Source organism: Cydia pomonella, chromosome 26 (genome assembly GCF_033807575.1).
Source record: "Cydia pomonella isolate Wapato2018A chromosome 26, ilCydPomo1, whole genome shotgun sequence".
NCBI classification, from domain to species: domain Eukaryota; kingdom Metazoa; phylum Arthropoda; class Insecta; order Lepidoptera; family Tortricidae; genus Cydia; species Cydia pomonella.
The window spans coordinates 1,248,437-1,501,104 of NC_084728.1; the positions used below are offsets into that span (position 1 = coordinate 1,248,437).

The following is a 252,668-nucleotide window of genomic DNA, read 5'->3' on the forward strand; positions in this document are numbered from 1 at the left end:
CGCGCATAATTCACTCCCTAAATAAATCGTCTTCGATGTACAAAGCGCTCGCGCAGCGGCCACGCCCCCTCGCTCTGATTGGTCAATCTCTAATTATATCTTCATACGCGCTCCAAGAGCTATTTGCATCGTTTAAGACGCTTCAACTGAAACTCAACTCTATCCCATCTTAATAAAGTTGAGAATATATTTGGGACTGTTTAAGTGTAGCATACAGAATTGTCAACCCGAAAGACGCCCATTAGCTGAAGCTCTTCATCTTCATTCCAATCAGACTATTCCGACAAGTCAAATCGTGTTAAAACCACATTCGAATCTGAATTTTAAAGGTTCAAGACAAGATTGGTTTTTGTTTGTCAAGGATGTTGAAACGCAAATATGTTTTTCAGAAGAGGCAGTTAAGATTCTTGGCTTGGACCAATTTGACAAAAACGCGTCGTTAGTTTGGGAGTAGTTTAAATTATGATCGCGTGTGAGACACTCGAGTAGGACTTCAAAGTTTCAAAACGGTGTGGGGTTCTTTTATGTGAAGACGTGCGAGTGAGAGTTTTCGGAACTTTGGTCATGAAAAAATACTTTAAGTGTCAATAGTGATACTGTGTATTTTTTAGTAATAAGAAAAAATAACGATTTACGATACGATTTATTTTATTATCCAATAACAAAGTGCAAATAAATAGGAATACATAATTCTTCGGTATGTCTAAGTATATTTAGGAACGGTTAAGACAAGTGATTTTAAAAGAAGTTATATTAAAACAGAAAAAAATCGAGTCTAACATTTAGAAGTTACAAGAAGATGGACAACATAAATGAAGAATCAATGGAAGTAGAAAATGCAACAGAAAAGAACGAGAGAAAACTCCCCTTCTCAATAGAAAACCTCCTTTCAGACAAATTTAAAGAAACTAAAGATGATAGAAATAATGAACCTAGTGCAAGTGGTGATAATGATAAGTCAGCTGTGTTTGATTATCCGAAGTATAATGATGATATTGATGATAATGATAATGAGTCAGATGATGATAAAAGTGACGTTGATGTGGAGAGCTCAACGGATGCGCAGGAGTTAGATAAAGTTGCTGATTATCAACAATCAAGTGAGTAGCATGATTCCATATAACTGGGATAAAAAGAATAAATAGAATAACATGGGGGAGGTTGATACAAAACATCGTGTCTTTACGGATTTTGTTCTATGTTCTTCTATTGGGGTCATAACAGCAAACGTATATTTATTAATTTGTATTTAAATATATTCTCTATCTATAGTGGTTAAGGCTTATATAGGTATTACAAACCTACAACTTGGTGTTATGATAATATTTAAAGAAAAATATACTGTGCAAAAACAAATATAAAACGGCTAAGCAAGTTTAAACGACAACATGCGTTATGGCACGGAATCATTAGGGCGCGGGTCATACATAAAGTTGGCCATTTTTTTACTAAATGGCCAACAAAACACCTGGACACTTTTTATAGGCATTATATTGACAAGCATTCCGGAAGTCAAATTTAATTATGTAGATTACATTAAATCTAATCTACATAGGTAAATGGATTTAACGGGATAAGCGTGAAAAGGTAAATAACAGACAGATCGTTGAGTATCATTCGCATTTATAGTATAAGTAATAAATTAACAATTCCGTCGAATTTTTTATAAGGCAGTTCCTATAGTCTGTATTTTTTTAATATTATAAAGTAGATATACTGCCCATAAGAAATATTACAGAACGCTTATAATATTTGTTTCTTGCATAGAAAAATTTATGGCGTATTAATAAAAAAAACAGACTAAGTACTTATAGTATAGAAGATTCGAGTAGAAACTATGATTGACGTTGTATCGGTTTGTCAGAACCTGGGATGTAAGATGTTATTTGCTCGACTTGGCGGAGGCACTGCCGTGCCTCCAGATTTGCTAGCTGTAGTGTACCTTATGTACCTATAAACTAGTAGCCCTGTGAGCTGTATACCGCGCGAGCTCGCATCCCAAGTAACACAAAACTGCATTATAAGGTGTCACAAACTGTTCACGTCGGTATGGCTCCGCCCATTTTCAAAAATTTCCAAAAATAGAACCGACAACTTTTTTCATCAGAGCCGTTGTAGAGGCAAAGGAGTGGTCATTTCTCCATAAAAACATACTCGACGGTTTCCTCTGTGGTTTTTGAAGCTAGAGCGATGATTTTTTCAACACAGATTATTATTATTAGGTAATATCTGTGTCGGGCTGTTTTTCCGTTTTTGATATTTTTGTTTCTTAAGGCGCTAGTGCAATTGATATATTCACAAAAATGGCCTAATTTACTAGGCCGCAAAAAGAAGCATAGGTATATGGTATTCTACCTAGTTTCAAAACCGACATCAATTAGCCTAAAAAGCAAAACAGTTCGACACAGAAAATTCCAGGGAGTTCCGTTATTGGCTATACTTATAAGTACTATGTTTTTTTGTATATTATTCATTGTAAACGTTGTAGAACTTCTCAATAAATAAATTTAAAAAAATTAAATTAAGAATTTCGTTACATTTGATTAAGTTTTGGAGGAGGAAACAATCGACTACGAAACATAGTTTTTTGAGATTTTTACGCGGGTTTTTTGCCTAACCTGTTGTTGTCCTTATCGCACTACTTTTAGGAGCCACTTCCATTAGCGAGACGGATTCGTTCACCTAAAATATTTAAATTTCAGCTCCCGTCTCCCCTTAAAGGACACATTATTTTATTTTTAAAACTTCAAAACTGCATTAAAAATATTCTTGCTTACTAAATATTCGATTTTAGTGATATTTTTGTACGTCAGACGAGTGTATGGCTGGCCTAATGTTTCTTGGAGAAATTTGAACATTGACTGTAAATATCAATTAACTAGCGGAATAAAGGAGCAAGTATTTATTTTTTCAAATTTTTAGTCGGTTCCATTCCAGGGCAAGACAAGCGAATTAAAAAAAAAAAAACAACCAAGTGCGAGTCGGACTCGCGCACCAAGGGGTTCCGTACAAACCTTTAGGTATATATTATTATATGATGTAACTAAAAATTTACAGTTTTCGCAATTTTTCCTTTATCTGTGCTATAAGACGTTACTTCGTACCAAATTTCAAGATTCTGAGTTCACGGGAAGTACCCTGTAGGTTTTGAATAGTTTTGATTCCCTTGCGAGTGTACCTATAAACGGCATAAACGGCTGTATCTTTTGATTGCGTTGACTTAGTATTTGATATAAATTCCAGGTTGATACCTTCACGCGTTCCTGAGAAAAAGGGTCTTGACAGACAGACAGACAGACGGACGGACAACAAAGTGATCCTATTAAGGGTTCCGTTTTTTCCTTTCGAGGTACGGAACCCTAAAAATGAATGCAGTTTTGTTTCTTTTTTAACATAAAATAATGTTTCCTTTCCTTTAAGTAAAATGAGGTAATATAAGGTTTAAGGCAGTTTTCCTCCAGGACCCATTATTTTTTTCCACATAATCATACCTACACTGTATTTAAGCGTCATCTTGACAGATCAGCACAAGTCTCTTGCCCGCTCTTATTAATATGGTTCTATTGACACTAAAAGCCTTAAAAAAGTCGAGCCGTCATTAAGAAATAGATAATTCTCAAATAACACATTTTTAACGCTGTAATTTTACGCGTAAAAATGGGAATAAAAAACTTATGGCACTTCGCGCCTTCGCGGACCATTTGCCGTCGCGCTGCGCGAGCGCGGTGCATGAGACGGTGACTAAACGACGTCTTCATTTTGTTTCAAAACTTAAGTAAGGCATTTTTTTTTTTACTTACATGAATAATTCTAATAAATGTAAACAAAAATAATGGAAAGTGTTCTAAAAAATTGGGCTGGTGCGACAACTGGCGACTGGCGACAAGAAGGTTTTGTACTCAATCAATTAATCAATATTTATATGCAGATAATAACATTATACAATGTAAGTAATGCAAATACAATTTTTATCGAACATTACACCACTGGTAATATAAAAATTAATAATTTTCTTGTATTTACATAATGGATATATACAGATGATTACTATAACTAGCTTATATCTAAAATAGGCCCTTGAGGCATTGTACCAAGGATGATGCTGGCGGCATTTCCTCGTTGTATCGCAATACAGGGCTCCTACCGGGAAAATCGAAGTTCGTCAATTGCGGGCATTTTTCTCTGTCACTCTAATTAAGTCTTAGTAAGAGTAAAAGAGAAAGATCCCCGCAATTTGCGAATTTCGGTTTTCGCGGTAAGCCCCCTGATACGTTGTGCGAGGAAGCCGCCAGCTCTTCGGTCACCAGTTACGTCAACCAGACGTTTCGCGATTTCTCCAAAAAACTTGTGCGCGCTGCGACCCCAATCCCATGGACCTAGAGTAAAAATAAAAATTAATAATTAAAGTTTAAATAAGCATATATGTTAATTTTATCCCTGATGATCTTTTAAAATTTTCATTTTTCTTTTTGGCGAAGTTCGGGAGAAAAAAACGAAGAATTTTCTCAAAAATAAAAATAAAACTACCTATTTCCTGCCATACAAATTTACCTTTTCTTTTTTAAGAATTTGCAATGTCATTTGTCCCTAGAATTAATTAGCACGATTCTCACCGGCTTGCCTAATTTTCTGTTAGTAGATTCACGCTCCGGCTCAGGAAGAAAACGAATACTAAATTAGCCCTTTCATTTCACTACAAATAATTTTGACACGCCGCCACGCTAATAAAATATTTAATAAAAAAAAGGTTTTAATTTTATTTATTTATTTGAATATTCATTTTCAATTTGAAATTGTATATAATCTTGTTACAAATCTTGTATCAATTCGGTAACAAGCTTTATCTAAAAGTAACAGTTTTAGTATATATATTTGGCCCGATGATACTGAGTGACCGTCTTGATTTGGTCTAGGAGCGAGTAGCCTGGGTCGCCTACGCGTTTGAGACTCACAGGCTTGGGTGCTAAGTTTATACCTGTTTATGTTCGTTCTTACATACATACATGCCGTGAGTATATATATACATGGTAAAGTAAGTATTTTGCGTTTCTTAAATAAACTCTGTGCTGGATAGTCTACGGGTTTTACATCGATTATACGCAGGGCACGTTTTTGCATCCTGAACACTCTGTCGCGCTCCGCAGCTGTGCCCCAAAGATCCACACCCTGCAATAGAATCGAGTGGAAATACCCGTAGTATGCCGTTTTTAGGTTTTCACCGGACAGACTGGGAGCTATTCTGGACAATGTTACAGAAGACGCAGAAGCTAATTTGTCACATGTTGCATGTATATGTGGGGCCCAAGTCAGTCCGGATTCAATTTGGAATCCAAGGAACTTCGCGGAATCAACTTGCGGAACTTATTCGGTGTAATCAAGCACAAATATTGAGTTTGGGCTTGTTGGATTTTTTTAATTGGAAATGTACTAGTTTTCTCTAAATTGAATAGCATGCCAATAGGGTTGTTTCCAATTTTTTGAAACGCTTGTATTACGTTCTAATATTAACTAAAACTTGCCCTAAAATTCAACTTTTATACTAAAAACGGCTTTAAATATGTTAAATTAACAAAATATATTATGACAGATGCTTTCGCGCCCAAAACGCTCTTTGAAAGTTGTGTGACGTCACAGTTTACGGTTTGACACATAACTACATACACACGTAGAAGATACGAACTGTCAACTGACATTTGTCATTTGTTGTTTATCGCCTAACTGCCGAACACCGATTACAGTGTCAATCCGAGAGTTGTGACGTCATCAGAATCTTCAATAAAGTTTCGAGTTTGGTCACGTGACGTGTGCCAAAAGATATTTTAAATTCAATATTTACAAAAATATGGTCATTACAGGTCCCCTAAAAGTAGTTTAACATGTTCTTATAATCCAAAAGAATTTATTGGGATACAATTCTGCACTAAGATTTGTAGATGTAAACAACCCTATTGCAGAGAACCATCTTACTATTTGATTAATGACATGGCAAAGTTTAAATTTTAAGCTCTCAAGATCGTTATCGGATCGTTACTCTCAAAGGAATCAAAATTAGGGTACTACCCGTTGACCTAGAACTATGAATTTTGCCAAGTAATCTCGTCTTACAATACAAGTACAGAAAATATCTCAAAACTATAAAATTGTAAAAAAAAATTTACAGAACCCTCGGTGGCCGAGTCAGACTCGCACTTGCCAGGTTTTGTTAGCATTAGAGACACGTCAAGTTTCTTTACCCTTTTTGTAATGCTAAAAAACTAAATATAATTCGTAGTAAATAATAATAATAATAAGACAGGATTCTCTGCCTCTGGCTTGCCTTACCCGGCTGGCCAGAGTGGAGTCGTTAGAGCTATAAGCTCCAGGGGTGGAAGTGAAAAATTGCATACCTAAGACGCGAGTTGGCACAGTGGCTGCACGCAGCCACTGGGTAGAAAGCGGCGTATAACTTGTACACCTCTCGACACCCCTGAGCCGCTCACACCGGTGTTGCCCTTGAGCCATCCTAGATGTCGCTTTTTGTGGGGGCCCATCTTGTGGGGGCGAGTCACCGTCTGCCGGAAATAAAATTGAATACCTTTTTATTAGGCAGGCGTCCGGTTTTTTATCCCATAGCCCAGTATTTAGTCCATTGCTTTCACCCAATAGCCCAGTTCATTTTAGATTCCATCAACCCTCTAATAGTCCTTACACCCTAGCGGGTGCTGCCTCTGCGTGCGTCCCATGACACGGGCAAGGGCAACATCCGCTAGGTGTACCCCTTACATTTCATTAAAGTGTCAAAAAGCCTCTACGTGTTGGCTTCGGCTCTGCGCACGCCTTCCAAAGGTCCGGAGCACCATTGTTCCGTGATGGGAAAGACATAATAATTCAGCCTATATACGTCCCACTGCTGGGCAAGGGCATAGAGGCCTCCTCTCATGTGCGAGAGGTTCGAAGAATTCGTAGTAATTAAATAATATTATAGGACATCCTTACACATGATCTATTTTGTATACTATGATAATGTTATTATTAATAAGCCCTAAGCCCCACAGTAGGATCAATAATAAGGCTTATATTGCGGGTACTCAGACAACGATATTGGTATAAGTAAATAACATATTTGGGTGAATCAACTTTTTTTGTGTTGTTATCCTGTACCGTTGTCCAAGGGACAACAGTGGCACAGTTTGTTTGAAGAGACGTTGTATGCCGTTCTATTAACATGCTTAGTAGGGGGCCCATTATGGACATTGGTTATAACGACCACAAAAACGCAAGTTTGATACATTTAAGTACCATAAAATCAGTATTTCAATGAACTTTTGTCCCCTGGACAACTAATCGTAACCATGGCAACGAGTGACGCTAAAAAGTTGATTCTCCCATTTACAAATACTTAAATACGCAGAAAACACTCATGACTCAGGAACAGCTCGCTATACTATAATGATGAAAGTGAAAAAGTGTACCACTATTGGTATTTATTTTTCATTAGATTCCAATTATGAGAAACATTTAAATAAACATAAGATGAATAACGATATCCTAAAACATTATTTTAAACGTTGAACTGTGACAGTTCTACAACATTTTAAAGATACTGGCCACTACCGCTTTCATGTTTCTAACCATAGACAATTTTTCTTTTTCCACTGTAATTACGGGGGGAGTTAACGAGACGCGAGATTTATCTGCGTGGAACGGATTTAGAAAATGAGACATCAACCGAATGTGCGTGTGTGCGTGGAACGATACAAACGGCTAATTTGAGTTTGGAACGATATCTGTGGTTTTGGATTGCTATTAAGGAAAATTAAGCAAAACTGCGTAGGGGGCGCCACTAGCTCAAATAGTAAACAAACCGCAATGATGCACCAATAATTATCATATTTTCGTAACAAATAATCTGCGCAAACTTGTCAAAAAATTGTTTACGGCATTTATATATAAGTTACTCTATGGTTTTCGGTTTGTGCTAGTGCTGCCCTCTGACGACAGAACATTGCAGTAATACTCCCTTTTAATAAAGAAGATCACATGCGATTTAAAAAATGTCACAACCAAATACAGCTCCTCCACCTTCTTGAGATTGAAGTCGGTTAGGGAAACCATTTGGAAGGAAACCACCACCACATACAAAATCAGCGTTTTTACCATTGGTGATAGCGGTTTACAACTACATAGACAGAGTGCATTTCAAGGGCATTTTCAATAAAATATATAAATGTACAGTCGCCATCAAATATATTGGAGTGGCCAAGGTGCCCAAAAATATCTGAACAAGCACTTTATCACTTTAGCAATAGAGGCGTGTTCAGTTATTTGGGAACGTCTCGGCCGCTTCGATATATCTGATGGCGACTGTACAACATTTTTGAGCTAGATTACAGTTTAAATGCAGTAGCTGCAATACCAGCATAATCAGATATTCCAGCTCAAAGTGGTCACGTATTTGAATAAATACGTAGACGCACGTCAACAAGCATCTATGGATTCTTTCACTCCATGCGTGTAAAAGAAAAATTGCATTTTTTAGTAAACATACTGAAAAAGATACAATCCAGTCAAACTACTGACCGAAAAAACCGCGAGACTTTATTGCCACCAGCTCGTAAATAAAATAAATGTCCGCGTTTTTTTCTTAAAATGCTAGTTAGCGCGAGTTATTGTCGTTGGAAACTGTTTATATTTTCAGAAACTTTATTAAGTTTCATGAACATGTTCTCACAGACGTTTGGATTGCTAACAAACGTGCTAATAATTCGCGCTTCAGCTTTGATCGTCTTGATTGACGGAATTTTAAACAATCTATTTTTTAAATATTTTTTAAATTAAGATAAGTTTATTGGCCGCAAAATATACACAAATATTTCATTCACCGCTATAAATAACGACTTAATTTATCTTTGAATTGTTAAAACAATCGTACAAAATCCGTCAGTTGACACTTGACGATAAATTGATGTTAATTGGCCTACCCCTGCCCAAGATATCTCAGGAACGCTCCTCCACCACTTCAAACTCGCAAATGTCTATTTCTAAACGCTAATTAATCTACACACAACATTATTGCTCTTGGCATAATAGATCGATTCCAAAGTCTTAAACGAAACGGAACGCAATTAAAAAACATATAAGTCACCGGATATTCAGTTTTTACAACTTTTTAAAACGTTTTAAAGTCAAACGACGCTCATTAAATCATATTGAAACTGAAATACAACCCGTTTTAACATATGTTCTTTGAAATTTCTTTAACGATCGCGAGATCTAATAAATCGCCTCCACATTCATTCTGACCGTCTACAAAAAGTCAAAATCACTTTTAAAATTTGAAAACGTACAATCTTCAACCTTGTTGTATTGGCATAGAGTGCAGCGACATTTTTTTCGTGTTCATCGTGACGTTGGCACGATGTGTATTTTGGCGGGATAATTAGGATGCGTTCACGTTAAACGGCGGCGCTCGATCCAAGATGGCGCTGTCGGTAGTCGAATGACATAGTGATTTATTGCCTCTAATTACTCAAGGAGAGGTGTTTATTGAAAATAACTGCGCGGCGACGACACGCCGTGTCCGTCCTGTCTGCCCGGAGTTAGTAATTGGTCGGGACAATAATAACGTTGTAATGATCTCTCAAACGGTTCCTAATTTCACGGGAAAAGAAAAGATAATGCTGAAGAGAATAGCTTTTAGCTGTAAATAAACGGAGAAAGGAGTTCACTTGAGAAGTTAAGATCTTTTCACTAAACCAGCTGATAAGGACTCTCTCGATTGTTCAAAAACTGATGGGAAAGTTGCATTTTGTCCACATGTGGGGCAAAGTTTGAGTTGTTTCCTTATGTTAGCTGGTAAAATTGACTTTTGAATGATTTTTTTTATTAACGTTAGGTACGTTCATTTGGATTTTATTTGGTTGGATTGTTTTGGTATTTCATAGATATTATTTTCCTCGCGTTGGTATGGTGAAAAATGTAGCTTCACTCGGTGGCAAAATCTCGCTACGCTCGTGGTTCAATTTCGGAATCTTTTGCTTCGGGTATCAATATACGAGCGGTTAAACAACAACTTTGCCCCCTTGTAAAACAAATAACTAGTAAACATTTCTTGAGAAAGTATAATAGGTAATAATCTACACATCACTGCTTTGTGTCAGATGTGTTCGTACTTTATCGCTATATACCTATCTATAAAACTACCCTTTTGTCGTCACCCGCCCACCCATGGTCAGCAACTTTAATTTAAGACAGCAATGGTGGCTTTTCTACAAAAATAAGCACCAAATCACCAATGAATGATAACAAAATAGAATTTGAAATAGAGGTGGGTTATCAAAGAAAACTTTGTATAGCTACAGTAAATTTACTGCCATCTTTAATTTCTTTCAGGTTATGGCACCATCCCTCGAAACGATGCCGCCATACCTTGGCCTATGATCTATTAGATGGCGCCACTTTTTGATATTTAACACATATCAGTGAAGGAATAAGGATCAAAACCAAATGGCATTCTAAAAGATTTAATCATGTGTCGAAAGATGGCAGTTAATTTACGGTGGCTACAAAGTTTTCTTTAACAATCCACCTCTATTTCAAATTCTCTTTGCTAATAATTTAAAGAATCAATCATTGGTGACTTCCTAACGTACCAAGAAATGTCTAAATTTACCTGCTTTTGAAAAAACAGAATAATGATTGATGAGCCCAGGTATTTATTGGCAACAATTTTCTGTAAAGTGCTAACTCGTTGACATTTGCACGGAATAGACATTTGGTTGATTGGCTTGAAGTCAAAAGCCTAGTCCAAAATATACAAGTTATGCCAGCAAGTGCTGAGGCAGAACTCCACACGACAGTTCGATTGCCTCAAATCGTCTGACCGATTTGACATTTTAGAACAAAAGCAGGATGATTGGACACCTAATGAGTCATTCTCTAGATTTGTGCCTGCATCTAAACTCCGTCAAACCATACTAAATACTTATATGAAAAGTTTGACAGAGTTGAGTCTGACCGCAGTCATATAATTTGAGAATGACCTAAATTGGCCAATATACGTGTAAGGTCAACGTGGAGATGACCGTGTATAAGGGAACATTGTGTACAATCTCCTTCTTCGTTTTTAACTCTTGCGTTTCTATTCTACACATACACTTACAGAATGTCAGTAGAGCAGGAGTGAAGCTCTTCCTTTGTGACTGCAACAGCGGCGTACGTATACAAATACGACATTTGCTTTAAGACGGTTTTTCTGAGTAAAAAAATATAGGCCGGTCCATGTGGACGGTAACTGTGATATACAGAAAAGCAACGATTAATTTCAATTTCAACATATTTATTTTACTCTGGGTCCATAAAATAGTTAGTATTACAAGTACTTAAATTTAGCAGTCAGTGCCTACATGCTACAAATATATTCTTCCCAAGTAGCACGGAACTGCTGTATAGTAGCTGAATTATTATCCCCAATAGACCCCTAAGCTGTATAAACCCGCTGAATAAGGGTGTTAGAGGCGCTGTAAGTGCTTATATAACTCTATTTTGGGCACAAATTAATCAGCTGTCAGCTGAATAATTGGAAATACTGCACTATATAAGCATTATATCAGCATTACTAAAGGTAACAGTCACCCTAAGAGCTGAACATTGACTGATTAGTGGATCACGTGTTACCTATTTACAGCGCAATGATTGATTAATAGAGTCCCTGTTACCCTTTCTTCAGCACAAAGTACTTAAAAGGATTGATTTAATGCTTCTAAGCAGTAATAAAATAAAATCATCTACTATAAAATATATTTACTTACCTACAAAAAAAAGGAACCAATTATAAAGAGAATACCCCTTCTAACAGGTCTGTTTGCGGCATGGACCCCATGATACTGGCGGCATTACCTCTCTGTATGGCAAGGGAAATACGTTGAGAGAGGTACGCGCCAGCCCTGGGGTCCCCTGTGGTGTCGACCAGCCGCGCCGACAGTGCTGCCATGAATATTTTCATGTCAGCTGACCAGGGACCCAAAGTCTCAACCGCGAGCGCCGCAAACTCATAGTCGTCGAGCAACGTCGAGTATTTGCGGCGCTTGAGTACTTGGGCCTGGTCAGCGGCAGCGCCGGCTCGAATGCGGGTCCCCTGAATGTGGGACTGTGCAAAGGTGTCGACACACGAATAAATTAAGCAGTTGAGAATGCATAATTGGGACGATTGTGAATATGTATTGCTCCACTCCTTTATTATTTTCTGATATTGTTTAGCGTAAACTATTTCGTGACATATGGTGTTTATGGAGGAGGTACAATAAACGTTAGTTTCGGTGTACAACATTATTATTTTTTTCATTTAATTTGTGTGAATTTCGAATGGGAAAGAAAGTTTATTGTCAAATACTATATGAATATAGATCAAATTTTACACGCGCCCTCAAAATATCACTGTTTACTTAAAAAATTTAGTATTAAATAGGTAGATAATATAAACAAAAAATACTTTTTTATTTATAAACTCGTATAATTTAACGATAAGCTGTTACTCATAAAACCATTAGATTTCCTATACAAATCCGATGTCGTTTTCGTTGACTTAATTAGAATAAATTAATAATATCATATCATTGAAATCTAAAAAATGGCCGAAAACCTATGTGTACTGTATTAACCACGATAAAATTGTATAAGCTGCTTTAGTGTTCACTCGAGGGACATTGACCAGTAATGGGCTGTCTAAGTGTCCACACGTGGTACGTAAGTCAGCAAAGAGCTGACATGACGAGATCTTGTGTCAAACAAATCAGTCACAGATTCGTGTATAGCATAATTGTGGGCCACATTGTACGCAAATAGTGGCACAGTTAGCAATGAACTACTAAACTCTCCGTATGAGTTTTAGGGATCCGAATAACTAATATATAACTGTGAGGCGATAAAAATGTAGTCTGTAAGATCTTATTAAACTACATTAGCAGATTAATAGCCCACGCTAGTACAAGTATTCAGCTCCAATTGGGTTCACGTGCCACATGTGATCTAATAACCAGCAGTTTGCTGTAATTCAGAATTATATGAATTCACCCAAAGCGATCATGTAGGCTTTATAAGTGCTACTATAAGATTGCGTGGAATAAGCTGATTAACACTACTAAAGTTCCACTACATGCAGCAAGACGCATTATATCATTGTTAATTGATGTCACTGAATAACTGATTGCAATATAGTAGTTCACATGTTCTTTCTTAAAATGCAAGTGTTTAAGGGTACACTTGTGGCGTCCTATTCAGAATATAGCTTAGTTAAAGCCCACAAAAATGCGCCATTACAGCTTACAGTTCCTCGTTTCAGCTCTCAGTTCCATTAATTGCTAAAAGCTGTATAATATATAGAACTGTTTTCCTATATCCATTTATTTTCGCACTACATTGAAGAATAAGTCACTTAATACAAAATATATATCCACAACAAGTTTCGTCAACGGCCTACCTAGCATCTATATAACAAAAAGCAATAAACAAATAGAAACCTACCCCCCACTCTGATTTTCACCCGGACCAAAAGTGCCAAAAATACTGGCAGCATTGCCTCGCTGAATGGCCAGTGATATCTGCTGGACCAGGAAAGAACCAGAGCGAGGGTCGCAGCCCCTTTCTTTCAGCCGACACCCTATGCTCTTGATAAAGGCTTTGGCCTCGGCACACCAAGGCCCCGCCGTCTCAACGGCAACCGGGACAAAATCATACACTTGCTCGAGGTTGGCGTAGGGTAACGGCGGCTATTAACGCGGGTATCAAAATCGACGTCTAACACCGCGGTGTTTACAAATACGCATTTTGCAAGCAAACAGATCTATCCCCTAAGAAGCTTACCTACCCTAACAAGCCGCCGCACGGTTGTACCTATTGCAATGGGCCTTACACCTCCATCTTTTTTCTCCAACGCACATAAAGACGCACCATATAAAAAGGGGCAAACTTGAGGGTTAAGCATGCCCCGCAAAAGAAAATTACTTAACTTAGTAAGTGACTCTAGAAGTTTGGGACCATTATCACCCACACTAGGCGAGGTGAGCTCCTTTAAATGTTGTGGACGAAGGCCATCTATGCCAGCAGCAGAGCCATTGTAAAAAGAGCCTATTGCAATAGCCACGTCAGCAACTGATACTGTAAGGTAAGGGCTCGATAAGTCAGGTTCAGGCGGAAAAGCAAGTGGTCGAGATGGCGCAGGGTGCTTAGCCTTCAATGCCTCGAGAGTATTGGCACTAGATGGGGCAAGAGAGGAATCGGACAAAAGAAGGCGAACCGCTCCTTTCAAATCTCCATCATGAACCTTGCCTTCTATTGCACGATACAGGGATCGCGGTTTGCGGCCGGCTTCATCGGGAAAGTACAAACTTAAACTATCAATATTTTCCTTGACCTTTGAGGTCAAAGATCTGGCCGCCCCGCCCTCAGGCACCCTAAGCGCGGTAAAAGGAAATGACAGAAGAGCGAACCAATCGTTAACCTCATTAGTCCGGAGACACGCATCTACCAAATTTGCTAATTTGCCTGCAGCTAGGTTCCTCGCACCTTTGGGAATGTGCTTCAACACCCGGACATTTCTTTTTAATGCAGGCAAACTATCTAGACCTGCATCATTCATGGATACACCTACCCCGGGTACAGCACCGGAGTCGGAACTCAAGGCCGCGGCATTTCCCTTGTGAACCTTACTGATATGCACATTAAGACCCCTCGACCCTGCATACAACTTAGATGAACCGGGACAGTGTGGGCACGCTACTTTAGTGGGGCTGCTCATATTAAACAACTATTTACAATATACGCTTAAATTCTAGATTACATTAAAAACACAAACCCAATAAAACAATAATAATTAATAAAAGAAAATCAAATTTATACTAGTATATATATATATATGTACATTTCATTCAAAATTGAGTACAAAGTCAAACATAAAAATAAAATAAAGTAGGTTTTAAAATGAACATGCAAAACCACTTTACAATGTCAACCAAATCGAAAATTGTATAAATAAAACAATAGACAACAACAATAAAAAGTAAACCAAACTAAATGACCTTAAATTAAATGTAAAAAAAAAACTCGGGTCAATACAACAATACAGCAATGTCACCAAAATAAAGAATGGCCAAACAAACCGCCATGAAAACCCCCAATTAAAAATTAATTTAAAAAAAAATATATAAGTGTGAATAAAAAAAAAAACAAAAAGGTAAATTAATATATTACACAAAAAATATAGAAAAAAAACTACGCTCGATTACTGTCCAGGATTTGAACCCACGTTCATCCAAGCTACGTCTATATCCACTGCGCCACGGTGACGTTGATATAAGGGCCCCAAAATGAGAGCCATGAGCAAGATAGTTCGATAATAACAGCGACTGACACCCACTCGCACTCCGCAATACAACTCAATCACTCCGTAATAAAAATCTTATCACCAACGTACTCACAGAAAGCTGGCTCCAACACACAACACACAAAACAACCACTTTCTTTGCTGCCTCACTGTTAAATTGTGCAACGACTTCCACGACTACATCCGCACTATTTCCCGCAAAACAGAAGCACCTCTTGGACTGATAACATTTGTTGATAATAATTGCGACTTCCGAAACGCAACCCTATGCAAATTGGAGCAAACAATTCGACATTAATATTTTTCATAGCAGAATGTTACGGAGATACTATCTTGGTGATGTTTACACTTTGGGTGGGTAGACCGAAAAAAAAAAACAAAAAAACCTAATAATTTCCTATATTAATGCTTGCAGCATTACAGTGCTGCCGTGGTGATGCATAATATCGTTATTATACAGACGAGAGCTTAATTTTCAGCTATTGCAGTTGGGATGTCATATTATAACTCTATATAAATGCTAAAGTTACCGACGTGAACATGTTGTGACACCTTATAATGCAGTTTTGTGCTACTTGGGTTATAATATATAGGTTATGTGAGGCGATGGATGATCACGCGTCTTCGGTTAGTATTTAAGTTTATTTGTTATTGTATAACACAACTTTACGTTAACGTTTTTGGATGATAGTAATAATATTGTATGCATTCCACAGTGCCTTAGTGTCTCACTGTAATACTGTGTAATCTGTTTGAATAAAATAAATAAATAAATAAAATTCAAACAATAAAAAATAATCAAAACTAAGTAACATAAAAAATAACAATAAAAATTAAATTACATTAAATTCCATTGAATCATATTATTCATTCCTATTTAAGATTAAAAATGAGAGGTCTATCGCTTGTATGGACATATTTCCTGTGCCTCCTAACAGGGCAATCATATTTTTCTAGAACAGCACTCACGAGGCTGTTGGTACTCTCTTGCCTGCGCATCAGGGAGGCAACACGTTTCCGCAGTATTGTTGTAAAGCCATCCGTGTTGGCCTCTAGAAACATGCGTGACGCACTGCACCAGCGAGGCAGCCCCAACAGTATCCTGAAGGCTATTGATGGGACTGGACTCTTGGCTTAGGCATTTTTCGAACTAACAACTAATAATACAACTAATTTGTTCGCAGGCTCCTCCAGAGGCAAGCGCGCGCGCACCGCGTTCAGCGCTCAGCAAATCAAGAGTCTAGAGGCAGAGTTCGAGAAGAACCGATACCTGTCCGTCGCTGCCCGCGGGCGGCTGGCGAGGCAGTTGCGGCTGACAGAGACGCAGGTATTTGCACCATCCGATCTCTTCTCCTTCTCTCTCTCTCTCTCTCTTCAGCGAATATATAAACACCCCTATAATGGACATGGCATCAGTAACGGGATGGTATAGAAAAATCCTTTAAAATAAGTATTTATCATCAATTTTTAAACACTGGCAAAATTTTACCATAAACAAGAGCCATAGAGATGCTCATGTTTTAATTTTCATTGATTTTTGTTAGTTAGTTATCACTTCCGTCTTCCTCTTAACGCGACGCTTAATAGTACATTACGATACAAGTGCGAAAAATAGGAAATTCGAAACGAGTGGCGATAAATTAAAACACGACCGAAGGGAGTGTTTTAAATCGACACGAGTTGCGAATTACCTATTCGCACATGTATCGTACAACGTTTTACAGTACATATGGCCCTTTAAATGTTCGACACAGTAACGTAATATGCTACTTCTCGCACTAGTGCTATAAAGTAGCCCCATATGTACTGTAAACGATTTTTACCTTAAATCCACATTTAACGTCACCGTCAATACTCCCGATAGTACTCCCATTTTCCTTTCTTAACTTGTTTTCATTATTGTAAATAATGATTTTCCTTGCAGATCAAAATCTGGTTCCAAAACCGACGCACAAAATGGAAACGGAAGTACACCAACGACGTAGAACTATTAGCGCAGCAATATTACAGCAGCCTTGGCATCGTTGCTCCCCGACCGATGTTCGTTGGCGACCGATTATGGATCTTCAACTACCCTAACAGAATCCCACCGACGCAGCAACAGCAGTGGATGAAATCTATTAACAACATCACGCAACCACAGATACAAAGAAGCTTACCATTTAAACCGGAAGTGCCTTTCGCTATGCCACCGTATCCGAACGAACGCTTCTTTCCTGAACGCAACCTTTTGACAGCACCTGTCAAAATTCCCGCGCAAACTCGCCTGTTACCGCGCGAAGTTTATAGCAATATGGCGACTGCCCAAAGAAGTATGGACGTTTATAAGAATAATATTTTAAGTCATAGTCCTACCCAAGAGAACGTTGATCATTTGAGGAGGTTAGAAGAGAATTTTAGCATCTAAATATAGAAATATGACGTGTTGTATTTACCAAAGATTCTCCTTAGCCACGTAGTCACTATAAGCAAATTTGTTTATATGCAAAGTAACCTAAAAAAATACATTACGGAGCATTGTTTATACACAAAAAGTGTATAATGAATAGGTACTGTCGAGTGCATTGGCTGTGTTCCACCTTCATGTCGAAAATCGTTTGGTCAGACCAAAACTACATTGGTAGTGATTTTGATAGCCCAGAACAGAAGTTTGACGTTTGGCTTTTTATATCATAGAAATGATATGAGTTTTACTTAACATTTTCACAGACTGGTCTGACTCGTCATAACGCTTGGAGTGGTAGGCCGTCGACTCCCAACCGATTAGGTAATTTAAATTTGATTAATTGAAATAAAATCAAATTTCCAATAACTCAAAAACGGACATTTACCAGTTGAAGAGTTAACATCTTACAGGGGGTCTGGCGATAACATGAACCTTACATACAGTGAGTGTTGAATAAAAAGGTTTGCTCATGTAAAGTTTATTGTCGTCATTGTCCATCGGCCGGCATTTGTAAACTAAGAAAATGCATCCTAATTGGTTATCTGTATAAGGGAGCGAAGTTTAGCCTAAACAATAACAACTAATATACAGTCCCTACTACCTATTGTTTGTCTCATTACCTGTTTTTAGCGTAATCATAATTAAGTAGGCATCGCCCGCCCAGTGGAGCCCTCATTAAGGATACTTTATTTTCTAATAAATCAATCCAAGTCTGTATAATCCAGTATATTAATGTTGTAGTCCTACTGATTCCCCATCTTTTGGCCTTTGTCACATTTTATTTTGCTTATTTTTTGCGTCATCATCTAAACGACAAATGATTGCCACTTTTTTCCGTCTAGCTAGGTGATGAAGTGAAAAGTAATTAATATAGAACTATACCACATACATCAGATATCGAGAAGTAAGTAGGACGAGAACTTTAATATAGGTACTGAATTATGCAAAAAATGAATTGATCTATTAGAAAACACAATCCCCCTAATGAGGGCGCCACTGGACGGTCGGGGTTACGTCCTCTTAAGATAAAGAATCCTAAATTCATCGTAATTGGTGATCTATTCTGTATGAGAAGGGGATGTTTCGTTTTTGCACTTTTCCACACAAGTTCGCATACAGCATTTACAAAAGTATTAGTGTTGTCATTTTTGAGAAAATCTGTTACAATAGTTTAAGGGTCCACAGCAAGCCCGGCCAAATTTCACCTTCGCATACAAACGGCGGAGTTCTCATTTTAAAACTACGTGTTGGATTGTAAAGGGAGCGTGCGTGAACTGTAGAAGGCAGCACAGGAGCCGTCAGATTTTTGGCGCGAGGCGTAAATGTGATGTTTATTGTTCCGATGTAGCCCACAAGATGGCAGAACCTACTATGCACAAGAAAACACGTGACGTGTAAATGCGCATGTTTATGGTTCCGATTCAGAGGGCTTACCGCGAAGCACGTTCGACGTGTTGCCACCCTCACCCTGTCACACTTATGTACGAATTTACAAGTGCGACAGAGAGGTAACACGTCGAACGTGGTTCGCGGTAGGCCCTCAGGGCGGCTACCGGGAAAATCGTAATTCGTCAATTGCGGGTATTTTTCTCTGTCACTCTAATTACGTGTTAGTGAGAGTAAAAGAGAAAGATCTCCGCAATTTGCGAATTTCGGTTTTCGCGGTAAGCCCCCAGGCCACAAGATGGCAGACCCTCCAACGCGCACGGTCCCTCCCTATATCGTTGCAACGATCGAGGCAAAAATTTTCGTAAGGGGAATCATCGTGAATGCTCCCGATAGTACAAGGCTTTAATTTAATAAATATTGTTGATATTGTAATTATAGAATAACACCAAATAACACTCGCTATTGCGCGCGAAATCAAGTGTATTCGTTTTCTTAATTTTCAAGTTCGAAGTGTTCTTAATTATTTATCTCTGTAAATAAATAAATTCGTCAAGCACGAGTCGTCTATATTTTTACCACACCCCACCCTCAGGAGGCTCTTTGTTTTTTGACATCAGTGGGCAACTTTGTATTTTACCTCTGCCTCTAGCTAGAGAAACAAATAATTTAATTTGAATTTTGATGTCTCTCACGTTACCTGGGCTTTAACCGCGAAAATCGAAGTTTGTCAATTGCGGGCATTTTTCTCTGCCACTCTAATTACGTCTTAGTGAGAGTAAAAGAGAAAGATCCCCGCAATTTGCGAATTTCGCGGTAGGCCCCCTAGTATTCTATAATGGAATTACAAGCGATTGTTTTGAAAGATACTTAAATATTTATAAACATTAATTTTAAAAGTTGTTTGCCTCATGCTTTGAAAGTTTTGAAACCCTCGCATAACTCAATATTCGTTTTATTGCAAGATTCACTATGCTAATGGCCTTATTTTGGTATGATTCACTCACGTGAGTCTCAATATAAGAAAGAATTTGCTCCAAAATAAATATACCTATTGCGTACTTTATATACTTATATAGTCATCACTTATCTGACCTTTCATCACTCCCAGAGCCACCAATGAACAATTGAACATGTGCCGGAGCCGGATCTAGTAATAATAAAGTAAAATACCTACTAACTTCTGCTCGTAGCTGCGTGGAATCAGGGGGCCTACCGCGAAAACCGAAATTCGCAAATTGAGGGGATCTTTCTCTTTTACTCTCACTAAGGCGTGATTGAGTGACAGAGAAAAATGCCCGCAATTGACGAGTTTCGATTTTCGCGGTTATAGCCCAGGCTTGGCCGAAAAATAATCTTTACAAATTGAACCGTACACTGTCAACCGTCCGTTACGGTTTAATTTGTAATGGTTAATAGTCAATTGCAATTAACGTTCGGCCAACACTGCGTGGAATTATGATGATGATCGATAAAAACTACCCTATGTCCTTCATTCTAAATTTCTTTTAAATCTGTTCAGTGACTACAGCGTGAAGAGGTACTTAGGTAACAAACAGACAAGAGTGGCTTTCGCATATAAATAGAAATGAGTGGTGATGTGGTATAAAACATGAAGATATAAATAGTGGTGTTTTTTTTACCGCGTACCCGCTTCGATGGCAAGCAAGCATACGGCCATGATGATAAGCGATCACGATAGCCTATGGATGATAAAAGTAGAATAGCAACATATCCCTTATCGTAAGACGGATTGGGATTGAAAACGTATCGCAATCTCCATAGTATATCCTAATCCTACACATCAATATAGGTCTCGATACTAAAATGGCCAAAAAATGTGGAACGCTTCACGATTTTGCGTGTCATCCTTGCGCAGGGGCCATGCTAATCTTCTTTGTATCGTTCCAATTTTAGTATATGTACTGCCGAAGCAAGTACATTTGGTAATGACTTCAACTTGTATATATACCAACCAATGTTCAAAATTTCGTTGATGTGATCTAGGTTTTTTGATTATTCTGCCATATTTACTGTAACTAAATACAGTGCAATAACTCGAAATAGATTAAAAAATAATCAAGTTATTAAATATAGCATTACACAATGGAAATCAACGATCATTTAGACTCTAAACTGAACAAAAACGGAGAAATTTCAGTGATAAGTCCCACTAGCGCCATCTAGTAGTAATACAAGTAACTTCACCGACATTTGATGACGTCACTCACCCTATGTGACCCATTATATTCCCCCTCGACGTATACTCGTTACCAGTCCATGGTAATAGATGGCAATAGTTAACCATTTTATCAATTTTAACCATAGATTAGTATATATTTGATTTTAACATTATGAATTATGATACTTTCTCTAGCATCCCACGGTCCTTATTGGTAGTTACTCGAGCGCGTTGGTTGGTGGGGGTTAGTGGATAGTTAATGGCCTAGACGATGCAAATGTTATTTAAACCTCATAGAAATTTGACGTTTAAAAAAACCCTTCCCACATCTGGACTATCAAAATCGCTGCCAACTTAGCTTGGTCTAACTCTAGTTTGGCCCAAGTTACTATTATTGTGCTAATACTTAATCGTGAGAATTATTTGTACTCATCTTCCTAATCTGACGAAATTGTTTCGTACTTGTAACCATTTTTATATATTACACACAATTTTTATCACATGGGCAGTGCGATACGACTTGACCTGACCGAATTGTTAGTAATCTTATGGCATTATTTCGCGGTCGATTTTTTCTGTTCTATACCTATACAGATATAACCCTTTACCAGGCTAAGGGAGATATATTTCCCACATGCAGCACTTCAAACTTGTGTTCTATTTTCAATGAGTAAGACTAACATTCGATTCATTTTTGAACTGTGAGCCTGGTATAGGGTTAAATGTATATAGGTATACACTATAGAGCAGACAGGATTAAATGCAATGCAAATAATCAAATACATATTGCTTTTTAGATTATTCTCATAAACTTGAATTTATTCTTTTAAAAATCTAGGCAAAATATAAAACAACTCACTGCTTCGCAACACCATTTTGCATTTTAGCTAATTTTATTTATTGTAGGCTGCATATAATTGTATATTAAATACATTCCATATTAACAACAACGGAAATAAAAACGCATCCAAAGTTTAAATACATAATTTATTACTATGGTACATGTGTTCAGAATGATTGCCGATCAACTTTAGTTTAGAGCCATAATGTACAATTAAATAACAATACCAGTTCATTTTTAACCAAAACGCGTTATATTTTCACATTAATACAAAAAATAGAGCAAACCACGCTTGCACGGCTTGTTACATACTTTTTAAGCAATTTACTAGTCTTCCTCAACACAGCTTTAATATCTCAATAAAAACGTAAAAAAATGTCAATGTATACAACACTTTATAGCTTTTTACACTTTTTTTAATCTGTGACAGTTGCTTTCCATCCACTGACACTACGCCGAATAAAAAAAAACAACGCAAAAAAAGAAACCAACATGCGTCATCCCTTATTGTCTACTATAATAACTGGCAACATTTTTTAAAAATCGATATAAAATATTTTTTTTTACACAGATACAATAATTATTGCACTTGGGAAGTTCATCTTTTATTTTTTAAATTAGGAACGTAGCAACTGTCGGCAGAACGTTTCGTTTCACGCGTTGGTCGGGATACTCGGGATGCACTGTTGTCCGGATTGTAACGATTACTGAGTGCTAGGCGCTTCGCTTAGCTTTAAGTCCTTATTGACACTTCACTTTGACGCTTCTTGAAGCTGATTGGTGTTACCTGGAACAGAGCAAAGTAATACATTGGCTAATTTGTGAATAATAGTACATTATGATACAAGTGTGCTACGTTGATCATTACAAAAAATCATTTAAAAAAAAAATATATATATATATTGTTATACGGTTACTTTACTTTTTACACTTTTGTGCCATTTTAAATTGTAAATTCTGTGTATCACGTTATTTTATATGGGTGCTTGCCTGAAATAAAATCAATTTATTTATTTATTTTTATTTATTTATTACACTTGAGAAGATATTGTGCAATAAGAAAACCAATATGTGTAACCAAACCACACAAGTAAAGAACTTCAACTTTGTCAGTAGAAAAAGGCGCCATATTCAAATGTTCTATGGGACGATAACCCTTCGTGCCTACATTTTTAAATTTGCCGCTTTTTCTACTGGCGGAAATGGCTTACTTTACAGACTCTGTGGCGTTGCATTGCAAACTTGACAACCCTAAATAGCCGAAAGGAATAGTGTCATACATTAGAAAAGGACAATATGATTCGTCTCTGAATTTCTGTCAAACTTCAATTTTGTAGGAAGTATTCTTTCCGTACGGTAGTATTATTATTTATTCTGTGCCCCTGCAATCTGCATACAAATAAATAATAAATATTATAGGACATTATTACACAAATTGACTAAGTCCCACAGGAAGCTCAATAAGGCTTGTGTTGAGGGTACTTAGACAATGATATATGTAATATTTATAAATACTTAAATACATAGAAAACACCCATGACTCAGGAACAAAATATCCATGCTCATCAGACGAATAAATGCCCTTACCAGGATTTTAACCCGGGACCATCGGCTTCGTAGGCAGGGTCACTACCCACTAGGCCAAACTGGTCGTCAAAAATTAAACATATGTATGTAGGGGTGCTAAGCTAATAGTTTTGCTGACTGTACCTAACAAATAGAGAATATAATAAATGTGTGTAAAGGCGAAGTTATCCCTTACAGTAGGGTCGGGAGGGCTGTACCTGGCTAGCTGTCGTCCTGCAGCTCGTGGAAGCGGTTCCCGAGCGCCAGCGGCTGGCGCAGGCCGGCGCTGCGCGGCGCCGCGCCGCCCCCGCCGCCGCCCGGCGCCGTGCTCCAGCCGCCGTCCCGCCGCAGCCCCGCGGCCGCCGCCCCCAGCACCGGGAACGAGTCGTCACTGGAAACACGGGACATACAATTCATTATGTTTACTCAAAAATGTTTTACAATGATTTCGTTAAAAATTTTAATTCAGTCACTGAATATGGACGCAGCTCTACGTTGGACACGTTAGAGATATCTGCATCTTTTTTTTTTTTTTTATAACGATAGGCAAGCGTTTGACCACGATCACACCTGATGGTAAGTGATGATGCGGTCTACGGTGGAGCACGCTTACCTATGAGATACCTATTTACCCTAGCCTTGAAGAGACCCAGATTGTACTCAAATAGAGCATCTCACTTTAATGTATTGCTGCGTCCCTGTCGTCAGTTGCTAAATAGGATCGCCCGAGGCGAAGCGGCCGAGGCACGTCTACACAGACGGAGCTGCTTTGCGCGGCAATTCCTCGCGAGGCGGCTTGACCCGTGTGAATTCACCTAATTAAGTGAGATGTGTGAAGCGCTTTACATGAATTTGCCCCAAGCTTCAGTTAGCTCATGGTCCTGCCTATACTGCTTGGGAAGTTCAATAAATTCTAAATTATTTTCAATCGGAATAAGGTTACATAATTACATTTGTTTCGTTTCGTAAAATTTTCAAAGCAAAATCAACTTTTATTCCCACGTATATAGGTTTAAATTCCACTGACGAATTTTGGATTTCTTCTAGTATGGATGGGCCTTAGGAGGATAGCTACGCCACTGCCGTCAACTGTGTATGTCGGGCGCGTATTTATTGGCGTGCACCTAGGCCGCAGGCTTCACCTCCTCCGGCTTCTGTCTCTACGGTAGCTCGGCGTGGTAGGTACCAGGACCACAGTGTGACTGTGTGCCGGCGTCCTGGTGGGACGTGGTACCTGTGTATGTCGGGCGCGTGTTTATTGGCGTGCACCTAGGCCGCATCAGGCTTCACCTCCTCCGGCTTCTGTCTCTACGGTAGTTCGGCGTGGTAGCTACCAGGACCACGGTGTGACTGTGTGCCGGCGTCCTGGTGGGACGTGGTACCTGTGTATGTCGGGCGCGTGTTTATTGGCGTGCACCTAGGCCGCAGGCTTCACCTCCTCCGGCTTCTGTCTCTACGGTAGCTCGGCGTGGTAGCTACCAGGACCACGGTGTGACGGTGGGACGTGGTACCTGTGTATGTCGGGCGCGTGTTTGTTGGCGTGCCGCCGCAGCGGCTCGGCGCGCTGCACCTGGCGCGCCACGGGCGGCACGTAGGCCGTCGACGCGGGCTTCACCTCCTTCGGCTTCTCGGGCTCGGGGGGCGGCGCCACTGGTTCTTGTTGTTGCTGGAAATGTTCAGAAACAGACACTTTACATGTTACTTTGCATTTATGAAACTTAAGAACCATAAAAAAATTTAAAATAATATATCTTACTGGCTTATTCCACGGCCCCTTGGTCTTGCCACCTTCGGGAGCGGATTCCTCCGAGGCAGTCTGAGCCTCCGGAGCCGGCCCGCCCTGGAGTACCTGGATTTTCAGCCCGGTGTAGTCTTTCACCGGCTCCTCATACTCCTTCCATTCCTCCTCCTCCTGAGAAAAAAACATTTATCAATTTGGTGCCTTAGGCCTGTGCTGTGCACATCGCGTTTTTTCAATATGCCGTTGACGAGCGTTTGTATATACACATTATACGCACGCAGCTTGTAGACCTTTGCACACTTTTATTCTATTACACCTATACCCTAAGACAAAATAGGCCCTTAATTGACTTTGACAGCCTCCATAGCCTAAAGGTCCTAGATTTTAATACCCGTATCTTAGGCATTTATGTAAGATGAGCAATTTTTAATATTGTACATGCGTGACTACCGTTAGGTAATTAGTGTAATTACTTAAAGCTATCCTCCTAAACATATGTTTCAAATGCAAGGTCCCATCTTCGATGGTTTCGGCTGTGCATTGTAAGTTACTATTCAAGTATCAGAACTGTTTTCATATGTTAGACATTGGGTGACAAACAGACTACAAGATAAAGCATAGACAATTGATTAATTTGTATATTAATTATAATACTTACTTCAACAGGCTGAAAGTTCAATGCACTGTGATTATTATTAAAGATTATTAAAGTCTTATAGCTAAAGAGTGATCTCTTCCAGACAACATACATTATTAACTGAAATAAATGTCATATACCAAGAAAAAGTGATCAAGGTCTCCAGTGGTAGTAGTATTTCAGTTTATAATGTATATAGTAGTGTTTCTACTTGAAATAAAAACAGATTCAAATATTTTCTAAAAATAATTTAATTTGTTCTAATACTTCTAATAACATACATTATCTTTTTATTTTACTATAACATTAAACCTAACCTCGTAAGGCCCAAGGTCCTACCTATAGGACTTATTCAGTTCGATGAAATTTAAATCATATTCAATTAGGACAGAGTTGCATTTGTTTTGTTTCGTGCAATTTTCAAACAAAATAAAATGTACTGTATTCCGTGCACTATAGGTTCAAATTCCAGTGGCAAATTTTGGATTTTGCATTTCTATGGGTGGGCCTTAAGAGGCTAATACGAAGCATTTTGTCTGAAAGTCATTTTAGCATCAAACAAAACCGAAGAACCGAAGTTGAAAGGGTAAAAAATGTAGATGATGACCAATCTGTTGTTTTGTGGGGGTCATCATGACGTCACGTCAAATGTCTTTTAACACACTCACTGCCAAGAACACGCTAAATTGGGGGTAAAATGTTTCCCTAAAAGGTAACAGGGGTAGCAACATACAAAAGGTTAGAACTTAGAGCCCACAACCCAATGCACCTGGACCTGGACCTGGATGCCGCCTTGGGCCCTTGGACTCACTCCAAAGACGTGATGTACGAATCGTCGGCGATCCCAAACTCACATGCGGTAATAAACCTTTAAGTCTAACGAGAGTTTGCCTCCATATGTGTGTTCTACCGCTTGTACAGTCAGCGTCAAATAGTTTGTAGCAACCAAAGTAGCCAAATAGTTCGGTACACCATATATTTAGTATGGTGTGCCGAACTATTTGGCCACTTTGAATGCTACAAATTATTTGACGCTGACTGTACAATGGGCTGTGCTCTGAAGAATTGTTTTACATGATGCCCACGACTACCTTCTATCACCGCACCGCACAACCACGACAGAGGACGAGTGGGTACGGACATATGAGGTAATCAGCCCGCAGCGCACGCAGTGGGCCTTAAACAGCTTTGACTCCTTCAAATCTCCAGGAATGGATGGGATCTTCCCTGCGCTTCTTAAATGGGGCGGGAAGCATCTCAGTCTGAAGCTGACCATTGTTCTGCGCGCCTGTCTGGCTCACAGGTACGTGCCGAAGCAATGGAGGGAGGTCAAGGTTATCTTCATACCGAAACCAGGTAAAAGCGACTACTCGGACCCCAAATCCTTTAGGCCCATCAGCCTGACCTCTTTCATGTTGAAAACATTATAGAGGTTGTGTGACAGGTACCTTAGGGAGAGGGTTTTAATTCATGTGCCCTTGCATCCAAATCTACAGAATCGGCACTTCATGCAGTGGTAAATAAAATTGAGGTGGCCATCAAAAACAGATCCATGTGCTTAGGAACCTTCATAGATATAGAAGGGGCTTTCGACAGGACCAGGTTCAGCAGCATTACAGCAGCACTGGTAAGACATGGCGCGAATGCAGTTATGACAGAATGGATAAACGACATGTTGAGCCAACGAACCATCAAACTCGGGACGGGCGAAACAGCAGGCATTAGTGGCAAAAGGATGCCCCCAAGGAGGAGTCCTATCGCCACTACTATGGAACCTTGTGGTGAACGACCTGATCACCACACTAAACAATAATCACTATACACAATCAGCTATGCTGACGACATAGTGATACTGACGAGCGGCAATCATGGAGGTACAGTATGCGATGTAAATATTCTATAAAATCTATGCAAAAACATATTACACCATGTTCATTGTAGTACCTGTGACAGCAGTTGAGTAAGTCCAATGAGGGCTAACATGTTTTATTTTGCTGCTAGGGGTGCTAGTGTAGATGGGTCTTTCAAAATGTTAAATGCATAGTATTGAGGTTTACAACCTTTTTTATTGCAAATTATCACTCCTTATGTGAATAAGGAATAAGGAAGTGAAGATGAATAAGGAAGGAATAAGATTTCCACAATTGTGACAATTGTGGAAATCTTTTTTCTATTTTCGATTATTCATGGTAAACTAAAATATAGTTCAATAAATATTAGTGATTTTATTAAAAGTGCCAAATAAAATATATGCAAAATTAAACAGTTTATAAAACAGCAAATTTAGACATTATAAATACTTTTGTGTATATTAGAAAGTATAATTTTTTTTTAATAAGCATAGCCGAATTTTGAGATTTGTTTTTCTGGACCCTCATTTTCAGTGGCGCCAACTGGTGAGCACACTATTCATGTGACGTGACAGTAATAACAACATACATATTAACAACATCACATGTTTCAATAAAGTAAATGCAAGTGATTAATTTAGTAATGGAACCTATTATTTCCATAATACATTATGTTACCGAGCCATACCTATACATTAGTACAAAAAGCAACCTAATCATTTAACAATACATACTTTTATTCACATTATTCTTAATATGAAATAAATAAATAAATATTATAGGACATTATTACACAAATTGACTAAGTCCGACAGTAAGCTCAATAAGGCTTGTGTTGAGGGTACTTTTATTTTTTTAATTTATTTAGGATCACCAACAGACAATACATCAGAGAAAAAATAATCTGTAGCTTACATAACATTAAGAGTAGATGTTTGTCCAATTATAGGTAACCACAGCTTATTCCAGTATCTTAGGATAAACAATATAAGTACAGTAAGACATTTAGACTTAAGCTATTAATAAATAAAATTTAACAAACTTCAAAAGAATACTTAGCAAGAAATTATGTTAAGTAATTGAATTAATTAATCTGCGTTTTGCGACAGAAAGTGACTAAGTAACATATCATTAAAAACGAAGATACGAAGGAGACAGAGAGAGGAGATACTTAGACAATGATATATTTATTATTTATGAATGCACAGGCAGCTTATAGCTGATACATGCACATCAATGTCCTGCACTTGTGTTAAATATTTATATAATATATAAATATTTATAAATACTTAAATTCATAGAAAACACCCATGACTCAGGAACAAATATCCATGCTCATCACACGAATAAATGCCCTTACCAGGATTTGAACCCGGGACCATCGGCTTCGTAGGCAGGGTCACTATCCACTAGGCCAAATTGGTTGCCAAAAATTAAACATATGTATGTAGGGGTGCTAAGCTAATAGTATTGCTGACTGTACCTAACAAATAGAGAATATAATAAATGTGTGTAAAGGCGAAGTAATCCCTTACAGTACGGCAATCCCAAAGTCCCCTATGAAATCCAAATAACTATGGCAACCCTATTTATTTACAATGATTAGATCCATCAGACCTCATGACACAAGATTTATAAGTACTTTTACAGTAAGTGTAGTAAAACATTAAAAAGTAAATACCTTTTCTTCACCAATGTCCACTAAGCTAAGCTGTACAATTGAGTGAATAAAGGGAAAGTATACATTAATTGAACCCAATGAATGAATAATTGTCAAGTTCAACCTATTGCCCTAGAAATTTTGAGATAACCCCTCTTAAGTAGGTTACACTGGTTAACAGTTTCAATTCAATACAAAACCAAATAAGCAACGGGAACATCATACATTATTAAATATTGTAACTCGAAAGCATTAATGCGCTGGTTATACTAATGACGAAGCAATATTTTTGCCACATTAACAAAATAATGACAGTTTCACGCCTCAAATTAGCAGAAAATCGGAGATAGTAACAGGTTATTTCCAGTTTGACGTGACTGGAGGATATTAAGTGAGGAAATAAAGGCAGGGCTTAAATAATGAGCTCAGTGTGTAATCGTAAATTTTGACAACTGACGAGGTCCCAAACTCAGTACACTTGAATTTACGAGGTTATTTAGACATTACTCACCCCTGCTCGGCCTCCCTCCTCGCCCTCCTGCGCCGGCCGCTCTTTCTTAGGCCTCACTTCTGATTTCTGTTTGCCATCGTCCAATTTCTTCGCCATCTCTTCGGCGGTTGCAAATTTTTTGACAGACTTTTTTTTGCGGTCTTTTTTCGCAAAGAAATCGTCCAAATCAGCCATGGCTTACTATTTTAAACACTTGTATGGTAACAACAGTGAACGTTTAATTACAGTAATATTAGAGTGAAACAATAGGGGGAATTTCTGCCCCCAAACGTGAAAATGATTTTTGTGGCAAGCGTGGCCGACTGTTTCTTTTTTTTAAATGGCAGTCAAAAAAGTTGCCAGCGCTTGAAAATAATTTTCTACTATATAGTAGTTTTTCTACCTCGTAGATAGACACACTGAAACATGCTACAAAAAAATATGAAAAAGTTTGCATTGCATTAAAAAAATCGATGCTGTAATTTAAAAACTTTATAAAGTAGTATATAACCAAAAAGTTTTTATAAATACAAGCCTATTCGAAAAGAAAAATAATTATATTCAGACATGAGACGAAAACAATCCGTTTTCTTTAGGTCCCTCAATACAACAAGATCGATATTCATTTAACTTTTAACGAACCATTTGTTAGTTAGTGCCCTTACCGTGACCTTAGTCTTATTAAACCTTTATGATTTTATGATACTAAATTATCATACGGTGACCGAATATGTAATGCTAAAAAATTAAGGTCATGTTACCTCAGCGCGAGAATTTAAAAATATTTTCCTTCCTTATTATTTGTTACTATTATATTAGCTATATAAATGTATTAGTCTCACAATAAAGAATACCAAGCAGTTGTGAATAAAGTTTTCACTGGTTTAAATATGCAATTAGGTATCAATGATACCTAACTAATAATAGTAACAACGTGGTAGTCTATGTCTGAGAACGGAACGTTACAATCACAAATGTGAGTTTTTGTTTAATTAAGATGTTTATTAAGTTTTGAAATAAATTATACTTATTAAGGGCAATAAAATACTAGATGTTGGGAAATATGTGTAAAAGCACGTAAAATTGTTTCATGTAGTCTTTTGCCTACTACGGTAGAACCCGAAAGTTTTTTAATTAACTACCTATTTAATCATGAACTTTTAGGAAATATAATTTAGTTGAGACATATCGTCCTTTTAATAATCTTAAAATAAATATGCTTCTAATCATTTATTGCCATAAAAATATACAATAAAAAATTGGCACATAATATACTGCATAAATCTTTACACTGAATATTACAAAGCCTCGTCAAATTTAATCTAACCGAATGGCAACTTTATTACCCATTAAACCTTAAGCATCCAAAGAATTACCTATAAAACCGAGACTTAATAACAAGGCTATCTGACCATTTCTAAAAGCCATACAGACTTCAATTAAAGTACTATAGCACTAACTTTCAGACACCGACGTATTATTATATTCCACGCCGTTACAGCGGACGTGGGCAAAGAAGGCTTATCATTGCTACAAAGTAGTCGTATCGAATCGAACCAATAACCGATTATCTTTTTATCTTATCTCATTTACCTGGACGGTGTGCTAGGAGTTAGCAGTGTAAAGGGATTGAAATTCAAAATGTTGGGACCTCTGGCCAGAATTTCGAACCAGTTGGGGAGAAATGTGATGCTGAAATCTGTGAGGAACGGATCCCATGGTGGTGTTCCAGGAGAGGTATGTGGATATATTACGTAACCTATCCTATCTAATGGTCAGGTATATACTTGAAAGTTGTAATATCTTTATTACGTTTATCTCACACACCTAGAAGTTGCGCGACCTCTTGAGTGACCTTTAGGTTTAGGCTCTGCATCTTTTAAAGTGAGTAAATTATACAAAAAATAAATATCCCCAACCCAAATGTGTATATATAGAGTAAAATATAAAAATGAGATCAATGTGCTTTTTGAATTAGGTAATATACATTAATTTGTTTTACTGCATCGCAGCAATGAGGAAAAATTGCATAAATAATTAGTTCCACAACTACAACCTTGTTTAAATGCTGTTTTTGTGTTCATGTTAATATTCAGTATCTTTCCTGTTTGAATATCTACTTCATTTGCAGTACCTATAACTATGTAAAGTGAATATTATTGAAGTCGGTATTTATATCTGTATTATATCTGCTTAATGAAACTACAAATAAATGACTTGATTCAATAGACATCTTATATTAAGTTTATGTTGGAACTGTTGGGGTTGGGACCATAAGACAATACTTTACATAAGTCGCTCTCGCTCTGTTATGAGAAGTCATAACTTCTAGTTTGGGGAGCTATAGTGCAATTGGAGATTAGTTCTAATCCAAGAGATAACAAAAGACTAATCTTGAGTAGTGAAGGCCGCAAACTAAGATCTTAGGTCAGAATTTAATTGGATAAAATTCTGAGGGCAAAAGATGCGAGTATTTTCAAGTATATTCCATGTTTACGAGTTCGCCGAACCTGTTTTCGGTTCACATACATATTCATATGTAACATACAGAATGGCGACTGCAGCCTGTGTAAACAAGAACTCTGAAGTTAGTGAAGTTACACACTTGGAAATTACAAACATGCCATCTCTTTTCATGAGTAGTTTCACGAACAAAGAGTGAAAGGGATAGGGAAAACGTCAAAACGTGTCGATTATTGAGTTAATAAGTGGATCCTTGGTGCAATATGCCGTCGCCGCCGGTTCGGTGAACAATCACCCAGGATCTCATTTTTTTATTGCGAGTAACGTAATTATATGTAACGGTTTCAACTTCAGCACCGGGTAGTGTTTCTTACTGGTTTCTTATGGCTGATATTGTCCACGTTGTTTCATGTTTCATGTTCAACTAAACCATATATCATGCATGTTTACATTGTTTGCTGGAAGAGCGTCCAACTTTGCCACAGTAAAACATATACTTATGTAAGAATTAAGTACATAAGAACGCAGATCAAAATAAGTATGATAGTTTTCCTATGCTTCTAGGTCATTATTTACTGGTTGGTGATTCTGATTAGGTAACTTTAAGGCAAAAACGAGGCTAAGAAATAGACATTTAATGCTCAATTCAAATTACAAATTGACTTCTAGCGGCAGGAATGCTGTCTTTTGATTTTTTTGCACAAAAGTTTGATGGATGGAATGAATGTAGGCAGTAGGTAGTAAATGTGCTAAAATAAGCACTGAGCTGCGCTTCAAAACTTGTTTGTAATCTGTACAAACATTATACCTACCCGATTGTATAGTGAAATGTGCTCTTTGTCATATTTATTTAGCCAGAACGCTGCACTATCGTAAAGATAAAATGAATTATTCATATTTAGTGTGTAACAAGTTTACATTTCATATTGAAAATAATTAATTAACTTCGTGGCCTGGCTGGGGATGCTAACGTCAATGAAGTCTCGCATTAAAGACACGAGCTTTACACATCTTTGTCTTGCTTGCCTGAATGAAAATTAGAAAATTTTATAAGCTGCATATTTCGGGGGGCCCTTATAAATGCTGGACAAACCTCGGCTTAACCACGTAGAATCGGACCAAGCTTGCTGTGTCATCGTTAAAGTCAAATTTCCGTGAAAATATGACGTTTATAATGACACTCCTTCACTGTTGTTCGGTTCAAAACGGTGCAATGTTAGCACGGACTCTACGACTACATTGCTGCTTTTGCTGCATCCATGCTGCCGTACTAACAACAAATGCAGTACACCTGAAAAGTCATGAAATTCTTTATCTTGTTCTCTTTGAATAAGTTCTTTATTTAAACGATGTTTTCATGCAATAAGTACAACACTTACTATAAGCAGGGCAGCATGGTTGATCGAGGTTGGCCTAGCATGTAATGTACCTTGTATCCTCCTCATCCCTTTCTATGAAAGCAACCGACAACAACCTCCTGGAACAACAACCGCTTAGAACCTATTTCATAGTCCTTTGCATCATATAAAGCGCGTTGAAAACGATACGTTTTTTTATGGTATAGGAGACAAACAAGCATATGGTGTTAGACAATTATCGGCGCATAACTGTGGTCGCATATGAACACCTGTAACCCTAGAGAGATTGCAAGTGCGTTACCAGTCTTTAAGATGGTAGTACGCTCTTCTGTTGAAGCTTGTATTTACGTAAAACAAGATAGGCGGAGTAATCCTTCCATTTTTACCAAAAGATGATGTAATACATTTATACGAGTTGACTCAAAGATTATTTTAATGGAATGTTTCAGAACCTTCCATTCGACATCAACAACAGGGCCCGTTTCACGTTGAACTTCTTCTTATTCGTCGGCTCAGGCATCGGTGCGCCCTTCCTCATCGTGCTGCACCAGTTGAGGAAGAAGTAAATGGTATTGGTAAGTCATATTTATATTTTATTTTAATACCACAAGAGTGGCTGAAGTGTGTGGGATGAGTGAAGCTGAATAGCTATATAAGGTATTTTTTGTTAATTATTTTCAGCAGATTAGAGTCAGACCAAGATAAGTTGGCAGCGATTTTGATAGCCCAGACAGTTAAAATGTTATTTTGAACGTCAAACATCTATGAAATTTACATTTACTTAACAGGCTGGGTTATCAAAATCGTTGCCAACTTAGCTCGGTCTGAGTTTAATGGTGATTAGTGAACAGGGCTTAACCAATTTTCTTGAAGAAATGTTCTTATTTTACTAATGTATCTAAATGTTACTGAATAACTCGACACACAGTGGTAGGGAATAATTAACGCACGCGTGAAAACAAACACAAGGGTGTGAAGGGTGTACAGTACATATTCAGAGACAGCACTTAGCAAATTAAAAGGCCAACGCAGGTTATGTGCTAAGTCTACTAACAACAACACTCGTAACTAGTAACTGACCATTTTCAAACCTTATCACATTGCAAAAAGGTCCACTGTGAGTTAACAGTGATAAAAGTACTACGCCCTTGTTCGTCCTTCAGACAATGTAACCTTTTGTGCTTTGTAATTCAATTTAGGATGGGCTTATGTCACATCACGAAAAGTAATGTCCGGTACACAATGTACACATCTATTTCATGTGGATAAGGGTGAAATAAGCAAAATTAACCTTTATAGCCCTTAACTTTTGGTTATGTCTACACAGTTTGTGTTTGACTGATATCCAGCCCTGAATTAGCGGTCTACAATATTCCAGAGGCGTTGGATTGGACGAGCTGGAATAAAAATTAGACCATCATTTTAGTCACTTGACTGAAATGCTTACTGGAATGATCATATTCCAGTGCCGGTTCACATTATTCTAGTAGCATTCCAACGCTGGATTCTATCACTGGACTCGAATGGTATTGGAATAGATGTGAGCGGGGCATAATAGATCAATATTCTAGTCATTCCAGTGTTTTAGTGTCCAGCAATAAACACGCAATAGCTGACGGTTACAAAATAAAGGCAGTAATAATGCGCGAATGATATTACTTATTTATTAAGAATTATAACTAATTAAAACAACAAAAAAACGAAGTATATGTTTATTTAGCATTAGAAAGAATGTACGCTTACGTTTATTAAAAATCAAATTTGAAAAACACTTTTGAAAAATATGTAGGTACAGCAAACATGTAACGATTATGCCTAAAGCTTATAATGATCATTTACATTCTTTAGGTTTCTTAGTAATAGTTACTTTTTTTAAATCGTTTTTCAATAAAAATACACGTCAAGATTATTAGTCTTTTTGTAATGCTAAAATAAACGAATATTAACATACATTTACTATACATTATATTATATAGATATTATAGAATAATACACAAAACGAACAAAAACGTAAGAATCCGTTGATTTAAAAATAAAAATTGGTAAAAATAAAAAAGCGCATATCTTCCAGTAAAGAACTACAACTACAAAAATCGGCTATACTACTTAATTTTTTTACAAAAAATAGGACTTTTTTAGGGTTCCGTAGCCAAATGGCAAACAACGGAACCCTCTGTTTGCCTGTCTGTCTGTCCGCGTCCGTGTGAAACTATAAGAACTATAATGTTGAAACTTGGTAAGTAGCTGTATTCTGTGATTCGCATTAAGAATTTCACACAAAAAAAAATTTTTCATCAAACCCATGCGTGTGGAGTATTTATGGATAGGTCTTTAAAAATAATATTGAGGTTTCTAATATCATTCTTTTTTTAACTGAATAGTTTGCGCGAGAGACACTTCCAAAGTGGTAAAATGTGTATGTCCCCCTCCCCCTGTCACTTCTAAAATGAGAGAATGATAAAACTAAAAAAAAAATATATGCATTATCATGCAAACTTCCACCGAAAATATGTTTGAACGAAATCTAGTAAGTTGTTTTTTTTAATAAGTCATAAATGGTACCGGTTGATGGGCGAGTCCGACTCGCACTTGGCCGCTTTTTAAAATCAAAATCAAAAAAAATAAAATAAATTGTTTAATTTATTTAGTCCATACTTAGTTTAATTCTTAAAATGACAAATTTTCCAACGAATGTATACATTTTTCATTTTTATTATATAAATTTTACTTATTAAAAGGCTTAGGTAAGTTATTACTTCTTTACCATTACAATTTAAGAATAAAAATATAGCAACTAGAATTATGTAGAAATGAATAATCAAAACGATCTTCCGTAATATGCATAATTTTTCACACAAATTCTGTTACTTACTGCAAAATAGTAAATGATATCGAAAATATCGACACGACACCGGGTTTTAATAACTTTTAAATTAGAACCGGGACCGCGAAATCGGAAGTTCTTTGTAGGGATACCACACTCAAATTATTTGTATAGGTACATATTGTAATGTATTTATATTATTACTTAACTGCTAAATTTTATGGGTTTTATCAAGCTTTTATTCATGGAACAACTATTAAGTGTTACTAGTGAATTTTAAAAAATGGCCGTATTTTAATTATTACATATTTTAATACATTAATATAATATATTTTGTTCTTTTTTCAGGTAATTGAACAAAACACCATGTATTAATTAACACAATGTAGATTATTATTTAAGTAATTCTCAATAAATTAACAGATTCATTTAAAATTAAGTGGTTTTATTTATATCAAATCTACCAAATTTTGCGAACGCATTGGTAGTTTTCTAATTTAAAAAAAGTTACACCCCATTGTCGAACTCCTTGTTTTTCGTGAAGGGAAAATCAAAGAAAAATCATCAAAATGCTGGGACCTTTGGCTCGCGCATCCAACAAGTTGGGCAGGAATGTGATGACCAACATCGTGAGGAACCACTCCCACGGCGGAGTCCCTGGCGAGGTGAGTTCGAATTTCAAAAATTTGACATTACATAATCACGTATTTACCTTTAAACATCGATTAATTTGTTTTGTTTTAATTAAATTACTTATTAATTGTATATTCATTTTCAACACTTCATTTGTGCATATTTTAGTTTTGGTTAGGTTAGCTGAAATATTTGAATGGTATTCTTTTAGGTTAAGGATGTTACACTTGGGTTTACAGGAGTATACCAATATTACATGCAAATAAAAAGTTTTAAATTATTATTATTATTGTAGAATTGGTGGATGATTTAATTTGTGCAAGAATAAAATGTATATCACATTAAGACTTAAGAAAATTGATTGAGTTCTAAAAATTAAAGTATGCTAATAACAAATTCTTTCTTATTTAACTGCAATACTCAAGCAATATGATTTTTCACAATCTATGTTGTTAAATAACTAATAGTTAGTACAGTCAGTAGCCAAAGTAGTTTAGCAGTTCAATACTATATATACTCATTTCTTTTTTTCCTTTACTTACATTAAAAAATTGTCTGCATACCCTCTTATTCTCTTAATAATAATGTTGTGTTAAGTTCATGTTGTATAGTGCTGCCACAAAGCAATTTTTTTTTTGCTAACTGTACAGCCTAGTAATACACAAGGTATTCCAAAGACTTCCATTGTTGGGCAAAGCCTATACAGCAACCAAACTTAACTTCAACTTTTAAATGAGAAGGAATAACAAAAACACAATTAAATATACAATTCCAGAACCTGCCATTCGACATCAGTAATCGCTATAAGCTGACGGCATTCTTCATTATCTATGCTGGCTCTGGCCTCTCCGCACCCTACCTGATCACCCGTCACCAGCTGCTGAAGAAGTAAACAGGTAATACATCCGTCAAACACTTTTTCGGTTTTTGCTAGAAATAGATATACGGTGTAAACTGAAAGGGACCTGCGTTTTTTGATGCTATAGAGAGTTGTTGTACAATATGTTTATTTTGTCACCTTCAATAATTTACGGGCTGAACACATAGGTTGTACTGAGCAACTTTTACTAAGGACCAACCCCAAAATCGCAAAAAAAAAATTATAGTCATATAGAAAATGTCAAGGTCAGACAGCTAAAATGTATGAAACAGACAATTTTTGTTTTGTGATTTTGGGTTTGGTCCCGTAGTAAAAGTTGTATATATTCACCCTTTAGTCTTTATTTCTTTAAGCTCTAGCATCCTATAGCCCGAATACTACTACAAATGAGATTTATTGTTCGTATTCGTATTCGCGGGCTAGGTTTCCGCAACTCGACGTCGCAATTCGCGCCTATTTTGCGTACAATGAGATTTATTGTTAAATGGAAGAGAGTTGATTTTGTATTGTTCAATTTTAAAACAAAAATATGTACAATTCTAATGCCAACTTTTCTAGTAAAGTGAAGTTCAATAGAAAAGACGAATAATGGTTTGTTTGCATATTTGTCTTTACCGCCATTCATCTATTAGGTAAGACCGATTTAGGGGGTGAGGGGGGTCGAATATGTCTTTTTTTTTCTTAGAAGGGAGTCGGGAGGGGGTTTTCATAGTTCTTACAACCACAAAGATGCCAAAGTTTTCAAATTTCTATGAAATTATGATGTATAAAATCTTCCACACTATGCTATCAAACACGGTGCAACCGTGTTTGAGCTTAGACGGGCTCCAGTACCTTAGTAGGAACAAATAAACACTCAAAAATGTTTTTTTTTTTTAAATAGGCACTAAGACAAACGAAACTTCTATTATTTTTTTTCCTTTAGATTCTTATGTAAAATAGGGGGGATGGGATCGGCCTATCTTTATTTTTTCTTACATAGGGGTGGAAACGGGTGAAAAAGCGGCAAAAATCGTGTGTCATTCTGAATCCCTAACATCATTTGTCCTAATGGGCACATGCCCTAAAGATCAATTGTCATAACGATTATTTTCCATAATGTAGTTAGCCTAAGACTCATTTGTCCTATGCATTTGTACCATAACTATCAAGATCCCTAATGTTTTTTACCATATTCTTGGAAATCCCTAACAATGTTTGGCATAAAATAACATACTCTTACTGTTTTAACCTAATGGCTATTGCCCTAATGATCAATGTAATGTTTTTTACCATGTTCCTCGAAAGTACTAACAATATTTGGCCTACACATCACGCCCTAACTGGTTTGATCTAATGGGTATTGCTCTAATGATCAATTGTCATAAAAAATATTTTTCATAATGCTCTTTACTCTAAAACTTTTTTGTACGAAATATGTTCACCATAAATATCAGTATCACTAATGTTTTTTGCCATACTCGAAATTTGAAACTGGGAATTTGAAAGTGGGTTAGGTTAGGTTAGAACTGTGACCCTCGCAAAAATGACCTGATGCCACAAAAGTGGGTTAGGTTAAGTTAGAACTGCGACCATTGTAAAAACCAACTGCTGTCAAAAATAGGTTAGGTTAGAACTGCGACCATTGTAACAACGAACTGCTGCCATAAGTGTGTTCTGTTAGGTTAGAACTGTGACCCTCGCATAAACGATTTGCTGCCAGTGTTAGGTTCGGTTAGAAATGCGAATCTCGCAAAAAAAAATGCTTAATAATATTAGGATAATTAATCAATGTGGTAAGTGCAATTAGGGCAAAAAATAGGACGTTCGATGATAGGGCAACCAAAATTAGGGCATACGATTGTTAGGCCAAGCAACCATAGGCTATGTAAAATTAGGTAACATGATGGTTAGGACGTATGACCTTTAGCCCTAACAATAATTAGACCAAAAAAGAATGATGCTACATAATATTAGGATAAATACTCAATATAGAAAGTGCCATTAGGGAAAAACATATTAAGACAAAAAAAAATCGGCCATTAGATAATAGGGAAACCAAAATTAGGGTATACGAGTGTTAGGACAACTGATCATTATGACAAACAATATTAGGGAATGCAAAGATAGGAGAAAAAAGTTTAGGGATTCAGATATAGATCCGCAAAAATCATCTTACGTAATAAATGAATGACGCCTTTTCTATTGAACTCCACTTTATGGTGAGCCTCTAAAAGATATGCTTGTTATACTGTGTAATAGTTTTTAAATATCCCAAATTATATTATTTAAGTGTATCATATCATAAACTATACTTATAACCAAGGCTCGGAACCGGTTTAAAAAAGTACCGGTTCATTTCGGTTTTCCTCTGAATTTTTATAAGAACGCGAACGCTTTAAGAAATTTATTGTAACCTAAAAAACGGTTTATTCGACGAGCGATGAAATGTCCGGCCGGCCTGGTGGTGTGCCACGTAATTATAGACAGCGACATAGGAAGAAACCGGATTTTATTGCTCTAAACCGATTGAGTTGTTAATAACTGTTCTCACAAAAACCGGCTTAAAAATAATGGTTTTTCGAGCGAAACTGAAATTAAAAAAGGTTTTGCGCCAAGTACGAGTACATGATATAAGTACACAATATGTATAGTTAACACACTTTATATCATGTATATTGCCCACCTACAATTACATATCCCCGTGTTAGGGTCCAGCTAGTAAAATGCTGAATGAGGACTTATTTTATATTTTTCTGTTGCAGGTAGAGCAATAATAGCATTATGTGATTCCGGAGGGCGAACATCCTAGGTTAAGTTAGCAAGTTGTAATGAAATCAATAAATAACTTATGAGTTACTGAGACGTTTTATTATACCCACAAAACGAAGTAATATATAGGTACTATGCCCACAATATGATGCTCCCACATTGGCTGTTATAAAATTTTATATAACCTGATATAACCTATATATTACTTTATATAACATCATGTGACAGGAACAACATTATAAAATACTATAATGCTGTCTTTGTACCACGATGTTATATTATATATAACATTTTATAGCAGCCAATGTGGGAGCACCATAAAAATACAAGAGATTCAGACTTTCCTTGATGTTTATATTATATTAGTGAAGTTATATAAATCGTTGATATTAGGCTTTGGCTAGGTTACTTTTTGTATTAAACTCAAGGACATGGATTATTTGTAGTCGTGAAAATATAGATAATTTAATTATTTCAATCATTTTATTTACAATATAAAGATTTTAGCATTATTGTAAAATAAATAATTTAAAAACATGCTACTTCATACCAGCACATTGAGTATGTTTAAGTTACATTTAAAACTGTGAAGATTTCTGAACTGTAATATTTTTTACGTATGGTAACATAATTAACATCTGTCATTTGTCATAATTTTAATTAGTTTTCTCGGCTTGGCTGCTAGTGTTAATGCTGTTAATAGTGTTATTTTTGAGCGAAAGTCAATAAAAAATAGCATTAAAACAACGTGTAATCAAACCAAAATTACTATTACAGCACCTTCATTCTTGTGCAGTGGTATAGTCCGTATAAACACCGATTTTCCTTTATAATTTTTGTTAACCCGGCATTTGTGCAACATGTCCGATTCTTCGTGTTATATCTTGGATAATGGAGCTTATACAGCCAAAGTGGGCTTCTCCACGCTCGAGCCAAAGATTGTGCCCAACTGCATCATGAAAGCAAAGTCCGAAAGGCGTCGCCCGTTCATAGGATCACAGATAGACGATTGCCGGGACGCTTCTGGACTTTTTTACATTTTACCATTCCAAAAAGGGTTTTTGATTAACTGGGACACACAGAAAACTGTCTGGGACTACATTTTCAGTAAAGAATGCTGTCCAGTGAACTTCAATGAAGTGCCATTGATAATAACAGAGCCTTTATTTAATTTTTCCTCAATACAAGAGGCCATGACTGAGATTTTCTTTGAAGAATACGAATGTCAGACACTTTTAAGGATAAATGCGACAGATTTAGCTGAGTATAAGTATAGAAAGACACATAAAAATGACTGTACTGTTATTGTAGATTCTGGGTATAGTTTTACATACATAGTTCCTTATATCAAAGGGAAGAAATTTAAAGAAGGAATAATTAGGATAGATATTGGTGGTAAAGTGTTGACGAATCATTTGAAGGAGATTGTGTCGTATCGGCAGCTGAATGTGCTAGATGAGACGTATGTTATCAATCAGGTGAAGGAGGACTCTTGTTTTGTGTCGGAAGATTTTATGAGGGACATGGCTATTGCTAAAGACAAAGGTGATTAATTATATATGCTGTAAATATTGGATTTTAATTACCTATTATTCTATTTGTCATTATTGTTTACAGAATTATTTTATAAGAGAGTGCCTTAGAAATAAGTAGACAAAAATGTTGCTAAGCCCTTGTAGGGTCCATGATTGTACTCTACTTAAAGAACATCTGTAATACCATGGTTGCAACGAATAAATGAAATGAAATGAAAATGAAATATATAGTTTGGTTATTTAACATTAGAAAGAATCTTCTTTTATTAAAAATCATTCTTGAAAAATAGTCACAACAAGTATGTAACAATTATAAATCATATATGATCTTTTACATTCTTTTGCATTCATAAGTCATTTTTTTAAATAATTTTCTATACTTAGACAAATCAAGATTGTGTATCTTTTTTCTAATGCTAAAAAAACGGACTATAGTATCTAGTCTACTGACATAGTAATTTTTCATTTTAACTACAATTAATTTACCTTGTATTTTTTTTAGTTTCTAATATTTCAAAGAATATCTCATCCTACTAATATTATGCATTTGCATCTCTTTTGTAAACATTAAAATTATGATTAGCACTTTTTATTCTGTTTATATATTTCTGGACAGTATAAAAGGATAGCAATTTTTATATTATTTAGTTTCTTTAACACATTCACTGCAGTAGGGGGTCTAAAGACCCCATGCAAAGTTTGGTTAGTTATGAGTTAGACTAATTGCTGCAGCTAAGGTGTTAAGTAAGTGCAATTATTTAATCCATGTAGTAAGGTTAGTCAGATGAGAGAAGTACTTTATTTACCAGGCAAAAATATATATTTTTTAACTATCAATTTAACTCGCTTGCTCCCACTGTACTAGTTGGGTTATTTAACTGTAATTGAGTCTATTCATGTATACTTTACCATGTTAATATTTGATCGCAGCAGGCAAAACGTCCCACATTGTCAGGTTATTCAAATCTCGTCTGTTTTGCTGGCCGCGGTCACATATATTAAATATCATTTTACATAATACTGTAAAGCTACAGTAATAGTTTTTATTTATTTACATATTATTTACAAATGGTGGACTTCTCTACCAGTCAACCAGGGGCTAAACCGGTCATGATCTCATGATATAACAAATTTCAATCAATTGCAGGATCAAGGAACACAATAGTGAAGGATTATGTGCTCCCGGACTACACAAGCATCCGGCGCGGCTACCTGCGCGACGTGGTGCAGCCTGACGAGGACCTGGAGCAGCAGACCCTGAGGCTCAACAATGAGAGATTCACCATCCCCGAGCTACTGTTTCATCCATCAGGTAAGAATTGTTGTAAAATATTTCTGTAAAAGTGACATGTTACTTATTCGTATTCGTATTCGCGGGCTGGGTTTCCGCAACTCGACGTCGCAATTCGCGCCTATTTTGCGTGATGGTGGGTTGACGGCACTACTCCTGCCAACCCAACTCTACCAGGAAGCCTAGCAGACCCTTGATGTTGCCGACGACTTCTGGGAGAGACCCCGGGGAACTGAGGTATTGTGCCCGGTATTCTGCCACCCCTGGGCATTCAAGAATGACGTGGGCGGCTGTCTCCTCCTCCTCCATGCACGCTCTGCAGAGGGGGCTATCTGTAACACGTAGGGTTAATAGGTGTTTGTTTAGTGGGGCGTGGCCGGTTATGGCCCCAGTCAAAAGCCGGAGCTGTGGCCTCTTCAGCTGTCTCAGCCTCCTCGACAAACCGGGGTCGATTGTCGGGAGGGCCTCCTTCGCCTGCCTGCACGTGCCTAGGTTAGACAGACATGTTACTTAGTTACTTTTTCAAAGTTGATTTAAAATTGTTATTATACTTATTTAATAAGCGGGCAGGCAGTTTTGACAACTGATATTGCCTTTGTCCAGTTATCATTAATACAGTTATCATGAATGAGTAATAGCTCATCTAATTTATTTTTATTATATGCTCATCTAATTTATTTTTAAACTGGTTTACATTTTGCCCTGAAACCACATCTTCTGGGAGTTTGTTCCAAGCCCTCACTACTTCGTTGCTTAGAAAGTGTTTGTATATATGCCTGTATGCATGTATGTATGCCTTTCTAGCTTTAAGTGAAAATGTAGCCTATGTAAACTAGCGTAAGTAAGAAGTAGCATTATGAAAATGAATCTACTGAAAACTGCATAATATTTTTACGGCTACATAGACTGCTATATAATAACTGCCTGTAATTGCATTAGTCCAAAAATGTGTATATTTAGAACTACGTTCCGGCCATATGTAACGAAGTTTGGATTAAAACTACCTAACAGACCTAACTCATGATATTTTTTAACAAACATGAAATGTGCACCCCTAGTCAACTGACTTAGCTTGGTCTTTTTGTGTCATTAATGCAGTCAACTTAATTCAACCTAGTTGAAATACGCAAACTTTTTAAGTTAGTCTTGTATGTTAAAAGCTACTTTCTCCTTCCAGATGTTGGCATCCCGCAAATGGGCATACCTGAAGCCATCATGCACTCCATTGACTTGTGCCCCGAAGAACACAAGGAAAGCCTCCTCGCTAACATCCTCCTCTACGGAGGCAACACTCTTTTCCCCGGCTTCAGAGACAGAGTGTACAATGATGTCCGCTCGTTCGCTTTAGACCACTTTGATGTCAATGTAACACTAGCGGAGAACCCTTTGACTTATGCTTGGGAAGGAGGGAAGGAGATATTCAGAGATACGGAATTTTATTCTTTCTGTGTTACGAAGGAGGAATATGATGAGGAGGGCAAGGCGCTGGCGTTTGAGCGGTTCGATATATAGCGGTCGAAGCGAGCGCGGCGGGAAACCGTTGCCTCGTGAATAACAAGTTATAACTGGAACCCTGAGGCGAACGAAATCGAGTTCTCGTTATCGTTCTATTCTCGAATATACAAGAGTGATGCGATGAGCAGTAAACGAAATTTCGAAATTGCTTTTATTTATAAATGGATTTTACTCCTTGCTAATTTTAGCAAGGTGGATTCTGCCAATGTCGAGGTGTGAACTTTTGACTTGTGAGAAGAGAATGTTCGGTTTAATGTTGATTTTTGTGGACGGATAGGCTCTCGTTATCTGTCTATCTATCACTCGAATATACAAGAGCGATGCGATAGGCAGATAACGAAATTACGATCTTCCTTATTCACGGTTGGCACTCTTGTGTACAAGTTACAATTTTATAGACGTAAAAACTGGCAACATTGCTGCAATTGACATTTGCTTGACCAATCAGGGGCCGCCTTAAGACCAGTTTAGACGTGTTTCCAGTTTAGAATTGTAAAATCCTGTATAACAAAATTGGGCCTAGGTAGTAGCTAAAAATAATAGCATGTTGAAAATAATCCTTAAAGTTCTGAATGAATAATTGGGCTGAGTGTAAGTTAGACTTCTACATTGAGAGTACTGTAGCGTAATTTTTATACCTACCTCATAAAGCCAAATTTCAATAAAATATGAGATATGTAAAATGTATCATGCTAGAACAAGTGTTATTAAAATTGCACCCAAGTAGCATTCGGGGTTCTATATGAGATGTCTAGTCGTTCACATGTACTCCACAAGCTGTGTAAGTCAGCTGTATAAGAGCTGTATAGCTTGCTATAATGCTCTTATAGAACCAGTTTGGGCACAAATTAGACAGCCCTAAGTTCACTATGGCTCACATTAGCAGTATAATAGCATTATAATAGCAGTTTAAGTAGTAACATCGGACTTAAGGCTGACTAATGGCACTATATGGGACGCAGTGTGAACCATACAACGTACATGAGTGTAATAAAGAGTAACAAGTGGCTAAATACACAGCTATCACAGTTATAAAATCCGACAAAAGTACTCCAGTGCTACCTAAAATTCACGTGGGTCCATTTATATTTCTTTATTTTATTTATTCCTCATTAGTTTGGTTTTTTGTGTGCCATCCGGCGGATATCCTTTGGATAAATTTTATGATAACACGCGGTAAGTACCTGTTTTAAATTCTTAATAATGTTAAATGCTATGGGAATGCAAGTTTATCGTGAAATGTATACATATTTACAGCTAAAATATTCACGCGCCTCTGTAAAAACGCGATATTCATTTTAAAATATTTAAAACTGGCTGAGAGGAAATCAACAATTTTCAGTTTTTGACATTATATTGGCATTATAATTATCAATCAATCAATCAATCAATCAATTCTTTATTTCAAGATAACAGTGATCCCATTTTTTTGTTAGTATTACATAAGATATGACTTAAAAACTAATGTTAATACTTAAAAGTTATATTAGACTTAATTATTTTAATTAAACTTATCATTATGGGACAACAAACGTGATCAGCAATCATCTTCAGAATGCTGTTTGTGCTATCCCTGGTTCTACGTAGTAAGGAGGCCGCTTTCTTGCGTATAATTGCTGCGAAGCCGTCGGTTCGAGCCTCCGCAAACATGGCGGAGGCGCTGCAGAACCTAGGCAGCCCAACCAGCACCCTGAAGGCATTGTTGTACACCACTCGCAGAGCATTATACGATTTTTGGGTATAGCTGACCCAAAGGCTACCTGTGTAAAAAGATGAACAAAACGCCTTAAACAAAGTTACTTTTACCCCTTTTGAACATCTAGCAAACCTTCGGGCCAGCATGTTCGCCCTTACACACAACGCTCTCCGTTCTCTCTCTATATCCTCATCGTCCTTTAAGTCGTCGGTAACAATATGCCCTAAGTATTTAAACCTATTGACTCTTACGAGACCGGTCCCGTTGAGTCGAACTGGGGGCACATGCGAGGGGCATTTGTTCCCGGCTTTAAAGACCATTACCTCGCTCTTTTTACCATTGTAAATCAAACCGTGTGACGAGGCATAGGACTCGCATATGGCTACAAGCTTGCGGAGAGCGCCGACCGAGGGCGCCAGCAGCATCATGTCGTCTGCGTAACTGATGTTGTTTAGACATACGCCATCAACATGGCAGCCGACATGAGTGCTGCTAAGCTGCTCAATCAGCGCGTCCACATACAGGTTGAATAATATTGGTGAGCTTAACCCACCTTGTCGTACGCCACATTCGAGCCTATATGTTTCCGTAACCTCACCCGCCCATCTCACACGGTTTTCTTGATTAAGATACCAGTACCTAAGAAGGTGAATGAACTCTGATGGTAGCCTCGACTTCTGTAATTTCTTCCATAAGATGTCGTAAGAGACGAGATCGAATGCCTTAGACAGGTCCAAAAAACAGGCGTATATAGGCGTCTTTCTATCTGTGTAGTATTTGACAGTGTGCTTTAAGCTAAGGATTGCAGTTTCTGTAGACAGCCCAGGTCGAAATCCGAACTGATTGTCGTGAAGTTTGACATAGGTTCTCAAATATGAGTTAATCACACTGTCAAACACCTTGGCCACAACTGTAGCCAGGGAGATAGGCCTGTAATTTGACCCATCCGATGCATCACCTGTCCGGTTTTTAATAATGGGCACCACCAGAGTCTCCAACAACTCAGGCGGCAGATAAGAGTGGCTCAGGCACAGGTTGAACAGCAGAGACAGCACACGCGGTAGATGAGGGCCCGCGTGCCTCAGGTGTTCGATGCATAAACCGTCCCACATTTGTACCACTACAGAGCCAATGTCTATAAATTTATTCTAATGTGAACTAATGTACAGCTAGTAAAAAAAGGTTATTTTAATGATCACAAACAAGTCCTACTACAGCTACTAGCTGTATAACAGTCTCAAACAAGTAAACATAACAGCTTTTGGCTTTATAAATGACCATGTGTGTTCTATTAAAATGCTAGCTCTACAACATCGTACAAGTAGGCTGTTAAACAGCGGTTGCCGTATCTCTACCCTCCTATAATGCTCTTAGTCAGACGGCTGACTAAAGGATAGTTGTTAGAGTATTATAACACCAACAGTCGTATAAAAGTATAACTCTACCCTCCTATAAGTCGCTTAGACAGGTATAGGTGTTATTAATCGCAATAATGCAGCTTATACATCACGAGTGAACTGTAATAATGCTTCAAGTACACCTGGGAACTAAATGTGTACTCTTAAATGGAGTAAAATGCTACTTGGGCATGCCTTTCAAAAAGGTAGCTCTGTCTGTATTCTTGTGGCCAAAAAGTAGTATAATTAAAACTTGAGATATGCTATAGTCTGGTAACTGGTAAAACGATTCAGTAGAAAAAGGCGCGAAAATCAAATTTGTGTAAGGGACATCGAACCTTCGCGCTTCCATTTTTCAAATTTGCCGCCTTTTTCTACTGAGAATAGGTTTGCCAGACTGTATACAAGTATATATGATAAGTAGGTAGGTAAATATTAGAATAAACTTGTATTTCGGAAATTTATCATTGTGAATTCCTAGTATTATAAGACTGATTGTAATGATAAAAATGATGTTAGTTTTACAAGTTGTAAATCATGTTTCGGTATTAAATATGCATTGCAAATGTAATTATTAAAAGTACTTCTTTAGTAAGCGTTTTATTTATATATAAAAAATCTAGTGTGCTAGTACCGCTAGTACTAGCTTAAAACATAGACTATGATTCTCTCTGTTTGTTTGAAATGAGACCTGGCTAAACTATAACTCGTATGTGATATCTCTGGGCGTCCATAGGCTACGGTAACAAACGGGTTGTATGCTTTTTGCCACCGACGTGAATAAAAAAATACGAAAGACGCTTTTATCAACACCTTAAACATTCCTTTTTTAAACCTTGCAACACATCTGTTGAATGTCAAACTGTAGCTGTCAAACGTCATTTGTTTTCTTTCAGAATTATTTTGGATCAAAAACATTCGTTTCCGATCTAAATCTGTTTTCATCTTGAATTTGTGAAGTGATATTTACGTGAAAAATGGCTCTGTTCCCCGGAGCCGTCGCGTTCGACGAATATGGACGCCCATTTATCATATTACGGGACCAGGATAAACAAAAACGGCTTACCGGTCTTGATGCTTTAAGGGTAAGTTTTATTTAATAATTTCCGTATATATTACTAGGAAACCTTCGAGAAACCTATTATAGATTACCTTCTATTAGTCTTGGCCTGTATATCACTAAAAAACTCAATATATTTTGCATAACCTAGCTACCAAAAACCGAACTCGAATTTACGATAAAATTATGATAAAACCTAATATTATCGCTAAATCGTCACTTACATTACTTATTCAGTCTACGTTAGGGTCTAATTAAAGCAAAAACTAGGTCCAGTAACTCGAAATATTCGATTTATCAACTATAATATGACCAGGTGTTTTTGACAATGAGTCACATGATATAGGTAGATGCTCTTTTATATTCGTGAAAGTCTGTTGCTTCCTTAAGAAAATGCTACATTTATTTTAGTATAGATAAAAAATATGTACTAATCATTGAATGATTTATTTATTTATACTTTATTGCACATAAAATATTAAGTACAGATGGTGGACTTAACACCTTAAGGCATTCTCTACCAGTCAACTACTGGGTCAAAGGTGCAGCCTTTGTACTTGAGAATAAGATATCACTACCTACTTACTATTTATAAATTAAATACTAATTAATATAATATAATGATATCATAAACTTTCAATATATACTTTGTATGATATATTTACATAAATATATACATTATACATGTACCTACTGTGAAACATTACTTACATCTGTCAGATAAATTCTTGCACAAGATGCGCTTGAAAGTGATTTTACTTTGAGCTTTTCTGATATTGAGTGGAAGGTCGTTCCACAGGCGTATCGCCTGAACAGTATAGGAGTTGGTCAGGAATCCGTTGCGATGAGGCGGATTGGAAAGCTTAAGGCTTATGATTAGTTTGATTCACAATCAAAGTACTAACAAGGGATGTTTAAGCCATAAATATGTATACATTTATTGATATCATCCCACTCAAGTGTAGAAAACTAACAAAACTGATTACTTATAAATATAAGATTTAGTTTTAAATGTTATAATTTATAAATATTATTAGTTATTTTAATCTTATTATTTAATGTACTCCAGACTTGTGAAACAACAATTTTACCAATAAATAAATAAATCAATCAACTGTTAAGCTAGGGACTAGGGTCACAGAATAAATAATAGTGCTGTTGTTGTTGTCCTAAAGCACCCCAGAGGTGCAAAGAGCCTTCACAAGCTCGCACTATGCCTAGCTCCAGCTCAACCCGACCGCTCACAGCTCTCTTAGGATGGACCGTTGCCAAGATTGCCAAGAGTGTACAGGACGCCCAGAGCTACGGCTTCCACCGCTTAGTAATAATAGTACTACCTATAGAAATGACACTTCCTATAAGACTGAAGTTTGACAGCAATTCAGGGACAAATCATGCTGTCTCTCTGTTGTATGGCACTATTGCAATTACAATTGAAATGACGACTGGTTTGGCCTAGTGGGTAGTGACCCTGCCTACGAAGCTGATGGGGGTTCAAATCCTGGTAAGGGCATTTATTCGTGTGATGAGCATGGATATTTGTTCCTGTCATGGGTGTTTTCTATGTATTTAAGTATTTATATATTATATATATCATTGTCTAAGTACCCTCAACACAAGCCTTATTGAGCTTACTGTTGGACTATGTAATAATGTCCTATAATATGTATTTTTTTTATTTTTTATTTTAACTAATGAGTTTTGGTTGTCATTTGGCAGTTTATTCTATCACAGGGGTCATCAAATAGCGGACCGCCAACTTATTTTGTGCTTATTTAATATATTGGAGTAGATATGGACAGCAATGGTAATTTTATTTTAAAAACCAGACCCCTGAAGGAACTAATTGTTGTACCCTGTTCTATCACTTTTAAGGACCATCATGTCCAACAATTCTTCAGAGCACAGCCCATTGTACAGGCGGTAAAACACACTTAAGGAGGCAAAGTCTCTCCTTAAAGGTTCAATACCACTTATCCTTTACTTTACCACTTCCAGTCACACATCTCAGCGGCGCGCCAGATCGCTGGCATCCTCCGCACGTCTCTCGGCCCCCGCGGCCTGGACAAGATGATGGTGTCCCCCGATGGCGAGGTCACTGTCACCAACGACGGCGCCACCATCTTGAAGTTGATGGATGTGGAGCACCAGATCGGCAAGCTCATGGTGCAGCTGGCACAGAGTCAGGATGATGAGATTGGTGACGGGACTACTGGTGTTGTAGTTCTTGCAGGTATGAATTTTTTAAACATCTATTATTCATGTAGGGCGTATTTATTTATTAATCTTGTATTCATAGGTGACCAGATGTCTAGATTTTCAGGTTCTGAATTATGGCACGTCCCAAAATTTGGGGAATCCAATTTGGGTTAGAAAATTGTCCCATTTTGTTGATAATTAATACCAAAACAAAATAAATTTCTAAGGAATAGGTATAACTTTTTTTTTTTTTGTATGAGTTCTTTATTTAACATAATTTAGTACAATGTAATTACTTAATCTAGTGTACATTTCCATTCTAGACAGTAATAAAAATAAATTAATACAGTTTAGTGAGCTATAGGTGCTCATTATAAACTTTTTAACAACGTGTTTATAACATTGCCATGGGTAAAATCATACTTACACTAAAGCTTAGAAGTAAGCAACAGCCAACAGCATAACTATTATTACGTTCGCTCAGATATAGCTTACGTTTGTTGCATACATAATAACCACCTATAATCAAAACATTTAACGATTAAGCTAAACTAACAGTTTTGATATATTTTATAATTATAACATTTATAACGTATACATATTAATAGACATGATTGTTAGTTGTGGGTAATCATAACAAAAGATAAGCTTGCTAAGTGCATAACAAGCAACCAGGGCTGGCGGTACGCGGCCGGCAGGTATAAGGTAGGGAAGACCAGCATATCAAATTTATTGCAGGGAAGACCGTTATAATAAATAATTTAATACTGAAAATTGCATGTATCAACATAGGTATAAACCTGAATCTAATAATTAATATGAAAAATATATTTTAGTTTTTCGTTGACTTGCATGACATCTAAATGAACATCTGGTCTCCCGCGATACAGGCCTAGCCTAGAGCGGGGACTCCTGGAAACTCTGTTGTCAATCTAGTTATGCACCAACTCCTAAAAACAACTGCTGTATACTTTTTCTGTGTCCTTTTTTATATGGCATAAACTCATAATATTGTTATATATATGTCGCTCAGACACAGAAAGGAAGAGCTTCACTTCTGCTCTCCCAACCGTAACTGGAGTACAGTTTGCCCGAATCCGTAATCAGTGCACCCTCAGTGAAACTGAAAGAGTTAAAAGCGACGAAAGAGCTTGTAGACGGTCTTTTCCACATTGACCTAGAAACTGAAAATGTTTTTAATGAATTTTATAGCTAAGTAAGTGTTACATTTTACCGTGTCGCCTCGCTCAAGCGTCCACTAAGCTAGCACAGCAGCAGACACTAACAATTATTCCTTTTCTCTCAGGCGCCCTGCTCGAGCAGGCCTCCAACCTCCTCGACAAAGGCATCCACCCGATCCGCATCGCCGACGGCTTCGAGATGGCGGCCGCCGCAGCCCTGGCCCATCTTGATTCCATCAGCGAGGCGTTCCCAGTTAACAAGGATACTAGGGATAACCTCATTAAAGTGGCCATGACTACGCTCGGCAGCAAAGTAGTTGTCAAGTGCCATAGGTTGATGGCGGAGATTGCTGTAGATGTGAGTATTTGGACTATTATCCATCAATGTGTTTTAAATAATTTTTAATTCAAAATCAATCGTTTTTAGAGTACCATGTGATCCGTGCGTGCACCAAGGGACACCGAGCAAATTTAAATTAGCCTTTAAATACTTAAAATTGATGAGTAATTTGTGAGAATCATATCAAATTTTCATAAATATGTAATAGTAAATTACTTGTCGTGTCTTCACGATAGTTCACATTATTATCATTCGATTTCCCTCTCGGACTTACAAGAGGACTTTAGACGATTACGGGATTTGATCCGTGAAAAGTTTGAAACTATACCCAATTAAATTCTAAAATACCGGTGATAAACATTTTTTTTTGCTGAAAGACTTGTTTCGGTATAGTCGTCATTCATTGCAATACTGTTCAGCAGGTTTAAAATGACCATTTGAATCCATTTCTCCAGGCCGTGCTATCAGTGGCGGACCTCGAGAAGCGCGACGTGAACTTCGAGCTCATCAAAGTGGAAGGCAAGGTCGGCGGCCGCATGGAGGACTCCCTGCTGGTCAAGGGAGTGGTGGTGGACAAGACCATGAGCCATCCGCAGATGCCGAAAGTTCTCAAGGTCAGTGTTTCTTTGTGTCATAGTTTTACGTTAAAAAATCTTCTTTTGTATTAATTAAACTTGTAATAAATTATAAATTCAATTCAATTCAATTATTTATTTAATTCGAATCCACAATAGATCCATAATTGTTAGTATTTATAACAAATCTTAAAATTAATTAAGGTTAGTGACATACAAAATAATAATAATAAATCTAATAATATATCTACAAGTACAAAAAAATAAATATAAAAAAAAAAAATATAACTAGGCAATCTAGATGCACCACTTCTCAGCATCTGTGGCTGCCACATGCAGTCCATTCCAGTGCATGAGCAGTGGTGCATCTATCTTACATGAAATAATGTAACAGAAAATTTTAAACCAATTTCAACCTGATATAATTTAATTAATCTAAACTTTGAAAGTATGAATATTTCGTACAGTCGACGCGATGCCAAAGATATATTTACTCTTTTCGCCTTATTAAAAAGGAGTAAGGTGCAAAAGTGTAAACATATCTGTGAGTTGGTTAATGATGGAAGCTGGTGCATAGTGGATGTAGAGGTCTTTTACGCATTGACATCAATCAAATCCAATTTTTTCAAGCGAGTTAAGTGATTATTATACAACTGCCAGATAAAATGAGTGTATTGTTTTGACATTTTTTTTGTCAATAAATTTAACATGGCAGTTGTAACCTTTTGTAGCGTCTGCCTTAAGCTAATATCAATTGTAACATATACTGTTCGGTTTAGTAAGACGCCTAGCGACATCTACCGCAAACCTATCTTACTAACCTTACATGTTTCACAGGACGTGAAACTCGCCATCCTCACCTGCCCGTTCGAGCCCCCGAAGCCCAAGACCAAGCACAAGCTGCAAGTCGGTTCAGCGGAGCAGTACCGCGAACTCCGCGCCTATGAACACGACAAGTTCCTCGAGATGGTGCGACGTGTCAAGGTAACATATCACTTTGTACCAGTTGTAATTCTAAGGTTCATTTCCAGATTCCTACCTTTAAATTAGACGATCACGAGGTTAGTGATTGGTCCAATTCGGAGTGACTAAAATGAGTTCTGAAGGGGGGTATTTCACATTTTGGTGCCTTGACCAGGATCAAGACCTGTCTGTTTTAGACCAAGCACAAGCTAGAGCTTAGGACTGCTCCACTAAACCAACTTAGAAGTTGGTTTAAAGTTGGTTTAGTGGAGCAGTCCTGCGAGCTCCGCGCCTACGAGCACGATAAGTTCCTCGAGATATGCGACGGGTTAATATAACCTCATTTTAAACCAGTTGTGATATCCTGACCAGGTTGGTCTCTGAAGCCCAAGACCAAGCATAAGCTGCAAGTCGGTTCAGCGGACGAATACCGCGAACTCCGCGCCTACGAACACGACAAGTTCCTCGAGATGGTGCGACGCGTCAAGCTAACATGACTTCACTTTATAACATTCGATAGTTTATTTCCAAATTCCTACCTTTAGACCAGTGGTGGGCAAACTTTCTTCATGAAGGGCCAGAAAGTTTAAGAATTTAAGAGGGCCAGAATTGGAGCAAATCTGTATTTTGATTTGCGATTATCGTGGGCCCATGCCACATACTAATTATTTCATAGAACCAGCGGCGGGCCGAATAAAAGCCTTTCGCGGGCCGGAGCTGGCCACTGATTTAGACGACAAAATTCAGAGTGAATTAAGAGCCCTTAATCCTTGGAGCGTTCTCCGATTTCACGAAATAACGCTCGATAGATGGCGTTGGCGCTCGGTACGCGAGCGCCGGCAACGCGACGCGCGTTTCAATGCAGACTAGAATAATCTTGATAGTTTTCAATATAATTTCAAGCAACATTAATTTTAGTGTTATATGATATCATATGGGCACTCTTTATTTTATTTTATATGCACAGTAGTTTTTTTTATGTACACTACTACTAAGTGTACAGACTACAGAGTGTACTATAACCCTTGCTCTTTATTCTGTCTCTTTCACACCAATGGAAAATGAAGAAGTTAGTAAATGACTGCAGGTATAAATAAAGTATATTAGTGCGATAGAGAGACAGATAGTGTTTCGTTGTCGTATCGTAAACGATTGGCATGTTGGCCACACACTTGCTTGGTGCCTAGCCAAAATACCAATCGTTTGCGTATATTAGTGCGATAGAGAGACAGTAGTGTTTCGTTGTCGTATCGTAAACGATTGGCATGTTGGCTACGCACCCATGATACCTAGCCAAGAAGCCAATCGATTGCGCATATTAGTGCGATAGAGAGACAGATAGTGTTTCCTTGTCGTATCGTAAACGTTTGGCATGTTGGCTACGCACCCATGCTGCCCAGCCAAGATGCCAATCGTTTGTGCATATTAGTACGAGAGAGAGACAGATAGTGTTTCGTTGTCGTATCGATTGGCATGGTGGCTACGCACCCATGCTGCCTAGTCAAGATGCCAATCGTTTGCGCACATTAGTGCTATAGAGTTTCAGTGTTATTTGAAATCACTTTAGGGTTTGTATTATTATTTATGACCCGAATGAAGTCCATCCAGGTTCTTATGATGGTGTCAGGAGTTGGTCACCAGAACTCCTAATCTACTCATTATAATTCCATCGTGCTTGGGCTCAAAAGATTTGCCCTGACGAACACCATCGATCTAGATGAGGTCCAGGGTCTCATGACGGAGTCAGGAGTTGGTCACCAGAACTCCCCAGAACTCCTAATCTACTCATCATAACTCCATCGAGTTTGGGCTCAATAGATTTACCCTGATGAGCACCATCAATATAGATGAAGTCCAGGGTCTCATGATGGAGTCAGGAGTAGGTCACTAGAACTCCTAATCTACTCATTATAATTCCATCGTGTTTGGGCTCAAAAGATTTGCCCTGACGAGTACCATCGATCTAGATGAAGTCCAGGGTCTCATGATGGAGTCAGGAGTTGGTCACCATAATTCCTAATCTACTCATCATAACTCCATCGTGTTTGGGCTCAATAGATTTGCCCTCACGAGCACCATCAATCTAGATGATGTTCAGGGTCTCATGATGGAGTCAGGAGTTGGTCACCAGAGCTCCTAATCTACTCATCATAACTCCATCGTGTTTGGGCTCAATAGAGTTGCCCTGACGAGCACCATCAATCTAGATCAGGTCCAGGGTCTCATGATGGACTCAGGAGTTGGTCACCAGAACTCGTAATCGATTTATCATAACTCCATCGTGTTTGGGCTCAATAGATTTACCCCGACAAGCACCATCAAATTACCATTATGATGAATAGATTAGGAGTTCTGGTGACCAACTCCTGAGTCCATCATGAGACCCTCGACTTAATCTAGATCGATGGTACTCATCAGGGCAAATCTTTTGAGCCCAAACACGATGGAGTTATGATGAATAGACTAGGAGTTCTGGTGACCAACTCCTGAGTCCATCATGAGACCCTGGACCTGATCTAGATTGATGGTGCTCGTCAGGGCAACTCTATTGAGCCCAAACACGATGGAGTTATGATGAGTAGATTAGGAGCTCTGGTGACCAACTCCTGACTCCATCATGAGACCCTGGACCTCATCTAGGTCGATGGTGCTCGTTATGGCAAATCTCATGAGCCCAAACACGTTGGAATTATAATGAGTAGATTAGGAGTTCTAGTGACCAACTCCTGACTCCATCATGAGACCCTGGACTTTATCTAGATTGATGATGCTCGTCAGGGCAAATCTATTGAGCCCAAACACGATGAGGTTATGATGAGTTAGTTTAGGAGTTCTGGTGACCAACTCCTGACTCCATCATGAGACCCTGGACCTCATCTAGATCGATGGTGTTCATCAGGGCAAATCTATTGAGCCCAAAAACGATGGAGTTATGATCAGTAGATTAGGAGTTCTGGTGACCAACTCCTGACTCCATCATGAGACCCTGGACCTCATCTAGGTCGATGGTGTTCGTCAGGGCAAATCTATTGAGCCCAAACACGATGGAGTTATGATGAGTAGATTAGGAGTTCTGGTGACCAACTCCTGACTCCATCATGAGACCCTGGGCCTCATCTAGATCTATGGTGCTCGTCAGGGCAAATCTTTTGAGCCAAAACACGATGGAATTATAATGAATAGATTAGGAGTTCTAGGGACCAACTCCTGACTCCATCATGAGACCCTGGACTTTATCTAGATTGGTGGTGCTCGTCAGGGCAAATCTATTGAGCCCAAACACGATGGCGTTATGATAAGTAGATTAAGAGTCCTGGTGACCAACTCCTGACTCCATCATGAGACCCTGGACCTCATCTAGATCGATGGTGTTCGTCAGGGCAAATCTTTTGAGCCCAAACACGATGGGATTATAATGAGTAGATTAGGAGTTCTGGTGACCAACTCCTGACTCCATCATGAGAACTTGGACTTCATCCGGGTCAAAAATAATAATGCAAATGCAAACCCTAACGTAATTTCAAGTAAAAATGCGTTTTTCAGAAAATCGCAGCCAAATAACACTAGACCCTACTCATAGTGTTGTGTTCCTGCCGGTGAGTAAGGTTGCCAGAGCTCAACGAGGGGTGGGAGGGGGTTAGAGTCGGCAACGCGCATGTAACTCCTCTGGAGTTGCAGGCGTACATAGGCTACGGATACTGCTTACCATCAGGCGGGCCGTAAGCTTGTTTGCCACCGACGTAGTATAAAAAAAAGGACCACTGAAAATCCATCAATAAGCGAGAGTCTGTTAAGCATAGTGTAAAAAATGAACTTTTATTAAGATTTTCTAATCGCAGTATATAGCACTTCTCGGAACTCCGTAGCTGATTACGATCGCAACGAATGCCTGACAATCGAGCACAGGTCCGTCCTCTAAGCGCGCTCCGCGCGGACTGAGAGCGGGGCGTCGCTGCTGCGTGATTTATACGTGTTTTAAAAAAATATAAATTTACGGCAATGTAGGTCCCATAGTTATGATTTTTTTTTTTATAGGTTAACATAAAGTTACAGTTTGCTATAATATTATTTTTAAAGCAAAATATGCGTACAATTTGCGGAAAAAAAATATAATAAAACCCTGTTTTCGCCAAAAAAATGAAGAAAACTCGGAAGGTATTTTATCAGTTTTTTCAAATGAATCTTCGATTGTTAATCATTCCAGCCCCTCGTACGAGATATGTTGAATCAAATTGTAGTCATTCATGTAACAAATGATTCTTGTTTACAGCAAAATTGAGAACCGAAACGCCACATCTCACTGCAAAATTTGGAAAAGACTCCCAAAAAAACTCATTAAAAAAGAGGTTTAAAAGAGAAAATGAAAATTTGAACTGTTGGAGCCGCTAGTTTAGGAAACGATTATTTAAGTACGTTACCAGTTTTTGAATAAATACTAATAGTTACGTCGTAATCTTGAATGAAAAAGGAAGCATTTTACAAAATACGCTCGTCTGTAGGAATAAGGACTCTTAAATGAGTTCTGGGCTGCTATTACATTTTGGTGCCTTTCCGTTCTACAACCTCTCTCTCTCTACTACCAAGACTAAACTAGCTACAAGTTGGTTCAGCGGAGTATTACTGCGAGTTCCATGCCTACTTACACAGGTTCCTAGAGATGGTGCTTTTGTCCCTCATTTGTGTAATATTCTGTCGGTCTGTTAGCTAGTTTTACACTTAGGTTTTATGGTTCACTCCGAGGTTCCTAGACTATGACTTATGAGATTAAGCCCAATCATTGGAGAAATTCATACACTGATTGATAACGCAAAATATCTAAATATAATACACTGGTTGTTGAATTGTGGAAAATAGAAAAACGTAACTATAAATAAATAAATATTATAGGACATTATTACACAAATTGACTAAGTCCCACAGTAAGCTCAATAAGGTTGAGGGTACTTAGACAACGATGTATATAATATATAAATATTTATAAATACTTAAATACATAGAAAACACCCATGACTCAGGAACAAATATCCATGCTCATCACACGAATAAATGCCCTTACCAGGATTTGAACCCGGGACCATCAGCATCGTAGGCAGGGTCACTACCCACTAGGCCAAACCGGTCGTCAAATTCTAGATTGAAATTAGTTCTAAATTCATCCTGACTTTCTCGTTCCGAGCCTAGGGACAACATTTTGAACTGAATTCAACTCATTTCCCCAGGAAACCGGAGCGACCTTAGCCATCTGCCAATGGGGCTTCGACGACGAGGCCAACCACCTTCTCCTCGCCGAGGGTCTGCCCGCCGTCCGCTGGGTCGGAGGACCTGAGATGGAGCTGATAGCCATCGCTACTGGAGGCAGGATTGTGCCTCGCTTTGAAGAACTCACCCCGGAGAAGCTTGGAAAGTGTGGTCTTGTTCGGGAACTAGGTAAGTAAATATTGATATTTAAGTAGCTTAATGTTTGTTGGCTATATTAGAGTTAGACCAAGCTAAGTTGGCAGCTATTTTGATAGCCCAGACGGTACAAGTCTTATTTGTAATGTGTAGCTTCTATGAAATTATATTTTTTACTTAACACTTGCACCATCTGGATTATCAAAATGGCTGCCAACTTAGCTTGGTTCGTCTCTAGCTATCTGTTAATCCCTGAGGGTCTATCCGCCGTCCGTTGGATGGGAGGACCTGAGACACAGAATGACGCTTCCTACAAAACCGAAGTTTGGCAGCGGTTCAGAGACGAATCATGACGTCCCTTTCTAATGTATGATACTATCCCTTTTAGTTATTTAAGGATGTCAAAATACAAGTCATTATCTTATCTGTGGTTGTGCACGCAAAGGGACGGTAAGTTGTGCCAACGAATAATTGCTCGGAGCAATTCTGAGCCGAACGGAGCCAAGATGGGCATCTTGTAAGGATGAAGGAGGTTTTGACGACCGGTTTGGCCTAGTGGGTAGTGACCCTGCCTACGAAGCTGATGGTCCCGTGTTCTAATCCTGGTAAGGGCATGTATTTGTGTGATGAGCATGGATATTTGTTCCTGAGTCATGGGTGTTTTCTATGTATTTAAGTATTTATAAATATTTATATATTATATATATCGTTGTCTAAGTACCCTCAACACAAGCCTTATTGAGCTTACTGTGGGACTTAGTCAATTTGTGTAATAATGTCCTATAATATTTATTTATTTATTTATTATTTATTTATCAGTTTCGCCCCACTGCTTGAGATAGAACTGATAGCCAACAATGCTAGAGGTAGAAGTGTGCCTTGCTTTGAAGAACTTACTGTACCTATGGCTTAAATGTACCTAGTCAGTACAGTAAACAGCCCTTGAAACCCGAATTTATCTAAGGTTTTACATCTATTCTATCAATAAAAACTTTGAAAGAAAGTAACTGAATAAGTAACCCTAAATGCTTGTTCCAGCCTTCGGCACGTCCAAAGAGGAGATGCTAGTGATCGAGGAGTGCAGCAACTCCCGCGCAGTCACCGTGCTCATGCGCGGCGGCAACCGGATGATCGTCGAGGAGGCCAAACGTTCCGTACATGACGCTCTATGCATCGTGCGCAGTTTAGTGCAGGTTCGCATCCTTTTTTATACCACGTCGGTGGCAAACTAGCACACGGCCCGTCTGATGGTAAGCAGTCACCGTAGCCTATGGACGTCTGCAACTCTAGATGTGTTACATGCACGTTGCGTTTATAAACCTGTACACTCCTTTTTTGAAGAATCCCATACTTTAGGCAGGCAGCTCTTTCCACAGCCGGAGCGTCCGCGCGAGGATTCCTCTTAAACCGCACAGTGCGCGATCATTTAGGCTCTAGGGTGAGATGATGAACCCCTTTTTTTTTTACTTTGTTGCACAATACACATATAATAATGTGGAAATGGCGGGCTTAATGCTAAATGGCATTTTATATAAATCATCATGCTTTTAATGGGAGGAGGTGGAAATTTATAACGGATTGTTATTCTATATGACAGGATTCCCGCGTGGTGTACGGCGGCGGCGCCGCCGAGATCTCGTGCTCGCTGGCCGTCGCGCGCGCCGCCGAGAGCATCTCTTCCTTGGACCAGTACTCGTTCCGCGGCTTCGCTGACGCGCTGGAAGCCGTCCCGCTCGCACTCGCAGAGAACAGGTGAGATATTGTTGTGTTCATAAGCTACATATTATATGACGTCATTTTATACACCTACAAAAATGTGAAATAACGAAAAAAACCTATTGTTTTACTGTTCAAGCAAATGGTATAATTGTGGTAACTATTTCAGTTTTGCTAATGGTGACAGATGAGAAAATCCCCGTTTTCAATACAGGCCAGAATGGATTTAGTAAAACCACTAGTCTTACTGGGTTACTTATGATTTATATCTGTTTCGTCAGCGGCCTGTCTCCCATCGACGCGCTGTCGGAGGTGAAGGCGCGGCAGGTGGCCGACAAGAACGCCAACCTCGGCATCGACTGCATGGGAAAAGGTATGCATATCAATTATCAACATCCTAGCTTACTTTTCATTTCTGCCTGCTTCTGAAAATCCTACGTGCTACGACAAAACTAACATGTATAACATCTATTTCAGTTGTAATATTGTAACTCTCTCTCTCTCCGCCTAGCCTTATCCCATCATTTGGGGTCGGCTCTCCTAGTCCTTCTTCGCCAGGACGCTCTGTCCTGGGTTGTCCTAGATGTGACGTTTGCATCGTTCATGTCCCTTTCTATAGTAGCTATCCATGTTTGGAGGGGTCTTCCTCTCTTTGGCGCCGGAAACATTTCGAGTACTTGTCGGGTCATGTGTTCAGGTGGACGACGCATTACACGAGCTTCTCTTGGATTGATTTTACCCTGAAGCTACCACGGATGAGGGTATTTGTAATATTGTAACATTATAATATTATCCATTTCAGGTTCAAACGACATGAAGGCCATGAACGTGATCGAGTCTCTGCACTCGAAGAAACAGCAGATCGCGCTCGCCACCCAGCTCGTCAAGATGATCCTGAAAATCGACGACGTCAGGTCGCCGGCCGACTCCATCCAGTAATCCCACTTCTGAACAACTAGGGTACAAGCCAATCCCACTTCTGAACCACTAGGATGGCAAACAGATCCCACTCACAACCACTCGGATCACAACTTCGACAATTCAGATGACTCAGATCATCTCGAATATAAAATAATGTAGTATTGCAATAATACTGCTCGCGGCTCGCGGCGTAATGTTTTACGTGTAAAATTGCTCCTCTGTGTGATGACTTCTTCAACGCATTACAATGTGATGTCTATGGTAGTGTTTAGAAGTTAAAATATGAGTGGGATTTAAATATATGTAATGATTGTTACTAACTAGTTGCCGCGGTTCATGCGAGTCATGACTGTCATGAGTTTATATTCAATGTTTAAAAACTCGCATGGAATGGTTGCGTAAGGGCTCATTTAGACGGTGCGAGAACTCGCATGCGAGTTTAATTACATTGCGGTATTTGATCGGTCGGCTGAATTGGATATAACCTCAATAGTCCGCAATGAAACTAAAATCGCATGCGAGTTTGCGTGCCGTCTAAATGAGCCCTAATTATCGGTATATTTTGTACGATCTTCAGATACCTGTTGAAGCAGGTTTAATGCAATTCATAACCATTCAGAACGCTAGAATCGCCTCGTAATGTTGCCTTTCTGTATTAATATTTTTATATTGGTAATACATATATTTATGCTGGTCATTTTTTTTTTAATTTTCGTGTGTTTAGAGTGGTAAAATGTACATTACAGTACCTTCTACAGTTGTCTAATGATGTGAGGACTTCAAGGTTTTCTCGATGTTGACATAAACATGCTTATTTTAGCAGTGTTAAAATGGCTCATTTTACAACTTTAATGAAACGTTTGATGTGTATTCCATCACACTTTTACCAAACATGTCTCAATTCACTAATTCTTATTTTAGGTTATTCGAGTTCAGTATGCTAGTTTAAGTTATCGATGCATTTTATTGAACGGGATACGTGCGTATCTCAAGCCTTATTGCACTAATAAAAATAATAAAATTAATTCAACTGTTTTTATTATAGTCGGCGCAAACTAAGAACAGAATTTGACAGTTATGTGCCCACCATATCCACCCCAGTCAACCGGTCTTAGCTTCATATAAATAAAGGACAATTTATAACTGTCAAATTGTGATTTTAGTAAATTTCCACTGTAGTTTCCTTTTTGACCAGTAGGGCTAAGATGGTCGGTTTTCTATCATCTGTCATCATGCCTGTCTCGTTCTAACACGTATGTAAGTGCGAAAGTGACGCATGACATGACAAGTGATAAAAATGCAACCATGATACCGCCGCTGGTACCATTTGAACATGTGTTCAAAGGGTTAATATTCTTCCTAGTAGACATAACGGAGACGCATAATCTCTACGGTTCATAATACAGTCAATTTGGTGATGTAAAAAGGTCTGACTTTGGCAGAGAAAATACTACAAAAACTGCCACAACCAAAATTCAGACCCGTCGGTCGCTTGCTGACGTTTGAACCAGTTTCATTGAACCACATCCTTGGCTTTATTCTTTCCTAATATTCATCTCTCCATCTTGAATGTCCCCTAGTCGTGTTATCCCAACTCTTTACTGTATCTCTCCTGCCATTATCCTGACTATATGCAGGCCTATCATATCTTTGCAAGTCCTGACTGTTCCTTCTTTGAGGTGATGGTCTATTTAACCTTGGAGGTCTATCTCGATCAGTCCCTCTATCCTTTCTTCTACTCTTGACAGGCAATCTATTACTTTTAGGTAATTGGTTATAACACTCTTTTAAATCCTTCGACGGCGACAATCTGCTATCTGACCCTCGAGGACTGTCTCGATCGGTTCCTATTCTTAGTCTGCCTTCAGTATACAAAGACTTTTCATGACTACTGGAGTCTTGGATCAATTGGTCTCTATAACCAATAAATTGAGGCGGTCCTCCTGAGTTTAAAAAGCTTAGTCCAGGTACTATTCCTGCTGCAAAGCTTTCAGGTTCCTGGATAATCCAGGAACTATACCCGCCCTCTTCATTATCTTCAGAGCTTGGAGTTCTATCCCGGTTTTCATTCAAATGTGCTCCATTCTTGGCCTGGGAGAATTGGGAGCCCCTGACTGGCGTTTGATTTACTTCCTTACTTCTTCCTTGTCCAAGCCTCACATCTGATCCCAAAGAGTTCTGAATAGTCGGCCTAGCTCCAAACCTTGGTTGAGAAGTCAGTGCTTTAGCGCTTGATCTGTTCTTACCAGATATTTCATCTTGATCATTTTCTGTCAAGTCTATTACACCACCTTTTCTCTGAGTAATCTTTGCTCCAAATCCATTTTTAGCTTGAGATGTCACTCGTTCTGCAGCTGCCAAGGCAGCAAATCCATCTTGATCTGGGACAGTTAAGTCTACTATACCACTTCTCCTATTCCCTTTAGCTTCTATGGAACAGTGTTTATCCTGATTGGTTCCCATTCTATTCTTGGCATAAGTCAGGCCCAGATCTCCAGAGTTTTCAGGTATAGTGCTGCCATCAGAAGTAACTGGATTATGTTCTGGAGAAGCGGGTTGACGGATAAGTTGAGATCCACCTGCCTTGACTCTAAAAGTTACGATCTTAAAGCCAAGGGCAGCTTGAAGATTCTGGGCATTCAGGGTCTCAAGTGATTTTTCATCAATTATAAAGGTTACTATCCTGTCTTTATTCTTTTCCACTCTCTCGTGAAGCACCTGCCAGTACCCAGTGTTAAGACCTTTGTTCTGTGATTTAAGTAGATCTAAGGCCTGTTGAACCGAGGCTGCCTCTGATTCTGGGATCTTAGTAATAACCTTGGGCGGATTAGGCAATTGCTCTTCTGGAACGACAGAAAGTTGCACCCCGGGCCAAGGCTCAAGATACTGAGTTTCTTCCGTAAGCCAATCCTTACTACGCTGGTCGACACATGTAACTTGGATCCATCCTTTCTTATGTGTGAAGCTCAGGAATTCTGGCCCACCACCACTTGTAAACTGCTTAGTTATAGCTCGGAGTAAATGATGGTGCACCATTTTCATTTGGTCTGGGTTCATGGGTTCTTTGTTTTGAATTCCAACACGTAAAGGAGCTGTATTCTGGGAGCCAAGAGATGGCTGTTCACTGATTGCAGTGACCGGTACCAAATATTTCTCTGCAGATCCCCGACTATCTTTCTTGCTTAGGGAATCTTGTCTGTTATCAGATTCGCTAGTCAGATTAGGAATTTCCTTAGGAGGTATGTGAAGTGTTAACAGGTTTTTTCGTTTTTCGGGAGCTAATTCAATCATCAAGGGGTATTTTTTAACTATATCTGGCCAGGGCATTAAGCACAGCTTGATGGCTTCCTCTTCAGGAACCCCATGAACTATAAGCTTGCGGAATTTTTTTCTTGGGTTCTTTTGTGTTGGTTGTAGAGCTCCAGAAACACTTAACTGAATATTTTTTTTGGGCTTTGAAGGGAACTCTGCAAACTTTACTTTATTACTATGTGTAATAGTGTAGTTATGAGCCTCAGTACCGTTGGATCCATTTTTTTCCCCAAAACCTTTTGCTTGTGCGATTGAATTAGTTGGCTTTGCAGAACTCGGCACTGAAGTTCCAGAAGCATTTCCCTGTTTGGGACAAGAAATTGTGCGAGTTGAAAGTGTAGGTGTAGACCAATTTTGCTCAGAACTGTCTACTCGGCCATTGTTATTATGTGTCCCAGCTTTAGTACTGTGAGATCCATTTTTCACCCAAAAACCTTGTGTGGTTGAATTGGTTGCCCTCATAGAGCTTGAGACTGAAGTTTCAGAAACTTCTCTCTGTCTGGGACAAGTAATTGTAGAAGTTGAATTTACTGTAGACCAATATTGCCCTGATTTCTCAATTCTGTCAGTGGTATGTCTCCATGCCTCAGTACTGTTAGATCCATTTTTCACCCCAGAACCTTGATTTGATTGGTTGGTTGCCCATGCAGAACTCTGTGCTGAAGTTCCCGAAACATTTCCCTGTCTGGGACAAGAAATCATAGGAGTCGAATGTACAGAAGGTACTGTATGTGTAGACCAATTTCGCTGTGGAGTAGATAATACTTGGCCAGTATTTTCATGCAACTGGTTGTCATTGGAGTTGATTATATTATTTATTCCTTGTATTTGTTCCATTATTGTTTGTCACTGGTTGCTTGGTAGACATGAAGTGACCTGAGAAAAATACTTATTTTTATAAACAAATAAAAAAAAAAAAACATTGTTCATACACTGATACCCAATAAGAAAAAAAATTAACATTTGAGCTTGTATTTTCAATACAACTGTAATATTAAACAAGACATAGGTGCTAGAAAACGTTTTCGAGGTTTTCAATATATATAATATATTTCATACATAAAAATAATATTAATTAATATTATAAAAATTACACTTAAATACGTCTCCGGGAGTTTTAATACTTTGAATCAACCTTTTCGAAACACTTGTTATACACTTAATTACATATCAAAAGCTATGTATCGTACAAGACACAAGTTGAACATGAAATACGAACTTATTTAGGCATAGATATAATGATCAAAAAGTGTAGGCAGTTCTAAATATTTAGAATAACAAGACTTAACATACCTCAAAATTTATCAACGTTTTCGTGATTCATTAAGCCCGGCTTGCAGCGGTTGTACGGGAGAGGTACCCGAGCGTAGCTATTATTTTAGTTTCTAAATTCAAGCATTCAACTAATTCAACCAATTCAAGATTATAAATTATGATCGTTCTCGCAAAACAAACTTCGCTCATTGTATTCAATGTGTACTCATGACATTGACAGTTGGAAAATTGAAAAAACTGTTGGAGATGTGGAACAAAACGATGCGGATGAATAATAATAATCAGTAAACAATGTGTAGAATAAGTTGCGGTAAATAAATCAGAATTCCATTAATGTAGTTTGCAGGGCATAAGCTAAGGAGAATCATGGAGATATAGGAGAATAACTATAACCACTACTTTCAACTTGGAAAATGCCTCGGCCTGCCAAGCCTGCGTGAATACCATATAAAACCTTTTAATTATAACCTTGCGAATACTACACGCTCCACAAGATCATGTTTATCATAATTTTGAAGTGTATACCTGTATACTCACTTTAGGGCCGTATGCTTGTTTGCCACCAATTAGGCCAGACATGTAGAAACTCACCGATTAGCAAATAGTGAGGATGGGTACCAAATGGGTACTCTACTACGAACACGAATATTCGTCGCAGGGCGTAGGATATTTTTAAAATTTAATATAAATATACGGAAACGAATACACCATTTTTTCTCCATTTGCGCATGCCTAAATTAAAAACGTGTTTTTCACCACACCAGCTGGTAAAGGGTCTCTTGATTGTTTAAAAACTGATGAGAAAGTTGCATTTTATCCACATGTGGGGCAAAGTAATCCGATGCAAATTGTGGGTTGTTTCCTTATGTTGTAAAATAAAAGTCAATTGTAGGTACTAACTATCCATAGTTAGTACAATTGACTTTTAAATGATAAATATTTATTAACGTTCACTTGGATTTGATTTGGTTTGATATTTTTCGGTTGTACCTACTAACCTCGCATTGATGTGTTGAAAATTTTTGTGTTTCACTCGTGGCACAATTTATTTAACCTTCGTGCCTTGAAACCCTTCGCAACGCTTCAAGATTCCACTTTTCGAACCACTCGCTACGCTCGTAGTTTAATTTTGGAACCTGTCCCTTGCTCGGGTATCAATATTAGCACGACCAGTATACAAAAATTTTGCCCCCTTGTAAAACAAATAGTCTTATTTAGCAATGATTTTTATATCTTTATACTTAACAGTTTTTGGTTCATCGATTTCATCCCCCCATAAGTCCACCATCTCCTTTTTAATCAGATTGTAAAGATTTAACCACTACAAAACAGTGGACGCGGCTGCAGCAATGATAATGTCTTCCATGTATTCCATAATAAAAAAAAAAAAAAATGGACTCGCACGAAGATATACGGCTGTTCGGAAATCATCGTACTCGTTGTTCCCGAAAACAACTAGGTATTCGGCTAGGACCCACTTAATATATATTATACAGTAATAATATATACTACCTAATCTATGCCCACATGTGTGTAGTATTGTTAGGGTTCGTGTATCTGATTGCTTTTTTTCATTAAAAAAAATAATAATAATGGTATATATGGATAATAACAATATCGGTCTATATTGAAATGGCGGGTATTAAACACTTATCGACGGTTGGTCGATGAAATGCGCGGTACGTCATTTTACCATAGACAGCTGTCTTTTTTTTTATGGTAGAGGAGGCAAACGAGCAGACGGATCACCTGATGGTAAGCGATTACCGCCGCCCATGGACACCTGCAACACCAGAGGGGTTGTAAGTGCGTTGCCGGCCTTTAAGAAAACCCGGCTGTCTATAGTAAGATGGCGCGATAATACTGATTGGTTGAAATCTGTCAGGTGATTATCGATAGAGGGGATGACGAGGGGCGACGATTGGGAACCGGGCCAATTGCGACATTCTAGTGTCGGTCGTGAAGAAGGACAGTCGTGTAAAACACCTACCTAGTTTACAAAACAACAAGTGAGATAATAAAAGTATTCGTCTCAAGTTTGAGATTCAAGTAACCTCCAAATCTGCGAAACCCGAGTTATCAATAGTTCGAGTAAGTTGTGTTTATAGTACTTATATAGACACGCACTATTTATTTGGCGAACGTCACATCGAGCACATGTCACTCAGCGATGGTGCCCTTCACCACAAAATAAAAAATAAGCATAAGGTCCGTTCTCGCAGTTCTTGAAAATACATACCTAAACTTGCCCGACTCACTAGGGACCGTGCGTGTTGGAGGGTCTGCCATCTTTTGGCCTGAATCGGAACCATAAACATGTACATTTACACGTCACGTGTTTTCTTGTGCATAGTAGGTTCTGCCATCTTGTGGGCCACATCGGAACAATAAATATCACATTTACGCCTCGCGCCAAAAATCTGACGGCTCCTGTGCTGCCTCCTAGCCCATGCACGCTCCCTCTAGGGTTGCTTCTGTATTAATTTCGAATTTTAAAAAGGAGTAGGTAATATAAATACATCGATTCATTTATACATACATTTTATCATGTTTACATTCCTTAGAGACTGCATTTTGACGTACATGTCAGTAGGTACGTAGCGGCGGGGATGTCAAGTGAGCAACGGCAACGCGCGCACAGCCCGAGAACGCCTTTACAGGCGTAAACATTTACATGTAACGTCTGTGTGCGTGCGGCGAAAATGGCACTTTGTACTGAACGGACTGCTCCGGCGCGCGCCGCCGCTATTTACTTTACTTCGCCGAGTTACTACATGTCTGGCCGCATAAGTTACATATATATATATACATATAATCACGCCTATTTCCCGAAGGGGTAGGCAGAGACCACGGATTTCCACTTGCTACGATCCTGACATACCTCTTTCGCTTCCTTCACTTTCATGACATTCCTCATACACGCTCGTCGGTTTAGGGTGCTCTTGACCTGGCCTTTCTTCAGGATTTCCCCGATTTGATCAGAGAAAGTCCGCATACGTTTTTGGCAAAAATTTCATTTTTGGTACAAGGTTTAATTGCTGACTATACTTTTTTTCCACAGGCAACTAATACTCATCGAGACAATTCTACAAACCCCAAACACAATTAGGTTGTTTTGGTTTGTCACAGAGTTCCTATGGCTACCTCCTCTCTCCTTCATCAGATCAGCTTGATGGTACCATAATATTGCATTGTCTCCCGACTTACATCAAATTTTCAGCTTAATCGGATACCGGGAAGTGGGTCAAATTCAAAACTTGCAAGATTCCAGGACATACATACAAAGCAAGCAACAAAGATACCTACACGTGAAGTTAAAAATAAAAAGCTTGTAAAAAAAAGTCACAACTATTTCTGCGTTTCATTGCATAGCTGTGTCAGGTGTCTATTCAAGTTGGCGAGGTAAGTGAAAACATGTTTAACTGATCGAGAGAGCCAATAACAAACCAGCTTGAGTTGAGCTAATAACAAACCAGCGGCTCTCGGTCAGTGATACAAGTACAGAAAAAGGGTACCCGGGTACGTCCTTAAACTACGTCCACAAGAGAGGTATGGGCATTGTGAATGTCATCTCGCTCTGTGTGGTAGGGCACAGCACAGCGGATGTCATTCCAGATCTAGAGCAGAGCCCAACTGGGGAAGTACCTCCACCTTACAGAAAATCGCAGCCAAATAACACTAGTCTACTCATAGTGTTGTGTTCCTGCCGGTGAGTAAGGTTGCCAGAGCTCAACGAGGGGCGGGAGGGGGTTAGGGTCGGCAACGCGCATGTAACTCCTCTGGAGTTGCAGGCGTACATAGGCTACGGATACTGCGTACCATCAGGCGAGCCGTATGCTTGTTTGCCACCGACGTAGTATAAAAAGGCAGAAGAGAACATTCAGAATTAAAATAATAAAATGATTGTTTCATATTTATTTTAATCTTCACGTATTATAATAAAAGACTACTGTAATCGTTATTTGCCTCTCTTTCTAACGAAGTAACGAACATGGTTGAAAAAAAAAAGAGAAACATACAATGATTACACTAGGCATCTGAAGGAGCTGTCGTTACCGCTGGAAAGTCTGTCTCTCGTCTCTCAGCATCCTGTTTTCACCTTTCTAATTCCAAGGCAACATGAGCTAGTCCAATGTAACTCCGCCGTGCGTGACAGACTTCAGTAAATTTCAGTTGAACGGCTTTCAGCAGATCTCGGCTACCTCCGACTTAAAAAAAAAAACATCAAGTAGAATACTGGAAGGCCATCTCGGCGATCTGTCCCTGGAGGTAGAATGTGCACGACGTTGCTCCGTGCGCTCCAACTTTTCAGGTTAACACTGAAACAAAGGTACCTGCTAAAATTTTTAATAATGGTAGGTACCATTATCATTGTTTAATTTGCTAAAAATGTAAACGAAAGGAAACTATAAACTTATTACCTTACTGACTACCGCCGCGGCCGAATGTCGGGTCTCTGGATTTCTCGCGGTTTTGCTGTTGATCTTGACGGGACTGGAGACCTTTCTCGAACATGTCCATCCCTCTCTCTCGGCCTCTGAATTCCCCTGTTAAAAGTTCCTGGGCCTTCTCGCCTCCTATCCGGGGACCTAGCGCGAATATTCTCGCGTCTAAAACCGCTTCTTACTGGAGGTGGTCTGATTAAACTTGGTCTGTGCTGATCGGCCAGCTTTTCCCTTCTCATTCGAATCGTTTTATAGCTTTCGATAATCCGGAGTCTGTTATCTCTACTTGGTGGAGGTGGTCTTCTATATGGTCTTGGAGATCTCTCCCGAACATCGTCTTTCTCCCTTTTCCGGCTGTCCTCGATATTCCGAGGCCTATCTATTTTTGGTTGAGGTGATCTTCTATCGGGTTTTAACGATTTGTCGAGATTATCTCTTTCCTCTCTACTACTCCGACTCTTTTCATTCGTTTCAGAGCTCTCGATATTCTGAGGCCGGTTATCTAATATCCTTGGTTGCGGTGATTTTCTATCGTGTTTTAAAGATCTATCCAGATCTCTGTCTTCCCTAATATACCTACTCTTTTCAATAGTTTCAGAGCCCTCGACATACCGGGGTCTATAATCGTTCATTGGTTCTGGTGATATTCTTTCGGTTTTTATGGATCTGTTTAAATATACTGTTTCCTCTCTACTACACCGGCTCCTTTCATTGTTTTCTGAGCTCTCGATATTCCGGGGTGTATATTCTTTCATTGGTTGTGGTGATCTTCTTTCAGGTGTTAAGGATCCGTCCAAATCATCTCTTTTCTCTCTACTACTACAGCTCCTTTCATAGGTTTCAGAGCCCCCCATATTACGGAACCAATTATCTATCTTTGGTTGCGGTGATTTTCTATGAGGTCTTATGGATCTGCCCAAATCATCTCTTTCCTCTCTAGTACTCTGGGTCTTTTCATTGGTTTCAGATCCCTCGATAGTCCAAGACCTATAACGTATCCTTGGTTGTGGTGATATTCTATCTGGTCTTAAGGCTGTGCCCCGATCACTCCTTTCCACTATACTGCTCCTGCTCCTTTCATTACTTTCAGCATTCTCGGTAACCCAGTCTCCATAATCTCTCCTTGGTTGCGGCGATCCAATATTTGGTCTTGAAGGTACGTCCCGATCGCTTCTCTTTTCCGAACTACGCCAGTTACTTTCATAGTTTTCCGATTCCTCGGTATTTTTGGGTCTACAACTACTTTGTATCTCCGGCGACCTAAACTCATGTGAGGGTCTGAAGTGTTCCTCTTTTTCTTCTTTAATGCTCTGGCTCCTTTTATAACTTCCATAATCCTCGGTATCCCAGTGTCTATCGCTCTCAGATTGAGGCGACTGTCGGCTATCGAATCTTGAAGGACTATCTCGATCATACGAACGCCTTCTATGCCTCGGAGAGTCTCTTTCCCTCGCTTGAGGTGATAGCCGTTCCATGTATGACCTTGAATGCCTGTCTTGGTGTGTTCCACTACTATCCTGATTAAATAGGGACCCACGATCAGGATCTTGGTCACAATAATTGCCTATAATTGGTGGTGGGGGTGGTGATGGTGTTGGTGGTGGTGGTGGTGATGGCGTTGGTGACAGTGCTCCTTTACATGCCAAAGAGCTGTGATCTTCCAAATTTGATGCAAATCTTTTGGTTTCCTCTATGATCCAGGATCTATATCCCTCTTGAGAAAGTTCTTTATTTGGGCTGGAGTCCCTGCTCCTTTCGGATCCATTGTTGTTCCTCGATAATTGAACGACTGGGCCTTGCTGACCATGATTCTGGTTAAGCAAAGACATCGCAGCTTGGGAATCTTGGTAACAATTCATATAGTACGGTGGATTTGAGTAAGTTGAGTGTGGGTACATCGATGCAAGGGCTATGTTCTGTTGATAAGCTGCATTGCCTACTCCTACACTCATGTTTTGGCCTAATGTCACGCCACCATAGTTAACAGAGTTTTGACTCATCATTTGATTCTGAACAAATTGAGAGCCTCCACCAGGGCCAAGAAAGTAGTCCATTTCTTGCGTTTGGCTAGCTGGAGCGGAAAAGACATTTTGTTGTGTAACTGCGATACCTCCTATCCCGCTTCGTCCCATGGTAGCTGCATTGGGGTCATTGGGGCCACCAAAACCTGGCATTACCGTATTAGGAGGCATCATAGTTAGATTTCTTCCAGTTACCTGGGCAGAAAATGCGTTAAGATTAGTCCCTATTTCGCTTCCTGGAGTAAAGCCGTTTTGCTGTGGTATTGTAACACCTCCTGTCCGAATAGCACTCAGGGTAGTCGCATTGGGCACACCAAAGCCTGGAATTTCCAAACTATGAGGCACCATATTTGGATTTCTTCCAGTTGCCTGGGCAGAAAATGCGCCGACATTAGTTCCTATTTCGCTTCCTGCAGTAAAGCCATTTTGCTGTGGTAGTGTGACTGTGACACCTCCTGTCCGAATTCGACCCAGGGTAGTCGCATTGGGAACACCAAAGCCTGGAATTTCCATGCTATGAGGCACCATATTTGGATTTCTTGCAGTTGTATGAGCAGAAAATCCACCGAGATTAGCTGGAGCTGGTAAAGCAGGAAAGTTTTGTTGTATTACTGTGATGCCCCCTGATGAATTTCTGTCCAAGGAAACCGCAGTAGGGGCACTAAAGACTTGAGCTGTAGCTGACGTAGGAGTCTCCACCCTGCGGCGTAAGTCATCGGTGATCGGTCGAGCTGTGTTCATGTTCTTAGCTTCTAAAATCCTCTGTCGTGCGAGTACGCTTGGCGGCTCATCCCATCTGCCCCATCTAAATCTTCTGTCAGAAAGTCTCTTTTGTTTCATTTCTTCAATTCTGTCTTTGGCATCTTGAAGCATATGTTTTATATAACCTATTGTTGGGGGCTTGCCCATAATAGGTCCTTGGTTGCTATTCTGGCTAAGTCGGGAATCGCAATTAGCGCGAAGTATTGGGGTACTTGTTGGCTTATTGTCCTGGTGAAGGGGTACTGATGAAACTGATTTTGCTACATATGCCGTAGTTTTTGAGGAAGAGGGTGATTCCTGACTGGTTTGAGATTTCTCCGATTTAATATGGATGTCAGCTACTGGAATGATTTCAAAATTCATTGTCGTGAAGCCTATAGCAGCCCGACACTCTTGGGCTTCCAGTGCCTTAAGCGATGCGTCATCAATGATGAATTTTACAGTCCAACTCTTCCCACTTTCTAGCTTCTCATCAAGTAGCGTCCATTGCTCAGTGTTGAGACCCTTATTCTGCGCTTTGAGAAGTTCTAGAGCTTCTTGGACAGAAGTTGCCTCTGACTCGGGGATGAACGCAATAATTTTTGTAATATTTACTTTCGGCAATTTTCGCTCTGGCATAATCGAGAGTTGCGATTCCGGCCAGGGCTCTAGATACTTTAATTCGTCTAAGAGCCAAGTCTTACTACGCTGATCTACGCAAGTTACCATGACCCAGCCATCCATGTGCTTAAATTCCAAAAATTCTGGCCCACCGCCGTCTTTCCACTGCTCAGCGATAGCTAAAATCAGATGGCGGTGGACCTTTGTCATTTGTTCTTTATTCATGGGTTCAATGTTCTGAATTCCTACGCGCAAAAATGCAGTATCGATGGGGCTAGGTTTATCTGCGCTGATTTGCGTCTTCTGAGCACATACTGAGGGTGTCTGCAATCCCCGTTTGTGTATATTGGGGTACTCCGCTTTCAATGAAGGTATCCTCTCAAGAAGTTCAGGCAAGGTCAATACACATAGGTCACTGGCTATCTGTTCAGGAAGCCCATGAGCCATTAGCTTGGCTTTCTTTTTTTTTGAAGAGCCTTTTAACTTGGGTTTGCAGGTGGCTAAAAGAGTTTTTTTCCTAAAAGATTGTTTGGGAGTTAGAACATTTTTCTTTGCAGGTGCATGTGGTATCAATTGCTTAGAATTCCTCAATGAACTAGCAGCCATTGAAATCCCAGAGGCATTTTTCTGTTTGCAGAGGGGAGTTTTGAAGGCAGAAGGGACTGGACTCTGTGCTACTATCACTTTTTGTGATGTGACTTCATTGGTTTCCCTTATAGAGTTCACTGCCCTTGATGATTCAGAAACAGTTCCCGTTTCTACTCTGGAGCTGTTCTCAGTCTCAATACGTTTTGTTCCCTCATTTACTGCAATACTTTGTACTGATATTAAAGATGCTTTTGATATCAATTGGTCGCTTTCCTTTATCAAGAAGCCTGAAATATTTTTCTGTTTGCACAAAACAATTTTAGGAGTTGAAGGGACTGTGGACCAGTCTTGATCTGCAAACTCTACTTTAATAACGAGTGGTTCAATGACATTATTAGGGAGAGAATCCATGGTGGTTGAAGGGATTTTCAAGCACTCTTCAGATAACTCTTTTTTAATATCAAGTGAGCCAACTCCTTCAAGCTTATCAGACAGATATAAAAAAAAAAAAACTAATTTAATTTAAAGTCAAGTGTGCCAGTGTTTTCTGCTTGTTTCCATGTCTCACCCCTTTTTTTTTGTTGTTTATCGAAGCTGCTTTACTGACATTGCAAATGCATTGTGCTGGTTGGCTTCTAAATTCATCTCAGGAAAAATCCTCCCTAGGCAGAAATTATTTGTGATTTAAATCTGTAGAGTAATTTTATTGTGCAAATTATCTAGAATTCGACTTCAGTACAGTTTATGAATACAAATTCAATGCTTGTAAGAGATATTGATAGGTTAGTTGGCCTACCCTGACTTGTTTTGATCACCTGAAAAGAAAACTTTTATTTTAAGGACACCCAGCACAAGTAAATTAATGCTTAAAATATAAAACAAATAGATTTAGACCAAGATGCACTCTGCAACGATTTTGACAGATTATGCAAATGTTCATATCATATCATATCATTTATTTATTGCAGTCATGAAGTTACATAATAAGATGTTACATTAATTTAGTCAGTTCATGACACCCTGTTAGGGCACACAATATTAAATTTAACTAAATATCTAATACCTATTAAAACATTTCTACATAATATGTCTCGTGTATATAAAATTCGAATAATAATAATAACATTATAATAGTAAATAAAACATAAAAAAATTAAATAACATTCCATATACAAAGTTTGAGCTATTGTAAACGTAGATAAAAATAATAATAATTAAAAAAAAAAAAAAAAAATAATAATAATAATAATTCAGTGTCACAATAAATATTTTATTTCGCCAGCTTTTCGTCATTTAAAAACTCCTCAATTGAGTAGTAGCATTTGTGGATTAACATGTCTTTTAATTTATTTTTAAATAATTTGTCACTTGTTTCAAGTTTAATACTGTCCGGAATTTTATTAAAAATTGAAATACAGTTATATTGTGGCCCATGTTTGAAGATGGCTAAGTTAGCTTTTGGTAGTAGTAATTTGTTTTTATATTGGCTTCTAGTTTTTGATGTTTCCGGTTTTATCGGGAATAGGTCTGGGTGTTTTCGAACAAAGAGGGCCGTTTCCAATATAAATATTGAGGGTAGCGTTAACAGATTAAGTTTAGTAAAATGAGGGTGGCAGCTGTTAGGAATATGGATATTGGCTAATATTCGGATACACTTCTTTTGCATGATGAAAAGTTGATGAGAGTCTACGCTGGCTCCCCACAGGACCACACCATAACGGAGACTCGAATATATATACGCGAAGTACACAGACAACGCAGATTCAAAAGTCGTGTTCGATTTTAGTAAACTTAGCGCGTATGTATATCTAGCTATTTTCGTTTTGGTATTTTGAATGTGGGTTTTCCAGTTTAAACTCGAGTCTATTATGATTCCGAGCAATTTAAATTCGTTAACCTCTTCAATTTCATTATTATTTGCTTTTAATTGTAATTCTAAAGGCTTCTTTTGGATGGGTTTAAACTGCATGATTTTGGTTTTTTTAAGGTTTATTTCTAGATTGTGATCCCCGAGCCACTTTTGAACGGTAAGGAGCGTGTTGCAGAGCTGTTTGTTACATTCAGTACTATCTGTACCATTAAGTAGCAGGGAAATGTCGTCCGCGTACATAACGCACTTGACATTTGTGTCCAATATTTTAGGCAAGTCGTTTATGTACGACAAGAATAGGGTACATCCGAGCACACTGCCCTGTGGAATTGAGCAGGTGGTCGACCGCAACTGTGAGGTGATCGCCGTAACCTCCCGAGCCTCGTCATCGTAGTTATCTATCTGCACAACCTGCTTCCGGTTTTGCAGGTACGATTTAAACCAGTTATATGCGGTACCCCGTATTCCCATGTCGTGTAATTTAGATAACAGGATTACATGGGACACTTTATCGTAGGCCTTCGTCATGTCCAGTAGTAATCCGATACCATATTCTTTTGTGTTTATCTTCTCTAAAATTTCTTTTATGTAGTTATAAACGGCTAAGGTTGTCGAGTGATTTTTTCGAAACCCATATTGGTTTTTATCAAATATATTATATTTTTCAAAGAAGTTGCAAATACGATTTGACATGGCCATTTCGAAAATTTTTGACACAGTCGGCAATAGCGCAATTGGACGATATTGGTTAGGGTTGTCTGCGGCGCCTCCTGGTTTGAGAATCGGCTTAATTTTTGATATTTTTAATATATCTGGAAATATACCTTCTTCAAAGGATTGATTAATCAGCCACGTTAAAGGTGTTACCAATTCAGTTGCGCATATTTTTATCAAACTTGATGGGATTTCGTCGCAGCCGAAACTGTTTTTATTTTTTAATTGTTGCATTAGCTTGATTACCTCATCTTCGTTGACTGGGCTAATGTAAAAAGAATTACTGGCGGAAGAGATAACGGGCCGTCCAAGCGCTTGTGACCGCGCTGCAGCTGTGCCCGGCGCGGGCGCCGACGACTCGCCTACCGATGCGAAGTATTCATTAAATGTGTTTACGATTTGTTGGGGTGATTCTACAACTAAATTGCCTATTTTTAATGACATATTCTTGTTTTGTCTAACTTTATGTTTGCGTGTAATATTGTTTATAACCGTCCATATAGATTTTGTTTTGTTATTTGATCTTTTTATTTGGTTTGCGTAGTTTAGTTTTTTTGAGGTTTTTACACATTTTTTTAACAATCTTTCGTACTTTTTATAGTAATTTCCTATGATTTCATTGTTTGATATATTTAGAAAGGTTTTCAGTTGACGTTTATGCTTGCATGACAATCTTAAGCCTTTTGTTAACCACGTTTTGTTTTGTGTCGATGTGAATAATTTAATTCTTCGCCTTGGTATATATTTATTTAAATTTTGTTGTAGTATGTTGTGAAATCTTTGAAAATTTGCGTTTATGTCCTTTGTTACCGATAATACATCATTCCAATTGATTGACTTTAACCCTTGTTTAAATAAGTGCTTGTTTTTTTCACTAAATATTCTGCTATGTGTGAACCATGGTTTGGGTTTTATCTGTGTTGCTTGTGTTTCTATTGTTAAGAGAATGCTTTTGTGATCTGATATACCATTATCTTGAACTTCTACGCTACATTCCATATCGTTTGTGAAAACAAGATCTATACAAGAAGATGAGCTATTCGAGTCTCTTGTGGGTGTTTTGATAATTTGTCTTAAATTGTAACATAACATGGTGTCTAAAAGTCTTCTGCTAGTAGAGTTATTAGTCAATATATTAATATTAAAGTCCCCTACTATTACAATTTTTTTGGTTTTATATCTGGTATGTATTATATATAGTAATTTGTGTAATTGTTCAAAAAAAGTTTCAATTTCTTGACCAGGCCGATAAATATTCACTAATAACATGTTTTCTTTAGGGATTTCTATGGCGCAACATTCGAAGACTGACTCTTTCGACAGTTCAGCGATATCTATTTTTTCCACGAACTCGATGCCTTGTTTTAGTAGAATCGCCACACCGCCTCCCTGGCGTAAACAACGATTAAATTCTGCTGCAAACTCGTATGTGTCAAATGTGAGTAATTTATTTTGATATTGGGCAATCCATGTTTCTGATATACAAGCTATTGATATATTTTTGCTCAGTAGGAATGATTCTATAATATGACTTTTGTTTTTTAAGCTTTGTACATTTTGCACCAGAACTGTCATTTTATGCACGAAAGGAATTGGTGTTGTTACTATTTTCCTCATTGCGGCGTGTTTTGTTGTCACTCGGCGGTGTTTGTTTTGGTAGGGTGTACGACGGTGAAGTGCTAGTGCTTGGTGTTGTCTCTTGTGATTTGTTTAATTCTTGTGTTTTTTCTTCGCGGATGATGTGCTCCTTTCCTTCAATGAATAGCTTGTTATTTCGTATGGTTGCGTATCTGCCTTCTTGACGTGCTTGTATCATAATTTCTCGTAGTTGTTTTCGTTTTTCAAGAGATTTTGTATCTAACCAAGCAGACACAGCGTATCCTGTATTTTTAAAGCAGTAGGCATTTTGTAGTATGTAGTTTGACATTCGTTTACTTAATAAATCTATTTTTAGCGGGCGGCGGTAACCTTTTTTACCTACTCGGCTGGCTCCTTCGATATATCCATTTATATGTATATTTAGAAGGTCGTAAAACATGTTATCTACTCGGTGACATAATTCTGGTTCCGTTTCGGAGTGAAGTTCGTCCAGTCCGTAAAGAATTATTGTTTTTGTTGTACTCGTATCACTGTGATGATTGTAATCGTGTTGTGTGTTTAATTTAGTTTGGAGCTCAATGAGTTCCGTTTGTAACTTTCGGTTTTCCTTTTCCAATTGGTCTATTTTTGTGTTTGTTTTTTGTAATTCTCGTTTTAAGGTTATTTGGTTTGTTGACAGTGTGCTGTAGTTTTGTGTTATTTCTTGTTTTAGTTGATGGACAGCATCACTTATTTCCTTTTTTATTGTACCTTTCATCTCGGATACTATGGCTTTGTTGTTTGCTTCCAGAAGAGTTCTAAATTGATCTAGTGTGATGGATTGTTGATTGTCTTGATTGTGTTGTGTTGGTGCGGTGATGGCAGGTGATATTTTTGCTGGAGGGTTGTCGGAGGATCTGTGTATGCTTTCATCGCCGTTTAGGTCTAACAGATCGTCTATAGACATGGTAGTGTCATCTAAGGTTGGTAAACATTTACGATTGCGTACTGGTGTGTCGTCATTTTTTCGTCTTCGTGTAACATTTTCACAGTTTGGGCAACGCCAGGATATTATTAATTCGTGTGAGTGTTCTCTATAATACGCTTGTGTCATATTTGTACACAAGTAATGTTATTTATATATCATAATACATATTCTGAAAGGTTAGCTGAAAGAGATCCCTTTTAGGGATAAGTTCGCCTTTGTACCTAACATTTTTTTTGTTTTGTTTTGTCTGTGTCATGTTAACCTGTTTATGTGCAATAAAGTGCCTTACATATCATTTTATAGAAGTTTGATGTTTCAAACAAGTACCACAGTCTGGGCTATCAAAATCACTGCATACTGATCTTGGTCTAACTCTAATTTGTATATCAAATACAATTCCAACCATTTTATGCAACTCCAAATTTATTTTGAATTTTTGCATTATCTTGCTGATATTGCAAAATCCAATATGAAGTTACACTCTCATTTTTTTAAACATTCCAAAACAATGTGATATTTAACATGAATATTCAACTAAAATATAACTAAACTTACTTGCTTAGCCGACATAGTCAGACAAGAAAATATTAGTTTTATAACAAATGTAAAATTCTATTTGATTTTTATTATGATTTATAGTACTGAAAACTATAACCATACATATATTCTGTATCTTTTTTTTTTTTTTAATAATATTTATTTATTTATAATTATAAGGACTGAAGTAATTAAATGTGAAACTATTAACTATTGGGTTTTATTGTTTTTAGTGCACATCTCTATCTCGAATTTTCAGCTATTTAAAAGTTATCCAGATGAGATCTCTCTTTAGCAATAAGCTCTAATTTTAATCTTTTTTACAATTTTCAGAGTTTAATAATGCTTACCACGTAATGTTCTCTTCTACATTGTATCAATATAGGTCATATTGAAAGTAGATAAATGAGAAGTCCCTAATAACAATTCAAACTCAGAGGCGGCGTTAGGCGTAGGTGACGTGGGCCTCATGCCTCAAATATTACGCAAAACGTAAGACTTAGATAAAGAATGAAAATAAGTAAAATATTTAAGCAATAACAAAAACCTATACCATACCCCAAAACTTGCAGCAAGTTAATCCTGATGCGCCGTCTTATGCGCAACTTTAGTGCAATGTGTACGTCTGTTTATTGCAACTATCTCTTTAAAGAAAGCAAGTAGTAAATCGATAGCAAAGACATTGTTTATTACTAATCTGAAAATTGGCTATGAGCACAAAATTAAACGACATAGCTTTGACACATCTTTGACAAGACAATTATAATTAATTTTGACATTGACAACCTTTACTTCAGTGTTGCTAGAAAAGTAGAACACTGTTTGAGATATAGTAGAAAACGTGAAGTTGTCTTGTTGAAACACGGGAGTATTGTATTTATTGATTTTTTATTATAGTAAGTATAGTCTGTCAAGCAAAGTCTGTCAGTAGCAATGTAAAGCAAACTGAAGTATGGCAACACTCACAGAGCAGTATTGCGCTAAGAAAAGCAGCAATGTACATCGAACCGAAACATTTTTTTTCCGCTGAGCGCGCTCTTCGTACGTCAACTAAAACTGCCGCTCGCGGTTTATTGAAGCATTTGGAAATTGTTATTATTATGAGAGGGACAATTTAAACTGGAGTAAAAACGATGTCAATCAATATGATAAACGAGATCAAAAAATACCTATTTGCAAACGGACTATGCTGGAGAAAATAATGTTTGAATCAAGTCATTGCTTCCGCAGGTAGCTGGATTTTAATATATTATCAGATTTCTCGGTTGGAATTCAATATTAACGATATATCACGATAAAATGCAATACAAATGCTCCTTTATGCAACCTTCAAAAGCTAATTAGACATATTTAGGTAGATACAATCGAAAAATATATCAATAGATTGAATTAAAATAAAGGTTTGTATGCTTAGTAAAAGGTGGACGCAAAAGGCGAGCGCTCGCATTCTTAACCTTTGGTATGCTTAGGAGCAGATCTGCTACATATATATTCAACTTAAACATGAAGATGTCATAGCTAAATAAATGTAAAGGTTAAGGCATTTGCACTTGAGTACTTTTTACCAAACGATCTGTTAGTAGGTACCTATACTACTGAATTTAACTAGAATAAAACAATCCATTGTTTTATATAGGTAAATATTAAAACCTAGGTAAGTAACCCCTGAGCCATCACTGGCAGCGGTAGCCCTGGTAGGGTATCACTGTAACTATTCTTGTCACAATTGCAGGGCTTATTAAATATCAAATATCTGGACTATTTACATCATTTTGATATGGTTTTATTCTGTTTTAGCTAACTTAGAAGACAAATAGGGAGCAAAGAGAACATGAGCACCACGGTAGAAAGCTGTTTTTAACATCAGTTCAGAAACTGAAGAAGCCCAAAGAAAATAATTATGCCACTTGTTAATTGTAAATTAGTGTATTTCTCTTGAACAATGTCACATTCACATACCAGTGTAATTTTGAAATGGTTTTACAATATATTTATATAAATATACAGATTAAAAATAAATAAAACACAACTGCAGATATTTTGGTGTTCATTTAATTTCAAGGCAATTAAGATACGGGTCACTTTAGCTTACTTACACTTAATTCAGGCCATTCATTGAAAAAATATCATTAAGTTACCAATGTTACTGGTCCACTCCAAGCATCAGAATACTTTGTACCTAGTCACTTATTGCATCTTAAGCATAAAACAGATCTGTTTGAAAATTTGTAATTTCAAGTTTAAAGTTTCCATTCCAAGTTTCAAAATGTATTCTTATAGTAGTAGTTACACATAAAACTTAGTCTAAAGCAATTTGCCTAATTTATAGTACAGAGATATTCCAATATCTCTGAGACCACTCTTACATGCTAGCTTGGTAAGGTTTTGCTCACACTACTGTTTTTATACAGGTATATGTATTGGCTAGATCATATTTTATATGTAGATATTTAAAAAAGTCATTTAGATATCAGGAGAATGCTGTTAAGAAATTTTATTAACTTTCACATTAGTCTATTCAAGACTTGTCAGGAACTGACACAATTTCAGGTACTCAAAATATTAATCAAAGATACCTTGACAATGGAAACTTAACAACTTCCACTCATGTGAGTAATATGGAGTTATATTGTTTCTGGATAAAAGAAGGTATGATTTAAATGTTAAAATATTTTTCTAAAATTATGCACACTGAATAAATTATTTTAATTTATTGAACAAACAGGTAAAGCGACTTAAAACTTCTTTTAAATAGGTACATACCAACTTCAGAAAGTATAAACTAGGATTTTCCATAGGTATACATGTGCAATAGCTGAGTGCATGAAACAAATCAGCCTAAATAATATATTTTCGTGATGATTAACAAACGGACAACTTTTACAATAATAATCTAAACTATTGTCCCAATTTTTTTAGTTTTTTTAATTAACAAGTTTATTTTTCGTCTTGTTTGCGTTGTACATGTACACGTATGTACGTAAACCGCCGTAGGTAAGTTTTGTATGAAGAGAAACTTTTACGAACGCCTTATATTGGGCGAGTTTTAATCCTGCAACAAACATATGGAAGTATTAGGTTGATGTTGCGAAAGAAAGTAGGTATAATCAAGGTTCTTAAACGTCTTAAGATTGTTTAAAAAAGTTACCTTTGAAAATATTTGAGGACTTCGTCTGTTGATATTGGGAACAATCGAATCAGTTGCGGTTTCGAGGGCACAATTCGTGGTCTTATTGGATATATTTAGGCATACGTTTTATCTTTATTTAAGCCTTTTAACCCTGAAACAGAAAAAACTGCACATTATCTTAAAAATTCTCCGGGATCTTGAAGTAATTATCATAACCTCAAAATTTTCTAATGGTTAAGATCAACGAGCATGATTTTACTTACATTGTAGGCATCTTGACTTTGCTTATGGTCATGCACAATATTATTTAATATATTGATATTTATTTTAATGCTGGGAGCAGAAATTTCTCTTGAATTAGCACCGATTCGGAATGTAAACAAACAAGATGGACGATCCACATTCTACAGATAAAACACAGATTACACGCGATTTTGGAATTATTCGAACACAGTGTTGCTAGCCCGCGATTTTTCAAATTTGCCGCGTTTTTCTACTGACAAGATTTGCTTGACCAACTATATAGTGTAGTAGTAAGTTTTTTTTTTACTGCCGGTGATCAACGTTGCCAGCTCAACGAGGTCGCGGAGTGTTAAGACTGTTAAGTAAGGTCGGCAACGCGCATGTATCTCGGGTTGCAGGTGTACATAGGCTACGGAGATTGCTTACTGTCAGGCGGGGCGTATGCTTGTTTGCCACCGACGTAGAGTAAAAAAAAAAGGTGTCGTGACATTTCCGCCAGTAGAAGAAAGCGGCATATTTAAAAAATGTTTTTCTTCCGATAGAAAATTTGACATTCGCGCTTTTTTCTACTGTCAAACTTGTTTGACCGGCTATATTTAAACAAATTCCACCCTCATTGTAGTGGCTCTCTAATAAAAACGATAACAGTCTAACTGTATAATAAAGAAGCCCAGCCACTTCAGAGGCTGGGGATGCCAGGATGCTATTGACTCTGCCAAGGTCAAGGTCATAACACGATTCTAGAGTCAACAAACAAAGAAGTTAGAGTTCGTATTCAATCATTTCCAAATTCGTATTGTTAGACACCGACCACGCTAAGTTTGCACTTGTACTCATTTGGTAGTGACCACAGACCACTTATTTCTGTGGTAGTGACCGAGCAGAAATATCATAGGAGCGGCTTACTTCACATGAAAATTGAATGTGGTCAGACTAAATTTAATGTATTTTTGCAATGTGCAAACCCCGGCAGTATAGTAATAGAGGTACCTGGGGGCCTACCGGGAAAATCGAAATTAGCAAAAAAACTAAGACGTAATTAGAGTGACAAAGAAAAATGCCCGCAATTGACGAACTTCGATTTTTGCGGTAGGCCACCTGTACCCTCCATACCCAGCAGGCCTCTTCGTAAAACGTAGTACATATGTAGTTAGATTCTCTTTGGGCCTCTTAACAGCTTTATCTATATTTTCGTTTGGATAATTCCTAGTATGCGAAAGTATCTGCCATTTTTATATTAATGGGTAAATTCACCCGGCAAGACATCTGTAAGATGCGCGCGAATCTTCCAGTCCTTTATTTATTATAATCAAGTACCTGGGCGACCGAGCTTTGCTCGGTTATACCTATTTATTGTAATATGGTGGTGTATAGGTGATAATCTTAATTACATTTTATTACTAAATTAATCTTGTCTAAAACTTGAACATATAAAAAAAACAAAAGTTAGCCACCGGGCGAGATTCGAACCCGTAACACTCGTTTCTACTGTTTCTAGCCATCCGCGTCTTTACCCGCTGGACCAGACGGACAGTGGCCGGCAACACGAAATTAGCGACCATATTCTGCGTCGAAAGAAAAACGCATGAAAACTCGAAAACACGCGTTTTCCCAAACATAAGACTAATCTAAATCGATTGTATACCCCCAAAAACCCCCATATACCAAATTTCAACGAAATCGTTAGAGCCGTTTCCGAGATCACAGAAATATATATATATACAAGAATTGCTCGTTTAAAGGTATAAGATTAGGGGCGGCCGCCTAGCGACACCTACCGAAAGACTGTTCCATCTTGACGGCACCGGAATCTCAAGTATATTGAGAATTGACCAGTAACATTGTGCTATTCGATACTAAACTAAACCAATCTTTTATCATTAAAAAATTATATTAACATTTGCAGCATCGCTCGGAGATGTATGCTTGTTAAAAATGTATAAAAAATTGGTAAGTTGATAAAGAATCTGCCTGTTACCAAAGAGAATTTGAATTAGAGGTAGATTAACAAAGAAAATTTTGTAGCCTGAGTAAAATTACTGCCATCTTTCGACACATGATTAAAAAATTTCTAATGCCATTAAATTTCAAAATGTGGCGCCATCTAATAGATCAAAGGCCATTATAGTTTCGAGCGATGGCGCCACAACCTTTAGCCGATGCCCGGTAAGATGGCGCCACTTTTTGTTATTTAACACAAGCCTTATTGAGCTTACTGTGGGACTTAGTCAATTTGTGTAATAATGTCCTATAATATTTATTTATTTATTTAATGCGTTCTAAAAGTTTTAATCATGTGTCGAAAGATGGCAGTAAATTTACTATGGCTACAAAGTTTGACAATCCACCTCTATTTCAAATTCTCTTTGGTGATAGTATCATAGTATTTCCTTATCTCCACCTTCCGTATATCATCGTATGAGGCTTGAAGAAAGACACACAACACACAAGCAAATGATGTTGTGTGTGTGTAAGCTAGTAATGTAATAAATAAATAGCAAATTAGATGTAATGTTAGTTTATTTCTGTAAATAGCCTATATACAATCCCGTGTATCAATACCGTTGCTTTGGATTTCATAACACTGCGGCCACAGCAGCCGCCGACCGGACTTACAACTAGAAGTTAATTATATTGTGACTACATCGTCAGCTCCTGTAACAGAAGAAAGAACATGTTAATATTATGCTATTCATCAAAATTTAAAAATAAATAAAGAGAACTACATTCACATAATCTGTCACGCCAAGAACAAGCGTTCAAAAGGTTAATTAACCTTTTCAACGCCAAAGACCACTAAAACGGTCATCGTCTGTCGTGCCCGCGACGCCAATGACCATTAAAAAGGCTATGGCGGACGTTGTCAAAGCGACTTTCCTACTGTCAGTTAAGCTTCATATTCGCTCTTCACCAGTTAACTTTTTGGCGTCCATGGCATTTCTTGACACGTGTGGAAAAGCGTTGAGAAGGTTAACATATATTTAACAAAAAAAATATTCAAGTATATAAATAACCGGCGCCCGCGCCGAGTCATCGGGCGCGGAGGGCTGCGGCCCGCTGTCTGCGCCGGTCCGTCAACGCAAAATCCTGACTATACTCCTCGGATCGGAGTGTAACATGTTGAGCGTTTTCGACTTAAGGTGGTTCGATTAGGTTACCCAAAGCTTAAACCTCACTAGATGGCGCCACAATTGCAAATTTTGAGTTTTAATTTTTTTGTGGAGTAGTCTTTGGTATTTCTATACTGTAAATTATGTTTAGCGCACTCTTTAAATAAATATTGAACTATTAAAACAAACATTGAACACTTCATTGTACAAAAACTACCCCTTAATGTCGACAGAATGTTTCTTGACTCTATTTCTAAGTATCACTCACACATTCAAACAGTCGTACTGGGATCCTTGTAGTAGACAATTTGGCACAGCGTGAGTAGGCTTCAATAGCGTTGCGGTATGTACGTGGAAATACATGCAAGAGGATGTGGGTTCGAGACTCATTATTTTTTTTTTGTTATCAGTATTATCAAGTGCTATTAATAAATTATTTTATGAGAAATATGAGCGTTTTTCCATAAAAATATTAAAAATCTGATTCTCACACATCATGATATTTTTGGGTTCTTCCAACTCAGAATCACTAGCATAATCAATCCTCGTGCTATAAAAACCCAAAAATTTGTATTGAAATTTTAGTTTTACACTGAAATTTCTTTCACTCTAAAATGTGACGTAATGGTATGGATATTTTAGGATATCTTTTTTTAATGCTATGGTGGAGAAGATTCTAAGTAGAATGAACCTAAGAAAGTCCACATTTGTTAGTCAGATTTTCCGGTATTTAAAAAAAAAAAACCCTGTTTTCCCTTACTGCCCAGCCTTTAAAAAAGTAGGTACTATTTTACAGTAGAATTAAAACCTTTTTTTACGATACATTAAATTAAATTACAGTGAGTTACAAAATTGCATGGCCTTCTATTTATAACCATTATAAAAAGAAATGAGATATTTACCATGTTTGTTTATATTATTGATTTCCCGATATTTTGACACAACTAGAAGTTTCACACAATGCCTAGGGATAGAAAATTATTTATTTATTTTATTTATTGTCAATTTCATTCAACGGATCACATCATATCCAATTTATGTGTTTATGTATTGCATTGTTTTCTACCTAGTTAGTTATTAAATTCTGTTACTGCAATAATCTTTATCTACATAAAATATACCAACGAAAGTTTAATAAAGTATATATTATAAAATAATAAGTAAAATGAAGTACACAAAATCAGGAATCACATATGACAATATCATTCAAAATCGCCTCCTCTGGCTTTGACACAGGCCCTGAAACGACGAGGCCAGTCATCAATAGCGGCACGCACGATTGTCATGTCTAATTCCGTCACTGTCTTAACTATGGCCCGCTTGAGGGAGTTAAGATTTGTGTGGGGTTTAGCACAGGCTTTCTCCTCAATAACCTGCTATATGGCATAATCCAGGGGGTTAAGGTCCGGGCTGGAGGACGGCCAGTCTTCGTGGGCAATAAAGTCAATTTTGTTCCTTCGAAACCAGGCTTGAGTTGTTTTTGCCTTATGTGCAGGAGCTGAGTCCTGTTCAAAGATCCATGGCTGGTTTTGAAATAGGGTGTGGCTTAAGGGCTTCACTATTGGTTCGAGAACGGTTTACAGTTTCTGGTTTTCACACCTTTTTCACAGAAATGAATCTGTGTTAGCCCTGAGTATGACACACCCAAAATCATGTTTGGCGGGTGCCCACATTTATGCAACGCAATAGGGTTGTTTCCATCTACAAATCTTAGGGCATAATTGCATCCCAATAAATTCTTTTGGATTATAAGAACACGTTAAACTACTTTTAGGGGACCTGTAATGACCATAATTTTGTAAATATTGAATTTAAAATATCTTTTGGCACACGTCACGTGACCAAACTCGAAACGTCATTGAAGATTCTGATGACGTCTCGGATTGACACTGTTGACAGTTAGGCGATTAACAACAAATGACAAATATCAGTTGACAGTTCGTATCTTCTACGTGTGTATGTAGTTATGTGTCAAACCATAAACTGTGACGTCACACAATTTTCAAAGAGCGTTTTGGGCGCGAAAGCATCTGTCAAAATATATTTTGTTAATTTAACATATTTAAAGCCGTTTTTAGTATAAAAGCTGAATTTTAAGGCAACTTTTAGTTAATAATACGATTCTCTTTTAGGCCCCAATTCATTATAGATACGACGAGATAAGCGTTATGTGTGGTATATAATTATAGCTCACAAATCCACCACATTATGCCATTTTTTATTTTTTCGGTAGCATTTGTTTTAACGGGAATAAAGAGGTTGCAAATCGAGTAGCAGAACTTCAGAACAGATATCATTTGATATTTACCAGTCGCTTTTCGGTGAAGGAAAACATCGTGAGGAAACTGGACTAATCCCAACAAGGCTTAGTTTTACCCTCTGGGTTGGAAGGTCAGATGGCAGTGGCTTTCGTAAAAACTAGTGCCTACGCCAAATCTTGGGATTAGTTGTCAAAGCGGACCCCAGGCTCCATTCAGCCGTGGCAATATGCTGGGACAACGCTAGGAAGAAAGAAAGAAATCGAGTAACAGAACTTAGTAACCAACTAGGTATAATAGTTATGATGTAAATGTCATGTTGGAGTCATATATTAGCCAACTAATTATTCAAGATCAATACACTTAGCTCCCTTAGGTATTCGCCTAAGTACAATCTCGGGCATAATTGAGTTTTATAAAAATGTACTAGTTTCTAGGTCATATTTTCTATGAATTGGTCATTTTTGTAAACTCCAATTACAGTTACACTTTTCCTGGTTTTTCGCGGACCAGAATATCGATGATTTTTGTAACTTGATTTAGACGTCGCTATCATTTCCAATCCAAAAACACATAAAATCACAATTCAGAACATGCGGCAGCGTTGTTTTCTATCAAGTACGTCAAGCACCAGGGCGGCTACCGGGAAAATCGAAATTCGTCAATTTCGGGCATTTTTCACTGTCACTCTAATTACGTCTTCGTGAGAGTAAAAGAGAAAGATCCCCGCAATTTGCGAATTTAGGTTTTCGCGGTAGGCCCCCAGGTCCTGTCAAGTTTCAGCAGTGTTGCCAGGCGAGCGGAAGAGAATTATCGTACTTGAGTGTCAATATTATTGTACCGTTGAAAAAATAGCGTACGCCAATCAAAAAGGCAGCCCCTAAAAATGTCTAGCAAAATAAGCTTAAATTTCCAATTAATAATAAAAAAAGACAATTTTCGTCTAAATTGCGCAAAAAATCTGTTTATGTTTGTGTATTTTTGGGATAGACTCAAACGGTATATAGGAAATTGAGACATTTTAAACTTTAAACTTACACCAAGGAGCCGAACACCCAAAAGATACTAATAATTTTAGCCTATTTCTGAGAGAAAGTGTCATATTTTGCTTCAAATTACTAGACTTTTAAGGTGGCATCATCCAAGGGCTGAAATTATAGTACTTTAGTGTACGATAATGCTCTTTGGAACATTACGTCATACCGGGGCCCAAATTATCGTATATGTACGACAATTATCGTACGCCTGGTCACACTGAGTGTCAGTGTCGACAGAGTCAGCTAAAAACGCGTCAAACATCGCAACGTCGCGCCGATGGCCGTCCGAAGCATGGAGTGGCAACGCCGCAATGTATTTGTACACGACATTTGTCACACACACATGAGTAAAATTTATAAAAAAATAACGTTGATTATTGCATGATTTCTGTATGAAACAAAGTTTTTCTATTAATTTAGCGCAAATGAATATTCGAAAGTACATAGATGCGCAACTATTTATGTAATAATATTGTGTAATTAATTAATAAATAGCGATTGTTTTTTGTATGAAAATCGAACCACCTTAAAATACGTGAGTGACCCGTTGTAACATATTTAATAAGTATATAAATAGTTTATAAGCTCATGATTGTCATCAGTACGTGATTACGAAGAAATGAAGGTAAATTGGTTTGTTTACATTATTTGCAATTTTTATTGGACTCCATTTTAGCTATCGTCATGCACTGATAATATTCTGCTGACCGGTACGGGGAAATAAAACACCAAAAAACGTGTGGAAGCCAATAGACCGCGGGCCAAGAGCATATTTCGTTAGTCATCGCTTCCCGGACTTTGTCAGATGATAGTTGCTGTTTTAGATTTAAAAAACCGTCAGCCGGTTTGTATCGCGATGGAAAGACCGTCAGCTGAAAAATTAACATGTAAAAAATACGCGCCTTACCACTTTATGCCCGTAAAGTATGCGTAATTTGTAAATTGCGTAATCCGTTTATGGCGTCTCATCCGATGATATGCTACATGCTAAGTTTCATGGTTTGTCGGTTTATTGCTATCATAAAAAGCTAAAGCGCTTATTTTTTACATGTTCATCCGACCAGCTGACGTTCTTACCACCGCAATATAACCTGCTGACGATTTTTTAATTAACAATAGCATATGAACTATAATCTGAGTCTATAGTATCAAACGGGAGACAATGTCAATTTTTTTACGTGTTTCGGTGGCTGTCATTCCTCAACCAACGGAGCGGCAGCTGACGACCACTAGGGTTCCTCATACATACGTTAACCACTATACGAGTTTTCGCCCGGGAGGCGATTGGTAATGGAAATCTGTTCCCGGCTCGCGGTCTACAAAGAACGTTTGAAACGTGAAAGCGAACTGACCATGATGGCGTTGACGATGTCGGACTGGTTGTTGCGCAGCGCGCGCACGGCCCGGGCGCGCGACACGTTGGCCTGCGACATCACGATCTCCACGTCCTTCTCGTCCACGCCCGACTCGTCCACGCCCTCCTCGTCCTCCTCCTCGGCGATCGGCGCTACTGTCTGCAATGGGACGATACGATCATTTTAGTTTTGGGGTATAACAAAGCAGCAACGGTATCATGGTCGTGTTTTTGTCACTTGTCATATCATGCATCACTTTCACACTTACAAATTTGTTAGAGCGTGACAGGTATGGTGACAAATGATAGACAGCCGTCCATCTTAGCCCTGCAGGTACCTATACTCCGGTTTTTTAAAGATAAAGTTAGAATGAACTTTTGAGGTTAGAATTTTTCTAACCTCAAAAGTGGTGGTAATTATCTTTTTCTTCCGAAATGCTAGGGTTCCTATGATATTGGAGCAACCGAAGATGGTTTACTTTGCCCTTGTCGAATCAAAGCTAAGATACGGCATGAAGCTCTGGGGCAATAGTTATTATATAACATTCAATGTGCTTTTGTCTCACAAAAAAGAGCAATATGAACTATGGTTCGAATCCCATCATGGGATAGCTGTAGAGAGCATTTCAAAAAGTTGGAGATACTAACAGTATCCGCCCTTTATATTTTAGTCCTGTTGACGGATGCAATCAAGCATAGATATCGCTTCGAATCGGATGAGCAAATGGCTTTAAGAGAAAAATCCAGGACTCAAAATATTACTCATATTATTACACCCCATCTGGTGGTGGTCGAGCATACTACCAGAGTTCAAGCCGTGCGACTATTCAACAAAATGCCAATCAAGCTAAAGACTTGACAATCATAAGATATTTAGTTATAGGTTAAAAAAAATACTTGCTCAACAAATGTTTATATGATATTAACGATTTTTGAAACTACAAATTCTTCCCTTTTATTTTTATTAATGTTTTATTTGTGTTTAGTTTAATAAGTATTCCTGACTTTATAATCTCATACTTTTAAATTTATATTTAAATTAATGTCCTATTTCATTTTAGTTAAATTGTATTTCAATTGGACATTGTATTTCTTGTTTTAATTTAATGTTTGCTTTTATTGTATGTATTCAAACACAATTGACATTGTTTATGAATAAATATCTTGAATTTTATCTAATATTGCATAGTTAGTCAGATTTAATTTTGGAGGAATCTAGCACTATTTTTGAGGTTATAAAATTTCTAATATGAAAAAAAACCGGGGCATAATCTAAAAATGGTTAAATAGTACAAAAAGAAGTCAAGGATTTTTTTTACGGCCCATGAAAAATATGCAGACATTCAACACCAAATGAATTGTAAGTGCACGCCTATAAGATGGAGTACACTCTTTTCTTATGGTTTTGTCCTATTAAAAGGACATGGGGCCTCGGGAGGTACATAAAGCTCGTCAAGTGGCGCTCACCGTGCCCGCGCTGGCGCTGTCGGCGCCGGCCGCGGCGGTCTCCGGCGCCTTGAACCTCTCCGCGGCCGCCATGGTGGCCTGCTGGCTCAGGTCCTCGATCTTGGCCTCCCCGAACACGATGTACGTGTCCGAGTGGGGGTTCTTGTACACATCGGGGGAGTTGATCACGAAGAGGATGTTCTTGGATTTGCGGATGGTGACCCTGTTTACTCCGGATACCTGTGGAAATGTAATTATTAATTACACACGCAGAAAAACAGATGTCCTAAGCTAAGATTAAGATATTTTCGGATCTAGTCTAATCACATTAATGTAAACTGGCTTAAGACGAGTGCCTTCTCTCCTCGAACTGTATGGCCTTAAAGATGATGTGAACATTAATGCTACACTTACAGGCCTAACCTATATTACTCATTGAAATGCCCGCTTTCTTCTCTCCTCTGCTTGGCCTTATTACCTTAAGACCTAAGGCTTAAGACCAAGTTTGCTTCAAGAACCCGTCCAACCCTTCCCAGAAAAAAAGCCTCTAAACGGCTTACTGGCTTTCCCTTTGAATTGCGACCACTTGATTTAGCTCTAGGAAGGGGTTTCCCTTTCAGAGATACGCTAAAACGAAAGGGTATCCCTTTCCTAATTAAAAAAATTATGACACCTGTGCTGTCAATGTGTTAGACAACCAGTCATTCATTCACTTTAAACATAAATAAGCAATATTTGATTCTATTTTTACGAAGAGAATGTTGCGAAAAAATGGCCTAAGCGTTATAATTTATAATCGATTCCTCAAGCTGTTAGCGCTTGGGTATCAGTTTACCCATTATGAAGCATGCTTAAAAAGCCAAATGAAAGGGTCTTAGTTAGCAAAGGCTCTGGTAAGCAAAGCCTTACGAAAGAAATACCACTTCCAAAACCCTCGAAGGGGATACCAGACCGATCCATACCAGCGGTTTAAGATTAATTAATAGAAAATTAATATAAACTTACAGGCTTAAGGCCAAGTTTGCTCATGATCTTGCGCGCCTTCTTCTCTCCTCGGGACTGCTTGGCCTTGGAGATTATGTCAATGCCAGCTATCGGGTTTGAGATTCCACCAGTGCCAGGCGCTCCTGGAAAAAATCAACATGATGATCTTTTAGTACAATTTTACGAGGTTTTTAATTAAAAGCTTTTAATGTGATACTAGACATGACACTTCTCTGGATTAATAGTAATTCCTTAAGGGTTGAATTATCATTAATGTTACATTCTTCTTCTCAGCATATATGCCTCCACTGCTGAACATATGCCACAACTCAACACTTGGATAGACTGGGCTGTCAAAATCCCTGCCAACTTATTTGAGTTTGACTATCCATTTTTGCCTCACAATCCAGATTGTAAATTATAAATATTTAAGTTTCTTACCAGCATCTTCCAGCTCTGGGATGGTGTCATCAGAGTCTGAGTCTGACGAAGCGGTTTCCTCCTTCCTCTTCTCAGTCATGGAGGCGGTGGCCTTGTCCAGCTCTGTGAGTTCCGGCATTGTGTTCTGTGTGGCCGTTATCTTTGCCTAGGCAATTCCTGAAAAAAAGTTTTGCAATTTGGTTATGGTGATTGTAAACTCCATATTACGTCACTGGATATAATGATTCACTCTATAACATTGACATTTGTTGGCTATTTGTTGGTGTACTTTAGTAATAATTCTCTAGTGTAAAAAAACAGCCAGTCCCTTGAGTATGCACGTCAATAAATAAATAAAATGTTACTGTAAGATTAATGTGCTCTATTTGGGGCTCAGATTTTCTAATAATTTTAGTCTGGTTGGGAACAAAGTCACAAGTTAGGGTCCAGTATTTTGGATTATCTAAGGTCTAGCAGAGATGGAATGGCAAAATACCAAAAGATATCTTATAGCAAGAAATCTTACGACATATTTTGCGTACCATTTGACAGAGTCCACAAACAAAGCTATAATATATAGCAAGGTATCTTAAGATACCTTGCGATATATAGATCGGTATATTTCATCTCACAATGTAGGTGCTAGACAGACAGCCATATATGTTTTAGTATTATTGGCGTGTATGGTGCTTAGGTATACTATACCTGTCGGTATCTTACGGTACCTATTTTAATATATATTATAGCTCCCGTCTGTGACGCGCTTTAGGATCTAAAGTAAAAACCTTTTAATTAATTTGAGGTTTAGTGAATGTTGAATTAAGAGTGAAGTGTATGGCAACCAAACATTTTTAATTAAATTAGGGTAAAAAAGAACACATTTGTGGTTATTTTTAACCACAGATACTTGATATGAGATATACGATATTCATCCAACTGAATACTCAAGGCTGGAATGTTTTAAATGATTAACAACATGAAGGAGTTTCAATGGAAACTAAACAACGATGTAAAATGACGTAAATACATGAAACAAATCACAATGTTAATGCAAATTTAGCCGAAATTCCATGCCATTTTCAACCTGCGCTAATTTATTAATTTTTTTGGTGAAGAGCAAGATGTAAAAACCACAGTTATTTCGATTAACGGATATTATTTAAAATACAGTAATTGCGCAGCAGCTGAAAGTATATTTATCACAAACAATGAAAAGTATCGATTTTGTTGAGGTCCTAATATGCCGCCTTTGTAATAGCCCTGGGTGGTGCACAGAAAACACTATCACTAAAATAACACAGTTTCTCGAGCCTTTATAGCACTTTCATACACTCTAAATTATCAATTCACGTCTTCGATGAAGGATTTCTTCAGAAATTTAGGATTATTTACCTTTCTACAAGGAAATTTTCGTTTCACAGGCGATTTCTACCCGTCGTGACAAATGACAAGAGGCCCAAGAGGGTGTGACAGAACGAGATAGCGTATAAAATAGAAATAAAGAGAACACTCGTTGTCTCCTTTTACATTGAATGAAATGTAGCAACACTAAACGAAAAAAATACTACTAAAGAAAGATAATGCAACGAAAAATCTGTTCTCGAAAATCGTTCACCGTGATCTGCACTGGTATAAATATATTTTGATAGCATATTATTCAACACACAGTCTTAAAGATATCTCAATATTAAATAATAACAGTATTAAGTTATTTCTACTGGCATCATTAAAATCCCGTTACAAGCATCTAGCGTTCTCATACTACGATTACCAATGACCAACGATCAAACAAATCCAAATGCGAAATCTTAAAAATGGCATAAATTACTTTTTGCATTTATCTTTATTCAGAAACAACGCCTTTTTATTATGCATGATCCTAAAGGAATGAGTATTTGTGTCTACCGCTCGACAAGAGTGAGATAAAAAAGATAGATTTTGTAACAGTTTGAACATTTTGTAACAGTTGCTGTCACTGTCAATCGCGTCACGTCATTCACGGCAATTGTCAATCGAACCTTCCTCTCTTCGAAGTAGAGACGTGCAACCACTTTTACTCGCGTTTATTTTCGCCTATTGTTTTCATTGTCCATCTTTATTACACAATCACCAGCACGATAGCGCGGCGTGTTGTTGTGAATAATAATTGTCTGCGATCTTATTGAAAACATGATCGGTGCTTTGTGATTCGTTCGATAATTTAGTACCTAGTGATTTGAGGTCCAAAGTGCGTGTAATTTTATAGTTTGTGGCTTGTTTTGTGCTAATAATGTCGCTGGAAGAGAAGTTTAATGCTGCTGTCAATGTAATAAGGAGTTTGCCGAAAAGTGGTGAGTGGAAAATTTTCTCTAAAACCTGTTTTGCGAAAACAAACAGTAATGCAGCAAAAAGGACGTGGATACGTTTTGTCGTGTTTATACATCTTATTGGTTGTTAAATCGCTTTAATATGTCATATGTAGGAGTTTTTACCATTACTATAAAACTAGATAAGGACATGGAATAATAATATTTTTATGGTTTATGTATGTATGTATATGTTTGTAATCATAAAATATTTTGCAAAAAAACACATGTTATTTAAATAAATGGTAGTAAAATGTTAACTTTTTTCATTTGTTATTTTGCAAAGTGTATGAGTAAGTTTATCTATTTCTATAAACAGGGTTTTATTTTGTACTAATGTCCTAAAGGTTCTAGGGTTGTCAAAATCCAAGTCATTATCTTATCTGTGGTTGTGCAAGCGAAGGGACATAAAGTTGTGCCAACCCTAATAATTGCTTGGAGCAATGCTAAGCTAAATGGAGCCGAGAATCATCGAAAGGAACACTGTTGTCCCACTGGCATAACTAAAAGATCCAAAAAGATGATGTTCCAGATTGGTCATTTTTGCAATATCTATGTGTGCCCTATAAAGGGTTAAACAAGCAAATTATTGAAAATTGTACTTTGTGTTCCATTTTTTTTATTATACTATGTAGAATAGAATAGAATAGAATATTTTTTATTCGTAGACACAAACAAGACACATTAAATTATTATGTCAGTGGCAAACAAGCATTTATAGCATTACAGGTAAGGGGCCGCTAATGCGCTGTAAAATTAAGTAATAATAAAGCTATAGGTAATAAAATTATATGATTAATATGACAGTCATTAATAAGCTACCTATGTTATAAATGTAACCACTACTCATAGTGTTGTGTTCCTGCCGGTGAGTAAGGTTGCCAGAGCTCAACGAGGGGAGGGAGGGGGTTAGGGTCGGCAACGCGCATGTAACTCCTCTGGAGTTGCAGGCGTACATAGGCTACGGATACTGCTTACCATCAGGCGGGCCGTATGCTTGTTTGCCACCGACGTAGTATAAAAAAAAAACATAAAATGAATTAAGGTCCTTTTTTCCTGAGAACTATTTGATAGTGTTAGAGAAGGTTGCAATTCTCGTGAAATTTTGTGAGCAGGTGTGATGATTACCTAGTTTTTTTGTCAATTCAGTTTATGGAATTTTTTCAAAATGGCAGAGCCATACATTACTTGGGTTTTAAGCTATGCTTGTAAGATCTACAGTTTACAGAGCTACTAATTATTATACTTCCAGTATACATATGAGTATGTAGTAGTAATGTATAGTAAGTTACTTAATACCATCTAGACTTTTAACTGATAATCAATCTTACTGTGAAGATATAAGATCCACCATCAGTTAAAAGTGGTGTTAGTGAATTACGCCAATGAATAGCTGTGAGGTGAAGGTTAATGCTTTAATGGTGACATTACATACAAATACATTCATTAATATACATGACACTGTCTGCAAGCTTAAACATTTTTACTTTTTTTGTTCAGTTACGAGTACATGTTATTTAAGAAACTGCTTGTGCACAAATCACGTGAGATTTCTGCTTCTTATTTAACCCCCCTTCATGATTTGTTATTGCTATCATAAAAAGGTAAAGCGCTTATTTTTTACATGTTCATGCGACCTGCTTTCTTACCACCGCGATATAACCAGCTGACGATTTGTTTATTAACAATAGCATCTGAACTATTATCTGAGTCTATAGGATCAAACGGGAGGCGATGACAATTTTTTTTACGTGTTTCGGTAGCTGCCATTCCTCAACTTACCAACGGAGCGGCAGCTGCCGTCCACGAGGGTTCATCATACCTAGCCGTTAACCACTATACGAGTTTTCACCCGGGAGGCGATTGGTCATGGAAATTTATTCCTGGCTCGCGGTCTATGACGCTTCGGTCGGTGTAAACGATACAGTTTTTTAGAAATACTGTTACAAATCACGTTTTTAAAACAGATGACAGTTGTTTTTAGTCGTTAACCACCGGTTCACCTTGGCAGGCCATGCAATATTGCAGTCCGTGTAATTTGGATATAAATACTACAAGGTTAACCGCTAAAGCTGCCTTTTACTACGTGCAGCTTATCTAGGTTTATGACCGACTTTGAAAAGGAGTATCGCGATTCGTTTTTTTTTTCAATTGGAGTGAGAATTACTTAGGGCGTCCGCTAGTTGGCGCGATTGCACGGAGCGGGTGAGCAAGGGCCCATTTCTCGTACGGTATATTGGTGTGTTCCCATGGTAACCCATACGATTAGATAGGGGCCATTTCTCGAACGGTATTAGACTTTTTTTTATTTAATTTACTTATATATTAAAATTAAAACTTATATATAATACATATTTATTCCCGCCAAACTGTAACGTTTACGGCGAGAGGCGCTCAGTTCTTTTTACTTTATACTAATATTATTAGTCCACGAACTGTCAATTCGTATGGGTTACCATGGCAACAGACTAATAATATTAGACTAATACCTTTCGAGAATTGGGCCTCTGGTTAGCGAAAAATAGTATGAGCGTTGCTAAGTGGTGCGGAGGCTAGCAACGGATTTTATTTATTTAAACTTTATTGCACCAAATATATACAACAATCTACAAATGGCGGACTTAATGCCAAATGGCATTCTCTGCCAGTCAACCATAGATAGGGCCAAACAGAGAGACTTACAATTGGTGCAGAGAGAGAAATAAAAAAGTCACTTAATTAAAAAGAAAAGCAAACTAATTTACTTATAAACTACATATATATCACATAAATACAAACATATTGGGACCGTGCAAAGTGCATGGTGGGGGTAAGTAAAGCGATCCCAGCGCATAAGGTGGTAAAAATTTGAACTAACTGCGGATAGCGTCTTTAACATTTCGTACGATTATATGGCTCGAAATGAAACTTTGATTTACGATTACTCCTGAAATATTCATTTAAATTGTATGGTGTAAGGGACTATTGTAATCTGTATGAAATGCTTAATATAACTAACGTATTTATTTTGATAATTGTTAATAATGTATCCATGCAAATAGCTTTGCAAATGCCACATATTACGTGATCTTTTTCTAGAAGTTAAGAATGGATATAGTAAGTTATCCTTAAAAGATAGACATTTCACATCGCGGACTTTTTTGTAGACCTATGAATAAGAAACAACCCCACCATACATTGTGTTGTTATAGCTCAAACGGATTAGGCAGCGTTTTCGATTAAAGCTCCTAGCCAGCGTGATTTTTTCCGACAACATCGTTATATTTCAAACAATTTACACAAAACCTTAACAAGTTATATACTTAAGCCTTCCTCAAGAATCACTCTATTGATAGATGAAAGTCGTATGAAAATCCGTTCAGTAGTTTTTAGTTTTGGAGTAGTTTTATAAGATGTAGTGAATTGACGTTTTCCCCTAGAATTGCGGACACTAGGTTGCGTGACAGTCGTGCACGCTCCCAATAAATATAAGACACACATACATACATATACATACACATACATACTATAAATATAATATTGATGAATATTATTTGAACGCTTGTTTTAGCAAATGCTTACGTAACATCCGCTTGAAAGAAAACTTACTTGGAGCTTGTCTGATGTTTAGAGGGAGTGAATTCTAAATTCCAATGAATTCCAATTTTATGTACAATAGCATCCATTTTACCTACAATAGCACCCGCGTGCGTGCACCGGCTCCGTACACAAGCTTGCTTAAGGTGGTGCTGTATGAAATATAGTTTTTCTATCAATTTAGCGCAAACTAATATTCGAAAGTAGATAGATGCGCACGTATTTATGTAGTAATAGTGTGTAATGACTTTATAAAACGCAATTGTTTTTTGTATGGATTAGTCGTGTGCGCCGCGCCGGCGCGCCGCCGCCGCCGGACTTTTTTGCCACGCCGCCGCCGCCGATAAATGATCGGCGTGACCTTAAGTATTAACAATTAACTATTCCAAGTTGGTATTTGGATTACAATATGGATCAATATGGCGTAATGAAAAAAATCTTACACATCTGGTAAGCCTCCGTAGTAGGGTTGGTAGGGTTGAAAAAAACCGGAAAAATTCCCGTTTTTTTCTAAAAGCCATGTTTTTTTAAGTTTTATTCGGATCGTTTAACAACAATGTCACTTAGTTTATGTATTTTTCCGAAAAAAACAAAAAAATCGGAAATAAACGGACAAAAACGCATTTTGAAAAGAACTTGTGAATTTTTCCATTTATATTTAATCCATAATTTACACCTGCTTAGTCGTGTGTTTTGTAATGCACATTAATACCTGTGACTTAATGGGTCAGTTTGCTGAATACCAAGCAAAATGCGGTTTCTGGGCCAACGAATTCATATGGCAGCCTGTAATGACCATAAGTCCTCTGAATTGGTGGAAAGGATTGTGTGGAACAAAATTTCTGTCAACTATTGCCGTAAGGTTACTTAGTGTCCCTCCGTCATCTGCTGCATCAGAGAGGAACTGGTCGTTGTTTGGTCGCAACCACACCAAGGATAGGAACCGGCTTTTGCCAGAACGGCTGAATAAACTTATTTATATTCGATCTAATTTGCACTTGCAAATTAACAGTTCCACTGTCGACGACGTCATTGATTCGGGTATGATAGATTTAGATGATGGCAGTGACAGTGATTAATAAATGTAATAATTAGTATTAAAGTTTCATTTCTTTCCCAAAAAAACTGAAAAATACGGAAAAAAACGAAAATTTCAAAGCGTTCTGAAAAAAAAAAAGATTTGATTTTTTCGAGAATTTTCAACCCTACTCCGTAGTACAGTTGACAGAAGCGATTGGACCGGTGGTCGCAAGTTCGGGACTTGCCGGAGGTGTACATTTTTCCATTTTTACTAATACAAAAGTTTGTTCCACTATTCAAATTGATGTTTATCCACAGATAAAAAAAATAGATGCTACGTATATGTATATGTATGACTCATTTGTATGTTAAGCCATTTTATACTGCAACAGTTTCCCATAGAAACACGAGAAATCTATGCTGGCGCCATCTACAAATTGACCTTTGACAGTTGCCTCCGACAAACAGGCAGATGGCAGACACGAAATTCCGATCTTGCATATTCCGGATAGGCCTCCTGTGTCTCGTGGTGTAACTATTACAGGCAAGGCTCGGAATCCGGTTGATTCCAAACCGGTATTATGGACTTGGCGCATAAGTCGATTAAGTCGCACGTATACACCGCGGGCCAGGAGCATATTTCGTCAGTCATCGCCTCCCGGCTGATACTTTGTCAGATGATAGTTTAGATGCTGTTTTAAACTAAAAAAACCGTCAGCCGGTTGTATCGCGGTGGAATGACCGTCAGCTGTAAAATGAACATGTAAAAAATATGCGCCTACCACTTTATGTGCGGCAAAGTATGCGTAATGTGTAAATTGCTTAATCCGTTGACGGATTTTCAGGCGTTTACGCCTGATGAAATGCTACATGGAAAGTTTCATGATTTGTTATTGCTATCATAAAAGGTATAGCGCTTATTTTTTAAATGTTAATGCGACCAGCTGATGTTCTTACCACCGCGATATAACCGGCTGACGATTTTTTTAACTAACAACATCATCTGAACTATCATTTGACAAAGTATCAAACGGGAGGCGATGACAATTTTTTTTTGTTTTACGTGTTTCGGTGGCTGCTATTCCTCAACCCACCAACGGAGCGGCAGCTGACGTCCACGAGGGTTCATCATACCTAGCCGTTAACCACTACACGGGTTTTCAGCATCAGCCGGGAGCCGATTGGTCATGGAAATTGTTCCTGGCTCGCGGTCTAATCGCATAACCTTTTAATTTCGGTTTCGCTCGAAAATCCGTTATTTTTAAACCGTTTTATGACAACAGTTCTTGTCAAAGTAACCGGTTAAGAACAATAAAAACCGGTTCTCCCATGTTGGTATCTATTTATATGGCACTCCACCAGGCCAGCCGGCCGTTGCGTTATCGGTCGTCGAGTAAATCGGTTTTTTAAAGTTACAATAAAGTTCTAAAACCTCGTTCTTATAAGTTCGGAGGAAAACCGAAATAAACCGGTATTTACCGGTATTTTAAAAACCGGTTCCGAGCCTTGATTGCAGGGATGTCATGAATGTTGCATTCTTCACATTCGCAAATGCGAATCCGAATATTCCGAATGCCCAGGATGCGAATGTCCGAATGCGAATGCGAATACAAATGTTAGGGAATATGTACCTAGTTGTTATTATCATTTATAATTAGAAAAAAATACATATATGTAACCTTAGGACGGGATGTTATAAAGTATTGAGAGTAGTAGATTGTTAACCGAGGGTGGAAAGTGAACCATATCACCCGAGATTTCGTGAGAGAGCCAATAGTTCGAGGGTTGGTTACTTTTACCCGAGTTAAACACTCTACTTTTCATTTCGACTATGAGGAAAGTCAAATACAAGAAATGTAGGTTTTATGACTGGAATTGGCGCCATTTAGATTTTGACCCTAAAAAATCTAAAACTATAGATAATCCGATCTTTAATTAGGACCTCTCTGAAACCGCCTTAATATATAGGCACCTTAAAAAACTGAGTGAATGAATGAATGTAATGTAATGATAATATTTTAAACATTCATCGTCATTTATATTGATTTATTAACAAATAGAGTCTGGCTACCGAAATATTACACAAATTTTTGGCGGGAAATAAAAAAAATCTTGGGCTGGTCACACTTTGTGTAGTAGGAGTTATAGTGTTGATACTAGAACATATTTTTGATTTTCTGTGCACACGTAAGGTACCTAAGGAAATCAGTTAAATATACGTTGTCGTGCACTCAAAGTCAGCTCACATAATTTCTACCACTATGTAAAATATAAAGACATTTATAGACATGTTTTGTCAAGATATTTTTATATATTTTATGTTGCTGAATCAAATTACTACTGACCAGTCACTTCACTCCACAGATTTCTTCTTTATATTGGTTGTCAGTAACTCATTACGTTCCAATGTTTGGATTTTATTGATATTTTCCAGTAGGTACTTAAAGTATCAAAATAGTAATAGAGCACTTACCTACTAAATTGTTTACGACTTGTTAACATAGCATATTAATTAATTAATAGCTATATTGAATGAAACATTTTAAAATTAATTTTATTTGTATTTATTTTTATTTGATCGAATTTTGTTTTTATTGTATTCTGTTTGATTTAGTTTCACTTCTTTTCAATTTCAATTAATTTATTTATTCTTAATCATCATTAATTTATTGTGTATAGTACTAATCATATATTTTAAGATATACATTTTTTACTAACAATAATTGATCTCAGTTGGTCTCTCAATAAATGAAATTGAAATTGAATTGAATTGAATAGCAGTTTTTCGCTATGTATAGCGTTGTAACGCTTCACGCCAACTTCGCACATTGTCGTAATTATTTACGAGCTTAAGTAAAAGTTTGCGGACCCCACTCGGTATAGTCATTATTAATATTATTTAAAATAAACCCCTTATAAACCGCGAACAATTTCAATCAGCCTATGAAAGGTGAACTTTCCGAATAGGAGAGATGAAAATGCTGTCTACTGGTCAAAATGTATTACTTGAAAACAGTTTGTGCGCACTGGCGATACACGAGTCGACGAGACAGGACACGACCTGTGCACATTCACATTTCGTAAAACATTCGCTCCATTTGATACGAATGCGAATGTTTTAAATGATGCGAATATTCGTATATACGAATGCGAATTCGAATATTCGTGACATCCCTAAACTATTGCATAACACCATAACGTGGTATAATGCTCCCGTCACGCTCTTGATTCATAACCGCGTACGTAACAACGTAATCTGGGATTGTAACACTTTGTGGTCAGCTCGTCTGTGTGTTCTCAATGGACTCCGTACTTTGTCATTTGTAATTATTACGATTGAAAATCAGTTTTTCGTTACTTGATGGAGTTCATATAATGTAACATTTATGTTACTGAAACAGGGAATATTACGTAAAACTCTGCGTACAGAGCGCTACTAGCACATACTGAGAAATTAAAATTTCATTATAATGTGTCTCTCTCTATCACTCTTGCATAGGTATTCGAGCGATAGAGAAGCAGATGCACTGTGAATGTCATCTCGCTTTGTGTGGTAGGGCACAGCACTATCAGCACAGCAGATCTAGAGCAAAGCCCAACTGGGGAAGTACCTTACAGAAAACCGCAGCCAAATAACACTAGACCCTACTCATAGTGTTGTGTTCCTGCCGACGAGTAAGGTTGCCAGAGCTCAACCAGGGTGCGGGGTGTTAGGGTCGGCAACGCGTATGTAACACCTCTGGAATTGCAGGCGTCCATATGCTACGGCCCGCCTGGTAACCGCTTACCAACATGCGGGCCGTATGCATATTTTTTGGACTTATGGTTCAAAAGTTAGGAATTGTTTTTTCTTTCGGAGCGATTATCTCCAAATATATTCACTATATCAAAAAATGATTGTTGAAGACCCGTGTTAGTTTTGAAAGACCTTTCCAACGATACCCCACACTGTAGAGTTAAAGAAAAAAATTTTTACCTCCACTTTACGTGTAGGGGAGGTACCCTAAAAAGGTTTAGATTTTATTGTACGACTTTGTCGGCCTTACTGATTTTTATATCCATGCCAAATTGCAGCTTTCTACTACTAAGGACCACGGAGCAAAGCCTCGGACAGACAGACAAAAGACAGACAGACGGACATGGCAAAACTATAAGACTTCCTAGTTCAAATTCAAATTAAAAAAAAAATTCTGCAAGTAGGCCTCAAGGGCTCTTTTACAAGTCAATACAACATTTATAGTAACATCATATAGCGACATGAAAAATACATAACAACATTTATAAATAAAACAGACAATACTTGGGTAAACATTACAAAAATTACATTATAATGATCTTAAAATAAATAATTACTACAATACAATAGAGATGTATAGTCTCTATGGTTAAAAATACATTAAATCTGGAGATGTAAAAGGTCCCCAATGTCAGACAGTTAACTATTTGACTGCGGAACCCAAAAACCTGCCAAGAGCGAGTCGGACTCGCGCACGAAGGATTCCGTACCATTCATTACGCAAAAAAAACGGCAAAAATATCACGTTTGTTGTATGGGAGCCCCACTTAAATATTTATTTCATTCTGTTTTTAGTATTTGTTGTTATAGCGGCAACAGAAATACATCATCTGTGAAAATATCAACTGTAACCATCACGGTTCACGAGATACAGCCTGGTGACAGACCGACAGACAGACAGACGGAAAGTGGAGTCTTAGTAATAGGCTCCCGTTTTTACCCTTTGGGTACGGAACACTAAAAAGAAAAAAACATACTAACAAAATTCAAAATTCAAAAATTTATTCTGCAAGTAGGCCTCAAGGGCTCTTTTACAAGTCAATACAACATTTATAGTAACATCATATAGTGACATGAAAAATACATAACAACATTTTATAAATACAACAGCCAATACCTGGGTAAACATTACATTATAATAATCTTAAAATAAATAATTACTACAATACAATAGAGATGTATAGTCTCTATGGTTAAAAACACATTAAATCTGGAGATGTAAAAGGTCCCCTATGTCAGAGTACTAATACTAATAAAATTTGGAGGTGTAAAGTCTCTCCAAGTGTCAAAATAAAATTTATACTAAATAACAACACATAACATAACATTACATAACACATTATTAGCCACGAAATTTGTGTCAAAAGCGCCCGTTATGCTGCAAAAGTGAAACTCCGCCGGAATTACTTTCGTCGTACTTGCAGCCGAGTTCATAAATATGTATACATTTCTTCACCTTAATCCATTGCAATAAGGCGAGAGAATGTATACATATTTATGAATCGTACTTGCGCGGGGCATTAGAAAGGCTCGATTTTATTTCGTTTTGCGTCGATCTACACGCCTTCAAAACACTCAAATTTCGTCGTAACAATTATATTTTTTTAATACAGTTGCTCAAAAAGGGCTATTTTACGTAGCTGTTTAGCGTGCGGAAAGTTGGATTTCGCGAACTAGTGCTTTTTATTTTTCCACGTGTTCCAATTCATGACTGATATTGATGAGTGTTAATGTTAGTTTCCTTTAAAAGTCGTAATTAACATAAAAACGTACTGTTAATGTAAATATAATAAATTTAAGCATATTTTATATACATTATTTTATTATTTACCTCTTCATCATTATAGCACGTTTATTTTTTAATATTGAATATTGAAAAACCGTTCTTAATAAGTTGTCTGAATGGAACGGAATAGCTGCCGAAACTCCTGTCAAAGCAGAGGCGTTTTTTCTCACCGCAAGAATGTTTTAAGTTTCCAAAGGCAACATTCGATATTTTTTTCATACAATTTAAATATACGATACACAAATAATCGTCAATAACGATACTTAGGCATTGATGTAATACTTAGGTAATAATAGTAAAATATTTTTTACAGTACATATGGGGCTACTTTATAGCACTAGTGCGAGAAGTAGCATATTACGTTACTGTGTCGAACATTTAAAGGGCCATATGTACTGTAAAACGTTGTACGATACATGTGCGAATAGGTAATTCGCAACTCGTGTCGTGTTTTAATTTATCGCCACTCGTTTCGAATTTTCTATTTTTCGCACTTGTATCGTAATGTACTAATATTTACAATTGTTCCTGTCTAGTAAAAGTGCATATACTATGCATAAAAAAAGTACTTGTTGTTTTTCTTATTTTTTCGCAACTGTATTAAAAAAACGTCGTTCGCTACATGTGCGGAAATGTCATTCTTCCGCACTGGCATCGAAATGTACTATTACAGTACATATGGGGCTACTTTATTACCGCCCTAGTGCGGTAACTAGCACTATACGTGCGTATATCGAAAACTTAAAGGGCCATGTCCATGTAATGTAAAACGTCGTACAATACACGTGCGAAATGTCTAATTTTAGTATTTAATGAACTAGAGATGTATCCATGGCAACAAGCAAAGTTCATTGCCCCAACTAGAAACTAGATTTCCTCATCGAATATCGAAGGGAAGCCGGCATTTTGCTTGATTGATGTAAACCATGCTTCCGAAGTTTCGGTACGCACCCGTCCTGTCAGCAACGGCTGCGTTCAGTCGCCATCAGATATATCGGAGCGGTAGAGGTGCTCAAAAATATGTAAACACGCACTCCAACGCTGTGACAATAGAGGCGTGTTCAGATATTTGTAGGCACCTCGGCCGCTCCGATATATCTGATGGCGACTGTACCAGTCAAAGAATTTCATTTCACTGGTACAGTCACGTCTGAAAATATAGATACGGGAAAAGCGCCAAAAAGTATACACTACCTTAATATATGAACAATAAGGTCGTGTATACATATTATTGGCACTTTGTTCGTATCAATATTTTCAGTCGTAACTGTACAGTCGCCATCAGATATAACCTAGTAATGTTAACTGGAATAGATCCCTCAAAGGGATAAGTTCGCCTTTGTACTTCTTACTAATTGTATGTTACTTTTAATATGTATTTTTTGTAAAATAAAGAGTTTACTAAGTTAAAAAGCGGTGGTGGCCGAGTGGATATGACGTCCGACTTTCAATCCGTAGGTCGTGGGTTCAAATCCTGGCTCGTACCAATGAGTTTTTCGGAACTTATGTACGAAATATCATCTGATATTTACCACTAGCTTTTCGGTGAAGGAAAACATCGTGAGGAAACCTGCATACATCTGCGAAGAAGTTCAAAGGTGTATGTGAAGTTCCCAATCCGCATTGGGCTAGCGTGGGGACTATAGCCCGAGCCCTCTCGCGCATGAGAGGAGGCCTGTGCCCAGCAATGGGACGCATATAGGCTAAATTATTATTATTATTATAAAGAGTTTACTACTACTACTATATCGGACTCTTAAGGGAAGGGAGGGAGGGAGGGAGGGAGGGAAGCGATATCGGCCTGTCAGTGTCAAAAGCTGACAATCGCGAATAACTGACAGGCCGATATCGTCCGGCGAACTGGTAATCAGTGGGCCCCTTTAGATATATGTCAATGGTTGCGGTTCGTTCGCTATGGAGCTTTAAGGGGATCCCTAACGCCAATGACCTTCAATCTGAATTCCTTAGTTTTCTAATGTTTTTTGTAGCTTATCATATTAACAGCAACGGCAAAGTTCACTGACTTCGAAATATTTGGCATCAAAGTTGAACAAATTTAGGCCATAAATTAAAACTGTGGCCCTAGTGAAAAAGGGTACAAGTCTCTGGCAGTTTAGGTGTATAAGGGCATAAGTGTTACGTGGAACTTACACCCCTTTACACCTGCGCTGCCAGAGACTTGTACCCTTTTTCACTAGGGCCACAGTCAGGTATTAATATTTTAAATATTTGACCAGTTTTTAGAGACGTCAAAGACGAACCCAAATGTGTAAAATCCTTCACAGCAATCTAGTAACGAAAAAAGTGTTTTTAGACAATGTTTAAAAATATATATAAAAAAATAAGTGTTAATTTCTTTCAAAACCCGGCAGACCAGAATGGAGATAAAAGATTGAAGAACCGATAGGGACCGTGCGCGTTGGAGGGTCTGCCATCTTGTGGCCTGAATCGGAACCATAAACATGTATATTTACACGTCACTTGTTTACTTGTACATAATAGGTTCTGCCATCTTGTGGGCCACATCGGAACAATAAACATCACATTTACGCCTCGCGCCAAAAATCTGACGGCTCCTGTGCTGCCTCCTACAGTTCATGCACGCTCCCTATAGCTGTTTGTCTTATAATTATATCTATAGTGCAAATGTAGGAGTAACGACTCAAAACTAGTCAAAAATCGATGAAAACCGAGGGAAGCCCTTTAACGATTGGCATCTTGTCTACGCACCAAGTGCATCCTAGAATAGAGTAAACATTCTCTCGGACTTTTTACCCACGCTTGCATAATGGTAATGAGTTAGTGTTGCGTCGACGTTTTGCAACCTAGTCGCGACTGGCAAGGTTAAGAATTATGGCGTTATCGTTACAAGAGCACTTCTTACGTTGTGTATTGTGGTCAGGTTTCAGGTATATCGGAGCAGCCAAGATGCCCAATAATATCTGAACACGCACTTTAAGACTAAAGAGGACGACCCGCGCGATTCATATGGTCGAAAGTTTGTACGATGTCATTTTCTACTAAGTTTTATTCAAAGGAAACTCAGGGGAAAATACTTTTAGACTCTTTTTTACTAATTATTCGACCAAAAATACACTATCTACCCAAAAAAAAAAAAATGCCGCACTTGGCCGGTTTTTTTTAATGCTACGACTATTCATTTTTATTTTTGGGTCCAAACTTATCCAATCCATTTAAGATGTTCATAAACAGGACAAAAAATAGTGGGCCAAGTACTGAGCCTTGTGGGACTCCGCGTCTTATAATAGCAGTCTTCGACTTGACCAGTTTCTCTGTGTCTCCATCGATTGTTTTTAGTTCGACATACTGCTTCCTATTATTTAGATACGGATCTAATATCTTAAGGACCTTTCCTCTAATGCCATACTACTAGTCCGACCAAGATAAGTTGGCAGCGATTTTGATAGCCCAGACGGTGCAAGTAAGTAAACGTCATAATTTCATATAAATTTGACGTTTAAAATAACATTTCTAACTCGTTCGTCATATGAAACTGGGACAATCGATGTTATAAAAGCAGCCATTTTTCCTTAAGGTTGTCATGTCAAAGTGACCTTCCCGGTAATGGAACCTGGCCTCGCCGCCAGCCGGCGATTCCCATGGCCCGGACAATTAGCCTACGCTTACTATCAATTCTTCATACCTATACTATTTTGACTAGAAAATTCTTTTTAGGGTTCCGTAGTCAACTAAAAAACCTTATGATTGACTATTTTTTTTGGTCTGATTTGGATAAAATCATTTTGTAAGTTATGAACCACTCCTGCATCAACATACATGTCTCTGTTTGACTCGATGGTTGACTGGTAGAGAATGTCTTTTGGTTTTAAGTCTGCCATTTATACATTTTTATTTGTGTTGTGCAAATAATTTCAATAAATAAATAAAATTTGCTGCCTTGACAAAAATTCGCTATACTTTACAATATAGACGCAAATTCACCTTATGACTTAAAAAATCTTTCTCAGAGTTTCGAAAATGTATGGTATTTTCGTAACTTAACGTACCATTACATACATTTTTGGGACAAATTGGAAGTCCGTCTTTATTTCACCCAGAATGCCTTGCCTCTTCAAATTTGCCAAATGTTATATAAATCTGACGAAAAACAAATCGACAACAAAAAAAAATGGCGCTAATGGTTTTGGGCTACTGAATCGTAAACGCCAGGCGGCCCGTTGGACGCCCTTAGCTTAGATATAAGATACAAAAGGAGCATTCCATGAAATTGTCTACCGTTTTCCCGTACCGTATAAACGCGATTTTTCTGAAGATTTGCAGGTACAAGAGTTTCCTTTTCTGTGACTAATGGTTCAAATTGTTCAAAAATATGCTCAGAAAAATAATCGCCTGCTTTAAATGCCGAAAATAAGTCGCAACACAAGAAATAAAATACGTCCGTACGGGACAGCCCGTGGAATGCTCCAAGAACTGCTGCTGCTGCTCAAGAGGGACCTGATCTGCTTCAGCACTCCACCCCTGGGAGACTCAGGCTGAGTTAAGACAAGAGTGGCGTCGAGATCTCAAAGCGGGTGTAGTGAAACAGGACAAAGAGTGCTTGGGAAATCTTAGATAAAAAAGACTTCCCACCGCCAGACCTCTTCCGGACCCTCATCATGTTTGCGATTGCTGTGGCAGAAGATGCGGCTTTGGTATAAGACTGATGGAAGAAAGTTATCTCAGAAGCTTAGATACAAGGATTGCTATAAGAGGGACCTGATCTGCTTCAGCACTCCACCCCTGGGAGACTCAGGCTGAGTTAAGACCAGAGTGGCGTCGAGATCTCAAAGCGGGTGTAGTGAAACATGAGAGAAGTGGTTGGAGAATCTTAGGCAAAATAGACTTCGCACTGCATGCCACACCTCCTCCACCTGACTCTCATTTGTGATTGTTGTGGCAGAAGATGCGGCTCTGGTATAGGACTTTAAAGTTATCGCAGAAGCTTAGATACAAAGACTGGTACAAGAGGCGCCTGATCTGCTTCAGCACTCCACCGCTGGGAGACTCAGGCTGAGTTAAGACCAGAGTGGCGTTGAGATCTCAAAGCGGGTGAAACATGAGAAAAGTGGTTAGAGAATCTTAGGCAAAAAAGACTTCGCGCCGCCAGACCTCTTCCAGATTGCTGTGTCAGAAGATGCGGCTTTGGTATAGGACCTTTCAGTCATCCCTGACGTTGCGATCAACCGCCCCGAAACATTCAACCTGATCCCAAACCGACGCTGCAACAGCAGATGATGTGGCTAATGAATTTAATGATGATGGATCCTACTTGTAGTATTTGGACGTGAAGTTCAGCAAATGGCTATAATAGATCCATTTAGGGTTCAAGCTCATTTGTTTGTCAATACTAAGGGTATGAACGGTCCAATGTAAATGAACCTAAATGGCTCAACAATTTAAGTCCGTGACGTACCCAATAGAATCATAGGAAATTTTACTGCTAATCGCATATTAGCTAAATACAGTAAATACTCTCATCTATAGTCGACTGCTTTGAGCACACACACAGCTTGCGAAAGTTTAGTCATTACGCCGGTTAAACGGGGTCACTTTGTATGGACATTTTCATTTTCATTGCTTTTAACTGCAATTAACTTCCACAAGTTTAAACAAAGTGGCTGTACAGAGTGTACAGTAAACATATGGTTAGCAGTTGTTTAACTGCCATAAAAATACGCCGGCTTTGAGCGACATTCGATTCGGTGGCTTAGTCTGATAAACTCTATGCCGATCGAAAAACTCAAAAATAATCTCGTTGATGTCTTTTGTACTATACTTTTATCTACTGAGATACTTACCTTTTTTTTTAAATTATTTACGTTGTATAGTAGAAAAAGTATCTAAGTTTTTGTATATATTTGAAGTTTGAATACTTTGAATGCCTCTCTTTGTTATAATGATGTTTCATAAATTTTCATAGCTGCTGTGTCTAATCAACTTTATATCCCATTTCCCGTGTTAACCACTTGAAAATAAAACAATATAACATTTTATAATTAACCATGTTTATATTGAACACAATTTTATGGTTATTTTAAGTGTAGTCATTACACAACATATGCTGTTAAAGCCCTATACACTTACTCACAGTTATGCAGGCCGATTCTATTATAACAATTCGCATCGCTACACGGAAAAAAAAATCTGGTTGTTGTAACGAGAATTCGGTAGACCCTACAATTTTTATCGTACTATATGTGACAACTCTACAAATAGTAAACTCAACTATTCTCTTCTCGTAAAAGTTATATGGTATGGGTAAGTATGTTACATAGTAAGCAGTAGAGCTTAAATTGTTAACAGTGCTGGATGTGTATTGTTGAAATAACTACAGCCTTTTGTATCCGTTACCAAAAATATGTTGTGGTATATACTATATTGCTTGGTAGTAACCACTATGTTACTTTGTAGTATCTACCATGTTACTTGGTAGTAAGTACTATGTTACTTGGTAGTAAGTACTATGTTACTTGGTAGTAGCCACTATGTTACTTTGTAGTATCTACCATGTTACTTGGTAGTAAGCACTATGTTACTTGGTAGTAGCCACTATGTTACTTGGTATTAACCACTATGTTACTTTGTAGTATCTACTACGTAACTTTGTAGTATCTACTACGTAACTTTGTAGTATCTACTACGTATCTTAGTAGTATCTACTACGTAACTTTGTAGTATCTACTACGTATCTTTGTAGTATCTACTACGTAACTTTGTAGTATCTACTGTATTACTTATCCCTTGGCATCTGCACAATAAATGAAATGCCTGATTATACTACTTCCCAAAACTGCTGTAAACTGTACTTATTGTTTGAATTAAAAAACAAAAACAACTTTTTCGACTTCTTTCGAAAACGTTGATTTTTTTAATAAAAACATAAAACCACTTAATAGCACTTTTTCATGGGAAGTAGTAATATCTGGCATTTCATTTATTATATATTGTGCAGAGGCTGGGGACAAGTCGTGTCAGTCGTAAGTTGCAATCAAGTTGTGAAATATTATAAGTAGACATAATTATGTACATGCGCATATTAATTATTATGCGTTATAATAAATGCGATGTAGTTAAATATTAACTGTAGACTATTTTCTATACAATATTAATTTTATGTTATGAAAAGCTTAAATAATTATAATGTAGTCACCTTAACCTATTTCACAATTTGAACAAAACAGGTTCCTAAAGTTGGGAAACTTCTAGTTTAAAAAAAACTTCAAATGAAATCAATCATTATTTTATATTAATAGGCAACAAAGCTGATTGTGAGTCACATTTATAGAAAAAAGGTTTTACATTGTACAGTTGCCACCAAATATATCGGAGCGGCCAAGGTACCCATAAATATGCACTATATCGCTTTGACAATAAAGACGTTGTTTTGTGATCAACTTGGCCGCTCCGATATATCTGTTGGCGACTGTAATATATCGGAGCGGCCAAGGTACTCAAAAATGTCTGAACATGCACTTTATCGCCTTGATTACCTTGGCTGCACCGATATATCTGATGGCGACTGTAACTAACAAGGAAGGGTACCCAACTGTCCGACTCCGATTTGATTCATTTTGATATATGTTATATGTAGAGTAGTCTAAAATAACGGACACGTATTTTTTTTAGCTGCCCAAACTCAACCTATTGGGAGAAATTGTCCTCCAAAGTACTAAAAAGTTACTAAATCTTCTAACTCCTATAGAAAGTGATGCTCAAGCAACTTGCTAGTTAATGGCTGGTTTGAGTATATGTTTGAAAGCAGCAAAAAATAATGAGCACGTGTTTTGTTATATCGGCTAAAACTCATTTTTTCCTAAAAAAATCGACATTCGAAGTTTTATAATATCTTCAGTATAGTTACACATAAAGACGGGTGTTTTTTTTAGGAAAAAATGAGTTTTAGCCGATATAACAAAACACGTGCTCATTATTTTTTTGCTGCTTTCAAACATATACTCAAACCAGCCATTAACTAGCAAGTTGCTTGAGCATCACTTTCTATAGGAGTTAGAAGATTTAGTAACTTTTTAGTACTTTGGAGGACAATTTCTCCCAATAGGTTGAGTTTGGGCAGCTAAAAAAAAATACGTGTCCGTTATTTTAGACTACTCTATAACATATATCAAAATGAATCAAATCAGAGTCGGACAGTTGGGTACCCTTCCTTGTAAGTAATAATATCACTCCTCCCTAAACAGTGTACTTATATCCCTAATAGTTACCGCGATTGTTAATCAACGAAATAATTCAATTTAAACGGATTATATCGCGTATATATTTAACTATTATCCATTCCGACGTTTCGAGTACTCTTTTCTTGCACTCGTGGTCACGTCACGGGCGTCTGACGTCTACGGCACTTCCGTAGCAACGAGTGCAGGATAGTACTCAAAACGTCGGAATGGATATTAGTTAAATAATATACGCGATAGAATCCGCTTAAAAAGTTAAGTATTGGGTATATGGTAACAACTGATAACAAAATTCTAATCAAATAAATCAGTTCTACATTGAAGTGATACATTATATCCTTGTTATAATTTTTAATATACTTAATACCACATTTAAAAATAACAGGGGATCGATATTTGAATATCACCAACTGATTATATCACCCTACCGATAACATCAGCGGATTACTCCATTCCACTGGTCTAATTGGAATCATTGATAGTCAGGCGGAATAGAGCATTCCGCTGATGTTAAAATAGATTGGGTTAATAATAATTATTCACTTCGGTAATATTCAAATATCAATAATTTCAAATACAGTATACGACTACCACTGTATTTAAATATACACTATAATATTTGCCACATCATGTACAGTTCTCATTTCAATGCTTTATTTTGATCAAATTGGGTGTCGGGTTGATAAGTCTGAGATAATTACTTAGTACTAGTAGGTACATTACAGCACATGACAGAATAAAAATGCCTAGTTATACTTATATCGTAAAAATAGAGTTTCTCATTAGTGTATAATATACAGGCGGCCAAAAAAGAACTAGATTCCCGTTGGCTGTAAGGTTTTGGGGCCCAACCAATCCTCCCTAGATGGTTTTGGAACTTCTCAGATTGATTTGTTTTGGATTTTTGCATGGCGATTAAGCGGCGGCGGTGGGTAATGGCCCCTTACAGCCAACGGGGATCTAGTTCTTTTTTGGCCGCCCTGTATAGTCTACTCCTAACGCCTACGATGCTTAATCTGCATGGCTTGAAAATGCCTTACTCCTGATATGGGAGAAAGGCGGCCATTATTAAGAATTAAATGTATATTCGGTAGACAGAGAATCACCGTTTTTCAAGCCAGGCAGAGGAAGGCATCGTAGGCAATGTTGCACGAGTTGACGGTAAGAATAAAATGTACATACAATAATAAACGTACTTTGGCGTATTATTCATACAGGAGATCTTAGAATAATTTTTGTCCTATTATTAGATGTTACTGACTTAGTATTTGGAATATATGAATAAATTGTGTCATAATTACAAAATAATATATTATCAGTCAGTTCTACATCGTAGCAATAAAGCCTCTCATCAAAAAACAAAGTCTTGAATAAACTAAATTCAAAAATAATGGTTTTATTTTCAAACATTACATAAATACACTCAATTAAACCAAACATTGGTAAGAGGCCATCACATATATCTAAAGTAATAACCATATTTTTAGAGTACTTAGTTCCTTTTATAGAAACCCAACTAACTTGGTAAAGAGGGTGAGATGATAAGGTTAAAGATTGTCTTATTTTTCGTTCAGTATTATCAGTTACTGTTTTTTTTAATTCCAAATTCGAAGATCTCATCTAGACCAGTTAAAAAGGTTTCATTTAATTGTAACTGATGCTTGATTGCCAAAGTTTTGCATGGATTTTTTCTGTTACTAGACACATTTGCAGCCAATTTCGATAAACGATGTTTGGCTTCATAACGCATTGACCATATCGACACTAAAGGACCGAACTTCTGTAAAATATCATTATAATGCGTTAAAAAATGAAATTTAGGAGTTAAAGTCTTTTTACTGTACGTTAGATATAATTGATGGAGTTCTGTAACTAAAGACTGTAGTAAATCACAATTATCTTTGTGAACGGCATTAGATGTAACTATATCAATTATTTTCCTTAACACTATGTATAACTCCCAGATGTAATCACTGGATGGAATAAAATCACCTACGAGTAGCCCAAAGTATCTCAAGAAGCACAATATTTCAGACGCAGACATTTTAATTGTGTTGTTTTTAAATTGTCCAATGTTATTATCATAGGTTTATTACATGCATCTGGACCATAGTCAAAAGATGTGATTCTGTCATTCAATGTTTCCAATGAGAGCAATTTTAATTCTGTTACATATGTTAGAATAATAAATGCTAAGTCACACCCTCCAGTAAATCATGCATAACATCAACTCCTATATGATCAATTATTGAAAAACCATCGACATCATGCCAAATGCATGGCTCTTTAATTCCTGTCATAGACACGTTTCCGATATTAACATCTAATAAATATTGTTCCATGGTTCTCATAAGCCGTGGATCACATGACACTTGATATTTCATTTTTTCTTTCGTTACTTTACACATTCTACAAGGAAAGTTGCAGGAAAACGATTCAGCGAGCCCTGTTATTGAGTGTAGACCTAAATTGTCACCCAGTATAATAGCTAACTCAAAAAATATCTTGGTACTTGATCCTGAAACATTTATAATAATGCCTTGGTGTCGAAGAAAGTTCAATTCTGAAATAACTGGTGAAAAGGCAGATTTATTGCCAAAATATTGCCTGTCTGCAGAATGGAAAAGCGACATTAAAAAATATTTTGTAATCTTGCTCTATAATGAGGTGGAAGGCATAGAACTGTTATGTAAGTGGCACCTAATGTATGGATCCCTGCATGGCTACCCAGAGGGTTTCCAATTTCGTAATCATCGTAATATAAAGCCAGTGGTAAAACATTTTGCTCCCCATGTGAACTAATTTTCTTTTGCCATGCACTTCCTTGCACAATGTTTTGTAAAATACCATCACTTGAAGATTTTTTCACTTCATTATAATATTCAAGAGTATTTTTGAGCACATCTTTTAATTCAAAGAATTTTTGTAAAACTGATCTCAGAGGAATATACTGTCCTGTTATAGGCGTCGATTCTGTAGATTCTACTCTATGGCCTAAAATATATTCAATAGGTAAAATAAAGGTGCCATTATTTTTGAAAAACTCAAATCGTGAATGCTCGGTCTGCAACTGTTTAAAAGTGCTTTTTATTGAATCCAAATGATTATATATCGGTACATAACATTCAGAGGTATGACCTTGAGCACATTTTGATACTATAGAAGTGACAGGATCCACTATAGAATTGTTTACAAACATTTGACATTACGAACTGTACTACGTTTCTTGGGATTAATGGATTAGCATACATGCTGGCCGTAAAATTAGCAATATGATCCATTGTTGTCCGTACAGATGAACATGATAAATTTGCGTTAGCCTTGTCTTGTTCTGGCACAGATGTAATACCGGGAACACTCTTATCACTCGAATTTAATGGATGGCAAGGATAATTTATAATTTCGCTTGACGAACTATTTGTTGTTGTAACGCCACCATTAAATCTATCATTAGGTAAATTTGGCAACTCGAAATGAGTAGCCAAATGTTTTTTAAATGAATTGAGTAGATAATATTTCCTATTACAATTTTTTTCTTGACACTGATAATAATCGACTTTAATATTTCTATGAATTATTTTAATATGGTTTAACAAATCTTTTATATTTGGTAAATTCAACTGACATACAAAACATTTAGGCATCTTATTGAATCTCAATTTCAAGCTGTGTTAATAGAGAATTTACAGAAATAAATTGTTTGTCATATGGCGTCTGCAAATTATAAAAACCTTTCTGGATAAAGTGCCAGGTTGAGCAGCATTCAATTGGGTATTTGCAATGTAATGCCTGAAATATTTTAAAGCATACATCTACTGCGTCGGTGATAGAATGAAGCGTATAACGCGTATCATTGACCACTACGTAATACTTATTGATGGCAGTACAGTCACCTCCAACGATTATAATGAAAGGTTGTAAAGTCACATTCATTCGAAGGAATTTCTCTCGTCTGCTTGAAATTGTGGTCTGTAGCTCACCTGCACTGACAATATGAGTTATAAAACCTTCACTGGCTTCCTGTTTAGATGGACGCCAACTGTTTTTTTTTCACTTTTGCTAGGGGATTGCCTAACAATAACGGCAGTACCATGTATGCTATAATTGTTTGTGCTTCTGTGTATCTGATATCACCAACTTCTGGAAACAAAATATGATGATTACAGGTCTGGTAGTTGCGCGGCGTAGTTGGGGTAGGCGGTAGATGCGCGATGCGGGAGGGGTGTGGTGACACTTACCCGCTTCTATGGCACGACGACCCCTCCCGCACCGCTCTACTACCACAGGAACCTACTCAGAGAAGCACTAAACTAGTTACAGAACTCTCAATTATAAAAAAAAGGGTCTTTGATTTTAAGGCAACACTAGATAAAAATAATATACAATGTAATTGTACACGTATGTTGCAGCCGTTAACCAGCGCTATGATTTTGATGGCAATTTTTAGCGGATTTACTGTACTACAGGTCAATGACCTCGTTTTTGAAAAAAATCATGAAGGTAAAAAAATATTTTCTTTTCTTTTTACAATTAAATTTCGAGTAATTGTGGAATCTTTTCTGCAATATTTTTGAGCGAAATTTATACCCTGGTTCATAACCTACCGAAAGATACTTCTTTTTCACATGTGCGATGGATATTTGAACAAATAATGGTTAATTTACCAAGTGCGGTAGTGTGGCGCCATAGAACTTTAAAGGGGTACAGTTTAAAAATGGTTGAGAAAAAAAATGGTACTATAGGGGTTGATTTGTCGATAAAATTTACCTACTACTATACTTGGTTAACGGTTCCAACATACGTGTACAATGACATTGTATACAGTCGACAAAACATCCTCCTTTTTATGAAGTCTGTTAAAATGCTTCGACTGAGATGTATGCAGAGCTAATACTTCCTTATAACAATAGCGACGATAACATGTTCACGCTCACCTTCAGAGATATTTTCGAGTTTTTCAATTATCTTTTTCAGTGATTCATCGCGTGTAGCTTTTTGCTTCGCGTGCCTTAAAATTTTGTCCTTGTATAAACAAAATTTTTCATGCAGCAAACTTTCTTTGTCTGGATAAAGCGTTTTAAAGTCTTCTGTCAGCAGAGTGTAGCCAGATGGATTTTTTAAGGCCGGGAATTCAGTCATGTATTGTACAATTGTTTTGTCACTAGTGTTTAAACACTTTAGTCTGTATGAGGCTGTCTCTCGCCATTTTTCTTCTACCATTCGCCATGGTTCAATAGAGTTTTGAAGCCAAATTATGTGTTGTTTTACAGCTGAAATATGATTAATAAGTATGTTAAATTTTGCCCAGCAGTGGGATACCATAGGCTCATAACTCATAATAATAATAATAATTTCTACATGACATTAAAGCTCTCCAAGAGGCCTCTACGTGTTGGATCTATATCCCTATGCAAGCCTATCAAAAGACCGGGATTTATAGGCCCGTGAAATCCAAGGAGATATAATAATAAGTAATTGTGTAAGCAATGTAATTGCAGGTGTCCGGACCTATTTTCAATAGCCCAATCTTTTTATCCGCCCAGAATTCAACCATAGACCAGTACTTTTTCCATTTTACCTACAATTAGCCTCCAAGGCCAGACGACCGGTCTGGCCTAGTGGGTAGACCCTGTCTACGAAGCCGATGGTTCCGGGTTACCCCGGGTTCCAGCAGGCTTTTCCATAAGACATCAAAGCTCTCCAAACGGCCTCTGCGTGTTGGATCTTTATCCCCATGCATGCTTAAATGACCGGGCTCGAAAGACCCGAGTTTTTAAACGGAGATACAAATAACCAGTAATAATAAGTATGTTAAATAAAATTGTTATTATATTCATGTTAGTGGGATGGTAGCAGGTGAATCCCCTCCCATGCTAGATAGATTAAAACCAGAACGAATTTGTATACAACTGTATTCCAGTTTGCCAATTATTCAGACAGACAGAAAGACAGAGACAGACGGATAGATGAACCCAATCAGATAATCAGAGAGTCGTAACCGATACCTTTTGGACTCAAGGCAGATGCACTGACCATGGCGCCAAACAAGTCGTCAAAATACAGATTTTCTTACCATCATCCTCTTTATCGTTTTGATTCTGCAGGTTTTGTTTTCCATCGATTACTTGTTCAGCTTTCAGAGTATTATTTTTCTTTACTGCCTCTCTGTATTCCCTCTTCCGGTTGTGTAGACAATCATATAGTTTGCCTTTGGCACAGGTCTTAACCTTAATTTTATAATTATTTACGTAGGGAACAAAATAGGTGCTTATATTCTCCTTTGGAAAAATGTTTTTAATTTCATGAGCGATACTAAGAAGCGTCTCATGTGTTACCCTCACATCAGGGTCTTCTGACAATAGATCTTCCACGATAATATTGCAAAGCTTCCTTCTGCTATTGCTTGACAACATTCCTTCTTCTTTGTGTAAATTCAGCAAGCTTCTACCCTTTGCAGATTTATTTAATATGTCCAGCAGTGCCTGTAACCAAATTTATTGCAGTGTTGAAGTTGGCTCGAAGTTAATTTGTGTTATTTTCAAGTTACAGGTACATAATAAGGCGTTGCTGCCATAAAAAATAGACTTTATTGACTACCGACAATGATGTACAGTCATTTTCAAGTCAAAGGTGCATAATAAGGCGTTGTTGCCATAAAAAGTCATTTAGAAATAGACTTTATTGACAACCGACAATGATATACAGTCATTTTCAAGTCAAAGGTGCATAATAAGGCATTGTTGCCATAAAAAGTCATTTATAAATAGACTTTATTGACAACCGACAATGATGTACAGTCATTTTCAAGTCAAAAGTACATAATAAGCCGTTGTTGCCATAAAAAGTCCTACATAAATAGACTTTATTGACAACCGACAATGATGTACAGTCAGCATCAAATATATTGTAACAGCTAGAGTAGCCAAATAGTTCGTCACACCATACAAAATATATGGTGTGACGAACTATTTGATCAGTTTATATAAAGGGTGTGCTTTAGGCGATTATCACACTGGCGCCGCAACCGGATGTGGCGACGGTGTTAAGCGTGACAGCGCTATCTCGTTCGCACACCGTCGCCGCATGCGGAAACTGCAGCAGTGTGTAAACCGCGTTAATCGATCACCAAATAAATAGATCTGCAACAAAATTGTACCACCAATTAATATCAAAATGATTACCAATAATAGTTCCGGAAAATGATAGTAAAACCAAAATAATATATCTGATAACAAAATCGGATCACCAAACAATATGAAAACATGTTGACCACTAAAAAAAGTTGCTCCACTTCTATTAGAAGTCGGTTCTGGCGTTTATCGACCGCTGCCGATTTTTACAGGTTTTTTATTATTATTATTTGGTGATAGATCTACTATTCTGGTTATACAAATCTAGTGATTGAAGTTTTAATTTGGGTGCAAATATCCATTAGTTAGGCTTTCAGATTTGGTGACCGTTTCAATTAAAATGGTCACAGATATATTTGATGTAGGCAGATATTATAATTAGGGGATACAAATTAGGTGGCAAATCTAAACTTTGGTGACAGAAAATATAGTTGCCTATGGTAAATACCGGGTGAAATCTTAAATGTTATACAAGATAATAAAACCTAATCCCATTAATGATTTTGAACAACTTTTACTATGGGATCAACTTTGTAAGTAAAAAAAATTGAACACTTTCATAGAAAAGGTCAAGGATAAGAAAGGTATGAGAAAGTTTTATTTATTGTAAATTTACAAAGTTGACCCCATAGTAAAGTTGTTAAAAATTATGAATATATTCAGGTTTGATTATCTTGAAACACGTTTTAGATTTCACCCAGCACAACTATATGTTTAAGAAACTTAAAAAATCTTACTTGTTGTTTAAGCTTTGGAGTATATGTTATTAATACATTTGTTGAGCTGCTGCCAGAAAGGGATTGGAAGTTGGTAATATCTGTTATTGGTGGTACGTTTCTGTGTGGTGGTACATTAATGTCCGATTTACTCCCCTAAAAAAACACAAGTTAATTAGCCCCTTGTATAAAAAACATATTTATATGAACCCTTTCATACCTAACCGTAATGTACCTAGGGAACTCACGGATCTTAGGTCGTTTTGTATAAAGATAGCATTGTTACGTTCATAAAATAATTCCAAGAATCTTTGATCTATACTGTTTAAAAAAAATTCACCATTCCACCTCGGAACGTTCTTTATCCCTTAGAAAGCAGAGGAGAAAAACGCATTTTATCCGCATGATGTGGGGAAAGTAAGTTTTGACTTGTTTCTTTACATTATCTGGTAGGATGGACTTTAAAGAGATGATTTTGAATTATATAATTTTGAAAGCATGAATTTGGCTTAAATTTTTAATATTTTATAACTTGTATTTTTCGCGGTGGCGTGGTGAATAATGTTGTATTATATACTCGGCAGTAAAATTTGTTCCTGAGTTATGGTTGTTTTCTATGTATTTAAGTATTTATTTAGGCATATCTATCTATTATAGATAGATTAATAAGTGCTGGTGGCCTGGCGGTAAAACGTCAAACTTTCAATCTGGAGGTCTTGGGTTCAAACCCCGACTCGTACCAATGAGTTTTCATTTGATATTTACCAGTCGCTTTTCAGTAACGGAAAACATCGTGAGGAAACCTGACTTAATCCCAACAAGTCCTAGTTTCCTGTCTGGGTTTGACGAACAGATGGCAGTCACTTTCGTAAAAATAGTGCCTACACCAATTACTGGGATTAGGTTGCCGAGCGGACCCCAGGCTCAATAGAACTATGGCAAAAGTCCGAGACAAACGCTAATTGGCCTCCGTGGGGTGAGGTAATTGAGATTGGGGCGGGCATAGCATGGCCATTCTGTATGAAATACTATTATTTATTCTGTGCTGTGTGGGACTAGGTCTGTTTGTGTAAGACTGTCCCATAATAATTATTTATTTCAATAATGCAACGTCATATTATTAAATTATCTAAATATTGAAACAGATAGGTACCTGACTGAGACTAAAAGAGAAATCATCATCATCATCATTTAATATTTGTTTCCAAAGATTTAAGTTGCTTATGAATGTGGCTCTGTCTCCAATTGGTTTAATCAGTTCTTGTATCATTCCCTGATCCAATATGTTGAATGTTTTGAGGGTGATCTTATTTTCTGTAAATACAAACAAAACTTAATCCTTTCTTTCTTTTAAGCTTTTGGAAAGTTACTTGAATATAAATATATAAATAAGGAAAACTGACACATGTGGACGAAAACTACCCTACCTCTGCAACGGCAACAGTGCCGATGCGGTGGATTTGACAAGGTGCTGGGCATATTACTTACTACCCAGTAGGACTAGTAGGAGGCATATTATTATAACTACTAGCTTTTGCCCACGACTTAATCTACGTGGAATAAGTCATTTCTCATACAAACTTCCACCCCCTTAAATCACGATTTCTGGAATAAAAACTATCCTATTTCCTTCCCCGGGACTCAAACTATCTCCATACCAAATGTCATCTAAATCGGTTCAGCGTTAAAGCGTGAAGTAACAGACAAACAGACACACTGGGCCATATTATAACTTTAAAACACGTTTAGACACGACAAACAACTGAATCAGAAATATCAGAACTTGCTAGAAAATTATTCACATGTAACTCCAATAGGTACATACAACCTCAATATCGGTTGATTGATTTTTGTTCCGTGTTGGAGTATGTTTGAGATAGATTGTGTTTTTAATGTATTGTCTATGTAGGCATTTTAAAATTAGAATACGGCACAACAGAAAAAATTGTACAGATATCACATTTAAATATAAAAAAATGGAAACAAGACTTACGTTTGAATATCTCGTAGTATTCTGACAGACCCCACTCATGCAATATTTGCGCGATGTCTTCGTCCATTTTCAGTAAGACACAAACACAAGACACAAGTTTTTCTTTTGTTATTTTCACTGCAAAGAAAATCTATAACTGCCTGTCACTACTTTTGCGCGGGCGACGTGAGTACGATTGCTCACGATCAGCGCCATATTGTTTGAAACCGCCCCGCGCGCCTCCCGCGCCCCTCCGCTCTCCCAGAGGCAACGATCCGTATTGTAATAACAACAATAGTATAAAATGTAACTTACTTTGAGTATTGTTGGTGTAAACATTTAGATACTATTCCTTACAAGCTTTCAAGTTACTAGAATTGAACATTGCCCGTTACAAACGAAATGAAATCGCTACCACATCAAAATAGTTGGTCGTACAATAAAATTAGTAAAGGGAACGTTAAATTAGTTAGCAGAACAAATTTCCGCTTACTACACATTCTTGTAGTATCGTATTTTTATATAGCTGCGACAACGATGGGAATTGTAAAGACGACGATGCTATTGTAACTATCCCTTGAGTATTGTTGATAAAACATTTAGATCCTAACCTTTACAAGCTTTCAAGTTACTAGAATTGAACATTGCCCGTTACAAACGAATTGTAATCGCGTCAAATCCAATGGTTGGCTGAACAGAAAAAAATGTAAGGAGAACGCAAAATTTGTTACAAGAACAAATTCCCATTTACTATACATTCTGGTAGTATTGTAAAAAATATTTTTTTCCGTGTACAGGCGAATTTTAAATAGTTGTGGCTTTCGGACGGAACTTAATCAAAAAGATGTGTGCGGTTAGGTAGTTTAGTATATATGTATTATATACTATAGAATGTATTATATATTATAAATATATATGACTATTTACATATTTGTTTTATTACATATCCCATTTATATATTGTAAGTTATAGGACTTATAGGTTTACCTATCTTTTAGAAAATCAAATATTTACTTTTATCCCGTTTAATACACTTTTGTTTGATGACTACCGTTCTCCAAGTCTTCCTCAATTTCTCAAAGGTTAACTGGAAGAGATCCCTGAAAGGGATAAGTTTGCCTTTGTACATAGTTTTATCTCATTTTAATCCGACCTTTAGTCGTGTCATCAGGCATTTGAAGAATTAGAATAACTATAGAAGTCTTACTGGAGCCAAAATAAGTTTTTGACGAAAATGTCATGTTTGGTACAAGCTTTTATCGCTGAGTGTACTTTTCTTTCTACAGTAAACTAATAATCATCGACGCAATTCTAATAACTCCAAACGCAATTCGGTTGCGTTGTTTTATCACAGAGTTCCCATGGACATCTGTCGAAAACTCGGCCAATGTTCATATGTATTGCATGCACTGACGTTTACAGAAAATTATAGACAAGGCGTCTCCGATTGTTAAATTTTCCAAGTATATGGCAGTCATATTATAATATTCAACTCTATTGACAGCTATTAAAGTTCAAATTTAAACAATTATTTTTCTATGACTTGCACTAGGTTTAAGATCGTATCAAAATGAGACAGAACCATATCAAATCGTTAAAACTGAATCGACCTCTCGTACATCTTAACACTGCTATAAAATTTCTAACACAGTGCCATTCAACATTGCGACAGGCTCGAGAATTAGCACTATCGTGATGTATGTTGCATTTCATATATATAACTAATAAACTACACCTCTCCTACACCTCACCTACATGGGGATGCCCCCATGACATTTTCCAAAAGTCTCATTTGGTTGGGCTTCATTCAAAAGATAATTGAAGAAATATAAATTTTTATTGTATTTTATTACATATCTAACAAAATATAAGAGCCTCGGTAGACAGAGCGATTTGTAACATTTGGCGTTAAAAGTGAATCTCTAGGTCCATGGGGTCCCAGCGCGTACAAGTTTGCAGATCTCGCGACACGTCTGGTTGACTTAACTGGTAACCGAAGAGCTGGCGGCTTCCTCGCACGACGTATCAGCATTGCTTTGCGATACAACCAGGAAATGCCAGCAGCCTAGATACAATGCCTCAAGGGCCTATTAGTAATACCTACCTACCTCTGTATATATCTATTAAGTAAATTAAAAAAATAGTTTTAAATAAATGTGCTAAACTTCCAAACCTTGATTTTAAGTAAGGTGTCACTTTACACCTACTCCAGATAAAAATGAACTGACATAGGCCCACCATAAGTAGACTATTGTAGCTGTAGACTTCCCTGGCCTCCATAGCTACGCCATTTTGTAAAAAAAATACAAAAAACTAGCAGGCGCTCACAAAAAAAAACTGACTATCTATAACACTGAGACTCTCCGAAGTGAGCACTAAGTGGCGCCATCTTCTTACAACAATTACTTGACACACGTTTTTATATGAAAATTAAATAATAGTCTTTATTCGGTACTTGTAAGTGAAAGTATGCGTGTAAGCTTTTAGTTGACTTTATTACCCAAGTCGGCAAACCACAAGTGATTTGTCTAGGAAATGTCTAAGCTCAAGAACAATGGAATGACTGGAACGGATCACTTTCTATTAAAATTCTCTAGCAACGAGTATAATGTACATTTGCGGTTTTTCTTGCAAATATGTGATTGTGAAAGAAAAGACCTTAACTTATTGTTGCATATTCAGACATGTTGTAAAACTACACATCCTAATAGTCAGTACACTCAAACCGATGTACTGCATATATCTAAATCCCAAGAAGTCCAAAACGTATGGAAACCGTGGTCTAATCCAAATCGTAATAAACTTTAAAAGGTTACCTAATTTTATCTAAGGCACTTGCTCGCAAGATTACCCATCTTCGTCACAATCATTACAATTGGTGCCTTGACCAGGATATGTTTGTTACAATTTTTTTTACAAAGGTAGTTTTGTTTAAGTATCCAAGATAGTGCAGTCTGATTAATATGTTTGGATAGTAGGTCGTGTCCGGTCATTCCCTTTCTTGCTCAACCTATTTGCATTCAGCGTCGTCACAGTAAATCAAAATATTTTTTAATAATTAGCTGCCCGTATTAATAGATATGGGTTAAAGCGATTCTCGTGTTATCGTGGCAACGGCCTCTTATCGCACTAGCAATTAAATAGATAAGCAGTATATAGATCATTCTTATTCCGGATGAAAATATTTACCTACACAATTGCAAAATCCTGTCCAATTATAGATGGTTGGATCGTATACTTGTAACTTGTGTTATAGCGCGTGAGGCGCGTACAGAACATACGCAATGCGACAAAATTAAACGCAGTTTTAATATTCCTGACAACTTTTAAACGAAAATCAACTTGACTGTTGAAAAAAAAAAACATTTTTTTTTCAACAGTCATCTACTAAGAATGAAGATGATTGTAACAAATACCGATCAGTCCGTTTGGCCCGGTCTGGCTTAGTGGGTTCAAATCCCGGTAAGGGCATTTATTTGTGTGATGAACACAAATATTTGTACCTGAGTCATGGGTGTTTTCTATGTCTTCTTCTTTTGATTTGCCTTATCCCACATTAGGTGGGGTCGGCTCTCCTTGTCCTTCGGCGCCAAGACGATCTGTCCTGAGTTGTCGGGTTGGGTAGCTGGGCTTTTTCCAATAGTTTGGCCATACTATATATGTATAAGTATGTATTTATCTATATACGTATATCGTTGCCTAGTACCCATAGTACAAGCTTTACTTACTTTGGCGCTAGGTAGATCTGTGTAAAGTGGCCCATCGATTACCAGTTCCCCGGACGATATCGGCCTGTCAGTTATTCGCGATCGTCAGCTTTTGCGAATAATTGACAGGCCGATATCGTCCGGTGAACTGGTACTCAGTGGGCCTCTTGATTGAGATTGTCCCCAAATATAGATTTTATTGTTTATTGATTGAAATACAAAATCAGTTAGGTTGAGATGTTTTATCACAGAGTTAGTTTTTACCCTAGTGCATGTTAAGATATTTTTGGGCCTTGGCCGCTCTGATATATCTAATTGTACCTAAAAGTATTCCCTTCTCTATTTAAGTTACTCTTATAACATTATGTGTTTAAACAACATTATACAATATTTATACCATTGTATGCAAACGTTGTGCATGTGTTATGCCAATATTGAAGCTCGATAACCTATGTCCTCAATCTTTACGTACATGTTTACCAGTGAGTATTTAAGTTAACGACATTTATCTCTTTACCATGTTTATCTTATTTATACCTTTAACTGAGCAATTCTTGTAATTTTTCGGCGATCTTGGAAACGGCTCTCACGATTTCGACGAAATTTGCTATATGGGGGTTTTCGGAGGTGAAAAATCGATCTAGCTAGGTGCTATCTCTAGGAAAATGCTCATTTTTTAATTATTATATGTTTTCCGAGCTAAGCTCGGTCTCCCAGATATTAACAATCAAATAAGTGAATAGTGTTTAGATAAGTAGTAAGTCTATAGTCCCCGCCGGCAATGGGTCAAATCCTCTCGCACATGGGTTGTGCCCAGCAGTGGGGACAAGTATTTTTATTTATGTTATATTATTTTTATTACGTACACTAAATAAATATATATCGTACAGTCGCTATCAGATATATCGGAGCGAGCAAGATGCTCACAATTATCTGAACACGCTTCTATTGTCAAGGCGTTAGAGTGCGTGTTCAGAATGTTCAGATATTTTTGAGCACCCAGGCCGCTCCAATATATCTGCTGGCGACATTGGCGACTGTGCAATATCATGAAAAACATACATATGAATATTATGGATGAACTAGCACAAGGCCAAAACAAAGTGTTCAACAGCTTGTTTTACGGTTATCTATATGTATAGATAACATATGTATGTTACAAATATTATATTTTTATTGTTTACGCCTAATGACCGTCTCAAGTGGAATCCCGCCATGGTAAATGAAATGGGGTATAAACATGTTCTAAACATTCTCATCACACGCAATTTTCACTCGTCTCCTCAATAAGTCAACACTCAGACTCGTATATGAAGCATTCCAGGGGCTGTCCGCACAAACGCATTTTATTTCGTGTATTAGAACGTTTGCTTCAGCGTTTATAGCCGATGTGTTTTTCTGGGCATATTTTTGACCATTTGTCACAGAAAAAGAAATCTGCAAATCGTAAAAAAAAATTGCATTTGCGCGGGAAACGGTACACAACTTCAATCTTCATGGAGTGCTCCATATGGCGACATGTCTTATTCCAGTTTATTAATCGCCATATCCCTTTGTTCCAGGATCATACCAGCCAAGCAATGAGCTCATGCTGCGTTTCTACAGCTACTTCAAGCAGGCCACGGAAGGGCCCTGTGACAAACCCAAGCCCGGATTCTGGGACGTAGTCAACAGGTATTGTAATCTAAGAAACTTTCACCATATAATAAGTAATAGTATTTCATACAGAATGGCCACGCTTCTTCCCGCTCAGAATAGAATTACCTTGCCCGCTTGACCTGATATCAGATCGAATAGCAGTCGAAACTACATAGCCTAATATTCGATAAAAAAAACCCATCTACCCCATATATCTAAAGCCCAAGAGAAGGACCTATGAAATCCAAGTCCCAAGATCTTACCCAAATCGTAAGAAACCTTAAATGGTTATTTTATTTTATCTATGATTTTTATTGTCTGTCTTGCAAATGACGCGTAAGGGCAATTTGGTGCCGTGACCAGGATCCTACATTTAAACTTATTTTCAGTTAGGATATTGTGACTGTAGACTTTCTAAGTTCTGACACTTGAACGTGCCCCTAAATGACCAGGATATAGTTTGTGTGCTAGCGCAGGTGGATCCCTGTATGTCATAGTCATATATTGTCATTTAGGGTTCGCCTAAAAACAACTTATTATTTCAAAAACTTCTAATTCACGTATTAGTACAATGTTGTGATTCAAATAATAGTAACAATAATAAAATATGATACCCATAGTCTCTGGGTCATCCCTATTTGCGTGACTTGAAATCTGAGCTTCGGGGACCACGGGGGATCGATCGGTATCATGAAAAATATACCCCTTACTTATGTTTGTTAATGCAAGTAACATGTACAATAAAACGAAAGCTTATTAAATTCCACACAAAAATGAAACGACTTCCTTCTTTTAGAAATATGGTTCAAATTCAAACAATTCTACTATTTAAACTACAACAATGATTTCCTTACTATGGCGTGTCCTGCCGGAGCTGTGCCGCACGCGCATCTGATGTATAATTGTATATTGGCCTTCTAAGTTATGCGATTCGGCGGCCATTCGGTGTCGTAAATATTCATTAGCCATTTACTTTTGCTTTCATATTATAAATGTTAAGAGCTTATTACGAGAACATAGAGATTGCCTAGACTCTGTCTTTAACTGAAAATAACGAGGTTATCAATTCGTCGAATTTTTTTTTTTTTTTTTTTTAATACAGTTGGATGGTCATTGATAAATACGGGATAGGAGCGAGTAAAACCACAGACGGTCGTTAGCGCACTGACATATTTAAACAGGTAACTGAAGTAACAGCGTGTGGACGCAGCCTCACGCACACATATGCAACAGTCATATATCGAGTTTATTTTATTTTTTGTTGAGAGGGTACGGGAGCTGAGATTTAAATATTTTAGGTGACAATATCCGTCTCGCTAACGGAAGCGGCTCCTAAAACTAGTGCGACCAGGAGAACGCCAGGTAAGTGAGGTAAGGCGAAAAATCCAGCGTAAAAATCTCAAAAAACGATTTATCGTACTCGACTGTTTCTCCTCCAAAACTTAACTAAATATAACGAAATTTTGAGATCTAAATAGTGATGAAATTATTTGTATCGGACTGTTTTGCCTTTTAGGCTGATTGATGTCAGTTCTGAATACCGTGCTTCTCTTTGCGGCCTAGTAAATTAGGCCGTTTTGCGAATATTTGAAGTAAATCAGCACGTTAAAACGCAAAAAAAAACAGTTCGACACAGATATTCATAATAATAATCTGTGCTGAAAAAATCGTTGCTCTAGCTTCAAAAACCACGGAGGAAACAGTCGAGTACGTTTGTATGGAGAAATGATCACTCCTGTCGCCTCTTAATGTTAAAACTTATAATAATTAACCTGCACAACACATACAGAGAGGTATTTTTTGACCTCATCTTTTCTATAAACAAATAATTCTCAGAACAATGTCGTCGTCAATTGTTGTCAACTTTTGACCCGAAGCGACGGCTGGTGACTCATTTCACCGCGATTTGGCAAAAACTATTGCACAACATCAGCAATTGTATGTTATGTAACTACGAGTATAAACAAACTCGGTGAGTGTTTTTGTTCGTAATAGCTTATTTTTATTTTAATGACAACAACTCTTAACGATGTCTGATTTATCTAATATTTAGTAGATTTTTAAAGGGTTCAGACCAAGGTATGTCCTTAAACTACGTCAGAAAGAAGGTATGGGCACTGTGAATGACATCTCGCTTTGTGTGGTAGAGCACAGCAAAGCGGATGTCATTCCAGATCTAGAGCAGAGCCCAACTGGGGAAGTACCTCCACCTTAGAGAAAACCGCAGCCAAATAACACTAGACCCTACTCATAGTGTTGTGTTCCTGCCGGTGAGTAAGGTTGCCAGAGCTCAACGTGGGTGCGGAGTATTAGGGTCGGCAACGCGCATGTAACTCCTCTGGAGTTGCAGGCGTAAATAGCATAGGTGCTTGTTTGCCACGAACGTAGTATTAAAAAAAGGAATAGGCACATGTTGTGTATTTAATCCCGAAAATGGTGCAGAACGGAAAGTCAACAAGCACCAGGAAGTCCAGGAACCACCAGGGACCGGACCCGCTTACCCTAACCCGTTCAAAAACCCGGGTTATTGTAAAGCTGTGTTCCAAAAACCGCTTCATTTCGGTAAGCTTTTGATTGGCTTACCGGTTAAGAAACTAATCCTTTTATTTGAATTAATTCAGGTTAGCGCTTACCGATATTAAAAACCCGGGAAAGGGTTACCGCTTCAAGCGCTGATTAAATACGAACAAGCTGTTTTAACTTTTACGTGAACTGCATATGGTCTATTAACGTAGCGCCCGACGCGAAACAGGGCGGTTCCATTCCCTACGTGCACGTGCGAGTGCGCGGCGCGGCGCGGCGGCAGTCGGTATTTGTCAAAGGCTTTGTAATTTGCCGAACTAATATTGCTAATTCAAACAAAAGTGTACGTTAAGTCAAGTAGCGCACAACGTAGATTTCAAAACACATGCTAAAGTTTAAGGCAAATTACCTAATATGGTAAGGCGTTGCATTGATTTTGGTATATTTTTGTTTAGTACCTATTACTCCTATTATAGTCACTTTCTTTATCGTTAGCTGTCTGTGCACATCTCCTGTATCAGTGGAACTCATCAATGGCTTCTAATAATTTTATCGAGTTCGGGCTCATTTTAAAGGTCTTGACGAGTTCTTTACGATACACATGGTGGAGAGGGTCTGATGGTGGAATCGGAAGGTGTCGATGGAACTCATCGATAACTACTAATAATGCTATCGAGTTAGGGCTCATTTTAAAGGTCTTGACGAGTTCTTTACGATACACATGGGGGAGAGGGTCTGATGGTGGAATCGGAAGGTGTAGATGGAACTCATCGATAACTACTAGTAATGCTATCGAGTTTGGGCTCATTTTAAATATCTTGACGAGTTCTTTACGATACACATGGTGGCGAGGGTCTGGTGGTGGAATCGGAAGGTGTTGATGGAACTCATCGATAACTACTAGTAATGCTATCGAGTTTGGGCTCATTTTAAATATCTTGACGAGTTCTTTACGATACACATGGTGGCGAGGGTCTGATGGTGGAATCGGAAGGTGTTGATGGAACTCATCGATAACTACAAGTAATGCTATCGAGTTTGGGCTCATTTTAAAGGTCTTCACGAGTTCTTTACGATACACATGGTGGCGAGGGTCTGATGGTGGAATCGGAAGGTGTTGATGGAACTCATCGATAACTACTAGTAATGCTATTGAGTTTGGGCTCATTTAAAATGTCTTGAAGAGTTCTTTACGATACACATGGTGACGAAGGTCTGATAGTGAAATCGGAAGTTGTCAATGGAACTCATCGATGACTTCCCATAATGCTATCGAGTTTAAGCTCATTTTAAATGTCATGACGAGTTTTTTACGATACACATGGTTGAGGTTCATCATTTTTGAAAACCACATTCCCTAAAACCTATAAAACGACATCCATGACAACTTTTATGACAAGTTGCATGGCCGCCATCTTGGATTCCAAAATAGTCATGACTTTCAAAATCCGCACTCCGTAAAACCTATACAACGACATCCATGACTATTTTTCTGACATATTTCATGGTCGGCATCATGAATTCAAAAATGATCATCTTTTTCGAAATCCGCACTCTCTAAAACCTATAAAACGACATCCATGATGACTTTTATTAAATAGTACGTGGCCGTCATCTTGGAATTCCAAAATAGTCATCATTTTCAAAACCCGCACTCCCTAAAACCTATAAAACGATATCCATGACGACTATTATGACAAAAAACAAGGCCGCCATCTCGGATTCCAAAATAGTCATGATTTTCGAAATCCGCACTCCCTAAAACCTAAAAAATGACTTCCATGATGACTTTTATGACAAAATGTGTGGCCGCCACCTTTGATTTCAAAATGGTGATCATTTTCGAAATCCGCACTCCCTAAAACCTATTAAACGATATCTATGACGACTTTTATGACAAATTGCATGGCCTCCACCTTGGATTCGAAAATAGTCATCATTTTCGAAATCTGCACTCCCTAAAACCTATATAATTACATCCATGACGATTTTTATGACATTGTACATGGTCACCATCTTGGACTCCAAAATGGTAATCTTTTTCGAAATCTGCACTTCTTAAAACGTATAAAACGACATCCATGACAACTTTTATGACAAATTGCATGGCCGCCATCTTGGATTCCAAAATAGTCATGATTTTCGAAATCCGCACTCCCTAAAGCCTATAAAACGACATCCATGACGATTTTTATGACGTAGTACATGGTCACCATCTTGGACTCCATCCATGACGACTTTTATGACAAACTGCATGGCCGCCATCTTGGATTCCAAAATAGTCATGATTTTCGAAATCCCCATTCCCTAAAACCTATAAAACGACATCAATAAAGACTTTTATGACAAATTGCATGGCCGCCATCTTGGACTTCGAAATGGTCATCATTTTCGAAATCCGCACTCCCTAAAACGTATAAAACGACATCCATGACGACTTTTATGACAAATTGCATGGCCGCCATCTTGGATTCCAAAATAGTCATGATTTTCGAAATCCGCACTCCCTAAAACCTATAAAACGACATCCATGACGATTTTTATGACGTAGTACATGGTCACCATCTTGGACTCCATTCATGACGACTTTTATGACAAATTGCATGGCCGCCACCTTGGATTCCAAAATAGTCATGATTTTCAAAATCTGCACTCCCTAAAACTTATATAACGACATCCATGACGATTTTTATGTCATTGTACATGGTCACCATCTTGGACTCCAAAATGGTCATCTTTTTCGGAATCTGCACTCCCTAAAACGTATGAAACGACATCCATGACGACTTTTATGACAAATTGCATGGCCACCATCTTGGATTCCAAAATAGTCATGATTTTCGAAATCCGCACCCCCTAAAACCTATAAAACGACATCCATGAAGACTTTTATGACAAATTGCATGGCCGCCATCTTGGACTCCAAAATGGTCATCATTTTCGAAATCCGCACTCCCTAAAACGTATAAAACGACATCCATGACGACTTTTATGAAAAATTGCATGGCTGCCATCTTGGATTCCAAAATAGTCATGATTTTCGAAATCCGCACTCCCTAAAACCTATGAAACGACATCCATGACGATTTTTATGACATAATACATGGTCACCATCTTGGACTCCATCCATGACGACTTTTATGACAAATTGCATGGCCGCCATCTTGGATTCCAAAATAGTCATGATTTTCGAAATCTGCACTCCCTAAAACCTATATAACGACATCCATGACGATTTTTATGACATAGTACATGGTCACCATCTTGGACTCCAAAATGGTCATCTTTTTCGAAATCTGCACTCCCATAAACCTAAAAACCGATTTACATGACGACTTTTATGACTTACTGCATGGCCGCCATCTTGGATTCCAAAATCGTCATCATTTTCGAAATCAGAACTCCCTAAAACCTAAAAATGATGATTTTTATGACAAAGTGTGTGGCCGCCATCTTACTAAAACCGGATACAAATAAGCATCTATATAGTAAGTCAACATTAACGAAAAGTACTTTTACGTCGGTAGTTACAATATAACTATCGAATCAATTACGTAATGCCCATCTCTCACTCTGCCGCGGTGCCGCAGCGGTGGGGGAAAGGCGCGGGAGAGGGGTAAGGCTTACCCTAAACCGAAAGGTTACCGGTTAGTACATGCAAAACACAAACCGAATCAGCTCCTGTAAGCGGTAACCACTTGTTACGATTAGGTTAATCTGAATAATACGGGTTAATCATTATTGTTGGGTAACCGGTTGAACGGGTTACCCAAACGATTAGCTTATCATATGAAGGGGTTACCCATTCGAACGGGTAAGCCAAATGAACGGGTTTTCCGGTCCCTGGGAACCACCCGGTATTCGCCTTAAGTCAAACCATATAATCTTGAATAAAATTTTGCGGTCTCCTAGCTTAGTCGGCAGTGACCCTGCCTACGGGTTCGAGTCTTGGTAAGGGTATTTATTTGTTTGTTCATCACAGATGTTCCTGATCTCTATCTATTATATGTATTGTCTTCTAGTGCCCACAACACAAGCCGTATTGAGGTTACTCTAGAGAGTGTGGCCATAGGTCGGTTAACGTAATGGCTCCTCTACACGATGGCCCAGCGTAGGCCAGCCCTAGGAACGCATTTATGCGTTAGAGGGAGCAAGTGATATTGCTATCTCATTCCACCGCATAGCTGCGTCCCTTAGACTGGACTACGCTGGGCCATCGTGTGCAGCCCTAAGATTCTCCTATAATATATATTTATTAAATAAACGGAAGATCTTTATGTCTCTCAACCGCATCAGGACGGGAGTTGGCCGATGTAATCATACCCTGCACAGGTGGGGCTAGAAGACCTCGCCTGGTTGTGACTGCGGTGCGCCGGACCAAACAATAGGGTTGTTTCCAATTTTTTTAAAAGGTTGTATTACGATTCTATATTAACTAAAGTTGCCCTAAAATTTAACTTTTATACTAAAAACGGCTTTTAATATGTTAAATTAACAAAATATATTTTGACAGATGCTTTCGCGCCCAAAACGCTCTTTGAAAATTGTGTGACGTCACAGTTTACGGTTTGACACATAACTACCTACACACGTAGAAGATACGAACTGTCAACAGTGTCAATTCGAGAGTTGTGACGTCATCAGAATCTTCAAAGACGTTTCGAGTTTGGTCACGTGACGTGTGCCAAAGGATATTTTAAATTCAATATTTACAAAAATATGGTCATTACAGGTCCCCTAAAAGTAGTTTAACATGTTCTTATAATCCAAAAGAATTTATTGGGATACAATTCTGCCCTAAGATTTGTAGATGGAAACAACCCTATTGCGCATATAGTAGACGAGTGTCCTCGGAGACGATATGCTGGAAGAATTGAAGACCTCTCTATGAGCTTACAGCGGGTGCCAGGGATTGGCTATTAAACTTAGATATAGATTTATAATGCAAAATGCCTATAACGAGGATGCAGCCATACGATAAGTATGAAATGATTAATTAAAAAAATATGTGCTAATCTTTTAATTTTGTTTGTTTTCAGAGCAAAATGGGAATCATGGAACAAGCTCGGCAACATGTCACAGACAGAGGCGATGCAGGCCTACGTGGACGAACTACACAAGGTATATACTTATTCAAAATATTATTGAAATTTAAAAATAAATAGTTACAAGCTTCATGATGTTAACGGAATGGTGGCCGCTTTCGAACAAAAGAAGCGCCTGGTGTTGGGTGGACGACATTCGGAAGATTGCTGGTCACTCCTGGATGAGATTAGCTCAGGACCGGGCCAATTGTGTACTCTAGTAAGTCTAGTAAGAGAGGCCTACGCTCAGCAGTGGGGTGGGTGATAAAAGGATGATATGATGATCAGCCAACAGAAGATTAGCATTAATCAGTACGCGACACGCGGGCATCGTGCACATTTGTAGTCGCTGTTCATGCACTGTTAGTACATGAAAATGGAGACCCAGACTCTCAGAAACATGACATGCGATTGACTAAAAATTAAATGTTAGTAGGTCTCACGGCAGTTTACATTCGATAAATGTAGTACTGAATGGGTCTACACCGAAAAAGTAAAATTTCATCTTGTCAACATGCTATGGAACGAAGTATACTGAGGCTGAGAAAAATACAAAAAACGAGAAACGCAGACATCCGCATGAAAACTAAATTGACAGATGCCCTTGAATTTAGTTTAAAACAGAAGTGGAACTGGGCCGGGCACTTGTCAAGATACGAAGACAGGAGATGGACTTACCAAATAACTAAATGGCCGGGCCCAACAGGCAAAAGAAAATGGGGAAGACAAAAGAAAAGATGGGCCGATGATATAATAACCACAGCATGAAAATGTTGGATGCATATGGCAAAGGACAGAGGAAGGTGGAAAGGAATGGAGGAGGCTTCTACCCTCAGAGGGGCCACATAACAAAGATGGAAGAAATAGTTGTTAATTAGAAACACATTGCAAAACTTGTTAAGTGGAAAAAAAAGCTTTAATATTAATAATAATAAAAAATGTAGTACTAAACATTTCTGGTAATAAAAAAGAGCGTACTTTCATCTAAAAGGCCGGCAAGGCACTTACATTCCACCTGGTGCTGCAGGTGTCCATGGGCGGCTGTAATCGTTTACTATCAGGCGACCGTCTGCTCGTTTGCCTCTTATATCATAAAAAAAACTTGTTCCAATCTAATTTAATATTAAATAAATAATAAAGACTCCCAAGTTATGATTCTATAAAAATAGTTGCCTTGTTATGAAAATACTCTGAAGTAGGTAACATTAAACAAAATAACAACACCCTGAGCTACGATCTTTTGACATCGTCGATTGAAACAATGCAACAAAATTAACATATTTGTTGTGCTACATATGTATTATGATGTTATCTGCCATTGCCTAAGTATAACATGACTAATCTTTGTGCCCGGTACAGACATACGGCCAGCTGAGCAGGTAAAGATATAGGCTTGTGCACAAATCACGCGAGGTTTTTCCGGCTACTTTTTGACCCCCCCTCCCCCATTGGTGATATTTGGTGAGGTTATTGGCTAGCCCTCCCCTCCCCCACATAACCACACGTGTATTTTTTAGTTTTTTTTTCATTTGACCTTATTTTAAGATAAATAGTATTGTATATAGTAAATCTTGTTTATTTTTCTATTTTTGTTATGAATATGATGATATATTTACTATACGCGCTCCAATATTTCGTAAGACTCGCTACTTTGAAGTGCGTAGTGAAATTTATGTTTAACGAAACCGAGAAAAAGTATCTACTCATGTAATTCCGAACTGTAGAAAAATATGCGTGAGGTCTCCTTATACCCCCCCCTCCCCCAACGTGATCTGTCGTGATTTTTTCGTGAACTAGAACTTACAAACTAAGGGGTTAGTAGGTACAGCAAACACTAATTTAAAATAAAACAACACTGGTGGGGGAATGCAATCCCTCACAGTGCGACAAGTAGGGACAGTCAACCCTATTCGCTATCATTCGTAGGATGCTGTTGGGACTGCCCCGCACCCGGCGCACCAGCGATGCTGCGCGTACGCACTATACCAGGCATTATAATGAATGTTTTGCCTGACCTTACCATTCGCCCTTCTGAAGTCTCCTATACCGGCTGTTGACATAACAACGTTGTTTATTTGCTTTTCATTTAGCGAGGTTGTAATGCCCTTGGGGTTTGGTTCTCTGTTATTTAGTACGTCACAACTACGAATAATGATTTAAATTTTAACACATATGTTACTATTTTTACCATAGGTATGTGAAACGGGACCAGATCCCGTTTTTAGCCTAAGGCTATAAAACTCGCGTTTATTGGGTAACAGGTATTGCAACTTCGTATAATTGGTGTTATTATGTTTAAAGAACTTTATTTTCTCATAAGAAATTTTACATTTCACTTAATGAGAATATATACTAAAACAAAAGTAAATCAGTGAGCATCGCAAGTTATTAAATCACTACACTGGAACTCACCTTCATACTGGACCACTTTCCCGTAGGACCAATATGAAAATCGTGAAATGGAAAACACCCATGTTCCCATACCTTTCCGTGATTCTGAAATCTCTGAATCCTCGAAGTTGCCAACACAACCACAACACAAAAAATGTATAGAAATACATTTTGTCGCTTTTTTGTGGTTGGCCCTATGAGCAAAGTGATTCAGTATTTCAGTATTATATAACTGTATGTATGTATGTATATACTTTATTGTACATAGAAATAAAAACACGAAAAACACAGTTACAGAGTAAATTAAATACAACAAAGGCGAACTTATCCCTGTATGGGATCTCTTCCAGTTAACCTTTGAGGAAATGAGTAAAACAGAAGTAACGGTGAATGAATGACAAACACAAACAAAAGTGTACAATCACTGAAATTAATGAAATGCACGTTTTGAATACACATTGATACAAATATACATAGATAGAAAAATAACCATAAAATAATGCATACATATATATATAAATAAAAATAAATAAATATTCAATATATAATATAAATAAATATGAATTCGAACTAGAAAAGTAAAGGAAATTAAAAAAGTAGAAGTACTCCAAAGAACTAGGAAGTCGTAACCAAAGTATCGGAAAGCCACAATTTTTTAAGCTTCTCCTTGAGTGATGCTACAGATTGGGATTGCCTCACGGACACCGGAATCTCGTTCCATAACTTGACGGCATGGACAGTAAAGGATTTCTTGTATGTGCGCGTCGTATTGGAAGGAATCGTGAGTAAAAGATTGGTGCTTGATCGAAGGCGATGACCACTACCAGCAGCTAAATAACTAAACCTTTCGGAAAGGTAAGGTGGCGAAGCAGGATTAAATAGAACATTGAAAAGCAATGATAGGACATGCACATCTCGTCGACGACGAATCGGAAGCCAGCCAAGCTGAGATCGAAACTGGGATACATGATCAAACTTACGTAGACCGAAAATGTATCGAATACAAATATTTTGCAATCGCTCGAGTTTGTCCAGTAACTCCTCACTAAGGTCCAAGAAAGCAGTATCAGCGTAATCTAACAACGGGAGTAAAAGTGAACATGCGAGAGTTATTTTGGTTTGAAGAGGAAGGAAATTTTGAAGACGCCTTAGTGAGTGGAGAGACGCAAAAAGTTTATTGCTAATGTCAGAAACATGAGCTGACCAGGACAAGGTTTGATCAATGATGATACCCAAGTTCTTAACTGTAGAAGAAAAAGGGATAATTGTTCCATCAAAACGCACTTTGGGTACCACCATCTCTGACAATTTGGACACCAAATAAGGACCACCAATGACAATTGCCTGCGATTTTTTTGTATTAACTTTCAAACCAAACTTATTCGCCCAGCAACGAATTGACTCAACTATAACTCTCAGAATAGTCAATATAACTCTCAGTAACGACTGTGAAATTGTTAGAATTAAGTAAATGGGTCAAACACATTTTAGAAAAAGGTCGCTTCTGTGAACAATACAATAAAACTTAACGACTCTGGTTATATTCCGATTTATATCTTTTCTTTTATCTCACGTCCTGAAAAAATGTATCGCGACTGCTAGGGTGCAGCATAAAAATTAATTTTAGATTCCCTTAACTTTACGATGTCCACAGGAAAAACGCGAACGTGTTCACCATATTATAAAATGTCTCTAACCCAAATAGGTTAAGATATTAGCAAAAAAAAAATGAGCTTACCTCGCCATCAAACGTCACGTTTTGCGAGTTTTATGAAATTTATAAAATGTATATTAATCTATTATGAATTTAAAAAAAAAGTATCTTCCTCACTTTTTGCCATTGGGGATCATCACCCCGTAATGACTCGGTAGAGCGTCATTCGTTGATGTTCCATTACGGCGAATATTCTTTTCTACCTCTTTTATGGGATATCTTGTTAGTAACAGCAAATTCCAAAATTGATTACTAATAATCGGGCCCTGTTTCTTGGTCCTTCAGATTACTTCATGCAAACAAACAAATGATTTAGCCTCTTATTCTTTTAGTAGCCTTCATGCTCAACTGAAATGTACAATATCCATTCCAGATAGTGGAGACCATGTCATACAGTTCCGACGTGGCCTCATTCCTGTCAGTCGATGATGAAGACGAGGAGTTCCCTAACCGGGACTTGGAGCTGGTCGCCGGAGACGTTCTACGCAGGGTCCGTTCTGAGCATAACACTCCTATCGGTTGGTATTGCTTTAATTAATTAATGCCTCATCATGCGAAAAGAGGAATAGTGTAAGGATCGATTTCGGATGGTGTTTAACGGACAAACATAACTCGCGGCGTCCGTCCAAACGAGTTACAAGTTGGACTGAACTTGAGTGAGGCGAAAGGTGTGGTTCCTGTCAGTGAATGATGAAGGCGAAGAATTCTCCAACCGGGACTTGGAGTTTGTGGCTGGAGACTTTCTTCATAGGGTTCGCTCCCTAACATAACACTCCTTAGTCCTACCGGACCAGTATTGGATTTTGCCTCACCATGCGCAAAGAGAAGGGAGCATGGAATTCGGATAGTAATCGATGGACGGGTGTTATTTCGGACGTCTTGCAAACTCACGGTGCCCGTCCAAATTACGCTACAAGCTGGAATGAGACTAAAAGTATTTTGTGATATAAGATTGTATTAATTCACACCCTAATCAAATTGTATCCGCTCCACAATATAATAATCCAGTGTAACAACTCACTTCATTTCTTTACAGGCTCGCGCTCCGTGAGTGGTGCGTCGTCTCCCGTGCCGCGCACGCGCCACGACTCCGAAGACGAGTACATTGACACGGTCGATGTTAGTATTGTACGTATGTGTCTCTGTGCGGTGTAGGTGTTATACTGTATGCAGTCTTAGAGTAGCCGCCTCCGTAACAAGAAGATTTTTTTGTCGGAAAAAAACGTATTTACATTTCTTGTATCAAGCAAAAACTTCAGCTTTGAAGTTATATACTGTGACCAAGCTAACTTTGCAGTAAGAACGCATATACTTGACGTAGCACTTGGCATGATATTTTTAATAATCAAAGTAACAAAGTTGAAAAACGAATTTTCAATGTCTAAGACTGTATACTGATTATAACACCTATACTGCGATCTACGAACATTGACTGTGCTATACATTCATTTTGAGATAGTTTGAGAGATAATATAATGATAATTAATTCCTCATACCAATTGAAACAAGATATTCTGTCATATTCAAAGCACAGGCAATGTACACTTCTTCCTAACTTTATTTTTCCTCTTAACTGTGTAGACTAAGATTCCATCTATGTACTTGTTTGTAATTTTATTAGTTATTTTGCTGTTATTATTTTCACTCTCCTTTCTTGTTATGTTTGTTCTAGTTTATTTTTTAATTTATATGTTCGTTCCTCCTTCCTTTATTTTATCAATATTTCTTGTTATTTGTTATATGTTGTGACTAATGCACTAACAGTGGAGTCAGGTGGACGCCGACACAGGCCAACCCGGGGGCTTAGCCACTGTCGATGTTAATGTGGTAAGTGTAGCGATTTGCCTGACCTGAGCCAGTCCTACCAAAAGTGTCAAATTCCTGTTTTTTTTTTTATGAATTTTGTGGCCTGGATACTAGCCTTTTAAGCTATATTCCCATAGAATAAAACTAGAAACAGATGTAACTCTATGAATGTTGCCCTCCCCATTGAGGGTGTTACAATTGATTTATATGAATAAACGAAAAATCATATAATTGAAGGTTGCACGTGAAATTACTTCCGAGGCACACTTTTGTCTTTTTTTTTTGGGGTGGTTGAATCTGTGTGGAAATCCCATGAATCTCTATTGCAGTATTTCTATCTACTCTGTATATAGAAATACTGCAATATATACACACACGCACGCACGCTGTTTTTTTGTTTCTGATGTTCTAGATAATTCTAATATTATTATAGATTATTAGTAATATTTCCTAATCTTAACATAGATTGTGTATAACTTTCTTTACAGTATGATTATAAATAACACCCGTCTAGATATAATACATGTATAAAGTATATAGAGACAAATGGAAAGTAACTGGTACTTATAGCACAGGTTTATACCTATTTTAAGTACCAGCGAAAAACTCTTGGACAATGAATCCTATGTAATATATTATAAGAAATTATGTATTAGGTGTAAACTTTTGAGCTTAATAAACTTATCTTATCTGTGGTGTCGCATGATGTCAACAACTATTAACTGTTTTTTTTAGAGTAGCTTTTTCTGAGAATTGCACCTATCCTTCCTATTCACTGTGAAATCTGTTTTGAAAGTGTGTTTGCATTGACAGAGCGACCCGGAAGTAGCCGAGCGCGCGGCCGCGCCCGCTCGCGCCGCGCCGCCGCCCGCGCACGCGCACGCGCCGCCGGCGCCGGGCCCGGCGCCCGCGCAGACGCAGCCGCGCCTCAGCAACGGCCATGCGCACCAGATCACGTCTCAACTCACGCGTGAGTACACTTTACACTGTTTAACCCACTTCAAAATAGTATTTTATTTTATACAATCGTCATATAATAGAGAGCTTTTCAGTCGAGTACTGTGTTTAGACAACTCAGGCTGAGTTGCCTAAGTAAGGTACGAGATTAATGATCCTTTTTTTACTATAAAACCTAAATAATTTATGAATTAGTAAGTATCTCAGTAGACAAAAATGTAGTACAAAATACATAAACGCGCGACTCACGTCCCGCGCCCGCGCCCGTTCAGTCTTTTCTATGGGAGCGCGGCGGCTCGTTATTGGTATTTTTTTTAATAGTTTACTACAGCGTATCGAAATGAATCTTATACCTAGTTGAATTGAGAGCACATACATGAAAAGTACACAATAGGGTTGTTTCCATCTACAAATCTTAGGGCAGAATTGTATCCCAATAAATTCTTTTGGATTATAAGAACATGTTAAACTGCTTTTAGGGGACCTGTAATGACCATATTTTTGTAAATATTGAATTTAAAATATCTTTTGGCACACGTCACGTGACCAAACTCGAAACGTCATTGAAGATTCTGATGGCGTCACAACTCTCGGATTGACACTGTTGACAGTTAGGCGATAAACAACAAATGACAAATGTCAGTTGACCGTTCGTATCTTCTACGTGTGTACTTATATGTCAAACCGTAAACTGTGACGTCACACAATTTTCAAAGAGCGTTTTGGGCGCGAAAGCATCTGTCAAAATCTGTATATGGATGCCCTGATCGGTGAGCTCAGCAGTACTCATGTTGGTTGTCATATAGATAGGGTGTGCTTTAATAATATAAGTTATGCCGATGACATGGTACTGTTGAGCCCATCGATCGGTGGTATAAGAATACTAATTGAGAAGTGCGAGTCTTATGCCCAAAAACATAACTTACGATATAATGTCGCGAAAAGTGAGTACATGGTTTTTAAGGCGGGGAGCAAGTGCCCATCATACGTCCCACCCATTCGCTTGAATGGCGTACAACTGAGAAGGGTTTATTCCTTTAAGTATCTTGGGTACTTGGTCACCGACGATATGCGTGACGACGCGGACATCGAACGCGAGCGTAGGGCATTAGCTATTAGGGCTAATATGGTCGCCCGTAGGTTCAGCAGGTGTACAGCGCAAGTTAAAATAACACTTTTTCGAGCGTATTGTACTTCGCTGTACGCCTGCAGCCTGTGGACGAGATACACGCAGCGTTCTATGAATGCCATGCGTGTACAGTACAATGACGCGTTCAGGGTACTGTTGCGGCTGCCGCGATACTGCAGTGCGTCGGGCATATTCGCCGACGCGCATGTGGAAGGTTTCCACGCGACGATGCGCAAGCGCTGCGCCGCGACGCTCCGAAGGGTGCGCGACAGCCGCCACAGTCTCCTGGCCGTCGTGGCAGGGAGATGGGACAGTGCATTAATTAGGCACTGGACCTCCCAACATCTTAGTTTAGGTACTAACATAGTAATTTAAGTATATTTGTAACTAACAAAATATGGATTGTGTCGTCCGAAATAAATGATTTTTATTTTTATTTATTTATTTAAAATATATTTTGTTAATTTAACATATTTAAAGCCGTTTTTAGTATAAAAGTTGATTTTTAGGGCAACTATTAGTTAATATAGAACGTAATATAAGCGTTTCAAAAAATTGGAACCCTATTATAGTTTGGTATACGAAATCTTAATTCAACTAATACAGTGTACGCGTAGAAAAACAAAGTCTTAAATGACTTAACGCGTGAACATTTTAGTGCTAATGGCGTTCTTATCGTTTCAACTTTCAAGTTTATTCAAGTTGCAAATTTAAAAATAAAACTGCTGTGAGTTTACTCTTTCTAATATACCTATATTCATTAGGTTGTAAGGCTATGCTTGCGCGTACGGTGCGTCAAGTTGTAAGTTACGTGTGTATCGCCACCCTTTCATACACCACGATGAATATACAGTAAGCTGCATAGAAAATTGTTTGCGGAGGGGGGAGGGGGGGGGGCAGTTATCTCTGCAGCTTACTGTACACTTCGTATTAAATAGTCATAAAACTAATAAAGCGTTTGTTTTGTTATGCAAGTTCTAAAACCAAATCAACTCAACCCAGCGAATGCAGTGTGCGTGTTTCACGAGTTGTTGAATAAAAAAAAAGTTCTCATTTTATGTCTACTATCGCATGTATTTACTCACGGTCGATCAATTATTTGAGAGAATCTACCTTTTCTTGGCACTAGTTACCATTGTTAGAGTCATACCAAGTTGGCAGCAATTTTGATAGCCCAGACAGTGCAAGTGTTATTTTAAACGACAAACTTCTATGAAATTATGACGTTTATTTAACACTTGCACAGTCTCGTCATCAAAATCGTTGCTGATCTAACTCTACATGGTCCTAGGTTAATCTTTAAAGTATTTATATATACATATACCTTTTACATAATGGATCATCTAGCATGTTAGTAGAATGCGATACAACACTTCTTCTAACAAATTGTACTTTAATTGTCCCCTGACTAACGTGGCAGAATGTCACATTGCGTTTATATCTGTCTTAAGCACGAAGCATTCGTAAAAAGGAATAAACTAGTGTTGCCTTATTAATAAATCCAAAATGGATCTACAGTAAAATGTTATGTATTAGAATCGGTCGAAATGCGATCTTCAGCTGAAACATTTTTTTATTCGCTCTCGTTCAATCAAATATACACCATGAAATTTAACCGGTGATCAGGAACCAGTTTTTCTCGATGGCAACCACATTTAACTATGGAACCAACCCCGAAATCACAAAAAAAATTGGCTGTTACATTAATGACGACCGGTCTGGCCTAGTGGGTAGTGACCCTGCCTATGAAGCTGATGGTCCCGGGTTCAAATCCTGGTAAGAGCATATATTTGTGTGATGAACACGGATATTTGTTTCTGAGTCATGGGTGTTTTCTATGTATTTAAGTATTTATAATTATAATATATTATATATATCGTTGTCTAGGTACCTACAACACGAGCCTTATTGAGCTTACTGTGGGACTTAGTAAATTTGTGTAATAATGTCCTATAATATTTATTTATTTATTTATTTATTTATTCCGGCTGGTCCGATGGTGATGTTTTCTATGAGACTCAATTTTTGCGCGATTTCGGAGTGTGCCCATAGTTAAAGGTCCCAAAGTCGATGACTGAAAAAGAAAAATTGGGTCCTGATCAGATGATCACCGATTAAATTCCATCGTGTAGAAAGGCCTATACGTAGTAAAACCTTTCGTATGTGTATGTTATTCATAAATTGTGGGTTCTTACCTCGTTTGTGCTTTATAGAGCAGAAAATTCGTTCTCTAAAATGTTAAACGATTACTAAAACTTCGGTCAGGATCGTTATCAAACACAGATAAGGGGTTAATGAATTTTATTTGTTCATAGATCTCAAGGTGCTGGAGCAGCTGCCGGGCACGCTGGCGCGCCTGGAGGCTGATGTAGCGGCTCTACGGAAAGCCGTGGAGGGGGAGAGGCTGATGAACGTGAGTACTGTTTACCAAACTTTAACCAATTAATTCCCCCTAAACAGTGAACTTGCGACACATATAAACATTTACATCCTTAACTCCTTCACATTCACTGCGTATGTGTGTTCATTTTGTATTGGAAATGAGGCGCTTTGCACGGAAAATGTTAACTACCAGGCCGATATTTATACGAAGTAGGTTTCTGATAAATTTCATGAACGTTACTCAAGGTATTGTCTAAAACAATGTGATTTACAAACAAGAAAATACGTGTTTCTCAACTATGTCTACCTTAAGGTTTCACTTTGTTCAGTCGATTATAGGGAGCATACGTAAACTATATAGGGCAGGACGAGGGGAGGAATAGCCCACTCATCATTCGCGGGATGTAATCTCAAGGATAATAAATAAATTAATAGTTTTAAAAACACTAGAAAAACACGCTTTTATAAATGCACGTAAAAAGTCCATTATGTGACCTTTCTCACGAGTGCAAACACGACTATGATACGATATTCCATCATGGAATGCCAGTGCCTATCTTCAGGCTTCATCATCAGACCTTGAAACCTAATCGTGGTCAAAGTTCATTACATAACTTTTCTAACAAATCCAAACACAGCTATGATACGATGTTCCGTCATGAAGTTCCAGTTCATATCTTCCGGCTCTATCATTAGATCAGTTCGACAGTACCATATAATTGTATTGTCATCAGAACTACATACAGCTAATTTTCATGACGCTACGATCCTTGGAAGATGGTTAAATTAGTTACCTTAGATTCCATTACATAGTTAGTTACAGGGATCGGAACCGGTTTTTTGCAAAAACATCGAAATAACCATATATTTCGGTTTATTTTATACTCAAAATGTAGGACTCGGTTGTGTTTTTAGATAACGACTTCGTATTATTAGATTGCCCGATTAGGAATGAAATAATTAACAAAGAACGAAAAAATACCGTTTTCGTTCCCATACAAAAAATACCGGTTTCCGATCCCTGGTTAGTTACATACAGGTCGACCTAATAAAATCGTGTTAAAAAGCTAAAAAGCCGGGACAACGCGAGGAAGATGATGATGTAAACTGAAAAATTTTCATTACCATTCTATCATCATTTACATTATAATTACAGCAAAACCACGGCTGGCGGTGGCCGTGGCAGGAGCTGAGCGCGCCGACGCTGCTGCTGCTGGCCGCGTGGCCGCTGGTCGCCTGCGCGCTGGCCGCGCGGCTCCAGAGGCGCGACACGTAACACGTACGTCGCTCCTAAACTGCCACACTTATACCACTACAAATTGGCTACAAATCTTTGACTTGGCTAAAATGGCAATTACTAGTTTCTTAGTATTCTAAGAGAATTTCAAATAGTGGTGGAATGTCAAAGTAAGCTTTTTAGCCACAGTAAATTTACTGTGGCTACAAAGATTTCAACTTTCGACACATGATTCTAACTTTTAGAACGTCATTTGACTTTGATCCTTATTTTTTATATTTAACAAATTTAACACATATAAGTGAAAGAATAAGGATCAGAATCAAATAGCATTCTTAAAGTTTTAATTATGTGTCAGAGGGTGGCAGTAAATTTACTGTGGCTGCAAAATTTACTTTGACAATCCACCTAAATTTCAAATTCCCTTTGGTATTAGTTACCTACTCGCAAGCTCGTCCGTTTAAGTTTATTACTACTAACAAATTTCCGACTAATAATGTACTATTATTTGAAGTTGTAGTTAATTTATAGATTGTATACATAGATGTCAATCACAATGAAAAAAAATAACAGTGCTACGTCCCTAAATAAACTAGGAAACTGTTGATATATATTAACATGAATGTAATTAATGTGTTATTAATATATTTGTGTTTCTTTCAGGTCCTATATTATTACGAAGACATAGTATAAGGGGGTCACGCGACATAGTCGGCTGCCATCGAAAGTTACATTACAACCTTGTTTCCTTCTGAAAGATACTGGCCACTTACGATGGAAAAAGCGATGTCAACGCATGCTGTGGCATAAATATCAAGTTAAATGCTCATACTATCTGACATATGAGAACTAATGTGACCTGTAGCGCCACTGCTGAACATATCCAACAATGTTCGAGTAAACTTAATTCTGAAATTTCTTGATACTTAATGGTTATTTTTATTTCCTAGTATTTTAATATTAACTCAACAAAACATCACAAGTAATTTATTTCAATGTTTTCTTTATATAAGAGGCAAATGGATCAGACGAATCGCCTGATGGTAAGCGATTACCGCCGCCCATGCACACCTGCAACATCAGGGGCCCATTTTTCGAACGATATTAGACTAATATTATTAGTCCGCGAACTATCAAGGGCCCATTTCTCGAACGTTATTAGACTAATATTATTAGTCCACGAACTGTCACGTCGTATGGGTTACCATGGCAACACACTAATAATTTTATACTAATACCGTTCGAGAAATGGGCCCCAGAGGGGTTGTAATGTAACTTTCGTTTTCCGCCATCGCATAGCTCAGTTTACATAACGGATATGACGATATCTGTCTTAGTGAAATGGTACCGTTGGGTTTTGTACGTTAAAATAATGGGGGTAAGGTTCATTTTCACTTAGCGTCATTATTTATAGTCCGTGAGCCGAATGATGAATTTATCTGTTATGAAAATTATGCCCCTTAGGATCCGTATTAAGTTTTCTGTAACCTTTTTTATTTAATTATTCATTCCACATTAATACCACAGTGTGTACAAGTTAAAATAAATAAAAAGGATACCTACAATACTATTTTTACCATTTTGAGACAGTTTTGCACCAAACTGCTTGTTATGCAAAATTTAACACTATCACTAATAAAGTTCAAAATCAGATGGGAAATGAAGTATACCGGATCCTATGGGTTTTGTGCTGAAATACATTTATCATTTATATTGTATTAAAATAAATCGTTTTATGATTTTAAATTCCCACAAATTAATCTTAATGTTTGGTTTTAATATTGTATTTGGCTCCTTGACTAGCGGATTTTTAAAGCTTTTAGTGTTGATGCATTTGACATGTTATTTGTAAGAAATTTCAGTTCTAAATGAAAATGCGCAGAATTGAGGGTAGTTCTTTAGTACTTCATTTGGATTAGGTTGCCGAGCGGACTCCGGGCTAAGACAACGCTATAAAAACTTGGGAGTCCACTGCGTAGTCTCGCTTCTATTAAAAAGTTTATACTAAAATAGTAAAAAAAAAATGTTGTTCTGGAATGGACAATTTTATGTACGAAAAATGGAAATCATGTTCATAAGGACAGTGGTGCCAACATGAGAAAATGCGCTTATTTTACAGAATTAAAAAAAACCGGCCAAGTGCGAGTCGGACTTGCCCTCCGAGGGTTCCGTACTCTTAGTATTTGTTGTTATAGCGGCAACATAAATACATCATCTGTGAAAATTTTAATTGTCAATCAGGGTTCATGAGATACATCCTGGTGACAGACGGACGGACAGCGGGGTCTTAGTAATAGGCTCCCATTTTACCCTATAGGTACGGAACCCTAAAAAGGAGGTTTCTTTGTCTATCCCTCGCTCTACGCATGCGTCAGTCAATGTTACCTGCTACTTCCTCTCACTTAATTTATTCGGCGATATTCTCACTTTTATACATTCTTACTTTAATTAATTTTTAAGGGTATTGGTGTACTGATTACTGTTAAATATACATGCGAAGCAGAGGGTTATTTCCCACAAGTTACGACCGAGGTCTTACCAGTGGATAACAAATGAGATTTTTTTTCTCAATTTTGATCACTGGGTACAACTGAGAAATAATCCTACTAGTTACAATAGTTTGGTGCTAACTACTGGGAATTATTTTTCACCAAACCAACTGGGTAAATGCCCTCTTGATTGTTCAAATACTAAAGAGAGTTGCATTTTATCCACATGTGGGGCAAAGTAATCAAATGTAAATTTTGCGTTGTTTCCTTATGTTGTCTGGTAGAATTGACATATTTTTTTGGTATTTCATAGTAAGAATTTTCCTCGCATTGGTGTGGTGAAAAATTTTGTGATTCACTCGGAGGCTAAGTTTGTAACCCTCATGCCTTGATTACCTCGCAACGCTCAAGATTCCACTTCTCGAACCACTCGGTACGTTCATGGTTCAATTTTGTAATCTTTCGCTTGCTCGGGTATCAATATTAGCACGAGCGGTTAAACAACCCCTTGTAAAACAAATATAATATTCTCGGCTGTTACCACTGGGGACAGATGAGAAAAAAAAACTCCCAGTAGTTTCCACTAGAGACAGATGAGAAAAAACTCTGTTGTTATATATTACCACTGGTAACAACTTGGTGGTAACTAGTGGGAATAACTCGAAGCAAATGGAATTAGGACGTTCAGCTTTTTTATTCCAATGTGGAGGCAAACGAGCCTACGGTTCACCTGCTAAGCGGTCATAGTAGCTTATAAACGCCTGCGTTCTGACCGTTTAAGGAAATGATTTTTTCGCTTCGCTTGCGATGTACATGACTTTTATATATTTTTTATTTTAAATATTGAAAAGACTAAAATATATTTTATTGATTATGAATGAATTCAATTCTATTTTCGTTGTTATAAGGATTTTCTTATTCTGTATCCTATGTTAGAGTAAGCAGATGTGTTGTTGGTTATTATTTGTAATTATTATGTGATATGTAGTTAATAAAATGTAATAGTTGTTGTATATATCGTTTTTATGAAAGCCCTATACTACTTTCCCCAACTGATATAAATATCGATAAGTTTGTTCTTGCCTCGTTAGCCAGGAGACAACTGTAACAGTTTATTTAACGCCCTCCTAGTCTACCTAGTCAAAAAAAAAAACTATCAACCCCCGAGGACTTTTAGTATGTTGCCTGTTGTTACCTGGTTCTATTTTCCTTTAAAATTTATTTGTAGTTTTACATGTATGTAAAATGTATAATTGTTGGTGAAATAAAGAATATTTACTTACTTGTGTTCATCTGGACACCACAAGGTATACTTGTACCAATTATTTATTTCCTTTATTCATTTCTTTTCTCAGGCTAGGATTTTTATAATATGGATATAAAAGTAAAATATAAAAACACTTACAAAACAATACAAAAGATATAAACACATTATAAAAAACCTAACCTAGGGTGCCGCCAGCAGCGGGGCAGGGCCCAAGCTGCCGGTGGTCAGGGCCGCAGAGAGAGGAACCGACGTACTATACGCGCCGTGTCCAAAATTACTGCCTTCTGCATCTGACCCTTGATCCAGCCACCTAGCGAGAGTCTCTCTAGGTGTTGGTCGAGACTCTTCGCTATGAGACCGTTCGCTGACACGACTATCGGGACAATGATCGTCGAATCAACATCCCACATGGCGGTTATCTCGTGAGCCAAGTCTAGGTACTTACTGGACTTGTCCTTCTCGGCTTTCACGAGATTCTCATCATGGGGGATGGTGATGTCGACGAGCACGGCCCGGCGTTGCGATCGATCTATTATCACGATGTCAGGCTTATTGGCTACAATAGTCCTGTCAGTAATAATAGATCGATCCCAATAGAGCGTGGCACGACCATTTTCGAGAACTGGCGCAGGTGAGTACTTGTAGTACGGTACTTCGCGGTCCACAAGGCCATATAGAAGAGCAAGTTGCTGGTGAATAATCCTGGCTACGAGATTATGTCTGTGCAAGTACTCGCCGTTAGCAAGATGAGAACAACCGGAAATGATATGCCTGAGTGACTCTCCGGGACGGCAGCATGCCCGACAAATGTCGACCGTACCGTCCTTCAGGATATATTTCCGATAGTTGTTCGTCATCATCACTTCGTCCGCAATTGCACAGGCAAAACCTTCGGTTTCTCCGAAGAGGTCCCCGAATCGTAACCAGTTCACCGACGCGAGCAGGTCCACGTCGGGTCCCGTGAGGGCCTTGTAGAACCGCCCGTGTAGCACCTTACTCTCCCATGCCGCCTTGCGATCCGCAGTACTTAGTACCACAGGTTTGCGCCAGTTCTCGTTTGCCAAGGAGAGCGGCGTGAGGTTCCTGTCTACTGCCACCACATCACGATGCATCCCACACTCGTTGTTAAGGAAATAATTCCTGAGATTGCACACCTCGCGGTTATGGAGATCTTTGGCGTTTAGGAAGCCGCGACCTCCACATTTCCGTGGGATGTACAATCTCATAACTGACGAGCGTGGGTGTAGCATACGGTGTGTGGTTAGCAGTAGTCGGACCCTCCGATCCAAGGCGTCCAGCTCGGTCTGAGTCCATCTTAGTATGCCAAAGGAGTATGTGAGTAGGGGCATTACCCAGGCGTTGAAGGCGCGCACTTTGTTGCCTCCTGACAAAAGACTGTTAAGGACTTTTGTGAGCCGACTGAAAAAGCGCTCCTTCACAGACTGTCTAATATCCTCGTCCTCAATACCCAACGATTGTGTCATACCAAGGTATTTGTAGGTTTCTGATTCAGAGATAGATCTGAAAGACATTGTCTCAGAAAGTTGTAAATTTATTGAATTTACAACCTTCCCCCGCTGTACATGCATAACCGCACATTTATCGACACCAAACTCCATGTTGATGGCACTACTGAAGACTTCGGTGGTTTTCAGTAGCTCCAACAAGTCTTGGCTATTTGGTGCAAATAATTTGAGGTCATCCATGTACAGAAGGTGAGAAATGACTTCACCCCCTCTCCGAAGCCGGCAACCTAGTCCCGAATCCTTCAGCAGAGTGCTGAGGGGATTCAGAGCTAGGCAGAACCACAGGGGACTCAGACTATCACCCTGGAATATTCCTCGCTCAATCCTTATAAAATCCTGCGGGCCAGGGCGGTCATCCCCGCCTCCTGGTTGACGAAGGACTGTGGTCCACTGCCTCATACACGCGCTTAGGAAGGCTCTTAAAGCTGTATCAACTTTATACAGCTCTAAGACCCTCCCCAGCCATGAGTGAGGCACCGAATCATAGGCCTTCTTGTAGTCAATCCAAGCGGCAGAGAGGGCCCCCTTATTCCGCCGGATTTGTTGGCAAATGGTCATGTCTATGAGGAGGAGCTCTTTAGTACCACGTGACCCAATCCTACATCCATTTTGAGCGGAGGCCAAAATGTTGTTAGCGACAATGTGCGCGTTTATTTTTGATCTCAAGATGGATGTAAGGAGCTTGTAGAGTGTAGGCAAGCACGTGATGGGTCTGTAGTTCTTAGCTTCCGTGGTACTACCGGACTTATAGAGCAGGAAGGTGACACCAGTTGTTAAGGAAGGTGGGAGAGAACCAAGCTCGAGGGCTTGTTGAAATTATTTATTATTATTATTATTTCTTATTTATTGTTCGGAGAACCAACAGCTATAAATTGTACAATAGTTATATATATAGATAACAAAGAGCCAATTATAGGTTCCCACCGGTAGCAACAGGTTAACAGATAATTGGTGGTTAGCACTAATTTTTTTTTTTTTTTTTACAAAACAACACGAATTATTTCCCCTGATTGCCTATATTCGGTTTAATTTTCTTGAGCTAAGTGGCCCTGCCTACGAAGCAGGTGTTTCCGGGTTCTAATCCTGGTAAGGGCATTAATTTGTGTATTCATCTAGAGTATTTGGTATTTGTTCCCGAATTATGGGCGGTATCTATGTATATATTTATCTATATTATAGTATGGATATCGTTTCCTACTCTAAGCATAGTTTGTATGTACTACAGAACAAGTTTGTATGGACTAAAGATAATTATCTTTAGGTAGTTAAATAAATGTTAACAATGTGTTTTTGCATTTTCGGGTATTAACCAGTCAAATAGAAAACTGCCTGGATTTGTTCCTTCATCGTTCTGGCTTGGACCTATTCCATTTAATCGTGTAATGTTTTCATCTACCCTCAAATTTCTATATATTTGACCTCGTTTTACGCACTTTACTAGGGCGAAGTAATAGCAAATGTTACAAAACTAAATTACAATTGATTAATCAAATCATCCCGATATAATCTTATTAACAAAATAGCACGACTACAGGAGCTTCGTTGCACATCGAGTAAAATTGTCTTGAAGAATTTCCTTGCCCAATAAAATACCTAATTGTGGTTTATTGATTTCCTACTTTTAAATACTTAAAGATACAAGAGTATAGTTTAAGCTAGATCGATTTGTGGGTTCGCTCCTTCTGCTCTACCGACCTCCGAGTATGTGCACAAACGCAAGACCTAGCGACGAAGGAGCATAGACGGTCTTCTCAACATTGACAAAGATAGTTTATTATTCAAGTAGGCATATTACAATGCCCGTATGAACGTCAAATAAAGCTACACCGGCTGACCATAATATAAACGCTATAAAAACATATTTTTTAAAGTGACCCAGGAGACAAACTACCTCCAAGAAAAGTTGGTCAACAGTGTCAACAGCTCGATACTGTTAAAATTTGTCTAAAATTACTAACAACTTTTTCACATTATGAAAACTATTTAAATTATGAATAAAACAACTTATATAAAACATAATCCTTATATTTTGAGTCCACAATTAATATCAACAAAGCTTCAATAAAAATAAGCTATACAAGTAGCTACCGCCATTTTTATGGTATGTACAAAGCCGTGCTTTCGCGGTGGTTCGTGATTGGCGAGTGCGAGGGATTTCTTAACACAATCAGTACCAGCGACCCGTTAGACGGGTTCTCTGTTCGTTGGCGCTTTTCGCTACAGTTTTCGGCTACGCTCGCAGCGCGTAGCTCGCGCTGGCACTGAATGTATTAACGCACTCGCTGCCGGCTTAATTTTCGCGATATGTCGGCGGCTTTGCTCAGTGCCTCTAACGCACATAAGCGTCCACCTTAATGCACATAAACATTCATATGATACTCTTTATATGAATGCACAGTTTCGTTTAACCTCTTGACTGTGTATGGCCTTGCCGAATTTATAGAAATATTTTTGCATTCTTTAGATCGTGTCATTCACGACGACGCGTGCATTGACTCGTATATCATGTTATTAAAGGTTAGTTTTGACAAATCTGCGCGTCATCGTGGATGACACGTACTATATTTTTTATGCTCTATTCAGCACAAAAGAGGTTTGAATCCACAATTTTTGACTACCACACACATATGAAAGGTTAAGGCACTAATAAAACTCAGCCAACGCTTATGTGCGTTCAATGCACTGAATTCGTTGATAAAAAAAATTAAACAAAATGTCATACTAGTTAAACCAGGACCAAAGAAAGATATTTAATAAAGTTATCTCAAATGGTTTAAATGGGAATTGTACCTTCGCACTATCACTTCGGAATCTAACAAAATATCAATGACTATCGAAATAGATAATTATCTTTTTTTTCTATACAATGATATCCAATTCAGCACTCGAGATTATGGTTCGCTCTTTAGTTGTAGGTACATCTATTATATTTGTTTGGTTGTAATTCAGAAAATTATCCCTTATTTCATAATAATACAGTAAATTCGAATTGAACTCGTAAACGCTACTCGCACTGTTAGTGCTCGAAAAAAGAGACCTTGGCTCTCCGAAACATCAGCTTAAGCCGTAAAATCAGCTTAATGCTTAATACAGTAAATTTTCGGGATTACCCGAAATGAATTCGTAATTGTATAAACGGGCCATTTAAAGTTGCACCTTAAACTTTTTTTAGATTTAGGATTTAACTTTTTTTAGATTTAGGATTTAATTTGTTTTTTCTACTCAGAATCACAACTTCTTTCGATCCTAATAGGAGAAAAAAAGTGTTCCCGTATTTCCGTAAATTTTTCGTTCTTTGCATTCTATTATCGTCATACAAAGTTGAATGAAAAATGGTAACTGAATGGAATAAACATCTTGTTACACTTTATTTCTCCTATCAAGATCGGAACAGCTCGTAATTCCGAGTTTAAATAATCTTTTTTATATAATCTAAAGTAAACTATTAAATGATGTCATATTGGTTGAACAAACATGTCTCCTGGCAAACGAAACCAAGAATTAGGTTTACGAAAAGGATCCAGCCTAACTTTATTTACTGACCTTGCTATCATTATTGGGACACTCTGTATACATAGTGTAACAAGTCGAAACCTAAAGTCAAATCCTCAAGTAAAAAAAAGTATTGTGTAAAACTTTAATTAAAATGACCCAAATATAACTTCAGTATTTGCTATCTTTTTGAATATCACTGTATACCGAAATACTTTTACGATAATGTATACATTAAATTGATGCTTAGCACTCTAAATACATTAAAACTCGCATATTCAACCGTAATACTTTCACTCCAATAATTTCAGCTCAAACATCAATATAATCGATTTTTGCTTATTCAAAACTATTTCATCAATTCGAATATATTTGAAAATATAACGTCCAAGTGAATGAACTTAATATTTAATAGATATTGGTGTACATATTAGATTTAGAGCCAGTATTATATACATACATATATTTATTTCTTTCGACAGAATTAAGGTGTCATTACAATCAGATACCGAAGTGGTCGAAAGATAGTTTTTAAATTTTCAAACGTAGATCTATAACAATGAAATCTACGCTATTATTGCAGCTAATAATGTAGCTAAGACGCAAAAGGAATAATTAAAAGACAAAATGTTTAACTTTTATTTAATATTGTCCCGTGACCCAAATATATATATATATATTTATATAATTGAGCAGACGAGCCGCCTGATGGGTAGCAGTCATCACCGCCCATTGACATAAGGAACATCGGAGGAGCCACATATGGCTTCCAACCTTTGAGAACCCTAATTACCTGTTTCTTGAAGAACCCCATGTCATAGCGCAAGGGAAACACCTCAGAAGCTAGCTCATTCCACAACTTGCACGTTCTGGGCAAAAACGAGCGAGATGCCCGCTTGTTCTTGGTTTGAATCTATTACGAACGTAACGAATTAAATAGATTAGCATTCAAAAAGGTTAATCCTCTTTAATTTCATGTCTTATAATACTGGCTCCATTATACAAAAATGTATTGAATTCCTACATAAATACATTCAATGACAAGAATTTTGCAAAGAAAATACTAAATGTTTATACAATATTCATATACTTCCGTAATACAAAATGTGTTCATTATTTATTATATTACCTAACAATATTACATACTATATCAATGATTAAAAAAAATATCGCATTTTTATCACTAAGAAATAAATAATTAATTACTTTTGTTAGCGATTTTTTTGAATAGCAATGAACTCAATACTTAACAGTATTATATTTTGTGTTTAGTATAATGTTATTATAACATTTCGACATGCATGAAATATTCTACAAAACAGGTCTATTTGGTATAATAAAATAAAATTTTAATATTACAGTAATATTTCCGGCTTTTATTATGTATAAAATGGAATGATTGGTTTATTTATACTTTAAAAATAAACAAAACTTAGCCTAATGCCCGTAAAAAACTTAAAACGCGTTATAACATTGTTAAATGATTGCCTTTATTGTAATTAAAATTAGAGCAGGTCATGTAGTCCTGGTCAGTAACAGAAATATCCTTATAGACGAAAAAAAAAATGTAATCCTGTCTCTTATTATTTAAATTCTTTTGTGATTACGTGTCCGGTAATCTAAGTTATACTTCCACTTATACTTGTAATAAATATATATCTGAAACTGACAGTACCACACCTTTAAACGTTAAAGAAACTTAACAAATCGAACAAAAACATGGCGCGAATTAGGAACTTAAACTACGTACGTATTAAAGATCACATTAACTTAATAAAATAGTATTAAGGATTGTTTTTGTCTGTAGGTAAGGCAGTAATTACTGAAACCATGGTCAATAATACATAATATGAAAAAAATGCATCGAAAATCAGTTTTAGACAGCCTAGCATATCTAATGTACTCATTTTAATGAAAATCTGTGTTAAAATTAAAGTTTTTGTGTTTGAGACAAGTTTAATTTGGAGTTGAGCACATTTTTTTATATTCTCGCCAAAAATGATGATATTTAGAAATATAATTAGTTTTAAGTGATTTTTTAAACCCACTTAATTTAAATCATATACGTAAATGCAATTATGTTGCAAATTATAAGAAATACACCTAACATTGAAAGTACAGTTAAGATTTCCTTAAATTTTATGTGAGGTATCGCCTTGTATACATTTTTATTATACATCAGCGAATCAACTATAAAGACCAATTTTTGTCCTCTGGGTCACTATATTCACTATCCAATTACCCTAAAAAATCATTAACTGTAGTTTTTGATAATGATAGTATATTTTTTTAAGGTTTAGTAAATAGGTAAGTGTATTTAAGTTATGTGTTTTCTGGACCTCAGGAGTAGTATTGGTATTATAGTTGATTCACCAAGACAAAGAGAAGAGACAAAGAGTGAATTTCCAAAAACTATTAAATATTCGACAATTTGGGTCACAGAACGATATTTATTTGTAAGAAAAATAGATTAACAACTATAGATATTACTGGTTTGAAAATTCACTCTTAACTTAATTTACATTATAATGCTCGATTGTGAGCAAAATTATATCAGTAATGAGAATCGTATCTTATAAATTCAGGCACCAATTTTAATAAAATAAAAATGCAGTAAAATTCACAAATGCAACAAAATGACACATGTTTTCAAGTTTAGCGCGAGCCGTTTAGCTTTTTCTTACTCTCTGTATTAAGAGAGAGAAGTAGCCGTGAGTTCTTCAAAAGCCTTATTTTTAATCTAAAGTAAACTATTAAGTGACGTCATATTGGTTGAAGAAAGATGTCTCCTGGCAAACGAAGCCAAGAAATAGGTTGAAAAGGATCCAGCCTAGACTAACTTTATTTAGTGGCTTTGCCATAACTATTTGGACACCCTGTATACATAGTGTAATATTTTGAACCCTAAAAATAATCCAACCCGAATTAAATAGGAATCAGTGCCTTAGCCTAACTTTTGGGACACCCTGTCAGTCAGGTACCAAATGACGTCACAAGTACAAAACTACATTTAGTGGTTTTACAAACTATTTCCGAACATCATCCTATCATCATATAGGCTGAGTCTGTTGCACTCGTTCGCTCTTCCCTTCTGTAAGGCCCGATCCCTCCTAGCTCTCCGGATAGCTACTGGCAAATCTCCGGGAGTCTTTACTCTACCCGCTGGGTTTTGAAGATGAATGTCACCGGACGATGAAAATATCTCACTAACTTGCTCTAAAGAATGTTGGCGCTTTATAGTCAAGTTTTTCAAGGATGGCTTTGGTGATTTAGGTTTTTCTTCAACATATTTCAAGTCAGTTGTATCGATTTCACCATTTAAAGCTGCTAAGTAAACAGGGTTATCTCCGCTGTAGCCGTTGACTAAGTTCTCTTTATCATTGGGGTCGCTAAATTCATTATCAAAGTTAGTATATTTATTTTGAAATTTGTTGAAAGTAAAGTCAGTTTTTGTATGGCTCGCTTCTTTTAAGACTTCGTTCTGGTATTTCTTTTTTTCCTCAGGTTTTATGGTTTGCATGGTTATTTTTGAGCCCCCGTTTTCAGATAGAAGCATTAGATGTTCATCTTCACTTGAAGAACAGTCGGAATTTAGGTCAAATGGGCTTGTGTTCCCAGTGAAGTTTGGAGTTGGATTGTCGATATATTGAAGTTCTAAATTGATGCTAGCTCTCGAAGAACTAGCACTGTTAGAATTAGTGATGATTCTATTATCACAGCTAAGTCTCTTCTTGACTGTTGAGTCTTCGGACTCTGAATTTCCAGATTTGAAAATGCTTTGCGATGACATTGAAGTACGGACTGAATTTTTATTAATGCTCTCTGAACTTCCTCGTTTTTTTAATTCAATCAAATTAGTAAAATTAGGCTTTGATTTTGGAACAATAACAGCGAAGACTTGATTCGGTTGATCGGTTTCATTTGTCGGTAACTCCTTGAAACCGAAGACATTATTTTCAGTCCGCATCTCAGATTCTATCATCATCGTGGGAGAAAGGGTTCTATTTGGTGGAGATAAAGTGCAAGGTCCTTCAAAATTAAATGGACTTCTATCCTGATTAATAACTAGATTTGAAGGCCTGAATATGTTGCTAGGTTTCTCATTGACTATGGAAGTCTTAGTTCTGTTCTGTGTCATGGTCGTTTCAGGTACCAGTTTAACTTCAGTTTCAACTTTAGATCTGTTCAGTTTTTTCTCAAAGAACTTCCTTATGCCCCATTTAGGCTTTTCAACTTTTACTTCTTGTAGTAGATTAGTTTGTTTTGGTCCCCTGTCGTCATGGGAGCTTACGTCATTAGGGACATAGTCTAAAGGTCTTTGATAAGATCGGATCTCGTTCAATCTGTCCGAGTTTTCATAGTCCAGAATCTGTCTATGAGAAGGTCGAGCCACAGATAGGCACTGTTCACTGTTGACCCTAGGAGGGTCGGCGGGCACTGTGATGTCTTTTAGGCTTTTATGTATGAGTGTGTGCGTGTCGTGTGTGTTTGTGTGCGTGTTGCGCTCGATGCAGGCGTTGCGGCCGATGTGCGGGTGCGGGTAGAGGAGGGGGGTGGTGACGTCACAGGTCTGAGTGGACGTGCAGTTGGAGTTCTTGTCGGCCTCCGGTGCGGGGTTCGAGGGGTCTCCTGCACGAAATTCTTCGTTTAATATCAATAAATGTTCTCAAAAGTACGGATCATATTGAATAAGGGGACAGAGGCAATTAGTCAAAAAGATTTCTTGTTGAAATGACTTTTTCAATAAATTTTAAACTCTAAAATCGATGTCATAGTTCATTTAAGACGAGCTAAACAATTAGGAATTTGATTTTGCTATACAGAGCACTTAAAAGTATCTAAACTTGAAATTGAAAATATAGTTGTGTTCAGATATTTATGAGCACTCGTTTCACTCCGATATTTCTGATGTCGACTAGAGAAAAATCATACCTGGGTGATGCGGATGCAAATTGTTGTCGTGAATGACGGGCCCTTGAGTCTGCAGCATGGCTTTCAGTTCAGCCATACGCTCTTCTACACACACTGCTGTTAATCTAGGAAAAAAAAAACGTTCAAGTATGAATTTTAATGTGTTATTTTTGTTTTCTATTTTTGTCTTTTTTATAATGACAAGAAATATGGCGTGACTCATGGGACATAATAAGATTAGATTGTTGATCTGGTCCGTTATCCAGGAGACAATATGTAGTAGTATGTGTTAAAAGAAAGCACATAACTAAATGATGTGGTGGTAAATGGTCAATTATAGAGTGGGCGTGCCACAACTGGAACTACAACGGTGACCCAGTAGACGTAACTATGATAACGACGTGAAAGTTGATCGAGCTACTTACCTGGCTTCAGCGTCATGGTCCCAGCACTCGTCGCACGTGTCGCTGGCGATCTTCAGCGCCCGCGCCTCCGGCACCGGTCCCTTGGGTAACGGCGGGCGCGCCTTGTTCCGGGATACTAGCGTCTGCGATAATAAATAATACAAATGTGTAGCCGCCGTGCAGGTCAGGGCCTCGACGACTTAAATAAAACTTCGATTTATAATGAAGTGAAGTATAATCTTCCAAAGGGGTACTGGTTTACAAGGGTTCTTGTCAAAACGGTTCAATGTAGAAGATAGGTGTTGAAAGTATGGAGGATGATGCAAGAGTGATTTGCAATATTTTACTTGATCAGTACAAAGGTTCAGATTTAAATGCTTCCATGTGCCGCGAAACAGATTATGTGGAGCGCTCCTATTGGTGCTTTTAAAAAGCCTCCGAATACTAGCCGAGCCCGACGGCTGCGTTTAGCTACTGCATTGATTTTTATATAATATTAAGTTGCAGTCGCAACATACTCCCGGGCGTTGAGATACTCAACAAAAAACAAAGAACAATAGATGGAAGTTAAGAAATCGAACAATAATTAAATAGAGTGAAGATGATAACAAGTTAAGTAATAGGGAGGGGGCACAAGTTGTTATACGCCCTACGGATGACTCCTTTCTTCGTGCGTATGTCAGCGACTCTGGTGACGTTGTCCGTGCCCGGGTACAGCTTCGTGACGCGTCCCAGCAGCCACAGGAGAGGTGGAAGTGCGCGGTCCTTGACCAAGACCATAGTCCCGACTTGCAGCTGGTCCGTCGAGGTGTGCCACTTCGTCTTATGCTGGAGGAGAGTAACATACTCATTAGAAAAGCGGCTCCAGAAATGTTGCTTGAGTTTTTCAACTCTCTGGAACCTTTCGAGCCGTGAGATGTTTTCTTCAGTCAGAGGTTCTTGTGGGACTGACAGAAGAGAACGTCCAATAAGGAAGTGAGAGGGTGATAGGTAGGTAAGATCAGATGGATCAGAAGATAAAGGGGTAAGGGGTCTAGAATTCAGAATCGCTTCAATCTGAATCAGGCAACAATTTAATTCTTCATACGTTAAATGTGTAAGAGATAAAATGCGTTTGAGATGATATTTGGTTGACTTTACTGCGGCTTCCCAAAGTCCGCCGAAGTGTGGTGAGTAAGCCGGGCTAAATTTAAAGTTAATAAGGTTTTCTGCCATACCTGACTGCAGCTTATCGTGATTATGTTTTAAAAAGTTACTAAGTTCGTTTGATGCCCCGACAAACGAAGTTCCGTTGTCACAATAAAGAGTTTGAGGCTTTCCCCGACGACTCATGAAGCGGCGGAGAGCAGCAAGGAACGACTCTGTCGTTAGACTTGTGACAAGTTCCAAGTGAAGAGCCTTGACTGCAAGACAAACAAATACCAATATATATGATTTAATTGTTTTGCTACCCCTACCCTTACGGTCAGCTATCAGCACTGGTCCGGCAAAATCCATTCCCGTGTGCAAAAAGGGATATTCTAACTGTGTCCTATCGATAGGCAAGTTGCCCATTGATACTTGAAAAGGTCTAGCCTTGAACCTGATGCAGCGAACGCATTTATACACTAAGTGGCGCGCCAGGTTTCTTCCACCGAGTGGGTAGTATTTTTGCCGAACGCTTGCTAGCAACAGCTGAGGTGGGGCGTGCAATAATGCCATATGTTGCATGTCAAACAGCAGTTTGGTAAGGTGATGCCTGCTACACAATAAGATTGGATGCTTAATGTCGTAACTATAATAAGCATTATTAAGACGACCACCGACACGTATTAATTTCTGATCGTCTAAGAAGGGTGTTAACGAAAGCAGTCTACTTTTCGACTGTAAGGGCTTGCCCAAAGATAAGAGTTTGTAATCTTCAGGAAATGACTCCTGCTGTGCGAGTTGTAGAAGTTTAGTTTTACTTGATTTTATTTCTGTATATGTTAAATTTGATGTGGTTTTATTATTTTTATTTTTGCAATTATATATAAATCTGTAAATATATGCTACGATTCGTATTAGTTTTGTAAGTTTTGAATTGTTAGTGATAAGTTTAGTTATAAGATTGTCATTTTCGTTTATGTTTGCCTGTGCGTTTGTATGTAATGACACTTCTGGCAGATTATCTGCGTTTGTATTAGGTATCATAGGAAATTGAATAATGGAATGATGCAAAAAATCTGGACCTGTCCACCATAGTGTGGAGATGCTGAGGTCATCAGCCTTCATTCCTCGTGACACTAGATCTGCCGGGTTCAGCTTTGAGGGTACATAGCTCCATGTTTGTCCACGAGTGCTCTCTTGAATCTCATTCACACGGTTGCGAACGAACGGTTTCAGTCGATTAGACGGCCCTGCGAGCCAGCCCAGCACGATCATAGAGTCAGACCAAAAGTAACTATGATCAACCTTCACGGTCAGTGACGAAATGACCTTCGCCCAGAGTCTTGCACCAAGCAACGCGCCGCAAAGTTCCAGCCTTGGTATTGTGGAGGGTTTAAGGGGGGAGACCTTATTTTTTGACGCTATAAGGCGAACGCAAACTGCTCCGCTACCGTCCACAGTCCTAACATAGATAGAGGTGCCGTATGCACGCTCTGACGCATCTGTAAATACGTGCACCTGAACTTCTATTGGTGAGTCACTAAATACCCAACGATCTATTTTAAGTTTGTTTAAGTTTGCAAGTGACGATGCAAAAGAAATAAATTCGTTTTTTATGTCTAATGGGAGCTCAGAGTCCCATTCGCACTTTAAAAGCCAAAGACGCTGCAAAATGATTTTAGCTTCCACTATACAAGGCCCAACGAGGCCTAGTGGGTCAAACACTTGACTTATGACAGACAAAATATTTCGTTTTGTGATTTTATCTGGAATTTTAATGTCGATCGAAAAGAGAAGTTTATCTGTTTCTGTTTGCCAGTATAGACCTAAGGTTTTAGAAGGCGATGTACTATCAAGGTTGAGAGCTTTGCTGTTGTCCTCTTTGTGCTCGAGAATCGATTTCAATAGGTCAGGACAATTTGATTGCCATTTACGCAGGTTAAACTTCGCAGATTCTAATGTTGCGACTACACCCTTACTGATCTCAACCAATGAATCCACGCTGTCGCTCCCACTGAGAAAATCGTCAACATAAAAGTCGTGCTGTATAGCACGTTTGACACGGACGTCTTGGCATTCATCGGCAAGAGAAACAAGACATTTCGTTGCAAGATAAGGTGCACACGCAGTCCCGTATGTGACGGTGTTCAATTTGTAGGTTTTTAATGGATCAGAAGGATCGAATCTAAATATGATTTGTTGTAACGAGCGTTGAGAAGGCTGTACTAATATCGCTCTATACATTTTTTCAACATCACTTGAGACAACATACTTATGCTGTCTGAAGCGTAATAAGATTGACAGAAGATCATCCTGAACAGTCGGCCCAACCATTTGAATTTCATTAAAGGACTTGCCACTAGTCGTGATGGCCGAACCGTCATAAACGACCCTAAGAGGCGTACTTTTATTTGAGCGTAAAATTCCATGGTGAGGAAAGAAAAATGATTTTTCTGGTGGCTCAATTGATGATGATGATGATGATGATTGATTTTCGCTCATGTGGCCTAAGTCGATGTATTCGCGAATAAAATCAAAATATAAGTTTTTTAAGACAGGATCGCGTGCGAGCCGTTTCTCCAATGCCAAGAAACGGCGCTTGGCCATTTGATATGAGTCGCCAAGTACATCCGGTGACTCTTTTAAAGGTAACGTCACAACAAAGCGGCCATCTTGATCGCGAATAGTATTATCTAAGAAACTTTTTTCGCACGCTTGCTCTTCATGAGACATGCAATGTTTAGAAGACACCGAGTCTAATTCCCAAAACCGGGTAAGATTAGTTTCCTCATTATGTGTGAGGAACGAACAAAAATAAGATTCGTTTGTATTTGTATTGTAGGCAGGTATGGAACCGCACACGATCCAACCTAACGATGTTTCACGTAATTGAGGTTTATTTTTACCTAATTTTATATTCGCGGAACCTAAGACGTCCCAAAATACTTCCGCCCCGACCAAAATATCAATAGCGGAAGGCTCATAAAATGATGGGTCTGCCAATGTGATGCCGGCAGGAATAGGTATATTGGTAAGATCTATGCGACATGGCGGCAGAGATTTATTTATTACTTCGGCAACGTAACAGTTTACGGTCGTTGTATAGTTACTATTCAGTGACTGAATTGTAATATTGCAAGACTCCGGACAATGTGAAAGCTGCTCATTGATACCTGTGATCGTAGCTCCCGCGCTGCGTGTCGCTAACCCAAGCTGTCCGCACAGATCTCGCGTCACGAAGTTGGAGGAAGCACCGTTGTCCAGAAGCAGACGCGCCTCACGAAGCACTCCGTTCGCGTCACTCACGTGCACCAACGCTGTGGACAGTAGTCCGGAAGTCTCAGTAGGGGTAAACACTTTTGTTTGTATATTGCCGTTAAAGTGAACATCTGGCACCGGAACGTCACTGCTAGAAGATGCTTTGTCAACATGTTTATGCAAAAGAGTATTATGCTTAAGTTTGCAATATTTACAATGAGATAACACACATTGTTTTTCTAAGTGTCCCGGGCGAAGACAGTTCTTACATACTGAGTAAGTGTTTACATTTTTTATCCGACTATCAACATCTAATTTACGAAAGGATTCGCATGTAAATAAGAAATGATCATGCTTACAATAAGGGCAAACAATAGGTTTGCGATAAGAATTATTATTAGTAGTTGTAAGATAATTATGCGTCTTTTGTGGCTCGCTATGTGAATGCAATTGAAATTTATTTTTAGATGTCTTTTGACCACTATTATTGACGTTATTATCGCCAAGAGATTCCAGTAAGTCGGCCCTGTTGTTTAAAAATGTAATATATTGCTGCAACGTCGGCGAACCTGTTAAAAGGTTTCTGTGCTCCTCCCACTCACGCTTAGTTACTAGATCTAACTTCTTAGACATTATGTAGATAACTAAGGTGTCCCAATGGTCGGTAGGCTCCCCTAAGGTGCCAAGCGCACGCAAATTTTTATTAGTTACGTCCACCATGTTACGTAACAAAGAGCTCGATTCATGTTGCATAGGTTCAAGGTTAAACAAGGCCTGGATGTGATTATTAATTAAAAGGCGCGGGTTATCATACCGCTCCGAAACTAATTGCCACGCTTTATGATAGTTATCACTGCTAAAATCAAGACTTTGAATCACAAGGGCGGCACTGCTTTTTAAAGATGCACGAAGATAGTGAAATTTGCTTATGTCGTTGATAGCGGGATTATTATGAATAAGGGAAATATACGTATCTCTAAAGCCGAGCCAATGCTGATAGTTCCCATCGAAGTGAGGCAGATCAATCTTGGGCAGACGAACGAAGTCATGCCGGCCGCCGCCGCATGACGTGGAAGCCGCGGACCCGGATCCGGCCCGACCGCCGCTCGACTGCACCGTAGGGCTCAAAAGAAGTCGAGCAGTCGAGACCAACATAAAGAACTGGCTTTCAAACTGCTCCCGCTCCGCATATGCCTCGTCGGGTTTCTCAGTTAACGCTTCAATCTCCATCTGTAAAGCGTCAAACTCTGGATAAACCGATTCTATTTTATCTAAACGACACTGCAACTCCGTTATTTGTAACTCACTTAATTTTATACACGTTTTAGCCACATTAATGTAAGTGTTAAACAAAGTTAATTTAGCCTTTAAGCTGCCACGTTTCTTTACTAACTCCTTTAACGTGTCCGCCATTTTGAATTACACGTAAATTTAAAAATGCAATTACCTATGCGTAAGAGAAGTGTGAACACTAACGAGTTAAAATGCAACTGACGAGAACAAAGAAGCGGAGTAGATAAGCAGCTGCGCGCGAAATGTGATGATTTAGCAAAAAAATTATGTTACTGAGGCGAAGATAATAAGCGATGGAGACGGCTTTTTAATATGTAGTAGGATTTTTATAACAAAGTTGATATGAAGTTAAGCTATTTTATTGCGATGAATTATGATTTTGTATGAAAATGAATTATTTGTGCCTGACACGTATAGAGCTATTCTTAATTCCAAGAAAAATAGGTATAGAAGGGAAATTGAAGGAAATTGGAACGAACTCACTCTGTTTAGTCCTACGTATTCAGGTGATGCAATGTACTGGAACTGAAGTCCTTGATGTCTTGATGTGGTGGAAGTCCAACGAACGCTTTCCTTATGCCGGTAAACGCTGGGACCCCTCGTTTTCAACGTCTGTTGCGTGTTCTTCCTAAGCCGAAGAAACTGAAGACAACGAAGACGGTTGCGAAGATTGGTCAAAGTCCACTTCCACGATGAACCCGTTGTTGGTCAAGTCTGCCCTTGTCTTGAAGGCTGCGAAGGACCATATGTAGCCGCCGTGCAGGTCAGGGCCTCGACGACTTAAATAAAACTTCGATTTATAATGAAGTGAAGTATAATCTTCCAAAGGGGTACTGGTTTACAAGGGTTCTTGTCAAAACGGTTCAATGTAGAAGATAGGTGTTGAAAGTATGGAGGATGATGCAAGAGTGATTTGCAATATTTTACTTGATCAGTACAAAGGTTCAGATTTAAATGCTTCCATGTGCCGCGAAACAGATTATGTGGAGCGCTCCTATTGGTGCTTTTAAAAAGCCTCCGAATGCTAGCCGAGCCCGACGGCTGCGTTTAGCTACTGCATTGATTTTTATATAATATTAAGTTGCAGTCGCAACAAAATGTTTATATTGTTTATTACGTAAATTACAATTAATAGGGATTTTCGTAGTTACATGCATTTTTTGGTGGTATCAATTATTTCCTCTCGTTAGTTAGGAGACAACAGTAATACAATGAGTGGTTTTAAATAAAAGAGTGACTGCATGGTGGCCCTGTGGGGCCGCATGGCGTGGTAGGGCACGGCGTGGGGCGGCGCGGGGCCCACGTGCGCGCCACAGCATCTCCCACAGTGTTACCTGCATGGTGGCCCTGTGGGGCCGCATGGCGTGGTAGGGCACGGCGTGGGGCGGCGCGGGGCCCACGTGCGCGCCACAGCATCTCCCACAGTGTTACCTGCATGGTGGCCCTGTGGGGCCGCATGGCGTGGTAGGGCACGGCGTGGGGCGGCGCGGGGCCCACGTGCGCGCCACAGCATCTCCCACAGTGTTACCTGCATGGTGGCCCTGTGGGGCCGCATGGCGTGGTAGGGCACGGCGTGGGGCGGCGCGGGGCCCACGTGCGCGCCACAGCATCTCCCACAGTGTTACCTGCATGGTGGCCCTGTGGGGCCGCATGGCGTGGTAGGGCACGGCGTGGGGCGGCGCGGGGCCCACGTGCGCGCCACAGCATCTCCCACAGTGTTACCTGCATGGTGGCCCTGTGGGGCCGCATGGCGTGGTAGGGCACGGCGTGGGGCGGCGCGGGGCCCACGTGCGCGCCACAGCATCTCCCACAGTGTTACCTGCATGGTGGCCCTGTGGGGCCGCATGGCGTGGTAGGGCACGGCGTGGGGCGGCGCGGGGCCCACGTGCGCGCCACAGCATCTCCCACAGTGTTACCTGCATGGTGGCCCTGTGGGGCCGCATGGCGTGGTAGGGCACGGCGTGGGGCGGCGCGGGGCCCACGTGCGCGCCACAGCATCTCCCACAGTGTTACCTGCATGGTGGCCCTGTGGGGCCGCATGGCGTGGTAGGGCACGGCGTGGGGCGGCGCGGGGCCCACGTGCGCGCCGGCGCAGCGCCACAGCATCTCCCACAGCACGAGGCCGAGCGCGTACACGTCCACCGCGCACAGCGCCCAGCCCGCGCCGTCCAGGTCCAGCGCGCCGTCCAGCGCTTCCGGCGCCAGGTAGCGGAGGGTGCCCGCCTGGAACAACGATCAATTCGGTTTCGTTTGGATATTTCTATTATACACTTTATTAGTCTTTAACCATTTATAAGGCAAAAGGGTGTCAAAAATAATGCAAAATTGAATCCTATCACTTTGAAATAAAGTTCATTTTGTTTCTATAATAACTCTGTGAATAACGCCTTTTTGGCTGCAAAGCTGCCGCTATGTAACTATATGGAATACTAATACAAAAAGAAATTGCTTCTTATGACCTCAGGAATGCGTGATTAAAATCTGTCAGGTTACCCGTGCCCACGGTACGTGCCTTATTTCCGGAATCAGATTTAAATAAATAACTTGAAAACCTAAACCGTAAAGGGCATCTAGACCTTTTACCAACGCAAATCGAAAAGTATATAATATAATTTTCATCACACTTGCTCGAAAAAGATCTTATTTCATGCAGGTGTGCTGAAGGACAAAGGCCTATTTTGTTCCCCCGGGAGTTATGGATTGTAAAAAAAAGCTACTTTTTTTTAAATTATGTCACTTATTCATACAAACTAAGTAGCATAAATCAGTTTTACATTTAAAATACTGACGTTTATAATTTAATATTTTTGTTTATGTTTAAAATTATTGAATTTGGTTATAATAATAATAGATCCATAATTGTTAGTAGTTACAACAAATCTTAAAATTAATTAAGGTTAGTGACATACAAAATAATAATAATAAATCTAATAAGACCAAAAATAAATAAAGGAAATAATCTAATAATATATCTACAAGTACAAAAAAATAAATATAACTAGGCAACCTAGTCTGTTTGGAATGGAATACTAATATAAAACACTAATTGTCTCCTGGGTAACATCACCAAAAAAAATATTTTTTTTTAAATTATATTAGGGAAATTTTTACACAAATTGACTAAGTCCCACGGTAAGCCAAGGCTTGTGATGTGGGTACTCAGACAACGATATACAAATACATAAATACGTAGAAAACATCCATGACTCAAGAACAAATATCTGTGCTCATAACACGAAGAAATGCTCTTACCGGGATTCAGGACCCTCGGCTTTAGGCAGGTTGACTACCCAACCCACTAGACCAGACCGGTCGTCAATGTAACTTAAAAAAATGTGACTTACCTCAGTGAGAGCAGCGGCATTGGCCCTTTTATTTCTATGCAAAACTTGAGCCAGTCCCAAATCAGCCAGGCGAGCCTGTCCGTTGCACACAAGCACATTGGAGCTGTTCACGTCGCGGTGCACGATACATGGTTTTGACGGCGCTGTGAAAAAAAAAAACATGTATTATAAATGTATAATACAACCGTAATAAAACATTTGAACAATACGGTGTGACTACTAAAGAAATATACCTTACACGGAAACAAGGGATTACTTATTTTTAGTCCACCTATGTCACTGATATTGTTAATTATAGTGAATAACTACTAAAGCTTTGACAGTAAAGTACAACTTTCGCGCCAGCTGTTACGAATCTGCTTATAAAAACCATAAGGCGTTATAATAAATAAATATTAGGGACAATCTTACACATATCAACCTAGCTCGAAACTAAGCAAAGCTTGTACTATGGGTACTTGGCAACGATATATATACTTATATAGAAAAATACATACTTAGATAACATACTACATACTAGATAGATGTTACAATAGTTACATAAATTCGATAGAAAAACAGATTAAGAAAAATCCTAAGTATTTCTGGACCCATATTAAAAACATGCGTAAAAATAGTTCAAATTATCCACCAGTTATGTTGTATGAGGACAAACAGGCTAGTAATTCTAGAGAGATTAGTAACCTGTTTGCAGAGCATTTTAGTTCAGTTTATGATGACAGCGACACGAGGAACCAACCAAACGTAAGTGGCGGGGAACTAGCCGAAATACTGATGGGAGATGAATCTGGGGAATTGTCTTTCACACAGTTTGAGGTTGAATTACAATTGCGAACGTTAAATGCTACGAAGGGTAAAGGGCCAGATGATATTCCCCCCGTATTTTTAAAAAACTGCGCGAAATCACTTTCTGTGCCACTTATGATTATATATAATGCATCTCTGAAAGCAGGGATATTTCCATCGGTGTGGAAACGAGCCAGAGTTATTCCGGTATTTAAAAGCGGCAGTCGTGAATTAGTTTCAAATTATAGGCCCGTTTCCATATTGTCTTCGATGGCCAAGGTTTTCGAAAGGCTGGTTTATGTTGCACTATTTGATCATGTCAAAAGTATGCTCTCTCCTTATCAACATGGGTTTATGCCCAAGCGATCGACTTGTACAAATCTTTTTAGCTACGTCACCAGCCTTACGGAGGCTGTCGATGGTGGTTATCAAGTAGACGCGGTTTACACTGACTTTTCGAAAGCGTTTGATAAGGTTAATCACAAAATCTTAATTCATAAGTTGCACAAGTTTGGCATTGCAGGTAGTTTACTTAGCTGGTGCCATACTTACCTTCAAGGCAGGCCTTCAACTGTGGTAATAGAAGGCACTCAGTCTGACTGTTATATTGCACTCTCCGGTGTACCACAGGGGTCTAATTTGGGGCCATTATTTTTTAACATATTTATTAACGACATCACCTATGAATTTAATAATTCGACTGTATCGCTGTTTGCGGATGATTTAAAATTGGTCCGGGTAGTAAAAAATCAATCTGACGTCCATCTGTTACAAGAGGATGTGGATGTGTTGGTAAAATGGTGTAAGTCTAACAAAATGGTGCTTAACCCCACTAAATGTTACCACATAAAGTTTAGTCGGAAAAGAAACCCTATACCATCAGAGTACATTATTTTTAACGAAACTTTGCAAGAGGTCAATGAAATAAGAGATTTGGGTGTCATAATAGACAGCAGACTACGCTTTGTGCGTCACATAGATAAGACAATAAATGCTGCCTTTAAATCTCTAGGGTTTGTGTTAAGATGTGCTAGGGAGTTTAAAGAATGTTCTACAATGGTGACCCTTTTTAATTGTTTTGTGAGGAGTAAATTAGAATACTGTAGCGTTGTCTGGAATCCTACTTACAAAATACATATTGAAAGGATTGAACGATTGCAAAAAAGGTTTACTAGACATCTTGCTTATCGCCGTGGAACAGGCTGCCAAGCATATAACGCTAGACTTAAACAATTTAAACTAATTTCTCTTAGTAGTAGGCGTACTATGCTGGACCTAATGTTCTTGTACAAACTTCTAAACGACAAGATTGACTGCATGCATATTGTTAGTCAGATAGGGCTGAAAGTACCGTCTCGTTTACCACGTTATCCTTGTGCCTTACTCTATGTGCGTCGTAGTCGAACTAACCTATTGGCTCACTCCCCTCTGCCTCGCCTGGCTCGCCTATACAACAAGCATGCTAATAATGTCCCTTCTTTGGATGTGTTTCACGACAGTGAAGCCTCATTTAAAAACAAATTATTATCTGTTGACAACCTCAGCTAGCTCGGCTAACTTGGTTACTTTTGTGTGGAAAATTTATTGTTCGTATTAAGTAGACGTTTTGTTAATTAATATCATATTTATATTAAGGTCTTATTCTGAATCTTAACTTAAATAATGCATGCTGTGATTGCCTTTAAGTGGGGGATCAATTATAAATGTGCTCTTTTAGTATGTAAATTATAGTATGTGAATTGTATCTTCTGTTGGTGATCCTAATAAACAAATAAACAAACATCCATAACTCAGGAACAAATATGAGTTTTGAACACAAATAAATGTCCTTACCGGAATTCGAACCCTAGACCTCCTGCTTTATAGGCAGTAGGAAGCCGTTATAAATATTAATGTCTCCTGGGTCACAATACAATTGAGTCAAATAGTTTTAATCATTCCTTAAAACCAGGCCTGCCACAGTAAAATAGAGATAATATTATTCATAGCCAATTTGATTTTCAGATGCGAAGGTCAGAAAATAAATTAATGTTTTTTATTTATTTATTTAGAAAGCAAACAGTTATATTAACATATCAGAAATACAATACAAAAGATGTACCGCAACAAAAGGAAAATATAACAAAAAGAACTGGAGGTTCATAATTATAAATTATGTTAACTGAAATAAATAAAATTATAGCTAATGCATTTTTATATCAGATAGAAAAATAACTGATATCTGCACTTAAATACTAAAACAACTTAACTAAACTAACTGCTTTGGCTCAGCGATCCAAAAAGAATCTTGGCCTCCGAAACGAGAGAACGCCACCTGTCCCGATCCAGCGCGGTTTCCTGCCATGAATTGGCATTCAGCCGACGCAGGTCCGCCTCCACGACATCACACCAGCGGTACCTGGGGCGCCCGATCGGTCGACGGCCGGTTGGTCGCCCCAAGTACGCTTCCTTGACTACGCGATCCTCCCCCATTCTGAGTAGGTGACCGAGCCAGCGAAGTCTGTGGGATTTAGTTACGCCAATGATATTGGGCTCAGCCACCAACTCTTCGATCTCGGCATTTTTCCGGATCCTCCAGGAGCCGTCGTCACTTCGGACAGGTCCCAGGATCTTCCTGAGCACTTTTCTTTCCGCTATCAGGAGCTGACTTTCCTCTTTTTAAGTTAGAGTCCAGGCCTCACAGCCGTACAGAACACAACTTACGTTTATATTTTTAAGACTAGCCACCGAATTTTGAAAGCAATGCACTTCGATTCGAATAGATGTTTATTATAGTAACTAGGAACTCGTCTGAAAAAGGTATGTCTAGTATAGTTTTTTACACTTACTGCTAGTATGTAGATGTGCCAACGCGGAGCTGAGCCCGTGTGCGAGAGTAGCGAACTCGAGCCACGTCAGAGGAGCTTCCTCTAAGCGAGCTCGCAGCGTGCGCTCGCAGAGCTCCACCACGATCAGCTGCGAGCGAGGACCGCCTTCTAGAGCCGGTCGGCTGTCGCTTCCTAAAACAAGTTGAATTATGTTACCAAACATAATGACTGGGCTTCAAAATAATAAATTATTCTAATTACTGTATAGAAATATATTATTAATAAAAAAAAATTGCTGACTGTACTTTGTCTCGTTTGCATGTCTATAAATGCTTAGTTAAGTGAGTATCGCAACATGCACTTTTCGATCGTCAGTAACATTTTCAAAAGTAATTATCCAGAGTAATTTATTGATTAAATTATTATTAATAAAAGGTAATTAACTGCTGTAAATATTTTAAAATTAAAAGTTAGATTGGTGGGCTATTTTATTTTAAGTTATTTGTTATTTATACTCTAAATCACGATCTCTTTCGATCCCATAAAAAGAAAAGTGTCCTAAATTATCCAAGGATTTTTTGTTCCTTCCATTCCGTTACCGTCTTACAAAGTTTATAAAAATGGTATAGAAAAGAAATAAAAATCTCGGGACGGTTTTTTATTATTTCGAAATAATATAAACTAAAAAGAAGTGAAGTGTACAGTCACGGACTTTAATTGTTGAGCTATTTAATTGAAGTTTGAAGGGTTCAAGCTAATTTAGTTGTTAATACTAACCCCCTTATTCATAAACGTCTACTACAGTTGACAAGCCGCTAATAATCGTTTGTCCCTTTCCATCATACCAATACGTAGGAAAGGGACAAACGATTATTAGCGGCTTGTCAACTTTAGTAGACGTTTATGAATAAGGGGGTTAAGGTATACAATGTCCAATGTAAAGTAAACCCTAAATTGCTCATCAATTAAAGTCCGTGACTGTACAACTTTTTTAAATAAAATGACCCACGTATTAAAAAAAAATACTCACCATAGTACTTAAGTATATTAGGATGTGACATATGAGGGAGCGCATATATCGCTGCCTCTTTCTGCCATGCGTTGGCGCTTGAATATAACTTGACAGCAACTGGCATAGTACCTAGACTGCCGCGCCAAACTGAGCCGAATTTGCCTTGGCCTACGGATGAAAATTGTGTGAGTTAAATTGATACATCTACATATTAGCTAAGAGTGTAATGCTTAGTTAAGACTATGAAAATTAAGTTACCAAAACTTAACTAAAACCTAACTATCTACCTACTACAATTGTGTAGATTTATCGATTTCCGCTACCTAAAGGTTGTCTGGAAGAAATCGCTTTTTAACGATAAGACCGCATGTTGTTTACCTCTACTTCTGATGCTGTTTTCTTTCTTTATGGTTTTTTTATTGAGGTGTGCAATAAAGAGTATTTGTAAAGGTCTGGAAAATATTGATTAAGAAAACTAACATTGATAAGTCAATGCGGGCAAATCGGCTGCGGAAAATTCCGTACACGAGCATATTTTTTTTTATTTTATTCAACTTTAAGCGACTGTGTATCGTTTGAAATAAGAGCAATCGATGAAGTTAAGAATAGTGACAGAAAAACGGGCTAATGATTGTGTCGCCTTGACTGTAATTAAAAAAAATTACAAAACTACAAGTTACTATCAAAATTAATAAAAAAAACGATACAAATTGAAAACATCTGAAATACGCCGCTTTGTAATAATAATAAAAAAGTTGTATTCCATTCCTTACATTACCTATAATAAATTTAAAATAATGGGTACCGCTTTGTAATAGGTACCTAGTTTCCCAGCGTTAGCCAGGAGACAGCAATAACACCAAAGAGAGTTTAGTATAGAGGCGTATTGTCAAAGTAAATTTTGTAGTCAACTAAATTTACCGCCATCTTTCGACACAGGACTACAACTCTTAGAATGACATATGGCTATTTGACCTATGGTTTCTCACTGATATGTGTTATAATCAAACACTGTCGCCATTTACTCGAGTATAGGCCAAAGGTATATTGCCATGTATTCGAGCATAATTTTTTCTTGACTTTTCCGGCACGTTTTTTTGTAGACTTTATTTATCTTATACGAAGTTATATACAAGGTGGCCAAAAAATATGTGCATTCCCGTTGCCAGGGAGGTTTTGGGATTATACTGAGCAACTTTTACTATGGGAACAACCCCGAAATCGCAAAAATGTATCCTTCCATAGAAAATGGACCAGCTAAAATGTATGAAACAGCCAGAAAATTTTTTCCCGATTACGGGGTTGGTACAAAGTAAAAGTTGCTCAGTATAAGCCCAAAACCTCCCTGGCAACGTGAATGCACTTATTTTTTGGCCACCGTGTATATCTTTGATAACACGTAAATAAGCCACAATGGAATGGGCTTATAACTGCCACTAAAATTTAGAGTAAACTAAAAACACAAAAATGTATAAATGAGCGCTATCTCGCCAACAAACTGCGATCGAAATGGTGTCACAATGTTATGTACCTTTATGATAAATAAATAAATTAAAAAAAAACGTGGTTTCAAATAGTGACCCAGGTGACTTACCGATATGTTCTATAAGAGTGAGGTTATCCACGCAAGACAGGCCGGTTGCTAAAGCATCAGGCCCGGTGCCCATGATGCCTCCTGAAAAAAACAGATACTATATATGCATGCTGGAGTCTTAGAGCTAATTAGGGGATTGGCGGGAATATAATGAAAACATACATACCTACTGGGAATATTGTAGTACGATTTTTTTTTCTTTTCTGCTATTTAGAATAAATATATACATAAAAAGATACAATCAGACTGTAACAGTGCCCTAAAATGGTGTCATGTACCTACAAATGTATTTATTGTAACACCTGTATATCATGAACATGATAGCAATAAAAAATATGTCAATACTTACAGTTAGTATAAAAAATAATAATAAGAATTACGTTATTAATTCATACAACGTTAATAAGTATCATAAACAAATAAATTAATATAAAACGAACATTATATAGGGGCTGAGTAACGTCATCAAGATGTCAGCTAATTTTGCCTGCGGCGTCACTAGATGGCGTTACTGTGTCCAAACATCGAAGTTATAGTAATTTTCTTGATTTTCCCGGACTAAATTATAATATTTTTACAAAGTAACCTATAAATCTAATACGTATAACTATAAAATTTACATATTTATTCAAAAAGTTGAATCTTGTTAACTTTTTCTTAATTTAAATTTCAAAAAACATAAATCGCGTTTACGAAGTTTCGAAGTGTGGTTAGTATATATACAAATTGATATCCTTACTAAGTGTACTTGCTTCGGCAGTACATATACTAAAATTGGAACGATACAGAGAAGATTAGCATGGCCCCTGCGCAAGGATGACACGCAAAATCGTGAAGCGTTCCACATTTTTTGGCCATTTTGAATTTGTGCTAATAATTTTTTCGTGATTTTGGCTATAAAGTTGGTGTTACTGCGTTCAACTTAAAGATTAATTACTGGTGGGTTCTGCGAACTAATTTTAGTTCAAAAACATGATTCAGATGAATACAATGGGTAGGACCATTTGATTGTAAGATTGTTCTTTTTCCATATTAAATTTTATATGAAATATTGTAAAAAGTATTTATTTACAATAACAATATACATAATGGATATATACAGATGATTACTATAACTAGGTTATATCTAAAATAGGCCCTTGAGGCATTGTACAGTCAGCGTCAAATACTTCGTAGCAGTCATAGTGGCCAAATAGTTCGGTACACCATACTAAATATATGGTGTACCGAACTATTTGGCTACTTTGACTGCTACGAAGTATTTGACGCTGACTGTACCAAGGATGCTGGCGGCATTTCCTCGTTGTATCGCAATACTGATACGTTGTGCGAGGAAGCCGCCAGCTCTTCGGTCACCAGTTACGTCAACCAGACGTTTCGCGATTTCTCCAAAAAACTTGTGCGCGCTGGGACCCCATACTGGGACCTAGTTTCAACGCCAAATGGTACTCTCTACCGAGGCTCTTATATTTATTACGTTTCAAAATTTCGGTGCTTTCCGCCGCTGCGCCCGCTTTTACCTTAGTCCGTTGGAGGTGGGACGGTGCCAGTGTGTCTACGCAGGTAGCATCCCACACTAACATCCGTCCCAAGCTCCAAGGAACTAAGTACACCCCATCAGACCTCTTGCCATCATCCCTGATAATGCCAGTCGGCTCAAGAAGAGCAGGCACATTGATGGTGGCAAGAGATCGACGGATTATGTCAAATGATTATGAAATATTTAATATATTTGTTTATGACAAATAGTTTTATATGTAGAAAGTAAGTCCAACAAAACAAGATTAAGAATGTAAACAATCTGTTATGAGTTAACGATGGTTGACGTCAGTTGACATGTTGACGTGTGACAAATTGACGATTAATTTCTTTAAATAAAAAAGTTTTAATCCCTGAACGTGTTTACATTATTTATCTCATTTCATTGGCCTTTTAGGTTGTCTGTGAGATAATTTCACAACATCTTGTTTACCTTTCTCTTGCTTCCCTTCGCTCAAATTCTACTGCCATTTGCAGTAGAATTACCCAAGCACGAGCACTATAACCAAGATGGCGGCCAGCGCCAACATGGCGGACGCGCTCGCGTCAGAGTAGTTCGACTAGATGTATTCTTTATTATTATAATTAATTATATTCATAAGTATTTACCTTCCTGCTTCCCATCGCTGTCGCTATGGTATATTACGAGTTGAAGTGTGGCAATGTCATCATTAATTTCAAAATTCTTTAAACTGACATTTATATTGACACTCCCTCACTTTTGATGCTGCTGATGATGTCAGAGTACTTCTATAGATGTATAATCTGTCTAAGATAACTGTGCATCAAATTTGAAGCGACAAAGTGTTACAATGATCTAATCAATGTCTCATTCATAGAAATTTGACGTTCAAAAATGTAACAAAACGGCCGCCATTTTGAATTTCTGTATTTTTGATCTGCGATGATAAAAATCGATATCAGTAGACACTTTCACACGTTGTAATTGTAGAGTTGTATGCAGTTAGCTTGGTCTGTCTTTAGGTTGATTGTACAATTGTGCCATATTTACGAGTAGATATTTACCTTTCTCCTGTTTCTCATCACTCAAATCCTTCTCCAAATCCTGCCGTTTGCAGTAGAACTTCCTCAGCACGAGCACCATGACCAAGATGGCGGCCAGCGCCAACATGGCGGACGCGATGGCGTTGGAGTAGTTGGGCTGCACGGACGCGGTGCGGACCGTGGACTCCGCGCGGGGAGTTACTACTTCTTCTGGTATTGAAGCTGTTGAAAATAATAGTACATTACGATACAAGTGCGAAAAATAGGAAATTCGAAACGAGTGGCGATAAATTAAAACACGACCGAAGGGAGTGTTTTAAATCGACACGAATTGCGAATTACCTATTCGCACATGTATCGTACAACGTTTTACAGTACATATGGCCCTTTAAATGTTCGACACAGTAACGTAATATGCTACTTCTCGCACTAGTGCTATAAAGTAGCCCCATATGTACTGTAAATAACATTTACAGTACATATGGGGCTACTGTAAATAACATTTACAGTACATATGGGGCTACTTTATAGCACTAGTGCGAGAAGTAGCATATTACGTTACTGTGTCGAACATTTAAAGGGCCATATGTACTGTAAAACGTTGTACGATACATGTGCGAATAGGTAATTCGCAACTCGTGTCGATTTAAAACACTCCCTTCGGTCGTGTTTTAATTTATCGCCACTCGTTTCGAATTTCCTATTTTTCGCACTTGTATCGTAATGTACTATTTGAAGCCCGAAGCCGAGACCGAGGGCTTACTTAACACGAGTTCGTAATTCCTGTACCGCCCGCGGCACAAACGTTTTTCATCACACTTGCGAGGAAAGAAAGGGAAATAAACAAAACTGTGAGGTGATTTAAAATCGTTTAAAGTTTTGTTTTCCGTGAAAATCTTTGGAACGAGTTGGTGATCAAACCCAAGAACTGAGGGCCTACCGCGATCACCGAAGTTTGCCTGTATCTTTCTCTTTTACTCCAATTAAGGCGTATTGAGAGTAACAGAGAAAGATGCCCACAATCTGCGGACTCCTGTGTTCGCGTAGGCACTCTGTTACTAATATTCAGTCTACACGTAATGTATGTATATTGTATAGTTCATGTAACCCACGATGACGCGCAGTTTTGTCAAATCTAACCTTTGATAACATGAAAATACGAGTCACGGCACGCGTCTTCGTGAATGACATGATCTATATAAAATATATTCAATATATAAAATATATTGTAACAGATCGCAGATGTCAATCACTACTCTGGCCAACGTGGGACTCGAACCTACATCTTCGGATTGCAGGTCCAACGCTGATAGGTAATTTTTTGCATTATGATTAACATATATATATACAATTTAGTGTATACTTACTAAAATCCGCATTGCAGTAGCTTTTGCTGCAGCTGCAGAAGGTAGCGTTGATGTCTCTCGTGTTACGGCGGGTGCAGTAGTCTACTTTGCTCTCTGACGCCTTCCAGCATCCTGGAATAATATTTAGTCGAATATTAGTAGTTTATGTGACTGATACATAATGAAAGGCATTAAGGTACCAGGCCAAATTCGCTGTTTTTACGTCGCTATAGTATACTTGAACGTTGTATAAACAATTAAGTTCTGTACACAATATTTTGGCTTGATAATTGTTATTTTATTATGTCTACTGATATTTCACAAGTAAATAATTTTTCCGTGAACCCTTTTCTCGAGTTTAATCCGTATTAACTCCCTTATTGTGCAACGCTTCATGTACTTAACTAACGCACTTAGTTAAGTACATGATAAACATTCTTATAAAACTTTTAATGAATTGCGCTTTTCTACGTGTACAAGGTGCCCGTGAGCATTGCGAGACATTTTAACTAAGCATTCCTGGTATTATTTAGAAACTAAAATATCATAATAAATTTTCTGGATTAGGCCTAGTTTCAGAGATAATTAAATGTTTTTCAAAATCATTCATTCGCCATAAGTCTGTACAAAACACATTTTTGACTGCGGTATTGCCACTTTGAGGTCTATTCTGGACATACCTATTGACATCGAAAAATCAAAAAAAATTATTCGAGAGGCTACCCCCAAATAAAAAAAAAACTTATTAGTTAATTTTAGGTTATGTGTTTATCAATAAAAATTACGTTTTATGTACAGGAGTGTTCAAAAAAGGGAAAAAAAAACAAAAATAATATTTTTTTTGTCGAATTTCACAAAAAGTCATACATTTTTTGCTTCTGTTGCCATCAGGAATGCACCGTTAAAATCTCTCGCAATGCTCACGGGCACCTTGTATAAAGTATTAAGGTTCAATCAAATACCTTGTTTTTCAGAGATGTTGGGAATTTGAAAGTCAGTCGGTATTTACGTTTACCTGACGACTTGTCTGGCCTAGTGGATACTGTCCCTGCCTATGAAGCTGATGGTCCCGGGTTCAAATCGTGGTAAGGGCATTTATTCGTGTGATGAACATGGATACATGGTTGTATTTCTTCCTGAGTCATGAGTGTTTTCAATCTATTTAAGTATTTATATATTATATATATATCGTTGTCTAAGTACCCACAATTCAAGCCTTATTACGCTTACTGTGGGACTTGGTGAATTTGTTTAATAATTTATTACGCAATAATAAGTTAAATAGTTACATTTTCACAGATAAGAAACTTGTTGCAGTAAATAGGTTATCTTAATACCATTATAATGCGCATTTGAACAATACAAAATGGACAAGGTAAATAACAACCTGGGCAGGACCTATCAGTAACAGAGGTCAACGGAGATCAAAACAACGCTGGAGCGACGAGATTTACGTTGCAGGTAGGGTTTGCACGATGGATCCGAAAGTATGGGAAGATCCGCGGATCCGGGGTAATTATTATTATTATTTAATAACCAGGCAGGCAGTTTGACAACTGATATGACCTGTATCCAATATTCATAAAGATAGTTATCATGAACGAGTAGTAGATATAATGTGCTTGTCTAATTTATTTTTAAACTGGTTCACATTTTGTGCTGAAACCACATCTTCTGGGAGTTTGTTCCAAGCCCTCATCACTCGATTGCTGAAAAAGTTTTTGTATGGGTTACTGTGAGCCCTATGCCTTTCCAGCTTTAAATGATGACCTCTCAGACGGTTGTTGTTGTTACGCTTGAACATCTCTTGGAAATCCTTGAGGTCATAGTGCCCAGATAGTATTTTGTACGTCTCTATTAGGTCGGTTAGGTCGTAATTTCATACATTTCGGATCCGTCATGCAAACTCTAAGCAGGTAAAGACTGGACGAAAAAGAACGACAGAGAGGCATGGAAAAATTGGAGGATGCATACTCGTTGAGAAGTCATTAATTAAACTAGAATTAATATATACTTACATTCAATTCGTATCTTTAAATAATAATAATGTTATTTAACAACTTTAATTAATTATTATTCATTAGCCGGGTCCACACAGAGCGAGCATACGCGCGAGGCAATTTCCTCACGCACAATACGGCCAGTGTAGACGTGCCTCGCGCGTATGCTCGCTCTGTGTGGACCCGGCTATTGTGATATGTTATATTTTTTTTATAATTAATAAAAATAATGTAAAAATGTTAGAGTTCTTTTTTATTGTGACATCTTATATACAGGGCGTCCCAAGACTATGGGACATCAAGGGAAAGTACCTTAAATATCGTAGATAGGATATTTTGCTGAAAGAAGACTTTATGTTATTTTTAAAAGAAAAAAAAAACCTCTATTTTTATGGCGCCAATCGAAAGAATGGACAAAAAATAAAGATTCTTCTTAAGTAACATAGTATTTTAAAAGAAAGTAACAACGTAAAATGTTTATGTCAAATTTCAAGAAAATTATTAAGTCAGTTCGATTCCCAGATGAAGCAAGTAATTCTTAGAAAATCTTTAAATGCAGAATTACTGACTTTTAAAAATAACGTAGTTTTCTTTCAGCCAAATATCCTATCTACGATATTTAAGGTACTTTCCCTTGATGTCCCAGTCTTGGGACGCCCTGCATATTACTGACGTTTAAAGTGGTATAGTCACGACTAAAAATATCGATACGGACAAAGTACCAAAAATATGTATACACCACCTTATTGCCCATATATTAAGGTAGTGTATACATATTTTTGGCACTTTGTCCGTATCGATATTTTTAGACGTGACTGTACTACCACACTTTGTTACTGTAAAGGTAGTGCAGAGTTACATAGCTAAAATGGAATCTAGTAGCGCTATATTTATGAATGTGTTTACTTGACACAGTTTGTAATAATTGTTTGATAAAAATAAACATTTGTTTATAATGTAGATTGTATTGTTGTCTGCAATATATAATATTAATGTTTTGTATATCTGTCTCTATAGTCTAGTCTCTCTATCAATCTTACTAGATTCCAGTGATAGAGAAGGAGATAGAAGAAACTTCGATTTTCGATGTTTGCAGTGCCCTACGAAAAGTAGATTAATGTAATTAGACTACTTAATATGTAACTTATTATTCTCTTTATTAATTTTTCTTCAAGTTAGGTTGTTTATAATGTAACATGAATAACGCATATGCATGTGAATAAAACAAATTGATGAAAAATTGCATTGGTAAAGATGCGTGTAGCAAAAATAATGAGTAGAAAAAAATGCGTGTGAAGGAATTATCTGTTGGTAGAAATAACGTATAGAAAATAAAGAAAATAGGGAAAAACGCGAATGGAACTAAAAATACCGGAGAAAGAAAATTTTGGGGTATTCAGTCCCAAACGATAACATCCAGTTCGATACAGTCCCAAAATTTGATCGTGATAATGAAATTATCTGTGTCGGACTGTTTCGTTCTTTTGGCTAATTGATACCAGTGTTGAAACCACGCCTCTCCTTGCGGCATAGTCAATTAGACCGTTTTTGGTCATGTATGAAGGGCCCTAGTGCCTTAAATAACAGTCCGACACAAATATTGATAATATGATTCTGTTTTGAAAAAATCATAGCTCCTGCTTCAAAAACCACAGAGGAATCAGTTGAGTACGAGTAGTCATAAAATTTTGTGTGCAGGTTTGATAATTATATGTAATTTTATTGTTGATTTAGTTTTTGGACATATTTCAAATTGGTGGAGTCATGGATGTTTCCGAGATCTACATGTCACAGAACCACATAATAAAATAAATACCTTGTCCGAGCACAGTGATGTTGCCAGCCTTGTCGTAACGCCAGAGAGTGTAACAGATGGCCCGTGGGTCTGTACACTGTTCCAATTGTACTGCTTCACCATTCAGTTCTGAGTCTTTTATTTCACCCCGTATGTCTGTATCTAAAATGAAAAAATATGCAATAATACACAATTGACTATAATATTTAAAAAACCGGCCAAGTGTTAGTTCATGTGAACCTATTTAAAAGATTGATCTTTTATTTGAAAAATGGTGTATTTAATGTAATCTCATAGAAATTTTAGGTGTAATAAACACACGTAAAGTTAGGTAAATTGCAAACTGAATTCGGAAATGTATTTGTTAATAAAAAAAGTTACCAAGATAGAGGTCTGATGATATTTTTCCTGTTAAATTTATAGTAATATTAATATTATGTGAAAATTTCATAATTATTTGTTGGTAAACTTTGGAGATAAGGGGAGAAATGGTATTCTTTTTCACATTTTCCTTCATAAATATTGTTATTTCTCTATGAAAAAAAAAGAAAAAATATTTTGGAATGTACAATTTGAGCATTTTCCATATTTAATAAAAAGAAAAATAATACTTTCAATGTGTCTGGGTTAACATTATTCATAAGCATAACTATTCCAAATTTCAAATTGATAGCTTAAGTGGTTCTCGAGATATTTAGCAATGTGACAGACAGATGGACAGACGGACGGACAGAGTCGCACCATAAGGGTTCCTTTTGTACCTTTTTGGTACGGAGCCCTAAAAATATGTTTTGAAATTTCATTTCATTTATTTTTTCAACCCAAAACTTACAGTGTACTACCAAAACATTTACATGAGATTTTTACACATAATTAATTATGTTAACTATATCTAAGTGATATATTATGAAACAAAAAAAAAAGAAATAAATAATGTCAGCAAAGAATAAACATAATATATATTATGTAAGTAAAAAGCTCCATATATAATAAAATAAAGTTCTCTAGTGACTCACTATACTAGAAAAGTTGGATAAGTTAATAGTATTACACAATTAAATTTTATTTCTTCCTAAAAAGAACAAAACAAATGCAACTCTGTTATAATTGACATTTTACCATTTAATGCCTTACCAAAATCATTTTCTACAGTGTTCTGAGCATTCTTATCATCATTGTAGCTGGTTGTACTTCTGGCAATACTATTGGCCTTATACAAGCACACCTTAGGGCTGACTGTAGTTGGATACTCCGTCTTTTCTTTAACTTTCTTGACATCATTCGACAAGCCATTCCTACTAGATTTCTCTAGTTTAGCAGGACTACCCGGACTTATGGCATTATGATCACCTATTATGTTGGCAGAATTTGAATCTGGTGAAAATTCATTCAAATTTGGAATGCTCACACTCCTTTTCCTTATTCTTTTCCTTACGATCGGCCAGTTACCATCAACAACTTTTAAATTTGGAACACTCCTTTTACCAACCACTTTTGGCTGGTCATGGCCGTCATGGGTCACTGGCCAGTAATCTTGCATGTTATTATTATTATTCCACTGGATAGTTCTCCTGTGATGGTATTTAGTGAAAGTTCGGACATAATGGTAAGGTTTTGCTTGCTGGATGCTGTTTTTACTCTCCTGGGGCTCTTGCGGTCTCGAAGTTAGAGCCCTCGCCGTAAAAATAAACAAGAACAAAACAACACACTTTATAATAGGCGTCATTCTTTGGTCGAACAAGCCTTCCATTCTCAAATTTCAAATCGTAGCATCTTGAGACCGCACGAGGTTGTTAGGTGCATATTTAATACGAAAACTTAGCAACGCAACACTGCAGATTTTATTGATTTTTCAGCACGGCATGGTGACTTTGCGGTTTTCGCTATTCACTAGTTATTTCACTTCGTAGCAATAGCTGGAAAAATAATTAGGATTAAGGTCTCTTAACCCACTTAAAACTCTGATTAGAAATTCTTTTGTAGTTTTTGTGTGTTGATAGAAGATTTCAACTGTGTAAGTTTTTAATATTCGCTTGTTGTCACTGACACTGTTTTTTTACGCCTTTGAAATAATTTAAGTGATTTTCCCGAATAGTTTAATTTTGTTTTTGTTAGAATAGTAAGCAGTTAGTGAGAAGTCTTAAATTTTAAATATGGATCGATAGAATGTTGACAAACACCTCGCCCCGTGCCGACATATTGATTTGTTTTTTTTTAGAAGTAACACGCACGCATGTCGTGCCTTAATTACTGCAGGTTAATTAGCATTTCATTAATTTGTTATAAATCGACTATTAAAAGGTGTATTTGTGTGAACTTTAGGTAATATTAAATATCTGAAATGGGATTCTTATCTTTTAATCACATATGCTTACGTTGATAAACTGAAATTGTACATTCATTTTCATTGTTTCAGATTTTTTTGCACTTCAAATCACTATAGCCAACATTAAGACTATTAACTGAACTTCACCAATGGTAAAAACGCCTGAATGGACGTTGACACTGACAGTGACAGCTGACAGTTTATGATCGGGCGGGGCGCAGCGCAGGCGGCAGGCGGGACGAGGTGACGGCCGAAGGAAGGAAGAACACCGAGAATTTTCATTCTATTTCTAACTAATTACGGTGATTGATATCACCTCTAGCTGGACCAACGCCTTATTTTTATACAGGCGCCCTATAAAAGCTAGAAAAATGTCTTCAAACACCGCAGCAGACGAAATAGACGAGGCGAAGGAGCGAGCCCACTTTCGCGCCGTTGTGACCGCTTTTAAATATTATAAGTAAGTAAATCCTTTAAAAAAAACTTTAATCTACCCTATGCCTTGATTTATTACTTTTTTTTAAGCTTTCCGGCGCGTTTTTCGTCTCGAAGAGGTTAAATTTCCGCTTGGCAACAGTTCTTTGTTGTAAGTGGGTGACGATTAAATTAGCCTGGTTAGGTATAACAAAAGGTTTGTTTATGTCGCTTACACGTGTGGACCGGTGACCCTGCATCCTTGATGCTATGGTTCGTGTTTGCCGTACTTCTCAAGGCTAATTATCTTTGTGTTGCTTGTCTAATAGGTAAATGGGTCTAATGTGTTGAATAAATAATGTATTGTTCTTGTTTAAATGGAATGCTGTAAAAATAGGTACATTGAATGGTGTTGCTTTTTTTAAAGTTATTTTTTTATAAGGAGATTTAATTTTTATGTATTTCATTATATTTGTTGTGTGTATGTTTATTTATCAATTTTATTTTTTATTATTTATTTGTGAATTATTTATGAATCATTTTTAATGTATGTACATTGTAAATTCTGTTACAATATTAAGCAATACTAAAGAATCATAGATATGAAAATGTTTACCTTATGTTTTTTTTTTAATTATTACTTTTTTAAGAGCATACATAATAGTAAAAAAGTAAGTTCAATGTGTTGTTTTCTTGTTGATTTGGCTGAATCCTTCTTTTATTAATTTATAATATTATAGTCTTTTACTGGAACTGAACCACAAGCTCACCAAAATACTACTGAAAACACCCAGACACCAACTATGTAAAATAATAGAATTAATTACAGGACAACAGACACTTAACAAAAACCTACACAATATGGGTAAAACAGGCAGCCCCATGTGCAGAGTGTGCATGGAAGAAGAAGAAACAACAAAACATATTCTCCTAGACTGCAAACAGGTAGAAGTATACAGGAACAAATATCTAGGGACTCCGTGCACACTAGGAGAGGCAGTTAGCAACCTCAAAACTTTGCTAGGCTTCGTGGAGGAGCTGGGGTGGTTAGAGTAGCGCTACCTCGTTTCATGCAAAATAGACATAATGGTTGTCGATTTGCGGAAAATGCCCAGAAGCACTAACACTAACTAACTAACTATAATAGTCTGAAGCCCTATTCATTAATAGTGTAGGTGTTTGGTGCATACATTCATGCAATTATTTGATAAACTATATTTCTATAATTAGACACAGGTTGCATCATCCTGATTGCCTAATCAATTTAGATAAAAACAAACAAATGCATTTTGTTATCTGTTAACCTGTTTATACTAGGTGCATACAGAGAAACTAGGTTTATAATAGTGTTATTTCCATTAGAATATTATGTCTTGACTTGAACAATAAGGTATACTTATAGAGGCCAGTTTTTTATATGATTAGCATGATTTGTGTTGTATGATATTTGTAGGCCTATGATTAGGGATTGCAATCCGGTCCGATCCGGTACTTTCATTTCAGGAGCTGCCGGATCCGGCTAAAATCACCGGATCCGGTAAAATAAAACAAGTGCTTAAACACAGCATATGCTGTGCCTTTTGGATGAGGTAGAGGCAACAGATGAAAGGTATGAAGTTGAACAGAACAAAAAACGAATGCAAAAGTTTAAATTTAGTAAGATAAATGATTGGAAACCGAATAGGGTTTTCTTCTTCTTTCATGATAGTGGCACGATACGACGATTACATAAATACTGTAATATAAGGAAAAATATAAGGATGGAGATGCTATGGAAGGCATTTGTGATTTATGCTAAAGAGAAAGTTAATATTGAGGCATAATGTGACAGGAGATCATAACTAAACAAAAAGGCAGGAATAAATCGGCAGTACTCTGCCGACTAGAGTTGGGCTCATAAATATGTGTAAATGAATATATGATAAACTTCAGGTTTCTCCGATACATATGATAAGATATAAGTAGATTATTTTCTACTCAAATTCAAGAGAGAATCTTTTGTCTTTATAATTTCAACCAATTCTATGCAATTTCCTTCATCTCTTGCTAAAAATAAGTCAATCTAAGAACAGTTACGAAAACTTGTCCTTCCAAGGAGTTCCAATTCCCACCCCACATTCCATCATCGGACTTTGGAAACCAATCAAATTTATAACAAACGTAAATTTATGCACTGTAGTTTTGTGAATGGTTAAATAAAATAAATGACTTAGATTTAAAATTTTGTTTTTAAAGTGAGATTGACATTTTAACACTTACTACCAAGTTCTAATTTATTGTTAAACACTTATTTATTCACTTCAAATTATTGGTTTCGGAATACGTTTGAAAAAATATCCTTTATTTCTTTTATTACTTACACAAAAAAAACTACAGAAATATGTCATTTTATTAACTTTAATATCCCTATACCAAACCGGATCCGGTCCGGCCGGATTAAGGCCAAAATCCGGCCGGATTGAAAATCAATCCGGTTTGCAATCCCTACCTATGATGATTTATTTTGGTTCCATCCTTGTCTAAAAAGTTACTTTATCAAGAGGTATCTTATGGCCAAAATGTCTTAGTATACAATTAAAAGTTTATATGTAAGGTATGACCTGACCAAGTATTGAAAACCTGTCTGACCTAGTGAGTAGTGACCATGCCTATGAAGCCAATGGTTCCGGGTTCAAATCCTGGAAAGGGCATTTATTTGTTTGATAAGCATGAATATTTGTTCCTGAGTCATGGGTGTTTTCTATGTATTTAAGTATTTTTATATTATGTATATCATTGTCTAAGTACTCACAAAACAAGCCTTATTGAGCTAACTGTGGCACTTCATCAATTTGTGTAATAATGTCCTATAATATTTAGTTATAAGAAACTTGTATAAGAAAATTGGTCCTGATAAATTGATAATTGCTGTGGAATGAGCTCCCTGCCGAGGTTTTCCCGAGGGTATACAGTATGGGGCTCTTCAAAAAGGAGTGTACAGGTTTTTAAAGGATACCTTACAGAATACCGCAGCCAAATAACACTAGACCCTACTCATAGTGTTGTGTTCCTGCCGATGCCGGTGAGTAAGGTTACCAGAGCTCAACGAGGGGTAGGAGGGTTGTTAGGGTCGGCAACGCGCATGTAACACCTCTGGAGTTGCAGGCGTCCATAGGCAACAGAGACTGCTTACTATCAGGCGGGCCGTATGCTTGTTTGCCACCAACATGGTATAACAAAAAAAAAAAAATGTATGTATCAGAATTTATAAAATGTGTCTTTACAAATAAAATAAAAGGATAAGATTAGGATCTTTAATTAAACAGCTTCCTGAATTTAGGGACTGATGACAGAGATGCAGCAATAGTAGAAGTTAGATGAAGACCTCCCTTGTGTCTTCGTTCTTCCTCGCATTGTCCCGGCATTTTTGCCACGGCTCATGGGAGCCTGGGGTCTGCTTGTCAACGAATTCCCAGAATTGGCGTGGGCACTAGTTTTTACGAAAGTTCTCCCTTGTGTCTCCAGTTACTAAATTCAGGAAGGTGTAACAAGCTCCTTAGATCTAACCGCCAGCTTCTTATACATGATAATAATAGATTTCATTTTTTAGGGTTCCATACCCAAAGGGTAAATATATGACTGAGACTCTGCTGTCCATCCGTCTGTCACCAGGCTGTATCTCATGAACCATGATAGCTAGACAGTTGAAATTTTCACAGATGTATTTCTGTTGCCGCTGTAACAACAAATACTAAAAAACAGAATAAAATTAATATTTAAGGTTGCTCCATCACGCAAAATAGGCGCGAATTGCGACGTCGAGTTGCGGAAACCCAGCCCGCGAATACGAATAACGAATAACGAAGGTTGCTCCCATACAAGACATGATTTACCATTTATCTTCCGTCGCAAGTATCGCGCGGCTCGCCATATCTTTTGTTCCCTTCTGATTTCCTGGCTTTACGCCCTCTCTTGAATAGTTGTGTTGTGCTACTCATTGAGACAGTTCCAGGAGTTAGACCAAGCTAATTCTGCAGCGGTTTTCTAGCAAAGAGTGTGGAAGTGTTATAATAATCGTGAAATGTTTATGAAATTATGACATTTAAAATAACACTTCCATGCTCTGTGCTTGCAAATTCGCTGCAGAGTTAGTTTGGTCTAACTCTAGAACTACCTAGTGAGGCATCTGCTACTCAGTGGAGTAGCAGTAAACAGTTGAAAGAAAAGTACAGTTGGCAATAAAAGCTCACATCAAAATATTTGTCAAAAAACTTAATAAATAATTTCTAACTCATTCTCAGACTATGCAGTCTCGATAGAATACAGAAGTCAGAGAAAATGATCGCCAAACTGCCGTCCACGCACCAGCGCCGGCTAGAGAAGTACAAGTCCTACCTGTCCAAGTTTAAGAAGTGTCTGGACGTGAACAACAGCGTGGTGCATCTAATTATCAAGGTAATCTCGTTATCTAAGCTAAAGAGAATTTGAAATAGAGGTGGATTGTCAAAGAAAACTTTGTAGCCACAGTAAACTTTGTAGCCACAGTAAATTTACTGCCACCTTTCGACACATGATTAAAACTTTTAGACCGCCATTTGACTTTGATCTTTATTCTTTCACTGATATATGTTAAATTTGTTAAATATCAAAAAGTGGCGCCATCTTACCGGACATCGGCTAAAGGTTGTGGCGCCATCGTTCGAAACAATGCCGCCATACCTTTGGCCTTTGATCTATTAGATGGCGCCACTTTTTGATATTTAACAAATTTAACACATATCCGTGAAATAATAAGGATCAAAGTCAAATGGCGTTCTAAAAATTTTAATCATGTACTGAAAGATGGCAGTAAATTTACTGTGGCTACAAACTTTTCTTTGACAATCCACCTCTATTTCAAATTCTCTTTGTCTTAGCTAAGATAGGCTTCAGAATTCTACAGCAGTTGACCATGTCGTTAAAAATTAAAAAGAGCAGGGGGCCTAAATGTGATCCTTGAGGCACCCGCTACACCTGACGAGGCAAAAAAATGGCTTTGACTGCTCCCCTTTAATCGACACAGACACTTTACGGTCCATCAGATATGATCTGAAGCAACTCAACAATGGCTCACCAATGGCGCATCTTGAAAGTTTATCCAGTAATTGCACAGGGTTTACTTTGTCAAATGCTTTACTCAAATCAGTCATCAATACGGGTAGGGATACGATAGAATGCAAAAGATAATAATCGAATAACTGCTGTCCACGCACCAGCGTCGGATCGAGATATCTCAGAAATATGAGTTCAAGTTTAAGAAATGTCAGGAAACAACACATCCTGAATGTGTACAACAGCGTGGTGCATCTAATTATCAAGGTAATTTTATCAAATTACCTACACCCCATACGTCAATATACAGAAGAGAAGATAGTCAAACTGCCGTCCACGAACCAGCGAAGAGAAATACAAGTCCTACCTGTCCAAGTTTATGAAGTGTCTGGACGCGAAAAACAGTGTGATGCATATAATTATCAAAGTAATTTGTGACATCCCACGGGCAAAGGTACCTTATGGCGGGTATTGAGTTAAGCATACCCTAATAATCTATAGCTTTTAAGCTATCGATAGAATAAAAAATCAGCTTCCTAGGTTGCATAATTACCGAGATATAAATTTTTGAAATTTGCATTGCTAAGTCAGTGATTTCAAGAAATTGGCAAATGAAGTTTAACTCTTTCAAAAACTATGTTCGTGCTGGAAGTTACATAGTGGGCTACGAAAAATGATTCTTTGGGCTTTCTTTTATCAGAAAATATTAAAACAAGTCATGTAAGTATACTACCAAACCTTTAAATTTATCAATTAATATGCCTACTAGCCAATTTTTAAGAAATCGTGTTTAGCTTAAGTTTTCCTTTTTTTCGCGTCAAGAATGTCAGATTTGTATATCTATGTATTGTACAATGACTACCAAAGAAAATAAATAAAAAAAGAAAACAAAAAATTCAAAGGAAAAAAATATTTTTAATATTTTCATGCAAAATCACAGATAATGACAGTTTTGAGTCTTAAAGTAACAAACTATATAATTTTTCTACATAAATCAACAAAAGTCTTTAATTGACATAATATAAAACTTTCAACAACGTTATTAGACACTCATTTTTACTTTTTGAGGCACTTAAAGTTACATAAATATAACAGTCTTTGTTCCATACATTTACGAAAAGGTACCTTATGGAGATTAACATCTACTACTGACTACTGACGTACAATCAATCAATTACTATGTTGTACATTCTCAAAAACGCTTCCATTAATTTCTATTATTCTCTTAATACTTAATAATTACGAATATAATCAGTTCTTTGTCATAATATTATTTAAAAACAACAAATACACTACATGCAAAGAAAAGGTGCCTTATGGCTCAGTTACATGATATTAAGGATTTGCTTGTTCAGAACGCCTTTTCTAACAAAAATAGACACCGCCACGTACTTGGTTTCTATGACCCACTTCACCACAGTATGCGCATGTAGGCTTCTTACGTTTTGGAACAGACACCAGACCACTGGAACTGGGCTGAGACTGAGGAGGAAGCACTTCGGGAAGAGCTTGCAAAGGAAACGCTTCGGGAAGAGATTCCAAAGGATCTTCATCCCGTGATACTGGGAGTTGGGGTGTGGGGCAAAGTATGTCTTTTGATTCAGGTGGAACAAATTGTCAAATTTTTTCAAAAAGATATTTTTGCCTCTCATGCGAAAGCCCTTGTGGTTGGACTTCAGGCATTTCGTCGTGATCAAATGTATTTTTAAACACAAAGTGCTGGGCATCAATTCCGTCAGATATTGATTTTTTGCATAAAACTTGACCAATTGAAGATGGGTCAGTATTAAAATGACTGTACGAAAGTAGCTGTGGTACGGTGAATGGTTTCTTGGATTTAAAAAAAATTACCCAATCATAAGTTTTTACATTAATGGTATCACCAGACTCGTTCCCGACCATGACTGAGATTATAGAATCCGTCCTTTTGTCTTTTGAATTTCTTTTTGAACAATCCAAAATACTGGTCGGGAGCGAATTTGGTGTGGCCCACTGGTAGAAACGATAATTGAAAGCTTTTGTGTCTTCCAGTCATTACGCGCCACAATGCGTATTGTATAAGATAATTGTTTTTATTTTGTCCCGCACAATTATCTGCGTGACAAACTACATCTGTTTCTCCTATAGCGAAATTCTCAAAAAAGTCGTGTAGGAAAGAAATAACAACGTTCGCTCCTTTACCTGTAGCACACGACTCAGGAATCACATAAAGAACAAATTTTTTCATTGGTTCTGCAGCAATACCAAACAGGCCTATCTATTTTCTAACATTTCTAAATTACACCGCCATTAGGCCTTTTGCACTAAACTTTAGAAGCATATTATTCAGCTTGTAGTTGACCTATAATAAAAATAAAGACAGGCAAAGGCGTGTCGTAACGTACAGTTTACTAAATAGACATAAAATAAAAATCACTATTTTTACCGATTTTTACAAAACATTGAATATCTCCGTAACTAGAAACCCTCATAAGGTACCTTTTCATGTAAGATGTCACATTTGTTATCTAAGTGTCGTATACTTCACGCGTCGAGTGATGATTCCTATAACAGTTCCAACAAGTCGCTTTTGGTTGGTCTTAAAAAATAATTGATGAAGTGTACTTTTACATTTCTAAATAAATTAAATGTCTATGTCTATTTAAATGTTACATTTCTAAATTAATGAATGTGCTAAACTACCATAAACTGTTTACAAACATTTGACATGATAGCTAATACTCGATATAAAAATGAAGTGTCATAGATATCATCAAATAAAACTTCATATCATCCAATCAAAATAATTTGATCCTACCTAAATTATACGTGAAAGGTAACCCCATATTTTTCAGTGTTTGTTGGAACGAGAAGGAAATTATTTAACCGCACAATAAGGCATTTGTTTTGTTAAATATTAAATTTGAATACTTCTTACTACGACTATGACAACGGGCCGCCATTAGCGAACTAAACAGTGGCACAATATGATAGATCGTCATCTATGTTTATTATCAATCGTTGTTATGTATGAAATACTATTCTATGATTATAGTAGGGTGTGTATAAATCCTATAATTATTCCCCAGGACGTGGACACAATGTTCGAGAACGTGGACCACACGACGACGGACAACGGGAGCAATGGCGCGGAGAGTTTCGGCTGCAACTACAACAACTGCGAGATCAGCTCGCACAAGCAGCATAAGATGCAGCACGACGTTGATAAGGTACAGATAGACAGACAACGAGAGCAATGGGTCGGAGAGTTGGCTGCAACTTCAACAACTGCGAGATCAGCTCGCACAAGCAGCATAAGATGCAGCACGACGTTGATAAGGTACAGACAGACAGACAACGGGAGCAATTGGTCGGAGAGTTGGCTGCAACTTCAACAACTGCGAGATCAGCTCGCACAAGCAGCATAAGATGCAGCACGATGTTGATAAGATACAGACAGACAGACAGACAACGGGAGCAATGGGTCGGAGAGTTGGCTGCAACTTCAACAACTGCGAGATCAGCTCGCACAAGCAGCATGAGATGCAGCACGACGTTGATAAGGTACAGACAGACAGACAGACAACGGGAGCAATGGGTCGGAGAGTTGGCTGCAACTTCAACAACTGCGAGATCAGCTCGCACAAGCAGCATGAGATGCAGCACGACGTTGATAAGGTACAGACAGACAGACAGACAACGGGAGCAATGGGTCGGAGAGTTGGCTGCAACTTCAACAACTGCGAGATCAGCTCGCACAAGCAGCATGAGATGCAGCACGATGCATACTTTTATATACGGCGCCACTTTTTGATATTTAACAAATTGAACACATATCTGTGAAAAAATAAGGATCAAAGTCAAATGGCCTTCTAAAAGTTTTAATTAAATATTGAAAGATGGCAGCAAATCCACGTGGCTACAAAGTTTTCTTTGATAATACACCTCTATTTCAAATTCTCTTTGATTTACCAAGTGGACGCGTCTTGTGCTTTCTCTCCATTCTAGAAGTTCCTGCATAGCCAGTGCATCCTAAAATATACCCATTTTAGCCATGTTTATAATAAAATAAAAAGTACAGCGCCATCTACCGAGTCTACAAATTGCTTCTGTCTTCCAGGTAGTGTCAGTACTGAAGAACATAGTCCGCGATTGGAGCGCCCTCGGTGCCGCGGAACGAGATCAGTGCTACAAGCCGATATTGGAGGAAATGGAGGAGAGGTTCCCACTGGACGAATACAGGTAAAGCAGAGACGCGTTCCATATAGATTTTCGTAAATTGTCCCGCCTGCTGCTATCTCTATTGTACGCGCATAATTCTATTGCTGTCCCACCTATAAACGAAAAATAACGATCTTTATATAACGGTATGACGTCATACCGGTTTAATCCGAACCATTTAAGGTCTGTTTTTTTATTCCGTAGACTAAAATGACGTTTCATATGTAAGACATGACATTTCTTAGTACCACATGAAATGTCATTTTAGTCTACGGAATAAAAAAACAGAATATAGGTAGCCGAATAAATTTATGTCGCTACCGAAAAATAACGGTACCGTTATTCTTTTGGGTAGCTTTACCGCTTTCATAAAGATATCCTATCAGCTTAGGCGTCGTTGCCAAGCCGCCCGCGCCCTGCGCCAACTTGGTTCCTATTGGATGAAGCTGTTGTTATTTTAAAACGGTAGCGATACCTTTATATCGGAGCCGCGCGGCCTAACCGGTATAATGTATCGATATTGTAATGTTATACCGCTGCTTTAGGCAACGAACTAGAGCTTAGAAATGACCCCACGTGTATTGTCGCGAGCTCAACTGACTTCTGATTTGCAGTTATAGGTTAACCACGTAATTCAGTCGGTTGGTAATAACCACTTACCAAGGCTCAGAAACCGGTTAAATTTCCATTATCATGTTCTTTCGTTCGATAAACCGTTAAAACCTTTTTGTTTCAGATTCGTTCGTTAAACCGTAAAAACCTTTTTATTTCGGTTTCGTTCGCGAAACCGGTTTTTTTAAAGTTCTTGTTTTTTAAAGTTGTTGACTAACCGGTCTAGAATAATAAAAACGGTTTATTCCTACGCACGGAGAGTTTGTTTACGCGGCACACCAGTCACACCACCAGCTGGTCGGCTATCTGGTCGCGCGTCGAATAAACCGGCTTATTTAGGTTACAATAAAGTTCTTTAGTGATCGTGTTCCTGTGAAAGCTAGGCGTGATACCGAAATAAACCGTTATTTACCGCTATTCCGACCATTTCCGAGCCTTGCCACACTACTTTTAGTAGCTCTAGTTCCCCAACTGCCACAAAAATATCAAGCTAATGATTGATTTTATTTAATACCACAACTGTGACAAACAAGCGTGCGGCCCGCCTGATATTAAGCATCCACCGCAGCCTATGGGCGCATGTAACTCGTGTTCACACACGCGTTGCCGACCCAACAAGCTCATTGCTTTTACTGTTGATTGTGATCATATTGATAGTATTATTGTTTTCAGTGAACGCAGCCGCATTAAAGTTCTAGTTCCCGGTGCTGGGCTCGGGCGCCTCGCGTGGGAGATCGCAGCTCGCGGTTACAGTTGCCAGGGCAATGAGTTCTCGCTCTTTATGCTGTTCGCAAGCAACTTCATACTCAACCGATGCCCTGAGGTGAGATATTTCATCTGTGTGGCTTTCACAACCACTGAAACAGAATATAGCTGTATGGACAAGGATCAAAGTGCTAGTCTCCTGCGCCAGACTCGGGAGATCGCAGCTCGAGGTTGCAGTTGGCAGGGGAACGAGTTTTCGCTTTTCATGCTGTTTGCGAGCAATTTCATACTCAACTGGTGCCCTGAGGTAAGCTTTTTATAGGTTTAAATAGTGCATTCTCAACTCAGTGAACTTATCTTTATAAAAATATCTAAAACTCATAGATAATTCTATTTTTAGACATACCCTAAATGACTGTACCATTGTCGAGCACTGAGACTGAGCATGCAGCTACTTTTTCCAAGCAAATTCATACTTAAGTTACTTAACCGATGATTTTGTAACTGTTGCGCTCACAACCACTGAAGCAAAGTTCGTGACTATAGGTTATGCAGCCAAAATGTCTTTAAAACTCCGTGATTCATCTCTTATGCTAAGGGACTATAGCATTGTCTGACACTGAGGCGGAGTATATGACTTTAGTGTAGCACCTGTTAAGAACTATTATGTTACCTCTTTCTATTGTTTATATAGTTTTAATTATTGGCGAATAGTCAAAAAACATAGTATTTATTAGATACGCTTTTAAAATATTCTATAATTCATAAACATTATTGTTTCAGGCAAACAAATATACGGTCCATCCGTGGTTGCATCAATACGTGAATAATGTGACTTGCGACCATCAACTGCAAGGGGTCACATTCCCTGACGTGAGGCCTGGTGGTGACCGACCCAATCACCACTTTTCCATGACTGCTGGAGATTTTCTCAAGGTTAGTCCTGTATTCATATTATTTATATGGTGACCTGTTCCATACCATCATCGTCATCCCGTCATGTCTTTTGCCACAGGTTATGGAACTCAGGTCCGCTTGACAACTAATTCCAAAAGCTGGTGTATTAGGCACTAGTTTTTATGAAAGCGATTTCCATCTGAACACCCAACCCAGGAGAGAAACCCTAGCCCTATTGGGATTAGTCCAGTTTCCTCACGATGTTTTCCTTCACCGAAAAGGGACTGGGGAATTCAAATGATATATCGCACATACGTTCCGAAAATATCATTAGTACGAGCCGGGGCTTCAATCGACACAATCTTTTAATGATTTCCAACTATTTCTACCAGGTATACACAGAAGCAGAGCAATGGAACTGCGTGGCATCTTGCTTCTTCATAGACTGCGCGCCCAACGTGATAGAGTTCATAGAGAGGATATACGCCATCCTAGAGCCCGGCGGCTACTGGATCAACCTCGGACCCCTGCTGTACCACTACAGGTAATATCAGTAATACTAGAGTTCATAGAGAGGATATACGCTGTCCTAGAGCCCGGCGGCTACTGGATCAACCTCGGACCCCTGCTGTACCACTACAGGTAATATCAGTAATACTAGAGTTCATAGAGAGGATATACGCTGTCCTAGAGCCCGGCGGCTACTGGATCAACCTCGGACCCCTGCTGTACCACTACAGGTAATAATGTCAGTAATACTAGAGTTCATAGAGAGGATATACGCTATCCTAGAGCCCGGCGGCTACTGGATCAACCTGGGACCCCTGCTGTACCACTACAGGTAATGTCAGTAATACTAGAGTTCATAGAGAGGATATACGCCATCCTAGAGCCCGGCGGCTACTGGATCAACCTCGGACCCCTGCTGTACCACTACAGGTTATATCAGTAATACTAGAGTTCATAGAGAGGATATACGCTGTCCTAGAGCCCGGCGGCTACTGGATCAACCTCGGACCCCTGCTGTACCACTACGGGTAATATCAGTAATACTAGAGTTCATAGAGAGGATATACGCTGTCCTAGAGCCCGGCGGCTACTGGATCAACCTCGGACCCCTGCTGTACCACTACAGGTAATGTCAGTAATACTAGAGTTCATAGAGAGGATATACGCTATCCTAGAGCCCGGCGGCTACTGGATCCTCCATACAAGGTGTTTTTATTTTTTTCTTTTTTATCGTGGAAAGACATTTTCAAGTGTCCAATTTAACATATAATGCCATTGCATTTTTTAAAATATTTTCTATTTGCGTTTATAGGAACGGAAAGTATGGGCGCATCTTACTTTGAACCCCTAAAATATTAATAAAAGACGGAAAAAAAAAACAGCGGCGCTATTGTATGGGCATGCACATTGATACACACTGACTCATCGCCACATAACGAAAAATCGAAAAAGTAACCTCGAACTTTTTCGACGATTCTGCGGCGGTGGCGGCGCGCCGGCGTGACCAAGGCTCTGAAACCGGTTAAATTTTCAAACCGTTATTATTTACTTGGCGGAAAACCTTTTAATTTCGGTATGGCACAAAAAACAGTTATTTTTAAACCGGTTTTTATGAGAACAGTTCTTGTCAAATTAACCGGATTAGAACATTAAAAACCGGTTTCTTACGTCGGTGTCTATGTTTACGTGGCACACCACCAGGCCGACGAACTGTTGCGTCGCTCGTCGAATAAACCGGTTTTTTAGGTTACAATTCTTAAAATGGTCGTGTTCTTATAAAAGTTCGGAGCAAAACCGAATTTACCGGTATTTTAAAAACCGGTTCCGAGCTTAGGGCGTGGCGCGGACCGCTAATCGGAATGTACTATTGTTGCAGTGACATGCCATCAGAGAGCAGCATTGAGCCACCATATGACATTCTACTGGAGATTATTAGAGACATCGGCTTCGACATATTGGTAAATATTGATGACTGTATATGATATTACTATCTTCGGCATAAATCGTTCCAGCATAATCTTATAAAGTATAAATGACTGATGTAAGATTTAGTTCTAAAGCATCGTGTTGTGCGCGTTTATTCAAGTAGGCATAGCAATAACATGCGAATGATTAGTTCTAAAAAATATACACCGTGTGCCAATAGGGTATTTGACTGTATTTAATAAATTATTTCACACCATGCACGATATAAAGCACCACAACATTAACACATTCACTGCCGGGAACCCACCTGGTGGGCGCTCGTGAACTTTGTTCAGATGCCTGACAACCCGCTGGGCGGGTTGTTTTGTACGCAGCTATAGACCACCGGTTTCTGGGGTAGTGCGCCGTTTGTCTGGCAGTGAATGTGTTAATAGAGTTAGACAGCAGTTATATTTAGACACTATTTCCATTTTATAATTCGTATATAACTATAAAGAGTAGGTAACTTGACTGTGACGTCATTTGCTAGTGTTTCATTCCATAGTAGCAAATCGTTTTGACAGTTCGAAAAAAGAAACTGATTTGACTAGTAGTCAAATACCTTATTACCCGAACGATTTTAAAGGTGTATTCTTGACCGCATTTAGAGACTAAAATGTCATACGAAGTTTTCTAAAATCGATCTTGGTTTAGAGATAATTTAAAAAATTGTGAAAATTTATTTCTGTTATAACTTAGTGAAAAATGCCTTTTTAGCTGTGACGCTACCACTATGTGACTTGGTTTAGACATACCTATTGACAGAAATTAAAGTGTATGTATGTATAAACTCTTTAGTGCACAAAAGACAAAATATAAATATGGCACAGGATAAGCAGTACAAAGGCGAACTTATCCCTTTAAGGGATTTCTTCCAGTCAACCTTTGAGTAGATGAGAGTTGATGAAGAATGGTAGACAAATAAAGTACTGAGTACAATAGACTAGAGGAAAGTCAATAAAATTATAAACGAGAACGAAAAAAAAAAATTAAATAATAAAATAGAAGTAATAGTATAACCAATGAGCGGAATTCTTCATAGCAAAAATCAAACTGTCAGAGGGATTGACCTAACTGTTTTATCGACTTATCGATAAATATTAGTCACTTAACGAAACAAAGTTAAAGTAATGAAATCAGGCTTTTGGATATACATACAAATAAATTAACGGTGACCCTAATTAGCTGACCGCCACTGTATTTTAGTAAAATACTAAAGAATAAAACAGAAAAAACTTTTATTTTAAATTTTCTATATGAAACTTATCATGAAAAATTAAAAATAAATATTACTAAGAGTAGGTAACTAATCTTCATTCAAAATAACAGAGTCGAAATCTAAATTGTACTAAACATGTTTTCTTCATCTTCCCTGTAGTAAAAGAAAATTGACATTATTTCTTCAACATTGTCACTTTTCAAATTACTCCTTTTTTCATTGTAGATCCATTTATAAGATGAAAACGAGCGTTCTACCTCAGTTGAAGTAACAGGAGCATATTTGTAGTACTCACATAAAATGCCATAACTTTCTTTTATGTACAACAGATCATTTCTCAAATTATTGTGCTTAAGTACTCTTTTTGCTTCTCTTATTACAGCCGACTCTTTTGAATTTAAGTTTGAAATTACTTCTGCAATACATTCCAAATTTTCTGCATAATATATAGCTGCATTAAGCCATGTGCCCCACCTAGTTATAATAGGTTTTGGAGGCAATGGTACGGATGGACAAATTTGTTTGAATATTCGGACTCTATACTTTAATATTTACTTTAATATGGAGATGCAAGTTGCCACTTTCCCGAATGAAGGTTGAGGGAGGCGATGGCTGAGATACACGTCATACTCGTGAACGGGTGCTGTTTGTGGAGACCGGTCTGTTTAAGCTTACACGGGGTACAGGTTATGTTAAAGTATGTAACTTTACTTTTGAGTGACATTAACGTGAGACACTTCATTCGGTTCTTGTCTGTTTTAATTTTTTTGTCTTTTAATTATTTATATAAAAATTCAAGCCTTGGCGACCCTCTACATCTCTAAGGATAATTTAATATATTTTTTTATATTTTATCTCTGACACTTAGAGACTTATACATCTCTAAAGAATTTTAGTATTTTATGGTTTTATTTTTTTATCATAGTTTTTTTTTTGTGTAATTTGACATTTAGAGACAGTATACATCTCTAATAAAGTATTTATTATTTCATAGATTCGATATTTGTAATTGTTTTTTTTTTTTTTTTTTTTTTTTTTTTTTTTATTGTTTGTAAAAATGGACATGTAAAAGTGCCCCTGTGGCCTATTTGCTGAATAAATGTTTGATATTTGATATTTGACAGAATAATCTTTTAAGTTGATAATATGATAATGCGATATTATTCCGTAACATCGATAAGTCGATAAAACAGTTAGGTCAATCCCTCTGATAGTTTGATTTTTGCTATGAAGAATTCCGCTCATTGAGTATAACAAATATATAGAATACCTATATTATACACAATAATTATATATTTATAGTACAAAATAAGTTAAATCTGGTCAGATAGCCACAGCTTCTTTAACTGCCCCTTAAGTGATGTAAACTCGCAATTTTTATTCGTCAATAAAAAAAAAAATACTTATCCGTTGTAATGTTTTTTTTTTCTCACCAAAGTGTAAAGATAAATAACGTATCGTGTACAGAAAACGCAAATTTTGGCCAAAACTCATATACAATTTTTTTTGCTCATTATGACCTCAGGAATGTGTGGTTAAAATATGTCGAGTTAGTTTAGAAAGTTTCCAGAATGAAATCAATATGTTAAAAATGAAAAGCCAAATAAGTGAGCAATGTCGAGTCGATTTTCTTTATATCGTTTGTCTGCGGCTGTAGCATGGTCGGCGTTTTATCACCACTCGCGTCATGCGTCACTTTCGCACTAACATACTTGTTAGAACGTGGCAGGTATGGTGACAGGCGTTTTAAATGTGACCATGTTAATGCCGCTGGACTTTCTTTCTTATTATACACAGTCGGTTAAAAATTTAGAACGATTACCGAACATTCTGTTCGCCTTGTATAACTATATTTTTTATTTCCAGAAAGAACAAACGGGCGTGAAGACGAAATACGCCCAAAACCCCAACTCGATGATGCAACACGAATATGATTCAGTGTTCTTCGTGTGCAGGAAACCTTACTGTATGTAAACACAGACCCACACAACTACACGAAGTATACGGGAATTTTCAGATAAAAGTGTAAGGTCACTGCGGCCAAATCCGTCTGCGGGAAATTATGCGCATTTTTCATTTTTTCAACCGTAGGCAATAAAGCGCTACTTTTGGCTATACTCTGTATCTTTAGGTATGTAAATAAAAGTAAACAAACAATTTGTACATTTCGGGTAGTTATGACATTTTTTGGTTAACCAACCAAATACAAAACCGCCTGGATCTGTCACTGAACGATTTGACTTAAACCTACATTATTTGATTGTGTAATGTTTTCATCTACCCTCAACTGGCTTAAGGAGACATTTGAGGATAGATTTTGTTTACTTTTATTTAAATACCTAAAGATACAGAGTATAGATGCGCAAAAAGCTTCTCTGAGTCAAAAATATTGATTTATATCTTTCATTTACGGATATATATCACTCATTTCGCTCAGTGGATCTGTAGATTATATTGTTCACGAGCGAGTGGAGAGAGATGTCAATCAATCAGAGTACACACAGCCATAAGTGCGACCAAGGTTCGGAAACCGGTTAAATTTCCAAACCGTTATCATGTACTTGTCGCAAAACTTTTTAATTTTGGTTTCGTTCTTAAAACCGTTATTTTTAAACCGGTTTTTAGAACATTTACATAAAGTTCTTGTTAGATTAAGAATAAAAACCGGTTTCATTACGCGGCACACCACCAGGCCGGCCGGTTTATTTAAGTTACAATAAAGTACTTAAAACGTTCGCGTTCTTATGAAAGTTCGGAGTAAAACCGAAATAAACCGGTATTATTAAAACCGGTTCCGAGCCTTGAGTGCGACCAAGATGGGGAATCACGTGATACGATCCCGCCATTTTGCATCGTCTCACTCGTTCGGCTCATTGGAATCGTGAGTGGGAAAGAGCGAACAAGTAAGATAAATGAGTTACAGAGTGAGTTCAATCAAAAGATATAGTTCATTTGAATCACTCAGTCGTGAATCATGAATGACACATGTCTACTTTTGACTGCTAAAACTAAAAGCAATCATTGCTTGTCGATGAAGATAATAATCTAATTTTTTTTTTAAAGCGCTGTTTACGGTATTTCCCGCGGGTGGATTAGGCAGTATTGAATTGACCTTACCATTTACTTTTATTTGAAAATTATCAAGTTCTGGGCTATTTTTACTCAGAATCGCAAGGATTTTTAATATAAAAAGGGGAACATTTTCCACAATTTTCCATACAAAATTAAGGACCCTGTTTTTTGGTGTATGTTGTACATTTATGTGAAAATGCGTCACATAACATTTTTTTTAATATCAAATATCACTCGTGATTCTAAGTAGATAAGTAGAAATGATCCAAAAATCGTTTTATTTTCTGAAAATACCCATACAGAACGGTCAAAACGTAGAAACACTCATACTAAAATAGCTTGTATATATAGTATGTCCATCGATTGTACTCATGAAAAATAAATATTTACGAATGTAGTGTTAAAATTAAGGAGATAATTTTGTATTGGGTGGAAAGCAAAAGCAACTAAGTGAGACAGCTATATTTTTATCATATTCATCGATATTTCTGTCTGATATAATTGTTATAATACCGGGCTATCATGGTCGCCCGTTTATCGTCTGTCTTGGCCGTCAAGTATGTGCGTTGGTGACGCATGACACTATAGACGATAAAATCGCAACCATCATAACCATATACAAGTTAATGGTTTTTACAGTGTCCAAATGTTACTTGTTTTGTTTTTCTAAATTGTTATTTTAGTTTAATTAGTGAAAATGCCAAGTTTAGTCAAAGTAAGTTCAAGTACAGTTCAAGAGATATTATAAACTCCTTCGGGATGGTGGCAAACAAGCATACGAGCTGCTGCCAATGGTGTATCACTCAGTTGTTCGGGGGTGTTCGGCTCTCGGGATGTTCGGAGCAATTTTGGTTCGTTAATTTGTGCGACATTTTGGAATTTGTCAAAAAAATTGTCACAAAATAAATAGGCCAAGGCTCGAAAACCGGTTAAATTTCCAAACCGTAATCGTGTACTTGGCGCAAAACCTTTTCATTTCGGTTTCGTTCGTAAAACCGGTTTTAAGAGAACATTTCCATAAGTTTACAGTTAGAACAACCGGTTTAGAACAATAAAAACCGGTTTCCTCTTATGTTGGCATCTTTGTTTAAGCGCCACTAACAGGCCGGCCGACCTCGTCGTTCGTTGAATAAACCGGTTTTTTCGGTTACAATCAAGTTCTTAAACCTTTCGCGTTCTTATGAAAGTACGGAGTAAAACCGACATAAACCGGTATTAACCGCATTGTCCTTTAATTCGTCCTTGGTAGCGGCAAAAAATCTATCATATTGCTATTTTTATGCAGGCATTCATTCGAAAATTCATGAAATTAGACTTTATATCCTAAAACCAATGATTGTGTCATCATCACGACCATATATATATATATATATATATATATATATATATATATATATATTTTACGTCTCACTGCACGTGGTAACAGGCAGCCACGTTAGCACAATGCGGATTGGGGACTTCACACACACCAATAAATAAATAAATATTATAGGACATTATTACACAAATTGACTAAGTCCCACAGTAAGCTCAATAAGGCTTGTGTTGTGGGTACTTAGACAACCTATATTGTAAATTTCATCGAAATCGCTAAAGCCTACGTGAGCTGAGCGTAAGCCTATCTGAAAAAATATGATACTATGAATATGCTGTCTTTTATATACCATCTACCCCCAATTTTTTTTCATAGAAGGAAGTTTTAACCCCCAAATGAGTTTATGATATCTCGATATCTCAGATTATATATTATACTGGTTATTTAGTCATTTATTTTAATGCATGTTTTTATTTAAGTATTTCTTTGTCATTGAGGTGAAAATTGGTACAACTGTACAATTGCGTCATACAGTACAGTCGGCAACATAAATAGAACTGTAAGTAAAACTAGTTTTAAAATTCTAAAATACCCTAATTTCGACTATTTTTTTTATTCTGAAAATTATACTAAACGTTGTATTACTAAACGCTTATCAATTTCATCATATAAGTTATGATTTAATGTTAGTCAGGCGAAGTTATTTAATAGGTGAGCCCGCACAGAACGAGCCGCCTCGCGAGGAAAGTGCCGTGCGAGGCACCTCGGTCGGTGGAGACGTGCTAGGCCGAGGCAATGCGGGCGAGGCACGTCTACACCGACCGAGCTGCTTTGCGCGGCAATTTCCTTGCGAGGCGGCTCGCTCGGTGTGGACACTCCTAATAAAGGCGAATTTAGGGTACGTATTTTTACCGACTCTTTCAATGAACAGCAACATTAATAACGAGGTTTGCTACCTATTCGATGCTGTCTGTATATCCCGCCAATTTATGATTAGGATTAGAGCAGGGGTTCTCAAACTGTGCGCCGTAGACAGTAAAGAGGGGCGCCGTGAGGCCAGAGGCGACTTTAGGCGTGGGTGACGTGGGACTCTGACACAACGTAAAAATGATCGTTATTTCTTGCTCCACCAGAAGGCCTCGCTAAATGTACCTTGTCCACATAAAGTTTTGATCTTGCCCCGCCACTGCGTGTGGCAATTCTCCTCACCATGTTTGACCTCACGAGATTACATTTTAAACTTGCAAGTGCGACGCGGACTGAAAAAGATTGGGAACCCCTGGATTAGAGTGCTTTGGGGTAAATTCGAAACGACATTTTTTTTTATTATTTAGTTAAAATAAAGGACAGTTGTTTTGTTACCATTATTCGCTGCGCAAAAATCGTATTAATATCAAGACTTGTAGGTAGGTTATCCAAAGTCAGGGCACAAACCTAGGCTATTTCAATGACAATAAAACATTTGTCATGACAATTTAACCGTCAAGATGGCATGACAAATGTCACCTAAATACTTACCCCCTTATTCATAAACGTCTACTAAAGTTGACAAGCCGCTAATAATCGTTTGTCCCTTTTCGACGTATTGGTATGATGGAAAGGGACAAACGATTATTAGCGGCTTGTCAACTTTAGTAGACGTTTATGAATAAGGGGGTAAATCAGTCTAGCTTAACTAACGTGCAAATCGTTAACGCTCCGTAGCGTAGCGTAGCCATCTCTCTCCGTCACTTACATATAGTGCGACAGTGACAGTTGCGTTTCGTTCGCTATGGTGCGTTAACGATGGGCACGTTGGCTACGCTGATGAACTTACATTTAAACTGTATTTTAAATTCAAAGACTAATTCGTGATTGGAATATGACAGTAGATGGCGCTGCATATGTCTTAGACAGGATATACAGTTTGAATGAAAGGACTGCGTCGTTCCTGCGAAATGTCATCTCGACTCCTGACGATGACGTGACATATGTCATCTCGATTTGACATGTCTCCTGATATGTCACCTAAAGTGCCGCTTGCCTTCTGACCATGACATATGTCATTACGTTTAGACATTTGTCTCTTGACGGTGACATTTTGTCATAAAATATTGTCTATGCCTGTAACAATGTATTTTAGCAACTGTACATATAAAATATTGTATATTTCTATAAAAGTGATATATTTTAGTCATAAATCTTCAGTTGAGTAACAAAACTTACTAGTAAATAATATAATGAATATCTGGGAGTCAGAGCTTTGCTCAGAAAACATATAAAACCTAAAAAATGCGCGTTTTTTCAGCGATAAGACCGATTTAAGATCGATTTTTCGCCCCCGAAAACCCCCATATAGCAAATTTCATCGAAATCGTTAGAGCCGTTTCCGATATCCCCGAAATATATAAATACACTAGAATTGCTCGTTTAAAGGTAAGCCAAAGGCCTGCCAAATAACACTAGACCCTACTCATAGTGTTGTGTTTCTGCCGGTGAGTAAGGTTGCCAGAGCTCAACGAGGGTGCGGAGTGTTAGGGTCGGTAACGCGCATGTAACACCTCCGGAGTTGTAGGCGTACATAGGCTACGTAGACTGCTTACCATCAGGCGGGCCGTATACTTGTTTGTTGTTTGCCACCGACGTAGTATAAAAAAGTAGTTTTCGAGATATTTAGACAGACGGACGGACAGAGTCGCACCATAAGGGTTCCTTTTGTACCGTTTTAGTACGGAACCCTAAAAATGCTAGTAAGTTTTGTAACTGACAATCGCATGAAAAATATCTTTATTATCACGTAACTAACTTTTAAGATTGTTGTATCCATTTAACTTTATTTGTAAGTATTTTTTTTCTTTCTTGGACTCATTACGTTTTCATCGGGGGTTATACATATTTCTATATTTTTCATTAGGCCTTTAAGTTTTTCACATTGTCCAAGTATTGGATAGCTAATTAACAAATAAATTAAGTGCCAGATAAAACTTCCTAGAAACTTAGGACTTTATCTACCAGTTAAGCTTATTTGAAGATTGAGAAACGCCAACGATGACTTTATTCGTCAGATAAGTGGCAAGTAGCTTCGAGACTTTACTTGGACACTGTGAAACAGGCCCTAAGTGTAGATTTTTATTGAAATTCATTAATCATCTCCCAACGTCGCGATATCACATGCGATTTCGTAGATGTACCTATAAAAAAGGTTTATTAAATGAGTATGGCTTAAGTTTTAATGTTAACATCGAATCCATAGCTCTAACTGACCACTCTTAATAATTTCAATCACTGATATTATTAGACTTAATTCCACCTGTGTTTACCTTTCATATTGTTTTTAAGTTCCCGATATTTGACACCCACCCGCTATCTCCAGTTACCAGTGAACAAGATGCATGTAACTGCGTCGTAATATCGGGAGCTCAAAAATAATATAAAAGGAAATCACGGTTTATATCCCGGTTGATTTGTCTGTCTGTGAAACTAACCGTGAATCATTCAAAACTGTTACTGTAATTATTGTCAATTTTACTTACTTGCTCCCGGTGAAAACAAGCCTATTTTCTCATAATTATAATAATCTTAATATAAGTCCCACTTAAGGGCGTCGCCAGCTGATGGGCTACAGCAGGAAGGGGGGGGGGGGGGTGGCATTCATATGGCCGATGGCCAAAAAGGTGGTGGGGCGGGCATACATTGAGTTAGAAATTTTATTCTCTAGGGGGGGCAGCTGCCCCCTCCTGCCCCCCGTTGGCGAAGCCCATGGTCCCACTGCTGACCCAAAGCGGGTTGGATATTTCTCTTTTCTCATATATTTGTTTTAATTTCTGACAATATTACTATTTTAAGTTATGACTATAGGTTGTTCGTTTTATTTTTAATTCAGTTGCAAAAAAGTTACAAGAATGCTATAACGTGTAAAGTAGTGCATAATATTGTATCCGCAAATTTGACAGCTCAAGCAACTGGCCCTGTCTGGTAGGTAAGCTATGCGATAAATACTATTAGTTACCACAAAACTTATACCGTATTACTCAATTTACTTTAGCTGTCGAATTCGCGAATATGTTATACTACGCATTTTGATAGTCTTTTGACTATGACGAATAGTAATAGAAAATACGTAAATTAATCCGTCACTTACTGTGACTAAGTCACGTGGTAGAAAATAAATATTTTAGTTGAGTTCAAAATTATATTTTTGATGTATTGCGTCACATTTTACTATGGTTAGCAATTGAAAAGTATTATTTCATAACATTTGAATCTGAATCCATCATGGATATTTCAATATTTGCAGTAATTTTTAAGTATGTATTCGAAATTTAGATTTATACTTTTTTTTTATTTGATGAGTGATCCGTTATAAATATATTTTAGTTAAACCTTACGAGGGCATGATATCGGCCTGATTCGAATTTTAATAAACGTCAAAAATTATAGTTCGTTTTTTTAGCATTAGAAAAGGTAAACAATCTTGACATGTATTTTTATTGAAAAACGCTATTTAGAAATCAGTAACTATTACTTATGAAAGCAAAAGGATGATTGATCGTGGGTCTCTATTGTTTCCCATAAAGTTTTAAGCCATAATGTATTGTTTGTCCGCATTTTCTTTAGTCATAATTTGGTTTTTCTCAGAAACGCGTGACTTTTCAGGATTGCCATAAAACAAACTTAACCTAACCTTACCAATCTATATGATAACCTAAGGAAATTCTTGAAAAGTTAACGATTTCAGAGTTATGACAAATGATAATATGACTATCATTACATTATTACTTTCAATAATTATGTCAAACAAAGCGATCCGATTGATCGTATATGGTTTATAATTGTTACATATTTGCCGAGAATAATTTTTTGAAAGTGTAATAAAAAAAGACACGTCAAAATCGCTTACCTTCTTTCTAATGCTAAACGGACTATAGATCTGGATAACATATGGGTCGGACCTGTCAGGGTCTAAAGTGACGTTACTTCAAATAAAAACGTCACTTTTGACACTGACAGATCCGATCCATATTAGCAAAGATAATTGATTGTAATAGAGGTAGTCTAAGAAAAAAACGTGCCCCTTATTTTGACATCCAAAACAGATGGCGCTGTACTGCGCCATGTTTTGCGGTCACTGATGAAATGTCAAGCTTTGACAGTCAGAGTTTCCGCAAAATGTATGGAGCTGTACAGCGCCATCTCGTTTGGCGACCTGTCAAATTCGAGTCTTAATCAATACATTGATATTAGATACGATTATCTAGATCTAATCTTTGACGTATATTAAAATTAGAATCAGACTGTATGATATCATACTTTTTAACAGCTGACCATTGCGACAGTATATAAAGCCCGATCAGAAATATATGATCAATTTCAAGAGGGCGCTTTTTTCTCAGGGTGACAGTTCAATTTAGTATAAAAAAATTAGTCCCAATGAAATTCCGCAATATGGCGCGTGGTCATATATTACTGGTCAGACTTTAGTTTATTTTAAAACATGTGAATTTAATATTTAAATAACATAAGAGAGTAAAATTATACAAAAGGTACGCCGCCGAGAACTCGAAATATTTTTTCTACGTTCGGTGACGGCCTTTAAACATATTCAAAGAAAATTGTGCTGTGAAAATAATTATTTCACTAGATGTCTCTGTACTCTATTATAAATCACAACTATTATATCAACTCCTTTTTTTAAATAGCAATTATTCACTGACTGTATAAATGGGTAAAGTCTACGATAGTTAGACCAAGCTAAGTTGGCAGCGATTTTGATAGAGCTGACTGTGCAAATAAATGTATTTTCATATTCATATTCATATATTTATTGCATCCATGGTAGGTACACAGGTGTTACATTATAGTCTGTTTCACATGGGCCCTGGTAGGGCACGGTAATTATCTTAAATCTAACATTAATTATCTTAAATCTTACAACAATTTTAAACGTCAAACTTGTATGAAATTATGACGTTTAAATAACACTTGCACAGTGTGGGCTATCAAAATCTCTGCAAACTTTTTCTAACTATATTGTGCTTTGTAGTTGATATAGATGACGCTGTACGGCTGCGTACATTATGCGGTAATTCTGGTTGTCAAAACTTGGCGTTTGACAATCCGTTGACTACAAAACATATGGCGCAGTACAGCGCCATCTATTAAAAATTTCAAACTAGAGGCATGATTTTTTTAATACTTTAAATCTCTTCTACAATGAATAACTCTTTGGTAAAGAGTTTAAATTATTAGTGATTCAAAAGGCCTGTATCTAAAAAAGTATTATAATAGTTGTTATGTTTATTCATTGTTTTGGATGCATTGAGGGGCAAACTTAACTAAAAGCTTCATTATTTATGTTATCAGAAAAAAATGGCCTCGATTCTAAAGCAAAAGTGCAATCATAAACCTTCATAAAGTATTAATATTTTGTGGCGGCATTGACATATATCTAAGGACGGGCCATACGGGCACTAAGAATGGTGCTAGTTCAGTGGTGTCACGAATTTGAGCCAATCGTGCAGTCTAACGCAACTAAGTTGCGACCAATCGCGCGCGTGATGCTAACTCGTCAACCTTTCGCGTTGTGGCTTTAAACTGCACGATTGGCTGGAATTCGTGTGCGTGACACCGCCGTACTGGCCCCATTCTTATTGCCCGTAAGGCTCGTCCTTAGATATATGTCAATCTGTAGCGGGTGTATTATTAGCTAAATTATCAGTCTAAAGTCGTCCAAACGCCGATTTTCCATTAAAGTGCATTGGGATAACTTCGGTTTTAAAAATGGCAAATATCTACTAAACTAGTCCGACCAAGATAACTTGCCAGTGATTTTGATAGCCCAGATAGAGCAGTACATATGGCCAAGGGGAGGGGAGGGGCATACTTCTGGTAAGAAATTTTGTTCTCTAGAGGGGGGCAGCTGCCCCCTCTTGGCGACGCTCATGCTGTCAAAGTAACCTTGACACTTTCAAATAAGGTTTTCATTAGCTCGCTTGCGCCCGTTACCTTGGCGTGTAAGTATCGTCTTTGTTCGACGTAAAACGATCAAAAGGTTACAGATATTTGCCATTTTGAAAATTACCCTGCTTCTAACTTACCCCAACGCACTTTATATTTCACAATCGGCGGTACAAAATATAAATAAATATTATAGGACACTTTTACCCAAATTGACTCAAGTATCACGTTAAGCTCAATAAGGCTTGTGTTGTGAAATATTAATTAAGTTTGCCCCTCTAGTTAGATAATATCTCAAACTAAAGACTTGCTAGTTGTTATAAGTACACTTTAAAGAGATTAAATATATCAGTTTATTGGATAAATCTTCAGTCTTTTATTTTTAACAGACTTCTTTGTTTCAAACGGAGGTGGTTCTCTATTCGGTTGTTTTTTGTTCAATGTTTGTGAGCCCAGAATTCCGTCACTACTGGACCGACTACAAAAACTAATCTTTGTTTAAAAGTGACCTATACACTTGCAGATTCGTTTATTTCTGTCAAAATCCAGTTCTGATGATGGGATCCACGAAGTATCAACGGAACTCTTCAAGTAGTATCCATATAACGATTTTCGTCATCATTTCAAAAAAGTGGCATTTGATGAAGTGGAACTGCTGATCAAGACTTGAATGGAACTTTTTTTTTTTACCACGACGGTGGCAAACAAGCATACGGCCCGCCTGATGGTAAGCAGTCACCGCAGGAACTGATGACTTTTTGTTGTTATACTACAAAAATTAAAGTGAAAGGGGACATTAAGAGAATTAAAAAACAAAATCAATCCGTTAAAGTTTTATTCAAATACTGTATATAGTATCTCGCAATCTTCCCCGTATCTTCTCCCGCATGGTTCATCTTTGCATAAGTGAGGAACTGCCTCCTCAACCTGAGGAGTTTCTGGGGAGTCACGAGGGGCAAGGAGTCCAGGGTGCAGCCGGGGTGGGAGGGGAAGCGGGCGGTGTCCTGGTTCAGCTGCTTGGCGTCGAGGATCTGTTTTGATATGTCTTGCGTCACTTTGTCGATTTCGTAGAGAAAATTGGTCGAGGTGAGTGGTGGCTAGAACAGAAAAAAAAGATATACCTACAGTGTTTATTTATTCACCTGATGCAATAATTAAATATAGCAAGGTAACAATTATGTCAGTTTGTGTGTATAAGGAGAGTTTCTTTATAAATAACTGACGTACGGTAAAGACCTTTGCTTTGGCATATATATATATATCAATGGTAGGAAATGCATGCAACATTTCAGTTTAATCGGAAGTGGGTCAAATTTAGCTTTCAAGAATTGACCCACATTAATGTTCGTTTTTTTAGGTACCTATTTCAATACCAGCTCTGTGTTAGGCATGCGACCTCTAAGGCCACTGTCTTCACGGGGTGAAAATACCAATTTCGGTCGGTTTCGAAAATCGAATCAAAGAATACATAATACCTAATTAGCATTTCTGTACGAGAAATGACACTTCCCACAAAACTGAAGTTCACAGCGATTCAGGAAAAAAAAACATGCTGTCTCTTTCTAATGTATGGCACTATCCTTTTCGGCTATTTAAGGTTGTCAAAATTCATTATCTTATCCGTGGTCGTGAACGTAAAGGGACGTCAAGTTATGCCAACCCTAATAATAGCTCGGAGCAATGCTGAGCCGAACGCAGCCGAGAATGCCGGAACGCTCTAGTGTCTCGCCTGGTCGAATTTACAAACATCTCTGACGAAACTTCTGTGAGACACAGTCATATTAAATATATTAAAACGGGTCAAACGGGTCTCTCTCAAATTTTAAAACGAAAATCGCTCGACATGCCATACCTCGCGGTGGTGGACCGGCACAGACTGCGGGATGCAGCTCCGCGATACGTGAATTACTCTTTTTAGGGTTCCGTACTCAAAGGGTCAAACGGGACCCTATTACTGAGACTCCGCTGTCCGTCCGTCCGTCTGTCACCAGGCTGTATCTCATGAACCGTGATAGTTAGCCAGTTGAAATTTCTACAGATTATGTGTTTCTGTTGCCGCTATAACAACAAATACTAAAACAGAATAAAATCAATATTTCTTTCCAATCTCGGGGTTCTCATCCAATCACCGAAGTTAAGCAACGTCGGGCGGGGTCAGTACTTGGATGGGTGACCGTTTTATAGATAATGGTACGGTGGCCGGTTTTATTAATATATCTTTAAGACATTCCCACTTTTGTACAACAGGTTAAATGCAAAACTAGACTTATATCCACTTAGCTATGATGGTTGTAACAATACTCTACGACGCGCCCTTCATAATATGACATACGATTCCCCGCAACTACTCCGTTTCTTCGCTAGCTGGCTCCAGGCTGATCAAATATCTTCTGTGAACATCTTAAACTATAGTCTACGTGCCCACTTCTGCAGACGTAACCGTAAAGGAGGAGGTGCTTGTATCTATGTTAAGCCGAACATCATTACTATGGAACGACAGGAGGTCAACGACCTATCAGTTGAAATGAACTTTGAAGTGTGTGCGATCGAATGCATCGGCCTGGACCTGGTAGTGGTGTGTATCTACAGACCTCCGTGCGGTGATGTACCTTTGTTTCTATTTAAATTAAATCAATTACTTAGTATGCATATATTTAAAACATCTAAAGTTGTACTTATTGGAGATATAAACATTGACTCTCTTACAAAATGTAGTAATATAAAAAACCTAACATACCTACTAAAACAGTTGGGTTTCAGACAAATTAATGAAAAGCCAACAAGAATAACTGACATTAGTCAAACCTGTATTGATCATATTTATTCCAATTTAAATAAATCACTTATAATAAATGTTTCATGTGTAAATATGTACTTATCTGACCACCTATGCCTTCTTATGTCTGTAAAAATGGATAAAAATGTTGTAAAAAATAAATGTGTAGAAAAGCGACAATTTTGTAATAAAAATTTCAGTAATTTTCAATTAAGTCTTGATTTCTATGACTGGGATGCTCTTTTGTGTAAAAGTTCTTGCCCTAGTAAGCTTCTTGAATTAGTATTAAATGTAATTAAACATTATTTCAATGTACATTTTCCTCATAGAAAATGCGTTGTAAGAAACCATAAAAATGTATGGGTTAGTGATGATATATATAGATTACGTCAGAAAATTCATTCTTATAAGCTAAAACTTTCAAACAACTTGAATAACGAAGAGTTTTCTAACTTATTGCAACTTGAAACTACTTACTCGATTGCACTAAAAAGTACACGAAGTAATTATCTAAACGAAAAAATATCTAAAAGTACCAATAATAATATGAGTCGAAATATATGGGGAATTATTTCTTCTGAAACTTGTAAGAACAATAAGCGAGGAAACGGTGCGTTAGAAGTGCTGGTGAGCCGGTCGGAGGGCGCGGGCGACGCCGCGCGCGCCGCCGCGGCCGCCGAGCGGCTCAACAACCACTACGTGTCGGCTACTCACGGCGGTGTCAAACCGTCCACTAGTGATGCACTTGCATATCTCGAACATTATCTGTCTCCGACACCGTTACAAATTAATTTTGAATTGTTCACACTTAACGAAATGATAAAGTGTGTTAAAGAAATTAAACTTAAACACTCAAAGGATGTGAACGATATGTCAACCCACATATTAGGATACCTACCTTCAATTTTGGTGTCCCTATTATTAAAGTTATTTAATGATTGCGTTCTAACGGGAAAGTTTCCAGATGCACTTAAAATTATAAAAGTGCAACCGGTATATAAAGGGAAAGGCGAAATGCATCTTCCAAAATCTTATCGTCCAATATCGTTGATTCCTATAATTTCTAAAATCTTTGAGCGCCTACTTAGTGCCAGAATTCTAAAACACTTAGTCTCTAATAATGTTTTAAACGAGCATCAATATGCGTACCGACCGGGCCGCTCGACCGTGAGTGCGGCGCGCGACGTCGTGGCGCGCGTGCTAGCGCACCTGGAGGGCGGGCGGCAGGTCGCGGCGATATTCTGCGCCTTCGAGATGGTCGACCACACGCTGCTTCTGGCGAAGATGTCTCGATACGGTATTGAAGGCCAATTTCACAAATTAATAGAATCATTTTTGAGCAATCGTAAGCAGTGTACCTACGTTTTAAACGCAAAGTCTAACCTGGAAACCATGGCTGATGCTGCTGTTCCCCAAGGCTCGACAATGGGAAATTACCTGTTTCTTCTGCTCGTCAATGATATCACATCAGCCTGTGTCGGCCCAGAGTACGTTATGTTCGCGGATGACACGTGCATCATAGTAAATGCAGATAATTTCTTAAACTTACAATCCAAACTGAGAGAAGTTATGAAACTAATATCTCGCTGGTTCACAGTCAATGGTATGTGTCTAAACGTAGACAAAACGAATATAATTCGCTTTCAGCTGCGTAAAACGAACAACGACAAGCTCGATATAAGTTTGGACGATATCATTGTGCCCCAAGTCGATAGCGTAAAATATTTAGGATTTGTAATCGATGAGGGCCTAACGTGGGCATCACACATAGATGAGACTTGTAATAAGCTGTCTTCAGCGTCCTATGCATTGTCTAGGTTGGCTCCCAGTCTGTCTATAGATAATATAAAGAAAGCATACTATGGGTACTTTCATTCCATTTTAACCTACGGTATCGATTTGTGGTGTACCGCAGCTGATCGTGACAAGATCTTTAAAATTCAAAAACGTGCCATTCGGGTTATTGCTAGAAAACCTGTTGATTACCCGGCACAAGAATTATTTAAAAAACTCAAAATCTTAACTTTGCATAGCATTTACATCCTTGAGGCTTGCAAATACGTCAGACTGAATCTCAGCTTGTACATGACCAACGCGCAGCGCCTCGGCTGCAAGGCGCGCCGACCGCACCTGCTGCTCGCGCCATGCGCGCGCCTAGCCAAAACTCGCAAGTCGCTTGCTGTGTTTGGCGTTAAAATCTATAACGCTCTTCCGGCAGATATAAAAAAAACACCAAGTGATACAATCTTCCTTAACAAATTAAAAACATATCTTCTAGGGATGGCCTTTTATAGCACTGATGATTTTTTCGAATCATAAAAATCATCACTAACCCAAACAAATAACAAGTAATTAATTATAAATTTAAATGTGATAATGTAATTAATATGAATTTGTAATAATAATTAACTGGTACCTGACATGTAAAATTATTTAAGCATAGATATGTACATTTATTTATTGACTTGTAAAATTTGCCCTTTATCAATAAAACATCTGAATCTGAATCTGAATCTGCTAGTTATCTCCGCGATAGGAGTCAATATGTGCAACATGGCTGCTTTATATCGGACACTTATCAGACTAGGTCTGGCGTCAGTCAGGGATCGGTACTGGGTCCTTTGCTCTTCGGTATAATGATTAATGACCTGGCATCCGTTCCGAGTTTCGCTAGATGCCTTCTTTATGCCGATGACTTGAAGTTGATCTATGGAGTACAAGGAATCTCAGATTGTGAATCTCTTCAAAAGGATCTTGACCAACTGCGCGAGTGGAGCGTAAAAAATAGACTATCCTTTAATGTCTCTAAATGTGCGGTTATAAGTTTTAGCAAGGCACGAAATCCACTTAACTACACATATATTTTGGGTTCAGACGCAATAGTTCGTGTTAGCTCCATCCGCGATCTCGGTGTCATTCTAGACTCTCGTCTCAATTTCCATGAGCACCTGAATGCATTGACCCGTAATTGTTACAAGAGGTTGGGATTTGTCATTCGAAATGCCAGGGATTTTACTGACTCAAGAACAATAAAACTGCTCTACAATGCCTTAGTGAGGAGTAAGCTTGAGACGGCCTCTGTCGTTTGGTGTCCCTACGAGACAACATATGTCTTACAACTGGAAAAAGTACAGAAAGTGTTCTTGCGCTTCCTATACAAAAAAATGTACGGGTATTACCCATTCCTTTATCCTACCAAGTTTTTGTTGGGAATGATGGGATTTAACTCCCTAGAGGTAAGACGCAGCTCAGCACTTCTCACTACAATCTGTAATATCTTACGCGGTGACTCTGACTGTGTCGAGTTAACAACACAAGTAGTGCGTCTGTTTGTCCCAACACCTTCTAGATTTGAGTTTCGGCCTCGTAATCGCTGTCTTTTATCTGTGCCGGGTTCCCGAACTGTGTCGCGCAGGAACGCTCCTTTTGTTCGAGCTTTACGCAGCTTGAATTCACTCCTCGCATCAGCGCCTGAATGTGATGTGTTTGCAAGTAGATGGATGTCAGTGCGTGATGAATGTCTGATGTTCAGCGAGATGATGGATATTCGTCCCTCCTCTGTGTTATAAGTGTCACCTGTATTCTAATTAGTATTTTGATGTTTCATGTCAACTCTTTCCAATTATACATGTCTAGATTGTCTAGGTTCAATATGTAATTTCACAGTGCTTTAGTTTTAACTGTTATACTGTGTTAATTAAAATGAATAAATAAAATAAAAAATAAAATAAATACGATGATACAGAGAACTTACTAATAGTCGTAAAATGAAAACTTACTGTACTTTGATATTGAATACTTAAATATTTATTTTGTTAAGGTGATAAGATTTTTTATTGTGTACTTATAATTATAATTAAGTGAATAATTACAAATTAATTAATATTGTCCTATTCTGCCTGAAACACAGGGACTCCTAGTTCAGTTATTTGCAAACTTTTCCTTATCCTTAATCCTTAAGAATTTTAGTATTTGTTGGTTTTTTTTTATCATAGTTTTTTTGTGTAATTTGACATTTAGAGACAGTATACATCTCTAATAAAGTATTTATTATTTCATCGATTCCATATTTGTAATTGTTTTTTTGTAATTTTTATTGTTTGTAAAAATGGTCATGTAAAAGTGCCCCTGTGGCCTATTTGCTGAATAAATGTTTGATATTTGATACTTAGTCTTTAAGAACTACCACTGTACTATACTTTTTTCAATAAATTATTTGTATTTGTATTCCAAAAATATATTTACACGGCCGCATGGTCAGTTTCTTAGAGACGAGAATATATTTTAGGAAGATCAGATTTGTAAAAACTAGCGGAAATTCTTGGGATTAGGTTGCCAAACCGTGAGTCCTAAGCGCACCAAGGAGAAGAGCATGATACAAAATTAGAATGAATCCTTACGTTTTGCGTGCTCTGGTTGGGTGGAGGAGGTTTCTTTTCGAACAGCGCCGCATACACCGCCTCTAAATCCAGTTGGTCCTGCGGCTGCACCGTGAACAGAGGACTGTCCCATCGGTTGTTGGAGTTTGGTTCTTCGAACCTGCAACAACATTATTTAGATGGTTAAAGTAACTCTCAAAATGCTAAAATATTACATAGACTGCAACTGAACCCATCGCCAAAAAGTCGCTCTTAAGTAATCAAAGGTAAGTTCTCATTTTTTTATAGTTTTAATTTAATTTTTAGGGTTCCGTACCCAAAGGGTAAAACGGGACCCTATTACTAAGACTCCGCTGTCCGTCCGTCCGTCTGTCACCAGGCTGTATCTCATGAACCGCGATAGCTAGACGAAGAATGGTTATACAAGGAATTTGGAGGAGTGAGTAGAAGTTTTGTACCTATTACAAATATTTAAAAACTCTTATAATAATTAAAACAGGGAATAAAAACGAACGTAGCGTAGAGTAACCTGTGGTTAATATAAATGAAATTACGTAAAAATATTTTCTATTATGTTAATATCTGAAGAGGAAAATGGGGACTATGTTGGTATGGAGAAGCGGCCATATGCCCCCTTTCCTGACATGTTAGGGATCACATGAATATTCGCATTCGTATATACGAATATTCGCATCATTTTAAACATTCGCATCAAATGAAGCGAATGTTTTGCGAATGCGAATGTGCGCAGGTCGTGTCCTGTCCCGTCGACTCACTAATGGGCAGTGCGCGCAAACTGTTTTGAAGTAATGCATTTGGACCTAGACAGCATTTCTTAACACTATACCATCCCATTCTAAGGTTACATAATTATGTTTTATGTACTAACAGATTTTTTTCTAATTAGGAATGATAATAATAACTACATATTCCCTAACATTCGCATTCGCATTCGTGACATCCCAGGGGGCCTACCGCGAAAACCGAAATTCGCATATCACGGGGATTTTTCTCTTTTACTCTCACTAAGACGTAATTAGAGTGACAGAGAAAAAGAGATTTTCGCGGTTATAGCCCTGGTTATTATGACTCACAGTGGTTTAAGAGGGAAGTACACCACGGGATCGTCCATACAAAAAGAGAAAATGTTTTTCCACTTCCAGTTTCTATTCTCCATGATTAACACAATGAGAAAATGGGTTTATAGGCATTCCTTTTTTTCAAAATTTTCAAAACAAAAAAAAATATTTTGAAATGCGAATCCTTAAACCTAGAATATATTATGCTGAAGCGATCGACATCAAAATCAAAGTGGGATTTAGTTAGTAGGAACCGTTTTCTCCCGAAACGGTATTTCATAGAAAAGTTACCGTTATTTCGTTAGATTCAAAAAGTTATTCTTCCGTCTTAAATTCGAGCATTACCTGAATTTAGTAAGAGCATCAAACACCTCCTGGCTGTACGCATCAGCTGCCTGCACCTTCATCCGGTCCATGTTCGCCTCCCAAGCCTCCTGGTGGTTCCGTATTGTGAACACAGTGCACTGAGTGGACTTTGACGCTTTCGATGCGCAGTATAATTCATAACGGTATCCTGTAATTAATACATAAAATAAATATTATAGGAAATTCTTACACAGATTGACTAAGTCCCACGGTAAGCTCAAGAAGGCTTGTGTTGTGGGTACTCAGACAACGATATATGTAATATACAAATACTTTATTAGTTAACACCTTAATCCTACCCATTATCGACTATGGTGATGTATGCTATCCTGACTTAAATGAAGAGCTACTTGACAAGTTGGACCGTCTTCTTAATAATTGTATCCGCTTTATCTTCTGTCTCCGGAAATATGATCATGTGTCCTCGTTTCGTTCCCAGTTGGGCTGGCTCCCTATTCGTCAACGGCGTAATATTCGTATGCTCTGCACTCTCTATTCCATTCTCAATGATCCACACTCCCCTGAATACCTTAAGTACTTCTTTCACTTTTATGGTGCTTCTCGTGACCGTCAATTTCGCTCTACTGGCAATCTCTCTCTTTCTATCCCCACTCATAGAACAAGCTTCATGTCTAACTCTTACGCCATTCAGGCAGCACGTCTCTGGAACGGTCTTCCCCCTAACATTAGAAAAGCTCCCAACAAGTTTGCTTTCAAAAAATCTTTGCGTGATTTATTTGCTGGCAGTTTAAAGATCAATTAAGTATCAGTCTCACGAATCGGTTATGTATATTATGTATATATATGTATATATATATTTATTTATTTATGTAATGTATGTATGTGTCTTTATGTATTTAAGTAGTTTATAATTAATTTATGTGTATTAGGACTCTAATTCTTTCAATTACAATTTCTTTTAGTTTTAAACGCGCCGCCTACAATCTTTTCTGCTTTGCCCTAAGGTTGACTGGTAGAGAATGCCTCATGGCATTAAGTTCGCCTTTTGTACATTAAGTTTGTCTTTTGTGCAATAAAGTTTTAAATAAATAAATAAATAAATACTTAAATACATAGAAAACACCCATGACTCAGGAATAAGTACCTGTGCTCATCACACAAATAAATGCCCTTCCCGGGATTCGAACCCAGGACCATCGGCTTTATAGGCAGGGTCGGGTAGTGACTAGGCCAGACTGGTCGTCAAAATATGTAGTTTATTAGCAACAAATACTTTGATTCATATCACCTGGGACTGCACTTTCCTAGACTGTAAACAGGTAGAAGTATACAGGAGCAAATACCTAGGGACTCCGTGCACACTATAGGAGGCAGTTAGCAACCCGAAAACATTGCTAGGCTTCGTGGAGGAGCTGGGGTGGTTAGAGCAGCGCTATCTCGTTTCACGCAAAATAGGCACAATGGTTGTCGATTTGCGGAAAATGCCCAGAACCACTACTAACTAATACTACATTTAGAGCAAATCATTTAGAAATTTATATTATTTTACAGTTTTTTTTTATTGCTCCTTTCAAAATTTTGTTCATGGAGTACTTATGGGATCACTTCAGACTTACAAATCAGTTCAATGAGTTTTTTTAAAGGCAAAAAGATATTTTTTCTATATTTTTTTTATATTAGGATTAACAGAAGTAAGTATGAGTATTTTTATCTGACACTTAACCCTACTCATAGTGTTATTCCTGTCATTGAGTAAAGTAGCCAGAGCTCAATGAGGGTACAGAGTGTTAGTCATAAGTCATAAGTTATTTATTTGCGAAAGATAGGGTATACATAGGATGTTGCAGTTTATAGTTAACTGAGCCAAGCTACCTTGTCACACAGGGACATGCAAATTTTAAAGTTTTTACCTAATACTAAACATGCACCTAAATGTCTAAAATTAATTAATTAGGGTCGGCAATGCATTTTTTTACTCTACCAGGCGCAAGTAGACCAAAAATATGCTCTTACCAGAAAATACAGTGAGAGGGTGTAAAATTATGTATTTTGTAAGGTACATTGCCAAAAATGCCATTGTTAAAAAGTTTATCAGTTAAAATGTATAACTTAGAACCTCATATTAACTTCTGTAGCATTCTCTTCTTTATCCTATAGTCCGTTTTTTTAGCATTAGAAAGAAGGGAATCTTTTTATTGAAAGACACTTGAAAAATAAGTCACAGTAAATTTTTAACAATTATAAATTATATACGATCATTTTCGAAAAAAGGTATAAACAATCCTTGTTGAGCTCTGGCAACCATACTCACCAGCAGGAACACAACACTATGAGTATGGTCTAGTGCAGTGGTGGGCAAACTTTCTCCACGGGGGGCCAGAAAATAAAAAAAAACCGAGGAGGGATAGAACTGCAGAAAAATGCATTTTGGTTTGAAACCGTTAGGTTGGCCTTATACTAACTATTTCAAAGGAACCGGCGGCAGGCCGGATGAAACCCTTACGCGGGCCGGAGCTGAGCCTCGGGCCGTACTTTGCTTGAGTTTAGTGTCAGATACAAATGTTCATAGAGTCAGACCAAGCTAAGTTGGCAGCAATTTTGCATTTACATTCCTTTACTTGACGACCGGTTTGGTCTAGTGGGTAGTGACCCTGCCTACGAAGCTGATGGTCCCGGGTTCAAATCCTGGTAAGGGCATTTATTCGTGTGATGAGCATGGGTATTTGTTCCTGAGTCATGGGTGTTTTCTATGTATTTAAGTATTTATAAATATTTATATATTATACATATCGTTGTCTAAGTACCCTCAACACAAGCCTTATTGAGATTACTGTGGGACTTAGTCAATTTGTGTAATAATGTCCTATAATATTTATATTTACTTTCATAAGTAATAGTTACTGATTATTACAGTGTTTCTCAATAAAATGACTTGTCAAGATTGTTTACCTTTTTTCTAATGCTATAAAAAACGAACTATAAAAATTGATGTTTAATAGTTATTGTGCAAGTTCTCAGATATTAAAGCGACCAATTCAGCATATACTGACCCCAAAAAAAGTTTTTTTTCTAATATATGGTATATTTGGAATTTTCGTGTTGTTAAAATGCAAGTGAAAACATAAGAAGATAATTGCAGTTATATTTTTCTCATTGCTTGTATGTGGGGTTGCTATCTCTAAAATTTGGAAACCAGGACAAGACATGTGAAAATCCCGGATTCGAGAGTCAAAGAGCCCGGACATGTCAACAGGTTGTGTGTGTGTCGCGGGAAGCTTAAGACAATTTTTTGAAAATCCGGACTACAAATGAAGCCCCCCCGGATGCCCTCTAAACTAGGACAAATCCGGGGAAACCCAGACGGATGGCAACCCGCACGCGCCGCCACAGTATAATACAGTAACCAATCTCCGGCCCTTTAGGAGCGCGCAATGCCTGCTGACCCTGAGCGCACAGGGTTGTCGCACAAATTTGTTGGGTAACAATTAGGTACTTATATTTATTTTGAATGTTAGGTGTTATTAAACAATATGTAGTTGATATTAAGTAATATGCTAGTAATATTCGATAGGTACCACATCAGTACACAAACGAATTATTAAACTCAGTAATTCGCCTTTCGAGATTACACAAAGTTTACATGTAGTAGCACGAAGATAGTGCTGCCATCTTACACCATTTTAGAGCAACTATAAAAAAAATAACAAATTTTATTTATACCCTGTGGTGGGTACTTCATAATCTCATACACGTTTTGTGTCGCCGCCATCGTATACGCTATTCCCGTGCTAAGTGTTTTAATTCGAATATTTGGCAGTAATTCGCGTGTGTTATCATGGGAAAACGTAAGTTTAGTGATGATGAAGAATACTATGCACGGAAAATAAAAAAGTTGGAGCAGAAAATGAAAACAGTTCGACGGGATCGCCGAGGGGAGTCGTCGGATTCAGAGTCGTGGAGTTCGGTGTCGTCTGACCAGTACGAGGAGGAAGTGGTAAACGAGCTTGGTGTCGATCATGCTTCCGAGCTGGAGGTTCCGCAAACCGAAGGTACTAATTTTTCCTTTATATTCCGCGTGGTTTTGTAGGCACGTGGGTAACGCAGGCGCGCTTGACCTTGGGCCCGCGCGCGCTCGCGTCCCCTATCGGCTGGGAACCTATGCGATCTTGGCGTAGGTACCTACTTATTGTTCACAACGAAAGTAGCTACTTTTTTGTGCAATGCTTGTTCATGCGACGTATTTTTATTTTACTGGTAAACATTCGTGGCTAAAGTTGTGCCTGTAAGGCTACATACTAACCTAAAATATACTTCAGATCGATCTGTAAGGTTGTTTCGTTGTATATAGGTTTGCCACCTCGATACGCAGTCGCTAGAGTCCGTGAGACAGCTACTGATGATATTAAAAGTTTACTCCAGTGTATCCAGAATACAATCGACATCTTTTACCAAGTCAGCCATGAAAACAGTTTGAAAGACTGTTTCTAGACTTGCTCATGTGAATTATTTTTACTTAGTCATTATGTGTCGAATTTTCAGGACCCCAAGAGGAAAATCAACCATCTCCATTCCTTGATTCTCAACTGGAAACAACGCCGGAGTTAGATCCGAGTATTTTGAATATTCTAGGTGACGAACCTGCTAAAGAGGAAATATTTAGCAAGGCTGTTCACAAGGATATTGCTAGCCGATGGTCCGATATACTAATCAATGGGTTAAAGGAGGATGTGAAAAAGGGAATTATTACATGTCACGATATCCCTGAGAATCTTACGTTACTGCAGAGTCCTATACTAAACCCTGAAATCAAAGCAGCAGTCAACGAAAACGCGCTCAAGAGAGATGTTATCTTATCCGATAAACAGAGAAGTATGGCTTGCGTTATAACATGCATAGCCGACTTAATGTCGTCGAATTTGGAATCTGATGCCGCAGATAATAAAGAAAGTTTGAAGTTACTCAGCGATGCAGGCCGCTTGTTATGCCATGTACATTACGAAGAGACATCAGCTAGAAGGGACTTCTTACAAGCTTGTCTTAGCAAAGACGTCAAAGAAAATATAAAGGACCTGAAACGCGATAGATTTCTTTTTGGTACTGATCTTTCAGAGAAACTGAAATCTATGAAGGCGATAACGAAGACGGGCGCGGAGATGAGACCTGCCTCAACGAAACCGAAGCCTCCACCCAGGAGCAGACAGGCTGAAGCCCGGCCCGCCACCGCCGGCACCTCGACGCGCGTACGCGAGGACGAGCTCGACGGCTGGTGGGCGCAGGCAGCCGGCAGCGACGCCGCGCAGCAGCGCGCGCCGCGACCCGCGGCCGCGGACCAGCAGGCTGGCCGCCAATCGGCGCTAAGCAGCGAGTCGCAGGCAGGTACATTACAGTTTTACTACCATAATTGGCAACGCATAACTAATGACCCGGTGGTTTTGTCTTGGGTCAGAGGCCTACGCTTGCCGGTCGACGTTGATATCGTAAACCACAGTCCGCTCAGCATAAGTTAGAAATGAATAATGAAATTACTAAACTCATAAATATAGGCGCTATTCGCCAGTGCGAGCCATGCGAGGGCCAATTCTTATCAAGCATTTTTCTGATTAAGAAAAGTAATGGCCACAATAGATTTATTCTTAATTTAAAGCAATTAAACAAGTTTATTCCTACGCCCCACTTCAAAATTGAGGATTACAGGACTTTGATGCGTCTTTTAGCTAAAGATACTTATATGTGTACATTAGACCTTCAGAATGCTTATTTTTCAGTAAGTATTTATGAAGACCATAAAAAATACTTACGATTCCAATTCCTGGTTAGGGCGTTTATATGAATTTCAAGTACTCTGCTTTGGCTTGAATTTAGCGCCATACGTATTCACAAAACTTATGCGTCCTGTCGTGGAGTATTTACGAAAACAAGGGTTATTTTCTGTAATTTATTTAGACGATATATGTCTACTCGGTTCCAGCCCTTATGAATGCAAACAAAATTTCAAACAAACCAAAGACTTATTGGAATCGCTTGGCTTTGTAATAAACTTAGAAAAAAGTAACGGTACGCCTAGTCGAACCATTACTTTTCTAGGTTTCGTTTTTGACTCCAGTGCATTAACAATTAGCATTCCGAAAGATAAAAAATTTAAAATAAAGCGTGAGATAATACGTTTTTCGAACATGAAAAGGTGCAAAGTTCGAGATTTTGCACATTTAGTTGGTTTGCTAGTTTCCGTATGCCCAGCCGTTCAGTACGGGTGGGTTTATACAAAAATGTTCGAACGACAGAAATACCTTTGTTTAAAAGATAATGATGATTATAATCAATTCATGTCAATACCAAATCATCTTAGTAGCGATTTTAATTGGTGGTTACGTAATATTGATAAATGTAACAACCCGATACGGTCAGGCGATTACCGGCTAGAATTTTTTTCAGACGCATCTCGTACGGGCTGGGGTATTAGTTGCTCGGATCAAACAGCGAGTGGTCAGTGGTCGACAGAAGAGTTAAATGAGCATATCAACTTTTTGGAACTGACAGCTGCATTTTTTGGTTTAAAAATATTTGCCAGTAAATTCACGGATTGCGAGATCCTTTTGCGTATTGATAATACTACGGCAATTGCATACATAAACCGGTTTGGAGGCATTCAGTTTCCACATCTCAATGCATTAAGCCGAACGATTTGGCAGTGGTGCGAAGAAAGACGAATATGTATATATGCGTCTTACATAAGTTCCACTGAGAATTTGATTGCCGATGTCGAATCTCGCCGAGTTCATGCAGATGTTGAGTGGGAGCTCGCTGATGAGGCCTATAATCTGATCTGTGAGACATTTAGACGACCAGAAATTGACTTGTTTGCAAGTCGTCTAAATAAAAAATGTATGAAATTTGTATCATGGCATAAGGACCCAGAGGCATTCAAAGTTGATGCTTTTACATTGTCTTGGAATAACTTCTTCTTCTATGCTTTTCCTCCATTTTCTATGATACTTAAAGTACTCCAGAAAATAGTAAATAATAAAGCGGAGGGTATTGTGGTTGTACCTTTATGGCACACACAACCGTGGTTTCCACTTTTTAAGAAACTACAAATTTCAAATAGCTTGGTATTTCCTCCAGAGGCTAATTTATTACATTCGCCTTACAGGGCCGAACACAAGCTTCAGCGGAGCCTTACCCTGGTGGCCGCTGTCTTATCCGGACGGCGTTCCTGAGGCAGGGTGCTCCTCGCGAAGCCGCGGACGTGATGCTAGCCTCGCTGACGGACAGTACAATTAGTCAGTATGAACCATGTATTAAAAAATGGTTTTGTTATTGCCAAGAAATGAACGTCAATCTTTATGAGGCATCCGTTACGGATTTATTGAAATTTTTAGTAAGTCTTTATAATCAAGATAATAAATACGGTTCAATTAACTCAGCGAAATCAGCTATAAGTCTTATAGTAGGTTCTGAACTCATGAACGATTTAAAGATAAAACGATTCATGAAGGGAGTGTATAAATTGTGTTGTAGTTTTAGATTTTTTAAGTAATCATTATCCGAACGAAAGCTTGCCATTTGATTTGTTATCTAAAAAGCTAGCAACATTACTAGCTTTGACCACTGCACATCGCGTGCAGACTCTCTCTTTGATTCGAGTGTCTAATATTCACCAACATCATGGTGATAAATTTATAATTAAAATCTCTGATAAAATAAAAACGTCTGCGGTTGGTAGATCACAACCTTTATTGATTCTTCCTTACTTCGACGAAAGGCCTTCTATTTGTCCGGCTAGAACTTTAGAACAATATCTAAAAACCACTGCCGATAAAAGGCAAACAAATTGTGAGTTTTTATTCGTAAGCTTAAAAAAGCCATATAAAAATGTATGTTCGCAATCACTGAGTCGCTGGATCAAGGCCACACTGCAGGAGAGCGGGATCGACACTTCGGTATTCAGCTCTCACAGCACTAGACATGCATCTACGTCTGCTGCCAATAAGCTTGGCGTAAGCATAGATGTTATAAAAAGAACCGCAGGATGGACAGGTAACTCGGCATCCTTTGCAAAATTTTATAACAGGAAGTTTTACCTGATACGTCAGAGTCGTTTGCCCGGTCTCTTTGCAGTATGACCTCAAAATAATACTTAATAGAATAGGTATTATACTTGTTGATTATTAATTATGCATTAATTAACATCTAAATATGGCTAATTGGTTATTGTAAAAAAAAAAAGCCCGCAATGTAAACGATTTGTTAGAACTGAAATATAATATGTTGTTTTCATACTTTGGTTTTTTCAGTTTACCTACATATTTCGTGAAGCTCTAAACATCTACATGTAAACTTTGTGTAATCTCGAAAGGCGAATTACTGAGTTTAATAGAAAATCAAACGAACTTACCTGTAAGTGACGTTCGATGATTATTAAACGAGGTAATTCGCCTGAGAGATTACACACCCGCCCGGACCCTACACAGAGCGAGTTCTGTAGTTGCCCCGTTTCCTCATGAAATATATGTATGAGTTAACGATGGGCTCCGGGTACCAAAAGTGTATGAGATTATGAAGTACCCACCACAGGGTATAAATAAAATTTGTTATTTTTTTTATAGTTCCTCTAAAATGGTGTACGATGGCAGCACTATCTTCGTGCTACTACATGTAAACTTTGTGTAATCTCTCAGGCGAATTACCTCGTTTAATAATCATCGAACGTCACTTACAGGTAAGTTCGTTTGATTTGAGTCTATGTCTTGATGTACAGAACTATTGGTTATTATTCTTTAGTGTAAAATAGATCCGCATCCTTACATGTAAAAAAAAATATATTGTTTAGGAAAACAAGGACAGGGTAAATAAGCTCAATCTGATTCATTTACTCATAAATTGAGAGATATCTTACAATTTAAATATTGTTTTATAAACAGCCATACACACTGCAGTACTGCCGTGACCGCGACATTGATGAAATTTTTGTCATTTCGAGTGACAACGCTCTGAACACGGTGGCGGCGCAGCCCGGACTGATTCAAGCTTATTCAAGCCACGCCGTTTCGATGCACACATACAAGCCGCGCGATGTACCTTTGTTCAATGTTTAACTACTGTATTATACTGTGGCGCCGCCTCGGCCGAAGCACGTCTACACTGGCCGGTTTGTGCGTGAGAAAATTGCTAGGATGTTGCCGTTGTTTCGCTAGGATGACAAAGCTATTCTTCCCTCTTAAATAATTAGAAAAAATCATGCGTTAGAAAAGACCTTAAACGATACCATATTGCTTTTCCAAGGATATGAAAACAAAAAATCGATCTTAATGTTTGAAAATAAAAAGTATTACCTATTGAAAAAAGAACAAGTTACCTAGCAACTAAAGACTATTCTGTTTGTTGACTGTCTAATGTGTCATTGTGCAAAAGTGTAGAAGTGAACACTGTTAGTTATATTTATTTAGTGTTGTTTTGTGTGTGTGATGTGTTTAGTGTAATTGAGAATACTTGTGACTCCTATCCGACACTGCGTGGAACTTACGCGTAAGTGGTTACGGGCCCAGATGCCGGAAATTTGAAAATAAAATGGAGTTGTCAAAAATTTCGATCACCAAACTAGACGACCACAATTGGGTTTCATGGAAATACCGCATGCTAGCGCTGCTCCGCGGTCATGGACTCATGGATATTGTGGAGGGCAACACACAAAGGCCAATTAGACCCTTGGTCGGCAGTGGCGAAGGTGATGCGGCAAATGCCGTTGCTCATGCTGCTGTACCAGCTGCTCATGCTGCTGCTTTGGCAACATACAACACAGAAATAAAAGAGTTTTTAAAGTTGGAAAGTACAGCCCTACTTTTGATAACAACTAACATTACTGATGAGACACTCGGCAAAGTAATAAGGCTGTCAACACCAAAGGAAGTTTGGGAAGAACTCCACAGGCTATATGAGGGTGCTAATGAGGATCGGTTATATGATCTGTGCCTTGAATTCTTCCAATTAAAGAAGGAAGTCTCCGACGACATGGCAACTCATGTGTCAAAACTAAAGAATTTATGGCATAGACTTAAAGAGGAACTCCTTAAAGAAAAACAAGCAGAACTTCCTGAGGTATTATTGATCTGCAAGATTCTGGACACTCTACCAGAAAATTTTTTCGCCTTCAGATCGAGTTGGCTATTGATGGCGAAAAAAGATCGGACAGTGGAACACATTACGAGCCAGCTTTGTGCACATGAAAAGGCGCTTCTCGCTAAGGATACTCACGGAGAGTCGAGCGGCACGGCATTGACTGTGAGAATCGGCAAGAAGGTAGCCAGAGGAGACACATTGAAAGATGCAAAGAAACCTGCAAGTAAATTTAAGTGTTTCGTCTGCAAAGAGGTAGGTCACTTGAAGAAGGATTGTCCGACGCAAGCAAAGAGGGACACTCAGAAGAAGTCAACAAGCACCAATATGATGCTGCTCACATTGAGCTCGATTGACTCTATCGCAGATAGTGAGGGCTGGTATGTAGATAACGGGGCTACGCACCATGTCACTATGCGCAGTGACCTTTATACAGACTTTGAGCACTTTGGAGAACCACATACCGTCACAACAGCTGATGGTAATGTCATTGGAGCTGTGGGACAAGGTACAATTCATGTGAAGGCCACGGTCAATAAAAAGACGCATGACCTGTACTTAAGAGACGTGTGGTATGTACCAAAAATAAGCAAAAACCTTTTTTCAGTGCTCAGTACCCAGGACAGGAATACAAATAGCCTGTTTGAGTCAAAGGTTACACAGTGCTCCATGACTATCAACGGGAAGGTTGTTATGACAGGAACAAGGCAAAGATATGGAGGGCTATACAAATTGGATTGTAAAGCCATACAGCCAGTTGCTGACTTAAACCTTGTTGAGGATAAAGACGTGCTTCAATTGTACCACGAGCGTATGGGACATCAAGACAAAAATCACATTAAGACACTGATTGAAAAAGAATTAGGAGTCAAGACTGTGAAGAGTGGAGACCTATGCGAAGGTTGCATTTTTGGAAAAGCGCATAGACAACCGTTTGGCACTCGTGAAAAAGCCACTATGCCTGGAGAACGGGTGCACTCTGATGTCTGTGGTCCATTTGCACGAAGTAATTCTGGATATCGATATTTTGTTTTATTCAAGGATGAATGTACACGTTACCGGTATGTATACTTCTTGAAGAACAAATCGGACGTATATGAAAAGCTCAAGGAGATGTTGTCTGAAGCTAAGAATGCTGGACATACGGTGAAAGAGCTGCTCAGCGACAATGGTCGTGAATACGATGACAAGAGAGTGAAGGATTTGTTGAAGGCAAGTGGAATTAAGCAAAGATTAATTATGCCTTACACTCCTGAACAAAACGGATGCTCCGAGCGAGAAAATAGGACTATAGTAGAGTCAGCTCGAGCCATGATGCACGCGCACGACGAAATCCCTCAGATTTTGTGGGCTGAAATGGTGAGTACTGTCGTATATATTCTTAACAGGACAGGTCCGACCAAAGATGGAGTAAAGTCACCTTACGAGCTGTGGCTTGGTAAAAAGCCTCAAATAAAACACCTACGGGTTATCGGCTCAACGTGTTATGCGCATATTCCTAAGCAGAAAAGGAAGAAACTGCATAAAAAGGCAACAAAGTGCATCTTAATTGGCTATGACAACGATGATGGCTACCGACTCTGGAACAAAGGTACGAACTCCTTAGTAAGGTCAAGAGACGTTATTTTTGACGAAAGACCTATTCGAACAAAAATAGACTCAGGCGACACGGAAAGAGGAGAAGAAACGACTGACTTCCAGATTCCTCTTCATAAGGAGGTACGTAAATCTGTCGACAAACCGCAAAACGAGCTAGACCAGGATAGAGAACAACGTAACAGACTTGGCGTTGAAGAAGATCACAGCATGGTTGTTCCTGTGATACAGCGTGACGAGGTTGGTCTTAGAGGAGACCAAGGTGTAGATTATCCTGAAGTTCCTAACGCTAGCGGAGATGAATTCGAAGATGCGTTACCAGAGTTACCAGCGCCAGTTCAACAAGAATCTGTTGAATTAGAGGAGGATGAGAGGAACGAAGAGCAAGGAGTAGATCTGGAAGAAATGTTACTTTCAAACGATGAGCAAGGATCGAGATTTACGGAAGAAATGTTGCTTGGAGAAAACCAAGATGAAGAACATTTAAGCACAGAGTTTGAGGTACCGGAAAGAATGATATTAAGAGATCGTGCTACTCTTCGCCCTCCTGAAAGATTCAAAGATTTTGTTATGAACGCAGAGATGGGCTACTCTGACTATCAGGAACCGACTTCTATAAAGGACGTCATTTTGAGCCCAGAAAAAGAATTTTGGAAAGCAGCTATGGATGCTGAAATGACATCATTGAATGAAAATCAGACATGGGAACTGAAAAACTTACCGAAAGGAAGAAAAGCAATACCTTGTAAGTGGGTGTTCCGCATAAAGTTAAACCCTGACGGTTCTGTGGAAAAATACAAGGCCAGACTTGTTATTAAAGGTTTTTATCAAAAAAGAGGAATAGATTACGAGCAAACTTTCAGTCCAGTTACAAGAATGGCGACGGTTCGCTCTGTTATTAGCGTAGCCGCAAGTGAAGGAATGGCAATGCTGCAATTCGATGTTGCAACTGCCTTCTTGTATGGTTCCCTGGATGACGAAATCTATATGAGACAGCCAGAAGGCTATGATGATGGCTCTGGTCAAGTGTGCCTTTTACGGAAAAGCCTCTATGGTTTGAAACAGGCTCCACGATGTTGGAATCGATGTATCTTGGATTTCCTCAAAGAGATTGGTTTTGAAACAAGTGTCGCCGATCCATGCCTTCTGACTCGCACTAAGGGTTCTGGAAAGCTTATTATAGCTCTATACGTTGACGACGGCTTGGTCGCTGGCACTAATAAGGAGCTAATAGACGAACTGGTCAAAGAGCTCTCTGGTCGTTTCAAGATAACGACAAAGGAAGCATCCTACTTCTTAGGAGTAGAGATACAAACCAGAGGAGATGATATAAAAATCTGTCAACCCTCGTACGTTCATAAGATATTGCGCAGATTCGGGATGGATGCATGCAAGCCAGTCTCGACGCCTATAGCAAAGGACAGCATGTTTTGTGACAAAGTTGACCGGAGTTACATGCTGAGCAACTATAGACAGATTGTTGGAGCTTTGGCCTACTTAATGGTATGCACCAGGCCTGATATCGCTTATGCTGTCAGCGTAGTATCACGAAGTTTAGAAAATCCCAGTGATCAAGATTGCATCAAGCTGAAGCGAATTTTGCGGTACTTACAATTTACGCCAGACTTGGGGGTACTGTATCATAAAGATCACAAAAAGGGTTATTTGGAATGCTATAGTGATGCTGATCATGCAGGAGACATTAACACTGGAAGATCCACAAGTGGTGTGCTTTGCATGTATGCGGGAGGAGCTATTTCCTGGCTCAGCCAAAGGCAATCGAGTGTAGCTATTTCAACTACGGAAGCTGAAATTGTAGCTGCGAGCGAAGCTGCAAGAGAATCGATTTGGCTCTCTCGTCTCATCGGTGGTATAACCGACCTCAAGCACATACCTTGCCTAAGAGTGGACAATGAAGCAGCTATTAAGCTAGCTGAGAATCCGGAGTTTCATCGTCGAACGAAACACATCCGAGTCCGACATTTCTTTGTGAGAGAACTGGTTACAAGTGGAGAACTTGCCATAGCTAAAGTGTCCAGTGAAGAGCAACTGGCTGATATGTTCACAAAGCCACTTGCAAGACCCAGGTTGAGAAAAATAACTCAACAGATAGGTCTTTGTTGAGAGGAGATATTGAAAAAAGAACAAGTTACCTAGCAACTAAAGACTATTCTGTTTGTTGACTGTCTAATGTGTCATTGTGCAAAAGTGTAGAAGTGAACACTGTTAGTTATATTTATTTAGTGTTGTTTTGTGTGTGTGATGTGTTTAGTGTAATTGAGAATACTTGTGACTCCTATCCGACACTGCGTGGAACTTACGCGTAAGTTTACCAACCTTTGATATAGTTACTGCCGTCCAATATAACAACATTATCCTTTCCAATAAGTCGTAGAACCTCGGATTTAAGGTACCCCCTCACTCTCTTCTCCTTCTGTGAGTCCAAATATGTAGCATTTGGTACATAACCTAACTTGACTATAGCATCTGCTTCCGAGATTATTTCAACTTGTTTTCCGTGTGTTTTCTCGAAGAACTCTTTTAATTCTTTCGCTCTTGTAGTTTTTCCACTCACTGGGCAGCCACATATTATAATTAAAGGCATTCTGTTGGATATTTTTACAATGTTATGTTCAGCCGAGTTGGTTTGGGTTGACAATGTTGACATTGACAGCTGTCACTAAAGTAAAGGGCCAAGAAGGGATAGGGATGTACTCATTAATTATTAGGTCAATGCATCGATTGATGAGATCGATTGACAAAATTAAATTAAATGTATAACAAAAATAACTACGCTCAATCGCTATAAATAGACCCTGTTAAAAGAGCCAGTCCGGTGCAAACTTAGTGTAATCGGAGTCTAGTATTATCAAGAAACCTATCTAGTTTTGAAAAACTGGATTGTGTATAACAGCTAAGCAGCAGTTTATCACCCTCATTTTATTTTCTTCATAAATGAACATGAATATTTTTGAATTTATTGTACGGAAATGTTATATGCGTACATATATAAATATAACGTATTCAAACCCTGTTATACACAATCCAGTTTTTCAAAACTAGATAGGTTTCTTGATACGCTTGGCAACGCGGCCTGTTTTGAGATATCAATCTGTTACGTAGGCTATTTGGATTTTTTAGATATCTATAAATTAAATTAATTATAGGTACGTATAAGTATAAAGAGGTTTGATTAGTAATCGACTCAAATCTGACATTCTATATTTAAAATTAGAATGTCAAGCTCGAGTCGATTGTTAATCAAACCTCTTTACACTAAAACTGAAAACCAGTATCAGTATCCACACCCACAATGCGGATAGAGTTCATGTTTGAATATAAAAAGGTAAATATGTTATGTAGGTAAATAAATATCTAGACTTTTACGTTACACGTTTGTCTCTACAGTTACAAGAAAGTAGTGGATATAAATATATGAGATTACATGACGTCATTTTATCATACTTTGTACAACTATGTAAATCATAAATGTAACTCGTTATATAAACTCATTAATTAACATATTTCAGACCGTGAGATTATTAAAATATTCCTTATTTTTTCCTTAACAAGGGTAGCCAAAATTAATTAATGACAGTTGTTTATCCTCTTAGATGAGATTTTGACAAGTGATTATCGAATAATTATAAATCATTGATGAGTTTTCACTACGCCATTAGGTTATCTGAAAAGTTCGTGTTGTCTGTCTTTTCTTAATATGAAAACTGAAACAGATGCTGAGCCGGAATTCGAATATGAGACCGGAATGTATTTCCAACACTATCAATTTTCCCGCTGTGTCAGTTATACATGTTATCAATGTGTACTTAAGGCAAACTCATTAATAGTTTTTTTAATAATCCAGAAACATCCGATCCGGCTATTGGACTGGGCTGAGTATCGATATCAGTATGCCAATCGTGTATCGCACATCTCTAAATATGTTAACAAATAACTAACCTCTACCCCCCATACAAATAACAATTCAACTTGTCAAAAGGAAAATTTATACAGTGTGTAAATCTAATACGGGCGAATCTCTTAACGGTGGTTAGTATAGGACCTAAGAAATGTAATTAGATAATTTTTACTTAGAATTGCAAATATGTTAACAAATAACTAACCTCTACCCCCCATACAAATACCAATTCAACTTGTCAAAAGGAAAATTTATAGATGTCTAGACTTTTATTTATTTATTGTGATGTAAATAATAAAAGTAACTATAACTGTCGATATAGATTTATTTCTTCCATATTATTAAATAAAAATATAAATTTTATTGAGCTAATCTAAAATATACGAATAATATATGAATTTATATTATGATCGTTAACTCATTATTATATACATGTCAAGACAGAAGAAAATAAGCAAATTTCGAAATAAATTCATCGGAATGTCAAATAAATATTGGGAAATAATTATCCTAAGTGCAATAATAGAATAATTAGTTAATGATCGTCAAACGCACCATAGACTACAAAGAGACACTTGCACTTTGTTAGTAGAAAAAGGCGCGAAATTCAAATTTTCTTTGGCAAGTTAACTCTTCGCGCCTACATTTTTTAATTACTTATGCCTTTTTCTACTGACAAAGTCGGTGTTCCAGAGTATATGTATAAAATTAATTGTAGATATCTAACAAGTATCCAAAATATAACACTAAGAATATCCACTTATCTGTAAAAAAATCACATAGCATTTATTTTCAATATTAAGTTATAATTTTATTTAGTTGACTGGAAGTTTTTTGGCGGCTGTAGGCAGGGATCGGAACCGGTTTTTTGGAAAAACTTTGAAACAAACATATATTTCGGTTTATTTTATACTCTAAATATAGGCCTCGGTTGTGTTTTTAGATAACGACTTCGTATTATTAGATTGCCCAATTAGAAAAGGAATAATTAACAAAGATCGAAAAAATACCGTTTTCGTTCCCATACAAAAAATACCGGTTTCCGATCCCTGGCTGTAGGTGATTATTTGGTCAATCTAAACACGACGATGCCAGTAGGGCTAAGATGGTCGGCTCTTTATCATTTGTCACCATGCCTGTCACGTTCTAACAAGTATGTAAGCGTGAAAATGACGGGCATAGTGACAAGTGATAAAAATGGAACCATGCTGCCACCGCTGGTCTACCTCTTTAGAAGAGAAACGCATGAGGCGGCACGAGCAGGCCTCCAACCCTCGGCAAGCATACACCTGCCGTCTGTGTCGACGTGGGATCCTCTCTCGTATAGGGCTATAGGTACAGCCACGAACGCAGGTATCGTTACCAGGATACTGCTTAAAACATCTCACACAGATGAAAAGGCCTCTTATTATTAATAGATATCCCTCAGTATATACCTGCTGCTAAGGTCTTATCGCGAAACACGAAAATCGAAATTTATGAGCGGCACATAACGAAAGCTTGCTTTGAAGAAATGCTTGAAAGAAATTCACTGTTTTATAAAATACGCACTAGGCATTGTTTACGTTATTCTTATTACTTCACAAATAAACCATGCCGTTTTCTGATAAATGACTCGGTGAAAAGGATTAATTAAAGAATGAAAACTCATGTAAACAATTCTCGGAACATTTCCAAACATCTCGTGACTCGGGTCATCTAGCCAAGGCTATAAGATCAAGGTTGTACTTGGATCGAAAATGTTTCGGAAAATGGACGCTTTTCCTGTGGACATTATGGGGTGTTTTTTCAACGCTTAGTGTCTCTTTCACATCTGAGTAAAGTATTGGATAGCTATTTAACAATAGTTATTTACGATACAAGTGTGAAAAATAGGAAATTCGCAACGAGTGGTGATAAATTAAAACACGACCGAAGGGAGTGTTTTAAATCGACACGAGTTGCGAATTACCTATTCGCACGTGTATCGTACAACGTTTTACAGTACCTATGCCTCTTTAAAGTTGACATATGCACGGAAAGTTCTCATTCCCGCACGCGTGCGAAAAAGTAGCACCGTATGTACTGTAAATAAATGTACAGTACATATGGTGCTACTTTACCGCACTAGTTAGTTAACTATGTCGAAAATTTGAAAGGTCATATGTACTGTAAAACGTTGTACGATACATGTGCGATTAGGTAATTCATGACTCGTGTTGATTTAAAACGCCCTTCGGTCGTGTTTTAATTTTTTTTAATGTAGGATAGGCAGGCGTTTGACCACGACCACACCTGATGGTAAGTGATGATGCGGTCTACGATGAAGCACGCTCACCTATGAGATATCTATTTACTCTAGCCTTGAAGAGATTCAGATTGTACTCATGCGGAAACACAGACTCTGGCAGGGCATTCCACTCCTTGGCAGTTCGCATAAGGAATGTTGAAGCGAAACGCTTCGTGCGTATTTGTGGAATACCTACCATGAAGCGATGCCGGAGTGCCGATTGTCTGGTAGTCCGATGGTGAAATGGGGACGGAGGAATAAGGTTGTGCAGTTCCTCGGCACATTCTCCGAAATGTATCCTATAAAAGATCGTTAGGCTGGCAACCTTGCGACGATGCTCCAAACTTTGAAGTCGAGCATTCGTCAGATCGTCGTCATTAATGATTCTCTTGGCCATCCTCTCGACTGACTCGAGCGCCTCAAGCTGGTATTTGGCTGAACCATCCCATATAGATGTAGAATCCCATCCCATAGAATATATCGCCACCCGTTGGAAATTTCGTATTTTTCACACTTGTATCGTAATTAGGGCTGCCATCTCGAATTTTGCCAAACCCGGACAATGATTAAAACAAATGGCGTAAATCGCATTTTTTCCCCGGACATGTCCAAAATAATATTTTTAAAAAACAAGACCTTTAATTTTACATGTAGTTTTAATGTGCCCACTCATGAAAAGTGTCCGGGACACTTCTTGACACCCCCCCCCCCCCCCCACCCCGGACGGCCTCTAAACTAAGACAAATCCGGGAAAACCCGGACGGATGGCAGCCCTAATCGTAATGTACTATTAATTAACTGCCAGATAAAACTTAAGCTTAATATTGAACATTACAAGCTCTTATTTAACTTGCCCTGTTTGCTGTTAGTATGTATGTTTATGTGGGTCAAATCTTGGAAGCTAAATTTGACCCACTTCCCGGTTTCCGATTGAGCTGAAATTTTGCATAGATATGTGTTGGGTGACAATGCAACCATTATGGTACCATCGAGATGATCTGATGATGGAGACAGGAGGTGGCCATAGAAACTCTGTGATAAAACAACGCAACCTAATTGTGTTTGGAGTTTTTAGATTTGTCTCGATGAGTAATTAGTTGCCTGTAGAAGATAAAAATAGTCAGCGATAAAAGCTTGTCCAAAAAAGATATTTTTGCCAAAAACTTTTTTTTTAAATAATTTTTATGTTATATTTAACTTTTGTGTAAAATTAATAATATTTTTTTAAAGTGCAGATTAGACCTAAGTTCTATGTTTTTTCTATCGAACAAAAGTCAAAAACTTAGGAATCGATTAATAGCCAAGAACCTCACCCGATATCACCAACAACAGGGAGGAGGCGTCAAAAAGTACCCGAAAAAACCTCGCGATTGAGTTATGATTTGTATGTAAATTATAAAACACAGTGTAAATGTGCCATATGATAAATAAATCGACGATCGACCGATCTGGTCTAGTGGGTTTTGGGTGGGTAGTTCGAATCCCGGTAAGACCATTTATTTGCGCGATGAGCACGGATATTTGTTCCTAAGTTTTCTATGTATATAAGTATGTATTTATTTATATACCTATGCATATCATTGCCTAGGACACAAACAAGCTATGCTTAGTTTGGGGCTCGGTCGATCTGTGTAAGATTGTCTCCAAATATTTTTGAATATTTATTTTAAGAATAAGAAACCATTTATTGCCACACAAAATACAATGTACGTTTGTAATGTAATGTTTTAAATAAACGGCTTCTAAAGATCTCCCGTAATAAACGAAAAACTAAATTTGTAAAGCCCGACCAGAAATATATGATCATTGTCAAGAAGGCGCTGATATTCTCATGACAATAGGGTTGTTTCCGTCTACAAATCTTAGGGCAGAATTGTATCCCAATAAATTCTTTTGGATTATAAGAACATGTTAAACTACTTTTAGGGGACCTGTAATGACCATATTTTTGTAAATATTGAATTTAAAATATCTTTTGGCACACGTCACGTGACCAAATTCGAAACGTCTTTGAAGATTCTGATGACGTCACAACTCTCGGATTGACACTGTTGACAGTTAGGCGATAAACAACAAATGACAAATGTCAGTTGACAGCTCATATCTTCTACGTGTGTATGTAGTTATGTGTCAAACCCTAAACTGTGACGTCACACAATTTTCAAAGAGCGTTTTGGGCGCGAAAGCATCCGACAAAATCTATTTTGTTAATTTAACATATTTAAAGCCGTTTTTAGTATAAAAGTTGAATTTTAGGGCAACTTTTAGTTAATATAGAACGTAATACAAGCGCTTCAAAAAATTGGAAACAACCCTATTCAGTGTAGTATAAAAATATTTGTTCCAATTAAATTCCGCAATATGGCGCGTGATCATAATATTACTGGTCAGGCGTTATCCTCATCTCTATCGCTCTTGCATATTCGAGTAGCAGATAAAGAAATTAAAAAAAATAGTAATAAACTATTGGGCCTCAGATTTGAGTTATACCTATTTAAATCGAACATCAATAAATTTCTCTGATAATTAGCTTAAAATAATTTGTAATAATGTCTTACTATTCATAAGTAAACTAACTAAGTTAATTCAAAAATTCCCATAAAAACACTATCTGTTAGAGAAGCCCAGAAAAAAACATCAGCCTGGCTGAGCTCCCTTTCATATGGGGATATAGAGGATCTTTTGAGAGTACTCAAGTAAACATACCCACTCATAAGCACACACAAGCACACACACACACACACACACACACTCCAATATACCAGACACACAGCAACATTAAAAACGGACGCAACATTTGTAACCACCTCTATTTAGACTAAGTTTATTGTAGATAGTTTTCAAGTCCTACCTTCTCTTGTTTTAATTTCATTTGACTAATTTGTAACTTTCATTAAATTTATCGTGTCTTATTGGCTTTCGCAAAAAAAAAAAAAAACATATCATTGGAAATTCATGCCTGAGACGGTTACCTACGAGACAGGCTTCGCCTAGTGTAGGAGCCAGTGAAACCTACTAAAGTGCTTGTTGCTAGGCCTACATGAATAAAGTATATTTGAACTGAACTGACCTGAACGCAGAAGGTCGATATAAATATAGGTACCTACATAGTTTGAAAGGGAAATGACGCATGATTTCATTGGTAATGTCAGCCATGGTCTATTTACCAACTTTACCAGAACATCAGAGAATTATTGCCCCAATTTTCAAGGGCACGTCGAAACGAAACGCGAGTACGTCCGCGAACATCGTAAATTTCCTTATTGACTAAGTATAAGAGTTGTGCAAGTATTCCTACGGCTTGCAGAGCTCTGGCGAAGCGTACGGATGAAACAGTGCAACTTTGACTACGGCCTTCGAGCAACACCAGCTTCCGACACGTCGGAAGGGAGGAGCCCAAGCGATATCTTACCGTACAAATCTTTCTGCCATTTTTTGCGGGGGGAAACATGCACACAGGCGCACTTCTCACTCACTACATACAAAACCCAATCTGTAATGACGACACAAATCCGTAGGAAATGACACACGTCAAAGACAAATCTTGCACACCTCGATCTCCTTTTGTGTATGGACGAGTCACAACATGCACCGCCATAGGTACAGTTGTACAGTCAGCGTCAAATACTTCGTTGCAGTCAAAGTGGCCACCTATGCTTAGTGGTACCTATGCTTCGGCAGAGGGGAAATAGTACGAATGCCGTCTCCCTTCCCGGTGTTGCTCGAAGACTACGGCTTCGGCTACCACATAGATTTAATATATTGAGTCTAAGCCAGCTGTCACCGTAGCCTCACACACACACACACACACACAGCGACATCTTTATGTCCGATTAACAATGAGTAACCAGACGTTGTGGCCATCTCGATAAAGTCATATCGATAAATTATCGGCATATTTTACAATTTTAATGTTACTTGAAAGGATTTAAACTACCTTAAATGAACAGATAACCATTATAACACACATTTATATTTTCTTATCAACCAGTATACAGGAGGCAAACGAGCAGACGGATCACCTGATGGTAAGCGATTTCCACCGCCCATGGACACCTGCAACACCAAAGGGGTATGATTTTGTAATAAATAAATAAATAGATATTATTGGACATTATTACACAAATTGACTAAGCCCCACAGTAAGCTCAAGAAGGCTTGTTTTCCTCGCCCAAGCGCGCCGCCTCGGTCGAGGCATGACTACACTGGCCGTATTGTGCGTGAGGAAATTGCCTCGCGCGTATGTTCGCTCTGTGTGGACCCGGCTAATTGCGGGCATCTCTGTCACTGTAATTGGGGCAGCTGCCCCCCCTGGAGCCCAAATATTACGTACAGTGTATGCCCCTCTGCGGCGTCTTCCCCAGATGCTTCCCCAGTTGGAATGACATCCGCTGTGCTGTGCCCTACCACACAAAGCGAGATAACATTCACAGTGCGCATTCCTCTCTTTGACTACGCTACGGAGCGTAAACGATTGCATGTTGGCTACGCGGACTGGTCCACATTACACTGGATAGCTCGATCGCCAGAACTCATTGCGCAATCTCAATAGATTCTTATCATTATCAAAGATCTCAAAAGCGTTATAGTTAATATAGTTATTAAAATAGTTATCTATCGATCGCATAAAAATTTCAATAACGTCATATTTATAATAGTTCATTAAGATATTATTTATTAGTTCGATGTAATCTTAGTAGGATGTCACTAAATGTTAAAAATGTCGCATTACGATATAAATAATGCAATAACAAATATTTTCGTGGCCTTCGTTCAGGGTATGTTATGACACAGAATAAGTAGTAATAGTACTTATTCCTCGCTTTGTCCCGGCATTTTGCCACGGCTCATAGAAGCCTGGGATCCGCGTGACAACTAATCCCATCATGTGGCGTAGGCACTAGTTTTTACGAAAGCGACTGCCATCTGATCTTCCAACCCAGATCGTAAACTAGGCCTTGTTGGGATTAGTCCGGTTTCCTCACGATGTAAGTAATAATAGAACTAACGTACAGAAAAGAAACTTCCTACAAAATCGGTTTGACAGCGATTCAGGGGTGAATTATGTTGCCCCTTTCTAATGTATGTCAAAATTCAAGTCATTATCTTATCTGTGGTTGCGAAGGGACGTCAACTAGACTTAAATCGACCGGGATAAAAACCGTGATTACCAAAAGGTAATCACGGTTTTTATAAAAAAAATAAAAAAATAAAAATATAAATATTGTTTTTGAGCTCTCGATATTTCGACGCAGTTACATGCATCTTGTTCACGGGTAAGATGCATATAACTGGGTTGAAATATCGGGAACTCAAAAACAATATAAAGCCCGACCAGAAATATGTGATCATTGTCAAGAGGGCGCTGTTATTTGCATGTATAGGGTGACAGTTCAGTTTAGTAACCTCCAAATTTTATTAGCATTAGTACTCTGACGTTGGGGACCTTTTACATCTCCAGATTTAATGTGTTTTTAACCATAGCGACTATACATCTCTATTGTATTGTATTAATTATTTATTTTAAGATTATTATAATGTATAATGTTTACCCAGGTATTGGCTGTTGTCTTTATAAATGTTGTTATATATTTTTCATTTCACTATATGATGTTACTATAAATGTTGTATTGACTTGTAAAAGAGCCCTTGAGGCCTACTTGCAGAATAAATTTTTTAATTTTGAATTTTAGTACGAAAAATTTAGTTCCAATGATATTCCGCAATATGGCGCGTAATCATATATTCCTGGTCAGGCTATAAAAGGTAATCACGGTTTATATCCCAGTCGATTTAAATCTAGTGAAACTAACCGTGAATCATACAAAACTGTTAAGGGAGGTCAAGTTGTGCCAACCCTAATAATTACTCGGAGCAAACGAGAGCCGAACGGAGCCGTAAAAGCCCGAATGTATCAGTTTCGCTCCACTGGTTACGATGAGTAATTACAATTATAATGAACCACCAATGAAACTTAAACCACAAAAAGTATTTAACATCAGTTTTAATACACTGTAAACTGTTTACCATACACAAAAATCTAGGTAAACTTCGGTCGATTCTAACAGAAATTACCCCGTGTCATACCATGTATGGAAGGTAGAGGCAAGGAACAGAATCTCCATATACCAAAAAGTGTCCGACAAAAAGCCATAAATAGGTGGCGGTACAATACCCAGAATACTTGAGAAAAAAATCTAATCACAGACAGCGCACTTCACTCCGTCAATAACGCCTAGGTTCTTAGCTACTCTAGCGCTACTCGGAGAGATTTGGAACTATTATTTATAGCTGACAGCTGGACACTTGCAACAGTTCTGCCTAAGGAGATTCTGTTCCTTGCCTCTACCTTCCATAATACCATGATTGAATAAAATAGATCTATCTGTTATTTGTGACTGCGGCCGACAAAACGTCCTACTTTGTCGCTTGCCATAAGGAAGAGATTTGCTTGAATCTTTATACGAATAACCTGACAAAGCGTCCTTATGGCAAGCGACAAAGTGGGACGTTTTGTCGGCCGCGGTCACATTTAATGAATCTATTATTTGCTAATATTAAACACGTTAAGAACATAAAAGACGAATGCTTCATAGGAAATATCAAAAATACCTTTATTTTTTTTCTTTTTGACGAACTGTCTGGCCTAGTGGGCTATCCTGCCTATGAAGCTGATGGTCCCGGGTTCAAATCCTGGTAAACTCATTTATTCGTGTGATAAGCACGAATATTTATTCCTCAGTCATGAGTATTTTCGATGTATTTAAGTATTTCTAAATATTTATTTTTTATTTATAAGTATATATATATATATATATATTTTTTTTTTAATAGCCTATATTGTGTCCCACTGCTGGGCAAAGGCCTCCCCTGTTTTCCGCCACTCGTCACGGCTTTGTGCATGCTCCCGCCAGTCGCTACGAAATGAGTCCAGGTCGTCTCGCCATCTCGTTTTTGGCCTTCCTCTGCCTCGGGTGATCTGTGGTGCCCATTCGGTCGCTATTTTGGCCCATCTGTCCGGGTGCATCCTACAGATGTGCCCCGCCCAATCCCATTTGAGCTTGTATATTATATAATAATAAAGTCTAAGTACCCTGTATTAGTTATAACCGTAAGTATTTCGTTTTAAGATATGTTACTTTCTCATATAAGGGAATTGTACAAATTCTTTTGAGAAAAAAAGATATTTGAACCAACAAACTATTTTGGCTCAGTGATCCAAAAAGGATCTTTGCCTCCGAAACGAGAGTGTGCTACCTGTCCCGTCCCGATCCTGTGCAACTTCCTGCCAGTTACTGACGCGAAGCTGAAGCGGATCTGCCGCTACACTGTCTTCCCAGAGATTCCTCGACCGACCCACCGTCTTCCAGGCGATACCTGGGCCGACCCACCGTCTTTCAGGCGATACCTGGGCCGACCCACCGTCTTCCAGGCGATACCTGGGCCGACCCACCGTCTTCCAGGCGATACCTGGGCCGACCCACCGTCTTCCCGGCAATACCTAGGCTGACCCACCGTCTTCCAGGCGATACCTGGGCCGACCCACCGTCTTCCAGGCGATACCTGGGCCGACCCACCGTCTTCCCGGCAATACCTAGGCTGACCCACCGTCTTCCAGGCGATACCTGGGCCGACCCACCGTCTTCCCAGCAATACCTGGGCCGACCCACCGGACGGCTACCAGTCGGTCGTCTCAAGAACGCCATCTTGACAGCCCGATCCTCTCCCATTCTGAGTAGGTGACCGAGCCAGCGAAGTGGGCTTTCGTTTCGCCGGCATTTTTATTAGAACCGAATAACAGAAAATATTAATAACTATATGTAGATACAGATATTACAAAATTAGCTTAATGTCAAGTGGCTAGCTTTTAAAAGTGCCCATTTTGACCTTGCACTGCAAATTAATTTTGTTTAAAATTGTTTATTTTTGTAATTTAATTTGCAAAATTAAATTACAAACTTTGTTTCTGCTATTTATTTATTCGTATGCCATTATGAGTCGTTCTACAGATTTATTTTTATTTTACAGAATAACGTCTAGGTTCTTCATCCATTGGGCGGCGTTCTCACCAAACGCTATTAAGTCCAGAGGGTGCGAGTGTTTGTTTCTGATTATAGTTTGATTTTGAACCAGATTTAGAATCCACAATAGTGTTATCCACATGTCTATTTCTTTCGTTAAGTAGACCATTTGTTTTTTAACTTACTTCTTTATATTGTATGTCATCACTTCCCCGTGTTCGTCGGAGTTTGGGGTCCGCTTGACAACTAATCCCAAGAATTGGCGTAATAGGCACTCATTTTTACGAAAGCGACTGCCATCTGACATTTCATTGTGTCAATAACATACTATATATGCTCCCTGACCGTTTTCGGCCACGGCGACTGCTTTAACTCCTTTGTTGGCGTTCATGCGCTCTCGTGTGGCTGACGTAGCCGATCTTGTTGGTAAAGACCCGTGCGCACAACGGGCACGAAAGAACACCATCAACATAATTATAACTGATCACCGCTGGTGGTCGGGCTTTCAGCTCATCCCTCTTGTCGTCCAGTTCTGTTCGACGAAATTGAGAATGGAAAATATTTAGGAGTGGAAAAACGTTTTCTCTTTTTGTATGGAAAATCTATCGGTTTTTATATATAAACCCGGATAATGGAAATTCATAGGGAGAAACGTTACGTTGTGTTTCATGCGCATCCCATAGCAACGGCTGTTTGGAAACATATCAATTCGTATTTATTGAATGTCATCAAATAATAATTTTGGACCCGGGTACCTCCTTAACCTACGTCCAAAATAGAGGTATGGGCATTGTGAATGTCATCTCGCTTTATGTGGTAGGGCACAGCACAGCGGAGCGGATGTCATTCCAGATCTAGAGCAGAGCCCAGCTGGGGAAGTACCTCCACCTTACAGAAAACCGCAGCCAAATAACACGAGACTCCTATGAGTCTAGCAACCTTACTCAACGATAGCGTTGTGTTCCTGCCGGTGAGTAAGGTTGCCAGAGCTCAATGGGGGGGGGGGGGGTTTGGAGTTTCATGCGTACATAGGCTACGGAGACTGCTTACCATCAGGCGGGCCGTATGCTTGTTTGCCACCAACATAGTATAAAAAAATATAATTATAATAACTGTTTTCGCTTTAAGCCATTTGTGTGGGATAATGTTGTACAGGCAATGAAAAGTAAAGTGTTTAACTCGGATAAAACGCATCATTTCAGTCTCGGATTATTAGCGCTCTCACTGCGTTCGAGCGCCAAACTACCTCGACATAAATGAGTGCATGCCGCCCTTGGTTAACAATCTACTATTTCTACCGAGTGAAACACAACATTTTCACCATATCAACGCGACTAGTAAGTATAAAACATTACATATAAATTAAATTAAAGTTAAGTCATTAAATATTTATTAACTAAAGTCATCACTTAACAGAGATGAAATGATGCCTTTCACCCTTCAACACCATTTGATAAATGCAAGACAGTATGAAAAAAAATCGTACTTGGAAAGTAAAATGCTCTATCAGAAACGTATCACTTTCTGCACACTTTTTAGAACAACAATGACCAATCTTTCAGAGATACATTACATCAAATTTTTATTTGTTACACATGTGGAGAAAACACAACTTTTTCGTCATTATTTGAAGAATAAAGGGAGCCTTTACGAGCTGGTGGTTTTTTATTGTATTACCTTACAATCGATCTATAGACTGAAAAACCATTTTCAGCCATGAGAAAAGATAAAAAATAAAAATTATAAGTACGAGGTAACCTCATACCTCACAATAAACATAGTTTATTTGTTTTACAAGGGGGCAAAGTTG

The 252,668-nt window shown here is 38.0% G+C and overlaps 13 protein-coding genes, 2 long non-coding RNA genes and 2 other non-coding genes across 23 annotated transcripts; 7 read left to right on the top strand and 10 right to left on the bottom strand.

The window, feature by feature from the left end:
* The first annotated feature begins 343 nt into the window (after positions 1-343).
* LOC133532076 (homeobox protein ceh-19-like) lies at positions 344-17,992 on the top strand. Its single transcript, XM_061870569.1, has 3 exons — positions 344-1,100; positions 16,543-16,685; positions 17,283-17,992. The coding sequence occupies exons 1-3, from the start codon at positions 800-802 to the stop codon at positions 17,763-17,765; spliced, it is 927 nt and encodes a 308-aa protein (XP_061726553.1). The 5' UTR covers positions 344-799; the 3' UTR covers positions 17,766-17,992.
* A 3,032-nt stretch (positions 17,993-21,024) lies between these two features.
* On the bottom strand, positions 21,025-21,131 carry LOC133532317 (U6 spliceosomal RNA). Its single transcript, XR_009801678.1, has one exon. It is a non-coding gene; the product is annotated as a U6 spliceosomal RNA (small nuclear RNA).
* A 1,211-nt stretch (positions 21,132-22,342) lies between these two features.
* Positions 22,343-30,506, bottom strand: LOC133531940 (protein CDV3 homolog). The gene is made up of 5 exons (XM_061870376.1): positions 30,179-30,506; positions 25,536-25,691; positions 25,291-25,445; positions 23,998-24,170; positions 22,343-23,000 (listed from the first exon to the last, which is right to left on the bottom strand). Exons 1-4 carry the CDS (start codon positions 30,350-30,352, stop codon positions 24,002-24,004), a joined length of 654 nt encoding a protein of 217 aa, XP_061726360.1. The 5' UTR covers positions 30,353-30,506; the 3' UTR covers positions 22,343-23,000; positions 23,998-24,001.
* An 11,260-nt stretch (positions 30,507-41,766) lies between these two features.
* On the top strand, positions 41,767-45,552 carry LOC133532098 (actin-related protein 6). Its single transcript, XM_061870593.1, has 3 exons — positions 41,767-42,611; positions 43,749-43,913; positions 45,070-45,552. Exons 1-3 carry the CDS (start codon positions 41,927-41,929, stop codon positions 45,402-45,404), a joined length of 1,185 nt encoding a protein of 394 aa, XP_061726577.1. The 5' UTR covers positions 41,767-41,926; the 3' UTR covers positions 45,405-45,552.
* A 3,815-nt stretch (positions 45,553-49,367) lies between these two features.
* On the top strand, positions 49,368-63,874 carry LOC133532101 (T-complex protein 1 subunit epsilon). The gene is made up of 10 exons (XM_061870598.1): positions 49,368-49,585; positions 51,559-51,793; positions 53,066-53,298; positions 53,736-53,894; positions 54,693-54,839; positions 60,038-60,245; positions 61,251-61,405; positions 61,810-61,964; positions 62,210-62,301; positions 62,731-63,874. Exons 1-10 carry the CDS (start codon positions 49,478-49,480, stop codon positions 62,865-62,867), a joined length of 1,629 nt encoding a protein of 542 aa, XP_061726582.1. The 5' UTR covers positions 49,368-49,477; the 3' UTR covers positions 62,868-63,874.
* LOC133532100 (uncharacterized) lies at positions 63,794-67,955 on the bottom strand. Of its 3 annotated transcripts, none has more exons than XM_061870597.1 (2): positions 67,455-67,955; positions 63,794-67,037 (listed from the first exon to the last, which is right to left on the bottom strand). In XM_061870597.1, exon 2 carries the CDS (start codon positions 66,996-66,998, stop codon positions 64,395-64,397), a length of 2,604 nt encoding a protein of 867 aa, XP_061726581.1. In that variant the 5' UTR covers positions 66,999-67,037; positions 67,455-67,955; the 3' UTR covers positions 63,794-64,394. The 3 variants fall into 3 exon arrangements, with proteins under 3 accessions (XP_061726581.1, XP_061726579.1, XP_061726580.1); XM_061870595.1 differs by having other exon boundaries at positions 67,451-67,947; XM_061870596.1 differs by lacking the exon at positions 67,455-67,955 and adding an exon at positions 67,256-67,403.
* Positions 67,956-71,336: 3,381 nt separating this feature from the next.
* Positions 71,337-82,290, bottom strand: LOC133532099 (uncharacterized). The gene is made up of 3 exons (XM_061870594.1): positions 82,098-82,290; positions 71,858-76,667; positions 71,337-71,755 (listed from the first exon to the last, which is right to left on the bottom strand). Exon 2 carries the CDS (start codon positions 76,261-76,263, stop codon positions 71,866-71,868), a length of 4,398 nt encoding a protein of 1,465 aa, XP_061726578.1. The 5' UTR covers positions 76,264-76,667; positions 82,098-82,290; the 3' UTR covers positions 71,337-71,755; positions 71,858-71,865.
* Positions 82,291-82,453: 163 nt separating this feature from the next.
* LOC133532189 (uncharacterized) lies at positions 82,454-83,578 on the top strand. The gene is made up of 2 exons (XR_009801662.1): positions 82,454-82,769; positions 83,337-83,578. It is a non-coding gene; the product is annotated as an uncharacterized LOC133532189 (long non-coding RNA).
* LOC133532188 (uncharacterized) lies at positions 83,574-85,187 on the bottom strand. Its single transcript, XR_009801661.1, has 2 exons — positions 84,688-85,187; positions 83,574-84,591 (listed from the first exon to the last, which is right to left on the bottom strand). It is a non-coding gene; the product is annotated as an uncharacterized LOC133532188 (long non-coding RNA).
* A 2,227-nt stretch (positions 85,188-87,414) lies between these two features.
* LOC133531915 (nascent polypeptide-associated complex subunit alpha) lies at positions 87,415-97,059 on the bottom strand. Its single transcript, XM_061870329.1, has 6 exons — positions 96,914-97,059; positions 95,543-95,698; positions 95,123-95,244; positions 94,139-94,357; positions 92,670-92,831; positions 87,415-87,567 (listed from the first exon to the last, which is right to left on the bottom strand). Exons 2-6 carry the CDS (start codon positions 95,658-95,660, stop codon positions 87,553-87,555), a joined length of 636 nt encoding a protein of 211 aa, XP_061726313.1. The 5' UTR covers positions 95,661-95,698; positions 96,914-97,059; the 3' UTR covers positions 87,415-87,552.
* A 452-nt stretch (positions 97,060-97,511) lies between these two features.
* Positions 97,512-154,145, top strand: LOC133531929 (acyl-CoA-binding domain-containing protein 5). Of its 4 annotated transcripts, none has more exons than XM_061870361.1 (10): positions 97,512-97,851; positions 131,345-131,456; positions 138,983-139,064; positions 143,506-143,650; positions 144,169-144,260; positions 144,897-144,959; positions 145,752-145,908; positions 149,340-149,437; positions 150,563-150,685; positions 151,307-154,145. In XM_061870361.1, exons 1-9 carry the CDS (start codon positions 97,791-97,793, stop codon positions 150,680-150,682), a joined length of 930 nt encoding a protein of 309 aa, XP_061726345.1. In that variant the 5' UTR covers positions 97,512-97,790; the 3' UTR covers positions 150,683-150,685; positions 151,307-154,145. The 4 variants fall into 4 exon arrangements, with proteins under 4 accessions (XP_061726345.1, XP_061726346.1, XP_061726347.1 ...); XM_061870362.1 differs by having other exon boundaries at positions 144,169-144,251; XM_061870363.1 differs by lacking the exon at positions 144,897-144,959.
* LOC133532067 (uncharacterized) lies at positions 118,657-126,770 on the bottom strand. Its single transcript, XM_061870557.1, has 6 exons — positions 126,097-126,770; positions 125,257-125,417; positions 124,125-124,259; positions 122,331-122,739; positions 121,192-121,527; positions 118,657-120,397 (listed from the first exon to the last, which is right to left on the bottom strand). The coding sequence occupies exons 1-6, from the start codon at positions 126,161-126,163 to the stop codon at positions 120,282-120,284; spliced, it is 1,224 nt and encodes a 407-aa protein (XP_061726541.1). The 5' UTR covers positions 126,164-126,770; the 3' UTR covers positions 118,657-120,281.
* A 3,784-nt stretch (positions 154,146-157,929) lies between the features above and the next one.
* Positions 157,930-189,824, bottom strand: LOC133531926 (uncharacterized). The gene is made up of 12 exons (XM_061870357.1): positions 188,774-189,824; positions 187,661-187,801; positions 183,866-183,976; positions 182,520-182,720; positions 179,955-180,035; positions 178,379-178,528; positions 177,370-177,540; positions 173,756-173,898; positions 172,425-172,634; positions 164,754-164,875; positions 164,350-164,453; positions 157,930-164,046 (listed from the first exon to the last, which is right to left on the bottom strand). The coding sequence occupies exons 1-12, from the start codon at positions 189,387-189,389 to the stop codon at positions 162,437-162,439; spliced, it is 3,660 nt and encodes a 1,219-aa protein (XP_061726341.1). The 5' UTR covers positions 189,390-189,824; the 3' UTR covers positions 157,930-162,436.
* Positions 164,949-170,425, bottom strand: LOC133531927 (uncharacterized). Its single transcript, XM_061870358.1, has 2 exons — positions 169,034-170,425; positions 164,949-166,135 (listed from the first exon to the last, which is right to left on the bottom strand). Exons 1-2 carry the CDS (start codon positions 170,346-170,348, stop codon positions 165,345-165,347), a joined length of 2,106 nt encoding a protein of 701 aa, XP_061726342.1. The 5' UTR covers positions 170,349-170,425; the 3' UTR covers positions 164,949-165,344.
* LOC133532316 (U6 spliceosomal RNA) lies at positions 180,699-180,805 on the top strand. Its single transcript, XR_009801677.1, has one exon. It is a non-coding gene; the product is annotated as a U6 spliceosomal RNA (small nuclear RNA).
* Positions 189,825-189,944: 120 nt separating the features above from the next.
* Positions 189,945-207,533, top strand: LOC133531928 (carnosine N-methyltransferase). 2 transcript variants are annotated; one of them, XM_061870359.1, is made up of 9 exons: positions 189,945-190,425; positions 194,660-194,813; positions 198,518-198,658; positions 199,549-199,670; positions 200,934-201,084; positions 201,750-201,902; positions 202,256-202,407; positions 203,749-203,830; positions 206,923-207,533. In XM_061870359.1, exons 1-9 carry the CDS (start codon positions 190,337-190,339, stop codon positions 207,028-207,030), a joined length of 1,152 nt encoding a protein of 383 aa, XP_061726343.1. In that variant the 5' UTR covers positions 189,945-190,336; the 3' UTR covers positions 207,031-207,533. The 2 variants fall into 2 exon arrangements, with proteins under 2 accessions (XP_061726343.1, XP_061726344.1); XM_061870360.1 differs by lacking the exons at positions 189,945-190,425; positions 194,660-194,813; positions 198,518-198,658 and adding an exon at positions 198,667-199,106.
* A 9,649-nt stretch (positions 207,534-217,182) lies between these two features.
* On the bottom strand, positions 217,183-239,512 carry LOC133531931 (protein KTI12 homolog). The gene is made up of 4 exons (XM_061870365.1): positions 238,987-239,512; positions 224,959-225,127; positions 223,556-223,694; positions 217,183-217,476 (listed from the first exon to the last, which is right to left on the bottom strand). Exons 1-4 carry the CDS (start codon positions 239,315-239,317, stop codon positions 217,198-217,200), a joined length of 918 nt encoding a protein of 305 aa, XP_061726349.1. The 5' UTR covers positions 239,318-239,512; the 3' UTR covers positions 217,183-217,197.
* Positions 239,513-252,668: the final 13,156 nt, after the last annotated feature.

Excerpts from the sequence above, each read along its gene's own strand:
- LOC133532076 (XM_061870569.1), top strand. The coding sequence starts at position 800 with ATGGACAACATAAATGAAGAATCAATGGAAGTAGAAAATGCAACAGAA. Across the intron at positions 1,101-16,542 it reads TGCTGATTATCAACAATCAA|GCTCCTCCAGAGGCAAGCGC; the intron begins GTGAGTAGCATG and ends ATTTGTTCGCAG. Across the intron at positions 16,686-17,282 it reads TGCGGCTGACAGAGACGCAG|ATCAAAATCTGGTTCCAAAA; the intron begins GTATTTGCACCA and ends TTTTCCTTGCAG.
- LOC133531940 (XM_061870376.1), bottom strand. The coding sequence starts at position 30,352 with ATGGCTGATTTGGACGATTTCTTTGCGAAAAAAGACCGCAAAAAAAAG. Across the intron at positions 25,692-30,178 it reads AGGAGGGAGGCCGAGCAGGG|GAGGAGGAGGAATGGAAGGA; the intron begins GTGAGTAATGTC and ends TTTTTTTCTCAG. Across the intron at positions 24,171-25,290 it reads CACGCGCCCGACATACACAG|TGACGACTCGTTCCCGGTGC; the intron begins GTACCACGTCCC and ends CCGTGTTTCCAG.
- LOC133532098 (XM_061870593.1), top strand. The coding sequence starts at position 41,927 with ATGTCCGATTCTTCGTGTTATATCTTGGATAATGGAGCTTATACAGCC. Across the intron at positions 42,612-43,748 it reads GGCTATTGCTAAAGACAAAG|GATCAAGGAACACAATAGTG; the intron begins GTGATTAATTAT and ends AATCAATTGCAG. Across the intron at positions 43,914-45,069 it reads GCTACTGTTTCATCCATCAG|ATGTTGGCATCCCGCAAATG; the intron begins GTAAGAATTGTT and ends TTCTCCTTCCAG.
- LOC133532101 (XM_061870598.1), top strand. The coding sequence starts at position 49,478 with ATGGCTCTGTTCCCCGGAGCCGTCGCGTTCGACGAATATGGACGCCCA. Across the intron at positions 49,586-51,558 it reads CCGGTCTTGATGCTTTAAGG|TCACACATCTCAGCGGCGCG; the intron begins GTAAGTTTTATT and ends TACCACTTCCAG. Across the intron at positions 53,895-54,692 it reads AGATGCCGAAAGTTCTCAAG|GACGTGAAACTCGCCATCCT; the intron begins GTCAGTGTTTCT and ends CATGTTTCACAG.
- LOC133532100 (XM_061870597.1), bottom strand. The coding sequence starts at position 66,998 with ATGGAACAAATACAAGGAATAAATAATATAATCAACTCCAATGACAAC.
- LOC133532099 (XM_061870594.1), bottom strand. The coding sequence starts at position 76,263 with ATGGATTCTCTCCCTAATAATGTCATTGAACCACTCGTTATTAAAGTA.
- LOC133531915 (XM_061870329.1), bottom strand. The coding sequence starts at position 95,660 with ATGCCGGAACTCACAGAGCTGGACAAGGCCACCGCCTCCATGACTGAG. Across the intron at positions 94,358-95,122 it reads GCAAACTTGGCCTTAAGCCT|GTATCCGGAGTAAACAGGGT; the intron begins GTAAGTTTATAT and ends ACATTTCCACAG. Across the intron at positions 92,832-94,138 it reads ACAGCGCCAGCGCGGGCACG|ACAGTAGCGCCGATCGCCGA; the intron begins GTGAGCGCCACT and ends GTCCCATTGCAG.
- LOC133531929 (XM_061870361.1), top strand. The coding sequence starts at position 97,791 with ATGTCGCTGGAAGAGAAGTTTAATGCTGCTGTCAATGTAATAAGGAGT. Across the intron at positions 144,960-145,751 it reads CCACTGTCGATGTTAATGTG|AGCGACCCGGAAGTAGCCGA; the intron begins GTAAGTGTAGCG and ends TTGCATTGACAG. Across the intron at positions 145,909-149,339 it reads GATCACGTCTCAACTCACGC|ATCTCAAGGTGCTGGAGCAG; the intron begins GTGAGTACACTT and ends ATTTGTTCATAG.
- LOC133532067 (XM_061870557.1), bottom strand. The coding sequence starts at position 126,163 with ATGGACGAAGACATCGCGCAAATATTGCATGAGTGGGGTCTGTCAGAA. Across the intron at positions 122,740-124,124 it reads CTCCAAAGCTTAAACAACAA|GCACTGCTGGACATATTAAA; the intron begins GTAAGATTTTTT and ends ATTTGGTTACAG. Across the intron at positions 121,528-122,330 it reads AAACGATAAAGAGGATGATG|CTGTAAAACAACACATAATT; the intron begins GTAAGAAAATCT and ends ATCATATTTCAG.
- LOC133531927 (XM_061870358.1), bottom strand. The coding sequence starts at position 170,348 with ATGGAGATTGAAGCGTTAACTGAGAAACCCGACGAGGCATATGCGGAG. Across the intron at positions 166,136-169,033 it reads CGCGGGAGCTACGATCACAG|TCAAGGCTCTTCACTTGGAA; the intron begins GTATCAATGAGC and ends TTTGTCTTGCAG.
- LOC133531926 (XM_061870357.1), bottom strand. The coding sequence starts at position 189,389 with ATGGAAGGCTTGTTCGACCAAAGAATGACGCCTATTATAAAGTGTGTT. Across the intron at positions 183,977-187,660 it reads CATCACTGTGCTCGGACAAG|GATGCTGGAAGGCGTCAGAG; the intron begins GTATTTATTTTA and ends ATATTATTCCAG. Across the intron at positions 164,047-164,349 it reads TTTGCATCCGCATCACCCAG|GAGACCCCTCGAACCCCGCA; the intron begins GTATGATTTTTC and ends AATTTCGTGCAG.
- LOC133531928 (XM_061870359.1), top strand. The coding sequence starts at position 190,337 with ATGTCTTCAAACACCGCAGCAGACGAAATAGACGAGGCGAAGGAGCGA. Across the intron at positions 194,814-198,517 it reads TGGTGCATCTAATTATCAAG|GACGTGGACACAATGTTCGA; the intron begins GTAATCTCGTTA and ends ATTATTCCCCAG. Across the intron at positions 201,085-201,749 it reads TACTCAACCGATGCCCTGAG|GCAAACAAATATACGGTCCA; the intron begins GTGAGATATTTC and ends TTATTGTTTCAG.
- LOC133531931 (XM_061870365.1), bottom strand. The coding sequence starts at position 239,317 with ATGTCAACATTGTCAACCCAAACCAACTCGGCTGAACATAACATTGTA. Across the intron at positions 223,695-224,958 it reads GATGCTCTTACTAAATTCAG|GTTCGAAGAACCAAACTCCA; the intron begins GTAATGCTCGAA and ends ATGTTGTTGCAG. Across the intron at positions 217,477-223,555 it reads CCAACCAGAGCACGCAAAAC|CCACCACTCACCTCGACCAA; the intron begins GTAAGGATTCAT and ends TTTCTGTTCTAG.